Source organism: Lynx rufus, unplaced genomic scaffold, assembly GCF_022079265.1.
Source record: "Lynx rufus isolate CCGP_SWC_20201006 ecotype Redwood Valley unplaced genomic scaffold, mLynRuf1.p SCAF_5, whole genome shotgun sequence".
Taxonomy (NCBI): domain Eukaryota; kingdom Metazoa; phylum Chordata; class Mammalia; order Carnivora; family Felidae; genus Lynx; species Lynx rufus.
Window position 1 is genome coordinate 103,536,685 of NW_025814867.1, and position 288,358 is coordinate 103,825,042.

The 288,358-nt window shown below is 39.2% G+C and overlaps 1 protein-coding gene across 1 annotated transcript; it reads left to right on the forward strand.

Moving 5' to 3' along the window:
- The first annotated feature begins 33,480 nt into the window (after positions 1-33,480).
- MYH15 (myosin heavy chain 15) lies at positions 33,481-186,130 on the forward strand. The gene is made up of 44 exons (XM_047100446.1): positions 33,481-33,568; positions 37,627-37,733; positions 41,479-41,622; positions 43,306-43,462; positions 44,103-44,130; positions 45,428-45,521; positions 46,900-46,914; positions 47,286-47,378; positions 50,099-50,162; positions 50,253-50,348; positions 59,633-59,736; positions 60,978-61,116; positions 71,219-71,337; positions 76,099-76,248; positions 76,850-77,020; positions 84,046-84,222; positions 85,294-85,426; positions 88,736-88,803; positions 89,637-89,724; positions 92,574-92,691; positions 93,596-93,719; positions 97,533-97,669; positions 101,123-101,378; positions 104,530-104,772; positions 105,826-106,002; positions 107,706-107,851; positions 111,663-111,753; positions 114,011-114,400; positions 123,293-123,419; positions 127,929-128,047; positions 130,887-131,083; positions 134,507-134,856; positions 137,792-137,916; positions 140,786-140,901; positions 150,976-151,168; positions 151,371-151,574; positions 155,391-155,516; positions 157,609-157,779; positions 161,114-161,218; positions 176,475-176,570; positions 177,476-177,597; positions 179,432-179,561; positions 180,556-180,753; positions 186,068-186,130. The coding sequence occupies exons 1-44, from the start codon at positions 33,481-33,483 to the stop codon at positions 186,128-186,130; spliced, it is 6,159 nt and encodes a 2,052-aa protein (XP_046956402.1).
- The last annotated feature ends 102,228 nt before the right edge of the window (positions 186,131-288,358 follow it).

Sequence of the window (288,358 nt, forward strand, 5' to 3'; positions counted from 1 at the left end):
ATTTGTTATGACCTTCAATAATATTTTATTTCTATATAGTTTTTGTATACTTTTAAGTTTTGACTTTTGTCATCTTTTTACCCACTATATTTTCTGATATATTTAATCTTTCACTTTTTATTCTGCTTTAGATCAACCAAAAGTTTATTAATCCATTTCAAAGAGCCAGCTCTTGGATGTGTTTATTATTTCTATAACTTTTCTTTTTGTTAATGAAATTTTTTTAATGCTTATTCATTTTTTGAGAGACACAGAGAGAGACAGCGTGAGTAGGGGAGGGGCAGAGAGAGAGGGAGACACACAATCCCAAGCAAGCTCCACGCTCTGAACTGACAGCACAGAGCCCGATGCGGGGCTCAAACTCACAAACTGTGAGGTCATAATCTGAGCTGAAGTAAAATGCTTAACCTACTGAGCCACCCAGGCGCTCCTCATTTTTCTTTTTATTAATATACAATTTCTCATTTTATTAAAAAATTTTAATTGTGAAAAATATATACATGTAGAAGAGTACACAAAACATTACATGCTATTCATGATATATAACAAAGCAAAACACCAGTAAACGACTACCAAAGTTGAAAGTCCCTCATGCGCCTTCTCAATCTCTGTCTTCCCTCCTCCTCAAAGGTAACTACTGTAGGGCTAACAACACAGTTGTTTTACCTGTTTTTAAACTTCATATAAAAAGAGTCATCAAATATGTATTCATTTGTATCTTTCTTCTTTCATTCAACATTGTGAGATTTAAAAAAAAATTTTCATCCCTAAATCTGTCCCTATGATATTTAAATATAGTTGACTTTTGTGTGTTAACCTGTATCCAGTCAACTTGCTAAGATTACTTACAAGTTATTCATCTACTCTTTTGAATTTTTATATATACTTCCAATCGTCTTGAAAAGAATGACAATTTTCTTTCTTTCCAATCTTTATACTTTTCATTTCTCTTTATCATTTTATTGTACTTTGTCAACCTATTAATTTTTATTTATTTATTTTTTTAAGTACACTGTAGCCCCAATGTGGGGCTTGAACTCAGGACTCCAAGATCAAGAGTCACATTTTTACCAACAGAGCCAGCCAGGTGCTCTCAACATATTTATTTTTAAGACCTCTAATAAAATGTCACTTTGAATGGACATTTTAATGTCTTTCCCAATCTTGAAGGGTATGAGGTTAACATTTCACCATTAAGTATAATTGATGTAACTGTTGTTATTAGAAATGTTTTATGAGATTAAAGAAGTTTCTCTTTTTAGTTCAAAAGAATTTAAAATTTTTATTAAATGTTTTCTCTGCAAGGGATATAAGTAGGATGGGCTCTCTGTTCCTATTGAGCCGACAGAATTTGAGCTTCGTATTCCTGCAATCTTAGGCTCTGCTAGATTGAAGTGTTTGGTTCCCAGAGTAAAATTCTTTCATCAAGGGATACAGTAAATGTTCTGTTAGACTGGAAGTTGAGACGGCACCTGGCCACTCTGAACTTCTAAATGCCAGTGAACCAAGAGGAAAAGAAGGGGCTAACTATACTACCTCAGGTGATGATTCTGTACCATACACAATGAAAGCATGGACAAGAATGTCTGGAACACAGGAGAACTACTGAGGTGCCTCTTAGTACTCCTATATCTGTGATGAAAATTAATGGAAAACTACAGTAACTGCTCATGATTCAGGAATGACCGTTTGCATCATCTCAGCAAGCAACAAACTGACAGTTGAAGTTTTTAGTAAGGTCAAAGGGATATGGAATGGGTAGTGTAAGAAGGAAGTTAGAAATACCAGTAATCACTCTATATCCAGTTTCAAAACAGGAACTGTAGTTCTGGGTATTTCATCCCAACTGTGAAAAAGATGTATTCTTTTCTTTCAATCTCAGTTCTTTTTCTTTGCTTTTCTTGCATCTCCCATTCCTCTGTTAACATAAGATGTGTTAATAGTGGTTAACCTGATAGCCTAGTATTCAGGTTACAAGACATCCACAGGGGAGTGTGATTCAGCCCAAAGAAGAATGAACATCACCTGTGACTAAGGTAACACGTGGAACTGTGCCCTCTGGCAGAGGAAGAGTATGTTTGGGTTGTACAAGGATGGAGTAGAGGCGTGGTTTTCCTATTGTCTTTATTTGGAAGTTAGGTACGGCTGGAACTATATTTCCCAGAACCTTTTTTTAAGGCTTAAGATTAGAGTCAGTCAAAAGAGAGGGTGCCTAAGATTTAGAAAGCAGAGACAAAGCAGCTGTCGTTAGTTTTTGAAGGCTTCATTGGTTAGGTGTGGTGAAAGAAAAATGCAGAGAAACTGGGAGATTCCAAATTAACTTCACTCTCTCCTGCTCTGGAGGCTGTTCTTCCCACCTGTTAGTCCTACCCCCACAGCAGCCCAGGCTCACCTCCAAACATGGAGGCAGCAGCTTTCTTTGGACATCACTACCTTTCCTTCACGGTATCCCTCTGGCAGCTGCCTGTATTCTCTTTCAAGCTCCCAACTTGCTTCAGTGCTTCAGGAAGTTGGCTGGTAGTTTGTCTCTGATCCTTCAGTTTCCCCTTTGGGAGGATAATCTTCTTCCACAATTGTTCCATGAATTCCTACAATAAATCCCTCATTCCATGATACTCAGTGGTTCTGCCTTCCTGAGGGAATCCTGACTCTTACACTCCTATTCCTTTCTACCTCCAAAAGTTATTGTTTCTGATCCCGCCAACATTTTCATTTTATTAGAATTTATTCATGTATTCCTCATTGGCTGTGGGTTGCAGAGAAAGGTCTCCTTGTAATCTTATTCTCTTTTGTTAGAGGTTCGGAGGAGTTGTCATGCATCCTCACTTCTGAGTTATATTTAATTAAAAACAAACAAAAACACCAAGCAGGAGTCAAAATTAAACAGATTTAGTTTAATAATGGAAAAGCTGAATTTCAGAAATTCACAAGCCAGCCTCCCTCCTATCCCAATTAAAAATTATCCATTGAGCCATCAGAGAGAAAGCATTAAATCTCTCTCCACTCAGAGGGGCCTGTCCAGTGTGTTTACCACAAGGGAGAATAACTGAGGAGGAAAATATACTTCACTTATGGACACACAGTTCCAAGAGAAAGAGAGACAGACCTGCACTGTCTATGTTTTTAAACAGTAAACTGCCTCCAGAATGGTGTCATGAATGTCAGGCTCTCTCAAATTTCAACAAGCAGTTTAAAGTCACTCACACCAAAAGACCCCACAAGTGTACATTCTAATATGGTCTCTTCTTTGGGTGTAGGGAAAGACCCCACATTGGAAACTTGGGACATGACTCAGGGTTCTGATATACTGTACTTGCCCTTGTATCACAACAGCTTAAGAGATCCTTTTTGTAAATACTTTAGTTGTGACTACCTGGACTGACATCTCCTATTTATATTCTTTTTTTAATAATTTATTATCAAATTGGTTTCCATACAACACCCAGTGCTCATCCCAACAGGTGCCCTCCTCAATGCCCATCACCCACTTTCCCCTCTCCCCCACCCCCCATCAACCCTTTGTTTGTTCTCAGTATTTAAGAGTCTCTTATGGTTTACCTCCTTCCCTCTCTGTAACTTTATTTCCCCTTTCCCCTCCCCCATGGTCTTCTGTTAAGTTTCTCAGGATCCACATAGGAGTGAAAACATATGGTATCTGTCTTTCTCTGTATGACTTATTTCACTTACATAATACTCTCCAGTTCCATCCACGTTGCTACACGTGGCCAGATTTCATTCTTTCTCATTGCCAAGTAGTATTCCATTGTGTATATAAAACATATCTTCTTTATCCATTTGTCAGTTGATGGACATTTAGGCTCTTTCCATAATTTGGCTATTGTGGAAAGTACTGCTATAAACATTGGGGTACAAGTGCCCCTGTGCATCAGCATTCCTGTATCCCTTGGGCAAACTCCTAGCAGTGCTATTTCTGGGTCATAGGGTAGATCTATTTTTAATTTTTGAGGAACTTACACACTGTTTTCCAGAGCGGCTGCACCAGTTTGCATTCCCACCAACAATGCAAGAGGGTTCCCATTTCTCCACATCCTCTCCAGCACCTATATAGTCTCCTTATTTGTTCATTTTAGCCACGCTGACTGGAGTGAGGTGGTATCTCAGTGTGGTTTTGATTTGTATTTCCCTGATGAGGAGCGACGTTGAGCATCTTTTCATGTGCCTGTTGGCCATCCGGATGTCTTCTTTAGAAAAGTGTCTTCTGCCCAGTGTATTCATGTCTTCTGCCCATTTCTTCACTGGATTATTTATTTTTCGGGTGTGGAGTTTGGTGAGCTCTTTATAGATTTTGGATACTAGCCCTTTATCCGATATGTCATTTGCAGATATTTTTTTCCCATTCCATTGGTTGCCTTTTAGTTTTGTTGATTGTTTCCTTTGCAGTGCAGAAGCATTTTATCTTGATGAAGTCCCAATAGTTCATTTTTGCTTTTAATTCCCTTGCCTTTGGAGATGTGTCCTGTAAGAAATTGCTGCAGCTGAGGTCAGAGAGGTTTTTTTCCTGCTTTCTCCTCTAGGGTTTTAATGGTTTCCTGTCTTGCATTCAGGTCCTTCATCCATTTTGAGTTTATTTTTGTGAATTGTGTAAGAAGGTGGTCTAGTTTCATTCTTTTGCACGTCACTGTTCAGTTCTTCCAGCACCATTTGTTAAAGAGACTGTCTTTTTTCCACTGGATATTCTTTCCTGCTTCGTCAAAGATTAGTTGGCCATACATTTGTAGGTCCAATTCTGGAGTCTCTATTCCATTGGTCTATGTGTCTGTTTTTGTGCCAATACCATGCTGTCTTGATGATTACAGCTTTGTAGTAGAGGCTAAAGTCTGGGATTGTGATGCCTCCCACTTTGGTTTTCTTCTTCAATATTACTTTAGCTATTTGGGGTCTTTTGTGGTTCCATACAAATTTTAGGATTGCTTGTTCTAGCTTTGAGAAGAATGCTGGTGCAATTTTGATTTGTATTGCATTGAATGTGTATATTGCTTTGGGTAGTATTGACATTTTAACAATATTTATTCTTCCAATCCATGAGCATAGAATGTTTTTCCATTTCTTTGTATCTTCTTCAATTTCCTTCATAAGCTTTCTATAGTTTTTAGCATACAGATCTTTTACATCTTTGGTTAGGTTTATTCCTAGGTATTTTATGATTCTTGGTGCAATTGTGAATGGGATCAGTTTCTTTATTTCTCTTTCTGTTGTTTCATTATTGGTGTATAAAAATGCAACTGATTTCTGTACATTAATTTTGTATCCTGCGACTTTGCTGAATTCATGTATCAGTTCCAGCAGACTTTTGGTGGAATCTATTAGGTTTTTCCATATAGAGTATCATGTCATCTGCAAAAAGTGAAAGCTTGACTTCATCTTTGCCAATTTTGATGCCTTTGGTTTCATTTTGTTGTCATAGTGGAGGTGGGTCCAGACCACACCAAACCACGCACCTTCGCACTGGTTAACTGCGTATCCACCGGAGCGGCACAGACCCTGCGGACAGCTATTCCCGACAAGCGCTGCAGCATTGCCTGGATTAACTCTAGGTCAACTCTGGATATATAGATATATTCTCCCTCCCCACCACCACCATTTCTCCTCCTTATCTCTTCCTTCCCCTAGGCTGGTTACTCTGGTTATTGGTTTGTCTAAACAGACATATTTAATCAATTGTCTTAATACATGTTCTACACCTCCTTCTTTATACTCCTTTCTCTCTCTCTCTCTGGAATAATCAAGCCATATAGTTTCTCTGTCTGGGTAACTTGATCTTCGTTTCGTTTTCCCCTCCTCCTTCTTATTTTCCTTTCTCTCTCTCTCTGGATTAAGCCTTTTAGTCTCTCTGCCTAGTCAATGTTTATTTTTTCTCCTCCCCCTCCCCACCGCTCCCGTTATTTCTCTCTGTGTATGTGCTCTTCTATTTATATTCTTGTAGATTGACCCATCATCCATGTCAAGACCTCCTTGCCTATATGAGTTCTTTCTTAAAGAACAGTACACTCTACAGTGTGAGAAAACAAAATTCTATACTTGCCTTCCCATCATTTCTTGATGGTGGGAGATTGTCCTGAGCCATGGTTGTGGCTAGTGAGCCATAGAAATCTGCTAAGTGAAGTGTTGTACTTGAAAAGCTTCTGTTTTTCTAATAAAAGTGGATAGACACAGGTGTCATCAACCCTTTCGTTTCTTCTTCCTGTCTTGCACATGTGTCTTTTAGTACTATTTGTTGAAGCAACTAAAATGTCAAAGGGAATGTAATTATGGATATAAATAATCCTTACCAATTATTCTGAATTAGGAGGGGAACTTGGTTACCAGATACTTATGTTGGATTTGGATGCATTTTGCCTATCTTATTCATTAAGGCTATCTAATAAGTTTCAATTGTTAATATTTTTCTCAATATACTTACCTTATTTACAAAAAAACAGAAAAAAAAAACCTAATATCTTTTTACTAGGTTCTCACATTGTTAGTACCTTAGACGGTGGTTCTCAAATTTGAGTGTCCATCAAAATCATCAAGAGAGCCATTAAAATACAGATTGCTAGGACCCACAAGACTCATACCAAGTTTCTGATTCAGAAGGTCTGAGATGGGTCTAATAATTTGTGTTTCTGACATGTTCTCAGATGATGCTAATGGTACTGATCTGGGAACCACACTTTGAAATTTACTGTTTTACAATATCATTGCTGTGGTCTTCCATACCTATTTTGAGATAATAGATCCCAGTTGATGTTAGATGCTATGAGGAGCCATACTATGTTAAATTTTGATAAAGTAGGAATGGTGAAGTGACTCAAATGCCAGAAGCACATCATCAAAAGTTGCCTTGTCAAAAAGAAAATAGTGACATGCCTGGATGGCTCAGTCAGTAAAGCATGGGACTCTTGATCTCGGGGTTGTGAATTTGAATCCTATGTTGGGTGTAGAGATTACTTAAAAATAAAATATTTAAAAAAAAATAGTAACTTTTCCCTCTCACCTTGGTTAATGATTTATTGTACCAATGTCTATAAATTTTAGAAGCAATTTGTAAGAAGATAATAATCAGTTTTTCTTACCACATGACTTTTTAATAAAAAATAAGGGAAAATTAAACCAGTGTCCAGTTTAATCATAATTGAATACCTCACTTTTTTTAGCTGATGGAAGACCAAATGATTTTAATTTAGCTTTGGATGTCATTAGTTTGGTAGAGTTTTTATCAGGCATCTTTCTAAGGATAAACCTGCTGAAAGATAATGTATTATCAAATAGACTGGTGTAATTTTCTATTTGCAAGTTAAATGAATTAATATGGTTGACATTGTGTTTTATCATCATATGCAATTGGAGTTTTCTGATGTGTGCTTTGCTGATTACTATCATTCAGCCTTCTTAAAGAACCTAGGCATCTCATTAGTATTCTGTTACTGAGCTGGGTAATCCTGTGTGCAGCAGCTGGAGAGGGATCATATATTTCACAGAATTCTTTGAATTAAAGATAAGAAATGCTCTGGTAGTGACCCATGATTAGCAAGCAGGAATATTGCTAAAATATCTTCAAATTTACAAGCCTATCTTTTTAGAGTTAGTTGGTTTTTGTTTTGTTTTGTTTTGTTTTGTTTCTTTTAATCCTTATAGTAAAGATCTACTTGGCTCTCTACTTAGTATCTCTCTTTACCACCAAATCTAAGAATGCATGGTCTTTCTCCTTCTGTAGATTCATCCCCACACAATGATCTAAGGTCAGTCCTACCTTTGATCAGGAGTCACCTAAAAAGGCCTACAGAGGGAGGCAAGATGGTGATTTCACCTGGTGGATCTATGATGATCCAGCTTTAATAGGGTTTCCAGATTCCACTAGTTAGGCTTTTGTCTTTGAACTAAGTCCTACCTTAACACACAAGTCCAAATAAATGGACTTCTGACCTGCCACATGTGTGTTCTAGTTTCCTGTATAAAATCCTAATTCCTCCATAACTGGGGCCTTGTCTAGTCCCCAGGTTTTCAAGAAATACAACCTGACTCTCTCCTAATATATGACTCCCTGTCCTGTGCTGTGAAGGTTCAAGTGCATCTGCCATCTGGATTATGGTCATAAACAATACTTGTGTAGGACTTTACCTTTGACAAACCACCCTCTTATCTTTTTATATATTCTCTTCTTTGATCACCAAAAACAATCAGGTAAGCATGGTGGTATTACCTCAGTTTAATTTTAATTTAATTACAGGCAATCTGAGGCTCAGAAGGGTTAAATAAACTGCCCAGGGTCCCTGAGCTACTAAATAGTCACCAATTACATGAGATCAGATTGCCGAACATAAATTCAGTACTATTTTTCCTAACCCTCCCTGTGTGCCAGACCTCTTTGAAATCCTGGCACTTTTGCCTGAACTTCTTTCTACTGCTTGCCATTGGGAACTTCTCTAGGGCAGTATGATCTCCACATCAAATGTAGTCTTGCCCATTTCACCTATCCTGCTCAAAACTCATGAGAAGGGTCAATAAGTCAGTCTCTCTAAAAGATTTTATTGATTTGCTCTATCTGAATGGAATTATAGTCACAAAAGATACATAACTTGTCAGTAGGAATAATATATCATCCAAAACATCAGTTTATCCCATAAGCAAAGTTCCCTTCTTGTTGGCCACTCACACTCCTGAAATTGCTTATTCTAAGTTGAGGGAAGAGCTCCCTATCAAATCAGAGTTATTTTTCAATTTCCACTCTTCACCTCCGTTACTTCCCAAATTCCTCCTCTGTGATGCAGTCCCTTTTGTTTCTTTGGCAATATCTCAAGTCCACATCCTTGGGGAAGGAGTGAGGAAGAGTGGAAAGAACTGAGGTGGGTACTGGGAAGCAGATATCTAAATACAAAAACTGTCACCAGCTTGTTCATTTAAGGAAGTTGCCTAATCTCTCTGCAGGATGGGGATGGCCAGGGGTACTGGCATCTGGAGAGCAGACTGGCTCTTATACTGAAGCAGTTCAGGCCCAGGAACAAGTCCCATCTCACCCTCTTCTGAATAAAATGGAGATAATACTTTCCTTACATTCCTTCCAGCTGAGACTCACTTAAAAGTTTTTGTAGATAAAATGTCCTACAATTGAGACTCTTAATAGGTTATTAATATATTATTACTTTGTTTTTACATACTTTACATTTTCCAAGTGTTTTTGCATTTTTTTTTCCCTTAGAAACTTGATATTTAGAGAGGTTTAGTACTTACCCCAAGGGTGCAAAATTAGAGACTGGAGCCAAATTGTCTGTATTCTTATTTTGGCTCTTTCCATACACACGTTTGCTACCTTGACCCTGGATTGCTCCGTTCATTCCCTCCTTTGTTTCTACAAGCAATACCTAGAGACTACTTCAAAAATACTTGTTATGGGTCTGTATTCTCCTACTCAATGTGCCTAATTATACATAGTACATGGTACATTAAGATACCAAAATCTACCTGGGTAGGGCAAGCATCTTGCGCTTCATAGATGCTCGAAAGAATTAGAGGTGGGAAAAAAAAAATAGAATTGGAGAATAAAGAAAGACTGGCTGCCTGATGCTCATTGGTTCCACTGCTTATTACAAGAGCTACCAGCGGCTACTGAACTCTTGAAATGTAGCTAATTCAAATTCAGATGTGTTATAAGGATAAAATACATACCAGATTAATATATGTGTATCTTAATATTAAAACAAGTAGAATTCCTCACTAATAATTTTTGGATTGATTCCCTGTTTTGAATATATTGGTTTAAATAAGATATATTACCTGTTTATTTTATTAATAAATTAATTTTATCTGTTTCTCTTTACCTTTTTTAAAGTGACTTCTAAAAATTAAAAATTACACATGTGACTTACATTTGATTTCTATTGGACAGCACTGCTCTCGGGCATTGATTCACCACCTTCCATTTCCTAAATTGCTTGTTTCCTTCTTGGTATCTTTTCTCATATAACTTCTTCTACTTAAATCTATGTTTCTTCCTTCATAACTTGGTTTGTCACACAGTTAGACCCCAACCAGTTATCAGCTTATACTTCACACCAAGCACCATTACAATACTTTCACCCACAATTATTACGAATTATTCTATTTTTTTATCTCTAAAATGAAGGCCCAGTGTCCGTGAAATTTCAAATATAATACTTCTTTTTACATTGTTCTAAGACACCTAGTGTAGCTCTAATAGTTTGTTGAAATGGGCTTGACTGTTTATCTTGCAGACTTATAGTTATCCTAAGTGACAGTCGAACTAATCCTTCCCGTCAAGTAGACAGACTACCAGGTACACTAGGTATTCTTAGTAACCAAATGTAAATTAAAAAAGAAAAAAAATTCTTGCCTCTATTTCCACTACCTTCTTTCAGGCCAAAATCTCACTTCCCTGTTGTATTGTTATAGTTACCTGGAATCTTTGACTCCTGGTGTCCCTATCAATTCCATCCTGAATCCCATTATCCATTAAATCTTCCAAAAATATCACAATTTTCATGTCAAATTTTGCTGAAAAATCTTCAGGGGCTTCCAATAGCCTAGAGCAATAATTCTCAAACCAAGCTTCACTGGACCACATGATTTTGCTCATCTTGGGATTAACATTTCTTGAACCAGAATAGCTATTCTATATTCTATTTTTCTGTCTCTCTTCTGGTTTCTTGAACATATGGAATATAGTTATAATAACTGTTATAATGTTCTTACCTACTAATTCTATCATCCATGTCCTTTCTAGGTCAGTTTTGATTGATTGATGTTTCTCATTTTAAGCTGTATTTTCCTGTTTCTTTGAATGCTTGGTAATTTTTAATTGGATGCCAGACATTGTGAAGTTTAGCTTGTTGGGTGCTGGACATATTTGTATTCCTATAAATATTTTTTAATGTTTATTTATTTATTGAGAGAGAGAGAGAGAGAGAGAGGGAGAGAGAGAGGGAGAGAGAGAGAGAGAGAGGGGGAGAGAGAGAGAGAGAGAGAGAGAGAGAGAGAACATGTGTGTCAGCAGGGGAGGAGCAGAGAGAGAGGGAGAGATAGAATCCCAAGCAGGCTCTGTGTAGTCAACATAGAGTCCAATGTAGGACTCGATCTCACAAACTGTGAAATCTTGACCTGAGCTGAAATCAAGATTCAGTTGCTTCATCCACTGAGCCACCCAGGCACCCCATCCTATAAATTTTTTTGAGCTTTGTTCTGGGATGCAATTAAGTTACTTGGAAATCTTTCAACTCAGATTCTTAAGCTTCGTTAGGAAGAACCAGCGCTGTGCTAAGTCTAGGGTGACTTTTCCCCACCATAAAGGTAACACTCCTATGAATACTCTTCCTGATTTCCCATGAGGGATGAAGTTTTCCAATCTGGCTTGGGGGAATAGGAACTATTTCTGGTGAGCTCTCAGAAATTTTCCTCCAATCCTTTGTGTGGTCCTTTCCTCATACATATGCACTGATCACTACTCAGTTGGATTTGTGGAGATCCTCTGTAGATCTCCAGAGCCTCCTCTCTGAGTAGCCCTCTCCTTTCCAGTACTCTGTTCTACAAACTCTAGCCACCTTGGCCCACCTCAGACTCCCATCTTCATCTTGTAAATTCAAAGAGATTCCTAGGCATGATCTGAAAACCTCCTGTGCCCTGGCCTGGAAATTCCCTAAGCAGTAATCTGAGTCAGTCATGGGACTCACCTTGTCTGTTTCAGTCTCTAAAGGATCACTGCCCTTCATTGTTTATTGGCCAATGACTAGAAAACCATTGTATTATGGATTCTGTGAATTTATTTGGTTGTTGTATATGAGAGGGTAAATCTACTCCCTGTTTCTCAATCTTGGTGGAAGCGGAAGTTTCAGTCAAGAGACATATATTATAGTTTGTTTTAAAAATGTATTTAAAAATTTTTAAATGTTTAAAAATTGGTGCCTGGGTGACTCAGTCAGTTAAGTGTCCAACTCTTGATTTCAGTTCAGGTCATGATCTCCCAGTTCGTGAGTTTGAGCCCTACACTGGGCTCTACGCTGACAGCATGGGGCTGCGATTCTGTCTCCCTCTCTCTCTGTCCCTCCCCCTCTTGCTCTCTATCTCTCTCAAAAAACAGATAATAAATAAACTTAAAAAATGTATTTGGCCCTAAATGAATATTTTTAAAAATCTATAATAAAACCTAGCCAGCTAACCAAAGCCTTCCACAATCTTCCCTCAGTCTTAATTTCAAATTTATTGTCCTGTTGCAAGCAGCATGACTGAACTCAGCTTACATGTTGCCACCTCTTTATGAACAGGTTTCCCATGCTGTCAATGTGACATTGTCTTCCTGGCTGGTGTCTTCTTATCTGATTATCTCTTCCAGTCTTTTCTACTTTGTCTGATTAGTGTAATTATGTTTACCTCACCTTATCAACAATATCATACGCTCTTTTAAGGTAGGAACTATGTCTGATATTTTCATATTTTTCCCAAAAGCATAGCACAAAGATTGGGCAGTGAGGGAACACTCAACCTGGGTTTATAATTTGTCTATGCAGAATGCAGAATAGCCTGACTGTAGTAACCTGGAATTTTATTCTTGCTAGTCTTAAGCAGCATTACACAAATTACTGTATGACAGGATAAAAATAGACTATGAGGTAATTTCTGAGTAATCATGATATGACATTATAAATGCAGACAGCCTAGTTTTAAAAACTCCAGACAGATGGTAAAACATTCCACGTGATTTTATTCTGCGTGTTCTGTGTCCAATTCAATGGCTCACATCTTCTCACTTCCCTTTTCTCAGACACCAAGGGTCATGGTGCTGAAATTTTCCACTATACCAGTCTTTTCTCTGGACCTGGTAGGACAGAGTATGTAATGTCACCTTCTCTATTTTCACTGACACCAAAGCTACGTGAATCCTAATTATTTCCTGAGAGTAGCTGTATCGGGGACCAACCCAGAGGCAAGAAGTCAGAATGGTTAAGAGCATGACCTCTGGTGTGAGACTGCCTGACTTTGAGTAGTGGTTTTGCTGGATATAAGCACTGTGACCTTGCTCTGTCATTTCTCCTCCCAAGCCCCAATTCCTTCCTTATAAACAGGAGATGATAACAGTATCCACCATGCAGAGTCCTGTAGGAACTTAGATCTGCCTACAACACTCTGTGGGAGTTTAGTGCTCTTGAACTGAATTGAGATATATGTTCATACTCCTAAATTGGGTCATTGCTTTTTAAGGACAAAATTCCTTACCAAATTGTTTGAAACCCACAGCAATGACCGAGAACAGAAAGACACAGCCATTATTTCCTATTTTAGTGTGTCCATGAGCTCAAGCTGTTTCACTAAGAAGACTATTGTAAGAAGTTTAGGATCCAAGGAAATTAATTATACTTTGTGCCTATCTATTAGTCTTGCCAGGATATGGCCATTCTCAATTAGTGAGAAATTGAATAAATTCTACTCATATATGCCCCAATATAATTACAGTTCTTTTGTGATAATAATAATTGCTGCCATTTTTTAAACACCTTCTCTTTTCCAAGTTTGTTCTGAACTTTATAGATATTGTTTTATTATTGTTCTGATGATTTTATAGGTATTATTTTATCTAAAATGAAAACTTTATGATGTAAGCATAATATGGATGAAAAGGCTAAGGCACAGAGAGAATAAAGATCGTTCTCAACATTACTTGGTTAGATAAGAGCAGAGTCGGAATTTACACTCAGGCAGCCCAACTTCAAAGCCTACCACTTACCCTCTCTGTTTTTCTGATAAGCCAAGATGAGATTTTTATCTATGGTGACATTTGTCAAATCCGAAATTAGCCTAACTAGTGCAGTTCTAAGATGTGGTCAACATGAAATAGGAGTCATGGAAATGCATCCCAGGCATTACCAGGGGGTGAGAGGGGTAATGATTTTTTAAAAACATTAGAGGTTATCTAGAATAACATACATTTTCTGCTGAAACATAGACTCTAGAGCTGAAACTCCTTTGCAGTGAGAGGTGGTAAAGCATGTTTCCAGGTAGACCTGTGTGTGGGGCAAGGTGCCCTTGAGGAGAAGGCTTGGCCTCTCTTAGAGTATGGAGAAGTACTAAGTGTGCCGGTGTATAAGGCACCAGAGAAAGGGCAATTGAGGCTGGTCTTTAGGGCTGGCTAGGAGGTAGAATAAAGTAGACCCTAATGGCTTAATAGAATCTCCCCACTCTTGCTATTGTTTAGTACAGTAGTTCTTAAAGTGAGATCCCCAGACCAGCAGCATCAATGTCAATCAGGAGTTTGCTAAAACTGCAAATTCTCAAGTCTTGTCCCAAACATACTGAATGAGAAACTGGTGACACACAACAATCTGTGTCTTAACAAACCCTCTAGATCATCCTCAGTAGACACTGAATTATTTTTTTTAATGTGTATTTATTTTTGAGAGGGAGAGAGTGTGGGGGAGGGGCAGAGAGCATGGGAGATGGAGTATCCAAAGCCCATTCTGAGCCAACAGCACCTAGCCTGAACCAGGGCTCACACTCATGAACTGTGAGATCATGACCTGAGCCAAAGTCGGATGCTTAATGATTGAGCCACTCAGGCGTCCCTAGACACTAAATTTTAAGAACCACTGCTAGCAGGATACTTTTTGAACTACACAACTAAAAATAAGAATACTAAGAGTATTAAAATGTGGGAAGATCATTGTGAGCTCTTCAGGATGAATTAGTTACAGATAAATGTAAAATAATTTTGACCCACTGCATTTGATCTATTTTCAAAGTCTTTTTGACCAAGATAAGTGCACAGATAAGTCTAGTCCTCACTTCCTTTCCTCCTATATGACAAAGGTTCATAAAATTAAGGCTTACGGCTGTGGCATAGATCAAATGGACTGCAGTTTATGACTTGGTATCAGCTAAATTCTTCCACTTGGGAAAATGTATGTGAGTGCAAGTAATATGTATTAATATGTGGATATTTTAAAAACTGTTGTAACTTATATTTTTTTAAATAAAAATCACTGGGAAAAAAATAAGCATTACAACTGTTGTTATTCTGTTTCAAATAATTTTTTTTTATTTTTAACATTTATTTTATTTTTGAGAGAGAGAGTGGATGAGGGGCAGAGAGAGACGAAAACACAGAATCTGAAGCAGACGCCAGGCTCCATGCTGATAGCAAAGAGCCCAATGTGGGGCTCGAACTCATGAACTGCAAAATCATGCCTGAGCTGAAGTCGGGCGTTTAACCAACTGAGCCACCCAGGCTCTCCTCAAATAACTTGTAATGAGTCTCAACACAGCACTTAGAAGTTCTGCTCTAGAGTGTGAGCTCCTGGAGGGCAGCGACTTGCCTTATTCACTGGTGTTCATGTCAAGACTGGCATAGAGTCTGGTTCCCAGCTACCCAACAAACAGATCATGAATTGGAATGACTGGAAATGAGTGTAAAGATCAGAGAGCATTCACCTCCTGAGTAAGAGAACAGAGGTAGGAAAAGGAAGCAGAACAGGGGGAATAAATTTGACTTGACAACTCTACCATCTCCTGTTTAGTGAGGCCTAATAGAAGCTCTATGTAGATATATATGCCTCACAGCTGCAAAATCAGGTAGCTCTGGTTTCCATGATTCATAATTTTAACATGCTTGTTGGTGGCATGAATTGATTATAAAAGCGCTGCATGGAGAGTTTATTTATCGAAGCATCAGAACTGCCTAAGAGTCTAACTTTATTGGCCCATTTCATGCACTTGAGTTCAGTTTCAATCACGAGGGAAAAAGTTATGCTGCTGAATGACATCCCCAGAAGATTTTAGAGAGCGTGAAATTGTAAATGACAGCTCAAGACTTCTTCTTTTTTAAGAAATGAATATTCAACTTGATCAAAGAATAAAATCAAAAGACACATGTGTGCCTATTGCATGCCCCTAATTCTAATTCCTGACCATTTCTCTAATAATACAAATATTTTATTCCAAAATTAGAAACCTGTCTTGCTCAAAAAGTCTGCATTATTTCCAATATACAGCAAGCATTGGTGAAATATATTTTGAAATTTATCTCTTAGATTCAAAAGGCAGCCCACTAACAGACCCACATTATAAACCACAGCATCTGCTTTGACATCATCTTTACATTTTAAGATAAAATTTATTACATTCTTTTGCAATGTGTAATCTCATTAAAAATAGGCTAGACATGACAGCATCTAAACAGAAGTTACTCCTTTGAATGTAGCCACTCATTAAAAAACACCCAGCAGCATTAACCCTTCTAGCTGAAAAACGTGTTGTTATTTTTATCCCCAATGCATTCTTTCTTTGCTCCTTTTACTAGGTTCACAAAGGATGTTTTAAAATTGTTGAAAACACTGGGCAATTGATGAACCTGAGCAATGGATAGGGGGAAAAATTCTCTTTATGTAGTGGTGCAGGGTCACTTCTGGTTGATAGCAATTTTCCAAGTAAGTAGGCATCATCTGCTAAAAACATCTGTGACACCTGGCTAGAGAAGAAAATGATGATTTTGTGTAAATATATTACAAGTTCATCCATTAATTTATTCATTCATCATTTATTTATTTAAAGTAGTATAAAGACTTCATAAAAGATATACTTTCCCCGAAATCATTAATTTCAAAGTATCTCAGCAGATTATTGTTTTGAAGCTCTCTTGTGGTTAGTTTTTCCCCATCTTCCAAAGTATTGGAACCACTAATTTTTTAGCTGAGCACAAAGCCACTTGGAATGAAGACTGTTTCATAGTCTTCACTAGTAGTCAGGGAAATGTAAGCATCCTTTGGAACTATGTGTAATTACATTCTTGTTAACGTGATATAAATGGAAGTGGTGGACAATTTCTGGGAAATTCTTTAAAAGACATGGCCCATTTATTTTCCTTCTTTCCTTTGGACTGGAAATAGACAAAATGGCTGGATTTCTAACAGAATTTTGAATCATTAGTTGACCTGGGGAATGGATGCCTTGCACAGTAAACAGATCATCCAGAAAGAAGAAACCTGATCCTTTATACTGGGGTATACATACAAGCCCTGGATTAACTCTTTCCAGACTCAATGACAGAAATAAATGTCTACCTTATTTAAGTCATCATTATTTTGGAGTTTTCTGTTCCTATTTGTCTATTTGCAAAGGGCAATTTTGTTATTGTTGTTGTTCCCCTTGGCAACTAATACTAGGGCTGCCAAGAAATACTGACTAAATATAACCATTTATAATCCTCCGAAGCTAGACCAAAAAAAAAAAAAAGTTAGTTATAAAAAGAAAATATATTTATATCTAACTATGTCAAAATACAAGACAAATGTTACCATATACAAATTCAGGAGACAAATGATATGGTAAATCAAATTAATAAGATAGATGACAAAGGATCAGGATACAAAAATGTGCAAGAAGCAATTGCAAATCAAAAAGAAAAGTAAATACCCCCACAGGAAAACAGGCAAAATAAACAAGGACAATAAACAATTCAGACAAGGATCAATACAAATGACTAATAAGCATTTGAAAAGATGCTCAAATTCTGTAATACAGAAATGAAATTAACATCAAATGATATATCACTTTATGCCTATTGGATTGTCAAAAATTAAAAAGAATGACTGCCAATTACTGTCAGTAGTCAAAAAAAGAGTACTTTCATACCTGGCTAGTGTAATTAAGTGTTACTGCCTTTTTGGAAAGCAGTTGGCAATATCTATTACAATTTTGAATGCATTTTCTCTGACTTGACATGCCCACCCTTGGGAACTTTCCCAAAGAAACAAAATTATAAGTAATGACACATGTACAACAATATTGATTACAACATTTTTCATAATAGTAAAAAAACAAAACACAAAAAAACTAGAAACTTCAATAGGTGAATTGCTGAATACACTGTGGTATATCTACACCATGGAATATCATACAGCCATTAAAGTGATGAATTAGGGTTCTGGAAGCTGGTTTGGCAAGTCTTGAATAAATATTACTGAGTGAGAAAAGGAAGACATATAGACCTATATATAATTCGCCTTATTTTGTTAAACAACCAATAGCAATGTGTGATGAGTTTGCATATCTACATGAGCACATAAACATAGAGGAAAATACCAAAGGATGAATTCTAAATTGTTAACCTGTGCACTGAGCAGAAGCAAAAGAAATGATGTGAGTGGAAGGGTTAAAAAATGCACGATCTGATATGGGTTATGACAAGAAGACAAAGGCAAGCCAAAAAACCCCCCAAAAAGTGTCTGGTATGCTTGACTTACTTATATGTTTAATTATATATGTGTATAGGTATGTATAGGTATGTATTATATATGTATATGTGTGTGTATGTATATACACATATATATACATATATATACTTAATTATGACTCTAATTTATACTCAGAAATACTGACCACCATCTTAATTTTTTTTTTTCAACGTTTATTTATTTTTGGGACAGAGAGAGACAGAGCATGAACGGGGGAGGGGCAGAGAGAGAGGGAGACACAGAATCGGAAGCAGGCTCCAGGCTCTGAGCCATCAGCCCAGAGCCTGACGCGGGGCTCGAACTCACGGACCGCGAGATCGTGACCTGGCTGAAGTCGGATGCTTAACCGACTGCGCCACCCAGGCGCCCCCTGACCACCATCTTAAGATAATTTTTATTACAAAAAGGCATTATAGGAAAATTATAAAATACAGCGATGAAAAATAATTTTTTGCAGAATCCAGAATTCCTCTACTCAGATATAGCCACTTTAGGACTACTTTTAAAGGCATATAACTTTTAAATATACCATGATACTGTTTTATAAATCATTCTTCTTCAAATACCACAAATTTCTTTAATAATTAATTCTTCTCATACGTTTACGATCTTGTTTTCTAACAAACATGAAGCCATCACTTTACATCCACACATCAAGTCCTTTGACAAATGTGGTCATCCTCAAACCACACACGGACTTGGGAAGGGAAGAAGCTGGGCAGCCTGGAAGAAAGAGGATTTGAGAATTTTGTTTTTTTCCTTCTTTAAAAATTTTTTAAAAATGTTTATTTATTATTAAGAGAAAGGGACAGAGTATGAGTGGGGGAGGGGCAGAGAGAGAGGGAGACAAAGAATCCAAAGCAGGCTTCAGGCTCTGAACTGTCAGCACAGAGCCCAACACAGGGCTTGAACCTACAAACTGTGATATCATGACCTGAGCCAAAGTCAGACACTTAACTGACTGAGCCACCCAGGCATCCCTGTTTTTTCCTTCCTTTAAATCTGTGGCAAGCCCATATGGAAAACTTCCTCTTTCCCTTCCTCCACAAGCCAACATACTCTAACATATTTCGTGATATTGAAACTTCTGTCTAGGTTAAGAATGGGACAGAATAATTCATTAGTAACATCACATGACTTATTTAGCCCTCAAATGGTTCAGTAACATCTGTGTAATCAATACTGCAAAATATTTTGTCTTCAGCAATTATTATAGTAAGACTTGAGATTTGACTTTTAGTTCTGCATATTAGAGTCCTCGACCAACTACTTTCAGTAGACCACTTCATGATCATCATATACAACAAATTTTCAAGGGGTCTCTATGTTGGGAACTGTTACTTTAATTTTATTGTTTAGGCAATTATCTATACGATTTGATCATTTGAATGTAAAAGTTGTTGACATAATTTAGCTCTCCTGTGCTTCATTTTTTTAAGACATGACTTACTTTACATTAAGGCCCTTGTTTTCATCCCATTCTCTATTCAACCCAGAGAATAAATAACTCTGCCTCATACTCCTGGGGTTATAAGAATGATATCACAGGCCAAGTTTGAATCTTCAGGGCTGCCATGCCTATTCACCTTGTAGATTTGAGAACTACAAAATGCCAACCAAGCCACATAAGCAGCTCCCTGATCCTGTCCTTTCTTGGAATGTTTTTTTTTTTAATAGAGCCAAAACATGCCCTACTTCCTTATACACCTCTTGCTTTCAACCACTTGCCCTCAGAATCTACTGGAACATGCCTCAATCCTGACCGTTCAAAGTGGTAACAGGTTTATTGCTTTTAACAGCTGCCTCTATTTAATACAAATTAGACCCCTCTGAAAACCCAATCTGGTTAGTTTCCTCTACATCTGAATATTTGGAATCCTCGGAGCTCCTTGAAATGCAAGTTAAACTGTTTTGTCTGCTTTATCTAGATTGATTCTTTTTTAAAAGCCCAAACACAACAATACACCCTTTTTCTCAAGCCCTAAGCACACATGAAAAATGGCTTTCAGCCTCCCAAAGGCCAAATGGACAGCTCTAATGTCCATTTCCTACAAACTGAAAGCCAGCCAGGGTGTTATTTTTCTTGCTTCATCTCATATTGCCTAGGATTCTGCGAGGTTACTGCTGACTGTCAGTTTACCCATTCTAATTAAATTGCATTCCTGTAAGAAGAAACAAGGATCATCTCAATTACACTGCCATATTGGCTCATTTTAGCATAACTGATTAGTTATAATTATGTCGTACTTACTTCAGTATTTACTACTAGCCCACTTCTATCCATAACACTGCTGTAATAAGCTTCAGTATAGGTGTCTTTCTATTCTCTTCTCTTTTTCTCCAATGGGAAATGATGAATTAATTGGTTTGGGGAAGAGTTATGCAGAGCTGGCCCATCAGTACTGAGAACTGATTGCATGAGCTGTTTCCTATAACCCAAAAGAGTTCCACTTTTTTTATATCGCTTCCCAAGCTATTTTAAATGTAGTTCAGAAAGTCTCTTGCTCCAGGGAGACATTTGCAGGTTTTGAAAAAGACTTTCAAGTCCTGGAAAAGTGATTCAAAGCCAAAGGCATTGTCTGGCTGTTTCCCCTTTTATAGCAGTCAGTTAGCTATTTGCTTCACCTAGAGACTGCAGCAAAAGAAAATTTCCTGGCTGTTAGAAGAAACAAATAGTAACGTATTTCCTTATAGAGAAAGGAAATTTTTTAAAATTACACTTTTTGAGGGAAGATATTAAAGAACATTATCAGAATTATGGGCTAATAATTGTACATTACAATGGTTACAAGAATAGATTTTGAAGCCCAAACTTCTAGGCTCAAATCTTGTCTCCAAAAATTGCTATCTTATCATCTTTGTCTCTATTTATTTCCTCATTTGTAAAATAGGAATAATAAAAGTCCTACCTTATAGGGTTATTATAAAGCTTAAATGAATTCATATATGCAAAGTGCTTAGAACAGTGCTTGGAACATAGTAAATCATTAATATGTGCTCTTTTAAGGAGTCTTAGAATGGCCTAAATAGTAGACAACTGTTATTAACTGTTTCCTTGGCACTGTGGAAAATGTTGAGACCCTTAACTTATTTGTTCAAAATCACTAGGGGAGATAGCCCTAGAGCCCAAGACTCCAAAACTGATGCCGCCAGAGGGGGTGTTGGCTGCTTCTCTTATTAATCTTGTCTAATCCTATTATACAGCAAGCATTTAGAGAATGAGTCAAATTAGTCTGTGGATTTTGGTTGTAGAAACGGAATAGTTTTCTGGCATCTTACACCCTTGCCTCAGAGACATTTTGGGTGCCAAATCCAGGTCCATGGGTACAACTTCTTAAAAACCAGCAGACAAATTTAGAAACAATGGCAAAATTAACTGAGGTTGTCACCATTGACCTTGACAAACGTGTATAAAGTCTTGCCCAGCACTGGTCTACTCATTTCTTTTGCTCTTTCCAAGGTAGGTTTGTCTCTTTCCCTCTTCCGCTAGTACATTGAATGACAGGTAAAAAGATGCTTTGCTATTTTTACTGATATTTTTCCCTCGGGTGTTATCCATTATATGAAGTTAAATAGTTTAAGGAAAAAAAAAGCCCAATGTGTTTGTACAACGGAATCATTCTGAGGTAAGAATTTTAACCACAATTCATTTTATTTTCATTACAGCCTCTTGGAGAATGTATGTCCATTATTACATTTATCATCCTAAAAATGATTTGTTGATGAGTCTTGTCGCCTACTAGAGTTAAATCTTGAGAGCAGAAGCTATGTATTAATTATTCTGGCATCCCAAGGATTTTGCCAATTTTTGGTACTTACTAGGTATTCAAAAGCATTTGTTGAATTTAATTAAAGTAGAATATATAATACTTTAATTTTATCTTAGGTAAGTATATCTTTGAATATCACATGAAGATGTTGATTATAATTGTACTTACTTAAAACTCAGAATTATCCTGAGTTAAGGTCATATCAACCAGAAAAATACAAAAACAATGAGAACAATACCTTGGATTTATATTAAACATCACCTTTCAGAATCACTGAATGTATTTAATTCATATCATTTGTGCTGAATAATAGCATCAGCAATTCTAAATTAGATGTTAAACTGTGATGCAGATCATGGGTCACTGATCCTAAGGAATATTTTACTAGATCATAATGATGTTCCATTTTATCTAATATTCACTCTCTGGCTGTGGTGTTTATCAGTATTTTATGGGAGAGTATCTTTGCCTTCGACTCTGAAGCACAAAGATACAACCCTGAATCATAATTTTCTTTAGTTTTCTTCATAGATCTGAGTATTTTTTTCTAAATTCTGTTCAAAATTGTTCATACTTTCAGCCTGGCTCTACTAGTGAACTTGGGCCCGTCACTTATTTTGCTGGTCTTTTTTACACTCACCTATAAGTTATGGAGCACTGAGGTAGTTGAAATTAATGAACTTTTAGTTCTAAGATTCCAAGGGTTAAAAAATCTTGGGCTAATACAATTCAAATTTCTTAACCAATACAGTGGACACTTGAATAACATGAGGGTTAAACGCATCAATCTCCCCCCACAACACACACACACACACACACACACACACACACAAATCCATGTATAACTTTCAACTCCTCCAAAATTTAATTACTGATAGCCTACTTTGCCTAGAACCGTTACTCATAATATGAACCATAAATCATAATATGATTTATGATAACATAAATAGTAAATTGAGACATATTTTTGTATGTCATATGCATTATATGCTGTATTCTTACAAAAAAAGTAATCTAGAGAAAATAAAGTGTTACTAAGAAAACCATAAGGAAGAGAAAATACATTTACAGTACTGTATTGTATTTATCGAAAAACATACAAGGATAATTGGACCCACACAGTTCAAACACATATTGTTCAAGAGTCAACTCTACTTTTTTTTTTTTTTAATTTTTTTTTTTCAACGTTTATTTATTTTTGGGACAGAGAGAGACAGAGCATGAACGGGGGAGGGGCAGAGAGAGAGGGAGACACAGAGTCGGAAACAGGCTCCAGGCTCTGAGCCATCAGCCCAGAGCCCGACGCGGGGCTCGAACTCACGGACCGCGAGATCGTGACCTGGCTGAAGTCGGACGCTTAACCGACTGCGCCACCCAGGCGCCCCGAGTCAACTCTACTTTTATTTCACATTCAACATAAAGAATGAGGTGATGATGCTTTCTTAACCAAAGATATGTTATCTGTAAGGACATGTTGCATTTTGATTATATTCCTTTCTAACCAAGGACATGATCCCTCCACAGCTGGAGCTCAGCCAGGAGACAGTAAAGCATCATGCTTAGAAACATGAACCCAGGAGTCAGACTGATGTGTCTGATTTGTTAGTTCACTCCCTGGGTGTTTAAGTTCCTACTCTGCAAAGGACTCGAGTTCACTCTGAATGTAGTAGACTTAATCCCTGCCCTACGATTGCTTACATTTAGTTAGGAAGATAGGCAGTTAGACAAATAATAATTATATAGAAAGATTACCATGATACAAATAGTAAAGACATCTAAGACCACATCTAAGAAAGACACAGCCTAGAGAATACCTTCCTGTAAAATGTTGCTTAGCAGAGACCCAAAGGATGACTAGGAGTTAGCCAGAGGGAAAAGGACAGGGCTGAATGTTCCAAGCAGAGGAGGTCGCATCATGTGTGAACATCCAGAGGTCAAAGAGAGCTATTGGCACTCACTAGTAATGCACTGGCCAGGTCATGCCTGGGATGAGAGAGCAAGGGAGATGGGTAGGGACATAGGGCAGGCCACAGGGTGAAAAGCTTTGCAGGCCCTGTTAATGTGTTGGACTTTATCTTAAGTAAAAACATGAAAAGGTTTTAAATAAGATAGTAATATGATTGTGCTCCTGTATATACAGCCTCACTCTGGATTGACTGCAGTCAAGAGACCAATTAAAAGAGTAAAGCAATAAACCAGGAGAGAAATGGTGATGGCCTTGATCAGGGTGCTGGTAGGGGAATGGAAAGATGTGGATAGAACTGAGTGATCTTTAGACAAGGAGTCAGCAGAACTTGGCAAATGATTGAATGTGAAGGTGAAGGATGTACTTAATGTATTGGGATTCCAAAGCAGAGATATCACTAGCTACTTCTCCAAGCCTCAACGTCTTTATATAATGTGAGTTATTATATATGTCCCTCAAAGGCTGCTGTGAGGTTAATGAGAGTTATTACATGTAAAGCATTAACCCAGTGCCTGATGTACAATAAGCCCTCAGAAATGGTTAACTATCATTTGCTTTTATAAGATAGTGTTGGTAGTGAATGTACAGGTAGCATTTCAGGGACATTTAAGATTCCTTCCTTTGAGTTACAAACTGTTATTTAAAAAAAAATTTTTTTAATGTTGATTTATTTTTGAGAGACAGAGAGACAGAGTGCAAGTCGGGGAGGGGCAGATGGAGATACAGAAGTGAAGCAGGCTCCAGGCTCTGAGCCGTCATCACAGAGCCCAACGCAGGGCTTGAACTCCCGAACCGTGAGATCCGGACCTGAGCCAAAGTCGGACGCTTAACTGACTGAGCCACCCACGTGCCCCCAAACATTATTTTAAAAATATAATTACAGGGGCACCTGGGTGACTCAGTGGCTTAAGCGTCTGACTTTGGCTCAGGTCATCTCATGGTTTGTGAGTTCGAGCCCTGCTTCGGGCTCTGCGCTGATGGCTCAGAGCCTGGAGTCTGCTTCAGATTCTGTGTCTCCCTCTCTCTCTGCCCCTCCCCTGCTCACACTCTGTCTGTCTGTCTGTCTCTCTTTCTCTCGTAAATAAACATTTTTAAAAAATTAAAAATTAAACCATTTAAAAATAAATAAACAAAAATATAATTACAGATGAGAGGGTCATACCTCCATGACCTGTCCTGTACATAGCTCTATCCCAACATTTCTCATCTCTAACTGTAAGAGCTAAGACATATCTATGTGGCCCAGCACTCACTAGAGTGGGAAACTCTTGAGGTCTTATTTCTCTTTCAACCCACAGCATATTTAAGAGGGCATACTTAAAAATGAATGCATGACAAAATTTAATCAGAACTTTTTCCTGTGAGTAAATAGCAATTAGGTGAGTGCAGAGAACTGGAGTTTTGATCCAACATTGGGAGAAAGGAAGGACTAAGATGGGATAGTCCTGGGCAGGATGAAAGGGAAGGTGAGAAAGGAGAACCCGTGGAAGGAGGGAGCTGAAGAGACATGTCTCTGATACTCACTATGTTGATTGGGGATGGATCTTTGATTAGTTAATGAACACGGTGAGGGGGTCGGGGGGAGAACAAAAAGAGGGAAGTGTCCCAGAACAAGGGAAAACATTAGAGACTGAAAAGTACCATTTGGATTTGTCTTTAAGAGATCAATGGAAAGAAGAGTTTCTGTGGAGTGATGGGAGGAAAATTCAAGCGACAGTGGGCTGTGGTTAGACCAGGAGGAGGGGAGCAGAGCCTGGGAATGCAAGCTCAATTGCCCAGATACCTGTAGTCATGATCATAATCACCCTTTGAAATGAGAGCTTCAAATAATCAATAATTTGTGCAACACTCTTGATTTGTAATTCAACTCAATGTTTTAACATTTCTCTTTCAAGGAGATAAACCTGCTTAAAGCCCCTGCTTTTGTAGAAAGCTAAATTGCATATAAATAAATAAAATTCAAGTATTATAGCTGGTTAAGGGATGGTAGATTTATGCATGAAGACTAAGCAATTAGCAATTTTCTACTGAATAAACCTGGCCAAGTTGAAGCACATAACACTATCCCAGAAGCATGAATATTAGGGAGACATCAGCATCATTTGTCTACCCAGTAGTGCCCCTAATTAAGAGCATCTTGCAGCATTTCCCCAGATTTGTGGTGTTCACTGGGCCTTGTAGCTAAATGTATTTCACTTACTGCCTTGAGACACATGTTCCGGCTTGTTGGGAATCATTTAAGGGCTTGATAATTCTTCCTTCCTCTGTTGACATCTGGATAAATCCATTCTCATTTTCAGGCACTTTGTCTCAAATTTTAATAATGGAAGAGGCTTTGTCAAGAGAGCCTTAGTGTTTGTTTACTTAGAAGCATATTAATATTTCTTCTTATTACTCGCATTATGGTTTCCCAGCAGTGGAAGCCTTTGAAAGTAAACATGCATAATAACCTAACCCGATGAAGAACTCAAGTGAATCTAATCAATTATGATGAAACCAACTCGAAAACTGTTGGGTTGCTAATCTGAGAAAAATTTAACTCTTTCAACAATGTACTTAATAGGCATCGATTGAGTTTCTGCTTACACTTAAGGCACTAAAATGCCAAGGCGGTATGGATTTCAAAGGAGAGTCTCTGTGTTTCCTCCCCTCAGAAATGTCTAGCCCTGATTAAAAGGGAGAAGACTGCCAATGATAGAGTCACTGTGGTCAGCAGTGGAGGACGGGGGTCAGTGTGATCTTCCAGGACAGAGTAGCACCCAAGGAAACAATACTTGTCTCACCTCCAACTACCCAGCCAAAGCTGCCACTTTTCAATTTTCCCACTCTACTTCCTGTGGTACTATTTTCTAGCATGGTTTTTCACATCTCAAATCCACTAAGCGATTTAGAAAGCAAAGCTACCCTCCTGCATCTTTAGCACAGCATTCAAAGACTGCACAAATGCTTGTTGAATAGTAATAAAAGTAGTTAACGTGGGTTGAAATGTTAGCATGCACAGTGCTGTGCTGACTTTCATTTACATACAATAGTCACATGAAATTAGGAGACGAAATAAGAACCTGTACCAGGATGAAGAATCAGACGTAAGGTCTTAGTTAAAGATATTCTGATGGGAAAAACAGAAATTCAGAATAATTTAAAGTTGGGGGAGGAGAGAAATGGGAATTTATTAGAAGGTTATTGAAAGATCCTATGAAAACCAAAGGCAGGAATTGAATCTAGGTCTCAAGAGGTACTGTTAACAGGAACGCTATTTGAAACACAAGCAATCTCTCTCCCTGCCCTTGTTCCCTTATTGCTGCCTCTCTTCATTCCTGTGATTCCCTCTCTATGGATAGGTCCACTGATTAGCATGCATGTGGCACCACATGACCACACCACAGTGCCAACCTCACCTCACAAGTTCACATCACTCCATTCAAGCAAAAAGCACAGACTGAAAGTGTCACCTTGGGCCCAAATCTAATCTGTATTCCAGATAGGAAAGATACCGTGATTGTCCCTGATTGAATCAGATGCTCACACTTGGTCTAATCAGCTAGGCCAGGACACCGGTGTCACCTTACAGACATGGCAGCTTGTGGTTCATGCTTGTGGATGAAAGCAGGCACTTCACAGAGTAGGGCGTGGACTCATTAGACACTCCAAACTGCTAAAAATGGATAAGACTTGGGGCGCCTGGGTGGCTCAGTCAGTTAAGCCTATGACTCTTGATTTCGGCTCAGGTCATGATCTCACGTTGGTGAGATCCAGCCCTATGTGGGGTTCTGCACTGGGCGTAGCGCCTGCTTAAGATTCTCTTTCTTCCTCTCCCTCTGCCCCTCCCCTGCTTGCACTCTCTCTCTCTCTCTCTCTCTCGAAAAATACATACACACACATACATACATAAAAGTTGATAAGATTTTATAATTATAGAATCAATAGAAATTGGTGGTCAATTGTGTGCATGAGAGAGGAGGAGAAATTGGAGAAATTGTAGATGACTCCCAGGATTTTACATTGGGGGATAAGGATCAGAGATGGGAAACCCTCATCCCTCCCATTGGGACCCCCCCCCCCAAGCAGAGGATGATGAGAGAGAGCCTGTGAAAGAACAGTGTGAGAACAAGGCCTCTCATGTTGAGAATAACATAACCCATTGAAGGTTTTAGCTCAGTGGGGAGCTGAGAGTCATGGCGGCCCAAGCTCCCCTCTTCTCCTGGCTTCCACAATCCCCCTGGGCTCCCTCATTCTGACTTCTGCTGTCTGACCAGTATCATCCACACCAGGGAGTGCGAAGATTTTTCTCTACAAATTTGCCTGAAGTATTGCCATAATATAAGATAGAAGAAACCAGGTCCCAATCAATTATTCTAAGAGGACAAAGAGTGTTTATTCTGTCCATCATTGTACCCCCAAGCCTAGCATGGACAATTATAGATGGGTAATAAATGTAGATTGAATGAGAATATATAAACATTTTCAAAAAGCTATTTATAAAATACCTGGGGGAGAGAGAGGACTACAGAAATTACAACTAGCATAAAATAGCTAATTCCCAAACAAGAGTTTTATTCTTAAAATAATTAAATGCTCTAGACTTAAAAGTGGGTGGCCAACTTGTCCAAGGTTGCCTGGGACTCTTCTGGTTTGAGCACTAAAAGACCCAAGTCCTGGGAAATGCTTCAATTTCTGGCCAAAGAGGATGATTGGTCACCCAGGCAGGTATTATTTCTCACATGGCAGGCAGGCATTAAATTATTTCCTATCAAGTAGAAGCTAAGTTTTGACCACGATTTGACCACGATTTGACCATGATTCTTTCCAGTGTTATGCCCAGAATTCGTGATCCCCAAATACCGCCAGGGAGCCGAGTCTGATGTAAAAGCAAAAGAGCCTTTGTTCGAGCTAGCTCGAGCTCAATCCCCTACCTGCACCAACGCAGCGGTGAGATACCGGAGAGAGAGCGAGTTTCAAAAGGACAAAGGTTTTATTGGGGCCTAGGGGCAGTTGGTGAGGTAATGGCTGTGGCCTCAGCCGATTGGCTGGGGAAGGGTCCAAGTCCTGTTAGGCAGGTGAGCGGTGGGGTTACTCAAGGGGAGGAGGTGTGGTCAAGGTGAAAGGCACAGAACAAGATGGAGTCTGCCGGTGTAGGCCTGCCCTTTCACTAGGCCAAGGTGAAAAATCATATCTCAACTCTCCCTTTCACTTAAGGCCTTCCCACTCCTTGTCTTTACCTTGTTAAGTAAGTAACTGAGATACATTTAATTCTGGAAATTGTACCATTTAATGCAAACGTGAGTGTGGTGGTTTACATAGCACTCAGTTCCTGAAAAAGTAAACACCAGGAGAGAATAGGAGGAATTATTTAGCTATAAGGCAAACTGAATGAAAACAAACATGAGTATTTAAAGCCTCTCTCTGGGTGAAGCTTTCTGATGGTAATATTCTCTGAGAATCCTGGGAATAATGGACACAGGCAATCAGGACTTGGTAGTTATTGAAAAGGTGTACCATTATTGCTGATCTATAAATGGTCACTCCAAGTCTTTGTTTTTCTTATAAATGGGGTGTCCATATGTCCTTATTTGCTTGGGACAGTCTTAGATTATATCTGCTGCCCAAGCTCAATTATTAAATTAATAATTTTATTATTACTTTCTAATATTTATTATTACTATTTACTACTATGTCCTGGTATAAAAAATATATGTGGGTTTGGATGATCAGTAATATGGTCACCGTATGTATGAGCATAGCCAGGTGGCTCCCAGAGTCCAATCTCTCCACAAGCGAGTTGACAAACCAAACTCTGGAACATTCAAAGGAAGCCCACATGTGAAGAATTCACAGCAATGTGCAGACGACCCTTGTGCCTTATCCTTTCCATTCTCTCCGGCATCCCTTTTCTCTCTCTGCCTCTTACATACTAGCAAATAAATGTTATAGTAGGTCTCAGCATCTTTTGACAAAAATGAACCAAAAGCCAGTCTCAAATTTAATTTCCTCTCAATAGATGTAGATTAAATTTTCCTTCTGAAAAAAGCACCTTTAGTTCTACACTCATCTATGTTTCTCTATCATGATTAAAATACACCTTTTGTTTATTTTGCTGGCAAGGTTAATTTGTTTACTTCTTTTGGGAGTTTGGGCTCTTTCATTTTCTATTTTAAGACGTTGGTTGACCGGGCTGTGATAAGTCTGTTATTCTGTCAAATTCTAAAGCCATGTGTGCAACTTGATAGTAAATGGGCCCAGGGGACAGTTGGAGATTGGGTTAACGGATGTATACAGGAGGCCAAGAGGGAAGGAAGAGTCTATCCTTCTTTTGCTCAGGTGGGTCATGTCTTGATCTCAGTTTCCTGCCTCCAAAGAGTTGCCAGGGCCTCTCTGCTCTCGGCACATGCAGTTTTCTCCTATCCGGTACTGCTTTTGACACTTTCTGTTCTTTGTATACCTTTAAATATGCAAAGTGGTCCAGACTAGGAAAGAGATTTACACAGCTGTGTGCTCTGTCTTGATGTGATCTTTTATCCTTGGATGTTATAATAAGAACTACTTTTAAAAATCTGTTATGAAAATGCATGAACATGCCACAAACTAAAATAGACCAGAAAAGTAGGAAGTGAAAGGTAACTGCCTCCTTCCCCCACCCATATCCTGTTCCCATTCCTGCCTGTTCCTTAGGTATCTTTTCCAGAAGTGCGCGCGCACACACACACATATACACACACACACACACACACACATTTATGGAGATCTTCTATAGCCACAATATACTTCCTGAGCTCTTCTATCTATGGGGTGCAAGCCATCAGGAAGCCACACAGAGTGAGTGGGGAGGATTCAGTCCAATCCCCTCACAAATATGGAGCCGCAATTTGTCTCCCTGACTACGGCTTCTCCCTGTTCCAACCCTCCCTGAATATGCTGCCAGAGCCATTTTCCTAAAATACTGCTTCCTTCATATTCTCACCCTGTCTGCAATGTTTCCTGTAGTGTTTATTCCTAAATTTCTCTGCCTAGCTTTCTAAGCTTTCCTTTTTCTTGCTCCCTTCTACCTATTCAAATGTTTATTATTATTATCATTACATATCCTTAGTCTGAGTGCTCACCTGTGGAAAGGTCAGTTTCAGCTTTTTCTCCTGGGAGATTTCACCCTCAGTCCCATTTCTGGGCTTTTGCTCATTGCTTCCCTTGCATGGTTCTCTTCTCTCTACCTCGATAAATGTATCCACAGATTATGACTAGTCCTTGCATTGTGCAGGGGAGGAAACTGAACCTAGAGGGAGTTAAGCGATTTCCCACACGTCACATGACTGTTTTCTGGCAGACATAAAATGGACTCTAGCCTGGACCACTAGTCTTAGCTTTAAATCACATTCCTTAGATCCCAGAGGTGTTATTGCTGGTCACACCCAAACCACCACACAAAAAAGAGTAGATCAAGTTCAGCAATGCATTATTTTATTGGGTTTGTTCATTGTCACCCATGTGTGAAATAGAAAGTGATTAGTTTCTTCTGGAGGGTGTAAACCATGGTGCTGATCAGTCCTCAAGAGCAGCACCAGAGCTAAGTAACTGTGGCAAGTCCTGCTCTACCTACTTGTCTGTAAAATGGGGCAAATAACAGTTTCTATGCAACCTTGAGTGGAGAGGAAAAGCCTAAGACTCTTTTGTCCAATTAGAAGGAATGACCTCTTATTTTGGATCATGATAGCCCAGATTTCATTTCTTCTCCTTGTTATCAAATGTAAAGTGTGAAGATTAAAGATAAAATAAGTAAAGTGTTTGATACAGAGTGAACACACACTGAAATTAACCCTGATAATTTGCCCAGCCACCAGCCCTTCCAAGACTAGCACTTGCCTCACCTGAGCTGATGAACTGGTCCACCCACACCCACTCATTGCCTTCAGCATGCAACCTGCTTCCCACCTCCAACCTGTGCTTCCCTGCTGCTTCCCAAATGTCTGTTGGCCAGTAGTGTTGCAGGATTCTTTGCCTCAAAACCCAGGGTTTGTTGTCTCACTGCTTTGAAGAATAAACAGATAGACACAAAATGAGCAACAGGCAAAAGTTCATTAGAGTATAAGACCAGAGAAGAATAGTAGGAAAGCTTTCTTTACAGAGAGGGGGAATTTGAAAGAGAATACCCAAGACTATAGACAAGGGTCCTTGTTTTATAAGGTTTTGGATAGCCCTCCTTTCCTCCCTGTTACCTCTCAGGTCCCACCTTTATTGGCCTGATAGCTCTGGGTGGTCCATTCCTTATTGGCTCATTTACATTGTATGAGGGGTGGCCCATAGCCATATTTAGGCCTTTTGTCAAATTCCTGAGGGGAACCTGAGGGGGAGTGGGTGGTGTCTGTTACATTCTTAAGGGGAACCTTACACCTGAGGGGATTTGCCGTGGTCAGACACTCCTAACATTGTTACAAAATAGGTGTGTTTCCCTACCCAGGGACCTCAGGTCCTATTCTTTCCCTCTCTGCCTACTCAATCCTATTTTTTCCTATCATATATAGTTTTGTGTCCCCTCTGCTCCCAGACACTCATCTCTGTGGGATACTCACATTGTTACTCCTGTACTCTCTAATGCTGAACACTAGTCTGGATGACTTCTCCCCGTTGTCACCGTAATCTGGCTACAGTACTCCCTCTTCCTGGATGCCCCTAGAAGACTGGAAACCCTTCCTCCGCTCCTGTCAAGGCATCTAGTGTTCACAACTGGATGTTTCTCAGTCTGACCCATTCTACCACCTGCCACAATCAGGACTTTGTGGTTCAGGGGTGCATTATGGATTTTCATGGGCCCCAGGCACTTTTGTCTTTGTGGGTGTCTTCCTTCACAAAAAGTATTAAAAATAGGGTTTTGCAACTGCATTGGCATAAAGACTAATTAATATAACCCAGGATGGATTCATTATTGTATATCATTAATATTATATTTATGTTTTCATTCTGATTTTTAAAAATTTGTTAATGTTTATTTATTTTTGAGAGAGAGAGCATGACTAGGGGAGGGGCAGAGAAAGAGGGAGACATCTGAAGCAGGCTCCAGGCTCTGAGCTGTCAGCACAGAGCCCAACGTGGGGCCTGAACTCAGGAACCATGAGATCATGACCTGAGCTGAAGTCGGACACTTAACTGACTGAGCCACCCAGGTGCTCCTTCATTCTGATTTTAAACAAAATTATTATTCAGCTACCTTTGTGGGTCCCTGAAAGCATCATGGACGATACACACTGTGCTTCCTGTGCCTGGCAGGTAAGTTGGCCTCGCTACAGTGAGATGTTCTTGAGTCCAGCTTTGTCATACACTTGAGACATGCAGAGAGAGAGAGGAGGTGTGGACATAGTTAAAAAGATTTAACCCTTCTTAGTTTGTCTATAGTGAATAGTGTCTTGGATTAGTGCCTGGTGCCCCATATCTACCAATTTCTTCCTGCACCTATCTTCTCTACAGAGTGAATCCTTGTAGCTCTCTTTCAGGTCCAAGCCTGTTTTGGTGGATCACTTGAAGAAGGATGGATCTGTCAGAGCTTGGAGAGGCTGCAGCCTTCCTTAGAAGAAGCCAGGCTGAGCTGCTTTTGCTACAGGCCATGGCCTTTGATGGTAAGACTTGTGGTGGCCTCTGTCTTCACTTTATTTTACTGCTTCTGGGTGGCAGCTGAGATACTTGATTGGTTGAGAAGAGTCATCCATCCTGGAACCTAACTTATTTGCTTGGGATGCATTCACCTCTATGGACCTTCGAATGAGTAAGCAAGGAGCCAAGTGGCCTGGGTAGGGATGAATCTGCAAGGAAGAGGAGGACAGCTGGGAGGCAGATCAAGCCCAAGCCCTGCTTACTCCCTTTCTCTTTGTGATAGCACAAACACTCCTGGGGGTGGGCCAGATAAAGCCTTTCTCAGAAACCCCTTAGTATGGGTGAAAACAGACAGGGGCCTGGGACTTTGACCATGGGTAGGGTTGATACATTCCAAGGAAGAAGGAAGGAAAAGCTTTGGGGAAGGCAGGGGAAATGGAAGTTTTCCCTGGCCCTCCTCAGACTTTTCTAATCTTGGAACTTTGTCCTCTGCTTGTCTTCCAGGTCAGCAAGGTCACTCAACCAACACTCAATAAGAGATAATTGGGAGACTTGCTCACCCTGATGAATAATCTCTTGGTAGTTACAGGCAAGGACAAAGGTTAATGAGGATTTACCCTCAAGATAAAGGCTGAGTTCTACATTAAAATCTCTAAATAAATGTCACATTTCGCCCTCCTTTTTTACGTGGCTGGGCTGCATAGTCATCTTCTGAATTTCAGCTAATTAGAGATTTCAAGTCAGATTCACAGTGTGATCTAGCATCAAGCCACCTACATATCTTAATTCCAAAATTATTCAACAATGTAATATAAATACTGACTGAGTGTTGTTCTAGTACCCACAATTAGTCAACATTAGACTTTAAGATGACCAATTACAATTCAAACCAGTTATGTAGGACATTATATTTCCATCATAGACCAGTCCTGGATCAGCTCCCAGTTTCCAGTCATTGGATTTCATTATGATGATTGGATTTTAGAGTAGCTAATTATAATCCATCAAATCAAATACAGTAACAGAACTATCCCTGAGGTCAGAACTGGTCATGCGGAAGCTTATCACAGGTAGTCAGATAATGAAGGACAAGATTGCAGAAGTGCCAAGTGAGAAAATAAAAATTAGGCCAAAACATTAGAGATAATTGGATGATGCATTTAATAGAATTAGCACTGTAAATAATTACTTAAAAATAGCAGTAATTTTTCATTGGCCAAATGGTTTTCCTCATAGAAATGCAGTAGCAGCAAAAAAAGATGACAGTAAGCAAAAGATTTTCATCCTTCTGGGGGAGTAGACAATGGAGTTTGCTTTTTTGAACTCAGGCCAAATGGAAGCAGTGTGATCAGAGCATTTGGCAAGTAGTCTTGTGTTCACATTCCCTGGCCTCGACCCTCTCCAGCTATGTAATTAGAGCAAATCACTTCACTTTACTAAGCCTTTGTTTCCTCATCTGTCAAATAGGATGATGATACTTGGATACTTGCCCTGCCTACCTTCCTCCATGGGGACCTATTGTGACAATAAACATGAAAAACAAACACAATACATTGTTATCTGACCTGGGAAGGAAAACTAGAATTTCTGGGTGTCAGGGAGAAAGTGTGCTTTTAGAGATAAACACAAACACCATTCCAAAGCTAAATGTAGATGATTTTTATGTTAGAACCCATAAACAATCTATTTTGAATGGCTACCAAACTGAAATAGTATTACTACAATCTTAATCAATAGTATAGAAAAAAGACTGGAAAGAAATGCTTCAGATAGATGATAGTGACTATCTCTGAGTTGTTCCATTATAGGTGATATTTTTTTCAGTTTTATTTATTTATTTATTTATTTATTTATTTTTATTTATTTTGGTAATCTCTACACCCAACGTGGGACTTGAACTCATGATCCAAGATCAAGACTCACATGTTCTTCTGACCGAACCCATGGTGCCCCATGGGTGATTAAAAAAATTCTTTATGTTTCTCTACTTTTTCAGTTTTCTCCATTAAACGCACATTGCCTTTATATTAGAAAAGATATTTAGTCATCTAAAAATATGAAACCATATAGACAAACCTCCTGAGTTTACAGATGGGAAAACTAAGGCCCAAAGAGTTGTTACTAGCAAAGCCAAGACTAAAATCCAGGTGGCCTGACTCAAAACCATTGCTGTTTGCATTTCCATCTCTTCAATTATTCATGAATGCAAAAAACTTAAAACTTAAAAATTGAGTTCTTTTACTTTATCTTCAAAAACATCCCTGTTAGGGACTGGCCCTCAGATAGGTAAGGGTTTCCAGAAATTCTCCCTCACCTTTTCCAGGAATGATAAAAGACAGGGTTAACCATGAGGCAGGTGATGAACCTAATCCTGAGAGAAAAATTGAAGGAAAAAAGCTAAGCATATAAGAGACAGGAAGCATGCTGTAATGGAAGAGCTCTGATTTAGGAGGTGGGTGATCGATTTAATTTCTAGAGTCATTATTCTAATGACTGCCACTAATTAGCTATGTGACTATGGACAACTCTCTTGATCTCTTTTCTCAGGTTTTTTTCTAAAATTAAAAGAAAAAAAAGTGGAAATCCTGCCAGGTATATCCATGTTTCTTTCAAGTGATAACATTTGGTGTAAAATGCAGTGCATTTATTTACCTTAAACACACAAAATTTATGCAAAATAGGTACTTTTTGAAAACATGCCTCTTTTCATAGACATAATACAAAGCAAAATCCATTTTTGTAAAAAAGAGACCAAAATAAAAAATATAATGCAAAACCAGCATTTAAAATGCAAACGACAAGTAGAAGCAAATGCAAAATCAGTTTGATAGGAATATAAAAATCTTCTCGCCCAGCAATTCTAGTGGTGAATTGGTTGTAATTAAGGAAACAGGGAAGGGAGAACAGTGAAGACTGGGACAGCAAGAAAGTGTGCAAGAAAATTCTTTGCAGAGACAAACACGGTGGAAGGAAGGGCGAATGCTCCCTCACCTCACCTCACACTGTCCCCAAGTCCTACTGTCCACCTCTGGGGAGAGCCTCTAGTTAGGGCTGCCTGTCCAGCACCAATGAGGCCTCCTAACTTTTGTTTCATGTGTTGGGGTGGTGGTAGTGTTGGAGTTGGCAAGACCCACCCATGCCATAGTTGTAATGGGGCTCCCCCTATTCATGAGTTCGGATTTTCCCTCTTTCAGCCAAATGCTCTCCTCTCCCTTCCCCCCTATCTACTTGAGGATCTGTGACTTGGGACTTCCATGAGCTTCTGGTAAGACTCGTTTTCCCTTAAAAGTAGTTTTCTTATTCATCTTCCCTGGCTATCTGTCTCAGGTGGGAGAGAACCTGAGAAGCATCTAAGTGAGGCCCAAAGAAGCTGTCTCAGGTGTTATAAGAGTGTTTCATTTTACCCGAAGCTTCTTATTGGTTAATCGCATTGTGGAGGGCTGCTTTACTTAGGAGTGGGGCATGGAAGTGAGGAGGCCAAGGAGAGAAAAACAATATATAGTGGGAAACAATATGAAGCTGCTATGCTGTATGGCAAAAATAACCCATATTCTCTTCTCTTAATCCCACATCTCTAATTCTACCATGTAATTTTCATAGCAGGCTTTTATTCCAATATTAAAAATGAGGTCTAAAGAAAGCCAGAAAGACAGAAATGGCCACTAACCTAATTTTCACTTAGTTGTAACCAGACCTTTCTGAGTGAAGTGTTTTGGAGGGGAGCTGGGAAGGGTAAGGCACCAAGACAACCACTCAGGACCTGAGACTATGAGTGAGAGGTAAGCATTAGCATTGGGAAGAATGGCTTATAAGGTGTTGGCCAGTAATTGTGTTGTAGCAAAATGGTCTGTGATGTTCCCAGCCTCAGCTTGCTCAAGTGTTTCTTGTTCCTACAGAGTCAGTGTGCGGGGCTATCTTCAGGATGCGCTTTGATGATTTTATCTAACTCTGCAATTTCCTGTATTGGTGATTCCAAGTCACCAAGCAGAACTAGCAGAAATGAGATCATATCTATCAGTACAAAAGTGCCCAATGTATATTTTGTACAAATACTATGGTTATAATCTTTTTTCTTCCTCTGTAGGAAAAAAGAAATGCTGGATTCGTGATGGCAGAAATGCATATGTTGAGGCTGAGGTTAAAGGGAGTGAAAATGATGGCAAAATAATCGTTGAGACGACAGATGGAAAGGTAAAGGGATCTTTCTTTCATCTCAGGGATAACTAAGTTCTCCATTTAATCAAGTAATTAAATATGTCCTTTCTCTAATAGTTTAATTAGAAACCTAGTGTAGGGGGGGTGCCTTCGTGGCTCAGTTGGTTGAGCATCTTTTGATTTCGACTCAGGTCATGATCCCAGGGTCTTGGGATTGAGCCCCGAGTTGGGATCTGCACTGAGCATGGAGCTTTCTTGGGATTCTCTCTTTCTGTCCCTCCCCCACTTGTGCACGTGTGCTCTCTCAAACAAAACAAAACAAAGCAAAACAAACAAAACAAAACAAAAAAACCTGGGGTAGGAGATGCCCCAGATACACGTTTGGAAATTTCATACATCTTTGAGAAGCTGCTACACTTCCTATCAAAGATTCAATGACAAACACTGAGTAAATCAGAGTAAAACAATTGCCAGGTGGTAAAGATCATGGACCCTAGAATTCACAATTCCACTTCTTTCATCAATATTTCAAGTTTTGTTGTTTTCAAAAGGTGCCCCTTGCAGTGAATAATGACCTAAAGAACTCTGAAGCAAGTTTTGTTCATAGGATTGAGAAAGAGAGGGATAATTTGACTTAGAACAGCACAATGCCAGAGAAGCCAAGAGGTGAGGCATGGTCAATAATGCCAAATATTAGAGAAGGCAATTAAGGCCTTGGGAAGAGTTTCAGAATTAGGAGGTCACTTATGACCTTTGAAAGAGGTTAGTAGGGCAGGTGTTGGGCATAAGCTAGTCTGTAAGGTGTCATGGAGGGCATGTGAAGTAAATGTGTAATGGTCTTCAAACCCTTCTCCCTGTCACCAGGGCAGCAGACAGTCCATTCTCAGGACCTTCACCCACATTACTGAACTCAGGTTACCTGCCATTCCCATGGTGGTGAACTGGGCCCTATTATTGGTCTGACTCGAATGAACAATTCCTGGTAGATTTTATAGATGATTCCTTGCCCATATTGTCTCTAATCGCCTTCCGATTCTGGCTCAACTCCATAACAAACAGATGTAACCATTACCAAGAAAGTTCCTCCTTTTTTGCTCCCTTATCTTTGCATCTGGGCAATTTATAATCTAAAGCATTGCCATTTGAGTTGTAAAATTCTGGAGGCTACTTATAAATTACTATGTATGGTGTCTTAATAGGTCTTTTTGGCAGTATCTGGACCTTAAAAATCCCAGAATAGCTAGATTTTATATGATTAATGTAAGTAAGGGGAAAACTTGGGCATTATCAGCAGGAACATACATTGGTGGCCAGGAAAAAATTGAGAATGTCCTAAATAAGGAAACAGAGGGGTCCTTCAGCCTTGGGACTATCTCTTATTAAAAGAGAGAAAGTAGATTTGAATGTCTCTTTTCCATCATTGTTTATGACAATTTTTTAAAAACAACTTAATTGAGGTATAATTTACATATCATATAGTTCACCTCTTTAAAGTGTGCAATTCAGTTTTTAGTATATTTAAAGAATTATGCAACAATCACTGTAATCTCATTTTAGAATATTTTCATTATCCCCAAAAGAAATCTTGTACCCATTAGCAGTCACTCCCTTTTGTCCCCTCTGATCTATGTTATTTCTCTACAGATATGCCTATTCTGGAATTTCAGATAAATGGGATCATACAACATATGATCTTTTGTGTCTGGCTTCTTTCACTTAGTATAATAGTTTTGGAGTTCATTCATGTTTTAAGATATATCAATACTTTATTCCTTCTTATAGTTGAATAATATTCCATAGTATGGACACACCACATTTGTTCATTCACCAGTTGATAGACATTTAGGTTGTTTACATGTTTTGGCTATTAAGAATAATGCCACCATGAACACACACGTGTAAGTTTTTATGTGGATGTATTAATTTCTCTTGTGTATATACCTACGAGAATTCCTGGGTCATATGGTACCTCCTATATTTGACATTTTGAAGAACTTCCAAAATGTCTTCCAAAGTGGCTGCATCATTTTATATTCCTGCAGCAATACGCAAGGGTTGTAACTTCTCTACATTCTCACTGACACATATTATTATCTCTTAGATTATAGCCATTCTAATGGGTGTGAAGTGGTATTTGAGTGTGATTTTATTTGTATTTCCCTAATGACTAAATGATATTGAGCATCTTTTCACGTGCTGATTGGCCATTTGTGTATCCTTGGAGAAATGTCTAATCAAACCTTTTGCCCATTTTTAATTGGTTTGTTGCTTTTTTTGTTGCATTTTAAGAGTTCTTTATATATTCTGGATACAAGTCCCTTATCAGATATATGATTTGCAAAGATTTTCTCCCAGTTTTGTCTTTTCACTTTCTTGATGGAGTCCAACCCTATTTTATTAGGCTTCCAAATGAGAGGCTTTCTTGTCTGAGCTTATGTTCCAAAACTGTGGCCTTTCCACAGTATTTAAGGTGATTTGTAAATATAATATGGCTATAATTATGATTTTCAAAAGAAATTGTAGGAAGAAGAGCATGAAAGCAATAAGTTAATGATGTAGAGAGAAGAGTCTAAAGGGGTTTGCTTTGTCCTGTTTGTCCTTCCACCATGTGATGATGGTACCATTCGCCCATTCCTACTCTATCTCCCTAGCTCCAGCCTTCTTCCTCCTGATGTTAGAAGTAACCACACTTTTCATAACCATATGAACAGTCTTTGTAATATTAACAGAGGCAACAGAGCCAGTGAGTGTAGAATAATACTTATGGAAGAAAGTTGGCAATGAAAGAAGAGAGAATAATAGAATCGGAGCTAAGGGGAGATATTTAAAGATGCAAGAGAAGCTGGTTATGTTCTACAGAAAAGGAGTCCTTGAAATATGGAAATTAAAAGGATTCAGAACAAAAGGGATTACTGTTGGAACAATGCTGAAGCAGACTTTGGGTAGGAATTTGATCAAGATTATGGAGAATGTGAGAAGAAGCCATCACCACCTGGGATTAAATGGAGTCATCAGTTGATACCAATGTTTTTTAAGCAAAGAAAAGGGCTATAAGAGATGGTGTTAAGAAACTTTGAGAGCAACTCTAGACAAGTCTTTGGTTGCAATACAGCCATTTTCACCAGGAGATCAATATTTATTGAGTACCTACCATGTCACATCACATTATACATCACATTATAATAGATGCTTTAGTAATTATAAAAGAAAACAACATCAAAACTCCTTCTTCAAGTGTTTATAATCTAGATGAGAAATAGTCTAACATAGTTAATTATTAAAACATACACAAGAGTTAGTGTCAGTATAGTACAGGTTGTTTATATGGTAAAAGATTTTTTTAAAAATGAGCTAAGGGAGTGGGGAAAGGTTTGAGGAAGAGGATAGGTCTTGAACAAAGTCTGGAAGGATTCATCTGCCTCCTCAATCCTTCTATCCAAATTCTTCTTCTAAATCTAAACATTAAGAGAGGTTCCAAATCATATGCAATATGATGTGTGTGCTCTCAGAGGCAACCAGTCAGTAAGGAGCCATAGGATTAGAGCTCTGCAAGATAGAATATTTTGATTCAACAAAAACTTTGTTAAACTTCATCTTCAGGCAAGGAGTGATCGTGGGCAGGAGAAATTCCTGTTTCTTTCATTAGGGTGGGTTAAACTTATGTCCCCATCCTCTCATGAGGCATCTTTTTCTCGACTCTTTGAAGATTCTTTGCAATGCATGGCAAAATGAAGGAACATAAAATAGGAAAATACATATTATATTTTTCTCTTCTCTGCAGAATCTGAGTGTCAAGGAGGACGAAGTTCAGCAGATGAATCCCCCAAAGTTTGAAATGATTGAAGATGTGGCAATGCTGATGCATCTCAATGAAGCATCTGTGCTGCATACCCTGAAGAGGCGCTATGACCATTGGATGATCTATGTATGTGTATATGCTTTACTGTGAAATATGTTGGCACTCATATTGGCAGTGTCTCAGCCCTCTTTTGGATAAGCGCTTACCTTGAAATTAAGCATACTCACATGGGGATAATTTTTTAAATGTTTTTATTTATTTTTGAGAGACAGAACATGTATGCAGGGGAGGGGCAGAGAGAGAGGGAGACAGAGGATCTGAAACAGGCTCTGCACTGACAGCAGATAGTAGGTAGAACTGAAGAACTAAGAGATCATGACCTGAGCCGAAGTCAGACGCTTAACTGACTGGGCCACCCAGGTGACTCACATGGGAATAATTCTTGAGGAATGCCCACTGGAAAGGGATCTTATCTTAACATTTCCCCAATTTTAATTTGTCAACATTCATATCCCTTTCCCTAGGTTGTCAAGCTAGAGTAAAGGCATAAGGCTTAGAGCCAAATGCTAGTTTTGTCTGAATGCTAGTTTTTTCACTTACTAGTCTTTAAGTTTCTTAACTTCTTGAGGTCACCTTATCTGTAAAATGGGATAAGAATGCTTGACTCTCCAAGGTAACCTGGAGGATTAAATAAGAGAATGTAAAACAGACAGTGCAGTGCCTGTCACCTAGTTTGGGCTCAGTAAGTGGAATGATTTTTTCATCATCATTAAATTGGTGATGGTTGCTCAAATTCTTTGATTTACTCAGAACCCTTTCAACAGAAGCAGCACTGAGTAGATTGGGCCAAAATGGTGGCATTTGGGATCCATTGCTATAGAAGCCATGAAATGTAGTCAACTTGCTCCTTGGCACTTTGATTTACTACATGACTATATTAGTTCCCCTTGGAAGCTGTAACTACATGACTATATTAGTTTCCTTGGATGCTGTAACAAAATTATTACAAACCAGTTGGCTTAAAACAACAGAAGTTTATTATGTCACAGTTCTAGAGACAAGAAGTCCAAAATCAAATCAAACCAGCAGGGTCATACTCCCTTTGGAGTCTCTAGGGGAGAATCATTCCTTACCCCTTCCAGCTTCTAGTGGCTGCTGGCATTCCTTGTGGCCATACCACTCCAGTCTCTGCCTCTGTCTTCACATCACTGTCTCTTCTGTGTGTCCGTATCTACTCTCTGTGTGTCTTATAAAGACACCAGCCATTGGATTTAAGGCCCACCCACATATCATCTTGAGATCCCTAACTTAATTATACCTACAGAGATCCTTTTTCCAAATAAGATAGCATTCACAGGTTGTGGGGATTAGGATCTGAATGTATCTTTTTAGGGGTCACAATTCAACCGTTATAGTGACTCAGTGACCCAAATGAACTACTCCCCCTCAGTGCCTTAAAAACCAGGTTCCAGATCTTATTGAAACACAAGCCACCTTCTGGCCTCAAATGCCTGATGGCTGCTTAGCCTGCTGATGGCGTGCTCTCTGTCTTCAAAAGGTGTGTGTGTCAGACATGTTAGTAGTTAGCGCATCTCCCTGGGAAGAGGTAACCCCAGGTCCTGCTGCCACTCTAACCTGATTCTATCTCCTCCTGTTATAGTCCCCTCTCTGTAAGAATCTAAAAGCTCTCCTCCTTTTAGTTCCTTTATGAGTAAATATTTCAGCAAATGTTATCTGGCAGTGAGAGAGCTGACAAACCTGGAAGTATTTCTAACCTGTTTTCTGAAATCTTCTCTGATTTTTCCTCAGACATATTCAGGTCTCTTCTGTGTGAGCATAAACCCTTACAAGTGGCTTCCAGTGTATCAGAAAGAAGTCATGGCTGCCTACAAAGGGAAGAGGCGATCAGAAGCTCCCCCTCACATCTTCGCTGTTGCCGATAATGCCTTTCAGGACATGCTTCACAGTAAGTGGCTGCCCTACAAAATGAAAGGTAAAAATATCTGATCTACTTTTTCTCCGTGTCACTAAGAGTCACGTAGGCATTGTGAACAGAGCGTGGCCTTTACAGTTACCTAATCACTTGAAGCCTCTGTTTCTTTTGGATAAAACATGGGCAAAATAGAGCCTGCCTCCTAGGGTTCTGGAGACGATTAGCTCACACGTCAAATTAAGTGAGATAATGCATTGAAAGTGCTCATCCCAGTGGCTGGCCCAGAGTAAGCCCCCTGTAGATGGCAGCTTTTATTACATAAAGCTCCTGCTAGACTTTCTGGCACAAAGAAGTTTCTCTGTAGCTATTGTAGCACCATGCTTCTTAAAAGGCTTAAAATGGCAAAAATGTCAACCATTAGTCAGTTATCATTTGTATTTGGAGCAAGAGAATAGGCCTGAGATTTGTATGTTCTTATGACTGGCATATATAGGGGCAAGGGAAAAATCTGTTTTACTCTGTACTATTTAAATGGTATTTTTTTTTCCAACTGAGAGCAAATCCTTTCCCTTGTGTCTGACTTCAAACTGCAACCAAGGAAATTTTGAATAAGTTTGCCAATACGTAGAAGCTCTGGCAAAAGAACGTTCTGACATTTTCTTTTCTTTTGTAGCTCGAGAGAATCAGTCTGTACTTTTGACGTAAGTGTTTGCCTTGCCTCTTCTTTTTGGCCAGCCGTGAGAGTTTCAGTGGAAACAGACACCTACCTTTCACTGGGAATAAAACATAAATTCACTGTATTTGAATTGTTTGCTCTTTAGATACAGAATACATTCTAGGCAAGAATAAGATACTCAGGAAATTGTCATAACACTTTAGTCAGTGATTACTCTAAATTTGGTACTAGCTAGACTGCTTCCACCATTTTAGTAGATCTTTTAGAACTCCTAGTGCACAAGCTGATTTTAGTCATCTTCTTGTTGGAGAACTCCCTGTCCATATAATCATTTTCAAAGGTCTTTGGACTGGCTAATTGGACAGAGAGAATGAAAGTCCAATGGGTGTGACCACATAACATATAATCTGCTATTATCTGGGCAGTCAGATTGAGCAGACCAAGGTATATTAAGTAGTAGGAACTAAGAGATGGTGAAACTTGGAGGAAAAATGGAAGGAACAACACTTCAGTGATACCACATTGTATGTTAATTTTGATGAGAAGAGCATTGATTGGCCAGGTAAACTGTCAGCATGGTGGCTAAGGGGAGAGGCTAAGACCTAAGAGGCAGTGAAATGCTAAAGTTGTTAGTCTTCCTATGCAATAATGTTGCCACCTCGTGTGTTGGGCTCTCCATTGGCTCTAGTCATCCTGAGAAGAATAACAGTCTCAGAATCTTGCAGCTAGATGGGTAGTTAGTGTTCAGCCTTTTGCAGAGAAGGTAGACTATTTCCTGGAGTTTCATACAGATAAAGGCAGACCTTGATCTTATGATGCTTTGAGTGATGAAGCTATCACCACTGTGTTTTCTTCCCACATTACAAAGTTAGCTGGTTATCAAAGGTAAAAGGGAAGTCTAAAACCCAACTGCCAGGTGGAATGATTGGTAGGCCCTCTTCTTAGGGAGGGGGTTGGACCTAGCCATCTGATAGCCTCAATATGTAAAAATCCCTTGAACAGTTGGTAATGAGGAGACCAGTCTTTAATTAATAGAGGTGCTCTTCAGCTCTTTGTTAGCAGGACCATGAGGAACAGGCTTCTGGTTTTTATAAAATCTTTAATCTTTCTGTACTGAGTTTTGATTTTTGTTCGTGCTGTTTTTAGAGCCTGAGATAGTCCTTCCCCTTCTCCCAACCAATTAAATATCTACATCTCTTTAAAGTTTTCTCTTAAGTTCCATTTTTTCCATAGAAATTTCCCTTCTTGGGAAAAATTTATTTAACTTTCACTTCATTTGTATTCTGAACCAGTTAACTGTGTCATTGAATTTTCAATCACAGAGGAGAATCTGGTGCTGGAAAGACTGTGAACACCAAACATATTATCCAGTATTTTGCCACCATAGGAACCATGGGTGAATCTAGGGAAAAGCTGGTAAGTGTTCATATATCTTGGCAGGAAAGATGAAGTGGTCCTATCTGCTGATCATGGAAGCTCTGCCTTGATTACTTTTGGGGAGAAAAGAGGAGACAAGAACCACAGAACAATTAGAAAATTTTAGAAAAGTCTTTTTCCCCCATCTTTGCCTCTTGAGAGGATTATTAAGTGCTTCAAACCAATAACTCCCAAATATAAAATTACATAATTTGTTTTAGACTTGCTTCAAGGGTTTAGTCTTTGTTGATTGAACCCTCTGAGAATTACTTTTAAGATCTAAACCATCTTCCCTAAAGGCTAGGGTCATCAGTGCCTTGAATGGCTACTTTTGATATTTCTGAATTCCTTTAGCTATCATGAAATGTCAAACTCCCACAGATATGCACCAGTAAAAGTCTGCTTCCTTCACCACTATCCCCTGGATCAGATCTCAAATGCCTGGTGGACATACCCTCAACTTTAATCATATTCCAGGTTCTATTTACCTTCCCTCTCTATTTAATTAATTTTATCTTTGGTGGTTTTTAATTTAGCTTATTTTGTTAAGCTCCATTAACATGTTGATGAGTTTCATAATAATTTGAGAGTAACTAGACCATGAGAATCGGTATGCAAAATAAAATTAGATAATTCTGAGTGGGACTCAAAATCAATGAGTTATTGAGCTGTTAGAGCCTCTTATCTTTCTATGTCTGGCATTGTTATTTTGCCTTTTCAATTCAATCCTGGATCCATCCTGCTGTTTTGCAAATAAGAAGTATATCAAAATAACAAACTGGTCCAATTTTCAAACCATAAAAAGTTTCTTTACCAACCCCCACATTTCTGAATTTGATTGATTTCTTTAGGTGTCATTGAACTCTGTTATTCACTAGATATTACTTCATTTTTGTGTGCATTTTAGATTGTTTGGTGTGAGTTTGTTTGGTGGAGCCATTGAGCCTTATGATAATATATAACACATTACATAATACATAACACTTCTACGAAAATCTTTGCTTAAATAGCCCCTTACTTATTTAAAGGATAGTAGACCCATAATACTTAGAAGCGACATAGTATTTATAAATTTATAAATGCCTAAATACTATAAACTACATGGTTGGTTACATAGTTAACATACATTGTTAACAGGACCATAAGAAATAGGTTTCTGGTTTTTATAAAATCTTTAATCTTTCTGTACTGAGTTTTGATTTTTGTTCGTGCTGTTATTTCTAGCCTAAGATAGTCCTTCCCCTTCTCCTAACCAATTAAATATCTATATCTCTTTATGTCACAAGTCACTGCTTGACATGGACTGCTAGATTACTTAGGAATAGTAGCAAGGTAAAAATTAATTTAATAATGCCAAGATTCTGTTCTGTTATCTTAGGATAAATTCCCAGGTGTGAGAATTAGATGGGAAGAGATGGAGATTAACAATGGGGAAAATATAAGGAATGAAACTTACTTGGAAATAGGATATAGATCTCTATGTTCTTTTCCCACTTAGGCCAATGCCAACCAAAAGAGAAGCATTTCAAATAAATGAGCTCCCACATATATTCACAGAGGCATTGTATATTAATACATTTTCTCATACATCTATTTTTCTGAGTTCCCATCTCAAAGTAACATTGTATTACCAAATCTGGAAATGGTTTTTAGCTACTGGTTATCAAAACAAGAATTGGGTCTGGCCTAGGAATGGAGGGTTTATCACATTACAGAATTTTGCTGAAAATTTTATCTGTTTTATTTCTCATACCTGCATCTCAGGGGACTTTAGAAGATCAAATCCGTGAAGTGAATCCTATCTTGGAAGCATTTGGAAACGCCAAAACCATTAGAAATGACAACTCCTCTCGTTTTGTAAGTAGCATGATTAAGCATCATATCAGAGTCTTTAATTTTGAAACAAATGATAAAATTCATGTCTTAGCACATAGGTGTAAAAAAATTTCTGGAACACCAAAGAGGTCTTTGATTAAAGTTTATAATATTGTTAAAGTCTTCGAAAAAGAAAGAGATCAGTTTCATCATTAAGAAATTAAAACTACATACAAATGTGCAACCTGAGGAGCTTCTATTTGGTCAGTTTCAGGAAGAAAATATTTAATAATTTCAAATTCCTTTCCACTCCCAGTAAGGAAGCTTACCCAGCAAATTCCAATGATGCTTTATATTTTATTACATTTTACAGATTTGAAAGTACTTTCTCTTTCATAATTTCCTATACTCCTTATAACAAATCGATTTAGTAAGCACTTCCTAATTCACTTAGTATAATTATTGTTTCTACTCTTGCCTATGGCTCCCCTACCTCTGTATATTTTCCGTGGGGAATTTTTTTGTTGGGAGACAACATTTTTTAAAATAGCTTTTGATAGCTTGCAGCCCCAGGATAGAGAAAGAATTTGGGTTTCCAACCCTAGTTTCACAAATCCATTTTATGCCAAAAATGAGTGGCAGGGAGCCACTCTATAATTTACAAGGAAATTTGCAGAAGGCTTCCTGTTTGAATCTTTGGGCACAATTACATAACACCTCATGCTGATTTGGCTAGTTTCCATCCAGGGCCTTAGCACTACCCTGCCTGTGCTTACATCTGCTTGTAATGTCTGGCTGCATAGCAGGTGCTAATATCGGTCCATAAAACAACTGCTAGATTTGGGATTGATTAGAATGTGAGAGCGTTTTCTGCTGAAATGTGAAAAAAAGCTGGAAAAGAAGAGGGGAAAAGGAAGGAACAGAGGGAAACAGAGGGAAAGGAAAAGAAGATAAAAGAACATAAGACAGGAAAAAGTAAAAGAAAAGGAAGAAAGGAAAAAACAACAAGTAGAAATAAGGATAAATGAGAAGGAAAGAAAGCAATTGAAAAAGAACAAGAGGGGTGCCTGGGTGGTTCACTTGGTTAAGCATCTGACTCTTGATTTTGGCTTGGGTCATGATCTCACTGTTGTGAGATCAAGCCCTGAGTCAGGCTCTGCACTGATAGTGTGCAGCTGGCTTGGGATTCTCTCTCTCTCTTCTCTGTCTCTCTCTCCCTCTCTCCCCATGCTGGTGCTTGCTCTCTCTATCTCTCAAAATAAATAAACATTTAAGGAAAAAAAAAGAAAAGGAACAAGAGTGAGAAAAAAGTTGGAAGGATAGAAGAAAAAATAGAGAAGCAAAATCTACAAAGATGGATGAATGGAAGGTAGAAGGAAAGGAAGGGAGAAGGAAAAAGGAAAGAGAAAAAGGGGTCCAAAAATCAAGAAACTCAGGTTAAATGATTTCAATTAATACTGTGTATATATGTATGTATACATAAATGTATGTGTATAAATCCACATATATGTGTATACTTTTGTGCGTGTGTGTGTGTGTGTGTGTGGTTCCCATTGCCCGACATTTGTTAACTTAGTGGCTCAATCCCAGTGCTTGTAGCCACTCTCCTTCCCTTGCCCAGCTGCTATCCTGCTCTGACTCCCTCTTTAAATGGATGACCTCCACCAGCTGGCCTTCTGCCCGGCACTATCATCCCCATCCTGCAAGATCTAGCTGCCACTGATGCTTCATCTTATTTTTTTTATTATTATTTTTAATGTTTATTTATTTGTGGGAAATAGAGACAGCGCACGAGGGGGAGAGGGGCAAAGAGAGAGGGAGACACAGAATCTGAAGCAGGCTCCAGGCTCTGGGCTCCACAGAGCCCGACGCAGACTCCAACCCATGAGCAGTGAGATCATGACCTGAGCCCAAGTAGGATACTTAACTGACTGAGCCACCCAGGCATCCCCCACTGAGTGTCTCCTTAGCTGCTTGTGGCTTCTGACATCGGATCTGTCACCTCTGGGCAGCCTTTCTGTCCCATTGGATCCTGTCCTATGGCTTTTCATGAGAAGAAAGGAAGGAGCCCCAACTGTTATTTATGCCAAAGTAGTATTTTTAAAACATAAATGTGATCACATCATTTTTCTGCTTAAAATCTCCCAGTATCTTCTGAGCACACATAAAATTAAATCTTACTCCTTCCTCTGGCCCACATAGCTTACTGATATGGTGCCTGGTGACTGTATACCTCTCAGACTCCTTTTACTCACTGAACTCCTGCACAACTGACTTTTCTTCTTGATTCAAGACTCACCAAATGTTCCTGTGTTAATGCCATTGCATTAGCTGCTTACACTTAGAATCTAGAAGAGTAAGGACCACACCTATTTTTCTAACATGGTATGTCCATGGCCTAGCAGGTCTCCTGGGTCATAGTAGGTGCTCAACAAATGTTTGCTGAATAAATGAAAGAGTTCGCTGCATGGAGAATAGTTTTCTCATTTTCAGATAAGAACACTGAGGCCCAGAGATGATTCAAGAACACCCACAAAAATACACAGCTAGAAGTCGGCAGATCTGAGACTAGAATCCAGGACCACTGCCAATCCTGGTGTCATTCTGGCTTGCTCCTAGCATTAACTGGTGTCATCTCAGACCCATGTTGCATTTTTCTTTTAACTTTGGGGAAGTAGTCAGTTTGAGAGGAATGTGTGTAATAAAGCCATTGCAACTGTTTGGAATGTTTCAGTAGGAGACCGTGTTTTGTGTCCACCTAGGGCAAATTCATCAGGATGCACTTTTGTGCCAGAGGCAAGCTGTCATCTGCAGACATCGATATTTGTGAGTAGCCACTATACTATTTGATTACTTTTCTTCTAAGTTTTGCAAGAACACCTAAGTATGAATCTTTATCCTTTTCTCATCCTGCAGATTTGTTTGAAAAATCCCGAGTGATTTTCCAGCAGCCTGGAGAGAGAAACTACCACATATTCTATCAAATTCTGTCTGGAAAAAAAGAACTTCATGGTGAGTGCATTATTCTGGAGCTTAGGGACATACTAAAACAAAAGACAGAAGTCAGATTACAGACCTGGGAAAGGATTGCTTAAAAAGTCTCTTAGCCTCTTTAGAACTCAGTTTATTCATCCTATAAGGTAAATAATTATTAAGCCAATCATAAAACCAATGTTCTATACTTTTCTATGGCTAGAGAGTAAATGTTAGCCCTTTCCCCCCCTATTTAGTAGTGTTTGGAAGTGAGTAAGATGCCCAGCAGGCATAAATGAATGTGTGCGTGCGTGCGTGTGTGTGTGTGTGTGTGTGTGTGTACACACACGTGCATGAGAGAGAGAGAGAGAGAGAGAGAGAGAGAGAGAGAGAGAGATGTGTGTAAGTAAAATATTAAATAATTTAAGGCCTTCAATGATTAGAAGATTAGAACCACATGAGTGGTATAGACAGGAGGCCAGAAGTGGGAGTCACCACTATGTTGCATAGTGGACAATGGGAGTTTTATAAAGAAAGGAGGCTTTGGGTTGGAATATAAAGGATGGGAAGGGGATTTAACCAGAGTGAGTGTAGGATATTTCTTATGGGAGGAACAGTGGGTACAGTGACAGGAAAGGGTAGGGCAAGACAGGAAAGGGTAGGGCAAGTTGACTGAAGGAAAGGATCTGATATAGGAATAGTGGAGATTTTATTCTGATGGTTTCTGAACTCAAGGAGTTGGGAGGGCGTGTGTATGTGCATGCATCTACATGTGTGTTACAGGGGGAGGGTAATAGGAGGTCATAATTTGTTGAAGGCAAGGACAATGAAGCTGGTGTGGTGGGCAAGAGGGATGGAAGGTGGAGATCCTAGATGGAAGTGACTATAGCAGCCCTGCTGTGAGATGACAAGGTATTGTTGAAGGTAGTGTCAGTGGGAATGGGAGAAAAGGAAGTGGATTCATAGAGGAATAGACAGGTCTTAGCAATGACTATAGGAATGAGGGAAAGTGAGGAGTCAAAAATCCTCCCATGTTTTATAATTTGACAAGGATAAAGGTAGTGCCATGAACAGAAATGAAGAAGTAACTTGTGTGGTAAGAGAATGAACTTCATGTATTCATTCAACAAATACTTATTGTAGGATTGCTGTGTGTGCACCAGGCACTGTTGCTTAAGCATGGGTGTTGGAGGAGATATAAGACAGGTCTCTGCCCTTGTGAGCTTACATTCTAGTATGGAAGACAAGTAATAAGAAAGTAAACAAAGAAATATATAATTTTAGAGAATGGTAGGTCTACAAAAAACATAGGATGAAGGGACAGAGTGAATTTGGGCTTGGTGGGGGTATGTAGTTATATTTTAGATAGAATGGTCAGGCAAGATCTCTCTGAGAAGGCAGTATTTTCACAGACCATAGTATGAATAAGCAAGCAAGTAGGCTAGATGTCCAGGAATAAAGTTCCAGGAAGAGGGAACAGTAAATGCAAAGACGCTAAGGCAGGAATGCATTTGGTTTACTCTTGAAATAGCAAAATGTCCATTGCAGGTGGTGGAGAGAAGGTAACGAAGGGGGAGATGGGCAGGGCCAGATCAAGCAGCGTCTTACAGGCTTTGGCAGAGTTTATAGTGAATTTTAGGTGCTATGGGAAGTCATTGGATGGGGAGAATGAAAAACTGATTGGATTGCAAAGGTCTTGCATATGAGGTAAACCACTGAGGACAGTGATGCTCCCACAGGAATGGATGTGGGATGAGATAGAAGATCCAGGCGAGCAAATTAATGGAGAACAATCCCCCCAGCCTGTTATCCTAGATTAAGTATACTAATCATACACTTGGCTGTGTTTTGACCACATGGCCTTCAACTTCAAAGAGCTCTTACTGAATGGGGAAATATCTGCAAACTGGAAAATTTGCCACAGGCGCAATTGGTGATATGAAAGCAGCAACTATTCTTCTCACTTTCCCTCCACCTAACCTTGAACAGTTTTTTTTTTTTTAATCTCCCTTTGATTAGCCCTGCCAAATCTAACATTCTTGGCACAAATTTCTATGCTCTACAGGGTATGTGACACAGAGGGTCCAATGTAGGTACCAGCAGTGACTGCAAGGCTTGGGGGAGCTGTTTACTAATAGAACCATCTGAGGGCTCTGGGCTGCTACGGAAAAAGCATGCTTATCTTGAATTCATTGATCTTGTGGAGTCTTTGGGGGCTGCAGAGATTGATTACTGTACAAAGGCTGACATCTGGTGGTCCAAATTGGGTATTGTCAGTCCACTTGTTCTCACCACTGGTCATTCTTTGGGACATTTTAAAATTTGAACTCTTTTTATTCATGTTTGCCAAAGCAGATCTTCAGAAAGATCTCCCGAGAATTGTTACAGGAGAACACATCTTAGCAACATAAGGATAATGTCCAAATTTCCTAAAATAGAAGTATTTGTCAGTACTACAAAAGAACTGGGTATGGAAAATCAGTCAAGAGGCTGGCCACCCACTGAAGAAGCCTAGGAAATGGGGTGATGTGTTACCCCAAAGTCAGGCCCCAATTAGTCTCTACATGGTCTGGAACATGCCTTTACTCCCTTTCAGTTTAGGCTGACCCTTGTTCAAGCCATGGCTAAAACTCACTTTCTTAGTCCCTTTAGACACGGCCTCTTGAAATTCCTTAATTCTTAATACCAACTGTATAGATTGGTGCTGCATATACCTATTTTTTCTTCTCTCCTTTACTATTTTTTTCTATTCATTTATCGTACCCATTCTTGCTATTCAACTAGTGTAGAAACTCTAGGGTGAAAGGTCAGAAACATGACCTTGTCTCTTGGAATCCCTAACATTTTGCTTACTGCTCTAAGTGCTCACTTTAGTATGTGGCAGTAAGGCAGTGTGGAAGTTGCCAAGGGGTGCGCCTGATCCGTCTACTAGTGGCCTGAATGCATCTGGGGGAAGAAAGTGTCAGCATCTGGACCTCCTAGTCCGGAGCATATTAAGTTGTACTCCTTTTACCCATTATGTCTCTCTTGAACTAGTCTCATATCTTTACTCCCTTTTCTCCCCACTGGTTGTTAGGAGGAACAAGATGTGTGTGTGGTGGTGGTGCCTGGCCTAACTCTAGAGAATGCTATTCAAGCTGTAGACTATGTGAATGATTCTTTCTGGAGCTGGGCAATGTACAACCTCTTCAGAGGTACATGGCAGTGTGAGAAATTGGTAATGATGACTTATGTGGCATAGAGGGACTAGCTACAGAACTTTGCGATTTTAAGGTGTTTTTGTTTTTTGTTTTTGTTTTTTTGTCCAATGCTTAGTTTTGCTCCTTTTCATAGTGAACTCAGCTAAATCTTGGAGACCATTCAGCCATGCAAAAAGTAAAATTTAATGTCAAGATGACATGGAAAACAGCCTTGAATGATAAAATACTCACTCTTAAAGGGCTCTCTGAATCTGCTATTGAAGAGAGAGATCTAGAAATGACACCGGCACATTTTGTGGTTGTGAAGCAGTTGACTTTTAGCACCCTCTCGTGCCCCCTGTCTGTGCTCTCTCCAGCCCTCCTGAAAATCTCCCCCATTCTCCACATGCCCACAGCCTGGTCAACAATCTTGTGTGTGGGCCTTTAGTGGCCTAGATAGTCTTCCTGGCCCTAATAAGTGCCTCACAAAAATGTATTCACTGTTTGCTTTGTTTCCATTCTCTCTTGGCCATTTCTCTTGGTAGAAATGAAATTAATTAAATAAAGGAATCTCTGTTAACATGATATTCCAAGGTAACTTCAAGCCTCACCCCAATTAAAATTAATTGCTCCTTGAAAACAAATTTTGATAAGGCCCAGGGGGGAAGATGTTTTGAGCTAAAGGCCTTTCAGAGTTCCTCAAACACTCACGCATTTAGTTTGTACATTTTTTAGAGACACCACTTCATTGTGACTATATCTGCTCCAGATGATTAGGCCAATGCATCAGCCATATTTCTGGTTAGTGAGATAAAGCAAAAGCCCATTAAGTATCCTTTATAACTTCCAGAAGTGTATCTGGAAGCAAGACCCTCCTGTCTATGCAAAGGAGGAAAGGAATTATGATTATAGTTACAAACACAGGTTCGAGTAGGTAGGTGGCTTAGTCTAACAAATACTAGAGACTAGGGGCACTTGGGTGGCTCAGTTTGTTGAGCATCCGATTCTTGATTTCAGCTCAGGTCATAATCCCAGGGTCGTGTGATAGAGCCCCACATCAGGCTCTGTGCTGAGCAGGGAGCATGCTTAGGATTCTCTGTCTTCCTCCCTCTCTGCCCCTCCCCCAGCTCTCTCTCTTTCTCTCAAATAAAATTAAAAAAAATACTAAAGACTGTGTTTTAAATTCAATATACTATTAATTGTGTCCTGGGCAAGTCATGGGGCTTTCCAGGTTTCTATTTTCCTATATTCAACACAGAGAAAATAATGTCAAATATAGCACCTTTGGTCATCACAACCAAAATGAAAATGATTAAAAATGACCTAATAAGTATTAGTGTAGGGGCGCCTGGGTAGCTCAGTCGGTTGAGCGTCTGACTTTGGCTCAGGTCATGATCTCACAGTTCCTGAGTTCGAGCCCCACGTCAGGCTCTGTGCTGATAGCTCAGAGCCTAGAGCATGCTTCAGACTCTGTGTCTCCCTCTCTCTTCTGCCCCTAACCTACTCACATTCTGTCTCTGTCTCTCTCAAAAATAAATAAACATTAAAAAAATTTAATAAGTATGAGTGTAAAATGAAAAGTATATGAATTGTTACAATTCAGAATGGTCTAAAAGGTAATTCTTGGCAAAACAATTTTAGAAGGTAGGTTCTTTTTGGTTTTTGTTTTGTTTTTTTTTTTTGGTGTAAATTGAAACATCCAACTGAAACATCCCCCACCCTAAAAAGTGGGTGTGTGATAGCACTGGTTAGGTGTGTGATTCCTGTAGCCTCCCACAGGGAGAGGACCATGTTATTTTTGTATCCTTACCTCCTCCCATATCATACACCTATTCTAGAGAAAGAAGATTAAGTAGATACTTTGATTGGAAAGACATGGAAATGATGTCTGTATTTGGCTGCAAAGGAGGTGAAAGGACAAGATTTTAAGGCCCCTTGGTGTCTGGCCTGGCTACAGCCTTGCATTCACCAGCATAAGGAACCACAGAAGAGGCATAGCTTCAGGGCAGACATGGTAAATACCCTGGATTCGGTTTTCATAGTGTTGGGTTTGAGCTACTTATGGCCATCTGCACTGAAATGTCTAGTAGGAAGTTGGAATTCTAGGTCTGGAACTCAGAAAACATAGGTTCGAGTCATCACTAAAACCACAAATGAGCCTTGCAAGAAGAATATATAGAGATTTTTTGACCTTTAGAGTTATGACAATATTTGACACCACTGATTACCCATTCCTCCTTGAAAATCTCTCCTCTTGGCTTCTAGTACACCACTCTCCCTTGTTCCTCTCCTAAATCTCTGGGTATTTCTTTGTGGGTCTCTCTTTTTCATCTGGCCTGTGACTTTAGAGTGCCCTGGGGCTCAGTTCTTGCATCTATCTTGTGGTGACCTCCTGTAGACTGTTTTTTTTTTTCTTTCAAGATTTTATTTAAATTCAAGTTAGTTAACATACAGTATAGTATTGAGTTCAGGGGTAGGACCCAGTGATCCATCACTTATATATGAAACCTAGTTCTCATCCCAACAAGTGCCCTTCTTAATGCCCCTCATTCATTTAACCCATTCCCCCACCCTTCTCCCCTCCAGCAACGCTTAGTTTGTACTCTATAGTTAAGAGTCTCTTATGGTTTGCCTCCCTCTCTGTTTTTATTTTAATTTTTATTTCCCTTCCCCTACATTCATCTGTTTTGCTTCTTAAATTCCACAAATGAGTGAAATCATATGGTATTTGTCTTTCTGATTGATTTATTTCATTTAGCATAATACACTAGTTCCATCCACACCATTGCAAATGGCAAGATTTCGTTCTTTTTGATGGCTGAGTAATAGTTCATTGAGTGTGTGTGTGTGTGTGTGTGTGTGTGTGTGTGTTAGTGTATCAACAGTTGATGGACATTTGGGCTCTTTCTATAATTTGGCTGTTGTTGATAGTGTTTCTATAAACATTGGGGTGCATGTGACCCTTCAAATCAGTATTTTTGTATCCTTTGGATGAATACCTACTAGTGTAAGGTTTGAGGAACCTCCATTCTGTTTTCCATAATGGCTGCACAATAAGCTGACAGTTATAAAGATCGTTTCTATTGGATGATTTCCACAGTTTGGAGTTCAGACTTATCTCCAGTATTTTAGACTCCTCGCTAACTGACCCTTATTTCTCTACTTGGTTTGGAGAAGGACCACATTATATGACTGACATATAATGAAATTTACTTGTGATTTTTTTTTCTATTGTACCACTAGTTTTTGAGGATTTTTCACAGTGTAAAATGACAGAATCATAGATTGCTGTGGTTTAGGCTGTGTATATAGTAAAAACTATGGGTTTTAGATGTTTGAGGGAAATTCCTATGGAAAAAAGAAAGACATGTAGAAGAACCCATAACAAGGTTAATGGGCATGCCTCAGGGTTTTTGAGATTTCAGTGTGTACATTTCTGTTTAGCTTACACAAGTATAAATCACTTTAAGTGAAAAAATATTTTCTGGAAATTTATAAGATGAAATTACATGGTATCTACTCTTTTATTGTCTGGCTTCTTTCACTCTGTGTAATTATTTTGAGAATCTTCCATGCTATAGCATGTATTCATAGTTCATGCATAGGCATCTCAAATTTAATGTGCCTGAGACCTGTTCCTGAACCACCCTCCCACACCTGCTGCTACCACAGTGTTTCCCAGGGCTATTGAAGGCAGCTCCACCCTTCCGCTTGACTCACCACAAACCCTTGGAATTACCTTTGATTATCTGTTTCTCCCACCTTATTCTCACTTGTTCCATCTACTTTCAAAAGCCTTCTTACCATCTTTGTTGGTACTGCCCTGATCAAATACCATCACCTCTCTCCTGGATTAGTTAACCATCTCCTGCCTGGTATTCCTGCTTCCACCCTTGCTTCCTCTGTCTTCAACCCAACAGCCATGGTAAATATAATAATAATAATAATAATAATAATAATAATAATAATAATAAATAAGATGATGTTACTCCTCTGCTCAAAAAGCTTCAATGGTTTCCTGTATCATACCAAGCATAAATGCCCAAATCCTCACTCTGGCCTGTAAGGAGCTATCATCTGTCCTCTTGTTGCCTCTCGGACCTCAAACCTACTGTTTCCCACTTCCTTCATTTGCCCATTCCTGACCCACCTTAGCCACTCAAAATGCCAGGCAAACTTCCCCCTCAGGGCCTTTGCATTTGCTCTTCTCTATCTAGAACATTCTCCCTCATTTATCTCCACGGTTCTCTCCCTCAACTCTTGCAGGTCTTTACTGAAATGTCACCTTATAGAGGCCTTCCCTCATCACTTTCTTGAAAATTGTAACTCTGTATCACCAATACTTTTTTTGTTTTTAAGATTTTATTTTTAAGTACTCTCTACACCCAACGTGGGGCTTAAATTTACAACCCGGAGAGCAAAATTTGCATGCTCCACCTGACTGAGCCAGCCAGGTGCCCCCATATTGCCAATACTTTTTATTCCCTTTCCCTGCTATTTTTCTCCATGGCACGTATCACCATCTTACATCCCATATGTTTTCATGCATTTTACTTATTCTTAACATTTCTGTCTCTTGTCTCCTCCTATTAGGATATAAACTTCATGAGGGCAGGATTTTTTTTTTTCTTCTCACTGATGTATCTCTAAAACTTACAATGCCTGGCACATAGTTTGAACTCAGCAAATATTTGTTGATATAAAGTGAGGCATGAGAAAGAATATAAAGAGATTCTTGGGAAGTATTAACATTTAAAGGATCTTTGAATCATTCAAGTAAGAATTTAAGGATTATATTTCTATTAAATATACATTAAATACTATAAATACAGTACTTGCCTTCGGCATGATTTCCTTTGGGCTGGTTCAATTTCTTTTTACTTTTTAACTTTTATAAAATAGCTTCTTTGAAGCATTATCGACATAAATGTAAGTGTTGACATATGTATATATGCATGCGACCATCACCGTAATCCAGATAATTCATGTATCCATTCAAAAGTTTTCTCATGATCTTTTGTAATCCCCCCCAACCTGTTCTCACTCCTCTGAGTTTCTCCCTTCCCACCCAGTCCCTTGGCAACTACTAATATGCTTTCTGTCACTATAGATTAGATTACATTTTCTTGAATTTTATAATTTGGAATCTCACAGTATATACTCTTTTGCTGTCTGGCTTTCACTCAGCATAATTATTTGGAGATTCTTCCATGCCATAGCATACATAGTTCATAGTTCATTCCTTTGTTTGTTGAGTAATAATCTGTTGTATGGATATCCAACAGTTTGTTAACTCTTGATGGACAGTTGGGTTGTTTCCAAATAAAGCTGCCATGAACATTCACAAAGTGCAATTTGTTTCTGAGATTTGGGGTTCAGGATAGCAGCTTCACTTTGCTGAGTGACAAATACGAAAATCAGATCAGCTCAAAGAAACTTCGTTGGAAGCAAATGTTAGGCATTAAGCAGTGAATGTGATTTGGCCAAGTCAGTCGCTGATGTGCTGCTGACAGCCTGCCTTGGTTTCTGCCTGCATTATGTTTCTAAGTGAATCATGTCAGGAGTCTTAGACATATCAGAGGTGCAGTGCTGAACACAGAGGCTGATTTATGGATCCCTTGAAAGACAGACTCAGTCTCCCAATAGGAAGGACATCATATGACAGGATTACATTGCTAATGTTTCCTGGGTGCTAACCCCAGGGTCTGCCTGTTTCCCAGCCTTTGAAATTCAGGCCTCTTACACTTATAATTTTACAAAACATTTCTTTGGCCTCCGCCCTCAACCATGTATCTAGGCCAAATTTCTGTTTTCAAAGTTTTGCCAACCCACATTAACTGGGTTTTTTGTTGTTTGTTTGTTTTGTTTTTGTTTTTGTTTTCACACCAATTCAAGCTGCTGCAATTGAATCTGCTTTTGGATTTGGTCTGCCTGGTCTTCTCTTGGGAGGCATTAACACATGACTGACAAGTTAACAGAGGGCAAAATTTGATTGCAGAGGTTTGGCTGAAGAATATGGATTTTATTTTGGCTTGTTTACAAGTGTGCTATCAGCTGTAAGAATAAACTGTGAATATAGGTCAATTATTTTCTAAAGCCTTGTGTATTTCTCTGACTGTTTAACTGATGGTTTTCCCACTGCAGACATGCTCCTGGTGTCTGGAAATCCCTCTGACTTTCCCTTTTGCTCTCATGGAGTAGTTGCTATGGACAGCTGGGATGATGCTGAAGAATTGCTGGCCACAGATGTAAGGCTTATTAGTTACCAAAGTCTGGTAATAACAATGAGAAATGAAAGCATTTCAGATCTTCCTTCTGAAGGGTCCAGGAGAAGTGACTTTCCTTCCTCTGGGGGTGGAGTGTGAAAGGAGCCCCTTTAGATCTGTGGCTGTTCAAAGTCTACTAACTGTAAAAGTGCACATTGGTCAGTATGGTAACTTTGGAACATGTGGCAACATGGGTAGATGTTTCAACTCAGTGACACCCACTGTTTTTATTTGGTATATCTTTATAGTCTTTGTTCTTTTTTTTTTTTTTTTTTCTATTTGGGGTTGCTACTATGTAGTTGGTTTGGGAAGATTTTTTTTTTTTAAATAAAAGATCATAATCACACTGTATATACTACTTGGTATACAGAGTTTGCTTTTTTGATTAATCTTATAAACATTTTCAGTGTTATTACGAACTCTTCATAAACATTTAAATGAATATTTAATATTTTATCATACATTTGTCCTGTACTGTGTTTAGCTATTCTCCTGTCATGAGACTCAAAGTTTTTTTGATTTGTTTTCTACTGTGGTAAATGTTTATAGGCAAATGCTTTTTCTGTATATTAGATTCACCTTATGCTAGATTCCCAAAAGTGAACTTACTAGGTAAGGATTATGAATTCTTTATAGTCTCTTGATACATATTCTAAATTAACTACTAGAAAGATTGTACCGATTTCTACCCTGTTGGAGTGTGTGAGAACACACATCTTACCACGTGCAGTGGCTTCTTAAGATTTAGGTCTTCAGTGACATGGCTTTTTCTTTTCTGAAACACTTCCTTTTGCCAGTCTTTGAATAAAGTATGTGTGGAGGAAATGTATAGGAGCCCCCCAAATAAGCAATAGATATAGTGTTACTGTCTGCCATTACAATAGAAGACAAAACCATTTACCTTATATAGCCAGTTAATGATCAATGGCTAGAAGGGAGAAGAGAGGAGCAGGGCATCCAAGGAAAGTTCTAAAACTACTGGAAATTAAACAAGCCTTCCTAATTCTCTTTTAAAGGGATAAGCAGACTGCGGGTGACCAAGTGCCAACAGGCCCGATTTGCATTGCTTTGAACAGAGCTGTCACACCTCGGGCTGTGGCGATCTGTTTCATTCCCTTTGACAGCCTATGGAGTGTAGGGATGTGTGACACACAGCAGGGGTGAGGTGCTTACTGCAGCCATTAGGCAAATGAAGATATGGCCATCTGTTTCTCTTTTTACAGCGGGCCATGGACATCTTGGGCTTCCTTCCTGACGAGAAGTATGGATCTTATAAACTCATTGGAGCCATCCTGCACTTTGGAAACATGAAATTTAAACAGAAACCCAGAGAAGAGCAAGTGGAAGCAGATGGCACAGAAAGTAAGAATTGCTTTGAGGCCGTGGCATATATTCTGTTCAAATCCCTGAGCCCAGCCCTGCTCCCTTTTCCTTGCAGTTACCTTGCCTCTTAGATTTTGAAAACATTGAAACTGATCAGCAATCTCCCTCAATTGTTTCTCCTCAAAATTCTTCTCTTAACCATCATTCTGATGTATAATTCCAATATTTCAGAATGAGAAGCTTTCCTTAATTATTGACAATGCTAGTAAATTTGCTAAACTTGGGTACTATAAGATTAACTAGGAGAAAGCCCTTCTGTCAGCACATAGTCTGCTGAGAAAAACAGAGAAAGGAGGAAATTACCAGAAGATGTATTAAATGACATAATGGAGGTGTGAACAAAGATCTTTAGAATTCCCAAAGTAGAGTTTCCATTGGGTTGAGAGTACAATGGCTTCATTTCCCTTTGTTTTATATTCACATTAAAATATCTATATTCTTGGGGCACCTGGGTGGCTCAGTTGGTTAAGCGTCCCGTCTGACTTCAGCTCAGGTCATGATCTTGCGGTTCGTGAGTTCGAGACCCACATCAGGTTCTGTGCTGATAGCTTGGAGCCTGGAGCCAGCTTCAGATTCGGATTTTCTCTCTCTGCCCCTCTCCCCCCACTCTCAAAAATAAATATTTAAAAAAAAACTTTATAGTCTTGCCTGCTTACCAAAAAAATTTGAGGCATCCTCCTTATGAAAAGAAGGAAGCAGGGCACTTGGGTGGCTCAGTTACACGTCCAACTCTTGATTTCAGTTCAGGTCGTGATCTCACAATCAGTGAGACTGAGCCCTGTATGGGGCTCTGACCTGACTGCATGGAGCCTGCTTGGAATTCTCTCTCTCCCTCTCTTTCCTTCTCTCTCTCTCTCTGCCCTTCCCCCACTCATTCACATTCTCTCTCTCTCAAAATAAATGAATAAGCTTTAAAAAAAAAAAGGGAAGGAAGCATAGTTATTATAATTATTTCATTTAATACTAAAATTCCTGGCTGCTAAAGCAAAAAAGAGAAAACCCATTCATTCAAATCTTTCAACAAGTAATTTCTTAAAATTTTTTGTTTTCAATTGTGCTAAAATATCCATAACATAAAATTTACCATTTTAACTGTTTTTAAGTATATAGTTCAGTGATGTTAAGTGCATTCACATTGTTGTACAACCATCACCACGCTTCATCTCCAGAACTTTTTTCATCATCTGAAACTGAAATTCTGTACCTATTAATAATTCCCTATTACCCCATTTTCTGAATCCCTGTCAACCATTAATCTATTTTCTGTCTCTATGAATTTGCCTACTCTAGGTATTTAGGTAAGTGAAATCATACGGTATTTGTCTTTCTATGTCTGGCTTATTTCACTTAGTATAATGTCTTCAAGATTCATGTTATAGTATATGTCAGAATTTCATTCCTTTTTAAGAAATGAATAATATTCCATTGTATATATATTTCACATTTTGTTTATCCATTTATCCATTTACAGACACTTGAGTTGCTTCTACCTTTCACTACTATGATTAATGCTACTGCGAACATTGGTGTTTAAATATCCATTCAAGTCCCTGATTTCAATTCTTAAAAAAAAAAAAATTATAATAGCTATCCTAATGGGTATAAAGTAATATCTTCTTGTGGTTTTGATTTGCATTTCCTGATGATTAGGCATGTTGAGTATTTTGTCATGTGTTTATTGGCCATTTGGATATCTTCTCTGGAAAAATATGAATTCAAGTACTTTGCCCATTTTTGAATTGGGTTGTGTGTTTTTTAATTGTTTAATGAATAATTTTTGAGGCCAGTCTGTGCCAGGGGCTGTTTTGGTGCTCAGGATATACCTGTGCACATGAGATCATCCCTGTCCTGACTACCTAGTGTGGGAGATAGACCATTATACATAAGCAGACAAACACACATGAAGTCGTAATGAAAAAAATAAAGCAGAGTGGAAGAATAAAGCATAATTGGGATTTGAAGGTTCTTGTAGATAGTCAGGAAATCCCCTCAGGAAAGAGAACACTTGAGCACAGATGAGAATGAAGTGAAGGAATGTGACCTGATGCTTGTGTAAACATCTTATGTTAACATATTAAAATGTGCTTTTGTGACATCTTATTTTGTTGCTTTTGTTGTTGTTGTGTTTTTGTTTTTTGGTTTTGTTTTGTTTTTGCTTTTTACACTCTTTGAAACAGGTTTTTTGAAGAATTGTTCTCATTATGAAAGCTAGGCATACTTATTTATCATAAAATACATACAAGAAAATGATGTACATAATATCCTCCAATCTCCCCAGTGGTTCCTTCTCAAAGTCTTTGCTGGACTGTCCTCATCTTTCCCACTTGTAAATGCTATAGAGATGCTGGGCTTGATCCTTGAATCTTTTCTGATTTCTTAGGTGGTCATCTCAAATTCAACCTGTGTAGAATTAAATTCTTCATCTCACCCCGCCCCTGCTCTTCATTTCTCTTCATTTCTCAGTTTTTAGTAAATGTCAACTGGATTCTCTCAGTTGCCCTAACACTTAGCATCATCGTGAACTCCTTTGTCTCTGCCTTGCTGTATCTACCTTTAAATATGTATAAAACTCATAACTACTTACACACCATGACCATGTCTACTGTTAGCATCTAGCCCGAGGCATCATTTCTTACAAGATTATTGAAATAGCTTCTTTATTGGTCTCCCTGTCTTCACTCTTGTCTCATGACTGATAGGTCTGCACAGAACAGCCAATGGTGACTCTTTCATAGTGTAAGTCCATTCATGCCCTCTCCTTGCTCTAGACTCACTAATAGCTCCCATGTTACTTAAGCCCCAAGTTCCCTTCATAGCCTCATCCTCTGTGATACCTCTAAATCTCTCTAATCCCACCTCCTACTGTGATACTGTGACTTTTTTTGATATTGTGATTTTTAATAAAATATTACATTTTTTATTAACTTTTTATTAAACTCAAGTTTCTGGCACAGAGTTCTTAAAACTTTTGGAATTTTCTAAGTGATGAGAGCAATAAAGGTGCTTTTGTTATGTTAATGAGTCGACTTTTGGACTGTAACTAAGGATGGGAGCTGGTCACCATTGGAACTAACCAGGTGGTTAGAGAGATGGAACTTTCAGTCCCACCTCCAACAGGGGAGAGGAGAGAGGCTAAAGATTTAGTTCCATCACAATGACCAATGATTTAATTAGTCATGTCCATGTAGTGAAGCCTCCATAAAAACCCAAAAGGACAGGTTTAGAGAGCTTCTGGGTTGGTGAACATATGGAGATTTGGGAAGACAGTGCGTGTTTAGGGCATGGAAGCTTTGTACTCTTTTTCTATACCTTGCCCTATGCCATCTATTCCATCTGGCTATTCCTGAGTGATTTGTTTTTATAATGAATTATTGATATAGTAAGTAATATATTTCCTTGAATTCTGTGAACCCCTAGCAAATTAATTGAGCCTGAGGAGAGGGTCATTGGAACCATGGATCTACAGCCTGAGTCGGTAGCCCAAGAGACAACCTGGATTTGTCATTGTCATCTGAAGTGGAGGAGGGGGAGAATAGTCTCATGGAACTGAACCCATGCAATCTGATGCTATCTTCAGGTAGAATTGAGTTGAATTGTAGGACACCCAGCATAGAACACCCAGCTGGTGTCACAGAATTGCTTGGTGTGGAATCATCACCACCCCCACTACCAACCTATGTCCCCGAAATAGGGTACAGAAACTTCATCTACCATTTCCCCTTCTGTCATTCCCTTCATTCAGCCCTACTGGTCTGTTGGCTCTTCTTAGAACATAGGAGCTCCTTGTTTCAGGACTTTTTCATGACTTCTCCTTCCATCGGGAGCTCTTTTTTCCTAGGCATCCTCATGGCTTACTCCCTCATTTTATTAAGGTGTCTTCTTCAGTGGTGACTTCCCTGACCACTCCCGCTGTCTCCTGATCACTCTCTTTCTCCTTAACCTGAATATTTTCCTTCATGTCATTCATACAGCTATTTTTTATTGACCAACAGGGACTTAATTTGGTATGTTCAGTGCTGTGTTTCTGGGTTTTAAAAAAGTGCCTGGCACATGATTATCTGTTTAAAAAATCCTACTTACGCAGGGACAATCACTGCTAATGCCAGAGGACACATCCTGTGTTTTTATAGTTGAATATGCACAGAGAACTTTTTTAAACAAAATATATATGTTCATGCTTTTCATGTTTCATTCTAGAGTTTTTCACTAAATTATATGTGAACATCTTCCGTATTTTCTGCAATAACTTTTTAGATGGTTATAAAGTGTCCCATGTATGGATAATTAGTTTAAATATTTCTTATTGAATAATTTATTTCCAGATTTTTACCATCATGAACAAAATTTTGGTGAACACCCTTACAAATTCAAAGATATATATAATTTTCTCAGAATAAACTTCTAAAAGTAAATTTTTCTCTCAAGCTGCCCTATGTTTTGCCATTTATATTCCTATTAGCAGCTTTGAGAGTAACTTTCTCACTGTGTTCACTAACATTAACAGTTCTTTCTCTTGCCAAATAGCCAAGTTTTGTTTTTTATTTAAATATTAATAAAGTTAATTTTTGTGTGTTCTGACGCATTTGCATCATTTCTTTTTCAGATTTTTATTTCCATCCTTAGCCCACTTTTAAATTGAGCACATTTTGGGGGTGTGTGGGTGGTTCCGTCAGTTGGGCATCCAACTCTTTTTTTTTTTTTTTATGTTTATTTTTCTTTTTGACAGAGACGGAGACAGAGCATGAGCGGGGGAGGGGCAAAGAGGGAGGGAGATACAGAATCAGAAGCAGGCTCCAGGCTCTGAGCTGTCAGCACAGGGCCCGACGCCGGGCTTGAACTCACAGACTGTGAGATCATGACCTGAGCCGAAGTCAGACGCTCAACCGACTGAGCCACCCAGGCACCCCTACAACTCTTGATTTCAGCTCAGGTTGTGATCTCCCAATTTGTGACATGGAGCCCCATGTCAGGCTCTGCCCTGACAGCATGGAACCTGCTTGGGATGCTCTCTCTGTCTTTCTCTCCGTCTCTCTTTCTCTCTTCCCCTCCCCAGCTCATGCTCTCTCTCTCAACATAAAAAATAAACATTAAAAAAAACTGAACATTTTTGTTGGAAACAATCGACTTTCTCACTGATTTCTTAGGGCTCTTAATCTATTAAGCGTTGGTGATTTTTTCCCCCAATTAACCATAGAGGGAGGATTGAAGGAACTGGACAGATGGACAAGAGGGTGGAAAGAGAGAAGGCACCTAAACTGAAGGGGGCATTCTTGCCTTTGCGTCTTTCTTGAGTGCCAACCCCACATTCCTAACTTCCTATGGCGTAATCACCTGGTATCCTAAACTGTGTGGCTAAAACTCATTGTATTCTCGTCTCCTCCCACGAGACCTCTTCCTATTGACTTCTCTATTTGTATTCATGCTCTGCTCTTCTCTCCACTTCTCAGGTCAGAACCTCTTAGTCAAGTTTCTCAGTCTTTTTTTTTCCCTTTCTTATTACCAGTTTAGACCATCAGCACTTTGCATGTTGGCATCTTGCGGTGGGTTCACTTTCTTTCTACTCTTCCTGCTCTGGTCTGTCTTGCACACCTGCACAAAATTAATCATTGTGAAGCCTGACTCTATGCCATTGCTTTGCTAAAAGTCCCTTTACTGTTTCTCCATTATTTAATGAATACCTTATAGTGAGTGGCATCAGATGTCTTCTGTGACCAGAAATCACCCGCTTTTCTGTTTATTGCTCACTCCCTGACTTTGTGGTCCAGTTTGACCAGGCATGCTCTGGCCTGCTGCAGTGCCTGTAAGTCATGCTGATCTGTCTCAGGTATTCTTGTTCACCTGTATTTGCCTATTATTATTAAAAAATTTTTTTTAATGTTTATTTATTTTTGAGAGAGAAACAGAGCACAAGTGAGTGAGGGGCAGACAGAGAGGGAAACACAAAATCCAAAGCAGGCTTCAGGCTGTCAGCACAGAGCCCAATGCAGGCCTTGAACTCATGAACGGTGAGATCATGACCTGAACCAAAGTTGGACACTTAACCAACTGAGCCACCCAGGTGCTCCTCCTGTATTTGCCTATTAAACCATTCTCATCTTTCAAGGCTCAGATCAAATACTATTTCTTTTTGAAATCTTCCTTGGTCAGATAGTCCTAAGGGATTCCTTCCTCTTTCAAACTTTCCTAATAATCAGTTTCTTTGTCTTTGATAAGAAGTTGTTTTACTGACTTGTTATTTTTTTCTGGTTTATTTACTTTCATGGATTATAAACTCCTTGATGCCCAAAATTTTTTGTCTTGTTTATCTCTCTTGCTACAGCATCTAGCACTTAGGCCTTGCACATAGTAAGTGCTTAGTAAACTTTATTCAATAATAATAGCGAAATGTGAACAGCTCAGAAATCATATTAGAACCCTACTTGAAAGGCTAACAATTAAATGTCATTCTTCTAACCCCTCTTTACATTAGCCAGGATTGACAAAACTGGATTTTGTTCCTTTCTTTATATCTGGTTGTTTACATATGGGACTAAACTGGGATGAAATTGTAAAGTTGGAAAAGATTGCCTTTGGTTTTTCTCTACCCTCTTACTTGTTTTCAGGTAAAGCCAGACTTTGTTCTACCTTCTTGACTTCAAAACGTACTTACTAAACCTGGTTACCATTCTTCAGAGAATAGTTTTCCAATTTGGCTGCACATTGGACTCACCGGCGAGCTTTGAAATTTCTGAAGCTCAGCCCTCACCCAGACCAAAGAAAACTAATCATGGGTATAAGTATAGGCATCATTGTCTTTTTTACAACTTACCAGGTGACCCCACTGTGCAGCCAAGTTTGAGGACCACTATAATATGGACTGTGTTCTCAAATCTTCATGTATGTCAGAAGCACCTGGGGAACATGATAAAAACAGGTCCAGACCCAACCACCTTCAGCAAGCTCAGTCCTTTGTACCTTTATGAGCTCTCCGGGGTATTTTGATTCATGCCAATGTGTGAGAACACCTGCTCTAGCTAAACATTGCCTCTCCCAGGTAAGACCAGACAGCCTAATTAAAAATCCCTGGGTTTATTCACAAGGTCCTGGGGCATGATAGTGGGAATTTCATAAAGCCTCTTTTCAGAACATATCAGTTTACATGATGAAAATGTGTTTACAGACCTTGCTTTGTTCATAATATCATTTCCTGACTGATGGATATTTATTCATAGATTTAAACTATTTTCATCTTGGTTGTGAAACTTTTAGTGCAAATGAAGTCACTTATTTTTTAGAGCAAGATGACAAGTACTGTTTTCTGTATCAACAAAATAAAACACAACGAAAAACTGAAGAATGTGTAATATCCACCTGTAGGATAAATGCAAGGTATACCACTTCTCTGTCTGTAGACACTTGACTGTCACTGGAGTGGGTGGCAAATAATTCTGTAATGTTGGATGCTATTTCTGTTAGAGCTTAAGGTGGGATACTGTACAGAGAATTTGAGTTTCCTTTGTTCATGGATAAAAATAGACTCAAAAGACTGTCCTTAACACTGGAAAAAGGAGGTATGAGTTTGAGACTATTATTACCTGTATTGTCCATCTGAATGCTTCCAACGCTCAGAAAACTGAATTCCTATCTTTTTTTTTTTTTGAACAGATATTGTAGGAACTGTTCATTTTTCACATTGTCAGTTAGAATTCATTTCCATTCAGATTCATCAGGCACATTACATTTCTCTTTTTTAAAATATTTTTTAGTTCTAGGTCATGTGCTCTTTAAAGTTTCTTCCAGTGCAAAAAGGCTAGGATTCTGATCCATCGGATTCTCAACTTGAAATAATCATGCTTTTGTCTCCAAATATGGCACTCTTAGCAGGGATATCTCAGCATAGGATGAGCACGTCTGCTCTACTTTTGATTTCCCATTTATTTCCCCAAATAGGCTTTGCATTTTGAAAGGTTTCATAGCAACTGAGTACCTGGGCCATTATCTCTGACATAGAGTAGGTGTGTAGCCTGTAGAAATGTATGTATAATATATATTGATCTTAGTTAACAAGAAAATAAATATTTCAAGCTTTTTAATCCTTTGTGAAAGTTTCAAAGGCCCACAAAAGGAAATGGATATAGTTAATACAAGTGACATACAGTTCTCTAATTGTTTTTTGTTTTTACTTTACTCCCCATTTGTGGTTATTGCTCAGGAAATTTTTTTACTCCTTAGTGAAGTAATGAAAGACTGCATTTTCACCTCTTGTAAGACATTATTTCATAAAGTGACTACATCAGATATACTAGCATATCTCAGAATTCATATAAAAATGTAAGGTATAGCAGAGGGGTTAGATGAGCAAAATATTCCTTTGGCTTGACAACTAAAGAAATCTATAATTGGAGTGTGCTTATAACTTTTTGCCTGTGGCATTCTTTTGTACTGTCATTTTTTAACACATGATGTGATACATGTTTATTCTTTCTTCCCCACTTTCCTTAGAAAATGGAAGCACTGATTTAGAATAATGCCAATTGTGTGGGTTGTAAGTATATTTGTTGGGCAGCAGAGGGCACTATGGAGCAAACAGAGACGGTAGGAAAAGAAAGGTTTTGTTTTGTTTTTCATTTTTTTTAATGTTTATTTATTTTTGAGAGAGAGACAGAGCGCGAGTGGGGGGAGGGACAGAGAGAGATGGAGACACGGAATCTGAAGCAGCCTCCAGGCTCTGATCTGTCAGCACAGTACACGGGGCTCAAACACATAAACAATAAGATCATGACCTGAGCCAAAGTCAGATGCTTAACCCACTGAGCCACCCAGGCGGCCCAAAAAGAAATGTTTTTGATAAATTCAAGTATCCTGGCTTATGTTGATTATTGGCGGTTGTCTTGAATTATCAAATTACATGCCCAAGTCCCTGTTTCATTGAAAGAACCTACACATGCATATGTAGATAGGGAAAATAGGCAAATAATAAAGATGAGATTTTTCCTGTGTGTCAAGTATTTTGTTTTAGAAGAGGGCCAGGATGAAGAAATAGATTTCTTTTTACAACTGAGGTGTAATTCACATACCATAAAATTCACTCATTTAAAGTATACAGCTCAGTGAGTTTTATCATACTCACAAGATTGTGTAATTATTACCACTATCTAATTCCAGAGCATTCAATTACTTCAAAGAGCCCTATTCTACACCTGAAACTAATATTATACTGTGTTAACTAACTGGAATTTAAATAAAAATGTGAGGAAAAAAACAGGAAAAGAATCCTGTACCCATTGGTACTTACTCCCTATTCCCTTCTCCCCCTAGCAACCACAGGGGCTACTTTCTGTTCTTTGGATTTGCCTGTTCTGGACGGTTCATATGATTGGAATCACACAATGCGTGGCCTTTTGTCTCTGGCTTCTTTCACTTAGCATAACGTTTTCAAGTTTGCCATATTGAAGCATGCTTCAATACTTCATTCCTTTTTTATAGCAGAAAAAGTTTCCATTGTATTTATATACAGAATTTTGTTTACTCATTGGTTGATGGACATTTAGGTTTTTTTCACTTTTGACCATTACGAATAATATTGCTAGAAAGATTTGTGTGCAATTTTTGGTGTGAACATATGTCTTCACCTCTATTAGGTATATACCCACCAGTAGAATTTCTGGTTCCTAGATTAACTCTATTGAATTTTTCAGTAGCTCTCAAACTGTTTTCCATAGTGGCTCTACCATGTTACATTCCAACCAACAATGTATGAGGGTTCCAATCTCTCTACACCTTCACCAACTCTTGTTATTATCTGTCTTTTTGATTATAGCAAGGCTAGTGGGTGTGAGGTGGCATTTCATTGTGGTTTGATTTGCACTTCCAACAAGTAAAGTCTTCTAAACATTTCAGATTCAAGCATTTTATTTCAAAACTATAGTCTACCTTGCTATACAGGTCTGAACATACCTTCCTTTTGTCCTCTGGGGAGTTTGTTTGGCTATAATTGAATGAATTTAAATAGTGTTTTCTCTTCCCTCTCCCCCCCCTTCCTTCCTCCCACCTTCTTCTCTCCCCCTTTCCATCCAACCCTTCCTTCCTTTCTTCTGACCAGATGCTGACAAAGCTGCTTTCCTCATGGGCATTAACTCTTCTGAGTTGGTGAAGGGCTTGATCCATCCTAGAATCAAAGTTGGTAATGAATATGTTACTAGAGGTCAAACTGTAGAACAGGTAAGGTGACATTTCCAGAGCATTATGACTCTATGATCTTGTAATAATTGTATACATATTGTACTTGTTATTTTTCAGCTTCTGATATTGTCTGCAACAAGAGCTTCTATAAAAAAGCAAGTAAGAGCTACTGTGATGAGTATTCGGGATGTTTTCACTTGTGATGCATACCACAGTAAATGGTCTTGTGTTAAGAATCTTTCCAGATTCTTAATATACTGTTTGACAGTTTTCCTGTAGGTAACAAGTCTCTTGGTAGAAGTAGGCAAGCCCTTTACTTGTGATCAACGTCTTTCTTGTCCAGCTCAAGAAGCTTTCAAAGCCATTAATTTCCAATATGAACAAAACTGGTAAATTGGCACCCCTCACCTATTTGGAATATTGACTCTTTAGAGTAACAGACACATTAGTTGAGAAAGGGTTTTAAAATATAGGCTGAAGTTAGTACTTGAAGGAGGGGTGTTGAGAGCAGAAATGAGAGATGGAAGGTCATGTAGGTTTTGTTGTGCATCCAGGAGAATCTTTTAATGATAGAATAACAAGTACTCTCAGGACTGCTGATCCGGAGGCTTTGTCAGAATGCAGTAAGTGTTCCCAGGGCTGCCGGGTAATGAGACCATCTAAGAATGCTAGTGCATTTTAAAATAAAAATTTACATCTATAACGCCTGTTAGTCAATATGCGATACCATGCTGTAGTAACACATATGCACTGAAATCTCAGTGACAGCAAAATAAACATTTATTTCTGACACCAAGTCCAGTACAGATTGGATGGCCTTCTTCCGCATTGTAGTTAGGCCACCTGGAACACCTGGCCTCCAGAGTTGCCACGCAGGGTGGGGGAAAGATGTTTGTGGAGAGAGTGCACCCACCTTAACTGCTTGGGGCAGTGATCACACTTTCACTAATCGTCCCTTGGTGAAAATGAGTCAAATTATCCCCTTAGCTACAGGTATGGTAGCTTCCTGGAAAGAGAGAATGGTATGATCACACATAGTATGGATAAAGCACTCGCAGGCATTGATTCCTTCTCTTCTTGCAACAATACTCGGAGGTAAATAGAGGAATACTTAGGTTTTCCCGGTTGGAGAATCTGAGGTTTAGGGAACATAAGTAACACTGCAAAGGACACACAGATCATATCCAGGTGACATTTAGACTGTCTTACTTTACATACATGTTGAATCTGAAAATGAGATAGACAAATGTACAAATTTGTGATAGAAGACAGTTAATCTGATGACAATAAACTCTATTTTTGGTATATTAAAGCATCTGGTGTGACTATGTTATCTAAAACCTTTCCACAATTTCCTTGCTTAGCTTACTCTATAAATCAATAATTCTACCTCTATCATAATACTATACTGAAACAATTAGTCTCCATTTTTGTTCTCCCTCATCACTGGAGCTCCTTGAGGCCATGGACTGCGATGAATTCATTTTAGTACCCTTGGCATCTAGCACAGTGCTCTCCAAGCAGTAGGTGCTCTGTATACATTAAGATAAACTAAATATTGAGCTGAACTTGAACCATGATCAGCAGGACAAGTAGTTGAACTCTTTGTCATAGTGAAGTTAAGGGTGTTTGGCAGTTTCTTGCTTTTTAACACATTTACCACAACATGCATGCATGATGTGCTATGATTATAGAACAGGGACTCGCTCTGTATAAAACTAATGAGCCCAGAGGAGCACTGAAATCAAACCTTCTGCTCTTTAATACCATGTTCTCAGGAACTGAGTTACCACCAGCCTTCACTATAATAGAACCAGTGAAGCAAGCTAATGTATTATTATCCAACATTAAAAAAAAAAAAAAAAAAAAAAAAAAAAAACCACTCCTCATCTTCCGTCCTCTCTCTGTTTCTCTTTCTCTTGCTCCTGGAGAGAGAGTAGGGAAAGCACCCTGTAAGGCTTTTCTTTTCTTAGGGATTTTACTGACTTTATAGAGACAATTGCCACTGCTAAGAATAGAGATGTATATGTTCTGTTGATGACAATTGCAAAAGATGGCAAAAATTCTTGCAGTGTTAACACTTACAAAATTTGCTTCCAGCTCTGATGCTGACTAACTCTGGGACCTTGGTCAAATATCTTCACCTCTCTGAGCACCCAGAAAAGAGGCTGAATCCCTCTGTGTCTCAGGGGAGGGGTGACTGGCATCTGAATGGGATGGTCCTTCAGATGTGAGCATGTCTGACACATGGTAGGGGTTTTGCATTCCGGCTTCCAGGTGCTGAATGCCAGTAGCACAGTCATGACGGCAGCTGAAAAATGCCCTCTCAAGTTTCAAATGTGTTCTTTCTTCAGGGGCAGGTACCATCCCAAATCGAGAGCCACCACACATGATTATTCAGAACTAAGGTCCTTCAGATCTAGTATTTTATGATTCCATGAGAGTTCTAACTATACCTCTTAGAAATAAGTTGTTTTAATTTTATATTTTAATTTATTAAACAAATTTTTTAACATTTATTTTTGAGAGAGAGAGAGAGACAGAGAGACAGAGAGACAGAGCACGAGTGGGGGAGGGGCAGAGAGGAAAAGACACAGAATCGCAAGCAGGCTCCAGGCTCTGAGCTGTCAGCACAGAGCCCCACACAGGGCTCGAACTCACAGACTGCAAGATCATGACCTGAGCTGAAGTCGGACACTTAACCGAGTGAGCCATGCAGGCACCGCAATTGTTTTAATTTTTAAGAGTTTAATAATGATTTAAAAATCACAATAATCAGTAACTACTGACTATGTGCTGAGTGCTTTGTATGGATATCCCATTCAATTGAACAGCAAGCCTGCAAAATTGATCTTATTTATATTTCCCTTTTTATAGTCAAAGATGGTGAACCTTACCAAAATTAACTCTTCAAGGTAATATAGCTAGTAAATCCCGGAGTGAAGATGAGGAAATAGTAAGAGTGGAAAGGAAACAGGAGAGTGGGAACCAACATTTATTGGATAGCAAATGCCAAATGTTGTGTTACATACATTTACATCCTCCGTCTCATTGAGTCTCTCCCAACAACTCTGGCAGATGCGTATTTTAATATTAATAAGTTAATGTTAAATTAATAAATTAATAAAAATCAAATTTTAATATTTAAAAAGGCAGGGATCAAAGTGGCCACAAATGTGGCTATTTGACTCCATTTCTTTTTGGTAGTTTTTGTTCTATCCTGTGATACTGCTCCTCAGTGATCAAAGTCTTCTGCGAGGTTATTTGAAAAAGAGCTAAGGAATGAGTTCATGTAGTCCCTGAAAAGTGGAAGTGTAGGTCCTGCTGTGTAATTCCTCTTTATTGGATAGAAAAGGATGAAAATGATTAATTATTGAGCAGTATCTTGGCTTATTGGTTTCATTGAGCAGACGCCATATCGTCTAATTCCTCCCTTGACTACATCTTCAGGCTTTCTTCCTGTTTCTTCACTACTCTCCACCCCTGGCCAGTTTCTCTCCCACTCCCATTTCCGAACATTTAGGGAATTAAAAAGGGGTGAGCAAGTTCGTCATGTTCTTTTTAAAGTTTCAATGCGACTGCTGTAGACAGAGAGTGATTTCCTCAGTGCTCCAGAGGATAAAACCCTTCTTGGTGCTTTATCTGTGCGGGTGTGCTCTTGACGCCAATAATAAAAAACAGTGATGCCATCCGGCTTATGGATCACTGTGGAAATGACTCAAGATAACTGATCAGAGAGTGGGTGGCTCATAACTAAATCACCACCAGACACCAACAGGCTCCTGCTGCGTGCTCTCTCCTGGGCAGCTGAAGGATGGATGGGCTAGGCCTATTTTAAATGTTAAGTGCTCGGAGCCCATTCTGCTTCCAGGCCTGGAGACCGTCCGGCTGAAATTCACTCCTACCTGGGGTCTATCAGAAACCTGTTACTATCGCAGCACTTTTGCATCATGGAAGTAGGATCTGCATTTACACACCATCAGTCGGCACTGAGGTTGGAGCTCTCCCCAATAGGTTACGTTAGAGCCTTTGCCACACACCTCCAGGGAGGGGAATGCAGCCTGAGTTTTCCAGTAGGAGAACCTGAGTCAGATTGATGCGCTAAATCGCCATTCTCCCTACAGGGAGTTGAGAGCAACCCTGGGAACTGATAGAATAAAGAATGTGGAAGCTGAGCCTAGAAAGAACCTTCAAGAACATTATTCAGGGGAAGATACTGGAGTCCAGAGAGAGTAGGTCACTTGCCAAAGGCTACAAAATTTCTTAACAGCAGCAGCAGGTAAGGGCTAGGCATTCCAGACTCCTAACCTACTCTACCAGTGTTTTCCAAACTTTATGGTGCACAGGGGTCAGTGGAGGATTGCGTTAGAGTGCCAGTTCAGATTCATAGGTCTGAGACCAGATGCAGAGTTGCTGAGAGCTGGCATCTTTAACATGCTTCCGGGTGGTGCTGATGCTGCAGGTCTTAGGACCACACTTCAAATAGCAAGGCTTTCAAATGCATTACCACTCTACCCCCTGGGGAGTTGGTCCTTTGCTAATAGAAACATTTCTCTCACAGGAATGCCTGGTAAGGAGGCACTAGGCTGGCTTGCCTCTGTTTCCTCCCCCTTGCTTCCTTCTCCCTTTCTTCTCATTGTATTAAATTTCTCCTCCTGTATCATCTCAGCGGCACGCTAGAACCACAGAAAGTCAATAAATAGATCCCAATTTTGCTAGAAGGTGGCTGCTGATAGAAAATGCCCAGGATTAAAATGGACACTGCTGGCAGATGTGAAGTGCTTTCAATGTGCTTTCCAGGTGATCTATGCTGTTGGTGCCCTGTCCAAGTCAATATATGAAAGGATGTTTAAGTGGCTGGTGGCACGGATCAACAGGGTGCTGGATGCCAGGCTGTCAAGGCAATTCTTCATTGGCATTCTTGACATCACTGGTTTTGAAATCCTTGATGTAAGTATATCTGGTTAAAATGAAGCCAATGCGTATTTATGAGGAGGTTAGAAAATGTGAATTGAACATCAGAAAATGGAGTCAAAGCATGATGAGTTTCATTCGCTGAAAACTTGAGAGCCACTCTGGTTGGAGAAGAGCTATTTTTAATATTAATAAATAACAATAGTTATAATTAGTAGTATTAAAAATTCAGCCTTAAATAAAGGTAACTAGAAATAGAAGAGCCTTTTACGATTTTAAATTTTGATATCATTGTGTGTCATCTTATTGTCATAATGTTTAGTTTGCAGGTGTATTTCAAGGAGGTAAGGATTTAATTGAGGATTTGTTACTTACTGGGTCTATTTGCCATCATCTGATTGCGGTTATGATATTCTCTGTACATTTTTCCAAGTGGACCTCAATTTTATTTTATTTTTTTATTGAGGTATATTAGACAATTAAAAAACATATGTTTAAGGCATACAACGTGGTGATGTGGCACACATGTGCATTGTGAAATAAAGTCAAGTTAATTAACATAGCCATCACCTGGGATAGTTACCATTTGTTCAATTTTTCTTTTATCTCTTCTTCTCACCTAATCACATCTTCGAAGTATAACAGCCTGGAGCAACTTTGCATTAATTTTACCAATGAAAAATTACAACAGCTCTTTAATCAGCACATGTTTGTTCTGGAGCAAGAGGAATACAGGAAAGAAGGCATTGGCTGGGTGTCCTTCGACTTCGGTCTGGATTTACAAGCCTGCATAGATCTCGTTGAGAAGGTAATGCATGTTTTTCTCCTCGTTCATTTTCATTTAAGGAGAATGGTCCCTGTTTGCCGTATCGATCCATATCAGGACTCGGGCTCTGTCAGAGGATGGGAAGAAGGGCAGGAGAGCTCTGTGCAGTTTCTCTTAATGGGCTTTGTGTGCAGCACCCGTGGCAACCTAACTCAACCCTCGTGTCAGTTGCCCTCCTTCATCATCTCCCGCGCAGATTGTCGGGACGCATTTGCTGCTTATGCATGGCCTCCACTGTTAATGCGTGAGCAAACTTGTCGAGATTAAAAATGGTCATGCTCTTGACTGGAAAAACACAGAGCTGAAAATATGAGCACTGTAGGGCCTGGCTGATTAATATAAGGTGAATGAGTAAACCCAAAGCAGCTTAACGAAATTTGGCAAATTAGCATGCAAACAAACAACTGTCATAAATCCTCAAGGCCACTACCTTGCAGGATGTAGTTTGTTCATTTAATTGGACAAGTACCAGTTAGTTTAAGTAATTTATGACAATACTTCATGGCTTATTAGTAAATTAGCTGCAGTGTATGGTTTCTGACTTCAGTGATGTTCCCATACTCTGAAATCTTTCCATGTGCTCTGGGAAAGATTAACTGAGTTTGCCTGGGGAATTAAGTATAAAGTTTTCGGTGGCTTTGTCCGTGGCAGCATGAGTGGCGGCATGTCTTGCTATGACCGTGGATTGCAGTGAGTTCTGGAGCCAGGTCTGGGAAGGCCAAGGCCTACTGCTTTCAGCGTTCTGCACGCTCTCTTTAGCTAAGCTGTTGGCATCTGATTCTCAACGACCCTGTCAGGAAGGAGATAGGGTGACTGACCTCTCACTGTCTTTGTGACAGGTTGATTAAAAAAATAATAACAATGATAATGACCCGACCTCTGAGCTGATCGAAATAATAATAATAATAATAATAATAATAATAATGGCCCACCCATGATGTAGTAAATGTTTGCTGGCACTCTTAAAGCTGTTTTCTGATTTCACTTCTGATGAGAAATGAAACTAAAGAACTGGACCTCCTCAGAGGGATAGATTCAGCTTTTGGCAATTGTCACCTGTAATATCTACTTACTCTGATTATGGCGAGATAACCACTTTCAGGCAGGAATGTGGGACATAGACATTATTCAGGTCTGGTTAGGTCTGTGAACATTACTGATTTTTTAGTTGATATGAAGCTCATTGTCTCATTTATTCTGGTCTCAGTTATTCTAAATAACACACTAGCAACATGGATGTAATTTCCTGTTGCATTTTCTACTGATACAATAAGATGAGAAAAAAAAAAAACAAAACCCTGACCAGATGATAGAAGGAAAAGATAAGTCTTTGGCTTCCTACGAATGATTTCAAAGGTATTCAGGTCAGGCAAATGAGGAATACAAAAATCTTTCTTGAAATTATTCTATGTTTTGAAAAGACCCATTGAGCTGGTTCAGGCTACGTGAAGAAAATTTGTTGTAAATATTAATGTTGTACCAAACTTCTTGAAATAGAATAAATCGTGAGAAGTTTTCAAAAATTCAAGAGAACTGAGACAAATCAACATGTACAAAATATCTTATAGCATGCATCTGTGTGTGCATAAAAGGAAGGGGGATTTTCAGACTTAAAAGTTTCAAATTTTTGTGTTTACCAAAAAGTTTGTCAAACTAAAAAGAATGTATTTCAACCCCATCTTTAATTGTTAACTTGGTCACCAAGCATACAGTGACCTCCTCTGTGTGTGTGTGTGTGTTTGTGTGTGTATGTAGTGAACAAATATATACAGTGAACAAATCTATTATAGGATTAGCTCACATTTCTTTTATTACCTGAAATATTCTAGTGTGTTTAGAACTAAAACATCAATAATTTTCATATCAAAGTATTAACATATATGACTACATATTATTTATGGTTTTGCATAGGTATTGGTAAACAGATTCTTTCTATTATTCTTAAGGCAAATACATCCAAAATTATACATTTAAAATCTTCTTGCCCCTAGATTGCAGTCACCTTGAGAGACTACATCCATTTTCCAATAGTTCAGCCCTTTTGCAAAAAGTTCCTCATAGGATTGGGATTTGAATAAGGTTTTAGAATATTACCAGCTGTGAGAGAAAATTAGCTGCAGTACTGATCATTGTACCTGTTTGTAAGTCCAAGCTGTGTTACCTAGCTTGGTCATGTTTGTTTTTGTTTTTCTTGTTTTTTTCTTTTTTTTAATCTTATTTGTTTCACTGGGCCTGAATAAATTTTTGTTGTTTCTCTACAGTGATTACAGTGATACAGTTTCTAAAATATTTTAAATCCTGGTTGCATCTTGGCAATATGTGTTGTTGCCTCCCAAGTGGGATTCTTTGGGTATGCTAAGTCTGATTTTATTATTATAGAACGAATCACATTAATATCTAGCTATCTCTTGTACACCCATGAGTATTTCCTTGAAACACGTAACTCTAAGCTCTCTGTTAACAACTCTTTCTGCCTGGCTACTGCCCACAGCAAAGCAGTCCACATCCCAGAGCTCAAATCTGGATGTTTTAGTGTTCACCTGTCAGTCAATTATGTAACAGAAATTTGCTGGGGACCTACATTTAGTCACCTTGGAACCTACTATACTAAGGGTTGTGAGAAATGCAAACCAGAGGCATCATCCTGTCACTGAAGGAACTTAGGGTATCATCATTGGAAAGGCATCTTCCTAAGACTAAAACTTTTACTTTTTTGTTTTAATTAAACAAGTAAATTTATTTAACAACTACTTGTTTTGATCACTTCCTTGTTACCTTGCTGGTGAGGGAGGGATTGCTGCCCTGGGTTATAGAGATGGCTGAACATAGGACACCTGACCCTGGACAGGTGAGTTTGACAATAGCTTACTGGTCACATACACTCAGCCTGAAGAGGAAGGACACTGCATGCCAGGCAGGGTTACACAGTGGTTGCGCTATTGACAGAGTGAATAAGAGGGGCTGTGGGAGGCAAGCTTTATAGTAATAATAGGGTGCAGTGACTATCACTTCTCAAGGGAGGATGCGATTGGCTTGTTTGAATAATTCCAAGGGCTGGCAGGGATCTGAAACCCATCACTCAAGGATAAGCAGGCACTGTGTCTAGTCCCATGATTAGGACAGTAGTTTGGCTAGCAGACCTCACTCACGGAGCAAAATGGAGAGGGGAACTTGCGATTAGGTCATCTGAAGCCCTCCCAGGCACACATATCAGGGCACACATAATGTTGGTCCTTAATTTCAGGCCCAATACCACACTACTGTAGAGAAGACTTTGAAGTAAGTGCTGTGGAAAACTTAAGCACTTGTTATAAGTAGCACTTGCCCTTAGGAAGTGTGCAGTCAAGCAGGAGATTTGTAAGTCTAATCAGTGTGAAAATATGTCTCAGTATAAATGCAGGAAAGGCACAAAGGCCCACAGAACTCCGAAGCACAGGAGTCCCCTCTGCCTGTGGGAATCTTGGAAGGCCAGGTAGGAAAGGGTATAAAATCTCAGCTGAATCTTAAGAAATGATTGTGATTTGGGGCACCTGGGTGGCTCAGTCTGTTGAGCATCTGACTTCGGCTCAGGTCATGATCTCACGGTTTGTGGGTTCGAGCCCCGCATTGGGCTTCGTGCTGACAGCTCAGAGCCTGGAGCCTGCTTCAGATTCTGTGTCTCCCTTTCTCTCTGCTCCTCCCCTGCTCACACTCTGTCTCTCTCCCTCTCTCAAAAATAAATAAACATTAAAAACATTTTTTTTAATAAAAAAAAAGAAATGATTATGATTTTAGCAGGTGAAGAGAGGAGGACAGTGAGCAGGTAAGGGACTAGCAAGACCAAAGGTAGAGAGGTAACTAAACAAAGGCCACATTCTGAAATTTTCAGTAGTCTAGTAGAGCACAGAACACACAGAAGGAAGTAGCTGGAAGAAAAAAAAGGAGGGTCAGCTTGTGAAGAGACTTGAAGTAATTTATACCTTATTTTTTGGCAGCGGGGAGCCAGAGAGGGCTTCTGCGCTGGGAACAGAGCAGTCAGAGCTGCTCACGTTTGTTCTGTGGGTTTGTGTTTGATGTCTGGAATCGGAGGAAAGGCTAAGGTTAAGGCAGTTGGGGACAGCAGCACAGGTGAGAAGTAAAGAGGTCCTGAATCAGGACAACAGAAATGCAAATAGCAAGTAAGTGACAGACATAAAAGGAAGGAAGACCGGATTGATAATATTTGAAGAGGGAGAGGTGAGAACACTAATGTTCGGAGTCAGGGCAACTGACTCAAACCATTTAGTGTGCAATATAGGACATGTGATGCCACAGGGCAGCACATAATTACTTTTTTCCCTGACCTATTTGGAAATTAATTTACCGGAGGGCCTCATATTTATTAGAAGTTTTACACCTCCTGAGCACTGGAAAAATGGAGAAGACCCTGACGAAACAGTGTTTTTCCCCCTCAGTGGTTAGGCTGTTATATTTTGAGCTATGACATGTACTTGCTTAACATAAAGCTTCCATTCATCCAAAAATGGAAGTTGGCTTTATTAGATTCCCGGCAGAATGGCAGTCCTCATGGACAGAAGGTGACTGTTTGAGATGGGGACTGTCCCCCCTTGTGAGGCATTGCCACAACCCTGCTGTTAACAGACACCATTTCAGGAGATGCTTAAATTTTTAAATGATTCAGTCCAGTTTTCACTGAGGGTTGACCACATGCGTGGTAGGAAAATCTGTGTGCAAGATAGAATCCATGCCTCCAAAAGCTCACACCAGTGAATCGACTATTTAGTTTATCAGATTCTCCCTCCCCCTCCTCCTCCACCTCCTCCGTGTTACGTACTTTGCCAAGAACCCACAAGGTCAGTGGTGCCAGGAGCAAAATGGGTGTCAGTTTCTATTAGACTAGTTTGCTGTCACTTAGAACACTTCACATAATTACTCACTGCATCATTCCCCACCTAGATGTTTGGGAGGAACGAAGATGTCCCAGAACTCTTCAGTACAAGAATTAGTAGTGAAATTGTTAATTACGTTTCCTGTAAAGTGCAGGTTTCAAGTCTATGAAAACATACACAAGATGTAGAAAACCACAGTCTGTATATTACAACGGTAGACTCAGGTGGATCAAAAATATGATCTTTAAATATCTGATGATCCACTACCTAGAAGCATTTGTATGGCTCAGGGAGAGCAATTTAGAACAAATTCTAAACTACAAACAAATTTCCTTTTAATATGTCACCCATCCAGAGCCTTGTCTCGGAGTTGGTGTGTTCTCTCTCCATGAAAACATTTAAGCATAAGCTAACCAGCTGTTTAGAAAGAAATTACGAAGGGAATTCAAGGAACTTTTAGGTGGGTTAGACCAGACTTTTAATGTCTTTCCCAAACCTGAGAGTCTATGCTTCTTAGGTACAAAGTATTGGTAGGAAATCATGCAATCTATGCCTGTTGGGCCCCAGGGTCATGTTCTGTCTCAGCATTCTTATGACATCTTCTGCATACCTTTGTTTTGTCTGCTTTCTTGTACTCACATGCATATATTTTGTCTTCTTGGTGAGATGCTCTGGAGCCACAACCCACGTATAACCCAAAATGTCTGGTACAGTGATTTATTCATAGAATGCACTGCAAAAATATTTGTGGAGTAGACTAACGAATATACAAATACACTAATAGATATGCAAATATGAGAATCCTTGGTTTTCCTTCCAAAACCTGCTTTTCTCTATATGTATGTACCTTATTTTGGTTCATGGCAGCATCCATTGCCCATTTTCTCAAGCCAAAAACCTGGTCATCGTTCTCTTTCTATCAAACCCCACGTTCTATCCACCAGCAGCAGACCTTGCTCTGCTTTTGAGCTATGTCATCTTTCAATGACTTCTGACCACCTTTAACACTATCACTAATCTGGACAGGGGTCAGTAAACTGTGGCCTTGTGGGCCAAATCTAGCCTGTGGCCTGTTTTTGTAAATAAAGTTTTAATAAAACATCGTCACACCCATTTTATTTACATGTTGCCACTTGCCGCTTTCAGGGCTAAAATTGCTGAGTGGACAGCAGAAGTGTAATGGGGACCACGTGGCCCACAAAGTCTAACATACTTAATACCTGGCCTTTTAAAGAAAAAGTTTGCTGACAGGGGTCATCGGGTTTTCTACCACATATTCTTTTTTTTGTTGTTTTTGTTTTTGCAACCCTTTAAAAATGTAGAAACTCTTATTAGCTCACTGGGTCTCCAGTACAGGCCATGAGCAGGATTTGGGCAACAGGCTCTACTTTGCCAATGCTGTTCTAAACAAATGATCTTTTTAAAGCAAACATCAAATCACATGACTTTCTGTTAAAAATCTACAAAGACCTCCCATTACACTTAAAATCCAAATGTCTTAGTATGGCCTGGACAGCCCTTGGGATCCAATACTGCTTACCTCTCTGGCTTTATCTCATACCATATGCTCCATCTCAGAACTACCTTAGTTCTGTCCACTCTTGCCTCTGGCAGGACCTCAAACTTGCCAAGTGTGCTCCTGCCTCAGGGCCTTTGCACTCATCATTTTGTCTGCCAAGAATACTTATACACAGATCTTAGGATTTGCTTTTCTCATTTAGGTCAGAGGGTTTTACTTGACTATCCCACTAAAATAGCTCCCAGTCAGTCCCCTAGTCATTGTTGATTTCTTTACTTTGCATGATTTCTTCAGAACACTAATGGGAAACTAAATTATTTATTCTTTGTTTACTTGACTAGTATCTTTCTACTCCATTAGAATGTAATCAGTCTGAGGACAGGCACTTTGTGTATGTGGCTAATGGCTACATTGCCAGCTCCTACTGGTACCCAGCACTTGGTAGGTATTTAATAAATATTTGTTGAATGGATGATTGACTAGTTATGTATAGTGAATATTCTTTCCCTTTGACAAGTGATTAGGTTCCTGGAATAAGAATTTACATGAGTTCCCACCCCCTTTGAAGATACTGTTTCCTGGTGTTTTCTATATCTGCTGTTCATATGTATCTCCAACAGCCAATGGGCATCTTTTCCATCCTTGAAGAGGAATGTATGTTTCCTCAGGCTACAGATGTGACTTTCAAGACCAAACTTTTTGACAACCATTTTGGGAAGTCGGTTCATTTTCAGAAGCCCAAGCCTGATAATAAGAGATATGAAGCTCACTTTGAACTTGTCCATTATGCAGGAGTGGTAAGTTACTTCTAGACCCTCAGCCCTGAATTTTCCTGACTCAGGCTCAAATGCATTCAGTCAAAATCCCTAGATAATATATAAGTAAAATTTAGATTAAATGAAGAGATGAACAACAACAACAAAAAAATCTCCGTTCCAGAAAAAAAGTTGGTGTAGCCTTTTAGCATTTAGGAAATGAAATACCCATACTATAATAGTATTCCATGTGCACAAAGGTTAGAAATTTCAAAATAGACCCTGTCATCCCAGCTCAAAGTAAGACAGCTTCAGAAAGTCATGGAGATCATCAAAGTCATGGGTTTTTTCATATTTGTCCTTCCTTTTAACTTAACATTGTGTGAATGAGTGATTTCAACTGATCTTTTTATTGAAGTTTTTTAATTTTTTTATTCTCTCATAGAGACATATTCACTGTAAAGTAATGGCCTCCAAACTATGGCCAATAAAGGTTTCCAATGACTCTCGCTGCCTCTCCTCATTTCCCTACTGGTGTGTGTTGCCCCTTTTTTTCTGCTTTTCTGCTTATCGTCAGTGATTCCGGATGGAACAGAAAGATAATTGATGAAGGATAAAATAATACTTCAGCCTGAAAGTGACCTGCCAAGTGTACATAAATGTGCTTGTAATTGTCTTCTTTCAAATCCTTGAATATTAATTGTAATGATATTTACAGTAAAATATCATTATAATTGCTAATTTTTTTGAATGTTCAGTGTGTGTCAGAGACAATTGGATTTTTTTCATCTATTCTTGCCTAGGAAGGAGAGCTGATGTGAATTGTTTCTACTGGAAATACAATTTAATTCTTTCTCCCTCTCCTTCCTTAGCTGTCTCTCTCCCTTCCCTCCCCTTCTCTTCCTTTCTTTCTACAATGTAAATGGTAAAGCCTAAGAATCTCTTAGGGTTGCACAATGGAACTCCTGGAGTATTATTCAGTACTGTTAACTCAAACTAATTTAAAGTTAAAGGACCCATACAATTTATGATTTTTTTAAAGGAATGCACAGGTTGCTATGTTAATTTATGCACTCTCTTCTTTTGTTACCTGAACTGCATGCCTTTCCAAAGGTGCCTTATAACATTAGTGGCTGGCTTGAAAAGAACAAAGACCTTCTTAATGAAACAGTGGTGGCTGTATTTCAGAAGTCATCAAATAGACTGCTGGCAAACCTTTTTGAAAATCACATGAGTACTGACAGTGGTGAGTTGAACAATCTTCCCTAATTTTTTAGCTTTAGAATGGAACCCATGGCTGCCTCAGCATTTATAAAAATCCTTGCTTCTTTCCTGTGATATCTGTGTCTGCTCCCTGTGGTCTGAGTCATCCCCTCTTATTAGCCTTTCTGTCCTCAGGCTGGTGGTTCTTCAGGGAAATGGTGCTTTAAGATGGATGTATTTCAAGGAAGCTGCTCTACTCTGCTTTTATCTTCTACTCAACCCAGCTGCAAAGAGGGAGCAGCAAACCATATTTTGATAAATGATTTTGGGGAAATAACAAGCCTCTTTAATCTATATTCCCCAAATATCTTGGATTTCTCCTTCACAGTGCTTTTATATTATAGTAATTTGGGATTATTATAAGCTTCATGAGGGCAGGGATTAGGTCTGATTTATTTAATTGTAGCCTCAAGCGTGTAGCAAATGCCTGTTTAGCAGACACTCCATAAATATTTATTGGCCAACAAATAACTAATCTTGTTTAGTACTTTGTAATTTACAAAGCACTTTTATATATATTATCTTACTCAGTCCATGCCATGACACTTTCAGATACAGAGAGAGGAAAATGTCTTCTTACCTTACAGAAACAAGTACAGAAGAGTCAAGGAGAATCCCCAATTTCACAAATCTACTGTTAAAAGATAAACTAAAGCATGTTAAAATTTTTGAGCATTTATTTGAACACAAATTAATTCAAATGGGGTTGTGTCAAACCCTCAGTGTTTAAGACTTTTCCACCAGCAGGAGCTCAGGGAGATACTTTATCGAGAAAATATAGAAGCAAAGTAAGGAAGTTATTGACTGGTTGTAGTTTAAAGCCTAGTTGACTGTGATTGGTTGTCCTTAGCAGTTTGATTTTAGGGCATGTACAAGCTTAGATTATGGCTTGCTAATATAGGCCACTACGGAGTCTGAGCCACATCAGTCTAATGGCCCCTTGTTTAGTTGACTTAACACTAGTAAATTCAAAGCCAAGGTAGGAAGCAGAACTTCTGCTTCCTGGCCTGGTGCCTATACCACTCTCACTGTCTTCCAGAAACAAAACAGAGAGATGTACAAGCTACATGTATTTAGGACCTAATTCAGACTTTTGCACAATGATACAAAGGATTTGAAGATACTGAGCCCACATTGCTAACATCAGCCACACAACTGGATTAATGCTAGCTACAGAGGGAAGCTGTCCATGATTCATAGCAAAAGTCACAGATTGGAAGGCCCCGAGCAGAGCCTTGCTTTCACATGGTTTGTTTGGTCCACATGGGTTAAAAAAAAAAAAAAAATCAGAGGTTGCAATGTACACAGTTGGGTTTCCTTTTGTCTTCAAAAAGTGGAAAACATGGGAAAAGAGAAAAACTGGCCAGCCTAGATTCAGATACCCTTGTGGCAATGGGTGAGGTGTATCAGCTCTTCTTTAAGGAATGTGTGCTCTCATTCCCTAACCTTCTCACTGCCCTGCTGTCTCACACCCAGCTTCAAGTTAATTCCTGGCCCCATCAGGCTGATTTGGGACTACTGATTGACACGGTCAATAAATGGAGAGAGAATTTGGCACTTCCTGGCTTCATCAGTACATGATGACATAATTCAGGAGCGAGCCTGAAATCCTGTTGGCCTGCCTTGAGAAGAGGTTGAGAAATGAAAGCTATTGTATTTGGACCCTGATAATCTTCAGGCAGCACATTTGCCTGATTCTAATGGTTTCTAAAGTGCCCCTGAGCAGTCAGTTAGTGACTCCTAAGCTTACAGCTCCCAAATGGGTCATTCTCTGAACATAAGAGATCAGGCAGCGGTTCAGGCAGAGAATCAGAGAGGAAATCAGAAGAGGAAATCTTCTAACTCTTCAGAGCATGTGCTGTGTCCTTTGGAAGTAGAAAAGAAGAACTATCTAGAATGTCTTTTTTGGGGTGATTTTTCAAGAACCTCCTGAAAATACTTGCCTGCATGTTTCTTATTCATCCAAACATTAAATTACCCATAATAACCATACTTTCTTCTGGGGACTCCAAGTACTTTATTTTTTTTTTTATTTTTTTTTTCAACGTTTATTTATTTTTTGGGGGACAGAGAGAGACAGAGCATGAACGGGGGAGGGGCAGAGAGAGAGGGAGACACAGAATCGGAAACAGGCTCCAGGCTCTGAGCCATCAGCCCAGAGCCTGACGCGGGGCTCGAACTCACGGACCGCGAGATCGTGACCTGAGCTGAAGTCGGACGCTTAACCGACTGCGCCACCCAGGCGCCCCGACTCCAAGTACTTTAAACCAAAGTTGTAATTTAAAAAAATATATATTAATAATGGAAGGTAGTAGTATTCTCTTTTCATAGATGGAGAAACTAATGTACAAAGAAGTCAAGTGATTCACTTGGAGGGCCTGGGACATGTCAGTAGGACATTAGTGATTAGGTTTTAGGACATCTGCTCCAGCACAGGTACTACTCAGGCACAGGGAAGATTTTGTTTTTCATGTTGGCAGCTGGCCCATTTTTTCCAGATTGCCTAGGGATTTTGCGCTTGTTGTTGCTGTACATCTTTGTGAGTTAGCACTACACAAATGTTTGTAAAACAATTTGGCTTAGCATAGATTCTTTTGCTACAAGAAAATGGAAATAGATGGTTTTTTATAAATTATAAAAGTGATGCATGGTGTTGCCAAAAACACAGACTATATGGAAAAATAAAAAGAGAAATGTAAAAGTTACCTATAATTTCATCTAGAGTGGTAGCAATTGCTAACATTTTGGCCTACACTCCTCCCAATATTTTTTATGTATATAGTCACTAATAATACAACTACACTGAAAACTATGTATAGATACCGAGGATCATAACATGCAAACTGTAACCTACTTTTTCTCTTAAAATAACTCCTAGAAATCCTTCTATGCCAGTAATATGGATCCACATCATCATTTTAAAAGGTCACAGTGTTTCATTGTATACACACACACACACACACACACACACACACTCTCTCTCTCTCTCTCTCTCTCTCTCTCATAATTTAATCAGCCAATCCATTGATAGACATTTGTTGATAATTTAATTTTCTGCTTTGTTTTTTTGCAGTAACTAAACAATGCTGCAGCAAGTTTCTTCACACAGTTGCCTATTTCCTTAAGGAAGAGCACTAGAAATAGACATTTGTGTTGAGACAAATATTTCTAAAGCTTTTGATAGATGTTGCCATATTGCTTCTAGAACTTGACAAATTTATACTTTCATCAACAGGGTATGGTAATGTGACAAGAAAAGAGCTTTTTAAATGCTTTCTTCTTCTTTTTTTAGCTCTACAGTTTGGGGAGAAGAAACGCAAGAAAGGAGTTTCATTCCAAATGGTTGCATCTCTGCATAAAGTAATTTTTAATTGCATCTATTCATATATTAACTACTTCACAATCCGCATATATTATTATTTATTTGAAATTTCACATCTTCAAATGAGGGCAAAGCATTTGAAGTTAGCCGAGTTGGAAAAGTTGAAGTCTATCTTGATATAAATGGTTTTTCCATGGACACTGTTGGTGCCCCACCTAGGTCCCCTTTATCAGCCCTGCACCCATCTTCCAGCTGATAAGAATGTCAGCTCATAACAACTCACAGGTGCCAGGATTGCCACTGTCAAATGAGAAGCTAAGCTATGTCCTTACTCACCCCTGTAGACTCTGGCCCCTTTCTTGCCTCAAGGTAGGGACTGAGTGTGGTACAATTGGTGCATTTATGCTCAGAGCTCATTCAGGGATCACTTTCGACTTTGAATCCATATCATTGCTTTTTTCTTCCCCTATCCTACCCTAGTTCTCAAATAAACCCCTCAAACCAGAATCCCCAACTCAGATTCTACTTCCAGAGAATCTGACCTAAGAAGAATTTGCATACCGAAAACTTGAAAAACAGTTTATGTGTTCAAGTCATTTTATTGCCCAGTCATAAATTATTGCTATCAAATTCAAAACAGGTAGATCTGATTCACAACAGAACTGTATCTGTCAGATAAATATTGGCTTGTCATAGGAAAGAAATAATGTATGGTTTGGTAAGCAGGGAAAATGTTGAATTCATTATTTTATTGTTGATATGCATCTTGGCTTTACGATTAAGTTGATGGACTTGGAGACAATTGTGAGGTAGATTGGTGTTTTTAGTGATTTGCAAAGTGATTTTGTGTTTGTTATGGTCTCTATTTAAGGAAAACCTAAATAAATTGATGACTAAGCTGAAATCAACAGCACCTCATTTTGTGAGATGCATAAATCCCAATGTGAACAAAATGCCAGGTAAGAACTAGACTTCTTTGTAATCTGTACTGGGGAATACATTTGATTCAAGCTATGTTGAATGTCTTTTTTAAAAAAATTACTGGTCCCTTTTATATAAGAGTAGATTTCTGATAGAAAAATGAAAGTAAGTTAAAAGCGAGGTCTTCAGAACTTCCTTAAGATTGCTTTTGAATTGAGATTCAAGTGGACATACAGAAGGATTTCACGAATCCGACCCAACTGGGTAACATTAGAATGCTTGATATTAGTGTTGAAATTCCTCCTTGAATTTCACACTAAAACCTGGATGAGCTTCTATGCCATTGTCTATGAGGGCAAAGTATATTAAAAGGAATTAGATAATCACTGGAGGAATTAAGGTAGATATTTAGGCATAAAGGAGATTATTTGATCTGAATTATCTAAATTGACCATAAAGACAGTTCCTAAATCCATTTCTAATTGTTAAGAACTCCCTCCAGTCTTCCTCGCCAATACTAATATCTTCCTTCTGCCTACAGCACCCATCTCTTTAGCTATGTCTTCTGAGGCATGGGCAGTTTTTTTTTTAATGTTTCTTCCTCCACCCCAGTTTTATTGAGATATAATTGACATATAGCACTACAGTATAAATTTAAGGTGTACAGCACAATGATTTGGCTTACATATATTGTGAAATGATTACCAAGTTTAGTTAACATTCGTCACCTCATATAGATATTTTTTTCCTTGTGATAAAAATTCTTAGAATTGATTCTGTTAACTTTACTCTTTTGACGCTTAACTTTTCAAATATACCATATAGCAGTGTTAATTGTATTCATCATGTTGTATGTTACATTCCCAGTACTTATTTATCTTATGACTGGAAGTTAGTGCCTTATGACCACCTTCGTCCAATTTCCCCTTCCTCACCCACCCCCTGTTTCTGGCAACCACACATCTAATCTCTTTTCCTATGAGTTTGGGTTTGTTTGCTTTTAGATTTCACATATAAGTGAGATCACACAGTATTTATATTTCTTTGCCTGACTTATTTCACTTAGTATAATGCCTTCAGTGTCCTTCCATGTTGTTGCATATGGCAGGACTTTCTCCTTTTTTATGGCTGAATAATACTCCATTGTGTATACATGTATATATGTATGTATGTGCATGCACACACACACACACACACACACACACACACACACACACACACACCCCTCACCTTCTTTATCCATTCTTCCATCTCTGAACACTTAGGTTGTTTCCGTATCTTGGTTATTGTAGTGGATGCTTTTTGATGAAAGGACAGCAGTAGGTGGGTGGTGGTAAATTATTTGTTTGTGTATTTAATTGCCCAAACGAAGTTTTTACCATTATTAACTACACGGATTGCTTTCCTTACATAATGGATTTGAAGATTCTCAGACTTCTTTTTGGAATTACAGGCTCCTATATAACTTGGTCAGAGGCTGTCAGCTCAAAGTTATATGTGTGATACACACTTAAGTCTTCAGAGCACTAATCACCTTTGGAATATGTAGCCAGCCAGATGCTGCTGATTCTAATTTCTGAGGTTCTGTAGTATCTTGCATTTTTATTAACCTCCTGTAATTAAGACCCTAATCTTGACAGCCTGTGACCTATTTTGGGAAAGTGTGATACTAAACAATGATACTGCAGTTTGGGTTTTTGCAACACAAACACTTCATGTTCATTGACTCTGTATGTTTTTGTCTCATTGTTTCTTATCAGCTGGGTTTCTGAATGCATCTAGGGACACTGCTTCCATTTGGCAAGAAATCTAATTAGCTGCCTCTATTTTGGAGCAATTCTGTTACCTATTAGAGTTGTCTCCCATAGAGTCAGCTCTGATTTTAGCAGTTATTTTCTTTTTTTTTTTTTAAGTTATAAGACAAAGTCATAAGAAAAGCTTTGTGATCTAATCAAGACAGTTTTTCATATGTGCTTAAAGAGAATAGCATGATTGACCTTTTGGGATCATAGAGGTCCACTTGTTCCCCTTCTTACAGATCATCTGTTTCTATCTATGAAAGGAATTAGAGTACAGGAAGATGAATATATGGCTTAGAGTTTATTTCTGTGACTTTGGACATAAACAGAGAATCATCTGATTTCCATTTTTCTGACAGTACTTTCATAGCCCTTTGTGTTAAGAGGAACACTACTTGTCTTCTTCCTGAAGACTCCTTGGAAGGCTCCTTGGAAGGTTTACCTAAGGCTTCTCTCAGAGATTGCTGCTGCAGCTCTAGTAGGGTTTCATCTGATAAACGTGGAAGTGATAGGAAGATGCTTATGCTATAGAATAAAACTTAGGTGCTCTCAAGATAGTGAGGAGAGAATGTAGGCTGGCATGTGCTTAAGTCTTTCGTAAATAGTAAACAATTTTGTGGCTGTGCTCATCTTCTCCTCTCTTTGTATTCCCCCTTCTTGTAATCCCTTTTCCTTCCTACTTGGAGGTGGCAGTTGCCTTTTGTGTTCTTATGCTCCTTTCTGGCTGGTTCTGGCCAGAGAATGGATATAATGCCAGCTATTTACAATTCTAGCAAAAATGTATTCTTTTTTGCCTTCTAGGTGTATTTGCTTATAAAAGTTGACAAACTGTGAGTTAAAAGGTTCATTCTGTGTTAAAGGAATTTTGAGTAAATCCTATTTGGAGTAAATCCTATTTGGAGACTCTTGCATGAAAGGATGGGTACTGTGAGTGTCCTCAGGCTGGGGAGTGAGTGAATGCCTACTACCTATTATGTAAAGAGCACAAAATTCAAACATTTTTAAAATCTCAAGATGCAGCAATTAGGATAAAGTCTTGAGTAATAATCTTTTCTGGACACAGACTAAGCGTGGCCCTTCTTCTTCAGGTGTATTGGACCCTTACTTGGTTCTGCAGCAGCTGCGTTGTAATGGTGTCTTAGAAGGGATCAGGATATGCTGTGAAGGTTTTCCGAATCAACTGTTGTATGCTGATTTTAAACAAAGGTAAACATATACATCCTAGGACCCAAGGAACCTAAGGCATTCTGCTTTCCTCTCTTTCTGAGTGTTTAGGCATGCATTGTTTGTTTGGTTGATGTCCTCCAGACTACAGATCGATGTGTTTTGGTGGTGGTGAGATATATGACGACAGAGTTCCATTATTACTTCCCCTTAAATCCAACATCCATGTAGCTGTAATATCCTTAAATCTCTATTAACGGATAATAGACCTACATATAGAAGAAATATATACAGAAGAAAGACATGGAGGCTGAATTGAATTTCTGAAATGTTGTATGTACTTAATCGTAGCTGCCTTCCAAGTAGGCTGTTGCTTTACTAGCAAGCCTGTGAAAGAAAGGAAGCCAGCAGGGTGTGTGGCAGGCCGCAGGAGAGGCATTTTTGCTTTCTATTTCCTGAATTCCGAAAGTGTAAATTATAGGTCATCAAGCAAATTTGAGCCAAGTATGGTAGAGTAGAAAGAGTACCTGTCTCAGAATTAAGAGGCATATTTCTAGTTCTCTGCCAGCTCACCATTAGGGTGAAGAAATCTTGGAAGAGACATTTAATGTCTCTGCTTTTCAGTTTTCTTACCTGTACAATAGAGATACTTAAGCCTGGCTCTTTCTCTCCCTTTGACTCTCAATCTCTCCTTCTGTCTGTAACTGAGCAGAGAATCAAATGATGTTGTCTCTAAAGTACTATAAAAATACACACTATTATGCCAAAATAAGGTTTTAATGCTTGTATCCTCATTATTTTTTCCAGGAGTTTTGCAAAAATTGAACATATTGGTAGGAGAGGTACAAGTCTGTACCTTCTTTACCTCACTTGTCCAAATTATTCTTCGTTTGAATCATATGACCTCTCTGATCCCAGGACTTATTCTTTATCTATTTTAAATTAGGTACTGCATCCTGAACCCCAGGGCCTTTCCAAAGAGTAGGTTTGTGAGCAGCAGAAGAGCCGCTGAAGAATTACTTGGCTCATTGGAGATAGACCATATCCAGTATCGCTTTGGAATCACTAAGGTAACAGAAAACTAGGAAGAATGCATTTGGAGAAGAGTGGGAGGAGTGTGTATCTTAAAATAAAATACCCATGAAAGTGCAATGATAAGGCATTCTACAGTTCTTGTGACCGCAAATAACACAAATAGAGCTTGGTTGAAAGTGGAAACTTCAACGCTATTTGGGAGAAAACTCAATGTTTCTTAAACCTCAGTCTTGAGTACATTTGCATTTTTATAATTATTCATTTAAGTAAGTTTGGGCCAAGATATAAAATATTGAATTAACCTTGCTGTGCTAGAAAATGTGCATCGACATCAGAGCTAGAAGAAGGTAAATCAGCTTATTGGAATGAACTACTTGTATGTGTGTGAATTGGTTTATACACAAGTACTCTTTTAGGGAATTAATTCTAGGAGAGTATATGAGTAATTAAAACTGTTTAAGTCCCTGGGTGGTTCAGTCAGCTAAGCGTTTGACTCTTGATTTCGGCTCAGGTCTTGGTCTCAGGATTGTGAGATGGAGCCCCACGCTGGGCTCTGTGCTGAGTGTGGAGCCTGCTTAAGAATCTCCCCCTCCCTCTCTCTCTCTCTACCCCTCCACAACTCACTTTCTCTCCCTCTCTCTCTAAAAAAATAAAATAATGTTAAGATCAACCCCACTATCTAAAAAAAATTAATCCAAAATTAAGTCCCTTAAATGTAGTTTGCTAAATTCTGTCTCATGTTAGATGATTTTGGAATAATCCACATATTATGGGAAACTTCTAATAGATTTGGTTTTAGTTGATGGTCAACATCAAGTTGTTCCTAATGACATCCATAGAAGGACCAAATTGTTAGAAGGAGAATTGGAAGGTCTAGGGTAAAGAGCTCACAGAAAAAGAACTCCATTAGGACATAATTATAAAATGTTAGTCGACTCCCATCTTTTGAGTTCTTGAGAGTCTGTTTCTGGTGTTCATTGTTTCTGCTGATTTCCACTACTGGCCTCTTGCTTCCTTGTGTGCTTAGTTATTTTTGCTGTATACTACTCATCTGGACTAGGACTAGCATGAGTAAAAAGAGCCTCCTAAAGCACAAAATTTGAGAAGCACTCATTATTAAGGTTATGTAAGTACTGACTTATACAACCTTAAAAGTGAGAGCTTCCTTAAAATTGTGCCTGAAACCTCACTCACCTCATCTTGGCCATTACTAATAATTCTTGACAAAGTGTATGTGGACTCATTAATATTGAAGACAAAGTGAATTCTCTGGAGCAGAGATCAAAAACTTTGGTGTAAGGTCCATCTACATGGACTATTTTTTATATGTTAAAATGGTTTGAGCAATCCCTATCAAAATAACACCAGCATTCTTCACAGAGCTAGAACAAACAATCCTAAAATTTGTATGGAACCAGAAAAGACCCTGAATAGCCAAAGTAATCTTGAAAAAGAAAACCAAAGCTGGAGGCATCACAATTCCAGACTTCAAGCTGTATTACAAAGCTGTAATCATCAAGACAGTATGGTACTGACACAAAAACAGACACTCAGATCAATGGAACAGAACAGAGAACCGAGAAATGGATCCACAAACGTACGGCCAGCTAATCTTTGACAAAGCAGGAAAGAATATCCAATGGAATAAAGACAGTCTCTTCAGCAAATGGTGCTGGGAAAACTGGACAACAACATGCAGAAAAACGAACCTGGATCATTTTCTTACACCATACACAAAAATAAACTCAAAAAGGATGAAAGACCTAAATGTAAAACAGGAATCCATCAAAATCCTCGAGGAGAAAGTAGGCAAAAACCTCTTTGATCTCGGCCGCAGCAACTTCTTACTCAACACATCTCTGGAGGCAAGGGAAACAAAAGCAAAAATGAACTGTTGGGATCTCATCAAAATAAAAAGCTTCTGCACAGCGAATAAAACAATCAGCAAAACTAAAAGGCAACCAACAGAATGGGAGAACATATTTGCAAATGACATATCAGATAAAGGGTTAGCAAACAAAATCTATAAAGAACTTATCAAACTCAACACACAAAAAAACAAATAATCCAATGAAGAAATAGGCAAAAGACCTGAATAGACACTTCTCCAAAGAAGACATCCAGATGGCCAACTGACCCATGAAAAAATGCTCAACATCACTCATCATCAGGGAAATACAAACCAAAACCACAATGAGATACCACCTGACACCTGTCAGAATGGCTAACATTAACAACTCAGGCAACAACCGATGTTGGCAAGCATGTGGAGAAAGAGGATCTCTTTTGTACTGCTGATGGGAATGCAAACTGGTGCAGCCACTCTGGAAGAGGGTACCTCCAAAAATTAAAAATAGAACTACCCTATGACCCAGCAATTGCACTACTAGGTATTTATCCAAGGGATACAGGTGTGCTGTTTTGAAGGGGCACATGCACCCCAGTGTTTATAGCAGTGCTATTGGCAATAGCCAAAGTATGGAAAGAGCCCAAATGGGATACAATGGAATATTACCTGGCAATCAAAAAGAATGAAATCTTGCTGTTTGCGACTATGTAGATGGAACTGGAGGGTATTATGCTAAGTGAAATTAGTCAGAGAAAGACAAATATCATATGACTTCACTCATATGAAGAATTTAAGATACAAACAGATGAACAGAAAGGAAGGGAAGCAAAAACAATATAAAAACAAGGAGGGTGTTAAAACATAAAAGACTCTTAAAAGAGAGCAAACAGAAGGTTGCTGAAGGGGTTGTCAGGGGGGTGGGGGGGATGGGCTAAATGGGTAAGGGGCATTAAGGAATCTATCCTGAAGTCATTGTTGCACTGCATTGTATGCTAACTAACTTGGATGTAAATTAAAAAATAAAAATAATAAATTAATTAAAAATGGTTTGACATTTTTTTAAAAATTTTTTTTAACGTTTATTTATTTTTGAGATAGAGAGAGACAGAGCATGAATGCGGGAGGGTCAGAGAGAGGGAGACACAGAATCCGAAACAGGTTCCAGGCTCTGAGCTGTCAGCACAGAGCCCGATGCGGGGCTCGAACTCACTGACCGCGAGATCATGACCTGAGCCGAAGTCAGCCGCCCAACTGACTGAGCCACCCAGGCGCCCCTGGTTTGACATTTTTAAATGGTTGTTTTTTAAAAAGAAGGGGGCAGAGTAAGAGGTGAGGAAGGAAGGAAGAAGAGGAGGAGGAGGAGATGAAGAAGATTCTTTAGATCTATGAAAATTCTATGTGATCTATAAAATCCAAAATATTTTCTATCTGGCCTTTTACAGAAAAGTTTGCAGACCCCTGCCTGGCACTTCTGAACACTGCATGGCTGAGTCTAACTTAAAACTTACACCAGGTTCCCTTGACAACCTACACATTATTAACAGATAAGGAGAATAGTCTATGTTCTTTTTACTTTAAGTTTACTTATTTTTGAGAAACAGTGAATTGGAGAGGGGCAGAGAGAGAGAGAGAGAGAGAGAGAGAGAATCCCAAGCAGGCTCTGCAGTGCAGAGCCTGATGGGGCTTAAACCCATGAAGTTGTGAGATCATGACCTGAGCCGAAGCTGAGAGTCAGATGTTTAACTGATTGAGCCACCCAGGCACCCCAAGAATAGTCCATATTCTTAAGGAACCAAAATAACCACAAGATTAAATAAAATATTTTTTGCAAACTTTGAATTTATAAAATCAAACTTTCTAGAATGTGCATTTTACCCACTGAGTAAAACTTGACAGAAATACGACTAATCAATGAGTATATTAGTTTATACAGTCATTCATTAGACATTTAATAAATACCCATTGTGAGTGGAAGTAATATCTGACTTATTTCTTTTAGGTGTTTTTAAAAGCTGGTTTTCTGGAACAACTGGAAGCAATGAGAGATGAGAGACTTTCTAAAGTCTTCACAATGTTCCAAGCCAAAGTACGGGGCAAACTGATGCGAATCAAGTACCAGAGGATTCTGGAAGAGAGGTATGATATCACTACCCTTCACCCCTACTGCTAGAGTAGTGGTGTACCTAAATCAATGTGACCTTATCTCATTGTCTTATAATAGGTCAAGGTAAAGAACTACAACCTCTGCTTATGTGGGGACATCACTTAAAAATCATAAATCATGGAACACCAAACAGAGCACAAAGGGCTTTTATTGCCTTATCCAACCAAGTATAAACATAATTCAGGTATTTCTTGTATTGTTTCCAGCCTTCCCTTTGGAGGGATTCTTTATAGTCAAGGAAGTCTGGATCTCTGAGGATGGTGTGACTCACATTTCATAATAGAAGCAGACCTGGAAAAGTTTGCATGCCTCCCACAGTCATCTCTCAGGAAGTTTGCTGCAGAGTGGGGAGGTGTCCTGACCCCTTTCCAACCTCCCCTGGGTCAGAAACTATGGCTGTTGGTGATATGTAATCCTAACTCTGTTACTTCATTTCAAGCAGCCTCACTAGGGACATTTATCACATTTGGACACTAAGGTATAGGTTTTGTCTAATAGAACCATGGAAAGCAAGCTTGTAAAATCTCCAAACAAAGGGATTCTGAAAAACAGATTCTGCAATTGTTGCATTTATTTTTTCCATGGTGTAGTTTACCTTCTGAAGACAGGACCACAGGTCTTGGTATAACTTGTTTAATTGTCAGTGTATTAATTCCTTCTGTTTTTCCTAAGAAGAAAAATATCATTACATGGTGATACCAAAGATATTAGAGAGACCTCTCCTCAGAGTCTTTTGTGACTCAGTGCTTGGTATGGTATGGGAGTTTGGGGATTAGAAGACATGGCTTCTAGGAGTAGTTTTGTGAACATGGGTAAAACTCTTAATTTCTATATAGTTTACTTCCTTCATCTATAAAATGAGGTCTTTACTATTCATTCCTTCTAAATCATTGGATGGCTTTTAAAAAATTATTATAAAATGTTTCAAATACACAAAAAATACAGAAAATATTCTAATGCATACTCATGGAGCTTATCATCAAAGTATTTCAATTCCTAACATTTCATCTATAATTGCTCACAATTAAAATATTTACAAAATTAAAACCCCTTGTGTATTTCTCCCTTGATCGAGGTCCTATACCTAATTTCCCAGATCCTGAATTTGTTTTATCATTCCATGTTTCATTAATGTTTAATATATAAAATATATAAAGGTATGTTTTCATATCTTTAACCTATTTTTCTATAGTTGCTCAAAACATTAAAAAAAATAAATTAACAGATACAGTTGAAACCCCTTGTGGATTTCTGCCTTGATCCAAATCCTACGGGGATATATAGATATCCTTAAAAAATTATGATTTTACATGTTTTCAGTATTCACATAAATAATATTCCATATATTATCCTTAAATTTGTTCTTTATATTCGGAACTATTTTTGAAACTTTATTTATTTATTTATATATGAGAGTGTGCACAAGCATGAGCAGGGGTGGGCCAAGAAAGAGGGAGAGAGAGAGAATCAAGCAGGCTCCATGCCCACCAGAGCCTAACTCAGGGCTCAATCTCAGGACCACGAGATCTGACCTGAGTAGAAACCAAGATTCAGACACTTAACCAACTGAGCGAGTCACCCAGGCACCCCTGAAATTTATTAATGTTTATAAATCTAGTGCTAGACTATGGAGTTTAAATGCTCTATAGTATTCCATTGTACAAATATATCATGATTTATTTATCCATTTTCTAGCCCAAGTAAATTTAACTCATTTATAATTTTTGCTATTAGGAACTGCTCTGTAGTGTCGTTTTTATAAATATCTGCTCCTGCATGTATGCAAGAGTTTCTTGAGTGCAGTATTACTCAAAATGCTGGTTCATGCAGTGAGAGTTTGTTGATAGCAGCTGGTGAAGTTCACACTTTGAATAGCTTTCTCTAGGGTATGAATTATTAGACTTTAGCTTACACACAACTCCATCTTCATGAGATATTGTCAAAATGCTTTCCAATTTACTCTTCACCAGAAGTGTATGAAAGTCTCATTGCTCTGTATTGCTACTAACTTGCAGTATTTTGGACTTCAAAACTTTTACCAATCTTTGTCATATTTCTTGCTTTGGGGAAAGCTATCATTTCCCTTTTAAGGTGATGTTTACTGTAGATTTTTTCTTTTTGTAGGTATGATATATTGTGTGGAGGACATTCATTCCATCCTATTTCATTAAGTGATTTCAACAGTAAAATGGTTAAATTTTTTCTGTATCTAATGAAATAATCCCATGGTTTTTTTGTCCATTAACCTATAAGTGCATTAAATTATATTAATAGATTTTTTAAATGTTAAAAGGACTTTATTTTTGAAATACCTTTTTCATATATTGATGGGTTTGGTTGTAGTATAATCATAAAGATTTTTGCAACAATGTTCATGAATAAGTTTGGTCTGTAATTTTATTTTCTCCTTCTGTGTTATCTGACTTTGGATCAAGATTACCTTAACCGTGTAAAACAAGTAGAGAATGTTTCCTCTTTGTAAAACATGAAACAATTTATTTTGATTGTCTATTCCCTGAATGGTTAGTAAAATTGCCTATAAAGCCATGTAGATCTGGTGATGGGGTTTTTTTTGATATATTTTTATAATTTTGATTCCATTTATTTAACAACATAGGTCATTGAGATTTTCTATCTTCTTGAGTCAGTTTAGATGAGTTTCTTTAAAAAAAAAAAAAAGTACATTTCAGAGTGCCTGGGTGGTTTGTTGGTTAAGTGTTCAACTCTTGGTTTTGACTCATGTCATGATCTCACTGTTCCATAAGTTCGAGCCCTCCATTGGGCTCCACGCTGACAGCATGGAGACTGCTTGGTATTATCTCCCTCTCTCTCTTCCCCTTCCCTTGCTCTCTCTCTCTCTTTCAAAATAAATGAAAATAAACTTAAAAAAAATTCCCAGAGTAGAATTTTTTCTTCATCCTGAGCCCATAGCAAATCAGATGTATTTCTCTTTGACATCACTTTGTGCCAGTGGTGAATTTTTAAATTTTTCTTTTCATTAAGGGTGACATTCGTTGAAAGTCTCAGCCTGTCTCTTTATCCATATGGGTATAAAAACATAAATCCCTACAATATCAAAACTGGATCCCTCATTCCATGAAGATGGCCAAGGTATACACACATTCACTTTTTGTTAAGGTTTTTTTGATCCCTCTTTCTTTCTTTCCTCCTTTAGGCTCAGTGCTCATTGAAAGGATGTAATGGGAGTATTTGGGGGACACCTAGCCCACAATATTGCTAGCCCCAGAAGTCCTCATAAGGCTTTTGCCAGAATCAAATGAGAACCCAGATGTAGAAGTGCTTTGAAGACTAATGAGAATTTTTAATGACTCCTAAAAAGATATGCTTCTTAAGGATCTTAATTGGGAAAATAACTCTCATATAGCCTGGGTTGACTTGCTTTTATTCTTTCTCTTTTGATTTAGGGATGCACTTCTTTTGATCCAGTGGAACATAAGAGTGTTCATGGCTGTGAAGAACTGGCCCTGGATGAGGCTCTTCTTCAAGATCAAGCCTCTTGTTAAATCTGCTGGAATGGGAAAGGAGATAGCTGCTCTGAAGGAAGAGCATGTGCAACTGCAAAAAGCCTTGGAGAAATCAGAATCTGAGAGGGAAGAATTGAAAGCAGAACAAGTCTGCTTCATCAGGGAAAAGAATGACCTGCTTCTTCAGCTGCAAGCTGTGAGTGGCCCCACCATTTGTTCTTCAAATCAAGTTTTTAATTAGAGTCTCTTGTTTTACAGGCAGTGTTCACTTGAGAAAAATGAAGCATGTGCTTTTCAGATACTATAGCATTTCACCAAACACAATGGAAATACTTAAAGAGACACCCTGTTTCATAGTGAAATGATTTCATTGGCAGGATGTCTTTGAAAAGGGGACAAACTATTAGATGGGTTTTAACTACATTAAAGCACCATAATCTATCACAGGAGCCAGGAAGCTCTGGGTCTTAATTTAAGTTTTGTATGTAGCTCCATACAAATCAAATTTGCTCCATTAGCAAATCAAAAGACAGGATTTAGTAGATCCCAAGAAAAGCTTTACTGAGATCTTCAGGATTATTGCAGTATGTTTCTAATCGGTTTTCCTGATTTTGGTCTCTCTACTTCCCCTTCCCCAGTCTAAATCAACTTTACTCATCAGTCCAATTCTTAAAAACATCAGCTCTCGACATTGGCTTTGCATCAGACTTATTGGTGGAGCATTAAAAAAATAAAAAGAAAGATGCCTAGACCCCACTCTTAGATATTTTGATTAAGCAGGCCCTGCATGAGTCCAAATAATCTATATGGGTGATTCTGATATCCAGTTAGGATTGAGAACCGTAGCTCTGTCTTAAACAAACAATATGTTGCTTTTCTGATGAATAAGCTTCAGATCCTGCAAGATGTGTGTTGTAGACTCCAGACTCCTTTGAGCCTACATCTCCAATCTGATGCCAGTGTGCCCTTACTCGCTGCCTTTCACATTCCTCTTCTCTGGCCACTGGGACTGCTGTTATCCTCAAACATACCAAAGGCAGGGATGAGATTTTATCCACCTTTATTATATTTTCCACCCCACTTAGCACAGTGCTAAGTTAAAAGATACCAGGTTCCACTACAATTATATACAATTTATAATACAATTCGTACAATACAATTACAAAACTTTTTTTCCTGCTTTTTTTAACTTAAGTGGAAAGTAGGAAAAATTTAGTAATTTTAGACAGACCCAAGTTATTCTTTTATTTTGGGGCTATGCTATTCATCAGTGTTCTAATAGGCCATATTTTACATAAGAATTTCACCCAGACCTATATTTTTGATACATATTTAACATAGCAGTAGTTCCAGAACCTTAGTGCATTTCAGCCTCACCTGGGATGCTTGTTTGAAATACAAATTCCTGGGCCCCACTCCAAACCTACTTTAAATTCATACTGTGAAAATTACAGTTTGTAAGATCATGTTTTGTGTGGCTCAGGGGAGAGGCAGCTTTGGATGAGATCTGGCCTTCCAGTCTTCATCATTCTTCCTATGAACAGAGAGCATGGCCAGTGCTACCTAGGCTGGTACGGAAGATAGAAATGGACCCCACTCATGCAGGGGGTGGTAGGTAAAAGCCTCAGATACATGATAAAGGATCAGCGTGGGGAGCATGGGAAACACATTCAAGCCAGTTCCTGGGAAAACCCAGGAAGGCTAAGATGAGTTCAAATTGTAACTGAGATTTTAAGAGTTGACAGAGCTATGAAATATGTTATTATTCACTTTTAAGGGACACAGCTGAACACAGTAGGGATCAAAGAAAGAAAGATTCTTATAAAATCATTTACTTACTCAAAATACCAGCAGAAGTGAGTGAACCCATTCCAATCAACATCCTCAATATGTGAGAGAAGAACTGCCATCAGGGAGAGGATGTTCCTACTGTTAGCCTGACATACCATTGCTCAGTCGGCCCCCAAATCCTGCTGTCATGTTTAATGAAGGGATCAATGATGGTCGATTGGACTGTCTTCTTCATTCAGTGATGATGACAGATCCAGTACACATACCGAATGGAATAGAGTGAATAGCTTTCTGCTTGTCGACCTGGTATGAACTAAGATCAAATGTTCCCATTATTTCCCAAACATTGGAAGCTTCTCTGATCTGCATGGACTCTTCCTGCTTTGACATTTTTGTTTTGTTTTTAATTTGTCCCTTCTCTTTGCTCCTCAGTGATGTTGGAGATTTTCTATTCTATGCCTTCCCCATCTGTGCCTCTTTGGGCACCATTTGTTGGGCAGATGGCCATTCTCTCACCAAAAGTTAGCCAGAAACCAATGGTCTAGAATTTTGTCTTTTTTTCTTGATCTGAGTTAATGAAACAACTTATGCAAGGCAAATGGATAGTTAATAAGTTGTCCAAAGTGGTGTATTGTATAGGATGAATGAGGTCTAGAGATGGAAGACAGAGATGTATGTGAAGTTATGTTGCAATGACACCATGGTAATTAAGAACTTGCTCCCAAAGAAAAGGTTTTATTTTGCCTCAAACAGAGACAAATTAGAGAGGTTAAAAGTTATAAAACAAGTTTTGTAGCAAAAAGACAATTGACCCCTTCATTTTTTTTTTTTTTTTTTTGCTTGACCCATAACACAGGAAGAATGGGTCACTCCATGAGAATTGGAGACAACACATTTGAAAGAACAAAAGGAAGGGCTATTTTACACTTGCTATGTATGACTTTTAGAATTTACTCTGGTAGAACATTGAGGAAAAGATTTTCACTGGAAGCAATTGTGAAATCTAGTTAGTGACTTGGAAATAAAATTTATGAATTCTAAATTCAGCCTATAAATAAAAAATACACAACTACTTGTTAGAGGATACCTATATGTATTAAACAAGTGCATCAGGGCACTTATAATAATATAAATCTTCTAGTGTCTGAGGGAACACTGCTTTCTTAAAAGACTGTATTCTGAGCAGCTATCAACCTCAAACTCTATGCCCATGTGGATGCTTCCAGAAGCTGTGATTTAAGCAGTACACCACTGATTTTTGGAGGCATGTTATCTCCTTTAGGCCACCAGGATTCTATTAAGTGCTTTAGAAGAGGTAATCTAATCTACTGAATGGCCCAAAAGATCAAAAGCACCTCCAAGCACCAGCAACTCCTCCACTTCTCAACAATAGGATCAGGGAACTGGGAATATTATTTCACCTGCTGAGGAAAGGCGGGTGAAAGTGCTGGTCACAGGGCAGGCAATTATCTCTTTGCTATGCGTTAAGCAGCATTTTCGCCTAGCTGATAAATTATTTCCAGCTGTTGGCAACAATTTTCTCCTCATCATGGCAGGAGCAAGAGACCCTGGCAAATGTTGAAGAGCAGTGCGAGTCGCTGATTAAATCCAAGATCCAGCTGGAGGCCAGAGTCAAGGTGCTGTCGGTGCGGGTGGAGGAAGAAGAGGAGATAAATTCCGAGCTGACTGCCAGGGGGCGGAAACTCGAAGATGAATGTTCCGAGTTGAAGAAAGAAATCGATGACCTGGAAACACTATTGGCGAAGTCACAGAAGGAGAAGCGTGCTACAGAGCACAAGGTACTTTTTCTATAATGTTAGGGAGGCCTGGATGCCCCAATCCTACTCCCTGTCGGGTTCCGGCACCAGACTTGCTCGGCTCAAATTAATTAACACGATGGCCTCCAACTTTGCAGCAGTGGGAGTCAGACTGGCATAAAATGAAGTATCTGTTGAACTGTACTGTCCCCATTCAAATTTCCAATTCACACTTATGGAGCCCCACTTAATTTTCCAAATGATACATTTTCACTTGTTTCAATCTTATTACATCTGAAATCTAATAGAAAGAGCAGAAGGGTTTCATTGGGCCTCTAAGTATCCTTTTTGGGGAAGAGAGCTAACATGATACCGTTTACTGAAAGGTGACTCGGGGGTATGTCTGAACCCCTAGCTCTGCCATTAATTTAAACTTTGACCTTGAAGATGTCACTTTAATTCCAGTTAAAGACTTTGACGTGCTGTCCGCTTCAGTTGAGGGTTTTAACTTGTGCATCTGTGTATGGATTGAAACTAGCTGAGGACTCTGTACCAAACCTCTGATAAACAACTGGTCTCTAAAATGACACTGTAATTTTGGCAGATGATTAAATAGCAACTCTTGTGCCATTGGTTCCCTTTCATAAAAAGCACGTGGGCCTGATACAGCCAGCTTCCATTTTTATGTATTTCAACAGCTGGAATGCTTCTTTCATTGCCACTGTCGGGATGTGAGACACCACAAGATTCCTACGTGCCCCATGAATACTCACAAAACTACCTTTAGTGGTGTTCTTGTTATATAATAATATGACACTCTAAAAATGGCATCAAATGAGCTATCCTGATAATATCTGATTAACCTGATACCTCATTCCCTAACTGTGTGTGTGTGTGTGTGTGTGTGTGTGTGTGTGTGTGTGTGTGTAAGAAAAAGTGAATTTAGAGTTTTTAACAGTATATTGGGAATTTGGTTCTTTATGACATTGGATACCTCCTGAGACTATACTAGAAAAGAGAGAAGATGGCCGTTAGCATTATGTCCACCTTCCCAGTGGAAACTCTAATGCTGCTATCATTGTTGTCTTCCCATAGGTCAAGAACCTGACTGAGGAAGTCGAGTCTCTAAGTGAGGATATCGGCAAACTTAACAGAGCGGCCAAGGTCATGCAGGAGACCCATCAGCAGACCCTGGATGACCTACACACAGAGGAGGAAAAACTCAGCAGCCTGAGCAAAGCCAAGGTGAAGGTAGAACAGCAAGTAGATGAGGTAGGTAGTGTACTATCTAGCTAGTTTGCTCCCCACATGCATACAAACCTCTGAGTTTTACTCAATTTACTTGACAGTTTTGGAAAAACTTTGTGGCATGGCTTGTTTCCTTAATATTTGGAAACAGAGGTTTAGTTTTTCTTAATGTACACTGAACCACTACAGTAGAAGAGAAGCCCCAGCATGTAATCTGTCAGTTTTTAAATGCAACCTTCATACAACCCTGGGCAGTGGGAGAGCACTGAGATGAATTATAAAAGGTTATCCCTGTAAGTGACTGAGTTTTCCTCATAGCTCCCATGGAAACTGGTGTTTTACCTGACGATATGCTGGTTCTCTGTTTGACATGAGGTTGAAAGATTAGTTTCAAGGCCCTGTTGTGTCTCCAGTGGTGTGCTGAGATTTATTTATAATTGAAAGATATGTAAATCACAAGCTGTGTTCTACCTACACTTTGGTAAAATACTTGTGAGATTCTAAAGATGGTGTCCGTGTTCTGCCTCCAAACACCCTGTGAGATGAAGATGTTTCAAACCACTCTTAATGGTTGCCTCACCATTCCTCCTACCCCCTGCCCCCTGCCCCACTGACATAGCATATGCATTCACTCTCTTATTTGTCCCAAAAGCTTAGCCTTTATAAAATTGCTGACAAGAGTGGTCTGGTTTTATTTGCATTATTTGCTTCTTTTTCCTCATGCCTTTCTATCAATTTCCTCTATTACCTGTTCGTTGTTTCAATTCTCTTCCCATTTCCACTGCTGGTGTGTCTCACAAAGCCTCAGTATAAGGATTTATTGTGTGTGCGTGCGCTCTCTCGCTCATACACATGCACACCATTACTTGTTTTCTCCTGGAGTTTATCTACTTTCAGGTTTTTACATACTCCTTCCAGAAATTCTCCCACCTCCTCCCATTTGAACTTCGTATATTTTGCTGGTTACAGGAAATAGCTTCTACTGCTGAAAAGTAATCATATCAATGATCAAATAGACATAGTGTAATTGTTATCTAGCCTCCTGCTAAACCAACCTTGGTATTGTTGACAACACTAATCCAGACAAAACTGGAATGTTCTGACCACCTCGGTGGGAAACGAGAATATGACATAATGTTATGGACTAGAAGAGGGTACCGAGGTGGTAAAGAAGGTATAGAAATCATGTCATGTGAGATGTGTTCGAAAGGGTCTGTGATACTGAGTTGGGAGACTCAGGAGAGCTGCCTAACATTCATAGATGATCGTGTGGAGACATATTTGCTTGGTGCTGCTCCAGGGAGCAGAGTTTAGACTCATGAGAAGAATTTACTGGGAACATTTTTGGCTTCTTATGAAGAAGCACTCCTGAGTAAATGGACTTACCCACCCATGAAATGAGCTGCTGTGTGAAGAAATGGGCTTCCCATCAGTGGGAAACAATCAAACAAGGCCTCACTGGTTATTTATTATTGGTTTCTTCCATAAGACCCAGCCTCATATTCTTTAATCTCAAAAGTTTTCTTTCATCACTGTAATTTCTAGATTTTTTGTTGTCCTAGCGATGCATGCAATATATATTTTTAAATATCTATATAACTGGGCATCATTTACATAATCTGTGCATGTATTTTTCTTTTTTTCCAGAAGGTAAGTGTTAGTGAACACATCTAGTGAAGTATAAACTTTACGTATTTATTTGGCTAAATAATTACTCCTTTTGTCAGCTTGAGGGTGCCCTTGAGCAGGAGAGGAAAGCGAGAATGAACTGTGAAAGGGAAAAGAGCAAACTGGAGGGCGATCTGAAGATGAACCTCATGAGTGTGGAGCACCTGGAGAGCGGCCAGCTGCAGCTGACAGAAAAGCTGAGGAAGTAAGTCACCTCACTGTGGATGCGAGATTCAGGGAGACCTTATATTGGAAGGAATAGCTTTCTCATGGCACTTATCCTCATGACCCCAGGGCCAGATGTCTCAACACCTGACTGGGAAGATAACAAGCCTAGGAAATGAATTTTTTTTTTTTTGCTGGACTTTATTATATGGTTGTAAAAAGAGAGTAAATGCATAATCTAGAAGAATATGACTGAGGAAGCATCTGACTAGCAGATTGGAAAGAAAGGTGTAAAACCTATGACTTGTGAATTATTGAAATTTGAGGCTACAAGTCCAAAAATAAAAATGGCTCCCTTCTTTTACTCATGATGAGACCAATGGCATAAAAAGTAAAACAACAACAACAACAAAAAACTAAACTAAACAAAAAACCCCAAACCCTTTAATATGAAGTTCAATATAACCTTTGATCTCTTTGAAAAAAGTTTGCCAGATATAACTTCATTAATATGTATATAGCTTTTCTATCAAGTAATTTACAATCTAAATATTAAACCTTAAAATCGAAAGCAAAACATAACAATCAAAATTAGCAAAACTTTCAGCTCAAATGAACTCAAGGTGGCTTCTCAGTTTAGTTTTACTGCTTAGTGAAATGGACTTTCTCATCTTGTCTCTTGTCATCCCCTGCTGAGCTAGACTTTCTTCTCACCATTGGGGATTTTCAAGTTATTGCGAAAAGATAAAATAGGAGAGAGAAACAGTGAGGCCCAAGAGTGAGGTAAGGCCAGGGTGAAGCTGGGAACAGGTCCATCACTGGAGCCACAGGACAGAGCACAGTCAAGTGAGCATCACTGAGCTTCTGGTTTTTCTGTTTGTCTACATGAGTTGCCATGATACATGCTCATGTTCAGGTTTTGTTCATATTCTGATGAGTTACTGAACTTGATAGGTGTTTGGAAAAGAAGTAATCCTATAAATGTATGGAACATTGAAATGATGATAGAGGTCTCTTAGCATTCCATTTTAAGATCATGTTTCAGCTCAGCAAAGTGAAAATGATGTTCCATGTCCTTGTAGGCCACAGGTCAAAGAGCTCTGGCATTTTAGAAATCCATGTTTTTGGAAAGATATAACATTAACTGTGAAACTTTTTCTCTAAATGGACCTATGTATATATAGAAACATAATATGTGATAAAGGTGGCATTTCAAATTAGTGATGACTAGAGTACTTAATAAACAGTGCTGAGAATATTAGCTATTCATTTTCTGAGATGAAAGTTAACACACTACTCATACACACAAAATCCATTTGCATTAAAGAAATAAAGGTAAAGACAAGGCTATAAAACGGTTAGAAGATTCAGCATTATTCACAGTAGCTAAGATATGGAAACAACCCAAGTGCCCATTGATGGATAAATGGATAAAGAAAATATGGTGTTTACACACAATGAAATTTTATTCAGCCTTTTATTTTATTTTATTTTATTTATATTATTTTATTTTTGAGAGAGAGAGAGAGTACATGAAGGAGGGGCAGAGAGAGAGGGGGAGAAAGAATCCCAAGCAGACTCAGCACTGCCAGCATGGAGCCCAGTGTGGGCTCAGTCTCAGAACTATGATATCATGGCCTGAGACAAAGTAAAGACCTGGAAGCTCACCTGATAGAGCCACCCAGGCACCCCTCTTATTCAGCCTTTAAAAACAAGGTAATCCTGCCATATGTGACACCATAGATGAATCTGGGGGATACGATACTGAGTGAAATAAAGCGGTCATAGAAGAAAAGTACTTCATGAATCCATTTATGTGAGGCATCTAAAATAGTCAAACTTACAGAAACAGAGTAGAATGGTAGTTGCTTAGGGCTGGAGGGAGTGGAAAATAGGGAGTTGTTATTCAATGGGTATAAAGTTTCAGTTATGAAAGATGACTGAGTTCTAAAAATCTGCTATACAACATTGTCCCTATAGTTAACATTACTGTATTATGCACTTACATATTTGTTAACAGGGTACATCTCATGTTAAATGTTCTTACCACGATAAAAACAATACAAATCTTTGCAAGAAAATTTAGGTAATAAATCTTAGAAAATTGGCAGGTTAGGGGCACCTGGGTGGCTCTGTCGGTTAAGTGTCCGACTTCAGCTCAGGTCATGATCTCACAGTTTGTGAGTTCGAGCCCTGCATCAGGCTCTGTGCTGACAGCTCAGAGCCTGGAGCGTGCTTCAGATTCTGTGTCTCCCTCTCCCTCTGCCCCTCCCCTGCTCACTCTCTGACTCTCTCTGTCTTTCAATAGTAAATAAACGTTAAAAAAAAATAAAAAAAGAAAAAAAAAAGAAAATTGGCAGGTTAAATTTTCTTGAATAAGTGACAAAAGCCAAAGACAGAAAAAGAATATCTTGATACTTAACGATATCACATTTCTAAACATTTATGTGGCAAAAGCCAACATAAGTAAAATTGGAACAAGTTATACAAGGTGTGAGAAATATTTTCAGGAGATACCAGAAAATAAGAATACTAAAAGAAAATCTATAATTCATTAATTATATGAACAATCTAGTAGACAAATGATCAAAGGATACCACCAGGTAGTTCGTTTGGTTTATTGGCCATTTTTATTTATTTATTTATTTATTTATTTATTTATTTATTTATTTTTAATTTTTTTTCAACGTTTTTAATTTATTTTTGGGACAGAGAGAGACAGAGCATGAACGGGGGAGGGGCAGAGAGAGAGGGAGACACAGAATCGTAAACAGGCCCCAGGCTCCGAGACATCACCCCATAGCCTGACGCGGGGCTCGAACTCACGGACCGCGAGATCGTGACCTGGCTGAAGTCGGAGGCTTAACCGACTACGCCACCCAGGCGCCCCAATTGGCCATTTTTAAATGACAAGATGCTGCCTCACTGTTAAACAGGGACATTAAAAACTAAGGCATTCTAATTTTCCAATTTCTGTCAGATTAGGAATAATTTAGAAGTATGCTAATATTAGGCGTAAATATGGAGAAATAATCTCACACTGCTATTGAAGGGCAAAGGGCAGGGTTATGTATTTTTAAGCACACACTTATACCTGACCCAGGGAATTCCCTACTCTGTATCCACTCTAAGGAAACACTCACATGTGCACAAGGGGGCATGGTTATGAACAGTGGTATTTACAGAAGGAAAATATTGGGGAAAACCTAAGGGCTTATTAATGGGGAAGTGGATAAATCAACTACAGGATGTCTAAATTATGGAATAGTATGTCACAGTTAATTTTTAAAATGAAGTAATTTATGTATGGGCCAACATGAAAAAAAACTCAAATGTGTTATTGGGTTAAAAATGAGTTATGGAACTATAAATACAAATTATTTATATTTACATTTATATTTAATTATATATTTATTTATATTATTAATTATATACTATAATATGTTATAGTATAATATTATAATATATTAATTATATATAATAATATACTATATTATTAATTATTTATATTATTTTATTTATTTATATATTTAATTATATTTATACTTAATATTACATATTATACCTTTCACAGTAGAGAAAATGAAACTATTTCTACCTATATGTAAACACAAATGCATGTCAATACTTAGAAAAAATGTCTGGAAGGACTCATACCAAATTGATAATGGTGGTTACCTCTTGGGAAGGAACAAAGATTGGGTGTGAGAGCCAAGGAGACTTCAGATATAGATGTAGTAGTTGAATTTTTATAAGAGAATAATTTCATGTGTTATTACTATAATTTTTAAAATATTTAAGTCAAATGTTATCACCTAAGAAATTCTATTTGATGCATTTTTCCCTTACAGGAAAGAACTAGAAATGAATCAGATGAGTTCAAAGGTGGAGAAGGAGAAAGGCCTGGTGGCTCAGCTTCAGAACATGGTTAAAGAGCTTCAGGTAATCATTTCTCATGTAGTTATATGTAGATTCATGGGTAATAATTGGTACTTTAATGACAAATGCTTTGCCAAGGTATCCATACCCTGAGGCAACCATGGACAGAAGCAGAAAAGAGCAGTGGTTAAGAAGGAAAACTGCCACATTCCACAGATAAGTGACTTGGAAAAATTACCTCTTAAGCTTAGATTTTCTTACCGTAATAAAAACAGGTAATTTGTCGAATATTTGTGGTGAACCAAACATTGTGCTAAAATCCTAGATACGTTTTTTTTTCAGTTATTAATCTTCCTGACAGCCTTTGAGCTAATATTATTAAATGCAATAGTACATTTAAGTGGTAAGCATAGTGCTTGATCTGTGGTAAGCATTCAGTGTTAGCAATTTAATTTTTTATGATGATTAGTCTTTGTGATTAGAAAACAATTCTATTTCTGTGCTGAAAATCTGTTTTGTACCTACTTGTAGTCTCAAAACATTATTTGGTAATGGGATGCTATTTATAAGTTTTAGACCATGTGGCTGTTTTACACTATTTGACCATGTTATAAAATAAGTATGAATGGATATATACACATACACACATATATGTAACTCCTCACATATGCTGTATGCATATACATCTGTATGATAGATGTTTTTCCTTTGGAGCTAAATATTTATCGCAGTAACGTAACCATTACTCAAAATAATTTTGAGCCTCTTTCTGATAATTATTTTCTGAGACATTTTAAACCAAATAAGAAAAACAGTTTCACTGATTTATAGGCATGATTTCAAACACAATATTAATCTCCAAGCGATTATCTATCATATTCACCAGGCTTGTCTTCAAGTGATACTTGACTTTATCCAAAATAAAAAGACTCAAAAATTTCAATTTATCCAAAAGACAAATTCTCTTACCTTCATGATTTAAAAAAAAATGCTCTAGGGTGGCTCTGGGGTGCTCTAGGGTGCCTGGGTGGCTCAGTCGGTTAAGTGTCCAACTTTGGCTCAGGTCATGATCTCCTGATTTGTGGGTTCAAGCCCCGCATCAGGCTCTGTGCTGTCAGTTCAGAGCCTGGAGTTTGTTTGGATTCTGTCTCCCTCTCTCCTTGCCCCTCCCCTACTCATGCTCTGTCTCTCAAAAAATGAATAAACATTAAAACAATTTTTTTAATGCTCTAAAGATTATTTCTGAAGAAATGTTCTAGAAATGTTTGTTTTAATGATAGTATTGTTTGGGACAAAGGTATTGGATCCCAGAAAAACTAGTTGGAAGGGGATCACATTTACTTGGATGTGGAAATCACAAATTTTTTAGCGCCTTCTCTGTCCCAACTCATCTACAGATCTGGTAGCCTACATATTGGCATGATCTAGAAATCGGCATCCTCGAAGCCATGGTACTCTAATTTAAAGGAAAGGAAACATGCTCTAAAATAGATACTATCCTTTTTCACTCCCATCCTAACCTATGCCTAATTATTTAAGGTAATGTTATTGAACATCAGTGGCTTTCCTGTGCTGTACTATAATGATGCTATCAAGATTTGTAGAGCTATTTGCCCTTACACTACAAGAGTTTGGGGCTCTGAGAGTTCTTGTCACTAATTTCCTTTATCTAATAATTCTGCCTCTAATGGTATCAGATTACTACTCACCATAGCACTCCCCATTCCTCCACCCATTTTAATTCGTTACTTTGGATCTCCTGGTACTTGAAATCACCTGCAGACCAAGAAACCAAGTAACCAAGTTTGGCAGAACTGTGTGTGAAATTAAATTGATGCTGTTTCTTATGAGTAAGTTGCTTGAACTCAGATATTTATTTGATTCATCAGATATTTGCCCAAGATCCCAATAATTGAGATTGGTAAATGAATCCCAGATGCATGAGGTATTGTGTATAAAATTCATCATATTAGTTTTTATTAAGCTCTTGAAATTTTTTTTTCTTCTTCTATTAAAGGTGTTTCCTCTTTTGGAAAATCCTCTTTACTGTAGTTTCTCCTCCATGTATAGAATTTAATGAAGTTGCTCATCAACAAGGGCTGGGAGATCTGGAGGAAGGGCACATTTGAACTCTGGTCTTTGTAGTGATTTGGGGAAAATCATTTAATTTCTATGTATTCTATCTTCTTTATACAATGAAACCAAAGGTATTACATGACTTTTCTTAGTTTTGATACAGTTTTAAAAAATACAGTAAAGCTTTTGAATATAAAATATGCTACAAGCGCTTAGTAAAAGTCAAAATTATTTATTGCTGCAGAATCAGATACAGGATTTGAAAAGGGAACTGGAAACTGAAAGGACCACTCGAGCCAAGATGGAGAGGGAGAGAGCTGACCTCACACAAGAACTGGAAGACTTGAATGAAAGGCTGGAGGAGGCAGGAGGCACCCGTTTGGCTCAGCTAGACATAATGAAGAAACAGGAAACAAAATTCCAGAAGCTTCGCCAAGACATGGAAGAGGCCACACTGCACTTTGAGGCAACTTCTGCCTCTTTGAAGAAGAGACATGCAGACAGCTTGTCTGAGCTCCAGGGCCGGCTAGAAAATCTACAACAGGTCAAGCAGAAATTGGAAAAAGACAAGAGTGACTTACAGCTAGAAGTGGGTGACCTCCTGACCAATGTTGAGCAGATGACCAGAGCTAAGGTAAGCATCCTCAAGTCTACCTTATGGTAGTAGGACATGGAAGTAGGACATGGAAGTAGGTAGGGGAGGCAAAGGAAAAGAAAAATAAACTGGATTGGTGACTTGAGGTATTTGCTAACGGAGGCTGTATTTCTTTAGATTGACTAGATCAGGCTTAAGCTCAGTGCGCGTTGTTAAGGTCACATGGCTATTACCTGACTGTAGCCTGACAGTAGCTTCTGGTTTAATTGGAGTTCCAGGCCATGTTTCTTGTGGGTCTTTCTTTTTTTTTTTTTTTCAACGTTTATTTATTTTTGGGACAGAGAGAGACAGAGCATGAACGGGGGAGGAGCAGAGAGAGAGGGAGACACAGAATCGGAAATAGGCTCCAGGCTCTGAGCCATCAGCCCAGAGCCCGACGCGGGGCTCGAACTCACGGACCGCGAGATCGTGACCTGGCTGAAGTCGGACGCTTAACCGACTGCGCCACCCAGGCGCCCCTCTTGTGGGTCTTTCTGATGATGACATAAGTAAGTAGGCTAGAAAGTGAAGCCACTAGCTATGTGAGTCGTGTGTCTCTCTTGAAGAATGGCTTTGCGTTGGGAGCACACCTCAGGGGTGGCTCAGATACCCTAGGGTCTGTCTCGATGAATGGTGGACGCAAAGAACTTTGCTAAGGGGAGAGACTTTTTTCTCCTTCATGTTCTCTGGCGTCTCTTTAACCAGCCAGCATGAGAAGGAAGTTTCACCATGTATTCTTTCTTCACCTAGACCACTAATCCATATAGTATAAGCTCTCATATCAAATGACTAGTATCAGATCACAGGTAATGGCCATCCTATCTTCTGGTAGTTGAGAGGGGGCGTAGTTTAGGTTAAGCAGAACAAATAGAGGCCTCCCTCATTTTACTGAGCTTTGCTTTATTGTGCTTCACAGATATTGTGGTTTTTACAATTGAAGGTTTGTGGCAACCCTGAGGAAGTCTATTGGTGCCATTGATGCAACAGCATATGTTCACTCCATGCCTCTGTGTCACGGTTTAGTAATTCTCACAACATTTAAAACTTTTTCATTATTATCATATTTATTATGGTGATCTGTGATCAGTCATCTGTGATGTGACTATTATAATTATTTGGGAGTGCCAAGAACCATGCCATATAAGACAGCAGACTTACTTGATAAGTGTGTGTGTTCTGACTGTTCCACCAACTAGCTATTCTCCTATCTCTCTCCCCCTCTCCTTAGGCCTCTCTATTCCCTGAAACACAACAATATTGAAGTTAGGCCAATTAATAACCCTACAATGTCTTCTAAGTGTTCAAGTGACGGGAAGAGTTGTACATCTCTCACTTTAAATCAAAAGCTAGAAATGATTAAGCTTAGTGAGGAAGGCACGTTGGAAGCCAAGACTGGCTGAGAGCTAGCTAGGCCTCTTGTGCTAAATGGCTAGCCAAGTTGTGAATGCACAGGAAAAATTCTTGAAGGAAATTAAAAGTGCTACTTCAGTGAGCACATGAATTATAAGCAAGTGAAACAGCCTTATTGCTGATAATGGAGAAAGTTTGAGTGGTCTGGATAGGAGATCAAGCCAACTACAGCATTGCCTTAAGCCAAAGCCTAATCCAGAGCAAAAGCCTAACTCTCTTTAATTCTGTGAAGGCTGAGAGAGGTGAAGAAGCTGCAGGACATGTCTGAAACTAGCAGAGATTGGTTCATGATGTTTAAGGAAAGAAGCAGTCCCTATAAAATAAAAGTGTAAGGTGAAACAGCAAGTGCTGGTGTAGAAACTGCAGCAAATTTACTAGCAGATCTAGCTAAGATACTTCATGAAGGTGGCTACACTAAATACAGATTTTCAATGTAGACAATCTTCTGTTGGAAGAAGATTCCATCTAGGACTTTCATAACTAGGGAGGAGAAGGCAATGCCTAGCTTCAAAGGACAGGCTAACTCCTGTTAGGAGCTAAAATTGAAGCCAGTGCCCACTTACCATTGTGAAAACCCTAGGGCCCTTAAGAATCATGCTAAATGTACTTTGCCTGTGCTTTAGAAATGGAACAACAAAGTCTGGATGACAACACATATTTAAAGTCCACTGTTGAGATCTGCTCAGAAAAGAAGATTCCTTTCAAAGTAGTACTACTCGTTGACAATGCACCTGGTCAGTGAAAAACTCTGATGAAGATATACAAGAAGATTCATGTTGTCTTCATGCCTGCTAACACAATATCCATCCTACAGCCCATGGATCAAAGAGTCATTTTGACTTTCAAATCTCATGATTTAAGAAATACATTTTGTAGGTCTATAGCTGCCACAGATAGTGATTCTTCTGATGGATCTGGGCAAAGTATATTGAAAACCTTCTGGAAAGCATTCGCCATTCTAGATTAAAAACATTCATGATTCACAGGAAGAGGCCAAACATTAGCAGGAGTTTCGAAGAAGTTGGTTCCAATCCTTCCGGATAACTTTGAAAGGTTCAAGGTTCCACTGGAGGAAGTAACTGAAGATGTGGTAGAAAAAGCAAGAGAACTGGAATTAGAAGTGGAGCCTGAAGATGCAACTGAATTGCTGCAATCTCATGATACAACTTTAACAGATGAGGAGTTGCTTCCTATGGATGAGCAAAGAAAGTGGTTTCTTGAGATGGAACCTACTCCTGGTGAAGATGCTGTGAAGGTTATTGAAATGACAACAAAGGATTTAGAATATGATGTAAACGTAGTTGATCAAGCAGCAGCAGGGTTTGAGAGGATTGACTCCAATTCTGAAGGAGGTTCTGTGGGTAAAATGCTATCAAGCAACATCACATGCTACACAGAAATCATTTATGAAAGGAAGAGTCAAATGATGTGTCAAAACTCATTGTTGTCTTATTCTCAGAAATTGCCACAGCCACCCTAGCCTTCAGCAACTAGCAGCCTGGTCAGTCAGCAGCCATCAACGTTGAGGCCAAGACCCTCCACCAACAAAAAGATTATGACTCATTGAAAGCTCGGATGATGGTTAGCATTTTTTAACAATAAAGTATTTTAAATTATGACATACACATTGCTTTTTTAAAGACATAATGCTAATGTGCAGTTAATAGACTACAGTATAGGGTAAATATAACTTTTGTGTGCACTGGGAAACCAAAAACTTCACTGACTCACTTTATTGTGATACTACCTTTATTGCACTTGTCTGGAACTGACCCCACAACATCTCCAAGGTATGACTATAGCCAGTGTCACATTCTCCTTGTGAGCAGAATTTGGAAAGTTATCTGGGAAAGAGACAAACCAACAATAAAGCTCAACTTTCATGGACCATGGCCAGAAAAATGCAGCATTTCTTCAGAGATACTGAGTGACTCCTAAAATATTTAGCCTTAATTCCCTTTAAAAAACCACATTGGGTAGAAAGAAACACAAAACATCCTGCTTTTCCTTCTCTTTCTCTCCACTCTTCCTGCCAATTATCTTAGAATATAAATCTAGTAAGGATTTAAGTCCTCTCTCCTCTATCTCATCTGTATTCTGCCTTTTATATGGACTCATCTTTCTCTCAGCAATGAAAGCATGCTTTCTCCATGCCCTGTAGGCTTCATTTGCTTTCCTCAGCCCAAATGAGACTCTAGAAGTCCTTACTCTTTATAATTTTCTCTGCCTCTTGTTTATCCTCAGGAATTCTTCTGTTTCTGCATATCTTAGTAGGAAGTCATAGTCATAAAACTGTTGATAGGTTCACCATAAATCCATACTAATTAGGTATGAATTTCATACTTTCCAATTTCCTCTAGAATTTCATTGCTGCTCAGAAGTTCTTTATTCTTCTAATTCACCTTCTGTTTTATTTTAAACAAAATCCTCCCTCAGATTCTAACCCTGACTTTCTAAATCCTTTTCAATAAATGGTAAGACCTAACTGATAAAATCAAGACCATTCAGTATAAGTTCTCTCTTCACCTTATATTTTTCTTACACTCATCCATTTCTTTCCTTCTTGTCCCAAAGAATAAAATATTTTTCCACGTAACCATTACTCACCCATTGCAAAACAAACCAAAATAAAAAAGACTTTTCCTCAGACACTAGCAGAAGGAAAGCAAGGTCTATCTATATCTGCCTTAATCTGTCTCCTTGACCAAAGAGTATTGTTCTATTTATCTATTGCTGTATAACAAATCATCCCTAAACCTTGTAGCTTGAAATAGCAATTTATTATCATCTCCCTTGGTTCTGGGGTTGACTGGCTTAGCTCAGATGGCAGTTGAGACTGGAGTCATCTGAAGGTTTATTCATTCCCATGTCTGGCTCCTGAGCTGGGACAACCAGAACAGCTGGAGGCTAGATGGAAATCTCTCTCACCATGTGCCTAGTTTGGGTTTCCTCACAGCATGGCAGCCACAGAGGACTTGGACTTCTTACAAGGCAATTTAGGGAACAAAAGCAAGTATTACAAGAGACCAAGGCAGAAGCTGCAACAATTCTTGTGAGGCAGACTTACAATGCAGTGGAGTGATTCAGTTAGAAGTCACAGGTAGGGGTCTACACAAAGGTATGAATACCAGAGGGTATGGCTCACTGGGGAGTCATCTTTGGAGACTAGTACCCACCACCCACTAGCACTCACTACCTCCTCACTCCTATAACTCCCTCAGTGTCTTTTCTTTCCCCTACATTACTTAAAAGTATTCTCCTAAATTGTTTTTTCAAAGATCAGTAATGTCTTCCTTTACTCAGATTAGCATGTCTAAAACCAAACTTATCACCTTCTTCTGAATCTAGTGTTTCTTCTGGACATTTCTGTCACTGACACCCTGTTTCTTCCCATCACCCAGGCTTAAAGCCTGTAATTGATTATGTGTTTCCTCCCTTGTTCTTTGCTTTCCAATCAATTCTTACAGCAGGTCAATTCTTCACTGTCTTACAGTTTTCCATTCCATACCCACACACAGGTAGGACTTTCATTACCTTTTAACTGACTATTAATGTGGTTTCCTAAATTATTATTATTTTTTTGCTTCTAGTTTTTCTTTTCTCAATCTATCCCATATAGTATCCATATGAATATTTCTAGACATGGCTTTATAGAGTCATGTCCCTGCCTAACAGTGAACTCCAAATTGCTGCTTTTCAAGGTACCCTATGGCCTGTGATCTGACCCAATCTGCCCTGCCAATTTTAGATTCCATTACTGCTTCATGGACCTTCCATTTCAGCCAAGCTAACATGCTTGCCTTTCACCAAATATCTTTTCCCACCAATGTGCCTTTTCCAAACTAAGCCCTCTCCCTGGAATGCTCAAGTTCAACTTCCCATATTAAAACTTTATCTATTTCAGAATTACTATAGCACTTTTGGGATCCCTCTTGTATTGCTGCATTATATAGTCTTTTAACTTTGCTTAAATAGAAAGCATCTCTAGGGCAGAAACTAGGTCTTATTTTACTCATGTTTACTACATGATATGCATAACCTGTATACTCAAGTACTAGCATTAACTTTTATATATGCCTTTTGGGAATTCTGTGGCACATAGATTCAGTGACTATCCAAGGTCATACAATTATGGCAGAGATGGGCCTTGACTCCAAATTCTGTTTATGTTGGTGTGTGGCCACATTGTGCTGCTACCTTAAATATTTTCTGGTGGGATAAATTGATTATGTTCATTCTCATAGGCATATATATTATACTGAAATTTTTCTTGAATTGTTTATTTCATCTTTTTCTGAATTATAACGCCAGGAATGCCAATACTCAGTGGTACAGTGGAAACTGAAGCATTTTCAAAAAGCATATTATGCTGACAGAGAAGCCCAGGGAAATTTAGAAGTTATAGTCAATCTCACAATTATCTTGATTATTTTGAATTCCCATTGGTTCCTGCATTTCTGGGAGACAGCATTTTTAGGCAGCATTTTAAGAATCAGCTGTAAGATGAATGTACATTATTCCATTAACCTTTTCTTTCCTAGTATCAAAATTAATGCCTATATTTATGCATTCTTTTGAAGGTACAACCATTTGAATGATATACCCTGTAAAGGCTACCTTTAGATAAATAATTTCATTGTCTTTTGCAGATCCTGCTTATAAAAATACATTGTAAGTAGAAAACGCTATGCCAATGGTTAACATGGCCCATCAATACCTACCATTTGAAGCTATGCCTCAGAGCGCATGCCTTTTCTGTCTGTCCAGGTGGCTGCATGCTCTGCAGATATGCACAGCCCAGCTGGGCTTTACTACACAGGAGTCTCTTAAAAACTGGGGATTCTCTGGCTCCTTTGCTAGCCATTTCCACACACCATTGACTAAGTTGTCTTATAGAGCTCTGTGTTCTTTCACCCTCAGCAAACAGATGCATAGCATAGAATATTCAGGGCCATAAACAGAAGTGCTATTTCTCACACCTGGATGTCTTCTTCCTGGCCCAGTTAATGGGTCATTTATTATTGGAGACAACATAAAATAAAGATGGTTTACATAGTTACCATATTTTTATCCTGTTTCCTCTGGCACTCAGGACTCATAACAATATGAGCCAACTGGATGTCAATGTAACATTCCCTTTGTTATTACTACTTCATATAACAGATACTTAGGAGTCTAGTTTTGGCTTTTTTTTTTTTTTTGCCTCTGTACAGGCAGTTATCAGTTCAAATCTTAATTCTAATACTCACTAGCTCTGTGAATTTGGACAAGATGTTTAGCCTTTCTGATTCTGTCTTCTCGTTTATAGAAAAGAGTCAATCTGAACTTTTAAGGGATATTTTGTTGAAAAAAATCAGTGTGCCAACTTTGTAAAATTGCTTTTAGGAGTGAGAGCAAACCTATTCAACATATGAAATATAAGTAGACATTTCCGACCATCTAAAGACTGTTACATTTATCAATACTACAGCCTTTTTAAAGTAGTAAGTGGAGAGTATGGATAACTGAATGTGCCTGACATTTAACATCAGTGCTCTATCCTACGTGATGCTGATGGCATTGTATGAGAAGCTGGTCATTGAATCTCTGCCAAGTTTGGTTGCATACTCACCAGCAAGCCTGGGTGTGCTATGGAACATCTTTGAGCTTGAACTACATGACATTCCTTATAAGCCTCCGAATGGGCATGCACCTGATTTGGCTCTTCACTGGTTTCCTAATCAGTGGATAATATCTTCACCAAGCTAAAAAATAAATTTGGGGGTTGGGGATTATAAGGAAAGCTTGAATGTGACCTCTAAGTAAACTTTAGTGGGCATGTTGGCCAATCTCTCACTAAGGCAGTAATTTGATTGTCTTAGACATATGTTAAGTACCTATTTTGTGTCCAGCACCACACACTGCCTTGGGAATATAAGAAGATGTAATCTAGTAGTTTTTCACTGGGGGTTTAGAATAGCCACTAGTGTAAGCTTGAAGAGAACAATCTTCAACACAGAGTTGGCTCTAGCTGGAAGTCTCCAAGGTTTTTGTAGATTCAGGAGTTTCCTAGAGGACTAAACCTGACATCTTAAAAATGTTCCTCATCTTTGGCCATTGCTACGTCATACAAATTATGTTAATATTCAGAATATTAGGCTTACCACCAGATTTCACATGTGTCACCATTTTCTTGGAATGCCATTGGTGTGATCCCTTCTTTGTTGTCTTAATTCTTCCTTTTCCATAGAACTCATTGTAAAAACAAAGATCTCACGGGACTGTTGTATTGAACGAGATTTAATACATGTAAAGAGCAAAACACAAAAACAGCTACCTATGGAACTATGGATCTCTAGAACCACCAATGTCCTTTCTGACCATATTAATAGCAAGGATGCAAATTAAAGCTAGGTAAAGGGACACAACCATTATACATCTGACAGTTCTTGGTCCTATTTTAGAATCTTGAGTCTCAAAGTCCTATCATTCTCTTTCAGAGTGTGGCAAAAATCTGATGGTTAGGTTGGTTATTTAAATAGGTGGAGGTACAACGGCCAAATGGCATATCCCTTTCTCCAAGCACAAAATACCCATTCTGAGAAGCTGGAGTTTAGAATTGAGTGTTAACCCAACAGGGTTACCTTGAGCCTTCAGCCTTAGTGATCCAGAGGGTGCGGTTGCTTTGACAGTTCAAACTTCTATTAAGCCATTGCAGCTCAGATCTACCTACTTTCTCCTCTACTGCTTAGTCAGCGCTTTGGATTTCTTTCCTGCTTCCCCTGTTCCCTCCCTCTCCTTTGCATGTTCCCAGTTGTTTATTGAACTTCTTGTATGTACTACATACTATTCTAGGCACTTGGGGGGGGGGCTCTCTGTGATCCAACAGAATCTCTATTCTCATGAAGCCTATTCTAGTGGGAGAGAAAGATAGTTAAATATATAACATAATGTCAGAAAGTGGCTGTGTACTTCATCAGTGTTTGATATGTTTCCTTCTCCAAAAGAGCAAAGAATTCTAGAGAGGGTCCCAATACCCAGGGAATTTGGTTTCTCCATGACACCTACAGCCTAAGAAGTTTGGGCTCCTTAAAGTACCAGACATTAAGTTTACTGTGTGTGATGAAATTAGAAGATACAGTTTTCCAAATGTTAGCTGTGGTCTTCAGAGCAGAAGAGAGCACAAGGGTCCCAGGAACCACCCTTTCCCTTTCTTTTTTTTTAAATTTTTATTTATTTTTGAGATAGAGAGAGACAGAGCATGAACGGGGGAGGGTCAGAGAGAGGGAGACACAGAATCTGAAACAGGCTCCAGTCTCTGAGCTGTCAGCACAGATCCCGACGCAGGGCTCAAACTCAGGGACCCGGAGATCATGACCTGAGCCAAAGTCGGCCGCTTAACCGACTGAGCCACCCAGGTGCCCCATACCATTTCCCTTTCTTATGCAGCTAATTCAGCAGGAACTCCATGAGCCATGTTCAACTCTTCATTCTCAACCCTAGGCTAACTCTGAGAAGCTCTGTAGTCTGTATGAAGAGCGCTTGAATGAAGCAAATGTGAAACTAGATGAAGTGAGTCAGTTGGCAAATGACCTAAAAGCACAGAAGACAAAGCTACGGAGTGAGAATGGTAAGTAAATGTGCTGCTTCATTTGTGAGCCAGCCTCGGTCCCAGCAGCCTGGTGGAGGGACTCCTGAGATGATGAATCAGTTACTGAAACTGAGTGAGTATTTAAAGATTCTAGGGGAGGAATGCAGTCTCTGGGTTAACCTTGTCCACGGACATGCTCTTGTCTGGTAAAGGTCCCCCCCCCTCCCCCGTGCTGCTTTGGGAGGCTCCACCCAGCTCTCCTTCGGGAAGGAGAAAAGCACTATGCAGTTGGAGGAAGCAACTCTCAAGATCAAAAGATGACAGGGGCTGTCCACACAGCCTGTAAGGTGTGACTTTTTATAGCGTCAACCTCATTGAAACAGACATTTTTTCTAGTTTTCAATAATAAACCCATACTTTTTTTTATACTTAGTAAAAGCTATAGTCTATGCAATAGCCTACAAAGGCCACATAATTGGACCCCTCATTATCTCTCTGACCTCTTCTACTACTTTCCCTTTCTCCCATTCTGCCTTGGCTGAGTTTTTAACACACCAGGCACACTCGTGTCCTAGGGTCTTGCTCTAGCCTCTTCCTCTGCCCAGAATACTCTGTTAATTCTCCAGAGACTTGAAGATGAAGGTTAATCAAACAGATATCTGAGGACGTCAGGATAGGCCTTGTTGAGAAGGCAACATTTGAGTGCTCTCAACCACTCTCTGCTTCTTTTTTTAGAGTATTTAATACCTTCAAACAAACGACATACTTGACATGATAAATGTGCTTATTTGTCTGTCTCCATCTGTGAGAATGTAAGCTTCATGTAAGCTTTGTTTTATTCACTGATATATGTCAGTCATCTAGAATAATGCCTGCCACTTATTGGTGCTGCACAAACACTTGATAAATAAAAAGTAGAAAAATGTACCAAGGTTTACTCTGTACTTTCAGCTACTATTGATAGTTTTTTGTGTTTCATGGTTTTTTCCCCCCAATCTTTTACATTGTGGCAATTTTTTTTTGTTTTTTTTCTTTTTTTCAATTTTCACAAGGTTTTTTTTTTGTATCGTTCATACTTAGTCATTTATAATGGCTACTTCTAACCCGTCAAGTAGAGGGACTATAGTTTACTTAACCTTGCCTCGGAACTTGACTTGTTTCTCTGCTGTGAACAGCATGTGACTAGCTGTTTCTCTGTAATTAGAATTATTTTTAGGAATATATTTCCAGAGTTCAAATTCCTAGGTCAATGAAAACAAACAATATTCTTGCCCAGAGGCACATACTTAACAAAAAGAATAAAGACCATTTGGACTGTATCACATCCTTCTGCTAGTGGACACCTGTTTCTAGATAGTAAATCTAGAATTAAAGCTAAATTATAATGGGCTGGCAAAACTATAAACCTAGAAGCCCAGAAGATAGTGTTTTTGATTCTAGCAGGGACACTGACAAGGATTCTTATAGTGGGAGCAGTGTATATGACACTTAGCCTTGTTATAAAATCCCCAAGTTGCTCTCTGCTATTTAGGACATAGTCTGTGGACTCTACAGTCCAGTGACAAGACTGGAGAATACTTATATGTCTGGCCCTAAATGATGTGCTGTATAAAATTGTTGTGATAGGCACTGCCTACCTCCCCCTAGGTTATTGGCATTAATTTTCTACTCACTTTTTTGATGAGGAAATTACTAGGTAAGTGAGTGGAGTGAAAGTGGGTGTGAAGCGATAATTCGGCTCAGGATGAAGGACCTTTTTTTTCCTTCCTTTAATTCTTATTTTCACCTTTTGGCTTTGTGTGAATTAAATTTTAAGTACATACCTATCCAAACCTCCTTTCCCCTCACTGGGTCTATGCTCTAGATTTTTTGTTGCTTTTTTGCCATTACCCACTAGTCTCATGCCCTGCCCTGTCAACATATCAAACTCCGCTTTTAAAGCCAGTCAGTGGTAAATGTGATCAATTAAGCCATGTGAAGTGGGTATGTGTTCTATAAGATACGTGGTATATTAGTCTCAACCCCCTAGTAGATTGGCATTTCTTCAGGCTCCTTTTCAATATGATGTTGTCACCCAGAGATTTTCGGTTTGGTCCACAGAACACCAGCAATCATCAAGACCCTTGAAGGGGGCTTATGAGGTTAAAATGATTGCCTTTTCTTTTTTAGTTCTTTTGACATTTATATTGATGCTGCAAAAGCAGTGACAATTAAAACTACTTGAGCCTCATCAAGACACTCATCAAGACAGTGGTACCACACTGTACTATTAATCATTATATTCAGTGATACATACAGTTGTTTTGGGGGGGAGTCAGTTTTAGGTAAGAATGTCCTTAATAAAGCAATAAAAATCAATCTTATTACATCCTGACCCCAAGTATATATCTTTTTAATATTCTCTCTGATAACAAAAGAAGTATGCTTAAAGCACTTCCATTTTGTTTTTTTTAAAGAAGTTTTAAAAATTTTAATTCCAGTACAGTTAACATAGTGTTATGTTAGTTTCAGCTGTATAATATAGTGATTGAACAATTCTATACATTTCTCAGTGTTCCTCACAATGTGTGCTCTGAATTCCCTTCACCTTGTTCACCCATCACCGCCTTACCCCTCTGAAGTATGATGTGTGATTAAGTTCTGTGTTGAGCTAGCAGGTGTTTTCAGGGAGTATCTTATTTATTTGAAAGGACAAACTATGTTCTGACTTAAATATTTGGCAGATATTTTCTCAAAAATGAACAAAGCGAGCCTGTCGCTTCAAAGAAAACAACTGATATTATTTGTTGCCAATAATAAAATTGGAGTTTTAGGCAAAAATCAGATTCTGAAAGCCTGTATATGCCATCATGAGCTTGATGTTCTCAATTCTCAAAGACTTTTCTGATAAGATCACTAGTGATGTTAACAAACATGCTTTTTTAAATATCGTATAAGGGAATGTGTCAACATTTTGAAGATCTGCATAATTCAGTGAACACATATTTTTCAAATCACCACTGCATGATGTTATACAATCATTTGTGGGTGAAAGATCCATTCAAAGTTTAAAATGGACTCATAAAGTTTCATGTAACAGAGTGACACATTGCAACTAATCCTTGAGAAATTTCTATTTGTTGAGTTTTGGTGTTGTATCAAATAATAGTCACAATTATCTGAAAAGACAATGAAAAATTTTTTTAAAAATGAAAAGACTGAAGACTGTAAAATATATCTCCCTTCTCCATCTCCCTTTTCCAGGCTGGATTTTCTTCATATACTTCAATAAAACCCGTGTATTACAATAGATTGACTTCAGAGGCAAATATGAAAATCTAGTTTTTATTAAGGCAGATATTTTTAAAAATGTAAAATAATGTCATTTTTATCACTAACTTTTCTGTGGTTTTGGAAAACCACAGAAAAATATTTTTTTCTTTAAAAAATTGTTGTTTATGTTAACATATTAACACATCACTAAGATTTTTATTATTATTTGAAAATGAATTAATACATATTTAAGTTTTTTCTTTTAATTTCAAAGACACCAACTATTAAAAATAAAATCCATGTAAACAAAATCTCTTTGGGGTACCTAATAAATTCTAAGCATATAGAGTGTTCCTGAGACCAAAAAGGTTGAGAATTGCTACTTTAGCCCAAATAGATGCTTCCTTAGGATGCTGAGAGGTTTAGAACTTGTTTATAGCAAGAGATATGGGGGTCATAAATATTTGGGGCTTTTAGTGTTACTATGGGAGCAACTGCCTCTGCCCATGATTGGCTCAGCATCTGGTACTGTTGCTAATCACCAAGGCATTTCTGTCTTATCATCAGTCTATCTATTAGAGAGGGTAGACTACAGTATAATGGAATCCCCCCCCCACCGTGGTCATAGCCTCTACTATTTAATGACTATTTCTAATATTTATTTAGCAATTAGTCTACAAAACACATTCATACTCATTTAATTTCCATTAACAATTTTTTATTGTCCTCATTTTAGAAGTGAGGCAAAGAAGTTGTAATTATCTAGAAATTATATAGCCAGAAATTGGTAGTGCCACATGAAATGAACAAGGGAGCATAGCCTAAAAGAATGTGTTCTTCAGGGTTAAAAGCTTAATTTGAATCTACCTTCACCAACTACTGTCTGTGCATGTTTGTGTCTCCATCGTATTCAAGTAAGTCTCCCTGGTTTCCCTTCTGTAATGTGGGTAATAAAGTACCGAAATAATCAAGGAGTTACGAGAATTTAACTAGATAGTAGTACCTAATGCATAGAATATTCTCAATATATGGTAGCCAATATTACCTGTTATTGACTCAGACTCACGGCAGCAATTAGATACTCTAAAAATCAGTTCTTTATCAGGGCTCTTTTGTGCGTCCTGGAATGGAACATTGCTATGGTGCTGCTGATAACCGAACTCTCAGACCTTTTTAAGTATTATAAATATGTTGTAGGAGTCATTGTGGTTGCCCTTCAAGTGAACGAGTTAAGTGAGGAGATAGTGGATGAGGAGGAAGGCCATGATTAACTTACTTTGTGAAATCTTTCTATAGGAGAGCTCCTAAGGAGGGTGGAAGAAAAGGAGGCTCTGATAAACCAACTTTCCAGGGAGAAGAGCAGCCTCACTCGACAGATAGAAGAACTAAAAAGGCAACTGGAAGAGGAGTCCAAAGTAATGCATCTATTATTTCTCACCAGTAGCTTGACTGTATGTGTAAAAAAATACTAGTGCTTGATGGGGCAGTTTCAATATCTTCCCATACAAAAGAAGAGAGGAAAGTGCCTCAGAAGTTGTGGGAAAAAGAACATGGTGGACCTTGTATGTGCTGGGAAGGGCCTTGATCACTGAAGGATCTTCCTCAGTGATTCAAATTACTTGTCTAGTTTGTCAGATTTAGAGCAAGCAAACTGTGTATTTCCATTTTGCATTATTACTTGAACAGTAAGTCAGCAAGGCTCTTTATGGATCTTTGATTCTGAATTGCACCAAGAGGTTAAATTAAATAAAGGACCAGAATGAAATAAATGAGGCTGACTTAGTTCAATATTACTTTTAAGTTGTCAATAAATTATACATAGTGGTCATTTCTTCCTAAGAGGATATATAACATTGCTAGCAGGTGACCCCAGTGAAAGTGGCTCTTTAAGGTGAAAGCCTATGAGAGAGAAATTCTTTGAGCTCTGGTTATTTCAAGTTAATTCTTCATTCATATTCAAGGCACCTTGTTGCTAACACCCCAAAGTGCCTCGCTTATTAGTAATCTCACTGCAAAGGCATCTACTCTGAGGTGAAGGTCATTGAGACTATAGACTTCTATTCTTAAATATTTTATTTTATTCCCTCCACTCTCCTTGTTTTCTATATTATATATACATTTTTATTTTTTATATGTTTTTTTATTTTGAGAGAGAGAGAGAGAGGGAGCACACACGCTCAGGTGAGTGAGTGGGGGAGGGGCAGAGAGGGAGAGAGAGAATCCCAAGCAGGCTCCATGTCATCAGTGCAGAGCCCAACGCAGGGTTCGAACTCACGAACCATGAGATCATAACCTGACCCCAAATCAAGAGTTGGTTGCTTAACCTACTGAGCCACCCAGACACCCTAATATATGTACATTTTTAAATGACCACCATGGTTTGTACATCAGACATTCTGCTAGATACTTCACTCGTGTTATTTCAATCTTCGTGTAAGTCCTATGAAACCGGTAGACTTATATCTTTTTATATGAAGAAACCAAGGTTCTGAGAAGAAAAATAACATGCCCAAGGTCATACAGCTAGTAGTAGACAGTAAAGGAATTGACGCAGGTAGTGAGATGATTTAATTTATATTTTGGAAGATCTCTGGCTGACTTCCCAGTGGCTTCCAGCTGGCCTATGAGGCCCCTTTGCATTGGTTCCAGCTTCCTCCTGTGACCTCGCGTCATACATCTGCTTCTCTCATTTCCTCCCCTCCAGCCGCCCAGGCTGCCTCTCTGCCTCTTAAACAAACCACCATTATTCCTGCCGTAGGACTTTCTTAGCTGCTGTTTCCACTGTGTACAGGTCCATCCTCAAGGGCTTTGGGCAATGATGAGAAGAAGCCAAACATTCTACATTGTGTCACTCTGTTTTAGTTTCTTTCTGCTGTCAGCATTTTTTTTAAAAATTAATTTGTTTATATGTTTGTTTTGTGTATCCACTCACTCCTTTATGGTTCCATAGGGGAAAGACTTTGTCTGCATCTCACTCATTTCCGTAAACACTAATATCTTGAACAGGTGCTCAATAAATATATAAGAGGTAGGCAATTTAAAGCCAATTTTATTGGATTTCAAAACCTCTGTCCTTCTCAGGGTCGATGTGTATTGTTGCTCCTCCTTCCCTTCCCTCTGGCTGAGGCTGCCTTTAACTAAGCCTTTGCTCTCAGAGCTGCTTCCACCTGAGAAGATGCTTTTTTTTCTAATGTGCAGAAAGGACCCTTGAGGACTGGCAGAGACTCCGTTAGACTAGGTTCTTTCCACTCGACTAGATTATCTCTTGGGAATGATGCCTCTAGGTTAACTAGACCACTATATAAATGGCAGAAATTTTCACTAAACTGAGTTCTGCTGTCCAAAAAGTATGGTAGTCACTACGGCACTACTGGTGGCTATCTAAATTAAAATTTACATTAATTAAAATTAAAATTCAATTTTGACCACACATTGTACCAAGCACATTTTGAGTGCTTAATAGCCACATGTGGCTATGGTTACCATATTGGATGGTACACATATAAAGTGTTTTCATCACTACAGAAAGTTCTATTGGAGGGGCACCTGGGTGACTCCGTCGGCTGAATGTCTGACCCTTGATGTTGGCTCAGGTCATGATCTCAGGGTTGTGGGATTGAGCCCCACGTGGAGCTCCATGGAGCCTGCATGAGATTCTCTCCCTCTCTCCGTCTGCCCCTCTCCTCCACTCACTCTCTCTCTTTCTATTTAAGATTTTTTTTAAAAAGTTCCATTGGGTAGTGCTGTTTTAAAATGATGAGATAGTTTTCAGAGATTTACATGTGAAAGAAAAGATTTTGTTTTTTCATTAGTGAATATAAAGCTGGACCAAATCTCAGTGATCCTTTTTAGTCTAAATAACATCTGAACCTTATATAGGGCTAAATATAAATCTTATTGCCTAAATGGTAGGGAATATTCTTACTACCTTTGCCTCCCCCACTATTTCCTGAACTCCAGGGCTGCCTATTGCTGAAGCCCACATAGTCAGGCAGGCATTTCCCTAAATAGAACTCTCTTCCCTGTTATACCGGCAGCAATTAGATACTCTATCCTTTCTTGTCCCCAATTCTTTCCCTGGTATTATCTTACTAGGTTCAGGTTCAGCTTGCATTTGTGACAGGTTGTTATTAACCTTATCTAAAAAAAAAAAAAAAATGATGTCACCTCCAAGCATTTCGTTGTTAATGGTAGTGATGCCTTTTCTTTTCTTTCTTTCTTTTTTTTTTTTTAACGTGTGTTGTGTCCTTTAAGTCACAGAGTGCCCTGGCCCAGGCCCTGCAGTCAGCCAAGCATGACCGTGACCTTCTCCAAGAGCAATACGAGGAAGAACAAGAGGCCAAGGCTGAGCTGCTCCGGGCTCTATCCAAAGGCAATGCTGAAATGGTGCAGTGGAGGATGAAGTATGCAGATGACACCACTCAGAGAACTGAAGACTTGGAGGAAGCCAAGTGAGTAGAGCCAGATGCACCTGAACCTGGAGGCAGTTACACAGCAGGGGATGGGGGTAGTGACTGTGTCTTAAAGACCTCATGTATACACTTAACAACTCCTTACCAAGTGTGTGAATAAGCCCGAGACCGGAGCTGAAACAGCCACTGCTGGCAAGGAACACGTGCTCCAGTGAGGCTACAAACTAAAAATCATAATACAAAGTAGGAAAGACTATAAAGAGATCCTGGTGAAAGAAAGGAGGCTCTTTCTAGGGCCCAAGGCAAGTCTTCATAGAAGATGTGACTTTGAGCTATGGTTTGAAAATGGGCTAGCACTTGAAATCCTAGACTTCATTTGGAACATCAAAATAATCGAGTCCGTGTGTGTACACGTCTCCATACATTCAAGTCATTATGTCTCTGGTCTACAACCTGTAGACTACAAAGTGGTCTGTGAAGATGGACAGGGATGGCTGGAAACATATCAGGATCTGTCGTCATGCCTTAAGGGACAAACGTTTCTTTGAAAAGAAATCACCCTCAGACCACCTCTAAGGTTAGAATGTCGGTTTTATAGCCAACACTACATAAAGGTGTTAGAAGTCCTTCTCAGAAACTACAGGAGCTTGGGGCCTAGATGAATCAAGACTTGGTACCGGGGTGTAGAACTGAAACATTTTGCTCAGAGGTCAAAGGACCGTGTAAATTTGAGAGAAAGTGTCAAACCAACCCCAGCTTTATAGTCATTAAAGGTTTACTCAAAAGAATGTGTCTCTGGCTTGGTAGCTTAGCAAAAATTCGGAGCAGATCATTACAGTTCTCTTTAGTTTCAACCAAAAATATTGTTTTTCAGTTCTTTACCTAAATATTTGAGAGACGTGGCTGGGCACTTGCTTAACAGTCGCCGTGTCCTGTCCCTAAAGGGGTATCAAGTAATCTGTCTCTGAAGCCACAGTAACTTAAAAAGGGCTTTGGGATGACAGGTACTAAAAATATCTGCCGTACATGTTTGAAAAACTCTGCACCACAGAAAAGTGGGGCTTTGAACTGAAATGGCTCCTCATACCTGAAATATGGCATTTGCTTCTAAAGTAAGATTTTTTTTCCTTCGGTGATGGAAAATTTCTGGTGCAAGTGCCTAGCAGTCACAGTGTTTGAAGGTTTTCTTGGGAGGGGCAGAAAAGAGGGAAAGTATATAGACCACATATAACCGTGTGATTTTGTTGAGCTAACAAATCGTTGTCCTGCAGCACATGACAACTAAAGAGAAATAATGGACAATGTGGTAATATCCGAATCCCTCTTCTGCTTTAAACTTAGTTGAATATCAAACAAATAAAACGTTGTCTATATTATGTTTTCTTTCTAAATCACCCCAGGGAGGCAGAGGTACAAAAAAACCCCTCTAGGATTCCGCCCCCCCCCCTTTTTTTAATTGGCAAGTTCAGGGTCCACCTGCTTTGATTTCCAGTCTTGTCTTCACAGCATGACTGTGTCTAGCTGAATCAAGCTCATCTGAGACCCAGTTGACTACTTCCAAATCCCACATTCCCTAAGGACAGGGATTTGGTTTCTTAATCTTCTACCTCTGCTTGCAGATTCTAGCGCTAAGTACTAAGTAAGAACTTATGGTTGCAAGTTGAAGAACAAAGGGTAGTTGGTATGAAATGTAGACAATGTTATCAGTGAAATGAGGGTGACCAACTTGTCTATTTTGCCCCATGGGCTTGTGGGCTTGCCTGATTTTAGCACTGATAGCCCCACATCGTGGTGAAACCCCTTAGTATAGTTGGTCACCCAAAGTAAAATCCCTACTTTCTGGTACCAGTTGGGTATTTCTAAAGTAGTTATTACAAGATCCTTGTTTTAGATCGGTTAAAGCATCGGAATCTCCTTTCTTCTCCAGCTTTATTGAGATGTAATTGACATTCATGTATCCATATTGATATTGACATGCTGGTACCAACTCTAGTTTCATCTGGGCCCCAAACTCTTGTATACTATTGAATATGTTTAAGGAATACAAAGTGATGATTTCATATATGTACATATTGCAAAGTCTTTATCACAATGTGGTTAGTTAACACATCCCCTGCCCTATGTAATTACCATTTGTTGTCGTTATGGTGAGACCATTAAAGCTCTACTCTCACAGCAGCTTTCAAGTATATAAGACAGAATTGTTAACTATGGTCACCATGCGATCCATCAGAATCTCCTCTTAATATTTAGGAAAAATGAAGCAAGGATGCTGAACACAGATTGGTTTTTGAAGGCTTCCACCCAAAAGGGGCTGTATGATCACATTGCTCTGATGGGCTAGTTGTGTGGCACATGTTCATTCCGGAGGGTCTTTTTCTGTTTAATAACAGAATTTTTGGTATGCACAGTACCTTTCATCTAAGAAGTGTAATGAATGGGTAAGAATGGGACTGCCAGTGTCCCTGCGGGAGATGTGAGCAAGAAAACACATTTCATCCATTAGAAAGTCTCAGAGCACTGCATTGTGGGGGTGGTGGAGGAAGCACTTTAATAAGCCACTCCGTCTCAGGGGATGCTGGAGGGACAACAGTGGGGGCTAGAGTCCCTCCTGAGAGCAGTGACCTGTTAAGTGGCATGGATTTGAGTATATAAATTTGAGCAGATAATCTGGGGTGGAGAAAAAATTCAGACAAAAGACAGAACTTTGGCCTGTTTAAGAGCCATGTGATAGGAGGGAGAGAGAATGAGCAGGAGAGAACCAAAGAATGTTCCTTGGGAGCAATGTAGCAAGGAGATCTTTAAAGATTAGATGCGCCTAAGAACTTTTTTTTAAATATTTATTTATTTATCTGAAAAAGAGAGAGAGAGAGAGCAGGGGAGGGGCAGAGAGAGAGAGAGAGAGAGAGAAAAAAAATCCCAAGCAAACTCCGTAGCAACAGCGCAGAGCCCGACTCCGGGCTCGAACTCACAAACTGTGAGCTCATGACCTGAGCTGAAATCAAGAGTCGGATGCTTAACCGACTGAGTCACCCAGGTGTCCCAATATGCCTACAAACTTTCAACAACTGCTTACTGTTGGTGGGGTGTTCAGTACGATCTTCTTCTTTCTCCCATTTCTTCAGTCATCAATAAAGTCTGTATTGCTTATAGGAGGTTTAGGGTAAGCAAATACTTCCAGGATTCAGAGATCCTGAGTTCCAAGACCAGGGTGACAAAGGGTGGGGGAAAATAAAGCACACATGTACACAGGAGCCAGAGGATGGTGGCCAGCCGACATCTGGGCTCTATAGGCACAAGGACGTCATTTTCCGGTGTGAGCTGCTTTTGCTTGGTACCATTAAGCCAACCTCAAGGGCCACCCTATTTTGTACCGAAGCACTGTTTTAATCCAGGACAAACCGGGTGAGCTCTCTGAGGGCTGAAGCTCACCTGCCATTTGTTTGGGTCTCCCCTTTGCAGGAAGAAGCTGGCAATTAGATTGCAGGAGGCGGCTGAAGCCGTGGGGGTAGCAAATGCCAGAAATGCCTCCCTGGAGAGGGCCAGGCACAGACTGCAGCTCGAGCTCGGGGACACCCTGTGGGACCTTGGGAAGGCCCGTTCCTCAGCAGCGGTACTGGACCGGAAGCAGCAGCACTTTGACAAGTGCTTTGATGACTGGAGGCAGAAGCAGGAGGAGTCACAGGCCGTGCTGGAGGCCTCTCAGGAGGAGGCCCGTGCCCTTAGCATGGAGCTCCTTAAGCTCAGGCACGCCTGCGAGGAGAGCACTGTGAGCCAGGAGACGCTTCAGAGGGTGAACAAGAATCTCCAAGGTACTCTGAGCTGGGCTTGGAGCCAGAGCAGGACAACGTCGTGTGGGGGTGCCCTGGCTACCAGGGCAGGGCTGTCCTTCATGGGCAGAAGCCTCGGCATTGTCATGGTCCCGCTCAGGTTTTCACTTTTCTATTTTTTTTTTAATTTTTTATGTTTATTTATTTCTGAGACAGAGAGAGACACAGCATGAGTGGGAGAGGGGCAGAGAGAGAGGGAGACACAGAATCCAAAACAGGCTCCAGGCTCTGAGCCGTCAGCACAGAGTCCAACGCGGGGCTTGAACTCACAAACTGTAAGATCATGACCTGAGCCAAAGTCGGTTGCTCAACCAACTGAGCTACCCAGGCACCCCTTCACTTTTCTACTTTTAATACTCTTTTTGGAAACCTTTTTAAAATTACAGTTATTAGTTTTATTAAGTTCTAAAAATAAGACTACTTTCTTTTATTTTTTAAAAATGTTTATTTATTTTTGGGAGACAGGGACAGAGTGTGAGTGGGGGAGGGGCAGAGAGTGAGGAAGACACAGAATCCGAAGCAGGCTCCAGGCTCTGAGCTGTCAGCACAGGGCCCAATGTGGGGCTTGAACCCACAAACTGCGGGATCATGACCTGAGCCTAAGTCAGAGACTTAACTGACTGAGCCACTCAGGTGCCCTGAAAAAGGACTACTTTCTGACCTTAGCCCTAGGTTCCCTCTGTCAAGAAAGCCACTTTTAAGAATTTCTTTATCACCCATAGTCTTACCAAGATTTTCCATGCATATATTCATGTGTGTATTATTCAAATTATACAGTATTTGACACTGTTTCTTTTTTCTTTTCTTTTCTTTTCTTTTTTACATTTGTCAGTATATTTTCTAATTTAACAAATATTTCCATAGGCTACGCTATGTGCCGGGCTCTGTGGTGTATGTAACCATTCGTTATTGAATTCTCAAAACAGTCCTATGTGTTAGTTTCTTTGTCTGTAAAATGCAGATTATGTTAAATCGTGTAAGATTAAAAAATTGTCCAAATTCACAGTTGATCAAAAGCAGATCTGAGATTGGAGCCCAGCCAGCTTGACTCCAGCATATATACACTTAACGACCAGCTGTGCCACCTTCCACATGCCTTGTTATTCTCTTTGCATGTCTGTGCAAGGAGACCTGCCGCGTGATTGTTGATAGCTAGGTAGTGTTTTATAATAAGGATGGTTAACGTTTTTTTAACGAGACCTTATTCAGCTTAGATGTGATGTTTCACAATTATAAGTAATACTATACTGTACATGCTGCACATATATTTGTGGACATGTAATAATAATTCAGTAGGGGTGGATTCCTAGAAACAGAACTGCTGGGTTAAAGGAATGAACTTCTCAATTTTGAGATACTGCCAAGCAGCCCTTCAATGAGGCGGCCAACTTACACCAGCACCACCAGTGATGTGCATTAAAACCCTGAGATGCCCTGGGAGCAAGTTCATTACTATTGGAGACATAAATGAATCCTGCCTTCCTGTTGGCCCACAAAGTCCATGATGAGGTCACTGACTGGACATGTGGGAGGTGCTGGAACAGTGGTTAGGAATCTTTAGCAGCATCCAAACCACCTGGAGGGCTTGTTAGAATGGTTGGCTGGGCCCTCCCCACAGAGTTTCTGATTCACTGGGTCTAGGGTGGGGTCTGAGAATTTGCATTTCTAACAAATTGCCAGTGAGGCAAGTGCTGCTGGTCTGGGGACCACACTTGGTCTGGGGTGGGGCTTGGGCAGAAGTCTTTTTCAAAAGCTCTCCAAGTGATTCTGAGGTATGATCAGAGTGGAGAGCCACCGCCCTTGAGTTTTCTTTTGGGAACCTCTCTTCTGGAGAGGGCTTATAAGAGAAGGATTTATTATGTAAGAATTGCCATCTAAAGGGTTTGGTTTTGTAACTTAAAAAAATTTTTTTGTAATGTTTATTTATTTTTTGAGAGAGAGAGAGAGAGAGAGAGAGAGAGCAAGAGCAGGGAAGGGGCAGAGAGAGAGAGGGAGACATAGAATCTGAAGCAGGCTCCAGGCTCGGAGCTGTCAGCACAGAGCCTGCAATGGGGCTCAAACCCACGAACTGTGAGATCATGACCTAAGCTGAGGTCCAGGTGCCCCTTGGTTTTGTGACTTTTCAAAACTCTTGTCTCATCATATCACATCACATCACATCACAGCCAGGGATCTCAAAACCAGAGCAGCAGGCATGCTCTTGAGCTCCTCTCACCATCTCTGGACTGTGGGTAATTCCCAGAGCTACTTGGCCCTACTCCACACCTCTTAGTTACTAAAGGCTTCCTTTATGAAGACACAGAAATGACAATAACAATATTGAGTGGGAGAGGTTTTGTCACTCCTGGATGCCTCCTTATTCTGTCAGAAGACTTGTGTTCATGGGAGACTAGACACAAACCTTCAAGTGCTTGACCTCCTTTGGATTCTTGGGTCTATCCGGGCTCCTGTGTTGGCTTCTGGCAGGCAATGACCCAGCTTATGCTTTAAGTTCCCATCCTGGTATTGAGTGGCGGCGGACAAAATGGCAGCCACTGGTGTCAAGCGCTGAGCACTTACACTGGGTGTGTAAAGATTCAGGTCTGTGTCTTAGAGCACCACCAGGCAGAATCTGACGTGGCTTTGACAAAAGGACCACCATGTGAAGTTGTACAGGTTGTTTATGGTGCAATACTCTGAGAAGCACCATCCTCTCTAGTTGTAGTGGGCAACTTTCTGGCAGGTGGCAAAAGAATGTACTGAATAAAGAGTGACTTTTTCTAATTCGAACAAGGGTCCCATCTGTGCCAGTAGTGGCCTTGCCGTCAAGCTTCCAAGGATAGCATGACTACGGTCCCAGGGAAACGGTCTGCTGTACCTGATATTATGGGTCTGAGACAGGTTCCATTCACTAACTTTGCCTTTCTTTCCTCTCCAGAAGAGATTTCTAATCTGACAAATCAGGTGAGGGAAGGAAAGAAAAACTTAAGTGAAATGGAGAAGGTCAAGAAACGGATTGAACAAGAGAAGACTGAAGTCCAGGTGGCACTGGAAGAAGCAGAGGTATTACGTCCAGGGAGCAACGGCGGTTTGTGTCAATGTGACAAAACAGGAGACCTGCTTTCTAGTAATAATAGCAGCAGCAACAACAAAATGACACTTCTTCTTCGAGTGTTAACTACTACCTGCTAGGGACTATGCCCAGTGCTCGATAGGCCTTATTTTATGCAATCACCCTAGCAAACTAGTGTCCCCATTTCATAGAGGCTCAGAGGGCAGGATAAGCAGCAGTGGATGCAAATCTACCAGTTGCAACGAAAAGAGCAACCATGTCTCTCTCATTCATCAATTTATCCTCAGTGCCTGGACCTTTACTGTTCAAAATGTGGCCCAAGGATCAGCTGCTTGGAGCTGTATTGCCCTGGAGCTTGTTAGAAATTCAGACTCCCAGCCTTCTCCCCACATCTGTTGAATCAGAATCTGCATTTTAACAAGATCCTGTAGTGTTCATATTTCCACTAATATTTGAGAAGCACTGGCCTGGAACATTGGCTTGGTGTGTACTAGAGGTTCAACAAATATCTGTTGAATCTATTTATTCATTCAACAATGAATAAATATCCTCACACCTCCTCCTCTCTTTAAAAAGAGTTGGCTAAAACCCTTTTTTCCCCCCCTAAAAAACTTTAGTTTTAAAAATGGGATTCAAAGTGATGTTCTCAAACATTTGCCCGGAAAGCTCATCTTTGTACAGATTGTGTGACAGGAGTGTTTTGAGTGTTCTGGATTATAAGTTCAAGAGCAGCCTCTGCCTTTATCCCTTGGGGTGTGCTAGTGAGTGAAAGGACCTCTGAGAAGACTTTGTGCCAAAGAGAGTGACCTATAAAAAGAGTCATCTGTCGTGGTCACTAAACAGTTAACACGCCCTGCAAAGCCTTTTTGCTCATAGCTGAATTTCATCTTCTTGACCCTCCCTCAGACTAAGCACCCAGTACTTAAAACACAGCCCCCACCACTCACCCTCCAACTGAGAAAATGATTTTAAAAGGCAAAGCAGTCAGTTTTAAACAGAGCCTTTTGGAAGGTATGATAATGGGAAATTAGACCCCAAAGGACTGCTCCATGCCAAGCAATCTCTGTTAAATTTATCTTACCACTACATTTCTGTAAGAAACCAGGCAGACAGAAGACATGTCCATATATATACCCCACATACAGAGTTGTCAAGTGGATGGCTTTTGACGCACCTGTTGCCATTTTGTGAATAACTGTTTCCCTCAGGTCTTCTACATTTCATACAGAATCCTTTTATTTGCTAGTGTGGTGTCATGTCACCTAACAAGGCTGGTTGGTGAAAAAGTTGGTGAAATGTTTCATTTACTTGCTCCCTTTGGTCTACTGACCATCCTAGGCAGGGATTTCCTAAAGCCACCACCTTAACCTAAAGAAGTAATTTTTATAGCCAAACTTTCAAGCACTATGACAGGTCTGTGAGAGGTATGATTGGGCAGGGACAGTTTTAGTCTCATATAACATGTAGACTTTCCTGTGTATTGAATCGACTAGCACCTCCTAGGTGAGAAGGCCGTGGCGCTCATACCACTTACTGCCACTAGATGGCATTATATTCTATTTGCATTTTCTCAAGTTTGCATCTTCGGCAGCATCCATAAATACTTCATCAACTTGGACGTGTATTTGTAAAATTGGGTTATTTGTTTTCCTGGGTGAGCCTTTATGAGAATCTTTATCAGATTATTTCTGAAGCCACAAAACTCAAATTATCCCAGGTCACCTTCTCCAAAGATTCACTTTCTCTGTGGATTCTAGAGGTTGAGAGGTGACAGTTTCCCCTGAAGGAAGGGCAGCATTTCCTTGCAGGAAATTGCTATCCAAGCATTGGTTTTTGATTTATTGTCTCTGATATTGAAGGTAGTGTTGAGGGAACAGCAGCAAGGCCTTAAGGCATATTAAAATTCCTAACATCTTTCTTCTTTTTATCTTGAAATTGCTACTCAGTTTTATTTTCTCCTTTTGGTTGCATGTGGTAAGCATACCTCAGAAGAGGCCATAAAAATTACTCTGGCCCTCAGGACTACCTGCCAATTGTTAACTGACCAATGGATTGTTGTCACACCTGTGTCCCCAATAAACATCTTCCTCAGTATCCTCCAAATATTTTGTTTCTACTGCAATGTAAATTGTATCTTTGGAATAGACTTTAACGATTTGATCAAAGCTCCACTTTTAAACTTGAATCACCTTTATAACATCCCTGGCGGTAATTGCCTTGCCTATATTTAAATACTCAGAGGGGCAGGAGATTTCCCCAGCTGTCAAAGCAATCCATTTGAAGTAGTATTAATAATCATGGTGGTGACGGCTCACACTGAGTGTTTTGTGTCAGGCACATCCTAAATGCCTTTATTGTTCTTCCTTTGACACTATTTGGACACTATCCTGTTTCCTGTTCTCTGGCTGCTTTCACCTTTTTCTCTGTTCCTCCGTGATGTCCAGAATTGAATAAAAGATTGCAGGTAGGAGTTATCACTTTCCTTGTTCTAGCTTTGATCCTTTTATTGATTCATCCTGAGGATCAACTATATTAAGAAAAGTCCAGAGTAATGAATTAAAAAGTTTAAATATAGTCACAGACAAGATTGAATTTTTCTATTTAAAAAAAAAATGCTTTAGAATTCTAGTTCTTGAACTACAGCCAAGAGCCCTAAGAATGTCAAAGCTGTAAGTGATGTGACAAACAAAAGCAGTCACTCGTCTCTCATCCTGTTCCAATCTTCAGGGAACTGATTTGAACTTAGAGGCCTCCCAGCAACTCCAAAGAGAGCTGCAATAGTGACACACATTTTGAGGAAAAAAAATTCTGTATCCATAAAGTAGACTTAACTTAGTACTTTTAATTTATGTGTTTCAGGGAGCTCTGGAACGTAACGAAAGCAAGATTCTTCGCTTCCAGCTTGAACTCTTGGAAGCTAAAGCAGAACTTGAAAGAAAGCTTTCAGAGAAAGATGAAGAAATAGAAAATTTTAGGTATCTGAGATTATTTTGATGAGCCACATTTGCATATTCCAGAATTCTTGACTGAACAGAACATGCTGTGTTTGGCTGCCTGTATGGCCTCTGCTGGAACATTACAAAGAAACTTAGCCAGTCTAACCCTATGCCAGATCTTTCTAGTAAGCTCACCACTATTAATCTGAAGGAACACCTCTATGCAATTACTGTCTGTTTTTAGGATTTTCTTATGATTGAGCAGCTTCTGTTCTCATAGAGACTCTAGAGAACACACCAAAAAAGCATAATTATATGTACAAGGGCTGTGGACACTACCCGGTCTCCCCATAACAAGTCTCTTGGGCATCCAAGAAGCTGACTGATAATGCTGAGGAGTGGAAGAAGGAACTAAATGTGATGCCGTACATTGAAATTAATGCCAGATCAGAGTGAAATTTTCACACACCCCCTGCCTGCACCTGTAGCCATTTGTTTGGAGAGGGGCGGGAGCCAGGAGCTAAGCTGCTTATTGAATCCCTGTTGAAGAGGCTGAGTCTTAATGGTCAGGAAACTGAATCAGACAGGACTCATGGGTTGCAGGATCTTTTCTTAGCCTCATCATAACAAGCTGATGACTTTAGACATTCCACTTCTTAGCGTCTCAGTGAAGTGAGGGGATAAAAGCAGCCCCATACATGTCGCAGAAGGTGGTGAGGAAGATCAGTGAGCTGATGTTGGCAAAGCACTTCACACTGTATAGATCAAAGGCACAATTATAAACACATGGAATTCACTGTGATTATATCATTTATCTGATCTGTTCCATTAAGTCAGTGCCATATGTCAGCAAGGAAAATCACTGGAGTCTGAGTTTCCATGGGCAACTTGCTTTCAACATGTTTGTTAAAACAATTTTTAAAAAATGTTAATATAGTCAGTTGAACTGGCTTCTTTCCCATAGCCCCAATTCAGACAAAACTCCCATGGGGGTCATTTTTTTTTTTAATGAGGACATCAAGCCAAATTTGGCCCTCTGTGTGCTTTGAGTTATCCTTGCTCGCTCTCACTCATGGACACTTGCCTCTCTAGGACTGACTGTGAGGATGAATTTCGGTCTACTTAAGAGGCCCTGACTCAGTGTCTAAAAGAATTTTTTTTGATGAAGGGCAAAACATCAGGCCTTGATATTTGCCCTACTTCCTTCCATGAGGAACAAAAAATGAACGTTTCTTTGTGCAGTTAAAAGAAAAAAGCTCATTTTAGGTAATGTCAACCCTGCATCTATTAATAGACCTGGCTTGGGGAAAAATGAATCCTCAGAGAGTCTGCCTCTCGTCAGGTACATCTGAATGTCTTAGAGCAGTTCACCAATTATAATAATCTTAGTGCAAAGGAAGCTGGAGATCCAAACAGCCAGGGCTGGGAGAAGAAAGAGCTGAACTCTAGTCTGGGGCTGTGGAGGGGCTGAAAAAAGAAGAGGCGGGCTAGAGGGTGGGGCGAGCTAGTCAGGAGTTTTAGTTAATGATCCATAATAGCTATAATAGGTACATCCGGAAAGGAGAGATGAGCATATCTTACAAAATATCACAAGTGCCCTTGCAGAACGTTTCTGTGCCAGTGCAGAATGTATCAGAAGCCTCTGTTTAATCTGATTATTTGGTCTGGCCTCAGGGGCTGGGAGAGGAAGGGGCCCTGAGGAGTCTGCACAGAATGGGAGGGAGAAGCACTAGGAGAGCAGAGGATTCTGAGCAATCAAGATAAGCCAGGTAAATTCTAGAACTCGAGGAAAATATGGCCTGAAGGCAAGATGAGGTTCTAGGTCCTGCGTCCACATAAACCTTGGGAAAGGCCACAGAGACTGAAGGAAGCGTGTGAGGAAGGGACCAGAGAAGCCAAAGAGACTCAGAGGCAAAGATAAGAGCCCTGAGGGTTCTACAGAGGGGTGATTCATTCAACTCCTCCTCCGCCGAGCTCCAGCCATCATCCTGGGAGGACGTATTTATCCTCAGTGAGCCCCAGGCCTGTTGGTGGTGAAAGTATGAGCAGCTGGGATATGTGTCATATGTTTTGCTTGTTAAATACATATTTGAGCACTTCATGTTGGCCAGACACTGGGCCTGCTATTCTTGTCGGGGCTTCCTAAACTTTTATGGATGGATGGGGCTTTCTTTCTTTCAAAAACATTTTTTTTTTCCTACAGTGTTCTAATTGACATAGGTAGAGGTAGGGAGGTGATAATGTAGTCACTAATGGAAGGAGAGGAGGAGGTGTGGTGGCTGGCTTTGGCCCTCTCCATCCTGGATACAGAAAAGGAGGCATAATGGCAGTTAGCATGAAGGCCAACTGGTGGCCCTACCTGTCACCTGCGTCCAGTTTGACCACAAGACTCAGAACTGGGTTGAAAACAAGTCGGTCAGGTGGGTCCTGAATTTTCAGAGGCCACAGATGTCCACAGGTGTTCACAGAGGCCACCTCCTCCAACTCAGGGTGTTCAGGGAAATGCTGAAGTATGGGAGTGTCTTGTCACTGGCCAAGGGCCAGGATGGACCCAGCCTGTGTTCTCTCAGGCACAGCCAGAGAGGTGCTGCTGACGGTCTTGGGAAGGAGGGACTGAAAGTCCTGCAGTCCAAAGCTTGCTTTGGTTTGATCGCCTCTGGAAGGGTTAAACAAATTTTCTGTAGAGGATGGGATAGTGTAGGGAAGAAAAAAATTCTCCTTACCCTCTTTGGGTCTGTGACTGATCCTAAGAATTAAACTGACTTAAGACAGTTTAAAAGGAGAAAAGTCTACATGTTTTATTGAATTTTTAATCTCCATGGGAGCTTTCACAAAAGAATGAAGACTGGGGGGACACAACCAGAGCAGGAAGTTTTATACCTTTTAGACAAACAATAAACTTGTGAAGAATTGATAAGGCACAGGGATTTGGGCTTGTGGTAGTTTAAATGCTGAAGAATTAACAAGGTTTGTTTAGACAGCCTTCTTGGCCCTAAATTCACTCTTTGGTAACAAGGATGTCTCCCTTCCATCTGTACAGGGTAGGGTATCTTTCACGAGGGAGGTTTATCTCCTGCATTCAGGGAAAAAGGGCAGAATTTAGATTGATCTTCCTGCTTCCATTGTTTTCTCAAACTCCTTGAGCTTAAGATATTTAATATGCTAAGGTGCCGTATTTTGGGATAGCATTGGAGCAGCATCAATGGCAAATATTTTTGGCTTTGCAGGTAGGCCATAGGGTCTCTATCTCTACTCAACTTTGCAGTGTAGCTTGAAAGCAGTTGTACACAATAGGAAATCAAGTGGTCATGGCTGGATTTGGCCTATAACTTCTAGTTTGCCCAACCCTGGCCTCTATAGCCTTGGGGGTCTACACATTATTTTTAATGTTCCATCATGTTTTCCTTCCATTTGGCCTGTTCCTCAAAACTCAGTGATGTCAAATTTCACACATGGTCTTAATTTATAAGCACCATCAAACTTAATTTCAGTTATTGTCTGAGTCTCTGCCAGAAGAATGTGTTTAAGTCTCTTCTCATTTCTAAGTAAAATATTTTAGCATGTCTTCAAGAAATAGGATTTCACACTCAGGCATGGTATTTGGTTAGGAAAATACCTTGCTAATCATTTTAAATCGAAATTATATGTATTAGAATTAAGGAAAATCTCACATTTCTCTGATACAGATAAACAATATTGCAGGAGAAAAAAAGTGACCTAATGAATTGACTGTCCATTTAAAGTCATTATAACTTTTGCAAGTTTTAATGTTGGTTTTTTTTTGTAATTCTAAATTTGAAAAAAAGTGTAACATACAGTGTTATCTTCATCTCAGGTGTACAATATAGTGATTCAATAATTCTATACACAACTCAGGGCTCACTATGATAAGTGTACTCTTAATTCCCTTCACCTAGTTCACCCGTTCCCCTACCCACCTCCTGTCTGGTAACTATCAGTTTGTCTTCTATGGTTAAGTGTCTGGTTTTTGGTTTGTCTCTTTTTTTCTTTGCTGGTGTGTTTTGTTTCTTAAATTCCACATCTGATTGAAATCATGTGGTATTTATCTTTCTCTGACTTATTTCATTTAGCAGTATGCCTGCTAGATCCATCCAAAATTCCACTCTTTTTTATGGCTGAATAATATTCATATATAAATACATAAAATGCGTCACGTATATACATATGTATATACTACATCTTCTTTATCCATTTCTCTATTGATGAACACTTGGGCTGCTTCCATAATTGGGCTATTGTAAATAATGTCTCAATAAACATAGGGATGTTATCTTTCAGTCTTTCAGTCTGAAATGAGTCTCCAGCAGGCAGCAAATAGGTGGGTCTTGCTTTTTTATCCATTTGGTCACCCTATGTCTTTTGTTTGGAGCATTTAGACCATTTATATTCAAAGTAATTATTGATAGGTATATACTTATTGACATTTTGTTACTTGTTTTATGGTGTTTTTGTAGTTCTTCCGTTCATTTCTTCTCTTGCTCTTTTCTCTCACGTTTTGCGGGCTTTCTTTAGTGATATACCTGGATTCCTTTCTCTCTCTCTCTCTCTCTCTCTCTCTCTCTCTCTTTGCATATCTATTACTTGTTTTTGATTTGTGATTACCATCAGGTTTATATATAGCATGCATTTAGCAGTCCCATAAGTTTGAACCCATTCTTTACTCTTCTCCCCCCATATTTTAGGTATATGGTGTCATAATTTACATCCTTTTATTTTGTGAGTCCTTTAACTGATTTTTATAAATATACTTAATTTTACTGCTTTTCTGCTTCCTACTTTTCTTACTCTTCCTACTTAAAGTCTTTCTACTCATAAAGTCTCTGATATTTCTGGGGCAACTGGATGGCTCAGTTGGTTGAGGTTCTGACTCTTGATCTTGGCTCAGATCATGATCTCACTGTTTGTGAGTTTGAACCCTGTGTCAGGCTCCCCCTGCTTGGGATTCTGTTTCTCTGTCTCTCTCTCTCTCTCTCTCTCTCTCTCTCTCTCTGCCCCTTCCCTGCTTGGGCTCTCTTTCTCAAATAAATAAACTTTTAAAAAAAGTCTCTAACATTTCTTGTAGGGCTGGTTTAGTTGTCCTGAATTCCTGTAACTTTTGTTTGGGAACTTTTTAAGTTTCCTTCTCTTATGAATGATATCCTTGCTGGATCGAATATTCTTGGTTACAGGTTTTTTCTTTCAGCACACTGAATGTATTATGCCACTCCCTTCTGGCCTACAAAGTTTCTGCTAAAAAAGTAGCTTATAGCCTTATGGAGTTTCCCTTGTATATAACTGTTTTCTTTTCTCTTTCTGCTTTTAAAATGGTTTATAATTTCTTTTTACCATTTTAATTACAATGAGTTTTGGTGTGGACCTCCTTGGGTTGATTCTTCTGGGGACTCCCATTGCCTCCTGGACCTGGATTTCTGTTTCCTTCCCCAGATTTAGGAAATTTTCTGCTATTATTTCTTCAAATAATCTTTATGCCCCATTTTATCTCTCTTCTCCTTCTGGAGTCCCTACAATGCAAATCTTATTATGTTTGATGGTATCATTGGGTTCCCTAAGTCTAATTTCAGTTTTTATTATTTTTTTCTCTCCTGTTCAGCTTGGTTGCTTTGCAATACTCTGTCTTCCAGGTTGATGATATGTTCTTCTGCTTCCTCTATGCTTTCATCTAGTGTATTTTAAATTTCAGTTATGAGTTCTTCATCTCTGGTTCTTTTGTATGTTTTCTATATTTTTGTTGAGGGCCTCACTGAGCTCCTACATTCTTTTCTCAAGTCCAGTGAGTATCTTTATGACCATTGCTTTAAATTCTCTTTCAGGCATTTGTTATCTTGGTTTCATTTATCTCTTTTGCTGTGATTTTTATCCTGCTCTTTCATTTGGGACACATTTTTCTTTTTCCTCATTTTGTCTTAACTCTCTGTATTTGTTTCTATGTGTTAAGAAAGTCAGTTACATCTCCTACTCTTGAAAGTAGTGGCCTTATGAAGATTAGTAAATAAATCTTCCCATATATCCTAGGAATTTTTCAAAATGCTACCTCTATGCTGTATCTCTGAGGGACTGTTTGTCATGCTGTCTCTTTAAGGATGGGGTTCAGTTTCCTATTGCTCTCTCAGAGGCCATCCCGTTGACTTTTAAAGTTCCAGGTATTAAGCCTGATTGTAGGAACTTGTGAGTCCAGGCCCTTCTTATTTTCATAGCCAGAGGTTATAGGGTTTGCCTTCCCTGTATGGGTTCCTAGTGCCTGGGGTGCCTGGTGTGAAGAGCTGTTTCCCTCAACTCTATGTGTCTCACTCCTATGGACGATCCCATTGGTCCATTTAGCTCTTGACCATGTCTCCGTCTCCACCCTTCTTACTACCTTCATTGTTGTCTCTTCTCTAATTTTAGCTGTGGAGAGTTGGCTCTGCCACTCTTTGTGATATTTTCTGGTTTATTTACACTGATATAGGTATTATCTAATTGTATCCAGGGGATGAGATGGGCTTAGGGTCCTCCTATTCTGCCATCTCCTCTGGAAGTCTATATCACATCTTCTTTATTCATCTATCGATGGACACTGAGGTTGTTTCCATGACGTGGCTATTGTAAATAATGCCACAGTAAATATAGGGGTGCACATATCTTTTTGAATTCGTGTTTTTGTTTTTGTTGAGTAAATATCCAGTAGTATAATTACTAGATCATATGGTAATTCTATTTTTGATTTTTTAAGGAACATCCATACTGTTTCTCATAGGGACTGCACAAATTTGCATTCCCACCAACAGTGCCTGAGGGTTCCTTTTTCTCCACATTCTCACCAATGCTCATTATTTTTTGTTTTTGATTTTAGCCATTCTGACAGGTGTGAGGTGACATCTCATTGTGGTTTTAATTTGCATCTCCCTGATGATGAGTGATATTGAGCATCTTTTCATGTGTTTGTTGTCCATCTGTGTCTTTTTTGGCAAGAAGTCTATTCAGGTCCTCTGCCCATTTTTAATCATATTATTAGCATTACTATTATTTTTTGTGTTGAGTTGTATATGTTCTTTATATATTTTGGATATTAATCACTTACTGGATATATTATTTGCAAATATCTTTTCCCATTCAGTAGGTTGCCTTTTTGTTTTGTCAATGGTTTCCCTTAAGTTGTAAGTTTTTTTACTGACTTCTCTCTTTCTTTCTTTTTTTTTTTTTTTTTTTTTTTTTTTTTTTTTTTTTTTTTTTTTTTTTTGTATCTGGCTTTCTTTTTCAAACTGCATTTCATGTCAGGATGGGGGCAGGAGGAATGAAAGAACTTCTTACTATATAGTTCTGGTCCTGAGTGCTTCATTTTTTTTTTAAATGTACTTGGAAGAGTTTTCATTTTAAAGATTTATTGACTATGCATGAAATGTGTTGATTGTCTAGAGGCCATTCTTTAGGCCTGTATCATATCCAAGCCTCTCAAACCATAGCACTTTCTACTGTCTGCAGGCACTCATGAAGATTCATAAACAACTGTGTAAAAGTACAGTTTGAAACATTGTCTGCTTAAGTAGAATGTATGTCTGTATAAAGGATTTTGATACCAAGCCAGGGATGCTTTAGTGTTCCTGTATAAGGAGAGTCAGCTGTGGCAAAAGTGAGTTTCCCCAATATAAAACAAAAAAGTGTCTTAAAGCTTTTAGTGATGTTGATAGTATGAGTCACTGTATAAGTCTGCTTGGGCTGCCATGATGAAATGCAGACTGGGTGGCTTAAACAACATAAATTTATTTTTTCACTATTATGGAAGTTGGAAGTCCAAAATAAGGTGTTGGCAAGTTTGGTTTCTCCTGAGGCTTCTCCTTGGCTTGCAGATGGCCGCCCTCCTGTCATGTCCTCACATGATCTTTCTTTTGTGCATGTGAATCTCTGATGTGTTTGTGTGTGCCCAAATTTTCTCTTAATCAGATTAAATTAGGTCTCACCCAATAGCCTCATTTTACCTTAATCACCTCTTGTAGAGGCCGTGTCTCTAAAGATAGTCATATTCTGGGGCGCCTGGGTGGCGCAGTCGGTTAAGCGTCCGACTTCAGCCAGGTCGCGATCTCGCGGTCCGTGAGTTCGAGCCCCGCGTCAGGCTCTGGGCTGATGGCTCGGAGCCTGGAGCCTGTTTCCGATTCTGTGTCTCCCTCTCTCTCTGCCCCTCCCCCGTTCATGCTCTGTCTCTCTCTGTCCCAAAAATAAATAAAAAAAAAACGTTGAAAAAAAAAAATTTAAAGATAGTCATATTCTGAGGTACTTGGGTTTAGGGCTTCAGTATATAAACGGGGAAGTACATATTCAGCTATAACAGTCTGGGTTAACTTTATGTACTGGTATTCCTGTAGGATTATGACCTGGAAGCTGAACAAAAGCCCACAACCAAGGTTAGTCATGAGAGGCTGATCTCAATTTGTGGGGCCAGGGACATAAGGTTAGCACAGAAGAGGTGCTAACTCTGGGCTTTACATTCTCCCATACATTTCCATAAGTACTTGTGAGATTTTCACCTACCAATGGGGAGACAACTGGTCATGAAAAGCAGCCCCTCCACCTGTTACCCAATTAGAAACCTGAGCCACACAACTATCCCATGTGGGCTATATGCCTTCCTGATTGGCCTCAGAGTTCAGGACACATATTCAATGCTATTTCAATGCAGAACATAATTATGATCCAAGATGAGTACATTTTTGCTATTTCTGATAATGGGCTCTATGATGAAGAATAGGAAGGCTCTTCCCATGTCTGTTTTACCTGTTCAGCACTAAGTCCTATTTCACAGGGTGAGCTTAATCCGGGGGTGGGGGGTGTTAGTTATAGCAGTTAAACCATCCTGGCTCACAAACACCAAATCTTGACTCAAAACTATCAAAGTTCGGGGCACCTGGGTGGCTCAGTCGGTTGAGCATCTGACTTCGGCTCAGGTCATCATCTCATGGTTTGTGAGTTCAAGCCCCACATCAGGCTCTGTGCTGACAGCATAGAGCCTAGAGTCTGCTTCGAATTCTGTCTCCCTCTCTCTCTGCTCTTCCCCCTGCTCATGCTCTATCTCTCTCCTTCAAAAATAAATTAAAAAACATTAAAAAACATTTTTTTTAAAAACTATCAAAGTTCATCTTTGTTTTGTGTCTGAGTCCAGTGTAGGCTATAGAGTGAGCCACTATTCTTCAAAGTCATTCAAGAGCCCAGTTTCCTTCCATCTTGTGGTGACACAGTCTTCCAAAAGTGGCCACCAAGTTTGCCATAGATGAGGAAGAGGGGAGTACTGGATTATACAAGTAAAAATGTTGTATGGGCAAGGCCTACAAACATTTCTGCCCATGATCCAGTGGTCAGCATTCAGTCACATAATTCCAAACTGACTGCAGGAAGGCTGGGAAATGATTGCCATGGGTTCCCTAGATTTTTTCATTGTTTCCCTCAACACACATCTATTGTCTAAGCTTCTATCACTTGGCAAATATAGTTTCAGTGTAGGGTTTTTGTTGTCATGAGGAATATTGAAGCAACTCAATCCTCACACAGCAGTTGGTCTTCTCAGCCTACCCTTGACTGTACTCCAACTCCTACAGAAAGACAACCATGCTATTCTAGAAGGGCTAAGCAACAACAGGCCATTAGAGCAATATTGCTTGTCCTTGGGATTTAAGCCTGGGTGGCTCTTTCTTGCCTTGTTCAGATATGTTTTACCATTGAAAGTAGTTTAAATATTATAGCTGTCTGGAAGAGCATCCTTCCTTCATCCTTAGCCACTGCAGGAAATCTAGATGTTTGTTCTATGCCTTCCCTTAAGGGGTCTTAGGTAAGGCTAAGGCTGTCCCACTGGACATAAGGGCCTCACAAAGATTCTCTGATACTTTCCTTGATTCTTGAGAAAAGCTGGCCTGGGTATCTTAATCTATTATGATGCTCACTAACCTAACCCTTCAACCTCTATGTTTTTTAAAATGACAACCCCTTAGACTCATTTTGTTAATTACCCAGAATTTTTCTTGAATTTTAATTTTTTATGTTTCCTAAACTATTATGTGCACAGCAGGTAACCTTTCTTAATTTGGGTGCATGATTTTTTTTTTCTCTTAAATGTTATTCTAAAATTAGGAGGAATCAGCAATGCGCTATTGACTCCCTGCAGTCTAGTCTGGATTCTGAAACTAGGAGCAGAATTGAAGCGACACGGCTGAAGAAGAATGTGGAAGGGAACCTCAGTGAGATGGAACTCCAGCTTAGCTGTGCCAACCGACAGGTGTCAGAGACAACCAAATCCCTGGGCCAGCTTCAGATTCAAATCCAGGTACAAATTGCAATATAAGGGCAGGGAATAAGCAAACCAAGAGACAGATTGTGCTGAGAAATAAAAGTAAGGACAACAAATCTAATCCTTCAAGAAAGCAGGAACACACTTAAATTGGTGAGCTTTGCTTAGAGCATGCATGCAGGTGCATATCCCATTGAACTCAGCAATCTGTGCCCCAGGCCTGTGTTTTCTCTCACAGGACCTTCGGGTGCAGCTAGATGACAGCATACGCCTGAACAGTGAGCTAAAGGAGCAGGTGGCTGTGGCTGAGAGGCACAACTCTCTTGTCCAGTCTGAGCTAGAGGAGCTGAGGTCCTTGTATGAACAGACGGAATGTGGGCGCAAGTTGGCGGAGGAAGAGCTCCTTCAGGCCACAGAGAAAATCAATCTTTTCCACATCCAGGTGAGGCCCATAAACTCTCCCTATGAGCTGTATTAGCTGGATGAAGGCAATGGTTTCCACACATTGTTCAGCCTTGGACCATAATAGTTGCCATGTCAGGCAATGGATGTGGCATATGAGGCATAAAGAGAGCCTTTGGCAGCAGTGGGCACACTCTTCACTCATTCCCAAATGTATTAAGTTCCTAGGGTTGCTATCACTCGGGACCACAAACTGGGTGGCTTAAAACATCAGAAATTTATTCTCTTACAGTATTCAACACTAGATGGAAACCAAGTTGTTGGCTGGGCCATGCTCCCCCTGAATCTCATAGGTCAATCCTTCCTTGAGTGTTTCTAGCTTTTGGTGATTTTTGGCAATCTTTGGTGTTCGTTTGCTTATAGATGATCACTTCAATCCTCTGCCTTCACGTGGAAATCTCTCTATATGTCTTAGCATCATCTTTTCTCTGTTAGTATTTGTGTCTAAATTTCCCTTTTTTATAAAGACATCAGTCATATTGGATTTGGACACCTCCGAATGACCTTGTTTCAACTTGATTACCTCTGTAAAGACCCTATTTCCAAATAAGATCACATTTAGAGACTTCAGCCTATCTCCTTTGGAGGGGACACAATATTATCCATAACACTAAGTCCAAAAGAATGGACTCTCAGGACATTGACAGCCAGTAAGCTGGGGAGAGCTGAACATTCCCTAGTGTACCAGAACCATTTGCCTGTTTCTTCTGTTCCCTCCAAGTCACATGTTCTCCAAGGATTAAAAAAAAAATTCTCCTGCCTCAGAGCCAGGAGATTTCTAACAATTCTAAGTGACTGCTGACAGATATGAGCTGTCAGGACTCTGGCTCCCCATGGAAGGTTATATAAGTGACATGAAGCAAGGATTCTTAGATCGTTTGCCATTCTCATAGAATCAGGGGAAACCACAGCGTCTAGGATAAACGTGTATACTAAATGGATCGTTCAACATTTATAGGGCACCCACCATAACCTGAGCAGTTGTATGAGGTGTACGTGCAGAATGTCTCCATTGTCCTAAAAAAGTGAAGAGCCAAGTAAGGAACTCAATGCGCTGCTGGAGTATAGTGTCAGAGCAAGCACATCCCTACAGAAAGCCTTCCCTGACAGTCCTAGGCATAGCTAGATACACAGTGTGCTCAATCAGAGTCATAAAGGACACATAAGCAACCTGTCAGGTAGAGAGAAAAGCCGAGGACAGAAGCATGGGGGAGGAGGAGATGTGGGCTGCTGAGGGAAATTGCTGTACTCACAGAGCATAGTGGGGTAGGGGTAGGAGAGATCAGAGAAATGATGCTAAGAGGCAGGGAGAGCCAGGTCCCCAGGAACCTTGAGTCTGAAGCTAATGCAGTTTGAATTCCTTCTTGCAGTGAATGGGGATCCACTGAAGAATTTTGAGTAGCTGAGAGTGAAATGATCAGATTTTCATTTTAGGAAGTTTACTCTGGTGATTGCTGTGAATGGTGGATTAAAACAACTATAGACAGAACTGCCATACCGTGGAGTATTTAGAAACGTCATTTTGGTTGCCACAGTGACTGCAAAGTGCCTCTGACATTTAGTGGGCAGGGTTCAGAGATACTAATATCTGTGTTAGGTACAGGATAATCCCACTTCACAAAGAATTGCCCTTCCCAGAATGCCAATTGTGCCCCCACCGAGAAATGCTAGAAAAAGGAAGGATCAGCCAGTGATGTACCAGCTGGGAAGCATTGCAATTAGTTTTTGCTTACAGTTTGACTTTTGTGTCCGTCAAAACATTGTGCATGACACAACCCTATTTAGATATCATGTGATATGGAACAAATAGGCTGTATGTTTTGCATAATTCCCGGCAAGCTAACTCGCTTCAACATTTTCTTTCTCTCTCAAGAAAGCTTATGTAAATACAATGAGCAGGATTCTTATAAAGTAGGATATTGAATTTTTAAAAAGTAATCATCTATCTGTAGTACTTAATAGCTATTGGTAATAAATCATTTGCCATGCATATTATAACTATAATGCACCAGTGGGTCCCAATATGATGAAAAACCACTAGCCTAGAGAGAGAGATGAGGACATCAACCAGAGCAAAAACAGACATAGAGAAGAGGAGATGAATTTGAAGAAAAAAAAAAAAATGAAAAGAAAATTAGGCCATGGAGACCTGATCTCTAGAGTGTAATTTCTGAAAAATTTAGGTGTATAACAGAAATTAACACAAAAGTGCAAATTCTCAGCTCTCATTTCAGACCTACTGAATCAGAATCTCTGCAGTGGGACCCAAGAATCAAACAAATACTCAGATGATGCTGGTGGTCCAGAAGCTACCCTGTGACCAGCATATCTAGGTGATACTACATTGCTCACAAGAACCTCTCCCCAACCTTAATCATGTAGGGACACCTTGCAATTAATAGACTGCTGTCAATCTTTTGATAGAATAATGAATCTTTTATGGAACCTTCTTAGTTCCTTCTGCATTCCCAGACCTCTAAGCCTAGAATAAACATACAAGGCCAAACTTATCCTTGGCTGATTACATGTGTTCTTTTTCAAACCTGAACTGTGACAATCTGGATTGCTCTTTTGCACAATACCACCTAACCCCCTTCCTCCCAAAAAGAACCAAATAAAGAGCCATTCAGCTTAAAAAGATTTTGGCCATTATCTCCTTAGCAGATTTTAAATGACTCTATGTACAAACAAGTCGGCATTTATATTTGTACTTTCCTTTACAAAGAAAGAGTTTCTATGGAGTTACGTGCAGTGAGGATCCAGAAAACATTCCAGCAAGGTACACTTATCCCCACCACCACGACCACTACCAGGGAGAATCCTGGGGCAGGGACGGGAGCACAGAACCTAGCTGTCTGTGAGGACAGAGCATGGAAGCCTTGATGAAGATGCTTCATGCCATTGAAGAAGCAGGACAGAACCTGTGAGGCTGGAATATCTTTCTTTCTATTTCTAAGGTACAATCCTGCCACTGCGAAAGGCACTAGCTAGAGAAAAGTGAAAGGACAATGAAGAGAAATCAAAAATAGGAAGCCTGTGCTTTTTATATACATTCTCTGTGCTAAGGTTTCACACCCTCAGAAAAGCTGTGCTTCAAACGTGGACCAAATAGCAGCAAAAGGAGCCTCAGCCTCTAGTGTCACAACCCAGGAAAGAAGGAATTAGGACAGTACCAGCCACAGAACAGCAATAATCCTCCCATGGGGTGGGGGGCTTCCTAAGGCCTGGGGGTTGAGGCTTATTTGAGCTACACTTCCCTCCTCCTCATTGCAAAGTCAGATAGAAAGGGAGGTAGATAAAGAGGAAATTGGATTTTTGTTTTTGTTTTTATTTTTCCTGGAGCAACATGCTGGCAACCGATTTTTATTCCCCAACTTCCTGCTCCCCGCATATCTGCAACTGACCCCGACTTGTGCTCTGGAACACTTGCTTCTACAACATCAAAGAACAAACGGCAGAAAATCATATTCCTCAGCAAGCTGAAAACCAAACACATGTTTGGGGCTTGTAGATTACCTGGATCCATTTCTATTTTCTTATTCAGACAAACTGCTAGGTCTTTAATATTGAAAGTCTGACGGATGAAATCCCTTCCATTCAAATATGCCTTTGATGGCAAAGGAGAGTTTTCTAGTGTGGCTTCCTGGGGTTGGAAATATCGCTTCACTGACTATGGCTGCTTAGAACAGAATTCACCCCCGGCCAGAGCCCATTCCTGTTGCATGTCCTCGACCTGCCAGCTTGCTTTTGCATCGCTGGTCTCAACTTGCCTAATGAGAGTGCTGCTTTGCTTTAGAACACGAGCCTCCTCAACCAGAAGAAGAAGCTGGAAGTCGATGTTACCAGGATGCAGAAAGAAGCTGAAGAGGCAGTGCAGAGGTGTCAAAATGCAGAAGAGAAGGCCAAGAAGGCAGCCACTGAGGTGGGTTCATTGACTGACTGCTGTTCCTATCTTGCAGAGTTGACCGGGGCAGCAGCCAAGGGGCAGAGGCAGATCTGCAGCCAAAAAGAATTCTATTGATTCTCCATATAGCCAGGAGGAGAGTAACTGACCCCTCTGCCTCTCTCTGTTTCCATTTTGAAAAATTAGGCCAATTAGCTCCTCCTTTCCAAACGGCTCAGACAATAAAAAGGAGCAGTTGAACTGCTATGAGCAAAACCTCATGAAAGAAAGAGATTTTTTTTTTAAGTTAAGCCACTTTCCACTTGTGAATCAATATATCTAGAGTCTAAAACAATTCTTCTGTGAGTCCTTACAAATCGCTATTTTCTTAGAGCCTGTGATGGCTTTATCATGATGATCTGGAAAGAAAGCTTATGTCACTTATTTTCCCCAACCCATACTATTGCTTGAGTAGCGCCATCAGGTTGGTAAAGAAGGGTTTCAGGGCTGGTTTCAGGATTTCTTTATTTGCAAGTTTAACATTGTTGATGAGAGTGCTTTTCCTAAACAGCACTAAGCTCGGCATTGGCAGCCAGGCTTGACTGAAAGTTTATGGGAACGGGAGAAGACCCACTGCCAGGCACCCCCTGCGGACAGCTGTAGCACTTCTCTCAAAGGGCACAGTGACCAGAAGGCAACACTCAACACAAATATTAGCAGAGGGAGATGGAAGGCCTGGCAGGTCCCAGTCTTGCTGAGCAGAGCAGGGACTTAATTGCAGCCTCCACTCACCCCATCCCCGTCTTGTGACTCTGTGCGTGTGGTCCAGCAAATGCCCAACTGTGTGCAGCAGCCTGCCTTTGCTATGTGAATGGAAGCTGATCCTCATGATGAAGGGGATATCAGAACTGGGACGACAAGATACTCGATTAGATTTTATATTAGTCATTTTAAAATTCAGAGGAGGGGAAGAGCTTGTGTCTCTATTTGCCTGAGTTATTTGGCAGTTGAGGAACGAAACAAAACCTTTGCACTAAGTCCTGGGTACCAGGTCACTGTAGAATCCAGCCCTCTCTAAGAATAGAGAAGCATGCCTGTCACTCAGCTGTTTCGTATCGAGGCAGACAGACACTTCTGCTCTCTGATGGAAAAGAGGTGTGTGAAAGCTTGAACATGTTTGATGGCCAAGAGAAAAATAATGTTTCACATTTATGAAAATCCACATAGAGAAAAAGGACTAAAAAGAGTGTCTACTCCAGCTTGGGAAATGTATGCAGTCACACATTATGGAGACTATCTGCTTTACTGTGCCTTTATAAGATTTTTGACAACGTTGAAAAATGAACTCACTACTTCTTCCCCCACCTTCTAATTCTCACATAGTTCATCTCTGAGTCCCAGCCCCACATAGCAGAACCCAGAGTTGCCTCCATAATTCATTCTTTGCCCTCACCATCTGCACAGACGTCTCACACTTAAATTATACAGATGGTTGGTAACCTGATAGACAGAGAATCTTTGGCTGGGAGGACAGTGTTCCTACATTAAATGCGCTGAGAGATTCATGAACCGGTTCTTAATAATTTCATCGAGACATCAAGCCCTTGTACACATAGCCAAAGCCAAGAGCAGCCTTCACAAACAAGAATTAACCTTCCTTGTGCCAGATTATTGGCACCGAGAGCATCTGTAGCTGCCAAATTCCTGGAGCCTAAACTTGTTTGCTGTTGTGAATCACAGAATTATAAAAGAGAGATGTGCAAGATCTTCATGGGCCTCCTTCCATACTTTTCCTGGTGTGTGATGTTATCGGATGTGTCCTGGGCTTTATTCAGTTCAAAGCTGTTGCTTTAGTTGGTCACCTTTCTTTCAATACAGTTGTTGTGCAGCGTTCATCTCTGGTCTGTTTCTGTTACCCCTCGCCCCAGTCTCCCTGGTGGCTGATGTCATCTGGATTGCCATATCATTAACAAACTTGAGGGTGGCCCAGGTTAGGGACAGAGCAGTGGGAGGAGATTGAGACACAGAGGAAGGCATGATAACTAGTCAGATAAGGACCCGAAGATTGTGGGCAGAAATGTGAAGGTCAACTGGCTGCCAGCTTATCACAGTGTCTTTCTTTCTGTTTTAGGCAGCAAACGTAACAGAAGAACTGAAGAAAGAGCAAGACACCAATGCCCACTTGCAGAAGTTGAGAAAGAATATGGAGCAGACAATTAAAGACTTACAAAAAAGACTGAATGAAGCTGACCAGACTGCCCTGATGGGGAGTAGAAAGCAAATCCAGAAGCTAGAATCTAGGGTAGGCATTTGTCTGGATAATCATGGGGTCATGACAACTTCTGATTCAAGGCCTTATAGTCCTGGGATATCATTCCAAATGTTTTGTAGCTCTCTCGTCACTTCTCTCGTTAGTACTTCTAGATCACTGACAGTGTCAGATCTCAATATATTCATTCATTCTCGCTTGACCTTGGGCCATCAACTAAGACTTTCCTTGGGCTGGATAAACTCTGCCTCCCTCTTCCTGTTAAGTGAGAATGCATCCCTTCCCATTCAGCCACACCAACTCTAGGCTCCCCACAGCCAAGGTTTCCCGCTATTTCCAGATACACCCTCGCAGTCTTGCTTCTGTGCCTCTGTTCCTGTTATTTCCTCTGCAGAGAATGCCCGTTTTTTAACATCCAGAGAAAGGGGGGAAGGGGGACAACTAAATCAAGGATCAAGAAATGCTTAGTGAAGATATAGGAGGGGCTGACAGAAATGATGTAGCACCTGCCTTCAGGGAGCTTGACAATAAATAGGAAGATCTATCTTGAAAATAGGATTTTTTAAATTATTGGATCAATTTCAATGACTATGTACAGGTTGGATGACAAATGCTAGAAGGATAGGAAGAATATTTGACTGGGACTTGATGGTTCAGAAGGGCCTCTTAAAATTGCTTTTGTACATGTATGGTATATCCATACAATAGAATTCTAATGCACATCTATGGTGCCTCCTTATAATCATGCTGATTAAAAAGGAATGAGGGAGCACTCTGTAATATGTTCTGAAGATCTCGTCTAGCAGTATGATGATGATAAAAGGCACAGAGAAAAGGTAGAGTCTACACCCTTTTGTGCAAGAGGGGGTTAATATAGAAGACAGGGGCACATACACATTTGCTTGCATTTTCAAAAAGAAGTGGTGACAGAATAAAACAAAAACTAATAAAAATAGCTGCCATAGGAGGAGAACACAGAGATGAAACTTGGACCTTCCGAATGAACCTTGCTTAGTTGTTTTGATCGCAAAATCATATAAAACATTTACATGCTTCATAACTTAAAAGAAAACACGTTTAAATCAAAGAGCAGAATAAAACAAATCAATCTGGAAAATGTTAAGACAAATGGAAACAACTGAAGCTAACTGTATATCAAGTTGAGGGGCATAAAACATACACAGAAGAATTATTCCTAGTGACTTTTAAACAAAGTGCTTTGTACATCCCTCATGGAATATATCTAAGGACAAAAGAAAAAAAAAATCAAAGCAAACTGCACTTGTAGTTCCAAATAACTATATCTTTAACAAAATGTTTTTAATGTTTATTTATTTTGGGGAAAGAGGGAGGAGCAGAAAGAGAGGGAGACAGAGAATCCAAAGCAGGCTCCACGCTGTCAGCACAAAGCCCAATGTGGGGCTTGAACACAATGAGATCATGACCTGAGCCATAGCGGGATGCTGACCCACTGAGCCACCCAGGCACCCCTCAAATAATAGTATCTTATCATTAACACTATCAGTAAGGTTAATATAATTCTTTAACCAATAATTATTTAATCTTGATTGTATAAGAACCAAGATTTTTAGTAGGAGAAAAAAAAACATATAGGCATAAAATTAAAGAACTTAGAATATGTCTTTTTTCCCTAATTTAAAAAAAAATACATGAATGATAATGGTGTTTCCAATTTGAATTTGATTTTAATTTTGCTTCCAATTGCTGTTTGTCCACCAAAAAGCCTAGAACCCATGCTAACTCAGTAGCAATAAGCTTCCAAATATCAGCTGATACTAAGGAATTATGATTCATTTTCTTAAAACCATAATCATAATACTAATCTGTTAGGATTACATAACGGAATATTTACTGGTGAAATTATATGATGTCTAGGATTTGATATATTAAAGCGATTTTCCCTGAGGTTTTTTAATCGACTTAAACACATACATGAACACATGAGAAAACCTTAAAGGGTCGACTCATAGTCTCATGTCCCAACTGATAGAACTATGTATTAAGTTCCTAGACAACAGGGGTTTAGAAGATTTTTTAACGGGCTTTGTCCACAAGGAACTTGCACACCTGCTGACTTGCCCTCTCTGAGGAAAAACAAGGGCAGTGTGTCTGGAGTGGGGAGGGGAGGGGGGGAGTAAGAGATGGGGTCAGACATTCCAAGCACATTCATGCCCTGGGGCATTGGACTTTGCTATTTTAAAAGAGTAGTCCAAAAGGCCACATTGAGAAGGTGGCATCTGTGTCAAGAAGAAGACGGGGGCTCCTGGTGGCTCAGTAGGTTAAGCCTCCGACTTCAGCTCAGGTCATGATCTCACCGTTTGTGAGTTTGAGCCCTGCATTGGGCTCTGTGCTGACAGCTCAGAACCTGGAGCTTGCTCAGATTCTGTGTCCGCCCCCCCCACCCCTCCCCTGCTCATGCTCTATCTCTCTCTCCTTCAAAAAATAACTTAAAAAAACATTAAAAAATATATTTTAAAAAGGCAGCCACAGAGCCATGGACATCTAAAGGAAGAGAAGGAACAGCCGACACCCTTCCTCCATCAACTCTCTACACCCCTTTCTGCTTTATTTCTCCAGCTCTGCACAATGGCGGTATTGTCACCAATGAGGTTTATCCAAGGCACGATTATTGCTAATTGTTTTATTTCTCCAAATCACATCTCACCATCAAACATATTCTCTATCTTACTTTGTGTGTTTCCGCTCATTAAAACATATGCTTACATACGGGAGAAATTTTTGTTTGTTCTTTTCACTGTTGTCTCCCTAGCCTTGGGGTCCGGTGTGTGGTTGGCATAAAATGTTTGTCGAATGAACGTTATGCTAACTTTGCCTGTATGACTCTGTGAGGCTACAAGCAGATTGTCCATCCGTACTACTGCCCTCCCACAAAACAGGGCTGTCGGGCAGGGTGGGACATATCTGCCACATAGACTCAAGGTCAGATTTCAGGGAGTCAGGGCTGAACATGGAGGAAGAAACTTACGATCAGGTAGTACATTGTCCTAATCCCTAAAGTGTGCCCCGTATAGCTTATTCTCTGTATACTTACCTATGATCATACACAGGGGTGTGTGCAATTTTGTAATCTCACAGGAAACTTACCACTTCTGCATGGATGAGGGTTTAAACGGTCCTTTTATAAACTCACATAATCCCACCAACTCACTTTTGGCGAGGCAGTGTTCCCCGAGAGGCTACCCTGTTTAACCACTGCCAGAAAGAGAGTGGCCCCCCCTCTTGATGACTTTGCTCTCTTTCAAATGATCGCGCCAGTTGGCAAATTCGCTGGCATCCTGTCTTGCTGGCTGCCAGCCTGCGGTCTGAGGTCAGGGTTTTGTTGCAGGTGAGACAACTGGAAGGTGAACTGGAGGACGAAATCCGTCGCAGCGCGGAGGCCCAGAGGGGAGCCCGCAGGCTGGAGCGCTGCCTCAAAGAGCTGACCTATCAGGTACTCCGGGAAACCACTGCCTGTTTGTGTGCTGGAGCACCGAGCTCCTTTCAAGCCTGGGGTGGCCTCCTAGGTCTCCTGCTGTTCTTTCCCCCCACCTTTGTGCTCACATTCAGTGGTAGACATGGACTGACAGGCCCAGGGCTCCTGTGCTCTTAGTGCTTTGGGTCGGTCCCTTTTCAGAGCTCTCAGGAAGCAAAATGTGAGCACAAGTTGCAATTAGAAGGGAAAAGCTATTTATACCGTGCTTATTTTTTCACACATAACGTCTGGGGTGCTCTCAGAAAGATGCCTTCCTGTGAGAGGCTGAGTGAGAACAATGTGTAAATGAAGTGGCTGACAGAGAGTTGGGGTGGCTCCTCAGCCAGCGTGTTACACGGGACACTGGCTACATGGAAGCAGGGGACATGCTCGCTCCTATTTTCTGGTGGCACAGACACTCCAGGCCACTGAGGACTCTGTTCGGTGCCTGTGCCAGGTGGTAGCTGCTAAATACGGCCGTGTGGAGCTCGCAGATTCTTTTCCCGTGAGCGAATGTTGGTCTCAAGCAAATAAGTGAAAAGAGATGGAAAGACTTCTTACCAGTAGTTAACGCATTTCTAAAGCAACAATACAATCCTTCACCTTCATTTTCATTTTCTAACCTTTCTTCCCTTTTCTTCAAACGGAGGGGACCCTTGAATCCGTGAGTGCAGAGGCACTGTGCTGTGTGCTGTTCTGCGGCCCAGCATCTTCCTGGCACAGACTAGGTGCCCACGTTCCAGTTGTTGAACACAGATGCCAGAGGTCACTCCCTGGCCCTCTCCTGCTGCACCGTACAGCTTATGCCAGTGAAAAGGCAAATTCCTCCCGGGCACCCGCTTTCACAGCAACGTTGGCAGTATGAATGCAAGATCTGCCAGTCCTGGTTCTGGTTCCTGAGGCTGAGTTGTTGTTAGAGATGCCAATGTCTTCCCTCCTTGCAGCGAGAAGGATAGTGTTGATAAGAACGCGGTGCACTTCAGAAGCATCATCTTGGGCTAATTAAGATGAAATGAGCTCCTTGCACCAGTTCTTCTTTACTGAGGAAGTGGTTCTTTTCTGAGACTTTTCTAAGAGTTAGTCTGACACTTCTTTAGAGTATGCTAGTTATAACAATACCATTCGGGAGTGAGCCCCTGGGATGTGTGGCTAAGGAAGTAAACACCTTGGGAGCATGAAAGGTGTGGTATTCTACCCTTCTTTTGAGGGGGGTGAGGAAGCCACCTACGCTGAGGGAGTCACATGCTGCTTGTTAATGATGTCTGGGTTTTTCTTCTTTTAGTTTCCTGTGGATTATACTGACATTTTTCCCCCTCTGAAGACAAGTCCATTATAGAACAAAACACCAAAGGCTATACTTTTTTGGTTTTCATTGCCCCAAAGACTGTATTCTTGTTCTATTCTGTTTTATCTTTGTTTCTTCATAGAGCTAGCCTTATTGTTTCCCCTTGTACTAGTACGGAAGTACAGTTCTTAATTTCTTCCAGGCGTCTGCACAATGCTCACAGTATATCTGTTCAATTATGCAATGCTTTTCTGCTGTTAAATCAGATAACACCTACTGAGCACCTATTTAACACAAGATATGAAGCTAGGCCCTGTGACTTTAAAGAGACATTAGAGAGCGCTCCACATTTCTTGATATCAGTACCTGTTTTTGAAATATTCAAGATAGATGCTGGCCCAATCCAGTCTGTTCTCCTTTAACATCAAAATAACCACCAGGACTATGAGGCAGGGTGTTTTGTGATAGTACGTCATTGGTGCCAATTGAAAATGTCATTTTGAAAGGGGCATAAATATGCTTTTCATTTCCTAGGAAACATCCTCTGGGAAGATCCTACTACATTGGAAAGGGAATCAAGTGTGACCCCAGCCACAATAGTTCTATAGCCAGTCCCCATTGAGCATTTATCTTCTCCTGTATGTCCCTCTAGCATTTGGAAACTCATCCTATTTTCTCTCTCCAGTACCTAGAATAATGTGCTATAAAGCAGGACGTAGGACTAGGGACTGACAACCTTTATAACAGGTACAGACAGTCTTTCTGCCCCCTCCCATCCACCTGCTCCATTTTATCTTCCACTGCTTTCTATATTCAAGGATCTATGTATAGATGTTATTTAATCCTTACAAATATAATTACAGATATAGTATCTTCATTTTTAGAGATAAGGAAACAAAATGTAGTTTGGGGTAGCTTCTCCAGGAACCAGATGCCAGGATGGAGTCTGAGAAGCATAAGAGATTTATCTGACATAACACCTGGGAAAGACAAAGGGGAGAGCAAGCAGGATCAGGGCAGAGAAAGCCTTTAGACCACGATGTGAATCTGATATCCATGAAAGGAAAAGGTGAAGGAAGGAGGATGGGATATGAGCTTCACATTGCAGCCCATCTCCTCTGAGCAGTCTCCAGCACAAAGGTTGCCTGGAAAGGAGCCCCATGTTGGGCAGAAATGGCTGGACCCTGGTAATCACTGGGCCGTTATTGACCAGGGGCTGCCTGGGGAGCGGTGATCTCAGAGTAAATGCTACAGCAGATCCCGAAGGCACTGCAGTTGGAGGTTTTCAGGTAAGTGCCCTCCTCACTGCTGAATGGCAAGTTCTTTTCTTGAAGGGAAATCTGAGCCACTCGCAACCATGGCTACCACAGTGATGTAATGCCTCAGGGCTGAGATGTGAGCCGGAGCCTAATAAAGGCTCTGCCTTCTCAAGTGGGAGGAGCTCATTAACATCAGCAACCACTTCCAGGCTTCAGTTTTCTTCCTTGTGGCTTCCTTTACCACACAGAAAATTGACTTGCCTCAGTAAATTGGTTTTAAGCAATTAAACTTCTGTTAGTTTTAGAACTTCTACACATGCATAATTCTTTGAATCTTCAAATTTCTTAAACCTGGGAGGGAAAGGGACAGGCAGATGAAAACAGTAGATTTTATTGAAGAGGTAGACCTATCTCATTTTCTTATATCTTGGTCCCTGCCTTAGTAAGCTTAAAATGAGTAATTATCTACTGGCAGATTGTACTTTCAGGTGGGGTGGGGGAGTATTCTAGGCCATAGAAATGGCTTGGTTAAAGCTTTATTTATTTACTTATGTATTTATATATTTACTTATATTGAGATAAACTTGACACATAACATTGCATTAGTGTTGTGTGTACAATGTAATAATTTGATGTTTGTTTACATTGTGAAATGATTATCACAAATTTGGTTAACATCCATCACCACACATAACTACAATTTTTTTCCTTGTGCTAAGAACTCTTTAAGACTTACTCTCTTACCAACTTACAAATATACAGCATCATATTGTTAACTACAGTCACCATGTTCAACATTGCATTCCGAGGACTTACTCATCCTATAACTGGAATTTTGTACTTCTTGACCACCTTGACCCATTTTCCCCACCCCCATAGACCCTTGCCTTTGGCAACCACCAATTCTTTTTTTTTTGTTGTTTATGTGAGTTTGGTTTTTTAGATTTTACATATGGGTGACATTATTTGTTTTTTTCTGACTTCTTTCACTAGTATAATGCCCTTAAGGATTGCAAATGGCAGGACCTCCTTCTTTTTATGGCTGAATAATAATATTCCATTGTACATATAGCACATTTTCTTTAGTCATTCATTTGTTGATGAACACTAGGGTTATTTCCATGTCTTGGCTATTGTAAATAATGCTGGCATGAACATGGGGTATTTCAAGATAGTGATTTTGTTTCCTTCAGATCAGTAACCAGAAGTGGAATTAGTGAATCATATGGTAGTTCTGTTTTCAATTTTTTGAGGAAGTTTCATACTGTTTTCCACCATGGCTGCACCGATTTGTATCCCCAACAGTAGTGCACAAGGGTTCCCTTTTCTCCACATTCTCATCAACACTTGTTATTTCTTGTCTTTTTGATATATCATTATGATTTTGATTTGCATTTCCCTGATGGTAAGTGATGTTGAGCACCTTTCCATGTACCTATTGGCCATTTGTATATCTTCTTGGAAAAAAGATCTCTTCAGATCCTCTGTTCATTTGAAACAAAACACATGAACATAGGGGAAGGAAAAGAAAAGCTAAAAAACTGAGAGGGACACAAACCATAAGAGACTCTTAAATACAGAGAACAAACTGAGGGTTGCTGGAGGATGCTGGCGGGGAATTAAATGGATGATGGGCATTAAGGAGGGCACTTGTTGGGATGAGCACTGTTATATGTAAGTGATGAATCACTAAATTCTACTCCTGAAACCATTACTACACTATATGTTAACTAGCTTGGATTTAAATAAAATATAAAAAAATTAAAAATAAAATTCCAGTGTAATTCATGTATAGTGTTATATTAGTCTCAGGTGTGCAGTATAGTGATTCAGCAATTCTATACATTACTCACTGCTCATTGAGATAAGCATACTCTTAATAATCCCCTTCACCTATTTCACCCATTCCCCCTACCCATCTCCCATCTGGTCACTACCAGTTTGTTCTCTATAGTTAAGAGTCTGTTTTTTTATTTGTCTCTTTATTGTTTGTTCTGTTTCTGAAATTCTACATATGAATGAAATCATATGGTATTTGTCTCTCTCTGACTTATTTCACTTAGCATTATACCCTTTAGATCCATCCACGTTGTTGCAAATGGCGAGATTTCATTCTTTTTATGGCTGAGTAATATTCTATCATGTATATATACATCTTTATCCACACTTCATTTGGACACTTGGATTGCTTCCATATTTTTTCTATTAAAATAATGCTGCAATAAACATAGAGCTGCATTTATCTTTGCAAATTAGTGTTTTCATATTCTTTGGATAAATACCCAGTAGTAGCATTATTGGATTCAGTCCTCTATTTAATTTGTTCAAGAACCTCTCTACTGTTTTCCACAGTGTCTGTACTAGTTTGCATTCCCACCAACAGTGCACGAGGGTTCCTTTTTCTCCACATCTTTGTCAACCCTTGTTTCTTGAGTTTTTGATTATAGTGATTCTGACAGTGTGAAGTGATATCCCATAGTTGCTTTGATTTGCATTTCCCTGATAATTAATGATGTTGAGCATCTTTGCATGTTTCTGTTCCTCTGCCTATTTTTTAAAGCATATTTTTTGTTTCCTGTTCTGTTTTGTTATTCAGTTGTATGAGTTCTTTATGTATTTGAGATATTAATCCCTTCTCAGGTATGTGATTTAAAAATATTTCCTCCTATTCCATAGGTTGCCTTTTCATTTTTTTGAAGGTTTCCTTTGCTGTATAGAGGTTTTTTAGTTTGCTGCAGTCCCACTTTTTATTTTTGTATCTGTTGCCATTGTTTTTTTTATGTCAAATCCAAACTTCATGGCCAAGACCAATTTCAAGGAGCTTACCCTCTGTTTTCTTCTAGGAGTTTTATGGTTTCATGGTTTCACATCTTACATTTAAGGCTTTAAGCCATTTTGAGCTAATTTTGTGTATAGTATAAGAAAGTGGTCTACTTTCATTCTTTTGCATGTGGGTGTCCAATTTTCCCCGCACCATTTATTGAGGAGGATACCCTTGTATATTCTTAGCTCCTTTGTCATAAATTAATTGACCATATATGTATGAGTTTATTTCTGCACATTATATTTTGTTTCATTGATCTATGTGTCTGTTTTTATGTCAATACTTTGATTACTATAGTTTTATAGTTTGAAGTCAGTAAGCATGATGACTTGAGTGTTCTTCTTCCTTCTCAAGATTCTTTTGGCTATTAGAGGTCTTTTGTGCTTCCATACAAATTTTCAAATTGTTCTGTGAAAACTACAATTGAAATTATGATAAGGACTGTGCTGAATCTATAAACTGCTATGGGTAATATGGATATTTTAACAATAATAATTCTTCCAACCCCTGAGCATAAAATAACTTTCCATTTTATTTGTGTCTCCTAAAATTTATTTCATCAATGTCTTACAGTTTTCAGAGCACAGATCTTTCACTTCTTTGGTTAAATTTATTACTAACTATTTTATTCTTTTTGATGCATTTGTAAATGGGATTGTTTTCTCAAATTCTCTTTAGAATAGTTTGTTATTAGTGTGCAGAGACACAACCGATTTTTGTATGTTGCTTTTACATCTGCAATTTTACTGAATCGGTTTATTATTTATAACAGTTTTTGATTGAGTCTTTAGGGTTTTTTTGTTTTGTTTTGTTACATATACTATTATCTCCAAATCAAGACCATTTACTTCCTTTCTGATTTGGATGCCTTTTATTTCTTTTTCTTGCCTAATTGTGCTGCTGGGACTTCCAGTAATATGTTGAATAAAAGTGGTGATAGTAGGCATCTTTGTCTCATTCCTAATCTCAGAGGAAAATCTCTCCACTTTTCTCCATTGAGTATGATGTTAGCTGTGTGTTTTTCATATATGGTCTTTATTATGTTGAGATACAACCCTCTATATTCACATTATTGAGAGGTTTTATCATGAATGGATGTTGAGTTTTGTCAAATGATTTTTCTTCATGTATTCAGAAGTTCATATGATTTCTATCTTTCATTTTGTTAATGCGGTATATCACATTGATTTGCAGGTATCAAACTATCCTTGCATCCTTGGAATAAATCCAATTTGATTATTGGATTTATTGATGTATTGCTGAATTCAGTTTGTTAATATTTTGTTGAAGATTTTTGTATTTATGTGCATCAGGGATATTGACCTGCAGTTTTCAGTTTCCTTGCTTGCTTGCTTCCTTTCTTCCTTCTCTCTCTCTCTCTCTCTCCCTCTCTCTCTCTCTCAGTTTTGATATCAAGGTAATGCTTGCCTCATAAAAGAAGTTTGGAAGTGTTCCCTCTTCTTCAATTTTTTAAAAAGAATTTGGGAAGGATTGGTATTAATTATTCATTAAACATTTGATAGAATTTACCAGTGAAGCCACCTGGTCTTGGACTTTTATTTGTTGGGAGATTTTTGATTACTAATCCTATCATCTCCTCACTAGTAATTTGTCTGTTATGATTTTTTTATGTTGTACTTGATTTATTTTTATCATTTTTATTTTTTATCATAATAATTATACTCTTTAATCCCTATCCCCTAGTTCCATCCCTCCACCCACCTCCCTCCAGCAACCACTGTTCTCTATAGTTAAGAGTCTGTTTCTTGTTTTTTTCTCTCTCCCTTTCTTTTTCTTTACACACCACATTTTCTTTATCCATTCATCTATCAAAGGACACTTGAGCTGCTCCCATAGTTTGGCTATTGTAAATAATGCTGCAGTAAACATAGGGGTGCATGTATCCCTCTGAATTAGTGTTCTTGTATTTTGGGGTAAATACCAAGTAGTGCAATTCTTGGAATGTAGGATGTTTCTATTTTCAATTTTTTTAGCAACTTCCGTACTATTTTCCACAATGGCTGCACCAATTTGCATTCCCACCAACAGTGCAAGAGGTTTCCTTTTTCCCACATCCTTGACAACATCTGTTGTTTCTTGTATTTTTGATATCCTCAAATTTCCTTTTACTCGTGATTCAGTCTTGGTAGGTTGTATGTTCTAAGAATTTATCTATTTCTTTTAGGTTATCCAAATTTGGGGCATATAATTGTTTATAATAGTCTCATGATTCTTTGTATTTCTGTGGTATCACTTGTAATGTCTGCTCTTTCATTTCTAATTTTATTTGTTTGAGTCTTCTCTCTCTTTTCTTGGTGAGTCTAGCCAAAAGTTTATCAATTTTGTTTATTTAAAATATTTTTGTTGCAATATAAGTGACATACGATGTTATATTCATTTCACGTGTACAACATAGTGATTTGACAACTATAGATGTAATGCTATGTTCTCCACAAGTGTAGCTACCATCTGCCACCATATCATGTCATTGCAATACCACTGACTATATTACCTATAATCTGTATATGTCTTCATCCCATGACTTATTCATTGCAAAACTGGAAGCCTGTACCTCCCATTCCCCTTACCCCTGTTTGTTCATTTCACACACACACACACACACACACACACACACACACACACACTCAGAACCACAGTTCTCTGTACTTAAGATTCTGTTTTTGCTATTTTTGTTAGTTTGTTCATTTTGTTTTTGAGATTCCACCTATAAGTGAAACCATATGGTGTTTGTCTTTCTCTTATTTCACTTAGCATTATACCCTCTAGGTCCATTCATGTTGCTGCAAATGGTAAGACTGCATCTTTTTTATGGCTGAGTAATATTCCATTATACACATATACTATATCTTCTTTATCCATTCATCTATGGATGGACACTTAGGCTATTTCTATATCTTGCTCTGTAAATAATGCTGCGGTAAACATAGAGGTGCCTATATCTTTGCAAATTAGTATTTGTATTATTTGTATTATTATTGTATTCAGGTGCTCTGCCCATTGTACATCAGATTATTTGGATTTTTTGGGTATTGAGTTATGTAAGTTCTTTATATATTTTGGATATTAACCCTTTAACCAGGTATATCACTTGCAAATATATTCTCCTACTCAGTAGGTTGCCTTTTTGTTTTGTTGATGGTTTCCTTTGCTGTGCAAATGCCTTTTAGTTTGGCATAATCCTAATAGTTTCTTTTTGCTTTTGTTTCCCTTGCCTAAGGAGACACATCCATAAATATGTTGCTAAGGCAACATTCAAGAGACTATTTCCTGTGTTTTCTTCTAGGAGTTTTATTGTTTTAGGTCTCACATTTAAGTCTTTAATACATTTGGAGTATATTTATTTGTATGCTTTAAGAAGAAAGTGGTCCAGTTTCATTCTTTTGCATGTAGTGGCCCAGATTTCCCAGCACTATTTACTGAAGAGACTGTCTTTCTTCCTTGTATGTTCTTGTTGCTTTTGTCATAGACTAACTGACCATATAAATGTAAGCTTATTATTGGGCTCCTTAGTCTATTCTTTTGATCTATGTGTTCATTTTTATGCCAGTACCATGCTATTTTGATTATTATAGCTTTGTAGTACATCTTGAAATCTGAGACTATTATACCTCCAGCTTTATTCTTTCTCGATTGATTTGACTAATTGGTGTCTTTTGTGGTTCTACAAATTTTAGAATTATTTGTTCTAGATCTGTGAAAAATACTATTGGTGTTTTAATAAGGAGTATTATTGAATAAATCTGTAGATTACTTTGGGCAGTATGGATATTTAAAAATTTTTTTGATGTTTATTTATGAGAGGCAGAGACAGAGAGAGGGAGAGGGGGAGAGGAAAAGAGAAACAGTACAAGCCAGGGAGGGGCAGAGAGAGAGGGAGACAGAATCTGAAGCAGGCTCCAGTCTCTGAGCTGTCAGGACAGAGCCCAATGCAGGGCTCGAACCCACAAACCATGAGATCATGACGTGAGCCGAAGTTGGACTCTTAACCAACTGAGCCACCCAGGCACCCCTATAGTATGGATATTTTAACAATATTCATTCTTCCAATCCATGAGCATGGAATATCCTTCCATTTGTTTGTGTTGTTTTCATTTACTTTCATCAACATTTTATAGCTCAGAGTACAGGTCTTTTACCTCCTTGGTTGAGTTTATTCTTAGTTATTTTATTCTTTTGGTGCACTTATAACTAGAATTGTTTTCTTAATTTCTTTTTCTGATACTTCATTATTAGTGTCTAGAAAAACAACAGATTTATGTATATTAACTTTGAATCTGGCAACTTTACTGAATTTATTTACTCACTTCTTCTAGGTTATCAATTTTTTGGCATATAATTGTTTTTAGTGGTTTCTATGATCCTTTGTATTTCTGTGGTATCAGTTGTAATGTCCCCTCTTTCATTTCTATTTTTGTATGCATCCTTTCTCTTTTTTTTCTTGGTGAGTCCAGCTAAACGTTTATCAATTTTGTTTATCTTTTTAAAAAAATAGCTCTTAGTTTCATTGTTTTTTTTTTATTGTCTTTTTAGTCTATTTTCATTTATCTTCATTCTGATCTTTGTTATTTCCTTCCTTCTGCTAACTTTGGTATTTGTTCTTTCTTCTAGTTTCTTAAGGCCTAAAGTCCGATTGTTTATTTGAGATCTTTATTCATTTCTTAATGTAGAAATTTATTACTATTAATTTCCTTCTCAGAACTGCCTTTGCTGCATCTCAAAAGTTTTGGTATGTTGTATTTCCATTTTCATTTGTCTCAAGGTATTTTTTTTATTTCTCTTTTGATTTCTTCTTTGACTCATTGGTTGTTTAGTGATATTGTTTAATCTTCCTACATTTGAGGATTTTCCAGGTTTTTTTTTTCTTATAATTTCTAGTTTCATACAGTTGTGGTCAGAAAAGATACTTGATGTGACTTCAATCCTTTTAAATTTATTAAAACTTGTTTTCTGGCCTAACATATGATCTATCCTGAGGAATATTATATGCATGCTTGAGAATAATGTGTATTCTGTTCCTTTTGGTCAGAATGTATACAGTCTGTTAAGTCCATCTGGTCTAATGTTTTATTTAAGGGTTATGTTTCCTGAATGATTTTCTGTCAGTCTGATCTATGTATTAATAACAATTGGGTATTAAAGTTCCCTGCTTTGGGGCGCCTGGGTGGCGCAGTCGGTTAAGCGTCCGACTTCAGCCAGGTCACGATCTCGCGGTCTGTGAGTTCGAGCCCCGCGTCAGGCTCTGGGCTGATGGCTCGGAGCCTGGAGCCTGTTTCCGATTCTGTGTCTCCCTCTCTCTCTGCCCCTCCCCCGTTCATGCTCTGTCTCTCTCTGTCCCAAAAAAATAAATAAACGTTGAAAAAAAAAATTTTTTTTTAAATAAAAAAAAATAAAAAAATAAAGTTCCCTGCTTTTATTGTATTGCTGTTTATTTCTCCCTTTAGGTCTGTTAACACTTGCTTTATATATGTAGATATTCCTATATTGGTGTATAGATATTCACAACTGCTATATCCTCTTGTTATATTGACCCCTTTATCATTATATAATGACCTTTGCCTCTTATTGAGATCTTTGTCTTAACATCTATTTTGTCTGATATAAGTATAGGTACCCCACCTTCATTTGGTTAATGTTTGCATGTAATATCTTGTTGCATTCTTTAAAACTTTTAGTCTGTGTGTCTTTAGGTCTGAAGTGTCTTGTAGGCAGCAGCTAGATGAGTTTCCTTTCTGTATCCATTCAACCACTCTGTCTTCTGATTGGAAAATTTGGTCCACTTATATTTAAAGTAATTATTGATAGGTATGCACGTAATTGCCATTTTGTTAGTTTTCTCGCTGTTTTGTAATTCCTTTGTTACTTTCTTCTTCTCTTGCTCCTTGTTGATTTGGTGATTTTCTGTAGTATGGTTAGATTCTTTTCTGTTTATCTTTTGTGTATGTACTATAGGTTTCTGCTTTGTGGTTACCATGAAGCTTACATGAAGCAAACTGTATTTATGATAGTCTATTTTAAACTTCAATTGGGATGCACTCTAAAGCTCTATATTTTTACTGTCCTCCCTGGCAACATTTTATGTTTGTTGATGTCACAATTTACATATTTTTATCCTGTGTATTCATTAACAGATATTGGAAGTTATTTTTTACTATTTTTGTCTTTTAACCTTCATACTAGATACATGTGATTTACCCACCACCAAACATTATATTATTCTGAAAATATACATATATATACATATAAACATATACATGTATATGTATGCATATATACATACATATGTATACATATATATGTGTATACATATATATGTATACATATGTATGTATATAAATATATACACAACATATATATATATATGTATATTCATTTTCCTGTTACTAATTAGTGCCCTTTCATTTCAGTTTATAGAAGTTTCTTTAATGTTTCTTATAAGGCCAGTCTAATAGTCTGAACACCTTTAGCTTTTGCTTGCCTGGAACACTGTTTATCTCTTTTTCAGTTTTGAAGGACATCTTTGCCAGGTAGAGTATTCTTAATTGGCAGGTTTTTATTTTTCTTCTTCTTTCAATACTTTGAATGTATTGTACCTTTCCCTTCTGGCCTGGAAAGTTTTTGCTGAAAAATCTGCTTATAGAGTCCTGTGGGGTTAACAAGTTGTTTTTCTCTTGCTACTTTTAAGATTCTCTCCTTGTCTTTGACAATTTAGTATTACGTGTTTTGGTGTGGGTCTCTTTGGGTTTATTTCATTTGAAGTCTCTGAACTTCCTGGATCTGGATGTCTCTTTCTTTCCTCAGGTTAGGGAAGTTTTCAGCCATTATTTTTTTCAAATTTTTGCCCCTTTCTCTCTTTATTCTCCTTCTAGGACCCTTAGAGTGCAAATGTTGGTCTGCTTGATGTTCTTCTATAAGTCTCTTAAGCCATCACTCTTTCATTCTTTATCTTTTTGCTGCTCTGATGAGATGAATTCCACTGCCCTGTCTTCAAGTTCACTATCCTTTCTTCTGCTTCATCTAGTTTGCTGTTGAACTCTCTGTTGTACTTTTCAGTCCACTTCTTTTTCTTTTTTTTTCTAATTTTTTTTAATGTTTATTTTATTTTTGAGAGAGAGAGAGAGACAGAGTGTGAGCCGGGGAGGGGCAGAGAGAGAGGGAGACACAGAATCTGAAGCAGGCTCCAGGCTTTGAGCTGTCAGCACAGAGTCCGATGCAGGGCTCAAACCCACGAACCATGAGATCATGACCTGAGCCGAAGTTGGACGCCTAACCGACTGAGCCACCCAGGCACCCCCGTCCACTTATTTTTCATTACTGTGATTCTGTTTGGTACTCTCTTATATTTTCTCTTTGTTGAAATTTTCACTTCATTCATGCATTGTTCTCCTGAGCTTGGTGAGCATCTTTATGACCATTGTTTTGAACTCTTTATCAGGTAAATCACTTACCTCTTTTTCTGAGATTTTATTTTGCTCTTCTGTTTGAAGCCCATTCCTCTGTTTCTTCATTTTCTTTGATTTTCTGCATTGATTTCTATGCATTAGGTAAAACAGCTACCTCTCCCAGTCTTGAATGAGTGGTCTCATGTAGGACATGATCCTTATTGTTCAACAATGCTCTAGCTCTTGGTTGTTTCTAAAACCTTTGTCATTGTCCAAGCTCTCTTCTTTGTTCATAGTGGCTCCCAATAGTTTAGGGTGTCCTAGCCTATTGGTATCCAAAAGGGGAAGATCTCAGTACCTAGATGCAGGCTGATTGGAATCTGGATCCTCAGGTAGGAGCTTTTAAAATATGCATATATACCTCTTCTAGGTGAAGACTGGGAGATGGCCATTTCTGTTTTATTTCTGCTGAGCCTTGGGGTGATAGCCATTTAACAACTGTTTCTTTGTGCCATACCATTGGACCTGCGAACGCAAGCCCTGCTGGTCACCAGAGCCCGGCTATCAAGGGATGTGTCCTCTGGGCAGCAGCTACAAAATCCAGGACACCAGACCTGTGTACAAACTCCTTTCTTGGAAGTACTGGCAAACTGGAGTGGGGAAGATAGCCTGCCCAGTCTCTGAGTATTGCAGTCAGCCCCTTGATGTATGTTAAATTAGAAGCCAGCTTCTTAGTGACAGCTACTAAGATATATGAATTAGTCTCTTTGACAGAAAGATGGCATCTCAGTATTCTGCTTCTGTATTGTGACATGGCAGGGGAGGGGTCAGCTGGCTAAGCACTATTTGTTGCAGCCCTATGGGACCCATGAACATAAGTACCACTGGCCACCAGAGTCATGCCTTCATGGGGTATTTTCTGGGGAGCATCCACAAACCAGGGCACTAAACATGCACAAGCCTCCTTTCTGAGAGATAGCAACCTGGAGTGAGGCAGAGGGCAAGTGTGAATATGATGCCTACCAGCCTTTCATATCTCTGGAGAGCATTGCAGTCAGCCCCTTGTGTGTTAAATTAGAAGCCTTCCTTAGGCTGCAGGTACTAAGATAAACAAATAGTCCTCTTTTGTGGAAAGACTTGACATTTCTATCTCTTTCCTCGGTACTGTGTCCAAGGGGAGATATTGACTAAACTTACAGAGGAGGGAATAAGAGAACTATGAGGTAATAGGAGATGAGTTTAATTGGAGTGGAGGAAGTTTGTGGAAGGCAGTGGAAGGGCAGTAGAAAGACTATGAAAGTCACCAAAGGAGTTGACATTTGATGAAACAAGTAATATGAAAACAGGAAAGTCATTTGAGTAGCAGGAGGCAGACCTTGATAAATCAGTATCTTGGGGCACCTGGGTGGCTCAGTTGGTTAAGTTTCTGACTCTTGATTTTGGCTCAGGTTATGATCCCCTAGTTTCATGAGTTCAAGCCCCACATTGGGCTCTGTGCTGGCAGCTAGGGATTCTCTCCCTCCCTCTTTCTCTGCCCTCCCCCATTTACACTGTCTCTGTCTCTCTCACAATAAAAAAAAAACTTAAAAAAAAATCAGTATCTCAACCACAAGCCAACTGAGATGGTCTTCTTTTGGAAAGTTCAACAGCTCCAAAGTGGAGATACTCTACTTAAAAGGGCATGAGAAAGTAGGGGATATGCAGAGACTTTCCTATCTGTGTGCCTCTCCTCTCCTATTTCCTCAGAACACCCAGGGCTCTGTGGAGCACAGCTAAGAAACACTATCCTACTAGATTTCTTTTGTCCATCCCAAGCCTGGATTGCAATGGAAGCAGTGAGAATGTACACACCAAGGTCCCCACAGTTCATAGAATTTTCCTCACTCTCTGCTGATGCCCACACCACAATTCCAGAAGACTTACCTTTCTATAATTCCATTATCCAAAACCAAGAGTCAATTAGAAAGTTCAAGGGGGAAGAGTTGGTTTGATTAGTGGCAGGAGAGGATTGGTTTCTAGTTTTGTACACACAGCTTCTGTTATAATGCTACTTCATTCCTACTGAGAAACCACAGGCTGGTGTAGCTTGGTTAGGATGGGAGGACTGTTAGGAGAAGTGACTGTCATTGCTAATTTCTCAGAACTTACAATAAGTAAAGTAAGACCCATTTCTCAAATCACAACTCAAGTTATTTAGTAAAGTTCCTAACCAAGACACATGGGTAGCTCAGTCAGTTGAGTGCCTGACTTGGGCTCAGGTCATGATCTCATAGTCTGTGGGTTTGAGCCCCATGTCAGGCTCTGTGCTGACAGTGCAGTCTGCTTCAGATTCTCTGTCTCCCTCTCTCCCTCTCCCTCTCCAAAATTAAAATAATAAATTTCCTTTTATTTTCTCACATGAGGCTACTCCCAATGCAGACTGCTGGATCATTCAAATCACTTTCATATACCTATCTATGCATTTCAGGCAGAGGATGACAAGAAAAATCTGAGTAGGATGCAGACTCTGATGGATAAACTTCAGCTAAAAGTACAAAGTTACAAGCAGCAAATGGAGGCAGCAGTAAGTACCTGGCGGCCATTACAGCCTCATGGATTTCCCAGCCATTGTTTTTGATTTATGGAGATAGGTAAGCACTTTGTCAGAGAGGACCAGCTCAGCTTAAAGTCTGTTCATTTTCTAGTTTTTCTCAGACTAGAATTATCACCCATGCTCAAAAAATTGTTACTTTTTCCTTCGGGGAGCCAGAGCTTTCACCATCAAACTTGTGGTTACGCTCAGATATGTGCATTGCAAAAAAATGAGTCAAGTAAAAACATGATGTCGTATAGGGATGGCAAATTTTTGGCCAGTCACCCTGGGGCCTTCCTCACCCTAAATATCCTTGGGTGAGTGGTTTCACAGCCTCGACATAACTCTGGCCAAAACTGTCATCATTTGAAATGTACTTGCCAACGCTGGTTGCCAACTCATAGCTACATAGAATGTAATTCATAAGTAATGTATATATTGGCTTATATCTAATAATATATATCTAATAATACCTCTTCAGGGGTTTTGAATTATTTCAATAATTTTGCCTAAAACTGCTATATGTAAGAATTACTTGTTGACATATAATTTTAAAGATAAGCCCCCTTCACTCAGAGGTAAACTCGGATGTTTAGCTGTTTGCAAAACAATTGTGGTTTTTCTAACACATAAGATGCCCGTGAAAACCATACTACATCCAATTAGTGGAACGTGCTGAGCAGGTTCTAAATTTCTAGAAAACAATGCTTATAAAAATGGATATCATGCCTGCTAGAAAGTCTGAATCCTTATATATCATATCATACCAAAATATATTCCATTCAACACTCAGAAGTTTATATTCCTTTCACACATTTTTCAACTTTCTCATGTCAAAGCAGAGAAAATGACTATGTAAGCACAGGGATATTTTTTCATTTTTTTTATTTTTATAGGAAGCACAAGCCAATCAATATTTTTCCAAGTATAAGAAGCAGCAACACGAGTTGAACGAAGCTAAGGAAAGGGCAGAGATAGCAGAATCTCAAGTCAATAAACTCAAGTTGAAAGCAAAAGAGTTTACAAAAAAGGTATGTCAGATATTCAACTCTAATTCTTAAAGTGTGCGTGTTTAGGGTTCATGTCATACAACGAGTAGAACAAGAAATCTCTTTGTTTCCCATCCCCTTCCCTTTAAAGTCTTCCCTATTTACTAAATTCTCCTTGTCCAGGTAATGTGAAGTGCTAAGCATTTGGGTGGAATGCACATTGTATTTATACTTCTCAAATTCTTAATTCCAGGTGAACTTGTAGACTCTGAATTCCAGGTCCTAGATTCACTTTTATAGAACAGTCAGAAGTCCAGAGAACAAAGATAATTTAAAAAGTTTGAAAGATGGATATGCTTGAAACTCCAAGAGAAGTCTTTCTAGGTAGACAAGTACATGACTTTATACTGAATCAGTATGGAGACCTAGGGGGTGAGGTTTAAAGTTGAGGCAGTGGAGAATAAATGCACTTGTCTTTTCTAGCTTTACTCCTGGTTCTGTCCTAAAGCAAGGAGAAAGGATATTTCCATATCTGTGGGTTATGACACTACTATTCTGATCCCATGGTACGGGCACTACCCTAACTTTACCAGCAAAGTGGCAGCATGACAAAGACCATTGAACAGTGGGCTTGTCCGGGTATGTTCAGGTTACTATAACAGAATGCCAGAACCTGGGTGGCTTATAAACAACAAACATTTCTCACAGTTCTTTAGGCTGGGAAGTCCAGGATCATGGTGCTGGCAGATTCAATATCTGGTGAGGGCCACTTCCTCATAGCCCTTTTCTCAATGTGTCCTCACATAGTGAAAGAGTGGGGGTGGGAAGGAGGAGCTCTCTGGGGATTTTTTTTTATAAGGCACTGATTCCATTCATGAGAACTCCACCCTCATACTTAAAGCCCCACCTCCTAACACCATCACTATGGGGATTGAGATTTCAACATATGAATTTTGGGGTTATACTAACATTGAGACCATAGGAAGCTCAGCTTTCTTATTAGATTTTCCAGGAACACAGGGTGTTTAAATAAGGTCTAGCTTTAGGAGAAATGAACTAAAGAACATTAGATAAGACATTAGCTGTCCTTTATGGAATGCCTATAAAACACTTAGCAGTCTCTAGCACAGAGAGCCACCATTTCATTTTTAAAAATTTGGTACCTGCCTGGTCTTCTTATAAATGAATTACTAATAACTCTGCAGGATAAGTAAATAGGGTTGTCCATAATAAATACTACCTGGAAGGAGGTCAAAATAATCTCTTTTGAAGGAGAATCTAAAAGTTGGTTGTACTGAATAGGTTTAGATCTAAATATGAGAAGCATGGGTCATTGGCACACTCCAGAAATTTCTTATTGATGCATGAATAGTTGTCTTAGGGATAAGGCCTATGTGCAAAGGTCCACTTGAGTGGTTTGAACTCTGGCCACAATTTGAGAGGGTCATGGCATTGGTTTTGGGTGCATATAAACCAATATGCCTGCCCCTCAACTGCACATAATAGTTTTGTTTGGGGAAATGCCTCACACAGGCTACATTTGCACTCAGCTGTAGGAGGTCAAAAGGGCTGCAAAACAGATGTAATGTATTCGACTTTGTCACAGTTGTTTCCAACAAAGAATAAAATGAGTGAAGCAGAAATTGCTTCTGAGAGGCCCAAGATGAATAGGAAAACCATCCTTGGCAGTGCAATGACTAATTGTTTCCCATTTATAGAAGGAAAGCCTGAAAATCTCTCAACTGTCATAAACCAAGTGAAAACGTTTTCTGATAGAATTGTGTGTCCCAGCTATGGAGCCAGTGGTAATATGGCCACAGCCTTTCCTTTTCTTTTGTAGAGGGCGCTGCCTTCACTGGCAAGGCTTGGCAGGCAGAAAATTGAGAGTACCCAAGCACGTCCTTCAGATGAATTACCTGTGTCTGCTTTGTGTAATGCACATAATTGCCTCAATTCCCCGTATCCCTTTGAAGCTAATGAGGAGTTGGCTGAGGTCTGCTTACTCTGGAAGGGACTGGGCTTGGTTCTGGGTGTGTGTGCCACTGATGAAAGTCACAGGAATTCACAGAACACACTCATATTGTTTTTCAGGCTCACGAAGAATAAGCAGTCCTTGCTTATGAAAAACAGAAGTTGGACAAGCCCAAGGATGGTACCATTTGATTGCTGAAAACTTAAGTTGCATTTGAAACAAGCATTAAAAAAAGCATGTTTATGTGGTGTGAAAAGCAGTTTAAACAAGGTGATTAGAAAATGTAATAGAGTATCCTTGCTTCCCAGGTTAATGGGGATTTTTTTGGTCCTCAAATACAAGTAAACATTTTACATAAAAGATAAAAGAGTCTTTTAAATTCTCAAGTTAAAAAAATACCTATTGCCTTTTAATGCAAAATATTTATGGAAGACATGGATGATGAGGCCTAGGGTATGTTAGTAAATTGTTATTACTGAAGTTAATGAGTTTTGCTGGACTCCTCCAACAATAAGTATATTTTTAGCCACTAATGGTGGGAGTTGATCAACTTTTCTCTTAACACTGTAATTTACATATAGTCACAGGTACTTAGAACTTGTAGATAAGAATCCTCCTAATCTATACCTGGGTGGACTACATGCCTGTGCATTTTTCAACACTGAAACAGCTTCTCATATAAGATGATCAGTTTAGTGTTAGGGGGAATGCTGGCTTTGTATTGTGCCAATGTAGCTAAGCGAGAGGTACATTTCCTGGGTTTCCTTTCTCTGTTTGTTCTGGACTGGAGTTGGTCACAAGAGAAATTTTCACATTTGAGAGGGAGCGGTAGAGATGCAGCTGTTCATTTTATGCTGTTAAGCTCATGGTATGGCCCCAGGCACTGTGATAGCTGGCAAATACTACCCCAGGCCAAAAGAGTGAGCTGGCACTGAAACTCCCTCCTTCAGCTTCAGAGTCCTAGCTAGGTGTGTGTGTGTGGCTCCATGGTACTGGGCACCAGCTTCTCTTGCAGGTCACCCCTGTCATTGCCTTTGGAGGCCCTGAGAGGCATGAATTCCAGTTTCTTCTTATGGATTTCAGTTCATCGTCACTCCACAACCAGCTCTCCTTGCTGACCACTAGCACAGCTGACCTACAGCTACCTAAGGTACATCCCCAGATGCGGAGGGGACAGCCTGACATGGACTTCTTTACAAATGCCCAGACTTGTGTAAGGTTGATTCTATACAATAAATCTTTATTCTAGCATTCTCAGCAGTGTGCCTCTCTGATCCAACCCTGACTCATACAGGTGGCTCCAAGATTAATTTAGAGGCTCACCAGCATTGAAGGACCCAAGTTCATTGTTGTCTGCCACCCTGAATTTGACTTTAGTCTTTCAATCTGTCCCTCCTCATCACTGTAAGGAGACGATAGTAGTTCTGAGCATTTTCTACTGACAAAGTTTTTGTTTATAATGATGTCAATACTTTATAGTTTATGATGAATACCTATCATAACATTGGAGCAAACACTTAGAGAAAATTGGACCAGGTAGCATTAACATACAATTCAAGGTTGATTTTCTCCTATAAACTATAGGGTCAAAACTTGATTAAGTAACAAAAATCCTGATTAGATTTTTTTCTTTCTTATAAACTGATTAAAATTAAAAGGAAGCGATCAAGTCAACTGCACTATCCATTCTGTCTTTGTGTAAAAATTTATGTGGAAATATAAATTTATTATAAGGCTGATTAACAATATGACAACTGAGCCAGAAGAGTGAATCAAATTATCTTCATAGCTAATGTCACTCAGCTATGCAAACCTGGTGTTGGAAGGTATAACCCAGCCTCAGAGATGTCAATTCTTGAGTTGATAGGGCGCTTTGCTCTAGGCAATCTTGAAGATACTGACATTTTTAGACTTTGGAGTCCCTAAGACTCATCATACTAAATTTAGTTGGTTAAACTGATATTAACTATTCATAGAAAACTGGAGTACAATACCTTAGCATATCAATTGCCCTGGTTTTTCACCTTTTCACTAAGGTAATTTCTGCTTCTATGTTGATCAGATCATTAGTTGATCAGATTTTGAATCAACACTTAGTGATAATTTCTTCCAAGATCTTGATGGGAGTCTCACTGTGGCTGATTGCAGCAGGGATGTCAATGAATGAGAAAGTTCTAAGTTTGAATTGGAATCCTTGGCATCCAGGCATTCATAATCTTGATGCAGGTAGGGAGTCAGTGAGTGATGGTTAGGACTTGAAGAGTAAATGTAATCTTGTCAAAGACAAGTCTTGCCAGTCTTTCCAATGGTAGTTGGAAAGTCTTTCCAATGGTAGAATTACTGGGCCATGATGAGCGATAGCTGGAATTGCAGTAAAGAAAGAAGTAAGTGAAGTCACTGGATATTAAGGATGCTCGTCATGTGTTACCACAGTTCTGCTTCATTTCCTATACTGTCTGGGTGTTTTGAAAGGGCCTAGAACCAAGAAAAATGGGACTTTATGTGGCCATTGTTCATGTCAGAATAACCATTTTTATCTTGAGCATTTAATGATGGTACTGTTTTGTCTTGATTGTTGGCAGAGGGGAGCTCTAGAGCTATTGTTTGCATCTGTAATGAGGGATCCATGAAACAGTTGTAAGTAGTTATGAAGTCTCAATTTCAATCTCCCTCCTAGATTAGTTCCTGAGTTTTTAACCAGTAGAAAAGCGAGTTTACCTCACTCTTTGCTCTCATTTATATTATGATTAATGGACTCCTAAAAGGTGTGCAGCAGCAAAAAATTTAAACTCCACTTTAAACAACTGAATTTGCAATCAAACTATAATTTGTAAGTAAATTCAGTCCCCAAGGAGCCTAGAAGTGGCTGGAAAAGTATGGATTCCCAGCCACCTGAATCTGGGCAGAAACTGTCATCTGCTTTTCTCTACTTTGTATTTCTTTCGGCTTCTATTCAGTCCCATACTTCCATTGGAAGAATAAATACATTGGTGCATCATCATATGCATAGTGCCATTGGAGATCTCTATAAATAACAGTAGGAAGTGAGAAGAGCAGCCACTTATTTAAGTAGCGCCTGTTTAATTATAGACATTGGAAAAAGTCCTAATTTTATTTTTTTCCTGTTGAGTTATCCTATGATCCCTCTCACCCTTTTTTCCCCTCTGATGATACGTCAATCACTTTTTCACAGTAGCATTCTTATACTATAAGGTTTGATAAAGGAAAGATTTTACCTTGTTTTCTTCTGTGTCATTAGCAGTGTTGGCTCTCTCATCAGTAGAGACAGAATACCTTTCTACAGGAAAAAAGAGAAATTAAAAAAAAAATCTCTTTGCAAATGCTCAGCTTCTTTCTTATTCCTACCTCAGTACAATTACGTTATTAGATTCACTCACCTTAGTCACTCCCCCTTTCATATCTTTCTTCCAACAAACAGCATTAAAAATGCATTCAGTGTAGAAATACTTCTTCATCTACAAATAGCAATAAATTCTTATGGCCGATTCAGGTGCTCCAAAGCAGGGATAAAGGCTGTTCAACCAGGCCAGGAATTCCTGGCTCTTTAGGATTGTTGGTCTGATTCCTACTAACTGTTAACAATGGAAAATAACAGCCAAAGAGATGATGGTTAAACCCAGAGCGATGGCAAAGGAAAAGGGATACAACAACATTGTAAGGCCTTCCTTTTGTGCCTCGCTAAAATCTGGGATAATTTATACTTATCCTAGACTAAGGACATTTTAAAACAGTACTAGAAAAGGGAATTTAAAGAAGAAAAACATGAACCATGGTCCTATGAAACTACAACCAAGGTTTAGGGGCCATTAGTGCAACAGCTTGAAATATATTTTCAGCCTACCTAACTACAGAACTGTAGAACATTATTTTTTTAAGTAGCCAATACCCTGGCATTGTTTTTGCTCTTATCTCCTGACTGCTCCTCCAGAATCAGAACCCAGCCTCCTGTCTCTGCCCTGGGATGCTTACCTGAGTAGGTTCCTTCTAAAGTCTTCCCTCTGGCCTCCAGTTGAGGTGGAGACCAGAGAGAGGAAAGGGCAAATGCACGTATTTATTCTTCCAGCTCTTTCCTTGTAAGGTCTTCTTGGTCTGTGTCCTTCAACTAAAAGTCATTCTCCCTCTAAGGCATCAGATTTTACATGACTCTCTGCTTCGGGTTTGGGAACTGCACCCTCTCCTTGTCCCTTCAAGCTTATATTTGCTATCAAATCAGCTGCTCCCAGTTCTGGGGAAATGCACTATCTTTTGTGTTCCCCTTTGTACAATTTTGGGTATGCCAGGTGTTTTCTGTTGGGACTTGACTTTTGCACATTTCCAAAATAGAAACTAAAATGTCATTCTTGAGCAGTATGTAGTGTCCCTCTGTTCTATAATTTGAACCCTAATTTAGTCACAACCGTCATTGTATCAGGTCAGAGGTTGCTTCTGGGGGACAAACTAGACTTGCCCAGAATTTCTGATTTTGTTTACTTCCGGCCAGCTGAGGGACAGGAGGAACAAATAAGCAGGACTAGTCTGCGGATTAGTACAAACAATCAAAGGTGTAGATTTGGTGAAACTCTTGCTCAGTATCACCCTTAAAAACCTTACCTTCAATAATGGTGTCTGCTATGACCAAATCCCCTAACTTCATCAGGGGCAAAAGGCAATTATCAACCAGAGGAAGGGACATGAGCTATATCTCAGCCTCCCAGGACACTCGGTCTTCTCAGAAAGGTTATGGAGTAAGAGAGCTACTTGGAGCCTAGACCTACCTCTGCCACTAGTTAGCTGTGTCATCGTAAGTGGTGTACATGAAACTGTTTCATGTCCCTAACTACTTGGATTCCAGTTTCCTGGTCTATAAAATGTGGAAATAACTACATCTAAATTTTTCCTGGATCTAATTCTGTCAATAAGAGCGAAGTCTTCTAAGAAGTCCTGTGACCATGGCATCTTAATGTATAATTTTAAATTACCATAAGTAATAAAAGTACTGTAAGTAACACAGGTTTGTCCCAGAAAATCTAGAAAAAGTTTTTTTTACAAATTTAACAAGGATTAAAATAAAATGGCCTATAAAGAACAAAGAAGTAGCACCATAGACAAAGCTCAAGGAAAAAGAAAACAGTACAAGGACTAAAGCAAGTCCAGACAGAGGGGGCAAACTCTCTCCAAAGGCATCCATTTTAAAGTCTGGGTTTATTTCATTCCAGCTATTTTTCAATGCAAGATAAATTTGATCATTTTGTGTATTAGTGCCAGATTTAAATTTTTTCAGTGTGCTACAATGCATGTGCATGTATATAGCTTGTTATATTGTTGACCATTTAACTCAGGATAAACTTGTTAAAAGTAGGATAATTAGATGGAAATGTGGGAGCATTTAGAAAGGTTGCTGATAAATTTTGCAAATGAATATCCAGAAGATTCAGAAGATTCAAGTCTGTTTACAAGCCCAGCAGCTGTGTGGGGTTAGCTGCTTGATACACCTCTACTCAACACCCAGGGAACAAAGCCCAAATTCCCCATGAGACACCTATCTCCACTGAAATGGATGCAACTTATTGACTTAATAAGGAACATGCAAAACCAAAGGCACCAGAGACAGGATAATTATCCAGGTAATTCCTTTTTGACTCTGTTCTAAATAAAACAAAAAGTCTATAAACTGGAAGAAAAATTACCAAAGGAAACATTTACTATTTTAAAAACTAGTTATTTCTGCATTCATGAGCATAAATACCTCACAGTCTCAATGGCTTTACTGTGGGAAACCTGCATAAGCAGGAATATTAACCAATTTGGGGCTTAGTAGGGAGTGGGTGTCAGAGGAGAAAAAGTCTGCAAACTTAAAAGGCAGTGAGTCTATTATGCACTGTGAGTTTCTATTTTTTATATTGTGAAGAGAATTAACAAAGGGATAATTATGACTACAGACTAACCTCAGCCCAGCATTCTCCTTGGAGGATGAAGGGAGGGCAGAGTTCACCCTTGGCTTGGAGAAGACAGGGGCATAGAGGAACAGGGGTAAGTACAGAGGTGATGAACAGAGTGGTGTGGGAGCCATGGTCTTGAGTGAGAGGTGACCAAGAGAGTGCTTGATGCCCCTCAGAATCATTGGAGTAGCCAGAGTTTTTTCAGCATCGTTGTTGGAACTATAATTGTAATTAGTATTAAAAGAAGTAGGACCCAGAAGGCAGAAACTTGGAGACCTTAAGTTACCTGCTAATCTTGTGATCTATGTTCTGCCACAGAGTGGGGGCAAGCATTAGAGCACATAGGCCAATTCAAGGTGGAAAAAAATGTTTATAGCTATTCTTTAAAATGAATAGCTCTATATAACAGATGCCTATTTTTATGAACATACTCTTTATTAATAAAGTAATGTCCTGCAATCACTAAAACATTAATCTCTCTATATGTTTGTGTCATTCTGAAATTCTATACCCATATAGAGGGTGAGCAATTAAGTAGAAATGTTGACTTTCAAAAGTGTTTCCGTATGCACACTTTTCCTCCTGAAGAAAATCTTGCAAGGTATAGAATTTCCTTACTTTACTCATGACCCTCGCTTCTCCCATCTGTAAAGAAATTTGCCTAACATCACATAGTGATTCCACAAAATTTAGCAAGAATTATTAAATTCCATTCAATTCCATGCAACTTTTATGGAGTATATCCATAACCCCTCTGCCCCCAAATCTGGGCTTCCTTTTCAAATGTTGCAGCATCTCCTGAAGAAGATAACAAGTAGAAAATTGCAATTGAGAACAGAAAACCAAGTTGCCTTGAAAGAGTGATGTTGAGGATATGAGTGGTGTTTGCCCTGTGGGGGTAGCTCCCATTACACACCTCTTCCTGGGTGGGAATGAGACGTTCTGAAAAACTTCTTTTGTCAGAGATGGAATAGTCCTGATGCTTTGCTTTGTGTAAACTAAAGATTAGACCTCTGATTAGAAAGATGGGTCATACGTGGTCTTTAGACCATATCTTCCTGTTTTTTCCCCCACACTCCAAAATGAGGCAACATTTTAAAAACAGAATGAAAGCTTAACTGTATTTTACATAAAACTAACATTCTTATTTTGGAGAAAAATAGGAGCTTCAAATGCACTCCACTTTTCAGCATTCTCAAAATGACAGCTCTGCACAAAGGGAGTATTGTCCCTCAGTGTCTAGAAGCTTCTGTTTGAAGACTACTTGACCTAAGGACAACTCTGTGTTCTTATCTCCAAATCTGTTATTCCTCCTAATTTTCACAACTAGAATGATATAAATGTTTTTAAAACAAATATTCAACTGACTCAAGTATCTTTAATACATAATACAGAGCTGCCATGGTTTCCTACGACATCACGTTGATAGCTTAAGGGTAAGGGGATCAACCAATCCACCTAGAAAGTCAACTTCATGGGTGCATATGCCATGACTCTAAAATATCTCTAGTCCACTCTCCATAAATATTTTTGGCAGTTAACTATCAGTAGAGGTAAAAAAAAAAAAATGAGCTGAATCGGGCATCACTTATTGCTTCCAACGTCCCTTGGTGACTGTTTCCCCCAGGTTCACAGATCATGCTTCCCCTGCATCTACCAGAGCCCCAGTTCTAACTTCTTACTGTGCCTGAAGCCTCAACTCCCCAAATTCCAGGCCCTAAAGCACAGGTTAAGCACAGTAGTAAGCAGAAATTGAGGATGTTAAGATCACAGACTCACCAAATCATGTAAATTCCCTCTACATTTCTGAAGCCCTGAAACCATGAAGAGGAATCTTCTGGGAGAAAAAAAATTTTTTTTCAATGCAGGACTTTGTGAGTTTTAAAGAAGTATCTTGGCCAGAAGTATCCTTATAGATAACATTTTCAAGAATACTTATCAAACTTATTCTTTAAATGCCAACCTAATTTCCCTGTTTGATATTCACAATCTCTATTGCTATAGCCAAAATCTGTTACCCAACCCTACTTGTAACTTACCTACAACATGCAGCATTTGGATGGTGAGTAAGCTATATTTGCTTGAAGAAATATTGCCTAAGTATTCCTCACTGTCTGAAAGACGAAGATCCTTCAAAGTCAAAGAGAAGTCACTTTGTTTTTTTAGGTCTTTGTTCCATGAAAGTCAGGGTTCACTGATAGGTCTTTGTTCCATGAAAATCGGGGTTCACTGATAGTTGTTATCTTGTGAGGAGCTCAGAAAGTGAGCCAGGATGGAGGAGATCTCCTTTTCCACTTTGGACCAAGTGACTATGAAATCTTGGTTCAGGGGCGCCTGGGTGGCTCAGTCGGTTAAGCGTCCGACTTCGGCTCAGGTCATGATCTCGCAGTTTGTGAGTTCAAGCCCCGCATCGGGCTCTGTGCTGACAGCTCAGAACCTGGAGCCTGTTTCAGATTCTGTGTCTCCCTCTCTCTCTCTGACCCTCCCCCGTTCATGCTCTGTCTCTCTATGTCTCAAAAATAAATAAACGTTAAAAAAAATTTTTTTTTAAATAAAAAAAAAAATCTTGGTTCAGTAAAAAAAAAAAAAATACTGTTCACAAGTTTACATGAGAGTGCAACATTTTCACCCTGCATTTTATGAAGGTCATCTAATAACAGGATAGAAAAGGAAACATCAATGAAAATACAATTTTCAAATGAATTTTCTAAGTTACACTTAGAAATGCTTTGAGAAATATCTTTGGAAATGCATTTCTTGGAAGAAAAGCTGTGCTACCATCATTTTAACACTTGCCAAGGTTAAGTTTAGACTTTTGAGGAGACCTAAACCTGGGCCAGCTAGCGAGGTTTCACTCCTTGTTTCCAACTCCTATAGCCCTATAGTGAGCACTCAAGAATGTTGCCACCAGCCTTTCAAACTCAATGTTCTTCTGTTGACACCTAAAATGCTGGTATTCCCCAGAACTCCCCTCTTGTCACTATCTACTCCCTAGTAGTCTCTGTTACTTGTGTGGTCTCAACCACTTCTTAATTGCTCTTTCTGCACAAAGTCCCTTTTCCTGCACATTAATAGTATATTTCCAGCTATGTGGAGGTAAGCCCCCACTGGACTGAGCTCTGTTAGAGCAGAGACTATGCTAGGTGTGCTCGGCTTGCCCCTCCAATCTAGCTGCATCTTGTCCTTCCTATTCTTCAGTTTGGTAGCTGACCTCTGTGGATTACCATGAATTCTCTCCCTAGGCTCTAGACTTACTTCACACTCCACCTGCAAGAGACTGATGCCAAAGTGAGCCATCTAAAATGCAAATCTGGGTCTCTTTGATGCCTCAAATCCTTCTTTGGCTCCACACTTCCTTCCTCCGGGACCCTAGTCAAGCTACTTAGTGAGACCAAGGCCTTTCATCTGATTTTTGCCTCCCTCTCCAGGCTTATCTCTTGCTACTTTAGCTTTACCCTCAACCACTTATACTTCTACAAATTCAGGCAATATTTACTCCTTTGTGCTTTTGTGGTTTTTAACCTGGAATGCCTATGTCCTCTGGAAATTCCTAATTTTCTTTTAAACTTCTGCCCTATGCAAACTCCTTAAGCATATATTCTCTAACAACGCCATTTATATCCAATCATAGTAAACAGAATTAATTGCTCCCTTTGCTATGCTGTCTTCCTAGTTTAATTTTTACATGTTTTTACTAGATGCTGTGGATCCAGAAATGAGTAAGAGTCCACATTCTTTTTTTTATTTTTTTAAATTACATTTATTTATTTTTGAGAGAGTAAGACAGAGTGCTAACAGGGAGGGGCAGAGAGAGGGGACACAGAATCTGAAGCAGGCTCCAGGCTCTGAGCAAGCATTCAGTACAGAGCCTGTTGCGGGGCTCAAACCCACAAACTGTGAGATCATGACCTGAGCCGAAGTCAGATGCTTAACCGACTGAGCCACCCAGAAGCCCCCATTCTTAAGTTCACAGTCTGAGAGCAACAAACTTGGCAGATAAAAAAATCCTCAACAAGAGGAAATAGCACTGAGCTTAAGAAACTGTAGATGCTTCTGCATACTCAATTCTGAATAAATGTGAGAAAATACAATTTTCCATAGAAAGTATTTACAATTTAACATCAACATTTTCAACACTTTTCCATATTCCCATTACTGCCTGGAAAAGTGAATACTGGGTGTCCCTGCCTTCAATGCTGAAATTATGTAAAGTTGGTGAATCACTCATAATTCAGGATCTTCTTGGCAAGCACTTGGAGAATATGAGACTCAGGAAAGAAGCCCAAAAAGGAGAGCAGCTAACCTCTACCTTCTCCATATAATGGAGATTTACTAAAGAAATTTTGCTTTGCTTCTAAAATATAAAACATTTTTCCTTAGAATTGGATAAGAGATATCAATTTCTCTTTCTCTTAAATAGTAGGTTATTAGAGTAGATTATAGTAGATTTAGAGATTGGTCAAAATTTAGATTTTTTCAAATAAATAAGAGGAAAGAGTATCAAGAACTGTTCATGCTATGATAGTGCTGTTGATAAAGCTTAATAGGATAATACTATGTAAAGAGAATAAACAGAGGCAATACTAATTAATTTTTGTTTAGTGGAAAGAATGGCAAACATCACAGATTGTAACTTAATAGGCAAGTATCCTCTCATCTTTTGAAGTGCAATGCAAGTAGGAAATCCTATTTAGAGGACAAATCATAGAGAAATATAATATTCATGGGTATATTTGCTACTTTCCATTTTAAAAATGTTTTCCTTCAACACAAACACCTAACAGGTAGAATTACTTCTGTTTTACCAATGTGGAGCTAGTGCTTAGAGCTAAAAATGGTTGCTTAAGATAACAAAGCCAGTATATATCAGACCTGGGACTGTTGTTTTGGTCCTCTAACTGGTGCAGATACATTTTCTTTCTTTTGTGCTCTCTTCTTTCCCTGTAAATCAATCCTAATTCCCTCCCAACCTCTGACATAGCACATGCACACAGAAAGCCCCATGGAGCCTACCTTTCATTGTCAATCCCCAGTCCATGTTTGTTTCGGCAATGAGTTTTCAGTAGCACATTCATAAGATAAATTTGATCCTGTAATATTTATCATACTATTTATATAAAAACCCAAAGACTCAGTTTCTTCCATATTGCTTTCAGAGGTGGGTGTATTGTCCATTTTCCATGTGATAAGTGGATGAAGATAAACACTTCACACACTGCATATTAAGAAGCTATCTCTGTTCCTCTTTTCATACTTTATCACAGGTGTGATGAAAGCTAGGAGGGAGAAAGAAGGGCATGTGAGGGACTGGCATTAGTTTCTTTTTAAGTCATCTGTGCAGAACACTTATTATTTTAATACCCATAAAATGAAGAGCTAAGCTTTATGAGAAAAACTTGGCAGTTACAAAAGGAAAAACAAAACAAAAACTCTGTAGAAACTTAAGATACAGTCTGGTTATCTACAAGTGAAGGAAAAAAGCATGTGCAGATACTTAGCAACTAGCAATCTTCGTTCTCTAGCAAGAATTCTAGATAGAAATCTAATGACCTCAGTGAGCAACCAATATAAACTAGAGCTCATGCAGCACTATGCCCTCTTCAGGTAATAACCCAGAGCCTGTTTGATTCTTTGTTTACACATGATTCTTAGATTTCTGAGTCAAGATCTCAAGCAGTTAAATGACACAGAGGGAAAAGAAACAAGCGCTGGATAAAACAACCTGCTAGAAAATGCCCCTCCCCCCAATAAATAAATATAGTTAATATAGACAGGAGGAAAGCATACAATATTAAACTTAAAAAACAAAAATGAAGCCAGTAATTCAACATTTTAAAAGATGGCATATGGGCAGAAATTAAGATTGATACTATTAAATGCTAATAAGACTAACAGGTCAAAGAAATATATTAAAATTTTCTGATACTTTTTCTTTCAAATCATTTCCCACTATTAAATACAAGAATGCTCATCACAACACCTGTCATGTAAAACACTGGAATATCTACCAGTAGAGGAATGGATGTATCAGTTATAGCATGTCTATACTATGAGATACCATGCATTTAAAACATGAGGTAGATTTGTATTGACTTGCAAGGTAGTCCATATTCAATTAAGAAAGAGATATTTTAGAAAAACATGGAATGATATTATTTCTATGTTTTATAAAACCTGCCATTCATACTTACCTCCCACCTTTAGTACCGCTTTGTTTATGATGTTTCTAGATGCTGTTCCCACATAGCATATGTAAATTCCTTCATCCGGAAGGCTTAATCTTCTAAATGATAAGGAGGCATTTCCATTTCACTATGAAAGAGGGATGTCCTGTTTGTGTATCTGTGATCTTGCCTTTCCAGTCATGGTCTTTGTAGTATGAGTGCACATAGCTCTCTTGATTCTTCCAATGAACTATTACTTCAGGCGCACTCTTAAATAAGCAAGGGAGAATTACATCTTCACCAAGTCCTCCAATGGCAATTTGCTTCTCCTCAATATTATCAAGATTTGAGGAAGACAAAAGCAATATAACTAAAAATCAAGAGCAGTTATGAGGAGAATTAGCGATGGGTGCTTATCAAGGGCTATATCAGAACCACCTAGAAGAATTATCCTAGGTCAGCAGCCTGCCAATTAAGACAATACCATCAAAAACCTTGCTAGTCTGATTACTAGAAATGAGTCACAAAGCTAGTGTTAGAGTTTCTGCAATTGTATATTATATATGCAAGAGTCCTGTTGACTTTTATTTCATGAACCCATTTACTTCTAATACCTACTACAATAACAACAAAACCATTTATTCAGCTAGCTAGAGTCAGCAGGCCCTAAATAAATAGAACAAACTTAACTTGGTTTCATTAGGAAATATTTGGAGTGTGTAGAAGACAATGCTGGATTTGGAAATCTGTTAGGAATATGCAGACCTTAATCTCAAGCAAGGGAGCACATGGGCAGGAGGGGTCCAAAAGGGGAAATGAAGGGACTCATTTATTTTGGCTTTAGGGCACCTCTCAGGATGTCATATGTGTCAAATGAAATGTATCTAAGGAATAGCGTCCTAGATATAAATGTGGAAGTCCAATCATCCTGAGCTATATATTTATACATATAGTTTTTTTTACTATTAATTTCAGAAGTTGACTTTGAAAAGCAGATGGATTCAGAAAAACAAGCAAGGTTTTCGTAAAGAAAATATATTTAGCCATTCCATAATCCTTGAAGGTAGCATCCAGCTTCTTTGACTAATTCACAAAACATTGTAGGTAGATCGTGTACCCTATCTATGGATTTTAGGAAATTAGGGCTGTAAAGACAATGGAGTAAACTCCTTTGGACCCTGGCCAAGACTACCCAAGACAGGAGAATTGAGTGCTCATGTGGACTTGTCACAGTCTTTTTCCTCTGCCTTCTCTGGGGCTCCTTCTACTCTGCTATGTCCCACTTCTTTCTCTCCCTCAGATTTAGTGTATTTCTGTACAAAGAGCTAGAGGGATGTGGTGGTATTATGCTGAGAGAAAAACATGGAAAGATGGGAAAGAAAAGGAGTGGTTTATGTCAACCTCCCAAGTTGTTCTACTAAACACCTCTAATATTTCATTGGATAATTTAAAAATGCCCATGACAGGATCAAGAAAAGTGGATAATGCCTGCTGTTAAGTGCTAAGTACCAAGCTTACCCTTGAAAAAAAAAATCAATCATCAGTCAATCAAACTTGCCTTTCTAGTGATTTTATATCTGGTAGCAGATAACAGAAAAAGCCTTAGAGTAGACAGGAGAAAATATCATTTTTAATCTTCATCCAGGATCTCCAGTCTGTTTCCTATTTCTCTTTAAGTGATCTTTTAGGAAGGTTCACAACGCTATGGCAACAGAGGAAACCATCACCTTGCATTGTGTGCTCACATCCCTATCTAGTTGTACAAATAACTAACACTTGGTTACATTATAAAGGAACTCACCGTGAAATCCACTTAGAGGTGGTGCAAGGGTGAGGATGACAGATAGCACTGCCTGTGCCTTCATGTCTTGTGGAGGTCATACTAATTACACTATCGAAGACAAGCAAAATATGCATGTTAGGGATTTCAAATGCCAGCAGGAATAGGAAAAGAAAGCATCTGACTATCGGAGATCAGTTAAATAAACTACGGTACATCCATACAAATCATTCTTCTGCAGCCATTAAAGATAATATTGTAATAGTTGGTTCAATGGTGTGGAAAGAAGTTCCTAATTTTATAGGAGAAAAATCAGATTACAATGTAACTTGTAAGTAGCATAATCCCTTTTTAAAAGCACACCCATTTCTGCACATAGGAGACAGACTTGTCACTAAATACACACTAGGATGTTAACTCTGCAGAGCAGATATCACATCTAAAGCAGTGCCTACCATATGGTAGGCACTGAGAAATGGCCGTTGAGTGAATAAAGATTTGGTATAGGGTCAACAGTGGTTCTCTGGATAACAGTTTTTGTTATGTTTAAAGCTTTCTACAATGGATATGCATTGCTTTTACAGTAAAAATACTAAAAACAAATTCAGTTAAGCATTAATGCCAATGATGTTAACTATGGTATTGTTTATAATCACATACAAAAACAGGGGTGCCTGTGTGGCTCAGTCAGTTAAGGGTCTGACTTTGGCTCAGGTCATGATCTCACCACGCAATCAGGCTCTGTGCTAACAGCTCAGAGCCTGGAGCCTGCTTCAGATTCTGTGCCTCCCTCTCTCTCTTTCAAAAATAAACATTAAAAAATAAAAAAAATAATAAAATAAAATATAATAACACACGAAAACAAAACAAAATCTAGAAACATTCTTATAATAGTATAGATCATAAGGTAGTCATTAAAATCATGGTTTACAATGAATGTTTCAAAAAGCACAAAACACAAGGAAGTATAGATGGCAAAGTGTATACATACAATATAATTCAAGTAAGTAAAATATAACTGATTTTCTCTGGTGATAGGATTATAGATCATTTTTACTCTCTAAAAAATTAGCTTGTTTAAAGAATAGCATATAATTAGTTTTAAAAAACCTCCAAAGGAAAATTTTAAAGAAATCATTTGGGAGTCATACTATTAAAAAAGCTGTGTCATAAATTTGTTGTAGGATATGAGCTTTAAGAATAATTAAAACTATTCTAGGGGAACCTGGGTGGCTCACTCAGTTAGGTGTCCAACTTCAGCCCAGGTCATGATGACCGCATGCTGAGTTGGACTCACCCCGCTTTGGACTCTGTGCTGAAAGCTCAAAGCCTGGAGCCTGCTTCAGATTCTGTGTCTCCCTCTCTCTGCCCCTCCCCTGCTTTCTCTCTCCCTCTCTCTGTCTCTCTCAAAAATAAGCAAACTTTGTTTTAAAAAAAAGAATAATTAAAACTATTCTAAAAAATACAATTCAGGGGTACCTGGGTGGTAAAGTCAGTTGGGTGTCCAACTCTTGATCTCAGCTCAGGTCATGATCTTACAGATTTGTGGGTTTGAGCCCTGCATGGGGCTGTGTGCTGATGGCACAGAGCCTGCTTGGGATTCTGTCTCTCCTCTCTGCCCCTCCCCTGCTTGTGTGTGTTCTGTCAGTCTCTCTCTCAAAATAAATTAAAAAAATATAATTTGACTCCTTCATCACATCAAAATAAAACCTGATAGAATAATTTATAGTTTCATCTTTGCATTTTAAATTCTAGAATAAAATAATCATGTATACAGACGAAGATGTGGGCCTTTTTTTAACAGGACTATACAATTTTTATATAGATAGATCTAAATAAAAATTGGAAAAGCAACAAGAACATATTAAGATACAAATAAACGATATGTTTACTATATGACAAAGTTATCACTCCAATAGCTTAGAGCAATAGATAAGATGTTTGACAAAGCAAAAACTTGTAAAATAGTATTAGTTATGAAAATAAGACCTTTAGGGCACCTGGGTGGGTCAGTCGGTTAAGCATCTGATTCTTGATTTCCCCAGCTCATGATCTCACAGTTCATGAGTTCAAGCCCTGCATGAAGCCCCAGGTGGGGCTCTGTGCTGACAGTGCAGAGCCTGCTTGGTATTATCTCTCTCTCTCTGCCCCTCTCCTGCTGTCTGTCTATCTGTCTCTCTCAAAATAAATAAACATTAAAAAAAAAAAGAAAATAAGGCCTTTGTATATTTTTCCTGTAGATGTATTTGCATGTATAATGTATGAAAAGATGTAGCACAATGATTATTTCTGAATACTAAGATTACAAGTAATCACTAAACTCATTTTCTGCATGAGCATATGTAAATATGTAATATTTTTTACCTTTATAGGCTACTTAAAAAAAAAGAATTAAGAATTATTGCTTTCCAAGTAATAATTAACTCAAATCCACCTTGCTTAATGTAACTTTGGGACATTCTATGTCCACTCTCTTTGGATTCACTTTCTCATTCTTTCTAATGACTCCAATATTTGCTACCTTTTCTGGAAATTTCCAACATCCCTTTTTCCCATGTCTCTTTCAACTGATGCTCTGGCTTCGTGAATTATAATTTATTATGGATACTCCCTCACCCCCTACATCAATTCAACCAACCCATTAAGAGCTGTGTCTTCTCTTTCTGTCCCCCCTTCTCCTTTTACACAAAGCCAAAGCCTTCACTTTTGCTCTGTATCTCATATTTTTTTTACATTCAAGAAATTTGTCCCTACAATTATATCCCCTCCTTTACTGTATCATTAGATTCTCTCTCTTCATTAGATCAATACCATGAGTATAAATACCCCAATAAGCTCTATCGTAAGAACATTAAAAAAGACCATTGTATTCTCCTCTGGCTCTTGATTAGCTACCTACCTATTTCTTAGCTCTTATTAACTTCTTGAAATAATTGTTTAAAGAGCCACCCTCATTTCCCCTTTACTGTCTCTCCTCAATCCACTCTGGCCTCTGTCTGTGTGACATGCCATAAACTGCCCCTACCAGTGTCTCCAAAGGCTTCCATGTTGCCAAAAACAGTGTATATAATTTGTCCTCATCTTATCCAATCTTAGAGCAGCATTCAACATAATTGGCAGTTACCTCCCTCCTGGAAGATTCTTTGCTTGTTTCCAGCCCAACTCTTTTTCCTGGTTCTTCCTTCCTCACTGCTCCTCCTCCTCTGCTTTCCCAATTTATGTGAAAATATGGAAAGTTCTCAAGTTTTATACTTTCTCTACACTCTCTCCCTAGGTGAGTTCTTCTATTCCATGGCTCTGAATGTCATCTGTATGTGAAGGATTTTCAAATGCATCTACTGAATCAAGGTCATATATTCAGCTGCCCATTTGACAGATGCCTTATAGGCAGCACAGAATCAACATGAGCCCTTGACTTTTGCCTCATTCCCTTTACCATTGCTCCCTGCCTCAGCCCAAACAAGACAACAAAATTACCCAAAAGTGCTGCCAGTCTTGTTTTTTTGTTTGTTTTTTGTTTTTTGGTTTTTGTTGTTGTTGTTGTTGTTTTTGCTATTGGATTCGATAAATCTCCATTATCTGTGCACTTACCCAACTCTGCTATTACTATCTCTTCCAAAGTCACTATCCTCTCTTACCTGGATATCTAAAATATCTGCCTGGTTACTCCTTACAATCCACTGTCAATTCAGCAGCCAAGAGTCATATTTTTAAAATATAAATCATTCTATGATATCTTCCTAATTAAATCTCTCCAGTGGCTTCCCGCCATACTTGGATCCAAATTTTTAACCCTAGCCCACCAAGCCTTGTGTACTCTGGCTCCTAGCCCTGCCTGCCCCTCCAGCCTCTTCCATAAGAGCCCACAACATACATTCTCAAAACCCTGTGAACACTAATCCTCCACTTCAAGGGTCAGCATGAGCTGAGAATTAGGCTCTTGAAAATTATTAAATTCATGCTTTTTGCATAAAATGACAATGACAGTAACCCATTTATCATTAAGATAAAGTACTATGAATAAAAAAAGAAAACATACTCAACCCCTTCTACACAAATGCTTGATTTAGCTCTGTTGAAATAATTTCAGCATTCAGCTAAGTGAGGGAGTTAATGAGTATCTGGCCCTATTTTTATGCCCATGTTTTATTTTTAGACATTTATTTCCTTCCCCAAAAGCAGCAGAAATCTTCCACCTTGGATTAAACTGAAGTCACCCAAGTTGCAATCAGCATCCTTACAAAAGGGCTCAAATGTTAGAAGCATCTTGTTCTGGTACGTTTTGGCTGGATTCCAGATGTGGGGGAGAATGGCAAAAAGAGGCAGTCTCTGTAATGGAACATGGCAAAAAGAAATCCAGATGCTAAGACTAATCAGACAGAAGAGAAAATTGAAGCCATTCTACAAGCATAAAACAAAGAGAACAGAACGACTACCCCTGTACCCATCTTGACAGCTACAGACCACACTGACTGCAGCCATCAGCACTAACTGTGACAACAATGACAAACTTCACTTGTGTTCAGGCCAGACTCTCTAGCCCGCACATCAGTAACACTTAAGACCAGTCCTGGCCTCATAACTGCTGGCCTAAATAGGACCTGAGCCACATCGCAAGCCAATGCTCTTTTTTTTTTTTTTTTTTTTTTTTAAAACAGGAATGTTTTACATCCCTTGCATTGTGCCAGTTCCCTTCACGAATTCCTTCAGGAAAAGCCGCTTCCAGGGTGCTACAGACTCCTCAGCATTGGTTTTAAATTCAATGCCTCTTCAAAGTGCTCTTGGCTCTGAGCCAATTCATGAAAGTCATAACAAAAGGAAACTCTTTGTAGCATCCTAGGGATTTCTCCTTAGCATCCACTTAGATTTTAATAAGATTGACTTTGTTAAGATGGAACCAAGAACAAAAGAACAATTTTAGTATTACCCACTCTTTACTCAAAAAAACCTCCCCTGATGTTGTACAATGAAAATCCACCCCTTGAGGATACATTGGGTTGAAACTTTGAATCTCTAGGGGTGCTTGGTTTCAGGCTCTGTTTAGGTTTCTGTTTTGTTGTTTTTGTGGATGGAGGAGTAGGTCTCTGTAACTGGGTTAAGGTGCACACTAGTACATTTGGGGGGGAGGTGTGGAGGGGCAGTGGCAGGCCAGGAAGACTGAAGGAAAAGGGAGGTGAAACTAGGAAGAAGGGAAGGTAGATAGGGGGTGACAGTTGTCTTGCTTGTCTTGTCTTGCTGACCACAGCTTGAGAACAGAAAACAGAGCCACTTGCTCAGTCACAAGGGACAATCTCCAGGCATCCTCTACAGAATCACAGCACCTCAGGACAATCCATCAGAAAAGAAGAAGAAAAGGAACTCACTTATGGGTTTTCCCATGAGGTTTTCAGTCCCATGTTCCTTCTGGTTGTGCAACTGGTCCCTCAGGACAGCCACTAAGGAAGCCAGACGTCATACCTCACTGAGTCTGGGAACATAGGGCAGGGGAAACCGCAGCTTCTGTGAGTTTCCCCTGGAGACTCACGTCTGGACTGTGGTTGTTGAAACTCACACTGTGGTGGGTACAGTGGTGGGCATACAGAAGTTAGCCTTCCCCCGGGAAGGCAGATACAGCTGCTGACATTTAGAAATGGGGCAGTGATGTTAGAGCTGGGGCTCTCTTTGTGCAACAAGTGGACAGCCCAGAAAATAGGTAAAGCCAAGAAAACCTAGGAAGGCTCATAATTCGGGTCCAATAAAAGTTGCTATTTGGGGGCACCTGGGTGGCTCAGTCTGTCAGGCATCTGACTTCGGCTCAGGTCATGATCTTACTGTTCGTGAGTTAGAGCCCTGCGTCCAGCTCTGTGCTGACAGCTTGGAGCCTGGAGTCTGCTTCAGATTCTGTGTCTCCCTCTGCTCCTCCCTCACTCACGCTCTCTGTGTCTCCCTCTCTCAAAAATAAATAAACATTAAAAAAAAAATTTTTAAGTCACTATTTTAGAAATGCCACACATTTAATATCGGATATTTTGTATATTAGCAGACCATTAATCTCCTGCCCAGATCCCCTATGATCACTTCTACTAGTTCAGGTTTCATGCACACATTGCTCAGCTACTGCCACCTTCTTCAGAGGATTGCCCTCAGGTGATGAAATCTGTGGTTCTGGGAGTTACATTCTTTCCCTTACTCCCTGCCCCAGTGGTGGCTTCAAGGCAAGAAACATTCTGTGGTCCAGAGCCTCCCAGCAAATGAGGCTGAGCCTTCACATGAAGCCACATCCCTGCTCAGCTCCTTTTCCTGCCCCATCCTGCTCCCACACTTCTTCACACTTTCCTCCTGGAAACACTCCACAAATCCCCATCTTTGGCGGGGTTGGTCCCCTGGAAGCAGAGCCCGAGAGACAAAGAACGTGAATGGGAGGGGCAGTACTATGCCTCCAAGGGCCATTCTCCACTTCAGACTCCTATCACAAAATGCTTCCTCCTACCAAAAGGGTTGATTATATAATCCTCCTCAATAGTGCTCTATATAAGAAAGAATATAGCTGGACAGAGTGTTGTTTTTTGTTGTTGTTGTTTTTGTTTTCTTTTTCTTTTAAAGCAAGAATGCTGCAAAGCCACGCAAGACAAAAGAAAATGCCAGGGTTGAAAAGACAGGCGGGCATTTTGTTGAGCACATAAAGGTAGTAAACAGTTGAATGAGACTGCATTAAGTGAAGTGAGTTTTGAACATGTGCAGATGTAAGGCCAAGGACTGCTTGAAAACAGTCAGCTCTCCCTCTATAAAACACACAGATAGATGGCCGTGGCATGCCAAATGCCCCAGAGAAGCCAGTCTGCTGTTTCTGTACACTTCTCCTCCTGCCAGTTCAGTGCATTATCATCACTAAATAATTTAAATGTTAATTGATTAAATGCAAGGACAAGACAAACCCAGGGTTTCTCCACGAGCTAAACTGAAGAAGATGAACGCTCTGCGAAAAGGCTAAATAAAAGCAAGTCACAAAATAGGAGAGAAGAAAATTCTGCTATCAGATTAGGTGCTGGAGACACAATAGTCAAACTGTAAAGATCCAGAAGGAGCTGAACTCTTCTGTAACAATCTGAGTACAAAGTTCTTTGGCCATTTTCAAGAAATGATAATTGGAAATACTAGATGGTGCCCTACTAAGTTTGTGGAAGAAAGGTAACACAGAAAATAACACAGTGCTCCACACGCAGAACAAGGTCTTGACCCCCTCCACTCAAAACAAAACAAAACTAGAAAGTAGACAGACACCTTTATTTCAATTTTTAAAACATTTAAAATATATCATTTGGATACCGAACTTTTTTTTTTTTTTTGGTTTTGTTTGTTTGTTTAACTAGACCAACTACGGGGCCTGATTGTGTCAGATGTAAGGATTTTAAGGAAAGTAATGACATAACTGTGGTGTCCAATCCCCACAGACATGTGAGACAAAGTATCTGTAACACAGAGGCAGCAGTAGTACCTAGGAGGGTTGGGGTGGGGGTGGGTGGTTAAAGGATCCCTCCTTCCTAAGGTTGGTTTAGGTTTATCACCCAATTATGGTATCATTCCATCCTACAGTGGTCACAGTTGCTATATTTAAATGTCTATTGTATGGTAAGTGACATATTCAATATTCATCATTCTCAGTATGAGATTAGCCATTTTGACTCAATCCCCATGTTTTCCTTTCAAATCCAGAAGTAAAGAAACTTTCTTGTCCCTACATATCAAGGTACTGGGGTTGAGTTACCTGTAACGGAATATTAGAATCAAGGATTTGGTGTAAAAACAATTAGGCAAAACAATCCTTACAAGATTTATTCCTAGCTGTGTAGATTGCTTAGGGCTTTTATCAAGTGATGCTTTATAAAGGACTGCCTATGTGCACCTGAATTACCGGCTATCAGTCCTTAGAATTTAAAGATGTAGCTAACTCAACTAGCTGGTGCACAAGACAGGGAGGACCAGGGCCTACGTCTACATACACAGTTTAGTGGGTCATTTGCAAAGTAGAGTAGTTGTGAAATTGGCTTTTTATCGGTGAGTTTTCTATATAGTTCAGAGTTCATTCCGCCAAATAAACCCTTGTTCGTAAAACTCCGTTGCTCCAGCCCTATGTTCTACTCCCAATCCATTCCTAGTGTCTGACAATGTCAAAGCTCTGAGAAACAAGAGAAAACGAAATACCTCAAATTTATCCCGACTTCCTAGGAAACAGGATTAGATCATTCTTTGTACTGTTCCCCCCACTCTGTTGTCCACCAAGCTTAACTGTCTTTTCTGCCATTGAAAACCTACAATTTGAGCATCTCCTATGGGTCACAGGCTATTCAGGGATGAGTCAGACAGTCCCTAATGTCACAAAGCTCAATCTTGTACCAAAGATAGATGGATTATATAAACAAGTAAATCATAATACAGAGATACAGGCAGCAATAAGAACTCTCTGAGGTGCTACAGAAGGACAGAAGAAAGTTCTTGAGCTTAGTGAGGGCAGGGTGTTAAGGAAAGCTTCCCAAAGCATTAAGTTTTGAAGGGCAAGAAGAAGCTGTCCTGTGAGAAGGAGTAGAGGGAAGTGAGGAGGGAAGATATTTTCTAGGCAGACAATAGAACAAAGATACAGCCACAAGAGAACACAATAACAAAGCAGGCCGTGTGGAAGGAAAAATGCTGGAAAGGTGTGTGCAAAGGCCAGATCATAACCACTCTTGTAAGCCACAGTAAGGAAATAGAAACCTAATGATGAAGTCAGATTTGTCTTTCAGAAAGATCCCACCAGTGGAATTGTAGCAGATAAATAAAAGGAGCCAGCCTGTAAGCATCAATGAAGTAAATGTGGCAGGAAACCATTTAAAAGCAAACTAAATAGTGTGAAATAGAGAAAATGTGAAAGGGACACCGTGACAGACACTGGCACCATTTCCCTTTTTCTTTGCTAGCAGAACTCTTTCTCTGGCCAGCCCTGGGCAAGACGTGACCACCTCTAGCTAACAGAACACAGAAGGTCCAGAAAGGGTAAATGAGATGGCCACACTGGCTCAGTGCAGGACGGGGAGTCCTCCACATTTGGGGAAGGAGAAGCTGGGGTAGTGACCACTGCAAAGAGCTGGAACCCAATCAGAACTTCCCAACTTTCCTGGAAATGGAGAGCCCAGCAACTAACCATGTTTCCACACCTCTTGAGTCTGGAAACCCAATTATAATGCCTGTACATCTGCCTTTCCCTCCTTCTAACTCTGAGCCTAACGGAAATAGGAAAGTGTGGCCAAGCCCCTTGTACTTCTCTGTCTCTAAAAGGAACTACTGAAATCCAACCGCAGAAAAAAAATTTTTTTTCCACACTGTTTTGGACAATGGACCATAAACAGGAGTCTATTGGGAGGACTTCTGTGGCAACTTTTGTGTCTGTGTAAGAGGGATAGTTACAAGAACAGAATTTCAGGGCAACCCCTTCCTTCTACTTTCTGAGCACTGATTTCATACTGCATCTGCAGAAGCCACCTCCCAGACATGAAGAAACAAATGAGAAGATTAAAAAGTCAACATAACAAGGATCACAGAGATGACAGAAAGACAGAAAAAAAAATAGAGTTTGTAATGACACGGTTGAGTCCAGCCTGTTCTGGATCCTGTACCTTTAGACTTCCTGCTAATTAAGTAACATATTTAAACTGCTGTGACTTGGGCCTTCACGTGTTTCCAAATGTCCCAAGGTGACACAAAATAAAAATATCTTCTTTCCCCTGATGAAGAGCTACTAACACAGGAAGTAGGTGCCATTTTTGTCTACATAAATAAATCAATGAAAAAAAAATAGCCTCTCTTCCTACTACAACAAAATATTGACAGAAGTGGTGTCCTATTTTAACAGGGTCGAGTTAGAGAGATTCATTTGCTTGCTAATGGTGGCAAAACCACTTTTAATCTTGAAGCTAAAGCAAGCATCAGTGATGAGCTATTAGACATTTGTAGGAAGTTTAGTGTGCTTTAAGTTTTCTGTAGGAAGAAGTTTCTAACAGCAGAACCACATTAACCTTAAAAGTCCTTTCTTTTTAGTGTCAACATTAAATGGAAAATACTGATGCTCAGCTGAAGTAGTAGCTTGCACATATGGGGGTTTTCTATTATACACCTAGAAAAGGGTTTGGCTAGCTTTTACTCTCCAGGGTCCCTGTTTGTCCCTATTTCTTTCAAAGAAAAAAAAAAGAGTAAACACTTGTTTTCAAAAGGCCTTTGAAAATATGGCTATCAAGTAGTAAAGTAATGCCATAGTATATAACTAGGATTTGCATATTGGTAGAATGAATGAATTTGACAAGTCATAATGCAATGATGTATACTTCAACATCATAAACTTAATGTTGAATTTATAAAGTTAAGACTAGAGAAGAGACAATATAAAAGTTTTAAGTTGGTCTGTAGACCTTTAAAGAGCAGAGTAAATGAATGGCTCATTCATACACAGGGGTATAATGGGCCACTCACAGATCAAGCTGCCCAGATGCACCTGGCAAGGCAGCTTCTGCTCAGTTCTACTTGTTTCTATAGCTAGAGGTTCTCCTGGGGGTTTTCTAGGCTCAATAAAAACACTGAAACATTCCAGGAGGGAGAAAGGGAAAGTGTGAGAGGGAGGGGAGGGGACAGGAGACAGACAGACACTAACCAGTGCTGATAGGAGGCATCTTTGTTCATGATCTCATCTAAGGCAGTGAGATCCAGGCCCAGCACAATTTACTGTGCAATGTAGACTGCTTCTCCTTGCATTAGCTGATCTTCGGAGAGTAAGGATGAGAAGCCGCTACCTTCTTTGAGAAATATGCATTCTCTCATCTGCTCTCCCCTCTATCAACCTATCTTCTGGTAATTCCTTCCTGTCTCAATTCTGTCCCCTCTTATCTTTCTCTAGACCTTAACCCTTCTCCTGACCCAGCCCAGCTCTGCTTCTTTCTTTCCCCATGCCTACAAACTGAACAGCATTCCTTGACCCTGTTGTTACCGCTACTTGTGACCCTAATTCCCAACACATTTACCTCATGATCTGTATCTGGGATGATATCTACTGCTATTCCTTCTCACTGCATACTGACTTTAAAAGTCCTGTGAGGTACATGGGTAGCTCAGTTGGTTAAGTGTACAACATCAGTTCAGGTCATGAGCTCACTGCTCATGAGTTTGAGCCTGGCATCAGGCTCTGTGCTGACAGCGAGCCTGGAACCTGCTTCATATTCTGTCTCCATCTCTCTGCCCCTCCCCTGCTTGTGCTCTCTCTGTCTCTCTCTCACACACAAATATAAAATAAAATATTTTTAAAAACTTAAAAAAAATAAAAAATAAAAATCCTGCAAACCAGATTCCCCTTACCAATACTGAAATCATTTTTGAAAAACCCCCGTGACACAAGTGACAAACCCAAAGACATTCTTAAACCACATGGGGACATTCAGCTACTCCTCTCTTGCCATAAAATAGGATGTTGTCTACATTTGTGGGGATCTTGGGTGAGGAGAATTGGCAAGTCAGAAGAGAAGATTATGCAAATAAATAAAGATGGATAAAAGAACCCTTATGACCAAAGTTTACTAGGAGGTCCTATCTGCTAAGACAAAATGAACTATAGTTTTCTCTCTTCTGCATTTGTTACTTCTTTTGGTAATATTAGCAGCTAACATCACAGTGCTAGTAAGCATATAGTAATGTTATACACATTGTAAATCTAAACACAATCATATGAGGTATTGTAATTTCCATCTCAAGATGAAGACACTGAGGTTTAGAGAGGTTAAATAACTTGTTCAACATCAGTTAGTGAATGGCAAAGCCAGGACTTTAAACTACATCAGGCTCATGACTTTGAGGCCTTCCATTAACCACTACTCTACTATGAAACTTTACAAGTGACATCAGTGATTCACGACCCCTAGGTTATTCCCCAGAGAATGAGCTCTCAAGGAGCAAATGGTTCCCTCCAGTGTAGCATTAGCCTTTTTGAATCTTGACCATTTCAGTTTTGGCCCTGATTGCAGGAAGTTGTTTTCTCTTAGCAAGTGGTCAACAGTGATTGTAAAACCATGTGTAGTTTAGGAAAGAAGTTAGTGTAGTAATTCCAAGTGCCCTCTCTGCTTCCACTTGCTCAGCTCTCCAAATAGGATTAACTGTGCATTCTGTTAATGATTAGTAGTAGCTTCTTTCATAGTACCCCACGTTGGATGATAAATTATATACCATTGCTGTCTTAGTCTTCATTAAACATTACATATCAACATGTAATCAATCTCCTCAAAATCAAGAACTTCTGCTAAATGTGTAGGGAACATTTCTGTCTGCCCAACTATACCCTGCCTTCAGAGGAACGCTTCTTCACCACTTCATTTTGTTCTGGAGGGGAGTGGCGCTGCTAATCTGTGTTGGCCACAATGTCCTACTCTACCATTCCAACCAAGGATAGGCTAATAATCCAGGCATGGCAAATCCTGGCGACCCATCCAAAGAGGGGACAAGGGATCCAAGAAAGGTCAAAGCACTTCTGAAATTTAAATGAGAAGATCTTTTTCCACTAATGCTTCCATACTGGGAGAATGTGGAACTACTGACAGCAATAAACTCCTGCCACATGAAAAGAACCGTTTGACAGAAAGAAATCAATCAATGTGGGGGGATGGGGTGTGGACTGGGAGGGTGGGGTTGGCGGGTGCATAGAGAGGCTGAGGGTGAGAGTATAATAACAAGCAGGTGAGTACACCAAAGCAGAGAGAAGTGCTAGCCAATAAGCATGTCCTCATGGCCTTGGTTCTCACACTTTTTAATTCAAGTCTATAGACTACCCCAGTATCTTTCCATTTCATGTGTGCTAACCAAATCTCTTTTTTTGCCTGAGTTAATCTGAATCTGGTTTCTATAACTTGCATATAAAAGTGTCCTGACACCTAATCTCCCCAAAATTTACCTTCAATAATATTCAAAGATATGAAAAAAATGTTAAATAAGGTTTCATTTCTAACCTAGCAGAATGACAAAGATTAGATAGAGAGACGAATATCTACACAACACACACACACACACACACACACACACACATACATTTAATATTGAGTCCTGGAAAAGATGCTTAGAGACATATCATTGGCGATGGTACACACTGATATACAACTTAACTTTCTGGAAAGCAATTTGGCAATATTTATCAAATGCCTTTAAAACTGCAAGACCTCCTGTAGTGACAAGCAATAGATTTAAGACTTAAGCAAGAGGAAATGTGATAGAAGGACATTGGGGAACTCCAGAACTGAAGGACGAATCTCCAAGCTTCAAAAGACCAAAAAGGCCCAGACAATGCTGGGAAAGTTGACAGCAGGAAGCCTGGGTTCGGTTCTTGGGTTCTTGGGTTCTGTTACACAGTGACTCAGTTCGAATCAACTTCCACCTAACTATATGATAGTTATACTTTCCAAACTGCAGAGACCAAGAATTGGTTACATACTTCTACTCTTGGAAAAGCCAGCTATGGTAGGGAGAGAGAGCAACAGAATATAAGATGTACAGTCAGCTCATTGGTATATTTCTATACATGTACCTTTGGCTGCCCAACACACATACACATCTCCATACAGCCGAAGCTGCCTTCACGTACCAACACCCAAATACTCTCTGAATAATGGCAAGCTTACTTACCTCCTTCTCTGTGGGAAGCAGTCCAAGTTACACAAGCTGCTGCATCCAGGAGTAATAATAGATTTCACAAGGACACTGCTCAACAAGATCAGCATTTCTCAAACCATCTATAGTAAAGGAACAGTAAATTTTTGTTTCTAATCTGTCATGGACAAATTCACTGGGAAAATGCAATAAAGATGAATTGCTAGATAAATGAAATTAAACATAAAATGAAGCACTTGATTTTTTTTATTATTATATACAGTAGGCACAGAAACCTTGAGAGCAATGTAACAGAGTAATTTTAAAAACTCTATTTCTATACTTCTTGCATCATGAACCAATAATAAACAGTTCAAACACTGGCACCAGCCTGCAGTTCCCCACTTTGAGGAGTTCTACTTTGGATAATATTTATTCCCCCTCAAATTCTGCTTCAGTCTATAGTCCAAAAGGAATACTTAACCATCAACAACACACTTTACACACAATATGGATAGAAGATGCTTTTTTCTAAGTCATGTCACAACAATCAAGGAAACAGGCCATATTCTTTCTATCTGCCACTTCTCCTGAAGCCAGAGCTGGTATTTATGCCCATTCTGTGATCTCCTTGCCTTCTGCTAGTCCCTTAGCTATGTCCCTGATGGATAGCCTGAACCTTGATTCTTGAATGGCTTCCATTCTTAGTGGTCTTACCTACATAGGGACAACGGTCTCCCACTAACCTTTTCCACCAAGAACATAAAAGAAAGGAGGAATATGATAGGAACTTAGTGGATCCCTAACTGCACAGCAGTAATCATAGTATTCTTACTAGGCATGGTTAGTCACCCTAGCTATATAGTATCCCACTTTTCTGCCATTTTCCCCTGGCATGAAGAACCCAATGACCAGTCTTAGTTTCTAATTCAGAAGTACCACTGCATCGAGCCCTCAAGTACAAAGATGAAGGACACTAAAAGCCACAGTGAGTAAAAATTGAGAGTAGCTTTGTAATAATTATTAGACACCTCACTCTCTCCTCAGTCCATGGTTCCTAGATCACATCTTCTAACTATGGGGAGATAATTCCTTATTTATTTTTTTTAATTTAATTAATTTATTTATTTTGAGAGAGGCAGAGAGAGCACAAGTGGGGTAGGAGCAGAGAGAGAGGGGAACAGAGGATCCAAAGCGGGCTCTGTGCTGACAGCGGAGAGCCCGATGCAGGGCTCAAACTCACAACTATGAGATCATGACCTGAGCTGAATCCAAGAGTCAGAAGCTTAACCAACAGAACCACCCAGGCACCCCAATAGTTCCTTATTTAGAACATTGGTTTGGAGCCTAAACAATCTTCTGTGAAGTAGCTATATCATCAGGTAGAAGATGTCCTGGAAGATTGCAGTGTTAAGTTTTTAGAGACCATTCTACCATATTAGAAGGATTTCAGCTTCATTGATAGAAAAAAATAAAATAATGAATTACATTTGAATTAGTCCATGGCTTTCTTTGTTTTGTTTTGTTTTTTATAATTTTTTTAAAATGTTTTTATTTGTTTTTTGAGAGATGGAGAGATAGAGCCTGAGCTGGGGAAGGACAGAGAGATTAGGAGACACAGAATCTGAAGCAGGTTCCAGGATCTGAGCTGTCAGCACAGAGCCAGTCGCAGGGCTCGAACTCATTCGAACTCGTGAACCGCAAGATCATGACCTTGGCTGAAGTCAGATGCTCAACCAACTGAGCTACCCAGGAACCCCTTTCTTTCTTTGCTTTTGATCAAGGAACTCCCTTCACAGCCAATTTGGGTGGGATAATGATTGCGTATGAAGCATTCAGTAAGACTGCAGTTGGTAGTTCTGGCAAAGGCATGCCCAGGAGGGAGTGGAAGAGGGAAATAGAATTCCCTTCTATAGCAGAAGCAATTACATATAATCCAGCAAAGAGCCAACTTCTCTTTGTTAAGTGTGATGCCACATCAGAGATGTGGGCCGATCTCTAAGGCTAACAAAGTGAGCGCTCAGCTGTGGCATAGCCTGGTTTGCTTTGATGAGGGAAAGACTGTGTGGTGGAGTCTATACAGAGCCTCCATCTCTACTCTTATGGCTGCCTTTTTCATGTTCCATGTGAATGCTCACCAGAAAGCCTTCACTGCACAAGAGGCTCTCAATCACGTGACTAGGCATTGATGGAGTCAGTTCAGCTTAGCCTCCTTCTCACTGCTTGCTTGATGGGCTTCTGACGGTATACAAGCAGTTTTCTCATGTAATTTATTTGCTTAATAGAACACTGGAAGGCACAACTTGGTGTAGATACTGGATCCCTGATCATAGACTCTAAAACTCAAGTATGTTCTTCATAAACTCTATGCTATCCGATCTACCTAGACACAATTTCTGAAACGAATATCCTTTGCTAAAGAAAGCAAAGCCTTTCTCAAAGTCTAGGAGCTTTTACTGCAATTCTGTTAGGGTTTGCTATATACACATTCAGTATCCAGATCTGCCTCAGTCACTGCATAAATTTCTTCCAGTGAGGAGACAATATATGGACAGAAGTTACAAGGAGATCAGCACCTGATTAAATAATATGTTAGGCAACTTTTCTGGCACCAGTTCCATCTTTTCTGTGGCTCAAGCTCCTGACAGGCAAAGTTGCCAGGATGCCAGCTTCCATGAGGCACCCTCATCCCTGGGACCCCATAGTATTGACTCCTCCCCTCACAGAAGCAACTTCCTACTGTACCATGAGTTTTTCACTATCTTCTTTAAGTTTATTTATTTATTTTGAGAGAGAGAAAACATGTGAGTGGGGGACGGGCAGAGAGAGAGGGGGAGAGAGAGAATCTTAAGCAGGCTCTGCACTCTCAGCACAAGGCCGAAATGGGGCTCAATCCTATGAACCATGAGATCATGACCAGAGCCAAAATCAACAGTTGGATGCTTAACCAACTGAGCCACCCAGGCGCCCCAGTTTCTCACTATCATCTTCTTCATTTTCCAATTCCTCTTTTAACTGGCTGCCTGCAGTAAATTCCCTCTGTTGTGAATAATTGAAGTTGATACTATTTTCCTGGAAAGACTCTACGTGTAGGTCAGCTAAGTTTACTCACACTAGTCTCTGTGGGACTATAATTGACACATTTTTTTTTCTCTGAGTACATAACAGGAATGTCTATCCTTGGCAACTTTTGGAATCCCCAAATTAACTAGCTCCCTGACCTCTTCTGTAAAGTCTACTTAAGAGTAGGAAAACCAAATGGCAGTATTTTGTCTCCCCCATGCCTTCCAAATAGTTGATCAAAAGTAATACCATATCCTGGGATATTTTCAAGGGCTTGAAAGATGTATATGTGAATATCCACACCTTGTTCTCATCTAGTTCCTTGGTTTAGCCTTTAGCCATTGCAACATTGATGGCAATTAAAGAATGGAATTTGTTTTTTATGTCAAAAAAAGTAAAAAACAAACAAAAAAGGCTGGCTCATCAATTTAATTCCTGAAGACTCCATGTTTAATTTGAGCCAAAGATGTCTGCTTGTCTGACTTTCTCCTGAGCCTTGAATACTGCACCGCCTTTGGATTTCTGACCACACCCACTTGGAGTCTGCAATCAGTTGCTTTCAGCGTGACTCCTCCTAACTATGCTGAGTTTAGGGATCCCATTTTCACTGTATCTCTCTCTTCTGCAGTCTCCTCTGGCCTACAAAAACAGATAGCAATGTGCGTTTTTAAAGGATTCTGCAACCTGGCTCAGTAATCTTTCTCATGGGAAAGAAGATGCTTCTGAGCCCCAGTAACAGAACAGAATGGGAGGTAGGTGGGCCAGACACATACACATATCCAAACTAATGTTCCTAGTTCTTGCAGACTTTGAAAGCAAGAAAGCCTCCAGAATGATAGAAGGGCTGAAATTCAATGTCACTTAGTGTAGGACAGCATTCAGCAATGGTTCGCACTTAACCAAGCCATCAAACTTGAAATGAAAGCTGGCCGCCTAGGCTAGCTCATTGAATAGAGACTGCCTGGGGAGTATTGATGTAGTAATGATTTCAGCAGATCTGAACTTCTGATAGTTCCTCTGAAATGTTTTCTGCACTGTACCCTTTGTGGCATGTATGTGCTGAATTTAAATTCATTTTTGTTACTGAGAGAGCAATAATGAAAAAAGATATGATATCGGACTGTGTACAGGTTGCCAGAAAAAATACAAGATGTCTAGCTAAATCTGAATTCAGATAAGCTAATACTTTTTTTTTTATTATTATAAACATGTCCTATGCATTATTTGGGACATACTTATACTAAAGCAAATCATTCGTTGGTTATCTGGAATTCAGATTTAATTGGAAATCTTGTGTTTTTATTTGCTAACTCTGGATCTCTATAGTTGGGGGACATTTGGCATTAGTTTCTTTCATATAAAGGAGACTTAGCTGAATTTGGCAAGGGAGTGTAAAGAAGTGGTTAAGAACCAAGGCTATGGAGTGAGATTGCCTAGGTTTGAGTCACATCACCTCCACTTAATGACTGTGACCTTGGACCAGAACCAGCTACATAATTTGTGGCACCAGGGTGCCTCATCAGCCTCTGTTCTTTTTATTTCAGAAACAGTTATCCAAACATCTGGAGATTCACTCTAAGGAGAGGTCCAGTTGCATGAGGGTAAGAGGTTGATGAGATATTTGGCAACCACTTATCGTGAGCTTCTACATTTCTGTCCCAGAACACAGCAGGGTGTCTCACTGCCTCTCAAGCTGGTAAGGTTGAATGACTGATTCCAAATACTATGGTTCTCTAGGTATCATTGTATATTACATGTAACTCTATGCAATCCACCATCAGTATCAGTTGGGATGTTTTGTTTTGTTTTGTTTTTTGTTTTTTTGGTAGCAACAGAGAGGAACTCAGAATAACAAGCAAAACATAGATTTGGGGAAAGAAGTCTAAGATTGCTTATGACTCAAGCAAGGGTTGCACAAACCAGCTTCTGGAAGGAATAGGAATAGTGCAATGTCAAAGCCCAGCTGCAGACACCTGAGGGCATTGCACCAAGTCCCTACCTGAGATGGTCCTATCTTTTCTGCCTCTGTTTGTCAGGATTCCAAATCTTCACTTTTTTAGGGAGGTGGTGGTGGTCAGCTTCAATCTAGGCCCTCTATTCCTGGATCAGATGATTTAGGGACAGAGACAGAATGATAGCACAGCCAGAGCCTCGGAGGGAATTGATGTGAGCTGGGCACACACCCCAGTTTGAGTCTATTTTAAGTTCTGCCCCAGCAACCCTGTTAGGACTACTACAAGAAAATAATCAGAAATATAATAGATGTATGAACAAGGCTTTTTGTTACAGTGAAGAACTGGAAGCAGCTTAAATGTCCAATAATAGGGGGAAGATTAAAATAATATGGGGAAATAAAATAGGATATGGAAATGTACATTATTTGAGGTGACTTTGAGGGCTGGATTGATATTTAATGTTATGGGAAGTTATTGTATGAAATTTATAATGCTAGTCAGGCTTTTACAATGATCCCTTTTTATAAAGACTGGTAGGAAGTGCACTTAAAAACTAAAACTCACTAGTTACACCAAACAGAGATAATTTTCATTTCCACAGTTAAGTAGCCTACTCACGTTTTTCTGTGAGTCTGGAAATTATTTTTTTACTGAAGATTTCTGATTGTTTATGAATCAAGCTACAACTTACCTTTCAAAGGATGTTCTTTGTTTCCTGACTTAGTGACTTGATAGACTTACTTAGTTTCCCAAATGCACCATGCTTATCCCCACAAGTGATTTTCCTTGCAGTCAGCATCTGTGATTTCAAGATCCACAGAAGTACCACATCTTTCATGAAACTTCAGTCAAATCCTAGTGATATCACTTGCCACCTTGCTTTTCTACATCTTATTTGTGACAGTCATTAAACCTTTACACAGTTTATCCATGCTACTTTCAAAATCATAGAAGAGGTTCTAAATTCAGGGTAGATGGAGGGAAGGGAGGGAAGGTGGAAGGTAGCAGAAAAAGAGAATTGAAAATAGAAAAAACATGGACTATTCTAGTTTAAAGACTGGGGAGAGTAAAGACAACATTGGTAACCAAAAGGCAATGTGATCCTTGATTAGGCATTCCATCAAAAAATTGCTACGGGGCTTCTCAAACTGATGTGCATATGAATCACTGCATTCTTGTCAAAATACAGTGATGCCTAAACTACAGGTTTATGGATCAAACCTTAAGAAGTAATCATCTAAAGGGCATTTTAAGAATTACTGGAAGATATTGGCTGTATTAGATAATACATCAATGTTTCATTTCGTCAATGTGATAAGAGTAAATGATTATATAACTTCATTTGTAGGAGATCTGTACTAAAGTGCTTAGGGGTAAAATGTTATGTTTGTATCTTTCAAATGGTTCACCAACAAAATTATACATAAATATGTATATGAGAAATAAAATTGGATAAAATAACAATTGAGGATTCTTGGTGAAAGGCATATAAGCATTCACTGTACTTCACATTTTTTTCTAATTTTCAAAATAAAAAACTATGTAATTATTAGTAAAAATAATACATATCTCTAAGCTATACCCCATAGAAATTGAGTCATTTCATCTAGAGCGAGGCCCAGGAGTTTATATTTTAACAAACACTCCAGAAAGTTCCCTTATGAGTGGTATACCGACCACATTAAGAACAATGTCTAAGACATTAGTGGGGAGCATTGTTGCTCAATGATTCACATCCTTGAAATGGTGAAGATCTCCAAGTTTGGAAGATTATAATAAACTCCAAGAGCTAAGTTCAGTTTGCCTACAGTCCTTGCCATCCCCCTCCTTTCTTGGCACCTTTCTTGCCTTGGGGAGTCTTCTTCCAAGTTCACAATATGGAGAGAGACTGACAGAACACCTGCATATCCTTTACCTTTCAAAGGTGGGCATTTGTATTCATTTTCTATGCTGCATAGCAAATTACTAACAAATTTAACAGCTTAAAACAACACCCATCCAGGCACAGCTTAAATGTATCTTGTGCTCATGGTTTCACCAGGCTGTGATCAAGGTATCAGCCAGAGCCGCTGTCTCATCTAAGGCCTGGAGTCCTCTTCCAAGCTCACTAACCATTGGCAGAATCTCGTTTCTTATAGCTATAGCACTGAGGCCTACAGCAAGTAGAGGCCACCCTCCATTCCCTGGCACATAGCCCTCTCCATGACATGGCAGTTTGCTTCTTCAAGCCAATAGGAGACTATCTCCACTACTTCAAGTCTCTGACCCTCTGTCAAAGTACTCACTGCTTAGGTCAGACTAACCTAGAATAATCCCCTTTATAGTTAACTCAGAATCAACTGGTATGGGACCTTAAGGACATCTGCACAATACCTTCACCTTTGTTATATAATGAATTGAATCAAGGCCTTGACTACCCAATCATATTCAGAGGCATGGCCCACACTCTAGGGGAGGAAATTACACTACAGGTGTATAGAAAGAAGCAAGAATCTGGGGCCATCTTACAGTCCTGTCTATTGCAGCATCTGTGGAAGCGAGCCTCTCTGATGGCCCTCAGCCATCACTCCATTCCTGGTATTCAAACTCTTGTCTGGTCCTCTCACATACTCTATTAGGGTTGATCTGTGTAACCAATAGAATAAGCAGAAACAACGCATTACTTCTGAGATTGGGTTTTAAAAGGTATAGTGGCTTCCATGTGGTTTCTCTCACTTGGATCACTCACTCTGGGGGAAGTCAGCTGCCATGCCGTGTGAGCAGCCTTGTGGAGAGGTCCACATGACAAGCAACTGAAGCTTCCTTCCTACAACCACGTCAATGAGCTTGGAGGCAGTTTCTCTAGTCCCTTCAGATGACTGCAGCCTTGGTCAACACCTTAACCACAATGCCATGAGAGACCATGAACCAGAGCCCCCCAGCTAAGCTTCTCCCAGATTTCTGACCCTCAAAAACTCTGTGAGATGATAAAGGACTGCTGACGTGGGGGATGATTTGTCATGGAGCAGTAGCTAACTCATATAACACCTGTCCTAGGCCTGACAAATCTAGAGTGAAAGATGCCGGTGTCTCCCTTCTCTAACAACGTGGATAAGCATGCTCTGTAGGAGTTAAGGAGCCCACAAAGAGAGGAACAGAGATCAAAGGCAGGTTGGCTGATGCAAGGACAAAAGGGGTGTTTTTCAGCCTCTGATCCAGCCTACTGTGATTTAGTGCCATGCCTGATGTTTCCAGTATCATGAGCCAACACATTCCCTTTTCTTTTTCTTTTTTTTTTTTTTTTGGCCTTTAAATTCAGAGCCTTCCAAAGTACATTTAGGTCTGCTGAAAACATTTTGACCCTCCCTCCATCTCCAACAAGTATAAATTTATAATGATATGCAATCAGTATATGCAAATCAGCCAAATTCAGTAATTTGTCTCTCTTTCCCCTCTCTTGATGGCTGTGATTAAGTTGATTTGAATCTGGTTTCTGTCACTTGCAACCAGGAGTTCTGACTCATAAAAGCCTCTGTAGTATTGGTTTCATGCCTCACTCTTATTATTACTTTTTTTATGATATCTTTCCCTCCAAGGTCATGTTGGCTGGTCCTGAATCACATGCTAGGTCATGCTTTTTAGATTTGCTGGAAAATAAGTTCTATTTACTTGTGTTTACAAGAAAGTTCCTATGACATTTTTTTTTTCTTCCCCAGGGAAGCCTTAGCATGCTGAGAATATAGCAATTTGACTAAATGATCTACATTTATGCCAGGGTAAATTTCCTCTGTAGTGTATAGCATTTTGCTTCCTAACTTAGCTAGTCAAACTCTCTGGGTACCGAGCTGACTATTCATGCTGAAACAGCCCTAGCAGTCATTGTGAAAAGAAACACAATAAACAAATCCCACACACAAATCAAGCAAAAATTCTGAGTTCTAAGAGATGCCATTTTTCCATACTTGCTGCTCTCAGCATGAGAGAGTCTGTAGAGACCCCACACTTAACCCACAATTCTGCTTCCTCCCAATTTTGAAAGACAGCAGTGAGTTTATACAAACTGGGATCTTTCTCAGGGAGTCTCCTAACCCATGTGATAATCTTATTGTGATTCTCTCCTAAACACCCAACACCACTGCCAAAATGACAGATAATGCATTTTAAACTTTATAATCATTAGACAAAGTCATAAGTGCCTCTCCTAATTGCCTTTGCCCACATAATTCCAAATTTTGCCATTTCCCAGAATAATACAGTACTTAAAGTCTAAATTCACCTCAACATCATTCTTTCTCACCAAGACAATTTAAGTTAAGCTGGTGACCATTCACAAAAATTGCCCCTGGAAAAAATTTCAGTTACATAATCCTATTAATAGTGTTTGTCCTTTGGTTTAATGCACTAAGCATTCAGGGACTGAGCTAAGGGAGCTAAGAGGAACTGGCATAAACAATAATCTGCATTTTGCCCCCTTAGAGAATATTCTCAACTCTGTCACATAAGTTAAGATCAGAGACTCTGAGGGGTTCCTGGGTGGCTCAGTTGGTTGAGTGACCGACTTCAGTTCAGGTCCAATCTCACAGTTTGTGGGTTTGAGCCCCACATCGGGCTCTGTGCTGACAGCTCAGAGCCTGGAGCCTGCTTCAGATTCTGTGTCTCCCTCTCTCTCTCTGCTCCTCCCCTGCTCACACTCTGTTTCTCTCAAAAATAAATAACCATTAAAAAAAAAAAAAACAATGATCAGAGACTCTGAAACCAAATTGAAAAGCTGGCTTTTGCATTTAAAACCCTTACCATTGGCCAAATTGTCCAACTCTTCTGTATTAATTTTATATCTGTAACATAGGGATAATAGTAATATCCATCTCAGAACCATTGTTGTAAGAATTACCTTAATGATATTTGGAAAGCATTTAACATACTACCTGGTACAAAGTATTAAATAGCCAGCACAGATCTCGTTGAAATCTGATTGTGTATCTCCCCACTTAGCATAGAAGGTACTTTAGTATCATTCAAAAGAAGCATCACTATCACATCTTGTGTAGCATTAGTAGTCTTATACTGTGTAGGTGAAATTAAAGTGATTCCAGAGTATTAGTACCCCATATGACTAAAAGAATAAAACAATCAATCCTCTTTGCAAGAAGATATCCTAAGCTGAAAATTATTTCTGTAACATTTTTGCAAATACAGTCTGGCACACAATAAAAAATAACCAGGCACTCAGAGACAAAGTAACAATCAAACAGAAATAACTGAAAATAAAACTCACCAGCACTTCAGATGTTGGAGTTTTTAGATATAGACTTTAAAATAACCACACTTATTTTGTTCAAGGAGACAAGATAGGAGAATTTTGGCAGAAAACTGAAAACCATGATAAAGGAACAAACAAACTACAAGAACTGGGAAATAAGAACTAAAGTTAGCAACAACTCAATAGATTGATTTAATAGCTGTTTAGGTAGTCAAAGCATTAGGATCCTGGAATATTGATTGGTCAGAAAGATCTACCTAGAATGAAGTCAAGAGAAACAAAAGAGTGGAAACATTACAAAGAACGGTAAGAAACAGAGGAAACAGTGAGAAGAAGCAATATAAGAGGAACTTTAGGGGGAAAAAAGAGAATGGGTAAGAAGAATTATTTGAATAATGGATGCAAGTTTTCCAAAACTGAAAGACATTAATTTACAGATTCAAGAAACCCAACAAACCCTAAACAGAAAACAACCATGTACCTCAAAGTGAAAGGTTAAAAACCAAAGAAAATCTTAAAGTAGTCAGAAGTAAAAGCAGCAACAACAAAAGCATATTGTCTTCAAAATAACAATTAAGCAGACAGCTAATTTTTATTTTTTTTAATTTTTTTTTAATGTTTATTTATTTTTGAGACAGAGAGAGACAGAGCACGAACGGGGGAGGGGCAGAGAGAGAGGGAGACACAGAATCCGAAGCAGGCTCCAGGCTCTGAGCCATCAGCCCAGAGCCCGATGCGGGGCTCGAACTCACGGACCACAAGATCATGACCTGAGTTGAAGTCAGACGCTTAACCGACTGAGCCACCCCGGCACCCCACAGACAGCTAACTTTTAAACAGAGTTACTAGAAGTCCAAAGAGATTAATATCTTCAAAGTGCTAAAAGAAAATAACTTTCAACCTAGAATCACTAGTCTAGCAAAAATATATTTCAAGAATGAAGAATAAAAAATAAAGTGAATTAATTTTAAGATACACAAATAGAATTTGCAACCAGTAGTTCGGCACTAAAAGAAATACTAAAGGCAGTTTTCGCAGGCAGAAGGAAAATGATACCAGGTAGAAGCTAAGATTCAGGAAGGAATGATGAGCAATGAAAAGGGGAATATGGGGCAAACTTAAGTAGGTGAACTTATGATGATAACGTTTAAAATACAGACAGAATTAGGGGTACCTGGGTGGCTCAGTCGGTTGGGCGGCCAACTACAGCTCAGGTCATGATCTCGCAGTCTGTGAGTTCGAGCCCTGTGTCAGTCTCTGGCCTGAGGGCTCAGATCCTGGAGCTTGTTTCTGATTCTGTGTCTCCCTCTCTCTCTGCCCCTTCCCTGCTTGCTCTCTGTCTCTCTGTCTCTGTCTCTCTCTCTGTCTCTCTCTCAAAAATAATAAACAATAAAACAATTAAAAAAGTACAGACAGAATTAAAGAATATAATAATAATGACTTGAACGTATGGAGGTGGCTAAAGGAACTGAAGTAACTAAAAGGAGTCTAAGGTCCTTGAATTGTCCATGAAGATTCAAGTAAAGTAAAATACAATTAATATGAGGCTTTAAGAACCAACAATGTGTATCATAATCCGTGGTTAACCAGGAGAACTGCAAAAGAATGTGTAACCTCCAGGATAGTAAACAAACAAAAAAAAAATAGATCAATAAATTTGAAGTAAAGGCCAGAAAGAAGGACATTTGGAGGAAAATACATAAAATAGAACATAAAATAGATGGGACAAATAGAAAGTACTGGGTAAGTCAGACAAGAACAATTCATACTGCACAACTCCACTTGTCTGAAATTCTAACAGAGGCAAAGAATTCTAAATGGGCAAAACTAAACTATAAGGTTTAAGGATACACACTTAAATAGTACAACTAAAGAAAAGCAGGGAAAGGATGATCATAAAAGTTCAGAAGAGATTTCCTTTGAGGGAAAGACAGATGGGGGTGATTTGGAGGGGACATGAAGGGTTAGGAATGTTCTATTGCTTGGCTAACCTGATGGGCTTTTGTTTTGTGCTGATTCATTTAACTATACGTATTTTGTGCCTTTCCCTGTATTTATTTGATTTCCACAAAAAATAATAAAAGTATAAGGGAGATCTAAATGTGCTGATATAGTATAATCATCAGAAATATATGGTTAAATAAAGTTCAGAACAGCAGAAATAGTATGCTCTTGTTAGTAATAAAAAAAAGCTTACATACTTATATACATGCTTGCATTCACACATATCATTTTTCAAAACCTACATAATAAATTTAATCTGACCCCCTGCCTCTTAGAGGGGAGACTAAGACTCTGCTCTTTATGGAAAGAAGGGACTAATTTTCATCCAAATGCTTTTTACTGTGAAATTAACTCTTGAATTATTTTTTTAAAATTGAAAGAAATCTTACCAACCTATAAATCAATTTTGAAAAAATAGGGTTACTATTTGATCAAATCATTATTTTAAAATTAACAATGGCATTTTGAAATTTTAATTTAAACCTGGCAGGTAAAACCAAGAATTTTAAATCATTGCTAAATTTGTTCAAAAGATGGCTCAAATTTTCATAACTTAGAAGGGAAGAAAAGTGGCTTTTATTTTAAACAGACACCCATGAATTGATTGTCTTTCCATTGCCCTCACACAAATGCAACGGAGACAGGTATAGTTAATTCATTTTCATTTCAACTTGTTTCTAGAATATTGGTAGAAGCCTCTATTTGCATTACAATGGAGTGCTACTAAAAACAGGAAGAAGCAAACTTAGAGTAAACTGAATGGCTGAATTTAAGAATCTGCCATAAATCATGAAATTGTACTGTAAACTGTCATATGAAGAGTGAACCAGATCAGATTTCAATAATGTGGATAATCTGAGTTGCCAGAATGATTAGAACTAAATGCAGAATATATTTAGGGAATTCAGTAATAAATAAAAAGGTAACAACCATTGTTGACAAGGTGTGAATAAATGAGCCACCCAGGACTTCCGGGTTAAGATAGCCACTTCAACACATGTTTTTTAATTTTGTTTCTTACCTCAAGTCAATAAAAATTTAGAAAAGGATTTTCTTAAAAAGAGAAAGATACAAATCAGAAAACAAGGAGGGGGGTGAATATAGTAAAATTTTGGAAGCTAGAGAAATGTGGGTAAATATGAACTGATTTGGTAGACCCAAGAAAACAATTCTCTAGCTAGTACTGGGGAAATGTGAGAGCCAATCAATTTATACTACAGAGTGCTCAGAAAACATAGAATTGTCTTTGGAACCGGTAATGAAAGGAAGAATAAGAAAAGAAAAGCTTCTGAAAGCTATTTCTTATAGCTATGCAATATGGATGGTCTGGGCCCTCTCTGTTGTAGATTGCATGTTTCTTTTTTTTTTTTTTTTAAGTTTATTAATTTTTGAAGGAGAGAGAGATACAGCGTGAGCAGGGGAGGGGCAGAGAGAGAGAGGGAGACACAGAATCAGAAGCAGGCTCCAGGCTCTGGGCTGTCAGCACAGAGCCTGATGCGGGACTTGAACTCCCAAACTGAGATCATGACCCGAGCCGAAGTCGGACGCCCAACCGACTGAGCCACCCAGGTTCCCCTAGATTGCATGTTTCTATCCACCTGCATGCCCACCATTTCATATGCTGAAACCCTAATACCCAATGTAAGGTATTGGGAGATGGGACCCTCAGGATAGGATTAGTGCCTTCATAAGGAAAAAGCATACTTCTCCCTTTCTACTTTCCACCGTATGAGGATACAATAAGAAAATGGCCTTCTGCAAACCAGAAAGAGTGCCTTCACCAGACACTGAATCTGCCAGGACCTTATCTTAGATTTCCCAGCCTCCAGAACTATGAGAAATAACTGCTTTTGTTGGTTTGTTTGTGTGTTTGTTTAGATCACCCAGTCTATGGCAATTTGTTACAGCAGCCCAAGCAGTCTAAGACACCCAGTGAACAGATGATGTCCAGATGATGACACCATGCACACATTAAGAGGTAGAAAAAATTGTATTAGATCATGAAACTTTCTGGGCAGAACAGTACAGTACCCAAAATGGTCTAGAACTGGCTTGAGTGTCTTGAGAGTGAGGGCAAGTGGCCCCGGTTTTTTATCATGGTTAGGGGATGGAGCTACAGAAGAATTCATTCCCAGAATTGTTTGAACTCCTCTCCAGTGCCAAAGGAAGCAGTGCCATGGATTTCTTATCAGCTTGCCTAAATAGAAGGCAGTGGGGAAGGAATAAACTGGGGCTTGACAGCTCTCAGCTGTCAAAGATTCTTAAAAATGGACTCAGACTCTATTATACTATTTAAGAAGTTAAAACTTGCAGATTTCTTCTCTTACTCCATTTTGCTGAGCAACTGCCCCTCCCAATTCTGAGGAAAATCTAGAAGCTTGTTCTCTGGAGAAACTAAAAGCAAGATGTCTGGACTGATGATCCTGGCATTCATTAGAGTTAGGGTAAAAGTCAGGAGTAAGTGATTAAATGTACACCTAACGTTGGGGCACCTGGGTGGCTCAGTCTTCTAAGCATCTGGCTTCAGTTCAGGTCATGATCTCACGGTTCATGAGTTTGAGCCTCACATTGGGCTCTGTGCTGACAGCTCGGAGACTGCTTGAGATTCTCTGTCTCCTTCTCTCTCTGCCCCTCCCATGCTCACACTCTGTCTCTGTCTCTATCTCTCAAAAATAAACAAGCAGTAAAAATTTTTTAAAAAATGTACACCTAAAGCTGAGTAAAAGATCTTCCCCCACCACCAATCTTGATCACACTCTAGTGAATTCAGTTGATTAGCATGGCCCATACTTTAAGCTCTCAGAGCTTCTAAAGAGCTTTCTAGATCCCCCATACTAAATATTAAGCAGATACTCAGATATTATCAAATATCTGAGGAGAGCTCCTATGATGGAAGACAGAAATTAAAAATTAAAAAAAAAACGAATTTCCTTCACAAAAAGGCATCTTGGAGTAGCTAAAGAACGTAGGAGTTGGAGAAGAAGGAAATCAACATAATCAAATGAAATGAAATCATCATCATCCTGAGAGAAATAAGAAAATGCTGCATCCATATAAGAAGAGCAGGATGCCATAAAAATTTAAGAAAACAGAAAAGATCTTGGAATTGAGAACATAACAGAAGTGTAGTCATTAGAGGGTTAGAAGATAAAGTCGTGGAAGTCTCCTAGAAAGTAGAGCAAAAGTACAAAGAGGCAGAAAATAGGAGAAAAAGAAATAAAAAAAAAAATGGATGTCAGCCCCAGAAAATCTAGGAAAAAAAGAGGAAACAGAGCATAAAACAAAATTGTTCAAGAAAATTTCCCAGAAAAATAGGACTCGAACTGCTATTACTGGGAAAAAAGTTTTCTGAATAGAAGTAGTAGATGGAAATAGCTACATAAAGTCATTTGAAATTTCAGATCACTGGCAGAAAAGAAGATTCTATCAACTTCCAGGAAGAAAAAGCAGATCAGAAAGGATCAGGAATCACAATGGCTTCAGATTTTGCAGCAACATTACTGTAAGCAAAAAGATAATGAACTAATACACAGAAACGTAAAGGAAAATGACTTGTAACCTATAATTATTGTTAAACTACCAAACTTTGTGGGGGTAGAATGACACTTTCAGACATTCACAGACATACACACACACACCCACACGCACACACACACAATGTAATACCCATCCTCTTTCTCAAGAAGCTGCTAGAAATGTGTTCCACCAAAATAAAAGTATAAACCAAGAAAAAGGAAGGCAGGATACAGGCAGCATGAGTTCCAAATAGGATGAAGGGATTCCTAGGAGGATAGCAAACAGGCATCCTGAGATGCTAGCTGGAAACTTGACCAGACTGGAGTAATGCGAGTCTAGACAGACATGCTGCAGGACATAGGACCATGAGCCCCACTGCTTTGGTTTAGTCTTTTTTTTTTTTTTTTTTTTAAATACCTAGATGAATGCCCTGGAGAGCCCGGCCCATATCAGAATGTGGTGATCTTGACAATTTGCTCATAAATGTTCTGTTCTTTCCTCCAGGTTTTGCTGCCTAAAATGGATGTGGACATTTATTTCACCCCACCAAAGTATTCTGCTTCAATTTAGTTCTGAAAGCTGGAACAAGGCCATGGTGAGCTTCGAAGCAAGAAACCCAGGGCAGTCCACTTCACTCCCACTGCTCGTGTTTGGTATCTGTTTTACACTATAATCCTTCCAAATTCACAGAGTGTAGTGAGCTCAGATTTCCTAGAACACATGCATGGCCTCCCCCACTGAATACACCAGAAGGTCCTCTTGCAAACTCCCAGGAAGCAGAAGCCTAAGACCCAGCAACTATTGGGTTTATCTTGTCCTGGAACTGCTCACACAACTAGCTTTGTATTTGCCACCCTATGGGAGGAAAGGCATGGAGAGGAATGTTGAGAAGCAACAAACACAGGAGAGTTTTAGTTCTATTTTATAACTAGAGTGAAGGATTTAAAGGTTTTTTTAAATTGTGGGTTTTTTAATTAAAAATTTACACTTTTCACATAACTTCACATGCAGAAAATAAGGGAAAAAGAAGCCTACTCATATAGTAATGGTTGGACTGTAAATTAAAACAGACTTCCTGGGTGACTTTTTGGCAATGAATATCAAAAAATCTTAAAATTGGGCATGCTTTTTTCCACCTCTAAAAATTAGTCTGTGAAAAGTTGAACAATGCCCAAAGTACACTGAAAGGCTTTGCTAAATCAGACACTAACAGTTAAAAATTAGGAGCCCAAAATGCCCACTCTTGTAGAATTGATTAAAATAACTGGGATATTCATGCCATTGACAATTATGCAGTCATTTGATATGGTGCATTTGCTGACATGGGTAAAGTTCACATTACTCTGTAATTTACTTTAAAATACTTAGGCATAGACCATAGGATGTGTGTGTATGCACTGATTTAATCTACTTCCAGGGGTGGCTAGTTAATATTTGAAGAACCCTGTGCAGTGTGTGTCCTTCAGGTGACCTGCTGTAGAAGCAACACCGGCAAGGGCTTCAATGATAACAACTAGCTCCAGCAGCATTGGAAGATTTGCTAACTAGTGTAAGAGGTGCTCAAAATAGATTTTCAGTGGTGAAAACTACAGACACGTCTGCTCTTGCACGAACAGGGGTATAATGGAAGCTTATACCTACAAGAGCAGTTAACACAAGAATACTTCAGTGTCTCCCTCTAAGTAAACCTGTCATGCAAGGAACTTTGAGTACCTATGAGACACGTACTCTGGTACTTCCCCAAACTTGCATGAACAGGTTTCAGGACTCTTAATGGTCGCTTACTAAACAGAATATTTGGGGTACTTTGGAGAAACAGATGCCAAGACAGGATTATTGCGGATTTATTGGGGGACATACCCGTGAAGGAAAGGAGAAGAGGGCTGATGAAGGCAGGAAGGACCTCGAGGCCATGAGGAAGTTCTGACATTTATGAAGGAGCCAAGGAAGGAGAGAGAAAGATTCTGTGGGAAGGGTTTGGTTTACAATGGGGTTCCAAGAAACTTTTAGCCAATTTGATAGGGAGTTCCTATACTAAAGTCACTCATCCAGGAGTCACTCATGTTGCAACCAAGGACTTGCATTAATACTCCTAGCCGTGCTCAGTGACTGGCTGGAAGTAGCCATAGGAAGCAGGATGTCAGGGTGAATGAGGCTGTGCGTCCAGAGGTGCAGCAGCTGGCACTAGCAGTCAGTTATGCTCCCCATAGCAGGAGACCTGAGTATTTTCATGGCTGCTATAGTATGCATGGCAGAATTCAGACTGCAAATCACCTACAAGAGAGTTTGAGTACCCTCACTGATAATCTAATTATCATAAACAGATAACAGAAAAAGAATCTGATGGTTGTTAAGTGTCCAAATTTGCTGAAATCTATTCTTAACAATATAGTTAAGCGGGGGAGGGGGTGTTCAGTAGCATGGCCCCATTCTTTGTTTTAAAGTCAAATACAGTCTATGGTGGATTTTTTTTTTTTTTTTTAGTGTTTTACTATGCACCACTACAATTCCTTTAGGGGTTTTGCCACTTTCCTACCCAGGCCCTGAGGCTCTACTAAATCCCCTATGCAACCACCTTATCGAGGCCTTTTCCTAAGCCACTGTGAATAAGAAATAATAAACAGCAATTTGGGGTGTGCGAAGACATAAAGAAAAAAAGAGGTAAGGAACAGAGAAAGAGTGAAGTAACAAGGTGTTCAGATGCCAAAGGGACTTGATGCTGCCCTGTAATATTCTGTGTGTTTTGGAAAGAATGAGGAAAAACAGCTGCAGGCCAAGTAAACCTAGGGAAGCATCTACAAAATAAAAAAAATGATAATCAAGGTTGACAAAGTCCCTGAGCAATTTCAGAAATCTTAGTCATGCACTAAACTTCCCACTTAACTTGGGGAATGGTAGGAGGGGTACCAGCTGATCTGAGGTAGGCTGTAAAAGGCAGGGTCACCACAACTGACACCTTAGGTAAAAATATACATACACAAACTATATGTGGGTAGAAAATATTTGAGAGCATGATTAAGATGTTACCACTGTTTCTTTACAGGATAAAGTTATGATTTTTTTAATCTGTATTTTCTAATTTTTCTACAATGAAAATGAATTGATATAATATAAAGAAAAAGATGTTAGAAAAAATTATTTTGGCAATTGCTTATTTCCAAGAATTAGTAAACATTAACTAAGTCCATGTTTTCTGCACAGTCTCCAACATAATTGGTCAATTATTAAATATTACATATTAAAAAAAAAAACACTCCATAGAGCAGGTCAATTTCCCCTATAACCCCTGGATGCATTTTGCAGCTAATTCATCCTAGAAGGCATATTTAGTAGTCCATGTTAGCCAAAGTAAACCTTTTGGTTAAGATTTTTTTTCTTTTCAGGGCTGTTGATAATAACTGGCTATACCCTCTCTGAAAAGTTTTTGACTAGAACCATCTCTACTTTTATTGTGAGGTCTTGAGAAAAAGATTGCTCCAGTGAAGTCTAAATTAAAAGTTGAGAATAGTTAAAGCTACCACTTTTCTCAAGAAGCAGTCTCCTTGGATCATATGCTACCTCTCAAGGACAGGACTCGTCAGGATTCTATGGGCAAACTTACGTATAATCATGTAAAATTACTAAAGTATCTAACTCAATGACTAGGACACAATATTTTCTTCTTCCCTCACTGCTACTCATGCTTCCACTTGCCAACTTAATTTCTAAAACACATAGATCCATCTTTAATCATCAACAGCTAGCACTTTAGACCCCTACTAGAGGGTAATGAAGAACAGTTGTACACATTAAAAAATATACCTGGCAGAAAAAATGTAACAGGTATTCTAGCTTCATGACATGTATCTACTCCTACAGGTTTAAATTCTATCTTTGGATCAAGCTAGATCACTGGAAGACAATATGTGTTACCACTGGCCAGTGTCTTCCTAAAAAAAGCCTCCCTTCTTCTAAGATGACACTGCCCTGTACCAAGATACATTATTCAGTAAGAGAAATGAGGATCAGATTTCATTTTCCACTTATTTCATGAGCTAGGTGCTCAGTACACTGTTCAGTCCGAGTAACTGTCCAGGGTAGCCATGGTTTATGTGTTCCTCAGTCCCATGAGGAAATCCTGCCACTACACTATGCTTCAACTCCAAATTTTTACTCTTCTCATGTCTCTACAGCCATAATTGTTGAGGGTCCTATGTAGACCAATGTTTCCCAGGTTTTGGGGTTTCATGGACCAGTTAAAAAATTTTTTTTAAAGTTTTCTTGGGAACTGACAAAGGATTGTCAAGTTTTACTTGAAAAAAGTAAGACAAAGCATGTAATTTCTTGAGCATAGTAATTTTAAAATAAAGGCCAATATTTCTCAAGAAATAAATATTTCTCCCCCACTTGTGAGCTCCAGAGTGGCTCAGTTGGTTGAGCATCCAACTCTAGGCTTCAGCTCAGGTCATGATCTTGTGGGTGCTGGGTTTGTGCCCCACATCAGGCTGTGCACTAACAGTGTGGAGCCTGCTTGGGATTCTGGCTCTCCCTCTCTCTCTCTCTGCCCTTTCCCTGCGTTTGCATGCACATGCTCTCTCTCAAAATAAATAAAAATGAAAAATAAACGCTGTCTACTTAGACCCACATTTTTTACTTTGATAAAGTAAAGCTTACCTTGTCATCACCTGCCTCTCCTGGCCTCTCCTGTCTGTACCGCCTCCTCCAGACACACAACTTTCTGCCATTTCTCTAACCTATCCAGCCACTTCTTCTGTCCCCTCAACTGGGTTTGCGCCTACTCAGCTTTCAGGTCTCAGTTGGGGAGTCAGAGAAAAAATTAAGCTAATTTAGGAGCTTAGGAATTGCTACTTTCATTAAACTACATAAAAGAAAAGTGTAATTGGTTATAAATAGGTTTGATCTGTATCGTACCCATAGACACAGCTTCGTGAGAAGAGCACTCATACCTACATAGCTTTGCCTCCAACACCTGACCCAGATCTGACTACATAGTAAGTACTTAGGTATTTGTTGAATGGATTAAACCAATGTCCTTTATATAATGTACTCTATTAGAGATCTGAGTTTTGAACCAGAAGAACTTGATCCCTGCTTTTGAATATTAAGAAGTATGTAATTTGTTTCTTGCCTTTTCCTGCTTCCAAGAATCTGAGACACAGGCTTATATTCCATCATGGCAGCTATGTTGACTCTTCTGGTTGGAATATTTACTCTGTTTCATCTTTCATATTTTTTCTTACTATTTTACCCTTATTATAAGCTGTTCTAAGCTATTTCAAATTCCTTTTCAGAAAGACACATGGTGCAAATAAATAAATAAAAGCCTCATAGTGCAATAGCTCACCTGTTCCTGAAATAAAATGCTGACATTTCAAATGTTCCTTATTGTAAAGGTTAGATGATTAAATATATTCCTCTTCTGCTACCTCAGATTGCCCAAATAAACATCAACCGCATACAAACCACACAAATAAATCAAGCTTCTGAGTGGAGGTAAGTTTTAAAGGACAGATACATATTTGAAAATCAAAAGAAAAGAAAATGCAAGGTATAGCATTCTAGTTTAAAAACAAACAAGAGACCTTAAGAAAATTACCACATATACTTTTACTCATGTTTACTATATGTCCTTTTAAAATATTAAGAAAAGCCAGGGCACCTGGGTGGCTCAGTTGGTTAAACATCCAATCTTATCTCAAGTCATGATCTCATGGCTCATGAGTTCAAGCCCAACATTGGACTCCACGCCGACAGTGGGGAACCTGCTTGGGGTTCTGTCTCTCTCCCCCCCACTCGTGTGCACGCTTTGTCTCAAAATAAATAAAACTAAAAAAAATTAAGAAAACCATCAAGCATCAAGACTCTTTTCTCCCATGAAAATAAGCTTATGTAGGTCTGCTCTTAACATTTAGAATGATCAGACTTACTATCTTTAGATTCATAAACAGTGCTTAACACTAGGTCACATATCAATTAAACTTCTAATTCTGCATTATATTCTAATAAAAAGGATTTAACACAAAATATGCATAGGCTAATAATCCCTAATTGGCTTAATTACTCATATTAAAAATATATCACCTGTGGTCTCTGGCAGCACTTTGTTATTTCAGAGGAAAGCCCCCTCCCCACCCCTGAGGTTTCCAGAAGAGAAAGTTCCTGACATAAGATACACCATCTTAATTTATCTAATAGCTCACCTACCAAAGCAGATTAGAATCTTGGAAGTAGAAAGTCTCTTGGAATGCTAGGCTGCCTCCTCCTGGCACATGAGATAGATACACTGTAGTAGGAGTTAACAGACTTGCCTAAAACCACATAGAGGATGAGCACAGTTGGGACCAAGTGCTTCCTCTGCACCCGCAGCCTCTGCAGGGAAAACTAACCACCTGGGAGGATCCACTGAAGAAGAGTCGAGTGTCAAAGGAGAGGTTAACAGCTCTAAGGAAGCACATGTGTTTACCCTGGGCACATGCTTAGGCTCCAAGAGGCTATTACTCTCATACTATGTAATAGGAAGCCATGCTCTCTCTGTCATATCTGAGGATTCTCCATTTGCCGTTTTGGTCTCTGGAGCCACAGAATACACTTGGTGTGCACCCAGGGCTCAGTCTGAACACCAGGTTCTTCTAAGAGCAGGGAGGCAAGAGAATGCACTCAGTGAGCCACCTTGAACTTAATCTCACAGGGTAAGAGCCTCTGATGAAAGGCTTAATGTGAGTACAAAGGTACCATTTTCAACCCATGTGGGAAAATAGGGGCATTTGTCCTTCTGAAGAGCCAAAAAGAAGTTTGGGCACAGAGCCTGCATCCTTCTTGGCAGGCACAGCAACCTTTGTATTCAGATGAGTAGGGGGAAGGCCCCACGTAAGAGTGGCAGGCTTTTATAGTGGGGCACCTGAGTCTTGTACCAGTAGGTGTTCTGGCAGGAGGCAAGGGAGAGCCTGGGCTCTGTAGTCAGGCCTCGGTTTTTACTTCCAGCTCCGAAACGTACTAGTTACAGGACTTTGATGATATGCCAGTTTAGGAGCAGTTTCCTCACCCGTAAAATGGCGGTTGGGGGCAGTGGTGGATACAAATAATTTCTTAATCTTTACGACACCTTTATGAAATAAAATGCCTGGCTCTATGCTGGTAGGTACATGTATTTTTTCACATTCTACCATCCTCTCCTTACCTTCTATTGTCTTTCTAGCCTTTCTCCTAACAGGAGACCTGGAGAAAGGAGCTGTGGGTGTTCCAGATCTGGATCCATCACATCTGGGGCCAGGGAAAATTCTTCCCCGTCTCCTGCCAACTTCTCTCACTGTCAACACTGTTCTTTTCCTATTTACAAATTGAGAAGGACTTGTAAGAATAGATTCAAAGGAGGAAGGAATCTGGGGGTGCCTGGGTGGTTTAGTCGGTTAAGCATTCATCTCTCTCCATTTTGGCTCAGGTCATGACCTCACAGCTCATGAAGTTGAGCTCCACCTCCTTGAGTCCCCCACAGGGCCTGCTTGGGATTCTCTCTCCCTCTCTCTTCCCCTCCCCAGCTTGTGCTCTCTCTCAAATAAATAAACCTTAAAAAAAAAAAAAAAAAAAAAGGAAGGAAGGAAGGCAAGGCAAGGCAAGGCAAGGCAAGGCAAAAGGGAAAGGAATCTGCAAAATGGCTAAATACAAGCTGAAGAATGTGGAAATGGAGAAAATTTCTTCTTTCAAAGAAAACAGGGCTATGGACTTCCTTTGCTTATGGTAACAAAAGAACAGGTGCTCACAAGAATATAGAATGTGGTTCCATGGCTGCCCCCACCCCCAACTTCTTTCTCCTTTAATCTCCTTCTTTATGTCAAGTATTTTCAGATACTTACCCAGGGAATGTGCTTAGTACTCATTAGTACAGCACTTTGCTAACTTGCTAGTGTTATGAGCACAAGGCAAAAATCCATCTGTGTCCCACACAGTGCAGTCCAGCAGAAATAAAGGCATATGCAGTTACACTAAACGTGATACATGCTAGACTTCTGCCAGAAAGAGTGGGCATTCAGGGGAGAACATGAGACCCCCCTTTGTAAAGCCATTCATGGTCCTGAAAAGATAATATTTGAATTGTGCCTTGCAAATTAAGGAAGATTTAGTGGCAGGCAGGGAAGAAAAGGAGGGGGCTTTCATGAAGTCATTTTAACCCTGAAAAGAGGTATGATGAAAACCAAACCCCCTCAACTTCAATTTTTACACAAGTGCCTTAGGACTGACTTGCCTAAGGTCACAGAGATCAGTTTCTATGTGGCAAAGAGCCAGACCTTAGTCCCAATTCAGTCTTCACTAGCATGTGGTTGTCCCTTACCCTACACATAGTAGCCTGTATGGACACCTGTTGGGCATGACTTCAATCCATTTAGTAAACCTCTTACTCCAACCATGTTGCGGCAACCAGCTCTACCAAAGCTTCAACCAGCTGACTGCAGATGTAGCTTGAAGCACCTGAGACTATACCACTGCCTAGAAAGTTCTGAAGCAGAAGTGAGAGAGACACAGGAATTCGCTCAAGATGCTTCCCATGCATGCATGCATGCATCCATGCACAATCCAGAAATCTGAAGGAGGTAATGCCCATGAGAGGACTGGAGGGGATGGTTAAATGTAAACAGTTCTGAAACACATTTCCTAATGTTTCTGAGAAGTCCCCAAAGGTGGAACACAGTCACTGGAGGTGGTGACCTAATCAACGATGCATCGCTGTGTTGGCCTTTCTTCTTTCATTCCTGGTTTGACTACCCCTGAACTGCAGTCCTGCCACCTTCCCAAGTCTTTGTTGTAGCCTGGCTTTCCCTGAAAGCAGAGCCTAAGACCATCACTCCCAAGGGCTCATCCTCCCCCTCCTCCCCTCCTCAGATGATTCAAGGATGTATTCTTCATGATCTAAAAGTTACTGGGAACTTTATCTTCATTTTTGTGATAAAGTGACCCATATTCTGAGTCTCATGGATGACCACTTCAAAAAGTTGCTACACAGAGCACCTGGGCGGCTCAGTCAGTTAAGCATCTGACTTTGGCTCAGGTCATGATCTCACAGTTTAAGAGTTTGAGACCCATGTGGGGCTTTGTGCTGACAGCTCAGAGCCTGGAGCCTGCTTCAGAGTCTGTGTCTGCCCCTCCCCCATTAGTGCTCGCTTGCATGCTCTCTCTCTCAAAAATAAACATTTTTTTTTTTTAAATAAGGACAGGGCAGACTTATTTTTATGAACTGAACATCAAGTGACATACCACATGGAAGGTGTCAACAGTAACTTAAAAAACAAGTAATTCTGTACTAAAAAACACTTAAGCCAATACTAGGAATACAAGAGAATTATCACCCCAAAGGAGAGTTATGTATTATTCAAGTCTGAGAAAAATTGCTTTCATATAATTGTCTCAGTTTCTATTTCTAGTCTTAAATCTGACTTGCATTTTTAATCACCCCCAGGTGTTTTCACTCAAACTCTTGGGGCTCCACACTCACCTAGTAAAAAGCATAATATCATCTTTTTTGCCATAATACATAGTGTTCTAACCCTTAATTTTGTAAGGCACTCTTCCTCTATATAGTAAAGCTTTGAGTTCAACAACAGTAGATCTTCTAAGATGTTCAGCTGTTGCTTCTCTCTTTTTTTTTTTTTTTAATATTCTCACCATTACCACTCTGTTAGGAACTGTAATTGAAGCTCTGTTCACAACTTCCATTTAACCACCTCATAAGACAGAAGAAATGGATAAAATGAGCCGTGAAATATACTTTGGTCAGGTGCCCTAGAAGCGCAGCCAGAGATGGGGGTTCTCCTACAATTGATTATTCTGAGGGTGCACTTCCAAGAGAAGTTAAGGAAGTGAGGGAATAGAACCAAGAAGGGCAAGGAAGCCAAGCAAAGGTGGGCTGGCTGAAGTCTGGTCCCTGATGAATGGCACAGGGAGCACTGGGGCATGAATGGCACCATAGACTTGTTTATCCTTAAGGCAAAGAATGGATGGTTTGTAATCTCAAATCAGTCAGTTGTTGGTCAGGTGGGACGGCACTGTTCCCCAGACATCTCTGGAAAAGAGTGCATTCTGAGCCATTAATAGCCAACATTCACAGCAGCTGGGGGTTGGGTGCATCTCACCAGCAAATGGGATCTGCACAGGACACCAACACGGGCTACTTCTCATCCTGACTCCTGTTCATTGACATAACTAGGAGTCTACAAGGTCCAGCCAGGAAGCAGCAACAACCATAGATCTTTAATAAAGAAGTAATTACAGGAAATTGGCCACATGGGTGATGGGACAGATGGAAAGCAACAGAGGTAAGAAAATCCACTAAGTAGCAGTAACGAGAAGCTGCTATCACCCCCTAGGGTTTGAGGGACAATGAAAGGTGGTGCAGTCAGGGCTGTCTAGGGGATATAGAACCCCTGAGGGGATGCAGAAGGGACACCTCAGGAAATAAGGATAGGGGTATAAGCTGCGTTCTCCTCTCACCTCCAGCCTTCCAGCTTTCTTTCTGTGCTCCCCTCTTGGCCAAACCTATAAAGATGCCAGAAGGAAAGAGGCCATGGAAATGTAGCTTCCTGTGATGCAGAATAGGGGAAGGGCAGAAAGAGAACAGGAGCCAATGGGCAGGTGACTGACCCTGGTACAGTACACGTAAGCACTTCTGTTTATACCAAGTGAGATACACATTGACCAAAGCTGTGTGTCATCCATTTTCTTTGCTATTATATATAATAAACTAGTTGAGGGGACACAGACATTCCCTTAGAATAAAATAGAAGTAATGAAACTTATGCCACGTCTCAGTGTATGCAATCAAATGTACACCACAGTTTGCTGTCTTAGCTTGGTTCCTAGTTTTCAAACTATGGAAGAGACCAAAATCAAAAGCTACGCTCCTCCTGATGCCCATTCCCAGACCCAAATAAAATCTAACCAAAGGGATAAAGAAAAAAGTTGGAGGATTTTGAAAGTAACATTAAGAATTGAGCTCCATTCCGGGCGCCTGGGTGGCTCAGTCGGTTAAGCATCCGACCTCAGCTCAGGTCATGATCTCACAGTTCGTGGGTTCAAGCCCCGCATCAGGCTCTGTGCTGGCAGCTCGGAGCCTGGAGCCTGCTTCAGATTCTGTGTCTCCCTCTCTCTCTGCCCCTCCCTGGCTCGCACTCTGTCTCTCTCTCAAAAATAAATAAACATTAAAAAAAATTAAAAAAAAAAAAAAGAATTGAGCTCCATTCTCCGATTGCTCCTGAGTGGTGCAATCAGTTAAGCATCTGTATTTGGCTCAGGTCATAATCTCAGGCTTCATGAGTTGAGCCCACATAGGTCTCTGTGCTGACAGCTCAAAGCCTGGAGCCTGCTTCAGATTCTGTGTCTCCTTCTCTGTCTCTGCCCCTCCCCCACTTGTGCTCTGTTTCTCTCTCAAAAATAAACATTAAAAACAAAGAATTGAGCTCCATTCTATTAATAATTTTGGCATAGGTTGACTTGGCAGGACTTCCCTTTGCTTGAATTTCCATTTTTCTTTCACATGTCTGAGTAAATACTTAGTATTTACTATTACTTGATATTTTCAAAATGTTAATCATCACCTGAAATGTTTCACCATGCACTAAAATAACATAATTAAGCATTAACCATAAGTCCAAATTTAGTGGGAACATTTACATATGTTTTTAATTATTTGTCAATTTGCATCAGTACTTGGGACTACTCAAGAGACAGTTTACACAATGGCTGCCCCTAGGGAATTAGCCAAGTGATTACAGGCTTATTAGGAAACAGAGACCAGCCTCTCAGGTGTTGTTCTCTACCACTTGCAAATCAAATAGTTGGGGGGTGGGAATCAAACAAACATACAGGTTGGCTATGAGTGTAATAATTTTCCAAGTATATATACCACATGTAGACACACACATCCATTTCTATTTAGTAAACTGAAGACAATAAATAGCATTCTGTAAGTGTTCTCAACTCTATGTTTCTTTAAAACAACCTAGAAGATGTAAAAGCTATAACCCGCTGCCACATCCATAGTGCATTTTGGTGAATGGTAAAATCTTATGGAAGAAATAGTATTTATGTGTGGACATATTAGCACAAAGTTGCCCAAACTTTATTGGTTAAAAAAAATGACTAAATGTATCTGCTAAATGTTGTATTAAAATAAAAATTTCTGCCTTCAAGGAACTTATATACCACAGGCAAATGACATTGAGTCAAATATTTAGAATATGCCAAATATTCATGTCTTCCTCATATTCAAATTTTAAATAGTCTTATAAGCTTTCAGATCAGTTTTGAGATGCACCAGGGAGGCATCCAGTTTTTTATCTGCTGAGATGAGAAATCAAATCCATAATCATAACACATACGTAAGTTCATTCTCACTGCCAGTATGGATCTGGAATGCAGTTAAGTTTCAATGATTAACAACTTTTGAGAATTCAGCCCATTATACTATAAACTTTCTCTTGATAATCCAAATGAATTACTCTGACTTGCCAAAAAATTTCAAAAAAAAATTAATGATTAAGCTAGCTGATTTTTTCCAACAAGAGGGGAACAATAATCCATTAACTCCGATAGAATATGATTGATGAAAATAATAAAAGTGTATTAACTGACACTTTTGACAAGTTTTGCATTCTTTAGATATTTTTCCCCTAAAAGCAATTTTAAAAATATGTAATTGCTTTTGGGGTTGGTTGAGTGTCTGACTCTTGGTTTTGGGTCAGGTCATGATCCCAGGGTCACGGGATGGAGCCCCATGTCAGGCTCCACACTGTGCATAGAACCTGCTTAAGATTCTCTCTCTCTTTCTCTCTCTCTCCCCCCCCCCACCCCCCCCCCCACCATCTGCCCCTCTCCCCTTCTTGTGCACGCTCTCTAAAAATAAAAAAAATTTTAATTAAAAACATTATACACACACACACACACACACACACACACACACACACACAGGCATCAACTTCAAAGAGTCCCTAATGGCCAACGCTGGCAACTTTAAGCAGCAAAATAAATATTAGATTAAAAAACCCAAAATATTGTTTTTATCACTTTCTTTTATCATGGAAAGTATGCTCTTTAATCCTTATCCCCTTATGGCCCCCATTTCCCACCACCTCCCCTCTGGTAGCCATCTGTTTGTTCTCAGTAGGTAAGACTTGGTTTCCTGGTTTGCCTCCCCCCCCATTTTTTTTCCTTTGCTCATTTGTTTTGTTTCTTAAATTCCATATATGAGTGAAATCGTATGGTATTTGTCTTTCTCTAACTTATTTCACTCAACATTATACTCCCTAGTTCCATGTAGTTCATTGCAAATGGCAAGATTTCATTCTTTTTATGGCTGAATAATATTCCATTGTATACATTTACCACATATTCTTTATCCATTCATCTATCAATGAACACTTGGGCTGCTTCCATGGTCTGGCTATTATAAATAATGCTACAATAAGCATAGGGGTGCATGTATATGTTTGACTTAGGGTTTTTGCAGTCTTTGGGTAAATCGTAGTGCAATTCCTGGATTGTAGAGTAACTCTATTTTGAAACCCAAAATATTTTTAAAAATCTATACATCTATTAATGGTTGAATAAAGAGCTTTTTCCTTACCAAAACATTCCTAAGAATACATAGGACATATCACCCTCTCACCTTCCTTTGTGTATGAGCTGGACTTAGTCACTCACTTCCAACAATACACTATGAAAAGGGGGAAAATAGTAACTTTACAGTGGAAAGACATCAGCTTAACTAAGTGATCAAAGTTAGTATTATATCATGTGCCCCTGATAGGATAACAAGAGCACTTCGCTTGTCCAGTGTTCTGCCACAAAACCCACAACCCCAGTCTAATCAGTGATGCCGTTTTGGAGCTGATGGCCAAGGAAGAATTCTTGAGGTATCTTTGGTGCAAAAAGGTGATTTTATTAAAGCACAGGGACAGGACCCGGGTGGGCAGAAAGAGCTGCACTGGGGTTGTGAGAAGTGACTAATTATATGCTATGGAGTTAGGGTAGGGTAAGGAAAAAGAAGGGTTTCCAAAAGGACTTTCATATGCTAAAGAGGACTCCTACAATACTGGAGGCCTTGCTATTGCTGAGCTAAAGTTATTTTGCCCTCTAGTAAGGCATTAACATTAAGACAAAACATGTGGGAGTTTATTGGAGGTATGTTTCACTCTACCTATCTCAGTATTTGTCAGTGGGCCGCAGGTTATAAAGAAATTTACTTTTATCTACATTTTCTTCTAGCTTTTGTTCCCCACATCTCTGTGGAGGGGAGGGTGATGTTAGGGCTCCAGGAAATTGAGTCTATAGGTTTCTGGAGATGCCTTTTTTCTTGTAAATCATTAAGACAGTTGCAAACTGATGGAGATGCTTGTCTTGCAGGACTGTGATTTCTATCAGTTAACCATTTGTTTTTCCTTTTCCTTTGTTCTTGGGCAGCCAACAGTGCCTGAGGAGTGTCACACATATCCCACGTGGAGGAGTGGGGAAGGGGAGCAGGTCACGGGATGTTAACTTCTGCTTTGCCTTCAGCTTGCCTTTGGCTCCCTCATCAATCAGGAGAGAAACAATAGACAAAACTGAATTGAGAGATAGTCAACAACACATCTGATGATTACATCTCAAAACTGTCAAGGTCACAAAGAAACAAGAAAAGAAAGAAGCTCTCATAGATTAGAAAAGACTAAGGGGATGTAAGTACTAAAAGCAATGTGGTATTTGGGTTCAATGGAACAGAAAACAAATTAGTGGAAAAACTGGTGGCATTCACATAAAATTTGTACTTTAGTTCATAGTACTTTTCCATTATTAATTTCTTAGTTTGGATAAACGAACTACAGTTATATAAAATGTTAACAGAGAGAAAACTAGATGAAAGTAATCAGGAACTCTCTAGTATTCTTGCAACTTTTCTATAACTAAAATTATTCCAAAACAAAAAAAAAATAATAATTACACCCAAATGAAAAAAATAGCATACACGAAAACACATGCAATGCAGTGAAATTAGTCCTTTAAGGGAAATTTATAGCCATACTTACATTAAATATGAATAAACGTTAAAATTTATGAAGTGTTAAATCTAAGAAGTTAGAAAAATAAAATAGCATGAAAATATAACAGTGGAGATAAGATAGAAAACATACAATAGAAGAAGTTAAAGTCAAAAATTGATCAACAAGACTAATGAAATTGACAATAGATAAATTTCTGGCAAAATTCAATACGAAAGTATGATGAAAAAGTTGGCATAACTATAAATACAGCAGAGATTTGAAAAATGAGTATCAGCAACTTTCTGCAAATGGGTTTGAAAACCCTTTTCCAGGCATCTTTCCCTTACAAAACTGCCACACACACATAAAAAGAAAGCATAAAGAATCTTACACTCATTAAAGTAATTGGATAATAGTTTAAAAACCTTCCTACATACACACACACACACACACACACACACACACACACACTCAGCAGGCCCAGATAGTTTATTTTTTATCTTATTTTTTCAAGTTTGAGAGAGAGAGCACACTAGCATGTGGGCAGGAGAGGGGCAGAAAGAGAGGGAGAGAGAAAGAATCCCAAGCAGGCTCCACGTTGTCAACAGAGTCCAACACGAGGCTTGAACTCAGGAAACTGTGAAATCATGACCTGAACTAAAGTCGAGTCGGACGCTCAACTGAGCCATCCAGGCACTCCCCAGATGGTGTTTTAGATGAACTCTACCAAACTTCTAGGACAGTATCACCACAGTATTAAAACCAGACAAAGACAGCATAAGGACAAAAGATAATCAACCAATTTTACTCTGGAAAATAAACATAGAAATCTAGACAAATATTAGTAAACCAAATCTAGCAATGTTTATACAGAAAATATACTGTACCTATGCTAATCCTGTCCTCCAAGAAGCAGACACCAAGTTGGTATAATATGTGCAAGGAATTTATTGAGGGAAATTCCTGAGAAGGATAAAGGTGAGGAAGCAGAAAACTTTCAGACTCATGTGAAAGGAAGAAGTGAATTAAAAAGACCCTCAAATGCAGTGCAGTTCTAAGAAAGTTGTAGCAAGGCCACTGGTGAGTCCTTAAGCCTGTCACCCATGAGAGGATTTTATGGCCCTCAGAAATGAGCCTGCATTAGTTTCACCACCATGCTGAGTCATCAGCTAAGTAAATAACTGAGCATTGGGGGAGATTAATCAAGGCCTGTGGTGAACGTGGCCATAACACAAAGGTGGTGATTAATACTGAGGGTGGCAACTGGGGCTGTTAATCAACCATACTCTGCCCAGGAGATCCTGAGCTTTACATTTTCATGGCTGCCACAGTGACCAAGTTGGGTTTTCTTCAGGAATCCAAAGGTTTAGTATTAGTAAGATCTGTAAATGTGACTTACCACATGTGTTAGACCCAGATCTATGTGCCTCTTCAGATTCCTTTGGCTCAAATGCTTCACAGACCTTACCATCACTGTTAGCTTTGGATTATTAATTGGCCCTAATTAGCAGTAGGCCCTCCTGTTTACTCACCACTGCAGAACTGAGCCAGTCAGCCACATACCTGGATGTCTGACACCTCCTACTTCTGGGGTGGAATGAAACACTATACTGCAGGGCATGGGACCAGGTATCTTAAGCTTCTATCAAAGGGGCTAGATGATGAAACCTGGATATACAGGGCAATTTACTTCCTGTGAGGTAAACGTCTATCAATAGGAACCAGTGGACCTGGGCAGACACACTCCTCCCAAGTACTACTGCTCGGAGACACAGTTCCCTTTGCAGCACATTCAGGAAAGTCTCTGGTGTTGAATGAATACAACTACCAAGAGCACTGCTCTCTTTTTGGCTACCCATGAAGCAGAAGCCAGCATGGTAAGCCATCCCTTCACAAAGTTTCCCATATTTCCTTACCTCACTTCCATTTTTCTTCTCTCTCACTACCCTGGGTTTGCACCTCCCAAGTTAAGAAAGCATCAGCATTTTAATCCTTGCTTCAGGTTCTGCTTCCTAGAGAACGCAGGTTACCACACACATTAAACAGATTAAAGTGGAAAATCCAATCACCTGAATACATGAAGAAAAAATTGGTATGCAAAATAATTTTAAAAACTCATTACATGAGTAAAGGACTTTTAAAAATATGATAAAGCGTATGTCTGAAAAACCTGGAACAAATACAGTCTTAAATGGGAAAACAGAAATACTCCCTGCAAAATCAGTTATAAAGCAAGGATGCAGAATCAGGCAGGGACTGAGCAGCAAATGTGATAATATATTGGGTAGCTGAGAATAGTTTACTAATGTGGTTATTTACAAAGTGATGGGCAGAGTTAAGGGAAACTAACAGGAACTATGCTATACCTCCAAGGCTAGCAACAGGGAAGAGAATCTTCATTGCCTTGGGCTAAAGGAGCAATTTACCAGATCTGGGGACATCAGGCATCTGTAGGATATGAACTGCGGTCTTTAGGAGAGAAAATACAGCTAACCTTCAGTGATCCTGTAGATTTGTGTTTGTGGTTGACAAAAATTTGAAAGTAAAGTTTTTCCTAATATACCTGTAGTTATACAGGTTATACCTTTATAACCTGTAGTTATACCTTTAGTATCCACCAAAAATTCATGTCTACCTAGAACCTCAGCATGTGACGTTATTTGGAAATAGGGTCTCTGTAGATGTAATTAAGTATCAAAACAAAAATCACACTGGAGGAGGGTGTGCCCTAAGTCCAGTGAGAGAGAGGAGGGGACACACAGACACACAAAAAAGGAAGCCATATGAAAATGGAGGCATAGATTGGAGTGATGTACCCACAAACCAAGGAATGCCAGCAGTCACCAGAAGTTGGAAGAAGCAAGGAAGGATTCTCCCCTGGAACCTTAAAAGGGAATGTTGACACATTGACTTCAGACTTATAGCCTGCAGAACTGTGAGACAATAAGTTCTTGTTGTTGTAGGCCACCATATTTGTGGTACATTTTATGGAAGCCCTAGGAAACTAATACCAAGATTTGAAGAGGAGTCATTTTTCTCCTTTTTTTCTTAATTGGAGGAGTAGTAGGAAAGAAATGGGAACGTAAACAATAAAGTGGACTCTACAGTGAAAGTAGAGCTTATACAACAGTACCTCGAATGGGAGAAACCATTCAAAGCCTCCTGACATATTCTCCTTTAGAAAACCACACACACACACACACACACACACCTAACTGGTGTAATGACTAGAATATTCAGCAGGTTCCAAAAAAAGACTTCAGCCCAGTTACCTATCAGAAAATGCAAAGGTCAATGTCCACCCCTGGCCAATAACTCAGATTAAGAAACAGGATAGAATACAAAATAACAGTCCTTAAAGAGTTCCTTGACATGAGATGGTGACCTCAGAGGTTGTGTTAGTGGTCATAGATCTCAGATATAGTGCAGGGGCGGGGGGTGGTGGTGTGCAATAATCAACTCAACACATACATACTATGTCAGAGCAATTTGACTGTTTTGTCACTAATTGAGCAAAACCAAAAAATGACACACTAAATATAGAATAGATACCACAGTCCAGAAAGGGGTGAGGGTGCAGCAATAGCATGCAAATGACTAAAAAGTAAAAATAAAGCCCAAGCTAGAATAAAACAGTTCAAAAAAAAAAAAAAAAAAAACCAGAAAGACTTTTCTTACATTAAATCCATATCCCTAGAAAGTAATCCCCAGAACACATGTACAGTAAAACAAGTACACAAAAACAAGATAAATGAAAGATGAAAATGTGACTAAGGAAACAAAACATGTAGTAAAATTTCTAGAGAGAACCAGTAACAATATAGAGTTAGTTAAGTACAGAAGAGATACTACTGAAAGCCAATTACCATATATTTTTTTTAAAAACCTACATTTCTGGGGGCCCGAGTGGCTCAATCGGTTGAGTATCTGACTTCAGCTCAGGCCATGATCTCACAGCTCGGGAGTTCAAGCCCCACGTCGGGCTCTGTGCTGACAGCTGAGAGCCTGGAGCCTGCTTCAGATTCTGTGTCCCCCTCTCTCTCTCTGCCCCCTCACATTCGCTCTGTCTCTCCTTCAAAAATAAATAAAAACATTAAAGTAAAACCAAAAAAAACCCTACATTTCTTCTGTGTGTCTCCTTTACTACTCATATAGAACACTTTAGGGGCGCCTGGGTGGCGCAGTCGGTTAAGCGTCCGACTTCAGCCAGGTCACGATCTCGCGGTCTGTGAGTTCGAGCCCTGCGTCAGGCTCTGGGCTGATGGCTCAGAGCCTGGAGCCTGTTTCTGATTCTGTGTCTCCCTCTCTCTCTCTGCCCCTCCCCCGTTCATGCTCTGTCTCTCTCTGTCCCAAAAATAAATAAACGTTGAAAAAAAAAATTTTAGAACACTTTAGATACTTCTAGTTATCCAATGTGTGGTGTTTTTTTCCTCACACCAAGCAATTCTTCAACACCAGTTGAGTGTCCTACAATTTAACTCAATTCTGACACTATCTACTTGGAAATAGAGTCAGAACCCCCAGTTTAAAAGTTCAGTCCCACAAGACTGCCTCCCCTCACTTTAGACACCAATCACAAGTTGTAGGTCCCCAGGTTAACCACAACTTCTATCTGAATTGGCTATAAATTGGAGGTTCCTATTACTTCCTGTGTCTTGGGTTCAATTATTTGCTAGAACAGCTCACAAAACTCAGGAAAACACATTTACCAGTCTATTAAAGGATATGATAAAGGATACAGATGAACAGACAGATGAAGAGACATAAAGGGCAATGTCTGAGAGGGTCCCAAGGGTTGGAGTGCGTCACTCCTCCGATACATAGAAGTGCTCACCCACCTGGAAGCTCTTTGAACCCCATACTTTTGGAATTTTGTGGAGGCTTCATTATGCAGGCATTCCTGCATAATTCCATTTCTAGTCCCTCTTCCTTCTCTAAAGAAGGGGCAATAGAGCTAAAAATTCCAAGCTTCTAATCATGGCTTGGTCTTTCTGGTGACCAGCCTCCATCCAGGAGCCTACTCAGAGTCCCTCATTAGAACAAAAGATGCTCCTACTGCTCCCGTCACTTAGGAATTTACAAGAGTTTTAGGAGCTCTATGCCAGGATCCAAAGGCAGAGACCAATGTATATATTTTCTATTATCTCACACCACGGTACAGAAAGATTTGATACATCCTGATAATTCTGATGAAAGAAGAGATGAATACAATTAGATAAAGTTAAGCCATAAAACAGAGATGATGCAATATAAAGATAATTGTTATTGGAATTGAAGTAAAAAGCCTATCAAATTAAGCTGTTGATACATAGATAGAATAGAAGAAAATTTCCCTGAAATGAAGACAAAATTGAATTGTTAAATGGACATCCATGTTCCAGGACCAAGACATATCCTAATGAAGCTGAATATCAAATAAAAGGGAAGAGGAGAGAAAATTTTACTTTTTTGTTGAAACAATTTTGTAACAAAACAGTAGAAAAAGGATGGAGAAGACAAAGAAGGACCTCTAACTTCTCTACAAAAGACAACAGAGAAGATGATTTCATAACGTTCCATTTCTTATCAGTCTGTGCTGTTTTCATGGAGAGCACCAGTCTATGACAGAAATGGAGAACCAAGGAAATATTTCTATTAAATGCCCTCAAGGAATTCCTTTTCTCCTCTTCCTTCCTACCTCCTCTCCTTTCAACTTCAGGACCTTTTGCACAATGTCTTCTGAGGTAGAACTCCCAAGAACAAAAATAGGAAAAAGGTACATCCCTAAAGTAGCAGCCATGTTCTACCTGAGACAAGTCCTGTGGCTATGTTAAATATGTGGCTAAAACTGAATTGGGGAAAAGAAAAAAAAATGATAAACCTATTCAAAAAGCAGTATTACTTGCCTTGAATAGATCTGAATGTCTTGGGTTGTCAGAATCCAGAAATCCCCAACTGTAACCTGAACAAATGAAAGTACAATTAGCAGAGCAGAAAGTTGGGGGAGATGTTAAATTGTCAATAAAATCATGTTTGTGTCAACATACTGTCAGCAAAAGTAGACAGGTGGAGGCTCGGAGAGTAAAATATTTACAGGTTTCCAGTTAATCTACTGCTTACTCTTTCAGACCTATTTTCTAGTGACTAACTCTTGCAGTAAAATAGAAAATGAAATGAGGTACTCTCTAACCCAATTTATATACCATAAAAATGTCAGATTGTTGTTGAATCTTCATATTAAAAATTTTACTTCCCAACTAGAAAAACCACATCTATGTAACTAGTAAGTATACATTCTTGTATGAATTAGATGAATATAAATAGCAATATAGAAATCAAATCTCAGATCCTTACTAACCTTATTTCCTAAACCTGTAACAGATCTAACTTTCTTCTAAAATTAAAATGTCAACTCAGTACTTCAGGTCAGTTATGTGGATTGAATTAGTTTTATCTTTTATTAAAAAAAAACAAAAAACAAAAACAAAAACAAACAAACAAAAACCACCCAGGCTACTCAGGTCCTCGGCGAATGAATTACTCTGATTAAACCAACCTGGAAACACAAGAGAAATGCAGGGTTAAGGTAGGAGGTAAAGAAAAGTGGGAAATAAAATATGCTACTTGGTTACAAGAAGAGAGAAGTAAACAAGACGAGCTTACATGCTTGAGTGGAGGGAGATGGGGATTGAATCCTTATAAAGCAGAGATTACAAGAATTTGTCAAAGAGATAAAAATGACCATGGGTCATCCTCAAAATGTCAAAAAGGAAAAGAGGAACAATCAAGTCTCTCAAATTACCCGAAGGAAGAAAAGAAGCCTGCAAGAGATAAGGACATTTGAAATAATTGGGGGCAGAGGGAAATACAGCAGACTTCAGGTGTGGTGGGTGAAGAACATGGGGAAAGAACTTTGATGGAATAGGAGGTAACTTAAGAAAAAAGACCCCAAGAAGGTGACTGTAGGAGAAAGCAAATGCCTCAGAAAACAACGGAAGAATTTGGAATCTTCGGAAAGGAAATGAATAAACGTGGGAACTAGAGCAACAATACACTTGGAATTCAACCATCTGTTTCTGCTGCTGCATCTCTGGAATTCACAGACTAGAGGCAGGCAGAAGCCCTGCAAAGACAACTTGGAGAACCACCTCAGAGCACACAACACAAAGAGCACAAGAATGCAGAAGATTTAGAAAAGTAACCTAGGAAGTGCACGGAGGATGTAAAGTTGTTTTGCTATAAAATAAAAAGCTGAATTCAATGGGGAAAATTGGTTTGGAGGGCCCAGTCTCTTCATTCTCAAATTTTAAAAAAACTAACTGCAAGACCAGAAGACATAAATTAGAAGAGATATTTGTGGAAGTATAATCTCCTCTTTCCTTTTCAATGAGAAAGGAAGTTTTCTTTCATTTACTTGTAATGCTATGAAATTTTTCCTCTGTGTTCTAAGCTAAACCCGAATATGTGATGTCATTACTCATTTTTGATTACTCTCAATTCCAAGATTAAAGCACATTTGGATAAACACGAGAGGAGTCTAAAGAGTTTGAGAATTTACAGTTTTGTTACAAGCAATAACAATCACAATAATGACAACAAAATTTCAGAACAATTTGGTTTACACAACAAAGGACTTTTTCTGAGATTCTGGGAGTCCCAGGCCAGTGTGACCCAGGAACCATCTTACCAGGTACCATATCTTTGCTTTACCTTCTCTGGCTTTGCTTCATGTACAGTCTGGCTTTGCTCATGGTAATAACGTGGCCGCGGATGTCTCAGACCTGACATCTGCACACCACCAAACCCTGATGGAAAGAACAGGTATTTCAGCCAGCACCTTTTAAGGAGAAATGTGTTACCCAGAAACCCAATCAAACAATTCCTTGCACATGATTGGCTCACCTGGGTCATGTTATCCCACCCATCTGTGGAGCTGGTTTCTCCTACTCCCTAACTAGTTTCTCCTGGGAGTACTATTTTAATAAATCATTTGCACCTAAATCTTTGGCTAAGCAGTTGCTTCTAGTAGAAACGTCCTCAAGACACAAACAATGCACTGATATCCTCTGACAGGTTATCCTTGAAAGCCCTGAACAGTACCTTCCCACCTTCACGTCTCTGCAAATGCTGGCATTTCACACTGTGAATAAGACACTCTCATCTTCTCATACATACCCTTCCCCAGGTTCTGTGCTGCTCCTCCCCTGACCCAGCCTCCTACTTCTCCTGCAATTCTGAGACCTCTTTTCTGTGCCCTCTGAAAACATCATTTCATGATAAGCTTCCCTCTGCCCATACCTATGTAGGTTCCCACTGCCTTCCAGCTTCAGTTGAAACATGATTCATTCCCAAAGGCACCATTTCCCTTTTTCCTTTTTCTTAATAAAGAGATGACTCATTTCCCATCTTCTTTCACACTGGAATCTGGATATAAAGCTGTCAATCTCTGTGTACAATGTTATTTCCAAACTGTCACGTCTGTATCATTAGGGTTTCAAGATCTCACGTGATCTCACTGTGAGACTCTCTTTCTTCTGAAGTAATCCTTACTCCCATATAGGAAGGTACCTAGGGAGTGTCAACTGTATTTAAGGTGGATGGGGCATATATAATTATGTTACAGTATTCTTTACATCCTTTATAGGTATGAAATTTAAAAATAAATTTTATTGAAGTATAATTAACATACAATATTATATTAGTTTCAGGTGTACAATGTAGCGATTCAATAATCCTATGCATTACTCACTGCTCCCCACGATAAGTGGTGATATAACATTAATTAATAATACAACATTATTAAAACACTATTGACTATATTCCCTATGCTGTACTTTTTATCAGGTATGAGATGTTTTTTTTAATGAATGTCTGTGGCTTGGATCATCTGTCTTGGCATTCTTATGCCTTCATTTGTTAGCTACTAAATTCCAATCAGGCCCCAGAGATTTTGAGAATTAGCACCAAAACTCAGTCTCCCTCTCCATCCCCATTGTATCAACATTCTGGCTGATTTTGATGCCCATGTGATGAGAAATACAAAACTCTCTTGATGAAGATCGAGAACTCTAAAACTAAGTCACTTCTTCACTCACTCTACACTTTCATAGATGGATTCCTGCCCAGAATTGTTTCATCCCTGAAGTATCAAACTCAGAATATCCTACACCTTAAAAGTTATCATCACAAGAAAAACAAATTGTAACCATGTGTTACAATTTACATTTTACAATAGGATTTTAGCCAAATCTATTGTGGTGACCATTTCACAGTATATACAAATATATCATTATGTTGTACCCCAGAAACTAATGGGATGTTGTATGTCAATTTATACATCAAATCAAAAAAGTTTTAATTAAAAACAAACAAGATCATAAAACAAGGATATCCTACCCTGACACAACTTTCTGTCATCCCAAAACATCCTTTCTCCCCTCCCACTAACCTAACAATCTTACGATTTCTAAGACCTGACTTCATCAATTGCTCCCATTCTCACTTAGGCTATTACGTATTTCTTGGGTCTTTTGACAAAAACTATTTAGCATTTTGAGCTGATTAAAAAAAAAAGACTAACTAGATTTCTTTTCTTTTTTTTGCCAAGTTAATTTTGATAACTACAGAGCTGCTAGCTTAGCTTACATATTAATAATACATATTAATAATATGTATATTATATATTATATATAATATTATATTAATATATAATATATTAATATCATATTAATATAATTAATATTAATTAATTATTAATAATATATATTAATAATACAATTTGTAAATTTGTAAATCTCTGAGAGCAATGTCTAGCAATTGATGTGGTTATTTTAGAGGAGATTCAGATTCAGATTCTCACAGACTAGTCATGTAGACAAAGAAGAATAGGTACAGCACTCCTAGACTGCAATAAGGCTTTGGTTTTCTTTTTCCCCCAAAAGACAAAAATGTGGTAGAAAGGTCCACCACTTCCAATTAGCACCTAATGCAACCAATGATGAAATGAATGAATAAACCAACATCTCTAAAGCATCTATCCTACAATTAACATGAGTGTTTATTATTTTGAATTCTATGAGGAGATTAAAAACTCCTTTCAATTAAAAACACTAAGTGCATGCCCTCTTAAAAAGAATGGAAGAAGGGAAGTGCCCCACATACCCCTCACACCCACTTATTCTCCACCATGTACATTTCGAATTGGAGATCAGGCCAGTTGTCATTGGCATTAAGCAACACCTGAGTCACTGAAGCATGTGGGCTCTTGTTGATGTCATCTGGACAGTTCTTTCTCCAAGAAATGCTAGGATGTTTTTGCTTTAATAGGCTACACAATCCTGATGTCAAAGAGAGAAGCCAGGTTTCATTTTCCTAATTAGCATTCCCAGACCACACAACGTGCCCATGGCTTACAACCAGTTCTGGAAACAACTATCCATTACTTGCTAAAGGGAAAGTACCCTTTCCAAGGCTGGAAAACTAGTAAAAGATCACAATGACTTTCCAGGACCCTGAAGATTTGCACACTAAGGGTGGACCCATGATTTTTAAGGAAACTGAGGAAGGCTGAAAGGAAGTATTTAGTGAGACAGCTTAATATTTTTTTTTATTATTTTGTTTAATGTTTATTTATTTTTGAGAAAGAGAGTGCGAGGGGGAGAGGGGCAGAGAGAGAGGGAGAAAGAGGATCCAAGCAGGCTCCACTCTGTCAGCATAGAGCCCAATATATGGCTTGAACTCATGAACTGCGAGATTGTGACCTGAGCCAAAGTCGGACACTTGACTGACTGAGCCACCCAGGTGCCCTGAGACAGGTTAATCTTAAAGCAGTCCACATGAAGGCATTCCTGTGTTCAAAAGGAAAAAAAAACAGGGACTCTCAGAACTACTTGGGTAGAGCAAGATTCTCCCAACAACTCCTTTGATGGGATTATGTAGAAGTCATCGATCTGTTCCCTCCCTTCAACAGTCCCACAAGCCCTAGTCAAAAGGTACATGGGGAAGAGATTACTCCCCTGTTCACTATACAATCTGTCCACATAACTCTTCAGGGGCACAGATTTCAGAAGCATAATTTTTATTTATTCCATCAGCAAAGATTTCACATTTTTTCCACCAGCTCCCCACTTTAGTAAACTGGATGATGTTTTACATGCATTCATATACTACATGCCAGATTCATAGCTGTCCTCTGCAGATACTGATTTTAAGTGGGCGAGGGTGTAGAAGCTGTTTCTGATAGACATCCTTCTAATCTAAAGAGGTTAGGTATAAAAAATTATAGAAGAACAAGGTCAGAGGAACATATATTTTTGGATTTTAAAAAATATTGCCAACTCCATTCGGGGAGGAAAGTGGAGGTTCAAGTATTTTATTATACTGACCAAAGGGTAAAACAGTATAAGGAGAAATAAGATTCAAAGTTGGCAGAATTCATAAATATGATTATAAAAACTCAGAATTACAGATTATTTTCTCTCATTAGAAAAATCTATGGAAGAGTAAGAGATTTTATCTTCCCAGAAATCTTTTTCCTCTTTAGTTGGCAGTGCTAATGGAGTCTAAACTACAGAAAAGAAAAAAATTTTTCAATTAGATCACCTATAGAGACAGCCTTAAAAAGATGAAAAGTTAAGAGAGTCTTCTCTATGGAGATATATCTTTGAAAAGATGTTAAAAGCCTGGATAATTAGTTATGAGCTATAATAGTCTCCATTTAAGTCCCTATTTGATCTCTATTAAAATGAGAAAATGGAGGTGCAGAAAGTAAGTAAATTGCTCAAAGTCACAAAGATTCTTAAGCAGTGGGCCTGAGTCTCATTCCAAAGCTCATCCTCATCCTTCTACTCCACACTGTCTGCATCATCAAGAGGAAGAGAAGCCAATTATCTTTTGGGCATGTTCAGGGGTGACCATTTCAGCCACACAGGTAAGATAGTTTCTCAATGCTCTTGCCTTCTAAGTGTGCACTCAAACCCAGATATAGAAAGTAAATCAAGTAAACAACAAAAGAATTGATCTTAGAAAGCTCTCTCAGGGGTTCCTGGGTGGCTCAATCAGTTGAGTGTCCAACTGTTGATTTTGGCTCAGGTCATGATCCCAGAGTCATGAGATCTAGCCCTGTATCAGACTCTGCCCACAGTGTCAAGCCTGCTTAAGATTTTATCTCTCCTTCTGTCCCTCTTCTTCACTTGCATGTTCTCTCTCTCTCTCTCTCTCAAATTAAAAAAAAAACTCTCTGATTTTTATTCTGTCTATAAAGATGGCTTAAGCAATATGAAAGACCCCCTTGTTCATCCTTGTACACAAGAAGTCATCTCCTGTGGTTCACTTTATAACCAATAGAAGTCACTCAGTGAATGTTGGTGATATGTCAGGAAATTTGCTAAGTAGGTTATAAACATGCCTTATTTGATCATAGTGATAACTCTGTAAAATACATACTAATATGTCCATTTTATAGGTGAGTAGATTAAGGTATCGAATAATTTATTTTGAATTTATTGCAAGTGGTAAGGCCTTAGCATAAAGCACTTGCTATTAATCTTATACTACATATCAAAGAGGACAGAGAATATGACCAACATGCATGCTTTGACCAGTTTATTCTCCTCTTCAAATATTCAATAGATTCATTTTGCTCAAAAATACAAACTCATCAACATGACTTCAATCTTCTTTAATTTATTGAGGCTTGTTTTGTGGTCTAATATATGATCTATTCTGGAGAATGTTCATGTGCACTTGAAAATAGTGTGCATTCTGCTGTTTTAGGATGGAATGTTCTGAATATATCTGTTAAATCCATCTGACCCAGTGTGTCAAAGATATTGTTTTCTTGTTGACTTTCTGTGTAGATGATATGTCCATTGATGTAAGTGGGTGTTAGTCTCCTGCTATTTTTTTTTTTTTGTAATTTATTTAAGAGAGAGAGAGAGCAAGTAGGGGAGGGGCAGAGAGAGAGGGAGAGAGACAATCCGAAGCAGGCTCTGTACTGACAGCACAGAGCCCGACATGGGGCTATATCTCTTGAACCATGAGATCATGACCTGAGCTGAAATAAAGAGTCAAATGCTTAGGGCATCTGGGTGGTAGTTGAGCAACAGACTTCAGCTCAGGTCATGATCTCACAGTTCGTGAGTTCAAGCTCTGCATTGGGTTCTCTGCTGTCAGCACAGAGCCTGCTTCAGATCCTCTGTTCCCCTCCCTCCCTGCCCCTACCCTGATCACTCTCTCTTTCTCTTACTCAAAAATAAATAAACATAAAAAAAAAAGAGTTGGATGTTTAGCCAACTGAGCCACCCAGGTGCCCCTAAAATCTCCTACTATTACTGTATCATTGTTGATTAGTTCCTTTATGTTTGTTATTAGCTGCTTTATGTATTTGGGTGTTTCTATGTTGGATGCATAAATATTTATAATTGTTATATCTTATTGTTGAATTGTCCTCTTTATTATTATATAGTGTCCTTCTTTATCTCGTTACAGTCTTTGTTTTAAAGTCTATTTTGTCTGCTATAAATATTGCTACTCCAGCTTTCTTTTGACATCCATTTCCATGAGAAATGTTTCTCCATCCCCTCACTTTATCTGCAAGTGCCATAGGTCTAAAATGAGTCTCCTCTAGGCAGCATATAGATGGGTTCTTTTTTTTCCCCCATTCATTCTGTCACCGTATATCTTTTGATTGGAGCATTTAGTCTATTTACATTCAAAGTAATTACCAATAGATATGTATTTATTGTCATTTTATTACTTGTTTTGTGGTTGTTTCTGGAGACTTTTTTTCTGATCCTTTCTTGTCTTTCTTTCTTTCATGGTTTGTTCATTTTCTTCAGTGACATATTTGGATTTCTTTCTCTTTATTGTTTGCATATTTGGTAGTTGTTATGATTTGTGGTTACCGTTAGGTTTCTCTATAACATCTTCTGCATCTATCAGTCTATATTAAGTTTGAACCATTCTTTACTCCTGTCCTCCCCATGTTTTAGGTATATGGTGTCGTATTTTACATCCTTCTATTTTGTGAGTTCCTTGACTGCTTTTTTAAAAAGAAATATTCATTTTTAGCGCTTTCATATTCCTACCTTCATACTGTCATTTTTTGGTCTTTCCTTTCTTCTCAAAGAGTGGCCTTTAATATTTCTTGTGGGGGGAGGGGCGCCTGGGTGGCTCAGTGGGTTAAGCGTCCGACTTCGGCTCAGGTCATGATCTCATGGTTGGTGGGTTCAAGACCCGCATCGGGCTCTGTGCTGACAGCTCAGAGCTTGCTTCAGGTTCTGTGTCTTCCTCTCACTCTGCTCCTACCCCATTCATGCTCTGTTTCTCTCTGTCTCAAAAATAAATAAACATAAAAAAAATTTTTTTTAATATTTCTTTTTTTTTTTTTTTTCTTTCAACTTTTTTATTTATTTTTGGAACAGAGAGAGACAGAGCATGAACGGGGGAGGGTCAGAGAGAGAGGGAGACACAGAATCGGAAACAGGCTCCAGGCTCCGAGCCATCAGCCCAGAGCCTGACGCGGGGCTCGAACTCACGGACCGCAAGATCATGACCTGGCTGAAGTCGGACGCTTAACCAACTGCGCCACCCAGGCGCCCCTTTTTTTAATATTTCTTACAGGACTGGTTTAGTGGTCATGAACTTCTTTAGTTTGTGTTTTTCTGGTAAACTTTTTATCTCTACTTCTATTCTGAGTGATAACCCTGCTGGATAGAGTATTTTTGCCTGCAGGTTTTTACTATCCACTGCTTTGAATATATCATGCCACTCCTTTCTGGCTTGAAAAGTTTCTGCTGAAAAATCCACTGAGAGCCTTATGGGATTTCCTTTATATTTGATACTCTTCTTTTGTCTTGCTGCTTTTTATATATTTTCTTTATCACTATATTTAGCCACTTTAATTATAATATTGCTTGGTGTAGATATGCTTTTGTTGATTTTGTTGGGGGTCCTCTATGCCTCCTTGATCTGGGTATCTGTTTCATTCCCCACATTAGGGAAGTCTTCAGCTATTATTTCTTCAAATAAATTCTGTCCCCTTTTCTCTCTCTTCTTCTTCTGGAACTTCTATAATTGTTATTACATTTGATGTAGTCACTGAGTTTCCTAAGTCTATTCTCATTTTACATAATTATTTTTTCTCTCTTTTGTTCAGTTTGATTACTTTTCATTACTGTGTCTTTTAGGTCATGAATTCATTCCTCTGCTTCTTCCAGCCTGCTATTCTTTCCATCAAGTGTGTTTCTCATTTCCTTTATTGAGCCCTTTATCTCTGCTATGTTATTCTTTACCTCTGTATTAACAGTCTCACTCACTCATGTCTTCCACTCTTTTCTCAAGCCTAGAAAGCATCCTTATGATCATTGCTTTACATTCTCTATCAGGTATGTTACTTATATCTGTTTCTCTTAGGTCTCCAGCAGTGGCCTTGTCCTGTTCTTTTGCTTGTGACAAATTCCTCTGTCTTCTTATTTTGTCTAAGTCTCTGTGCCTGTTTCTGTATGTTAGGAAAATCAGCTATGTCTCTTGTTCTTAAGGATAATGGCCTTATGAAGAAGAGGTCCTGTAGTGCCCTGCCATGTAGTGTCCTCTGTGCCCCAGGGCCTGGTGCTTCTGGGAGTGTCTCCAATGTGTGCTGCATGTGCTCTGCTATTGTGTACTGGCTGCTTTATCCTTCAGGACAGTTGTCTGCAGAAGCTCTCTTTGCCTGTTGCAGGTAGTGTTTTTGTCCCTTGCCTGAATGTGGCACGTTTTAACTAGGTGTACTCTAGTCTGCTTGTGAAATAAGACCTGTTGCCACTGCTGGAACTGAGGCCTCGCAAAACTCCTGGGTTGGAAAATGTAATGTTGGCAGGGGCTTGGGCCAGTCTTCTGAAGGAGGGGGCCCACCACGCTGGGACTGAGGCAAGTGTGACTGGGAAAAGTGGTTTCACGGGAGCGTGGGGGTGCCAGACTTGGTGAAAGCAAGTTAGGTAGCCAGTGTCAGTGCTGCACTGGTTCCCACAGGTGGCCCTATGCTTATGCTGAGAAACAGGGGAGGGAAATGGTGCCTGCCAGTTCCTTTGTTCCTGGAAGAGTCTCTGTGAACACTGCCTCTCTGGGACCCACTCCAAGATGAGCAACTAACCTCCCCATTGTGTGCCCCAGGCACTTTTCAGGTTGTTGTTTCCAAACTGTATGTCTGTGGGCTGTTTGCCAGCCTTCTCTCTAAGAGCAGCCCCAATGTCCTTTGAGTTCTCCCAGAGTCAAGCACACTGGCCTTAAAAACTGCAGGCTTTAAGCCCCACTGGTTGCAAGAACTCATGAAATTCAAGCCCTCTTGCTCTCCAAGCCAATTACTATGGGGATTTACTTTTTTCATGTACTCTTCTGAGTGTGAACCTGTCTCTTGCCCTTCTCTGTGACTGTGGCTCCCTTTCCACCATAACGGCCATAATCCATTTTCTCCCAAGCCACATTTCTGCACTTCCTACCTTGTTCATTGTAGCCTCTTCTCTACCTTTAGCTGTGAAGTTTGTTCTGCCAATCTTCAGGTCTATTTCTGGGGTATTTAGGATGATTTGATAGTTATCTGGTTGTATCAGCGGGGCGAGGCAAGCCTAGGGTCCTCCTGCTCCACCACAATCTTCTGATTTCCATAGGCTATCTTTAAATATAATGTACATTGTTAATGATAAACGTACCTGCTAATTTTCTTGAGTCACATCGACATTCCTGAATGAGTTAGTCATGGAGGAGATTTATACCCAATCACTTTGCATCCATATGATCTCACTGGTTGCTTATGGGGCATCTGATTAGGTGGTGTCTTCACTGACTGGCTAGTGCTGCTGCCTTAAGGGTTGATAAATATTTTGACTACACTCTCAGTCATGGATAAATATTAAATCTATACCTTTTAAATGAAAGCTATTCCTGAAATTTAGCTCTTCAGAAATAGTTATGGCAACTGAGAATATAGCATAGACCGTAGCTATCTACATCTGATAACATCTGGGTGGAAGGTATATAAGCATACCACAAATGACCTTGTTGAGAAAGACCAATAAGGAATAAGAATGTTGGGATATAAACCTGGCTCTTACACTTAGGTCTGTGGCATTGGACAGAGGTGGTTAATACACAAATTAATGTGTATAAAAGTTTTTGAAACAATGCCTGGAATATAGTATGTACACAGTAAGTTTTAGCCAGTATAAATACCTTGGAACTCAGAAATGAGTCCCCCTTACCAATAATTACCAGATGGAATTTTAGAAGTTACCAAAAGCTTTTTACCTTATAGTTAAAAGTGATAAAATCTTGGGAATAAAAAATATCTATATGTTTATTGTCTACAGGTCCCACAGGCAAATAATGTATCTCAGATGAAAAAAGTTAACAGTTACCATCTTAGCCCTTAGAACTCTGTTCCAATATATACCCCCCGAACCCCACACCCAGGAGATGATCTTTCCAGTAACCCACCAGGTCTAGAAATAAGGTGCTTTGTATATTGTGCCTTAGCATTTTTTTAATGTTTATTTATTTTTGAGAGAGACAGAGAGCCCGGGGCAGGGGTAGGGACAGAGAGAGGGGAGACACAGAATCCAAAGCAGGCTCCAGGCTCCGAGCTGCCAGCACAGAGCCCGATGTGGGGCTTGAACTCACAAATGGTGAGATCATGACCTAAGCCAAAGTCAGATACTCAACTGACTGCGCCACTCAGACACCCCAGTTCCTTATCATTTTATGAAATTTTATATTAACTCTAGGTTTATACATGCTTTATATTTACTGAGATCCTGCTTTCAAGAAGGGGTTTGTAATATAATCTGCCACTTGCCATGTTCAGAAATGCTTACCATAACTCAATATCATCAGCATTAGGTACTTTAAACATTTTGCTAATAAAAAGGGGCACCTTTGTCTTGTATTAATTCACATTATAATGTTCTAAACAAACGAGACAGCTTTGCATAAGAGACTGTTAAAAACTGAGAACAAACTGAGGGTTGATGGGGGGTGGGAGGGAGGGGCGGGTGGGTGATGGGTATTGAGGAGGGCACCTTTTGGGATGAGCACTGGGTGTTGTATGGAAACCAATTTGTCAATAAACTTCATAAAAAAAAAAATAAAATAAAATTGACATGTAATATAAAAAAAAAAAAAAAAAAAAAAAAAAAAACGAGACAGCTTTGCTAAATATTTTCACCTGTTGCCTGTGTTACTTAGAAACATACTGTGAGGGGATTTTTTCAGTTATCTCAAAAATTATGGAAAGTGTTCTCACATAATTAGAGGTAAGTGATCATTAAGTGTTTTAGGCTTTTAAGAATATATAGCACAGCTTTGGGCTGTCTGGATGATTCAGTCAGTTAAGCATCCGACTTCAGCTCAGGTCATGATCTCACAGTTCCTGGGTTCAAGCCCTGTGTCAGGCTCTGTGCTGAGAGCTTGGAGCCTGGAGCCTGCTATATTCTGTGTCTCCTTCCCTCTCTGCCTTCCCTTGCTCACACCCCTGTCTGTCTCTCTCAAAAAGAAATAAACACTAAAAAAATTTTTTTAAAGAATATATAGCACAGCTTTGAAAAAGGTATAACAAAATTTTTAGAGATCAGATGATTAGATGAAATAGTTCAAAAATATATATAAATTAAGGAAGTCTATTTAAACATGGGAAAATGCTTTTTTAAATATTTCAAATGCAGACTTAAATGGGGATTGTGTGGCTGGGATAGCACAGACAGGAGGGCTCAATTTAATCATAATAGGTTTAGAAGAAAAAAATACGCGTAAGGTAGTCCCAAAACAATAAGTAAAATTTTAAATATATAACCGGGAATAGAATGTTCAATGAAGTACTGAACTTTGTATAAGACAGTGATATTTTCCAAGAGAAGAAATGATGTTAAACCATAATTTGAAATGATATTAAGCCTTAACATCCTGTAGAGAGAATATTACCAAAGTCAGTCTTGGTAACATTGATTTGCTGTAATTGTCAGTACCTTCTAATGATTATAGCTAAGGAAAATAGAGGATGGGATAGAAAGGTAAGGCAAGAAGGTTATTCTCTTCAGAAGGTGTTCTCTGCAATGCTTCTCATCTAGGTTAAATTAGATTACAAGCACCCCATACGTCAAAGATGGTGTGTAGGACAGAACCAGGCTGGCTATGGAGAAGACATGCCGAGTGAAACAAAGTATTAAAGCAATAGAGCTGTAAGCGTACATTTGCTTATGTATCTCCAGTTCGAATCTTAATATCCTATTGGTTGGGATTAGCAGTTTGAACTCTACATGGCTGATAAGGAGTAATGCAATTAAAGACTACAAGATTCCAAGAGCAAAGAAAGAGCAACCCCCATTACTCAGAATTTAAGAGTAAGCCTCTGCAGAGTCACGTAACAGGTTTTACAGAGAAAAAAAATCTGCAGCTGAAGAGATGAGAAGCTTTCCCAGCTAGCCACATCTGATTTCGCAACAGAGAGGGATGGCACAGGGTGCACTGTCACAGAGAGCTGTAGATACGAACACCCAGAGAAAAGAAAGCCTCCAAGGGTAAAGTCTATCTCAAAAGAAAGAAAGAATATATATATATATATATATATATATATATATATATATATATATATATTAAGATCATGGAGTAAAAGAGGCCTTAAAATATGGATTGGGAACTTTAATTTGGGCCAAATTGGAGGGGTTTTTAATACATAAATACCACAACTGAATACCAGTGAAAGGTATACATATTTTAGAAAGATAGTATCTGCTTGGAAAGACAAATCCAAAGTTAAAGAAAACCAGAATAGCAGGATTTTTAGGGCTACATATGTTTTTAGTTCCAATTACATGGAACAAACTTGGATCCTAGTTTTCTTTTGTAAGGAAGTCAGGTCAGAGCCCTAGAGAGTGTGTACCCAAAGGCCAGTCTCACCTGGGAGAAGTTGAGAGACAGTTTTTACCTGAGTAGGCAGTTTGGTCTTCCCCAAACTTAAAATAAGCCAAACTAACAGGGCTCTTTGGTGGCCCCTAGGTAGCTGTTAGGGGGCCTCCTAGAGAAAAGATATTCATTCTCACTAGGTGGCAGGAGTGGGGGGGGGAGGGCATTTGCATGTTTCAAGTCGGTTACAGAGATTCATTCAAAGTCTCAAAGATGAGGGTGTTGTCGTGTAACAGTTTAGAAAACGTTTCCACTCCTAGACAAGGCTCTGGGAATTTCCAGTTGGTTGGCAGTCACAGGAAGAAAAACACCTTTAATGCCTTAGTGTACAATGTACATCAGTTGCTGACTACAGCAAGGAGAAGCCACCCAGGATCCCTGGTTATTGATCAAAATATTCATACAACTGTGGTCCCTTCAAATCATCTTGAGGGAAACTAAATCCAGGAATCAATTGACAACACAGGCCAACTGATAGAGCACGCTGTTGGGCTGGGCCCTGAAACCAGACAGAGTCTTCAACTATGGACTTTAATTTACTTTAAGACCCATCAAACTTTCAGGACATTAAGTGTTACATGACATCATAATATCATGTTATAATAAAACTAGAAAATTACTTGTCTTTTATACCTGTATTCTGAAGTAATAACAATCAATATTTATTGAACACTTTCTACATACCATGAACCTTGCCAAGACTTTACAACATTGCATTTAATCTTCACAACAAAACTAGGAGGTTCTATCTATCCCATTTTACAGAGTAGCAAACTAAGGCTCAGAGAAAAGTGCACAACTGCTAACAGTGAAGCTGGTATTCACATCAAGGATTATTTGACCCTGGAGACCATGATTTTCAGCACTACACCTTATTACATCATTTAATTAAAGTATGCTTATAAATGTGTGAGATGACACCAATTTACTGCTCTTGACAGAAATGATTTCCTCCAAATTTCCAAGAAGTGAGGAAACTCAAGTTTTCTTTGTCAGGAACTGGTAACACAGAAAATCCAAAGTATCTTTCAGTACTTTTTTTTTTTTTTTTTTTTGTCCAAAGTCCCAAATAATAGGAACCTAATGAGAATTAAATCTTAACTTATGATATCCTTTCTTAGGCATTAAAAACGAGATTAACTTGGGCACCCGGGTGGCTCAGTCAGTTGAGCGTCCGACTTCAGCTCAGGTCATGATCTCACAGTACTGAGTTCGAGCCCCGCGTCAGGCTCTGTGCTGACAGCTCAGAGCCTGAAGCCTGCTTCCGATTCTGTGTCTCCCTCTCTCTCTGCCCCTCCCCTGCTCATGCTCTGTCTCTCTCTGTCTCAGAAATAAATTAAAACATTAAAAAAAAAAACAAACGAGATTAACTTAATGACTCTCCCTTGAGACACTGTAAATATCTAGCAGACTTCAGTTTCTTATTTTAGAATTCAATGATCACTCGATTCTGCTAGAAAACCACATCCACAATCCTTTTTTCCACACAGAGTGGGGCAAAGTGTATCCTTGGGGGAGCTAACAAGTCTTCTTAGTGTACTAGATGAACAATTACAGTGTAAATAAGAATATACCCTCAGACATAAATTTCCCCCAAATACTTTTTTTTAACTTAATTTTTTTCACATTTATTCATTTTTGAGAGACAGAGAACGAGCAGGGGAGGGGCAGAGAGAGAGAGGAAGACACAATACAAAGCGGACTCCAGGCTCCAAGCTATCAGCACAGAGCCTGATGCGGGGCTGGAATTCGGACCGCGAGATCATGGCCTGAGCCAAAATCAGATGCTTACCAGACTGAGCCACCCAGGCACCTCTCCCCCAAATACTTTTCAGAACAGATACTTCTCATCCTCCTTTCACTATCTTATCAGAACATTCTGACCTTAATCTTTTGCATTTTATCACTTTTAGTAAATTCTTTTTTGAATGTTTATTTATTTTGAAAGAGAGAGAGAGATAGAAGGAAAGAAAGCAAGTGAGTGAGCAGGGGAGAGGCTGAGAGAGAGTATTCTAACCAGGCTCTACACTGCCAGTTCAGAGCCCGACATGGGACTGGAACTCATGAACCATAAGATCATGACCTGGGGGCGCCTGGGTGGTGCAGTCGGTTAAGCGTCCGGCTTCAGCCAGGTCACGATCTCGCGGTCCGTGAGTTCGAGCCCCGCGTCGGGCTCTGGGCTGATGGCTCAGAGCCTGGAGTCTGTTTCCGATTCTGTGTCTCCCTCTCTCTCTGCCCCTCCCCCGTTCATGCTCTGTCTCTCTCTGTCCCAAAAATAAATAAACGTTGAAAGATCATGACCTGGGTCAAAATCACGGGTTGGACACTTAACCACGGAAGCTACTCAGGTGCCCCTTTGGTGAATTCTTTTATTTCAAATATCTCAGCTTGATTCTTCAAGACAACCTTTTTTAAGCATTTGTTTTACACATATGTACTATAGATATTGGCACAAAATCAATTTAAATAACCAGTAACAATTTTTTCCTAACAGAAAAATAAAGCATCAAGTAAAACCATGTATTTTTGATTCATTCATACCCAATTTTAAGATCTAAGTATAAACAACTTAGAAGAAATTCTTACCTTACTTAGAAATCTGTGCCTTTCAGTTGAATGCTAAGTAGTCCATAAGAGTAAAGTTTGAATTTCAGTTGAAAGAAGCAGGGATGAGGTATGCAGTGTGAAACAGAGACTAAAGTCTATGATATGTTTGGTTAATTATCCATAACAGATCAAAGAAACCAATGATGTAACACAGGACTTCTTTCAAATTAAAGCCCACCCAGATCAGGGGGTCTTTATAGATTTTAAAGTCGAGAAATCAGAATGCCCCATTACAAATAATATAATGGAGCAGCAAAACACTGATCTATGGCCCTTCTCTGATTTCCATGCTATGGGTGCCAGCGGTCACATCATCAAAAGTCATGATTCACACAACCCTACGGGGTGAGACTGCTCTATACTGCACATCCAGAGCAAACCTGTCTTGTTTGCTGCAGAGTGACAAAGAGAAGTGTGCTTCTGGTTGCAGTAAGTGCTGACAGTTCTATGAAAAAGAACCATAATCCTACACAAAGTCATAGTTTATCTGCATCTACAATTCTCATTGCAGTTCTGGTTGCTAGAACACCCAAGCTTAACAAAGTTGGAGTCAGAGAAAAGCCTTCTTTGTAAAGACTTCCCTGAAGTCTGTGGGGGTGAGCTTAACAGTGTTTCTCTTTTATGTTTTCATATCACATATTGTTATTAAAATTGTTGGTGTTTCCTTCTCTCTCCTCTGTGTCACACACACACACACACACACACACACACACACACTAGATACTAGGATCCATGCTTTACTTACCCCTGTATCCCCAATAACTAGCATTGTACCTATTACATACTAGTGCATAGTAGGTGGTCAGTATTGTGCTTGTTGGATGCATGGACACAAATTTACAAAGTGAACAAAAAGATACTTTATGAAGACAATGGGCTCTCAATGGGATTTCAACAGGGCTCTTCTGTCTGGATCAAAGGATACCATCCAAGCCTTAGCCAGGTACTCAAGGCCCTTGATCATCTGGCTCTGCCTAGCCTTCTACATTTTGTGCATTACTTCCCACATCCATTTTTTTCCTCCTGCCACATGGAGACATTTGAAGCAAAGGACAGGGTACATTTGGAGAACTCCTGTCCTCTACTTTCCCATCTGTTCCTTGCACTTCTACCCAGGAGCTGTCTTTGGTGAGACTTTTACTACTCACTGGAAGCTGAGTTGGAGGTCCCTGCCCTGCTCCCAGAATCCCCAAAGTCACTCATGCCAATTTCTATCATTATTTAATAAGATCAACAGTGACATAAGATCAAAATGGAACTTCTTTTAAAGATTCAGGCAATCCCAGCTCTTACCCCTCAGTCCCCTGGGCCATGTAGTTCCTGGTACATTATAGCCACTCTAATGTTAGGTTAAGGAATACTAAGATCCCAAAGCATTCACATGGGAAGAACAGACTTTCACAGAATCTCATAACAGAAGAACTAGATATTCTTTGAACATTTTTGAAGTTTTAGGATGAAATGCCATATACACACAAAGATATTATGCAGAGACTGTTCATGTTGAAGCAAAAATAGAATTAAGGTTTTTAAGAATGTCAACAGCTGAGAGATAAGAGTTTCTCTGAGGTTTATGTCACGGGGAAAGTTACTACAACATTTATGCCACAATTGAAGACTAAATAGACAGTTTTAGGTCACATACCTCTCTCCTTTGTGATGTACTTGTCATTATCTCTCCCGGTAGAGGTACCTTGAAGGAAGTAGGATGAGCCATTAGGATCCTATATTAGGGAAGCCCAGAGGCCACTGCTTGAAGAAATTCAGCTGTTAGGCTTTGATATCTGTTTATTCCAAGTACCAGTTCGGGCTCTCCACTGCGAAGTTCTTCCATAATATCTTCAAGTCTCTGGAAGAAGATCTAACATATGGAATGTTGTTAGCCTTGATGATATCTATCGTGAAAATGCACCTACACTAAAGCTCAGAGAAAATTTAAAGTAATGTTGGCATTTAGCACTCATTAAATTTGCAAAAGTTCTGAAGAAATAAAAGTATAACTGTCATATAATTTGAGGATGGGAGAGTGGCTGCTGGCTGAATCCTCAGAGATCAAATAGGACTGAAATTAATAACCCAACTGGAGACTTTCAATTGTCAAAACACTGCAAAAGAAAGTGAATTTGATCTCTAAAGCTGAAGGGTAGACAGACATGACTGCAATGTAAAAGATCTTAAATTGGTCTGAGAGACAGACTAGACATTACAGTCTTCATATATTAGGCATTTGCTAAATCAGTTCAATCAATACTTATTCCTAACAAGGAACATTCTCCTAATATCCCAGCTGGTAAATAATTTGACCTATTAAATTCACACATTTACTTTACAAGATGCTAACTGTGATATTTGTCATCATTTGTGCACATCTTCCTTTCCTGGTCCATGGTTGCTACAGAGCTGCCACATCAGATGCAGAGGCTTCTCATAGCCTTCTAGATTCTTTCTGTGACCTCCTCTTTGTTCTCTATTTTCTCTGTATTTCTACATGTCTCAGATCTAGCTCAGCCTCAACTACCTTCAGTTTTGTAGTGACTTATTCTGTAAATTGCTACTAAGTCCTTTAATAAATCCTAAATGATCACCCAGGGAAACAGGCAGGGTAGGTTACCCTCTGCCTCCTCTGGGATGAGGAAACAGGTACTACGAATGGACAAACAAGGGCCTTCTGGGTGGCTCAGTTGGTTAAGTATCTGAATTTTTATTTCAGCTCAGGTCATGATCTCACAGTTCGTGAGATGGAGCCCTGCATCAGGCTCTGCACTGACAGCACAAAGCCTGCTTGGGATTCTCTCTCTCTTGCTCTCTCTCTCTCTCTCTGCTCCTCCCAAATTCATGCTCTCTCTCTCTCTTTCTCAAAATAAATTAATAAACTTAAAAAAAAAGAGTGTACAGGGGCACCTGGGTGGCTCAGTCAGTTGGGCGTCCAACTTCGGCTCAGGTCATGATCTTGTGGTCCGTGAGTTCGAGCCCTGCGTCGGGCTCTGTGCGGACAGCTCGGATCCTGGAGCCTGTTTCAGATTCTGTGTCTCCCTCTCTCTCTGCCCCTCCCCTGCTCATGCTCTGTCTCTCTCTCTGTCTCAGAAATAAATGTTAAAAAAAAAAAAAAAGAGTGTACAAATGATGCACCTAATGAGTAAGTGTCAAAGATGGGCACTGCATATTTGCCATTTCCCTCCCATATCCCATCAGCCCAACTTTTGGCTCTGACCATTGCTGAGTCAACCATTGGCTGTGTACAGGTGCTCTTGACAGCACTGCATGTCAGCTGTAGTGTGTGTCTGTCTTGTTTGTTTCAGGGATTCTCTGCTTCATGGTATAAATCCTGAAGAAGAGAAAATTAACACCCCCCAATGTTAATCCTAGTTTGTAGAGGTTGGGTTGTTCCTCTCTCCTGTGTCTACGATTGACAATTCTGATGGGTCTTCTATGTATTTCCTTAAAGCATCCTTACCAGGACTAAACCCCTGTTGCCCACAGGGACAGCCAACTCAAGTGCACACCTTTGGGTTAGCTCTCCCTCCTCCCTTGTTTTAATATTCCCATGGGTCCCTCCCCTATTCCCTGGGTTCACTCCCCCAAGTCAACTACTTGCATAAAAAATTTATCTTAGGTTCTTCTTCCTAAGAACATTATCATGGCTTAAGTTCCTAGAGGAACCTAAGTTAAAACAGGCTGCAAACACATTGTTTTGATTTCTTCTAGTTCATTCTTCTTATTACCCTATTAATCACCAGACTCAATATCAATACTCATCTTTTTTTCCACTTACAAACAACAGGTATAGATTTAATATTTGAATATCAAGTATAACCTCTTTAAGTTCTGTGGAGACTTTCACACATTAGGTGCTTAGTAATAGGAAACTGTGGTCACCTTGAAGGTAATGATTGTTAAAGAAGAATTACGTACGCATAAATATGAAGAGAAATACATAAATTGATCTTCAACAGATGACTTAAAAGAGCTGGAAGTAGCTATTTTTATTCAGTGTCATTTCTAGGATCAGTTTACAAGGGTTCCATGTCTATAAAGCTTCAGGGCTGGTTTCTTTTCACCCTATATTTTCTAATAAAAAGTAAAAATTTAATTTTTATGGCTTCTTGTTTTAGGTATATTGATGGCTGACTTTAAAAAGTCTTCCTAAATGAAGAAAATAGGATGATGTCTTATAGCTTTGAGCTCTAAAGCAATAATATCGACATTTACCAGTTTTATTTATAGACAAACATATGTGTTAATAGGGATTTTCCTCTCACGAATTTTATAAAGATGGAACATGATTATTCATATTTGTTTGTTTCTGGTACAAAAAAAGCATCACCCACCAGCACAGGATCAAGAAAAACCAACTGCTGAATGTCAGACTATTCTTGATTTGGAAAGACAAATTTAAGGATAAATAATAGTACAAAAGGAACAATTCTATTCAGCTTGTGCAGACAAGCAGATCAACTGGCCACAATGCTTTTTATTTAAGAGCCAACAAACGTCATTTTAGAATATTTGGCAGATGCCAGACATCAAGCAGTCTGAATGTAAACATTGCTGTGATTGCTGGTCACTAAAGGCTTAGATGTAGTGTGTTAAGTTACAAATATGAAAAAAAAAAGAAACTAAGACACAACTTCTGGAACTTAGACCTGTTGATTGAAATATCTGTCACTGTGGAACAAACAATGGAGATTTTGTCATGCTCTTCCTAAAGCACATATATACAGTCTACATAGAGTGGCCAAGGAATCCATTTCTCTCAAGGCCTAAAATAGAATTACATATAAAAAGTTACCAGTTACTCTTCTATGGGCTGAACAGCAGAATTATCCATGTGTTTAACAACTACACATAAATATTAAAGAACTTCTAAATTGTAGTTTGTTTGAACAGAAAAAAAAGTAAGTCCTATCAGTTGAAAAATAATGACATGAAATCTGTTTTCATAATTGCTCTTAACACTTTGGGAAAAAATATACATACTAGATTTAAAAAAAAATTCTTCTTGAATCTCTGTGCAATTTACTTTCTTAGTCAGAAAGTAAAATATCCTTATTTCAATAAGCCCATCCTTTGACTTCATATTTCACTAAAATATAAGTTCTCATAGGTATATTATAATGGCTTTCCCTATTCTCTAATGTTATTATAAAAATAGATTCATATTTACATGACTATCTTGGTAAAAATCAAGCTATGAAAGTACTTTACTTCATTTTTCTTAAAATTGTATGTTGACTTGGCAAGAGCCACTAATGGTATATATTCAGAAAAGAGCCAGGAAGTCATTAAAGGAACAATGACTGAAGAAGAGTAGACATTACAAATGGTCACTACTGATGGTCACATTTTAATGCTGCAGATGACCAACAAGATTCAGTAGGATCCACAAGAGGAAAATCTCTTTCAAGCTCGTGGTAAGACTAAGGCATCAACTACCAGCAGACAGGATGGACTTTATTGGATATGCATCACAAAGTCTTCACTCTGCAGGAAATTATATACTTGCTCTGGAAATGGGGCAATTATGTGAAATGTTAATGAATGCTTTCAGACAAAAGAAGTGTCAAAATAGCAAAGTGGGATTGGATTTTATGAGGAGGTTAATTTCTAAAGTCAGCATATAAAGCAAAACACTCACAAAGTCAAAATTACCTCTGAAAATTCCTTATGAAAGTCTTTTACCACATAAGAAACAGAGACATCCAGAGTTCAAAGTTTTTGCCTTTTGTATTTTTATTGTTTAAGAATGGAAATGGACTATTATTTCTTTAGTTCAGGTTACTATGTTTCAGCTGAGGAGCCAACATAGCTACTTGCATGTAGGGTCTATGTAGTACCAAAAATATCTATTTAAAAGAAATTTTTTCCTAATCACTGTGAAACACTTGCACTCAAAATTATACAGTATGACAGTTTTGGAAAGTCATAGGATACTGGGTGGAATCAATTACCTTTAAGGTTTGGTGAGGTATTTTTACTTACCTACGAAAGCAATAGTATCTGAGGTTACTCCTTACTCTAAGCTCTGGATTTATAAGATAGGGTCATTACTATAAGAAAGAAAGTAGTCAGGAGTATTGTTCCACAATAAAGAAAATCAGCAAAATTTATGGCAAAATGCTCATATTGACTTATCACTACTAAGACTCTATGTCAGCACCCATGCCAATCACCTAAATTTGAATAGTCTGATTTTTTAACTCAGTCTCAGAAGTGATGAGACTCTGACATAGGACTGAGTCAAAAGTTTGGGTAAGTTTTCAAGGGATACAGGAGTGCTGATGCATAAGGGCACATGTACCCCAATATTTATAGCAGCACTTTCAAAAATAGCCAAATTATGGAAAGAGCCTAAATGTCCATCAACTGATGAATGGATAAAGAAGATGTGGTTTATACATACAATGGAATACTACTTGGCAATGAGAAAGAATGAAATCTGGCAATCTGCAGCAATGTGGATGGGACTGGAGGGTATTATGCTAAGTGAAATAAGTCAGTCAGAGAAAGACAGATACCATATGTCTTCACTTATATGTGGATCTTGAGAAACTTAACAAGACCATAGGGCAGGGGAAGGGGGAAAAAAAGCTACAAACAGAGAGGGAGGGAGGCAAACCATAAGAGACTCTTAAATACAGAGAACAAACTGAGGGTTGATGGGGAGTAGGGGAGAAGGGAAAGTGGATGATGGGCATTGAGGAGGGCACTTGTGATGAGTGCTGGGTGTTGTATGGAAACCAATTTGACAATAAATTATATTAAAAATGTTTGGGTAGCTTTTGCGTAAAAGCTTTAGCAACAGAGAGATCTACATTTGGAACTCGGACCACTTTTAAAAAAACTTTTTATTTTGAGATAATTATAAATTAGCATGCACTTGTGAGAAATAATACAAATGGATGCCATGTACTCTTTACCCAGTTTCCCTGGAACATCTTGCAAAACCAAAGTACAAGATCATAACTAGTGTATACGTTTGCTACGGCTGCCATAACAAAGTTCTGTAGGTATCAGATGGGTTTAAAAAACAGAAATTTACCTCCTCGTAGTTCCGGAAACTAGAAGTCTGAGATCAAGTTGTCCACAGGGTCGGTTTCTTCCAAGTCTCTTGGCCTCAGAGGCTGAAGTTAAGGTGAGTGGAGCACCTCAAGGTGTTGACAGGGATGGTTTCTCTTTGCTTATAGATGGCTATCTTCTCCCTCTGTCTTCACAGGGTCTTCCTTCTATAAGTGTCTATGTTCAAATTTCCTTTTTTCCCATGAGGAAACCAGCCATGTTGGAACAGGATCCACCCTAATGACCTCATTTCAACTTTAGTACCTCTTTAAAGACTCAATTTTCAAATATGGTTACATTCTGAGGTACTGGGGTTAAAGCTTCAACATATGAATTTGGTTGGGGGGGGCAGTTCAGTCTATAACAACTAGGATATTGGCATTCATAGATAGAACATATCTATCACCACAAGGATCTCTCATATTGACTTTCATAGATACATGCACCTCCCTTCTCTCAACCTATCTAACCCTTGGAATTTACTAATCTGTTCTCCACCTCTATAATTTATAAGACTCTGGATCTTATCTTTACACTGTATTTGAGTTGGCTTTTTTGGACACAAATCCAGTAAGGGAAGGCAAGGACACCATTTCATTACCACTCAGTGGAGGTGGAAACCCAGACTCCAACATAGTCTCCACTGCCCTGGGTGAGGCCAAGTTTCTCCTTACTGCCTAGAAGGGATGCAAGTTCATTTTTTGTTCAGCTTTCCCTGATACAACCCCAGTGGGGGATCTTACAGCCTCCAGAAGGCAGAAATCTAGGCTCTCCACCACAGTTTTTCTGTGATGCTTGACATGAATAGAGGGTTTATTGTCTAAAAGCTTCCTGTCTTGACAGGTTTCTTCTTTCCTGGTCTTTTTAGTACAGAGAAAAGGCCTTTGTTTGGGCCTTTACAGTCTATGCCTGTTAGCATTTCTGGGTTGTCAACCTCTGGCTAAAAGAAAACCCAGGGATTTCTCCACACTGTCACTCCTTGGGTCCTGGGGTTCCTAGTCTATTGTCCTTCTTCTCTATTTTTCAGAGCCTTATATTTGTTTTATATGAAGTGTTCAGGTGTTTTCTTGTGCTTAGTGAGAGGAAAAGAGATAAGTACTTCCACTTGATCTTCCTGGAAGCAGAAGTCATTCTCTGTCGCATTAGCAGTTTGATCTTTTTACCACAATTTCCTTATCTCTGAGACATGGAAAACACCTACCTCAAAGGGCGGTGCAGGAAATTAAACAAGAACATTTGTAAGGTGCTTGACTCCTTGTAGACAATGCTCCTCTTTGAAATGAAACTGTGCTACCAGTCACCTGATCTTTCAAGTGCATATTACAAGACTTCCTCTGAATCTTCTCGTTTCAGGGAGACTCCATATCTACCAGACCCTTATATTCGCTCAGTACCATTCCCAACTTTCCCCCTGGCATTGGCAATTTTGCTCCATAAAGAAATTTGATTTCGTTAACAAACTCCTAGCACATAGTAGATACTCAAATGTCTACTAAAATGCTAGCTCCTCGTATATTACTGTGATTTTACAGTGTGTCTTTGGGCCAATCCCCAGCAATAGGGCCATTTCCTCAGTGACAGAATGAGGATAACACTTGATATCTACCTCATAGGAATAGAATGGTTACACATACAAACACTCTCTTCTAAATGATACTCTCTTGTGGTACCAAAAAAATGGGGGCGTGGGGGCACACTGCTGCAATAATACAATAATATGCTGTCATTATTACTGGTGTCTTTATTCCCATTTCCCCTATTGTTCCACAGCAGGGTGAACTAGAATTACAGTGAGGCAAGCAGAACAGAAGTAGAGAGCACTGCCAGCAGAGCCAAGGTGTAGAGCATAAGGGAGTTACAGCCACCACAAGGAAAACTCAGGGCTCCATTCTCATAATCACAAATCGGGTTTTCCTTTACTATAAAATAGCAGTATAGGTACACAGCTGGTGTAATGTACACACAGTCTTATTTCTCGTATATTAAATTCTCAGATAAGAGCTATGCATAAGCAAATCTATAACATTTCAAAAGTATATAATTTATTGGGTGAAGAACTCTAACTTTTAATTAATTTTAGACCTTTATAACAATGGAGTACACAATGATCATTTCTTAAGTTATTAAATAGTTTGAAGTTTTAGAGCTGGAGACAATTGCAAGGTATACAGTCAAAACCCTTGAGGTTGATTGGTTCAGCCTTGAGGTTCTAACAAGTCAAAATAATCTGAAGGTAAATATTTTCTCTTACATTTTGGGGAACTTCAGATATGGTGACTTGATTGCCACCCCAGTGGTCTGTTTAAAATATTTACATTTCCTTAAACACAGTAAATGAACCCATCCAACTTTCACATACCTATTTTTCTGGAAGATATAAATTTGCCAGAATCTCCCTCCCCATTTTGGAAGGGAGTTGAAGGATCAGATTCCTTAAAAGCATCTTATTTTATGTGAAGATCAGATGTCTTCCTTTGCGGAAATGTGTTTTGTCTGCGTATTGTAGAAGAAACTTCCATGGCCAGAAACATAAGCTTACCATCTCCAGATGAATCAGATGCACCCTCATTATTCTTTTCTCCTATCATTTGTAGAGTTTAAGTTTACCCAAACTTGGATTACTTTGGTTACCAGGAAATGTGAAGAATGTCTCAAATCACACAGGAACTCCTTGCTTCTCTACTAAAAAAACAAAAACAAAAACAAAAAAAAAAACCTTGAGGGCAAAGGTCATATTTATTCACCTTGTCATCCTAGTGCCAAGAATACTCATTGTCTGGTCACTAATAAGCATTTAATGAACAAAAGAGGTGTGAAAGGAGGAAAACAAAAGGAGTAACTCAAGCAATTACTTTAAAAGTTGCTCTGTGACAAGTGTTCAAACTGAATGTTCTAGAGGAGAAAGACATTTAAGATTTCATAGACTTTATTAAAGAAGATCAGATTTCATTTTTCAAACCTTGAAAAATATGGGAAACAGGCTGTGTTAATCATGGGACAAGATGCAAGAACAAGAGTGGGGCTGTGGAGCAGCCATTGGTGGTACAATCAGGAGGAAGGGAGAGTTGGGGCTAAGGTCCTGCAGGGGTCAGTAGAAAATTTCTTGTCCTTCAGTATCTTTCACAGGAAAGATAATGTAAATGGGAACCTTAGAAATGCATATTTCTATTATCCAATGGACTGAATGCCGCCCCAACACAAGAGCTTGGAATTTTGGCTCCGTTGGGATGGAAACGAACAGAGAGAAGATCAACAGTAAGAAACAGAGCCCTAAGAGAACAAAATATGGATAAGCCAGAAAGAAATAAACATTTTGTTAACATCAAGATTGTATTGAATAACAAAGGCAAACAGCAAGTTGACTTAAAAACAAAACACACAGATACAAAAACGCTTTTGTGACAAACAGCTTCTTCTTGGCACACATTACCTTTTTTCCTTCTCCTCAACGGGAAGCTTTTTTCACAAGAATATTTTGGGGTAAGTTAGAGTTTTATTAAAGTTGGTTTTATTTAAAGTATCCAGTTGCCAAAATATGCAATCTTACTTTCTGGTGAAAAACAGTTGGAAAAAATTTGGGATTCCATGAAAAACTAACGGATAAAGAGCTATTAGTATTTCTTATTTGCAGAAATATGGTGGATTCAATATTTTAAACAGTCTCTCCCTAAGGAGGGAATATTTAATAGAATAAATAGAAATATAAAAATATCTTTTATAAAGTGTCAACAGATTGGTACAGAATTAAGGAATATGAAAAACTCCCCAAATTATTTAAAACCAGGAATGCCAAATAAGTAGGTACCAAATCAACCTTCAGTTTCTGTGGAACACTGGATATTCTCAAGTTACTTCTTGAGAGCTAATATGAGGAAGAAATAAATGTACAGTCCATCCACCTAGGGAATCTAACAGTATATCACTGCCCAAATTTTTGACTTCTTCAGGATATTAAAAACAAAAACAGAAAATGAAACATTGCCAGAAAAGATGATGTCAAGGAAACATGCCTTCTCAAACTTGGCACTAAGTTATGGGGAAATGAAGATAAATTCTTTTCTGAGAGTACATAAACATAAACTAGTCTGGTCCTCATATTTACTGTCTGCATTCAAGTTACTTGTGTGGTCCAAGGAAACCCCAAGCACAGAATTTAATTTCTCAGTAGGATTAGTCATACTTCCAGGATACTGAGAAAAGAACACATCAATCCTTACTGAGAAATTGAACAACCCAGAATTCTAGGAATTTCCACAGAGAGAACTCCAAGAAAATTGAGGATCTCCATACAGGCATAACAATACAAACCACAAATAATAATGAAAACATATTATGAGTAAGAACTAGCAGAAGTAGACTCACAAACATCTCAGATATCAGAATTAACAATCAGAGTGAAAAGCAAGTATGTTTAAAGAAATGAGATCCTTGAAAATGAGCTGGGAACAGGAGATTTTAAAGAATGACCAAGAGATTTAAAACACAACCAAATAGAATAAGTAGAAAAAAATACAGTACATAAAATGCAAAATTCAGAATATGAGTTAAAAATCTGATTAATTTACGCTGTCTACGCTAGAAATATAATTTGAAGAAAATTTCCAAAATGTATTCCAGGAGGACTGATTTATAAATACAATAAAGAAGAGACATGGAGAATAAAATGAAAAGTCTAACATTTGTCTGATTGCACTTCTAGAAGGACTTGGAAGCATGACGAAAAGATAGATAGTAGCGAAATTTTTTTTGTAGTTATTAAAAAGCCAAGACTCCCAATCTAAAGCAATAAAAATAAAAATAAAACCACATCCTCACACGTTATAAATGTTGAAGAAAGACTGTAAAAAGTAGTCAGAGATGAAAGATAGTTTACAAAATAAAGGCAATTAGAATGATGGTTGAACTCTTAAGGGTATCATAGAAGGTAGAAGGTAGTGAAATGATATACTTAAAGTGGGGGAGAAAAGAGAACTTATCATTCTATACCTAGATACATACTCAAGAAAAAGAGCATTCAAAACTATTTTACAACCAGAATAAAGCCACTAAGTAAATTCTAATAAATGTTATTCAAACAGAAGGGAAATGATCCCAGATATAGAATCTGCAATATAAAAAGTAAGGCCTAGCCTCTAGCACATACCTCATTTAGCAGCATGACAGTGCAAAATGCATTGCTCAGATCTCCCTTTGAGGGCCTGTAATGAGAAGTACAAGCCATTGACAACCAGTAGTTGTAGCATCTTCAGGATTTGTTGCTGTATTTGAATCAACAACCCTACCCCGACAGCTCCCAATGACACAGAGAAACAGGAATACAAGAGTGTGGATATTTTGTCCAGTGCAAGCCTCCTGTGATAGACAATCTTTGCTCTAGAGCTTTCTGTCAGGCTCATTGAGACTCTCAAAGCTGCACCTCTGTTGCATGCTATTCCTATCCAATCCCCATTTCTTTCCTGCCTTGTTTCATAAGTGTCAGACCTGAATTGTAGTCTAAAGGCTTTCCCTATTCCTGCTTCTTTACCCCTTTATGTCTCACAGCCATTACCAGCAATAAAATTAATGCATTTCTGGATGTCTTGGTGATGTTACTGGACACAGAACTATTTCCAAACTTAGATTTGACTGCTTGCTACTCAAAGATCAATACTGAGAGAAAAGTGAGGTGGGAAAGGAAAGGTTGCTTTATTTGGAAAGGCAGCAATCTGGGAAGATAGTAGACTAATATCTCAAAGACCATCTTCCCCATCCTGGCAAATCTAGAGTGTTTTAAAGGGAAGGCATGGGAAAAGGGAAGGGAGCTGCATGTAAGAGAAGCAGGTGCCCAGGTGGTTAGTCATAAGTTGACATGACTCTAAACAGAGTTGTGGACATCCATGGCAGCTGTTTTTGAATGTAGTCAGCCCTTATCTTCTGGTAAAGTGGCCCTTCATTCCTCAAGACTAGTAGTCTGCAAGTGTCAAAGAATGTAAGACAGTTCTGCTACAGATGAAGGGACTTAGGTCAGTAAGCAAGGAGTTCATAAGCTTGAGGCAAGTTAACCCTTAGACTAGTTGAAGTGCTATTAGTGCTGCTTCTTAAAAGGCATAACCTAACACAATTGGTACTTGGAGTGGCCCAAGAAAGCAGGTGGTAAAATGGGGTTTGGGAACTGGTTCAGTCACCAGCTGGGTAGTGATGAGGTTTGGGGGTAACTGGTGGTTCAGAGCTGACAGCCAAGAAAGAATTCTCGAAGACATCTTTGGTGTAAGAAGGTGATTTTATTAAAGCATGGGGACAGGACCCGTGGGCAGAAAGAGCTGCACTATGGTCGTGAAGGGCGACTGGTTATATACAGTGGAGTTATATATATATAAGAGGAAGTTTCTTAAAGGGATTTTCATATGCTAACAACTCACAGATTTCTAGAGGCCTGGCTATTATCTAGCTAAGGTTGTTTTTCCCTCTAGCAAAGCATTAAGACAGTAGGGAGTTTCTGGATTAGGCTATTGATAAGATTGTCTTTTTCTTGTAATTGTAGTAAGATATTTGTAAACTGATAGAGGTTCTATTGGCTTAAACATTTGTTTTCTGTCCTGTCCTTAGTTCTTGGGCAGCCAGGAGTGCCTGAGGAATATCACACATATCCCTCCTGGGGAGTAGGGGGTGAGTATGCTAGTTTGTGCTTTGCCCTCAGCTTGCTTTATGATCCCTCATCAGGTAATAAGGACTTCATTCTAAGTGGCATGTGCGGCAAGGCTACTCCCTGACACAAGGCAAAAGGAAGCCCAAGTGCTAACAACAGTGGGACTATTCAGCATATATAAGATAATAAGGGTAACAATACATACAAGGAAAGTAGAATTGGCTGGCTATTGCTGCTTCATTGATGAACTACACAGGGGAAATGATACACTGTAGGGCAGTTAAAAAGTTCAAAAGTAAGTGTGAGAACCATGGGGGCTGTTTAATAGTTTAGAAAGAGGCCCTTTTATTCTTCAGAAAGAGACCAGGCACAACTGAGAAACAAACACCTAATCTGACAGTCAAGGTTAGGAGGGTTCAAAGACTATTGAAAACTCATCCAACAGAGGGTCTACTATGTTAAGGATAAAGCCATGTTGGGGGGAAGTATGGCAAGAGGGTATCTAGATGGTTGGGTGTCCCTGAGGACAGTGTCTCTGTGGACACCCTGAATCAGAGCCGAGAAAGTTGGCCATCCCCTCCCTATTGAAGGCTAATGTTGACTTCATACAGCAAGATACTTAGAAGGTTTCTTCCTCACAAGGCATCTGGTGCCCACCTCAAGAAATGTCCCCATTTTGTCTTGTTGAGAGGAAGAATTTTCTATACTCTTCAAGGTCCTTCTAGGTGGACTAAGAATCAAATTGACATGAGACAGGTTAAAAAGAGAAAACCAAATTTGATAGCATACATTTGGAGAATCCACACAGATATGGGAATTCCAAGGATAGTGAAGCAACATGACACAGGAGCTAAGGAGAGGGGTAGAGTCTGATGATACAAAGGGAAGGAAGACCATTAGCAGGAAGGTGAAAGGTGATTTTTAGAAAAGAAACATTACCCTGTTATGCAGATAAGTTTCTCAGTAAAGAGGAATCTCTGTTAATAGCTTTCTTCCTGGTACAGGCAGGCAGTTGAGGGGGGTTGAGTAAAGAACTTTTCCTGACTCTGCTGGGTTTTGATTGTTTTTAGCTCCAAACAGTGTTCATGCCAAACTAGCCCATCTTGGGGCTGCCTGCCCTCGGCCCCTACAGCTCTGGTTTTAAGGCTGATAACTAGGGTTAAATGCAAGCATGAGCCATCTGGGGTTATGCCAGGTTTGCTAAGAAAGGATAGAGATTAGATCACAAAGGAACCGTAAGAATTATATAGCTTTTATTAACAAGACCAAGGGGTGTATCCATTGTAATGGATTTTGAGAGTTTAACCAAGGGTGCCAGACTGGATAAATGAGAGTTTATTTACTTGAGGGCTCCTAATGGGATATGGCAAGGACCCTAAGTTTGCAGTGAGCATGCTGCTAGATGGTTCTTAGGAACCTGGGGAAGTGCTGGTCCATCCATACTGTGCGAAGGAAAAAGGTCTGAGTTGCTGAGACAGGCATTGGAAAAAGGGATTAAAAGGCTCAGGGGAGTAGACTTGCTGGAGTGAACATGTTATATGAGGCCAGAATACTCACCACGGGATTATGCTCCACAGCAGGGTTCAGAATACACACCATTCAACAAGCCATTAGGAATGTGCTGGAGAAAGGGACACTAGCATCTCTAAAAGGCATTTCCTTTCCTCTTCAAGTCAGGGCTAAGGGGAGGAAACATGGTCTCAGGATTTGGCTTATTAATAACACAGGCTAATGGGGGATAATAGGAGAGAGGTGGGGTGCTTAAATACCACAAACCAGGGGGTCAAATTTAGCTTCATGACCAGCAAGTTTGGAGGGGCAGCTAAGGGGGCTTAGCCTTCAAGGAATTGCAGTGTCTCTACGGACAAAATAGACTAGCAGTTAGTGAGGGTGCTGCTTACTACATACAAACAAAAGAAGTCAAGAATAAAAGAGCAGGAGGCTGAAGGTGGTCATCTCATTTTAAAGTCTTATTATATTTTTCTCAGTTCCTGGACCCCAATAGTTTTTAAGATCTGGAACTCACTGGCTATGGAAATGACTGGGTCCTCAGGAGGAAGGACTTTGCAAAACCATGGTAGGTACCTACTAAGGGTTCCACTAGTCCTTTCCCAACAAGATTAATGGCCATTTACTTGAATATATGGGGAAGGGGAACACCCAGACATTTCAAGGATTTTTGGACAAAGGTTCGTCATTGACACTGATACCCACAGAACAGAATAAAGTTTCTACTGCTAGAGTGGGGCATGCAAACCCCAGCTACTAAATAGATTGCACTGACTTACAGTATATCCACTCAGTCTGTTCTATATCTGTTCTACATGCAGTAATCATTTCCCTAACCCTCAAATGTATAATCCTCAACTGACATACTTGCCAGTTGGTATAACCTTCACATTGGGTCCTTGTTCTATTGATGGGAGCTATCGTAGAGGGGAAGGCCAAGTGGAAGTCCCTGAAATACCCCCACCCCAGGTACGACAAGGAAATATAAAACAATAGCACATTCCAAAAAGGATACAAGGGTGGTGGTCTCTATTATATCTTCATTTAACTTGCCACTCTGGCCCTAGAGAAATTGACTGGATCCTGGTAAATGACCCTCCTCCCCCCCCCCCCTGCCCCATGGTCTACTACACCACAGACTATACAACCAACTAGGAGCCCCTGCCACAGTCACTGTGCTGGATGTGGTAGCACTGCTAGCAGATTAATAAGGCTTCAAAGTACATGGTATGAAACCATGGATTTAACAATGTTTTCTTTCTTGCCCCAATCAGAAAACTTGCATTCATATTTGCATTTTGTAAAGACAAAATTCCTTTACAGTTTTCCTCAGGGACAGTTAACAATCTGATCATCTGTCAAGTAGTCCGCAACATATCAGTTGTGTTATTGCCCCAAGGCCACCGGCTATGGCAAAGCTATGGTTATTCCAACCAACCTCCCACCTGAATCCCTACTCAGGAAGAGAGGTATATAGAAACCCTAAAGAAGCTGCTTCCATTGTGTTCAGTGAATCTGCAGAGTATAAGCGTGGACTGTGACAGCAATGTAATGTTTCACAGTACCTCCTCTAAAGAGAAAACCCACCATGATTTCTACCCGTGCACTTAGCTGACAGCCTCCAAGGACTGTGCTTTTGAGATCCGCCACAGTGTTCAAGTCAAGAACCAGAGTTCATTCTCAATTCTCATTTCTTCTCTTCTTTGACAAGTATTGTCCCTGCTTCACAGACTAAAGACTTTACCTGACTGCTCCTCCCTCGCTCTTGCTTTTATATTTCACAGGATCATTACTTCCAATAAAGCTCTTGCGCTTCTAATTTCTTCTTGACATTTGTTTTCCCAGAGGTCTTGGACTAATATGATCATCTACAAATCTGAAGTACCACATGCAGTACAGCCCCTGTTGCTCATTGAAGACATCCAGCACTCTCTGTTAAGGATGAACTAATTATCAAATACTGTTATTTTCTCCTCTTTATATTCCTATCTATTGATTTAACATTCTTAATCCAGTAACATGATTAACTTGAACTAATGAAAGAGAAAGAATCTCATGGTTATTTTTCTGTACTTTGAGAAGTATCCATCCCAGAAAAAAATCTTTTGGACATGCCCACACCAGATTATGACTGTTTTGTTATTGATGGGTTTTATCTTAAAAGGGAAAAGTAATAATACCAGATGGACAAGCAGTAACTATTCTAGATTCTCTTGTAGAACCCTATCCCTTAACAGAAGCCAAATCAGTTCAAGTGGTTGAACTTGTGGTCATACAAAAGGCATGTTAAATTGCCAATAAATAAAACACACATACACACTGATCACTGATATGCTTTTGAAATAGTTCATTAGTAGTTCAGTCGTTCATGATTTTGAAATGCCATAGAAACACAAATGTTTTCTGCCCAAGAAGGTTGTTATCAAGATAGAGGTCTATAGTAAAGGAGATTGCAATAGCAGATCACCCTGCTAAACAAACTGTTCTAACGCAAATACTCCCTGACAAAACAGATGAGTAAAGTCCGTTAAGAAGTTCAAAGAGTCCATAAACAGGAGCATAAAATTAGACCGTGAATTTTGGAAAAAAGTGGAAATCATCAAGTTTTAAAATTCATGAGGATAAGATCTGTCAAATCTAGTAAGGATGCCTAGTGTTTCCAGACAACTTCAAATCGACCTTGCTAAAATCCTCCATGATACACTTCATTACAATTTGGACAAATTGCCTCTGATATTAAATAGTAACAGGAAAACTTTTCTAAAATAAGAGAGGATATGCCCAGTTCATGCTTCACTATAATTAACATAATACTAAAAAAAAAAAGAAAAACCTATAAAGGTGATATACACCAAAACATGAATGGCAGGATTAGTTGAGCATCTCCAAATAAATTTTATAAACTTGTCTGCCTAGACAATAAATATGTAGTAGTAATACAATATTTATTTTTTGGAAGGGTTGAAACTGTAGCAATAACAATGGCATAACTTAAAAAGAGAGACTCTACAACTTCATGATTTCTACCTAGGCTATACTAATATATCTATTCTAACTACTCATAAAGAAAGATATTTTGCAGGGGCAATTATTCAAGGTTTATGAAAGACTTTATCCTTGACTCAGAAACTTCACTGTCCTTCTTAATTCCCAAGCCTCTGGAAAAGTGAGAAAATTCTTAACAGAATTTTTAACAACTGCTAGAAACCTTAAACCTTAAAATGGCATTCAATTGCAGGTCGATGCTGATGCAAAATCCTCAGAGAAAGCAGACAGTGGAATGAAGTAGACATTTCAGTCCCAAATCATCTGAACAAGCTATACAGAGTCATTAATTGCCATCCTCTCCATTGCCCAAGGATTGGGCAAACAAAGGAAAACTGGATAGACTGGAGGCTACTATGACAGAATTGTTCCCAGATGCGCCTCCCATGGAGGGAGATCTTGCTAAGACAGTAACCCATCTCTGAGAAATAGTTGATTCAAATCTTTCTGAAGACTCCCAGGTAAATCCAGGAATTCAGTCTTGCTGAACATGAAACCAAGAGATAAAATGCAAATCCAATTTTAAATCTCCTTATGTTCAGTTTTTAAGGTACTGCAGAGGCAGGATAGAACTGGGCAAGGGAACCTGAGCTGACTCAGAATTAAAGACAGTAAAAGCATCAAGCCATCAAGAAGTTGGTGTAAACACACCCTCTCGACAGCTATCCCCCAGCCTTGGAGTTCCTGTCTGTCTTGGCCCTGGGGATCCCATGAGGCCCAACCTGATTTATACCATCACATGCCAACCTGACTCAAGCCCTGTACAACTCTGTTCTGAGCCTTTCAGGAGAATGAAAGAACTTCAAAAGAAAAGATCTAAAGACCAAAGGCATGTGGACTAGAACTTCTCAAAACAATAAGAGGATTCTTCCCAGGATTATACTGCAATATCTGCAATTAAGAGTTTATCTGCCCTAAAGGTGAGCCTGATTGTTACTACTTCCTGGGCCAAAATATCCAAGGCATTAAGAGTCAAATAACCCTTTCTAGATATCAGCTCAAGATTTGAGGGCTTCTTTGTTTGTCCTGTAGATCTCCCCATTAAGAATCACAAAGAACAAGTATAGGGGTCATTTTGAAATTTATTTTTATAATTGAACTTTTGATACATTTTAAAACCTAAATGTCTCCAATAATTAGAATATTCTCAATTTTTTCTTACAGCCTAGATAGTGTTAATTTTTTTCTAATCAAGTAAACTTTGATAGTATCTTTTGGTGGGTTTTGTATTGTCAGAGTTGGTTTGAAAAGTACCCAATTTTAAAAGTCTAGAAAATTTCTCAAAAAATGAACTATTTAAGAATTATATTTTACCTCTTTTTTATAAAGTGGCTAAAACAATTGGAGATCCTTCAGGTGCCTGGGTGGCTCAGTCAGTTACGTGTCCAACTCTAGATTTTGGCTTAGGTCATAATCTCATGGTTCATGGGTTCAAGTCCCGCATTGGGTTCTGTGCTGATAATGCAGAGCCTGCTTGAGATTCCCTCTCTCTCTCTCTCTGCCTATCCCCCACTTGTGTGTGTGCTCTCTCTCTTGAAATAAATAAATAATAAATAAACTTTAAAAATGTTAAAAAAGTAATTGAGGATTCCAAGATAAATAACTTTATCTTTTATTAGAGGTTTGGATATACATAGAGAGAAAGGAGTACAAAACCTGTACGGCACAGACTAAAAGAGGTCTGGAATGTGCAGTGTACAAACTTGATAGCTCAACATGAGAATGGCAGACAGAAATGTGTTGTCTCTAATTCAAACATTTTTGTAAACCAGGTATAGATTGAAAGTCAATATGGAAAGAACATAATTGAAACTATCTCTGTAACCAATTTCATCTTAGTTCTGGAGCCCTACTTCTGCTCAGCAGTAGAAAACGTGGTCCAATTCAATGATTATTTCCAGCTAAGTTCAAAATCATTTAATTACATTTCTATTTATTTAAAGATCCTTTTTCAGGCTTCCTCTTTATCTTTGCTCAGAAATTATGTCCATTCAGCTGTGGGAGGGAAAAAGAGCATAACCACATCTTTCTATGCATAAGTGTTGGTGCCTTGGGATTTGGTATTTTAGCACAGACATTGACCAATAAGGACTTCATCACATGGCATCAATTTCTTCCTGCAGATGGCCCCTTACCTCCTGTGTAGCTTCCTAGTATCCATGGTCTTATAGAGATTTGGCCCACTTCCTCTACATCAGAGATTCTCCCTTGGGCCAAATATAGTCTTCATCCTGATTTTGTATGATTCAGGAACTAAGAATGATTCTTACATTTTTAAAGAGTCGTGAAAGAAAAAGGGGAAGAACAGAAGTAGGAAAAGAAAAAGGAGAGAGAGAAGAAAAAGGAAGTGTAGGGAGAGGAAGAGGGAAAAATAAAAATGTGTGACTGAGATCACATATAGCCTGCAAAGCCTGAAATGTTTACTATATGGCCCTTTAGAGTCAAAATTTGTGAACCCCTGCTCTACATAGAGATCTCATGAGTTTCTCTTTGATGCTGTCACTTTGCTCCATCAGACAATCTTATGGAGTTAGTACTTTGGTACCCAATGATCAGGTGTTGACCACCTGGCTCATGGGGAGTTTGAGTCTTCTTGGATGCCAAGCCCAGGGCTGTGGTTAACTCAGGGTCATCTTGGCTGTCTCTAGCCTATGCAGTCTTCTTTGCCATCTCCATCCTTCTCGTGCCCTGACAGTACTGGATGACTCTGAGACCTATTAGTCAACAAACTCTAAACATCAAGTTGGCATCAACTCCCTCAGCCTTATGGAAGAAACTATTATCCCAACCCCCGTGGTATAGAAGTATCATTCATTTCTCTATCTCCCAAAAAATCTGTACTCCAATATTTTAGTGTCTGAAATTACTGAAGGGTCTTTGAAAGGACAGACCCATGAAGCTGGAGCCTGAGTAGCCTCAATACTTTTCAATTCCTTGAAAATTTCCGATTATGCAAGTATATGTTGACAAAAGACAGGTATTGCCAAGTTACTCATTTATTCTTCATATCTGTGTGAAGGCGTCAGGCAATGAGGCAAACCATGTGAGGAATATCTTTAAGACTGCTATGATTATAGCAAGGGGGAAAAGAGATATTCAATATATTGTTTTTAGATATTCATTTTGTGTTACTTTAACGTGTTATCTTTGGTAACTTACTTAGAAATATTGGACCTTAAAAGAAAATGAATCAATTGTCTTCTCCTTCTAATTCAGTAACACAGGAAGACATTCCAGTAAGCAGCAGGACCTCACAGCAACCTGCTACATTAATCACCCATCTTGGAAAGAAGAACACCCGGATCATTATACAAACAAGCACTTAGAAAAGGGGGTGTCAGCATAACAAAAAATCTCAAATTATTGGACACTGGCTGAGGGACTAATAGCAATTAAATAAAGTTTGGAGGCTAGAAAAATAACAACCCATGTTATACAGTGGTGAAACATTTGGTAAAATTGTCACCTGTGACACTTTGGAAGGTATGTAATATATATGCTTGATAAACTTGCATCGCTGAGGAAACAGATTGGAACTTTAATTGCCACTGGCTATATTTTTCAACAAACAAAAACTAGATTAATTCAGGAAAGAGTTGGCTGGTTTGTAATCAAGAATGAAGGGAGAGAGTGAGGATCCAGAAAGTCCTGGCTTTGTAGGATTGGGAGAGGCGTTGCTTCTCATATCCAACTGGTAATAGATAAAAATGAGAAGTCTTTTGAGCAAAAAAGGCTTATTAGGATTCAGCCTTATAGAAAGAACCAAGTGAAAGGCATGCCTGAAGTTTAAAACTTGTGAATGGTTTCAGCTATCTTGGAGCATAGATCTGGTTAAGGTTATAATAGCCACAACATTGTTTTAAGAGGACAAAATGTCTTGGTGAGAAGAGACAAAGTCTATGATTCTCCCACCAAATCCTTGTAGGTTCAAGCTGTGCACTTGATTGAACTTATCCCAGTCTTGAAAATAATTATGGATGAGTCTATTGGCACATGCTTCTGATTGGAATCAAACAGATGAGAATCCAATTACATGTGTAGTTGTAGTTCAAGGAACCACAAGACTAATCTAAACCAAAATTTGAAACTTAAATTGATTATTTGAATTTTAAAATGACCCTTAGTCCCTAAAGCACAGGCTAAGAAAGCTCTTCACTGTCTATGGAGGACATATTCTCCTTCCTTCCTCAAAGGTAGCCAAGAAAAATAACAGAGAAGGGAGAAACTCCCCAAGGCTGAAACCAAGGACCTTGGAAAACAATGGACTTGGAAGTTCCTTCCAGGAAGCACAACTGAACCCTAGTTAGAAACATCCCCCACCTATAGCATAAAAGACCCTCACAACACATTCCCAGGGTGATTTTAAAATTGCCATTGACTCCCAAGAGTCCCATTCTTTCCCAGTCTGAAAAATATTGTTTATCTTTTTGGTATTCCAACAATGTATATTGGTGTGTGAAAAACTAGTAACTTGTCATCTTGTTGCATAGGTTTCTAGATAATGGAGAACACACACCTGTACCTGATGTAAAGAATTGTGTTTATCACTCAAAGATCCTTGGCTTTGAGTTTGATGCACTGACTGGAAGTGAGTCTGGGGTTCTGTCTCTCAAGAAAGGTCAAACGTGTTTTGGCTACAGGACAGAAAGTGGTGACCAGCATGTTTGGTGGCAACCAAATCAATGAACACTGACCTTTGTGCTCCAGAGCTGAAATATAACACCAAGACAGAGTTTGGGGATAAAGAGGAATGGTTTTATTACTTTGCCAGGCAAAGTAAGCTGTAGCAGGATAATGCCTTCAAAACTGCAGACCTGCCTGGGGTAAAAAGGTTGAGGGGCTTTACAGGAAAATACAGGATCTGGGTGGTTTTGATAGGAATCTGGTACGTGCTGCCAACCATGTTCGTCATGTCTTCAAGGTGGTCTCAAGATGGTCAAGCACTGGCGCCAACCATCTGAGTCTCGTTACTAAGTATATACTGAGGTCAGTGAGATGTCAATATCAATACTGAGTTCCTGGAACAAAGGATTCTACAGAAAAACAAGTGAAGGGGAGGGGGAGGCTTCAAGAATGAGGAAGAGAAAAACCTGTTCACTTTAAAGTCAAATGTTGCTGAAATACTAGTGTGTCCATCTTAATTTCCACCCATCTTTGCATTTCTATAGCTGTTTCAGCCAGAAGGGCAGATATTAATGTTTTTTGTTGACAATTTGTATCTCTCTTCTTTCTAGTAAAATGACAGGATTGTACTTCCAGGCCCTCTTGGAAATGGATAAGGCCACATGACCACTTCCAGCCAATGAGTTGGGAACAACAGGTGTCACTTCCAGACCAAGCATGGAATTGTTGATGCGAGACCCCCTTCCTTCCCCCCAAAATTCTCTTACCCATTGTCATAGCAACCAGCAATGCTTGAGGTGGTGGTAGCTGATCCATCAGTCCCTGAGTGACTGTGACAAGCAGAACCACTCTGCTGATCCACAGTTGACATGTTCATTTCTCACTCAGGCATACTGCTTATTTTCAGCTACAAAAGTATGGGGAATGTTTCGTACTACGACATAATATAATCTGTCTTAACTGATAAAAGAACCAAGGGGGAGGGTGGAGGGCAAGGTAACGGGAGCAGTTTCCTTCTTGGTACACTATCACCAAGCAATATAAAATTATGGGCTTCTAGTTTTAGGGCCAAGACATTAAAGGTAATTAAATTTGTTCCTCCAAAGATACTTGCAGGAACTGAAGCTGATAAGAAATTAATGTCTAGAATGTACAATAAAGAGACAGGAACTCCATGGAAAAAAAAGTTGTGCAAAGTAGATATCCATAGGCTATTTACATAAGAGAAAACCCAAAAGGCTAGCAAGTATATAACAAGATGCTTAACTCATTAGTAATCAAACAAATGTAGATGAAGAAAAGATATCACTTTATTTATACCTATTAGCCTGGAAATAGAAAGCTAGATGGTTGTAAAGTGTTGGAAAGAATGTGGGAATTCCCACTTGATGGGAAAGTACCAGAGGACAATTGGTCAAAACATGGTCAAATTTAGAATCTTTAATACTAGTTCTGTATGTAACAGATATGAAATAGAATAAAATAGAATGAGATAAACTTTATGTAAGTTAATATATATATGCAGAAAAGTGCACATTTTATAAGAATATACACAAAAGTATAAACATTATATTGATTAGAATGTTGGCCAGTGACAGCAGAGGGCAATGGGAGTAAAGAATAAGGATAAGTAGAAATAATAAGAGCCTTAATGATAATGAGTTGCAAACTGATTAACAGGACCATCTGCACTAGAGAGCTCCCCCAAAATTAGTAACTGAGTTACTTTTCTTATCCCAACTGAAAGTGGGTTAATACAAAGGAGCAAATAATTTTTTCAGTATCTGTCCTATGGCCAATGATTTTAAGCCACAGAAAGATACCCCAAGAAACCCAAGATCCCTTGAGCACAAGTGAATGCCAATGACCACAGTGGAAGCATTCCATAACCTTTAAGCAGTAGTATGCAGATAAGTGTTTAACAGTTAGTTCTGGAAAGGAAGGGGAGGGGCTAGATTTGTAGGGTTTGCTGATTTCTGTGATGTAAATATTCCCATCAGAGCTAATTTCAAACTATCAATGATTTAACAAACAGATGGCAAAACTCCTGAAAATGGAACAATTGGCCCCCATGAGCTGGTAAGAGCATGTTCCAGCACACTGCCTGTAAGATTCCAGAACTGAAGCACAAGCCCCACTGATTTAAATGTAGATCTTGCCAAAGATAGCACAGGAAATAAACACGTAAAGGTTTTCTGTCCATAACCTCTCAGAAAGCAACTCATTTTACCTACAATGAATCTTTAATTTGAGCTCAGTAGAACTTCCCTCTTTGAATTTGTTATGTGTAATTGCAGAAAAACCTAAATTGCAGAAACACCTAAAGACTTGGGAGATGTATTTTGTACACATCCTACCTATAAGGTATATTCTTACCACTTGGACGGAAGACTTTAGATCAGGTTAGGAGATTCAGTGTTACCTACTATTATACAAACATACTAATCTCTCGCCTAAAGAGTCTGCTTGCCTACTCAACAGCATTAATATTCCAATCTGCTCCAATTCCAACATCCAATTTTCTTCTTGTTTCTCTTTTTGGCAGATTCTGTTTTTCAACAGAGATAGGAAAAGTTACATTATTGCTCAGAACCCAAGTTTCCTCTGCTGTTAAGCAAGGATTAAGTGAGAACAGTGTAGCCGCCTTAAAGAGCTGTTACGAAGATTAGATATGGGAGTATCAATAGAGTTTCTGGCACATGGTACCTGCTTGCACATTAGTTTCCTTTTCTTCTTGGTTACCTCATCCTAACCTAGTTTTGCAGACTGAAAGACAACAACAAAACAAGAGCAAAATTCACTTTTGACCTAAGTTTCTTCTTACTAATAGCCAGTTTATTCCTCAAGGGCATTTTTGACATCCATCTTAGCAAAATCTGACATTTATCATTTAACTTCAGCTCCCAAACTCTCATTTCATCAAACACATGGTGGCTTTTCCAGCCACCAGGAAATCATTCCAGAATCTATTTCTCCAGGCTTCACTCTACAGGCTCAAATGATTGAAACCTATAATATTCCTCATGAAAGAGTAGGAACTTTTGATTTAGTTAGGTTATCAACCAGGCAAGTACTGTAGCAGAGGGTGCATCTTGGAAACATGGGAACATGTATGGTTGTGTGATGACTGGGGACAGAGACATGGGGGCTCAGGCATTTAGTGGTTGGAGCCAAGGATATAAGATATTATAAAACATACAAGACAATCCCACACAAGATGTTATCTTCCTAAACAATTTTTTAATATCCCAGGTGCTAAACCCACTACAAGTATAAACTAATGGTACTTTATTAATGAGATACGGAAAAGATTTTATGTACATTTGTAACACAAGTCAACATAATTTAAAAGAAGGATGTTATAAAGAGAAAAGCTTAAATCAGGTAAAGACTATTTTAAAACAATTGAATAAGTTACTTTTTATTTTCTATCTACTAACACTGTATAGCATTTTCAAATGCATATTAGTTAAAAAGGGTTTCATATTATAGAAGTAGTTCTTGCAAAAATGACAAGGCAGATTGCAAATATATAATAGCTTTAGGACTCCTTCTAAGACACTTAATGCCAAATATTATTAAAATAGAGGAACTCATGGGGATCTCACATTTCATTATAAAAATGTTTTTAAAATTTCACATTCTTACCATCTTATGTTATTTTTTGTAGTACAAAGATAAAGCATTGAAATTATTTTGGGGTTTTCCTGCTTTCAGCTCTCACCACAGTTCTGTCCCTAATGGTTCATCATACAATTTCTCGATAACCTCTTATTTTAAGGCTTCTTTCCAATCTATTCTGCAATCCTTATTGCTTATTGAAGAATATAGCCTTCCAGGCCTTTTTAGCTGAGATTAAACATATGCCCACACGTAATGGGATTTCAGAATAGGAGATGTGACACTTTGTCACTATCATACCCTATGTCATAATATAGAAAATTAACACCATACTTGTAATATTGAATTCATTTGCAAGAATCATAAATCCTCATTGTTTCTATTTCAACAGTCTGTAGTTTATCTTGGCATGTTATTCCTACTTCAACTGGGGTTGCTCCTTCCCATTATATACAAATAAGCTCTCTTTCTTTTATACACAAGAATAATCCTAGACTTTATTTTAGTGTCCACCCATGAGACTGTTTCAATATCCCCATATGTCTTGTATGGAATGACTTCTGATCTTCTCACATGATTCTTCAAGAAGATACTAGTACCTGACTACTTGATTGTCTTTTAATATACTTATAACTATACATTTATATTCTGAAATATATAACTTACTTTAAAAATTTCTTCTTTATGAACATTATATTTATTTTAAAAAACATGTAATTAGGTTATATTACTGATTAATTTCACTTTGGCATAGAAAAGAAGACATTACAAACATTTGGTGTAAGGGAGCACTGGGTGTGATAGGACTGAGAATCACTGATTCAAGGGAACATTTATAAACACGAGTTCTTCTGGGTCTTGAAATAGACCTCTTAGGAGTGAGGCCAATCCTTATTCTGTGAGGAAGAGGCAAAGTCAGTGGTTATCAGTGTCTTTGAACAGTATCACTGCCTTTCGTTAATTATCCTACATTGAAAAATTACCTGTTTTCTGACCACCACACATCTAGCATAATGACTAAAATTAAAAACAAACAAAAATCACAAAACTAATTGCTGGTGAAAGTACAGAGCATCAGGAACTCTCATTCATTGCAGATGGGAATGCAAAAAGGTACTTTGTCACTTTGGATGACAGTTTGGAAGTTTCTTACACAACTAAACATAATTACCATACAACTGTGTTACCATATATACAATTGTATTACCACACAATCCAGGAAGCATACTCTTTAGCATACTTCTAGATATTTACTCAACTGATTTGAAAATTTATGTCCACACAAGAATCTGTACCTGAATGTTTGTTGCAACTTTCTTCATGATTATAAAAAACTGAAAGCAACCAAGATTTCCCTCAATTAGTGAATAGGTAAATAAACTGTGAAATATTAGGAATAATAAAAAAAAAAAGAAACAAGTTTAGCAAACAAGGAAAATACATGGATTAATGTTAAATGTATATTACATACAGAATGATTCCAATTATGTGACATTTTGGAAAAGATATAACTATAGAGACCATAAATACAGAAGA

Bases quoted from the DNA above. Each gene is read 5' to 3' on its own strand.
- MYH15 (XM_047100446.1), top strand. From the start codon at position 33,481: ATGGATCTGTCAGAGCTTGGAGAGGCTGCAGCCTTCCTTAGAAGAAGC. The intron at 44,131-45,427 runs GTAAGTGTTTGC...TTTCAATCACAG, and splicing joins AATCAGTCTGTACTTTTGAC to AGGAGAATCTGGTGCTGGAA. The intron at 104,773-105,825 runs GTACTTTTTCTA...GTCTTCCCATAG, and splicing joins AGCGTGCTACAGAGCACAAG to GTCAAGAACCTGACTGAGGA.